Source organism: Pelophylax lessonae, assembly GCF_965119305.1.
Source record: "Pelophylax lessonae genome assembly, chromosome: 4".
Classification (NCBI taxonomy): Eukaryota; Metazoa; Chordata; class Amphibia; order Anura; family Ranidae; genus Pelophylax; species Pelophylax lessonae.
The window spans coordinates 315653877-315942234 of NC_138771.1; the positions used below are offsets into that span (position 1 = coordinate 315653877).

Below are 288358 nucleotides of genomic sequence, written 5' to 3' on the forward strand. Positions count from 1 at the left end.
CATAAATATCGCACCCACCCCCCTCCCCAGTGCTTTCTCTGTATATTGATTTTTAAAGTTATAACGCTACCATCTAGAAGTCCAGGAAACAAAACACATGCGGGTTCAACCACTTGACTGCTGGAAGATTTCCCAGTAGTCCCCCCCAGCCCAGCCAGCGAGTGTGTGCAGACCGCAGCTACGCGCTAGGTTTGCCGCGACCTAGCCTCACATACAGAGGCTGGCCCGCGAGTTAAACATCTCGCAGGGTCGCATACGACCGGGCTTGGTTCGGAGTCGCAGCAGTCCCTTGGCCGACAGCTCCCCTACTTCGGTGGCGAAGAGTTCTGTCTGGAGCGTTACCCGCACCATGGAATGGTAAGTACAGTCCCCCCTCTTCACCTTTTTGGCAGTTTTCTTTGGGATGGACGCATGTAACCTCCAGGGACAGTCAGACCTGCCTACAGGTTCTCTCCTCCCATCCTAAAGTCCCTCACTGAGCTGGGTTTCCCCCACTCACATTCCCCTGTCTGGACCTATTGTCTGGTGGACCCCCAGGGCAGAGACTCCTGGGGTCTCCCCCACTATCCCCACTCTGTAAGGGTCCTGGGAATAATGTGTCCCCTGCCCTGGTAGTCTGTAGGGCTCCCAGTGTAGGAGGTCCCTAGGTGCATGCCCTACCTTCAGGGTGGGGGTCCCCTTGAAGAGGAGGGTGCAGGAAAGGTCCCAGCAGCGTTCTTCAATGTCTGGCTGGTCTCCGGTTGGTGGCCAATGATGTCACGGGGGCTATTTTCCTTTTAGTCTCGGAGATGCTGGAGACAACTGAAGCCCGTGGGGATGCCGAAGCTCCTCCTGTTCCTCCAGTTTCCTCTTTTTGTGCCCAGGATATATGAACAGGGATAGTGTCCATGATGATGCTGGGTTTGAATTCCCGGCGCTCCTCTGGTCGATGGGGTGAGTCTTTGGGGGTCCCTGTTATCTCTCTCTCTCTGCTGATAGGTACCCTGAGCCTTGAGGAGATCCTTTAGTGGTGCTAAAAGATTGTATTGTACTACAAGGTCTTTCTTTCCTTATGGAGCCTCAGGGTCACATCTCCCCCACTGACCCCCACATGGAAGTGGCAGGTCCCTCGGAACCCCAGCTTCCCATGGTTGCACTGACGGCGGTCCTGCAGTCCTTAGTGTCCCGGGTGGAAGTGGCATGTGGGCAAAGGCCCAGGAGGAAACGTCCCCTGCCCAGGCTGTCTCATCTGATTCTGAGCCTGATGCCTCCATGGACACGGCCCGTCCAGGGGGACTTATTACATCGCCCTGGTGTGTCAGACCTTAACTGAATGGGCCAAGTTTTTGCGTCAGGGCCTGGGGGTTGAGCAGGTCCCCACTGCTTATGTTAATTTAGCGGACCAGTTGGTCCATGGGCTGCAGTTTTTGTGATGCAGCTTTGGATACAGCTCCTGTACTGTCCAAACTTTGTTTCAGCTATGGTGATTAGGCGTGTGCTGTGGCTTAAGAATTGTTCTGCAGACAGTTCTCACTTGATCTGCCCTAGATTACATCATCAAGGGTATCACGGGGGGGGGGGGGGGGCGGAGTACCTTCCTGCCACAGTCAAGGATAGGGAAGGAGCCTTGCCGCAGACGGCGGGGGGGGGGGGACCCTCCTCAGCCCATAAACAATTCTATTGTGTTTCTGGGACAGAGAATACTGACCAGGAGATGAGACTCCTTCAGCGTGAAGGTCTGTCCTCACTGATTGTTGGGGTGGGGGGGGGGGGGGACATCATCGCTGGCCTCTGGGCCCGTAGACTTTGGTGAGCATCAAGGAGATCCGTAAAATGTTTCTTTTGGAGGTACCCCGAAAGTGGGGCAAAGCTTGTCCGTCTCAGCTTTTTTAGGTCCTGTGTCTCCTGGTGTGGATTTAATTCCTGCAAAGGTTCAGGTGTGGTCTGAACTACCTAAGGTCCCCCTTATCCCTGTCCAGGGAATTGATTTACCCAAGTCTGATTCTATTTATGACCGGGGTGGTTCTTCATCTGTACAAACTTCAGGGACCACCACAGGCTGTGATTCACCGGCTTCTGTCACAGATAGTTCTCTCTCTCATTTGGCATACAGGTTCTGAGTCTGGTGGTATTCATCTTCAAGACAGTTCTGTTTGCACGGTCTTACATGCAGTTCCTTTAGCAGGTTCGGCTCCACAGAAAGGATACTGAAGTTTGTGACGATGTCACAGGGTCCTCTGACAGACGAGGCATCCAAGGGCCACGGTAAGGCCAGTTTCTTCCGCAGTTCCTGTGAGGAATCAAGAGCGAGGATCTTCCAATCATCCTGGTGGCTGTAAACGTCCCTTGGGGGCTTCCTCTTGGGAGAGGACCAGTTGTCCCAAGGGCTGATCTACCATCTGGCTTTAAAGTCACTGGTTTTAATTGCTTAGCTATTGAAAGCCAAGTACTGAGGGATAGAGGTCTGTCTGGATCAGTGATCCCTACTATGGTGTAGGCGAGGAAGTTGCCTTCCAGCAAGATATACCATTGTATGTGGAAAGCGTACATTTCTTGTGAGTCGATTGGCGCTCATCCTCAATTCTTTTCTGTGGCTCGGATCTTAACCTTTCTTCAACAGGGCGTTGATCAGAAGTTGGCCTTGAAAACCAACAAGGGCCAGGTTTCTGCCCTGGCAATCTTCTTTCAGCGACCCCCTAGCCGCGCACTCTTTGGATCGTACCTTCATTCAGGGGGTTCGACCTGTGGCTCCACCTGTACGGTCTCTTTTGCCACCATGGGATTTAAAATTTCTAGTTTCAGTTCTCCAGAAACCTCCATTTGAGAATATTGGGGAGATTCCCTTGCCTACGTTATCCCAGAAGGTGACATTTTTGGTGGCTATTACCTCAGCCCGCAGGGTATCGGAATTGGCGGCATTTTCTGTCGCAGTTCCTATTTAGTGGTCCATAGGCATAAAGTGGTTCTTCGTCCCTATCCATCATTCCTGCCCAAAGTCGTCTCTCACTTCCATTTGAATGAGGACATTGTGTTACCTTCCTTGTGTCCCAAGTCGGCTCATCCCAAGGCATTTGCTTTGCATACCTTGGATGTGGTTCGCGCGATTCGGGTCTATCTGGCAGCTACTGAATCTTTTCGGAGGTCAGACCTGCTTTTTGTGGTTACGGACCAGGAAAAGGGCTGGGCGCTTCTTCGGCCACCATCTCCAGATGGATCAGACAGACAGTGCCCCTTCCATTTATGGTCAGGTTCAACCTTCTCTGTCATTGCGCATTCTACTCGGTGCTGAGTGCTTTTTGGGCCTTCCGTCATCAGGCTTCAATATTGCAAGTTTGCAAGGCGGCCACTTAGTCGTCCATGCATACCTTCACAAAACTCTAAAAGGTAGATACTTTGGCATCTGCAGATGCTTCTTTTGGCCGCAAAGTTTTGCAGGCTGCTGTTTAAGAGGGGCTGTTCCCTCTTGTGGGGTGTTTTTTCTTTAAACCTTTTTTTTTTTTTTTTCACACGATGCCCCTGTGTCCTGGTAAGGGGTTTTATGTTTAGCCTTGGGTTATTTTCCCCACCCCTCATTTTTCCTTTTGGCACTGCTTTTGGATGTCCCACTAGTTAGGATTTATGGAGCTCTGTGTCTGTCAATGAACGAAAGAGAAAATGGGATTTTTGTACTTACCGTAAAATCCATTTCTCTGAGTTGAGCAGACTCGGCACCCACCTCTCTATGGAGTTCTGATACTTCTAATACTGCTTGCTACTAAACTTCTTACCTAGAGCAGAGAGGGGGGTTATATACCAGCTGAGGACGGCCCATGAGCATAGCCAGGTGTTTTTGTTCTGCCTAGTCCTATTCCTGGAGGAGGCAATATAACCCACTAGTTATGATTTATGGAGTGCTGTGTCCGTTGATGAACAAAAGAAATGTTTTTTACGGTAAGTACAACCCCATTTTTTTTTTCCCTGAAACCCATACCCTCTTTCAAAATGTTAAGATCTGTGTGCCTAATAGAGCTCAGTGATCCCCATATGGTCAGTTGTTCCATGTGAGTGCCTAATCCCCATGCACTGGCATCTGAATGCTCAGGTTGGATTTTGTTTATTCCCCAAGTGCCTCCCAGAGAAATTCTACAAAAAAAAGTCTGCAACTACCAGAGTAGTGATTTTTGACTTGAACTGTCACCTCCTAATTATTTCTGGCTCCCATCCCAGACTGTTGGCAGAAAGTACAATGGGGGTCTTTTGTACCTAAAGAACAGCATGGCCAGCTGACCGCCTAGGGCTCGCTATGTTTTTTATTGATGTTTCTTGGCAGAGTTGGAGCTTTGGCTGCTTTGAAATTTAGGATTTTTCCTTATAAGAAAAATGCTCAGAGCTATAGAGTCCACAATGTCCTCAGAAAGAAAGATTACTCTGCGTTGGGGTCAGATTGTTTTTTTTTTTTTTTTTTAATTTGTTTTATTAATTAGGCTGATTAACCATGCTTGAATTTTAGGTGATACTTCTGATCACATAGGTGATGCTTTTTGCAGATTCTACAGCAGGTGACCACTCCTCATGGTGTCTCAAACAGGTGAGAGCCTTTACAAGCACCTTCTTGAAAATCTCTGGGACAGATGACAGGCATAAATGCAGGGGCATGAAGTGCTATGGGAATATGAAATTAAGAATCTTTGCTCTCTGGTGGCCATGTACATATTAGGGGGGGAGTAAATCTTGAAATTGTTTCCGTTCACGTCCAATAAGTCAAGTCCTATTCATTTTATTGGCCCCTGTTTACATCTGAGTGTTCTGTCACCTTAAAGCGGAGTTCCACCCTGGATTTTTTTTTTTTTTAATACCCCCGGGACAGTCAGGGCTAGTGCATTCCACAATGGCTAGCCTCTGATCTGTCCCGGGTTGCACTTGCCTGTTAGGACAAATACTTACCTTGCAAACGTCTTGTCCAGCGCTGCCATCTCAGATGTGGGCAGCTTGAAGCCAGCGCGTCCTCTTCGGCGTCTTCTTCCGCCTTCTTTGGTCCCACGATGCTCTGCGCCGGCCCCGACGTCACTTCTGGGTCGCTCGCGTCATCCCAGAAGCTGTTTAGAAGGGGATGACGCGCGCGACCCGGAACTGACGTCGGGGCCGGTGCAGGCGCAATGATTCCTGGGAGCTAGGACGTCCAGCTCCCAGGAATCATTGCAGAGCCAGGAAGTGACGACGGGCCGCGGCCGAGGAAGGAGGAAGAAGGAAGTAAGGTAAGCATATTTTCTTCGTTATGAGGTAAGTAAAAAAAAAAAAAAATATGCGATTATCCATTTCTTTTTCAGGTGGCCCGGAGCGAGAAGATGGAGGTAAGTATAAAAATAGGGTGGAACTCCACTTTAAGCAGAACGTCTTTCGCTGAAAACAGTACGTGAGCTTCTTTTTTAGCAGATTACAGTTGTTTTATTTTTTTTTTCACTTGTCAATCTAAAAATGCCTGTAAAATTGACAACGCCTAGATGTGAACGTAGCCTAATGCCTCGTACACACGCATCGATAGTTGGCCGTGAATTTTCAGCCAACGTCCGATCGGCCGATTTTCGGGCTTGTTAGTATGATGCTTTTGACAACCGACTCCGACTTTTCGGCCGAACAAAATCTGGTGTGCAGGCTATAAAATTTTTGTTGGCCAGCAACAGAACGGCCGATTTTTCAGTCAGTCAGTACAGATTTCAGCAGACAAAAATCTGATGAGCAAGACTGGGCATGCTCAGAGAAGAAAAAACACACGGAAAGTAAACCAGCACATGACATCACTTTTGAAGTTGGTTTTTGTTGGCCGAGAAAATTTTGTGTGCAGTCTAGAGCACATTTCAACCAACACAACAACACTGGACAAAAGACGGCTGATCGGTCAGCCGATAATCGTTGCGTGTGTACGAGGCATTAGGGTTTCAGAATCGGTTAACATTTTCCTGAGGCTGGTATTCACCCGAATTGATAACTGGCTCTCTCAGTGCCAAGACGAGCTGATGCTTTCTTCTGGTCACGCGAGGAAGATAGGACTATGATGCCTAGTACACATAGGCAGATTTTCTTTCAACCCAGCGGGCTGAATGAAAAAACTGAGGAGCTTGCTGTACTAACTATGAGCTATTGTGTTTTGACAATGGTAAAGCTCCTTCTGAAAGAACACACCGGTCAGTGCTTACGATTGGCAGCCAGCGCTGATCGGATGCCAGAACAAAGACAGGCTCCTGTAAACACTGGCCGAATGTCGGCTGGTTTCTTTTGAACCCGCCAATATTTGGCCAGTATGTGCCAGTCTTAAGGGGTGCTGCTTTAAAAACTCATACCCTGACTGTTTTATGTTGTGGATGAATGGATTTTTGGTCACTTCATACCATTGTGGGAAAAAACTCCCCCAATCTTCCTCCTACCTGCATGCAATCATTTAGATTTTGAGGAAAATTGAAAAGAGATACTCCTTTGCCCCCCTTTTGGTTTTGTGAACATTGAATGTGAAAAATGGGAATTTGAATCTGAAATTGAATTTGAAATTAAACAAATGTGAATCTGTAACTTGTTCGTAGTAGAGAATCCTTTTTGTTTTGCTGACCTGTCTAGAACCATCTCTAGTACAGATGGGCACAGGCGTCTTTGGAAACCCACCTGCCCGATCCCACCAGGAAGCCAACACTTCATGGCTAATCACAGGCAGTGAGGCATTTGTGCAGCTGCGGACTGGGAAATGTCTCACTGCCGATGATTAGCTGTGTGCAGTGTTGGCTTCCTGGTGAAATCAGCCAGGTGCAATCCTGAACACGCCCAAGCCCTTTCCTAGTACAGATCTGTAATAGTATCCCATACAGTCTGCACTCTGCCATAACCATGTTTTGAGCCAGATGACTCTGCTGGATGTATTAATATTGTTGTACAGGCAGAAAATGTTACCGATTCTCAAAACCTCTGCAAGCAACTGCTTTTGACAAAACTGGTAGGCATTCCAAAATTTGTTCTCCATTCCAGGTCTAAACAAAGTTGTCCTTGCCAAAGAGCTAGAGTTGGAGCTATACATGAGAGCTAGAGCAGGTTTGAAATTTGCCATTCCTGCTTCCTGGGCTTGTAATAGAAAAGTCTATGGTTTTTTTTTGTCAGAGTGCTTTCAAAGCCCTCATGTCCTTAAATTACAGATCTGTTTTTTTTGAACATATTTTTTAAATAAGCATTCATTCTGGCACAGTTATCCCAAGGCCCGGAATCCTCTTCTGTGAAGGGGAATCTGTTAATGCTAGCTGGAAAGAATTGCGTTTCTCTAGGTCAGCCCATTCAAACGAAATTACTTTTCATAATCTGCTGAAACATGTTCCCCTTCTTATGCTGCAAGCCCTAATAGTATGCATTCTGTCATGAACTCAGAGTTCTACATCTTTTCCCCCAATCCATTGGATATCTATGATGGCTTTCAATAGTTTGTTGGTTTCTTTTGTGGGGATCAAATACATTTATGGCTGAATATTCTTCTCTAAGTTTTTCCAGTACACAGCTGGTTGGCAAAGAAAAAAAATCACTAACAATTTTTGCTTTAAAAACAACAGTTTTAGTTGCATACCATTTGCAAATATATGTGGAAGCTTCACTGCATCATTGATGAAGCAATTGCCTCCCCCATCGCCATTGTGTTCTCCCTTCGGGGGGGGGGGGGGGGGGGCAGGGGAAACCTTCTCCACCAGAAGAACACAGTGGTTACTGCTAATCGCAGGTGAAATCCCACAGGCTCATTATACCCAAGTTGATCGATCAACATGGGTATAGTCAGCCTGCCCATACATGGTTAGAATCTCGTCCGGTTTCTGCTTCCTGATCCGAACGTCTATAGCTGCCTTAACTTGCAATCCTAACTCCAAACTTTGAGAGTATCCACGTTGGAGCATATGTACAGTTAGGGCCATATACAGTATCTCACAAAAGTGAGTACACCCTCACATTTTTGTACATTTTTTTTAATACCTTTTCATGTTACAACATTGAAGAAATCACACTTTGCTACAATGTAAAAAAAAAAAAGTAGTGAGTGTGCAGCTTGTATAACAGTGTAAATTTGCTGTCCCCTCAAAATAACCCAACACACAGCCATTAATGTCTAAACCGCTGGCAACAAAAGTAAGTATACCCCTAAGTGAAAATGTCCAAAATGAGCCCAATTAGCCATTTTCCCTCCCCAATGTCATGTGATTCATTAGTGTTTCAAGGTCTCAGGTGTGAATGGGGAATAGGTGTGTTAAATTTGGTGTTATCGCTCTCACTCTCTCCTACTGCCCACTGGAAGTTCAACATGGCACCTCATGGCAAAGAAATAATTGTAGCTCTACATAAAGATGGCCTAGGCTATAAGAAGATTGCCTAGACCCTGAAACTGAGCTGCAGCACGGTGGCCAAGACCATACAGCGGTTTAACAGGACAGGTTCCACTCAGAACAGGCCTCGCCATGGCCGTCCAAAGAAGTTGAGTGCATGTGCTCAGCGTCATATCCATAGGTTGTCTTTGGGAAGTAGACCTTTGAGTGCTGCAGAGGTTGGCGGGGGGGGAGGGGGTGTGGTCAGCCTGTCTGTGCTTAGACCATATGTCGCACACTGCATCAAATTGGTCTGCATGGCTGTCATCCCACAAGAAAGCTCGCAAACAGTTTGCTGAAAACAGGCAGACTAAGAACATGGATGACTGGAACCATGTCCTGTGGTCTGATGAGACCAAGACAAACGTATTTGGTTCAGAAGGTGTCAAGTGTGTGTGGGCGGCAACCAGGAGAGTAGTACAAAGACAAGTGTGTCTTGCCTACAGTCAAGCATTGTGGTGAGAGTGTCATGGCATGGGGCTACATGAGTGCTGCAGGCTCTGGGGAGCTACAGTTCATTCAGGGAACCATGAATGCCAACATGTACTGTGACATACTGAAGATCGACTGGCCAAGCATGTCTCTAGACCTAAATCCTATTGAGTATCTGTGGTGCATCCTCAAATGGAAGCTAGAGCAGTGCAAGGTCTCTAACATCCACCAGATGTCATCATGAAGAAGTGGAAAAGGACTCCAGTGGCAACCTGTAAAGCTCTGGTGAACAACATGTCCAAGAGGGTTAAGGCAGTGCTGGAAAATAATGGTGACCATAAGCCACACAAAATATTGACACTTTGGGCCTAATCTGGACTTTTTGACTTTTGAATGTGAGGGGTGTACTCACTTTTGTGAGATACTGTATATTTGGACATAGGCACAATTTATAGTTTTTTTCAGGTATTTACCAAAAATATTCAAGCTATAGTTATAAAATGTATATAGGCTGAAAGTGTACACCCTCGGGGTTAGTTTGAGGGTAGGTACATCCAAATCGAAAGAAGGGTTTAGGAATTACAGCTCTTAAGAATAGCTATCCCCCCTTTTTGAAGGGACTAAAAATAATTGGGCAACTTAATTAAAAGCTGTTTTGTGGCCAGGTGTGGGCTATTCCTTTGTTATTTCTTTATCAATTAAGCAGGTACAAGGTCTGGAGTTGATTCTAAGTGGGGTATTTACATTTGGTATTGTTGTGAACCTACATCGTGCGTTCATAGGAGCTGTCCTTGCAAGTGAAACAGGCCATTGTAAGCCTTGCTGGCCAAATCAACAGTTTAGTACATTCCAAGGAAAGAAGAACACACTGGTAAGCTTAGCAACATAAAAAAGCCTGGACGTCCACGGAAGACCACAGCGGTGGATGCTCGCAGGATCTTCTCTATGTTAAAGAAAAACCCATTTACAACATCCAGACAAGTAAAGGACACTCCAGGAAGTGGGCGTAGAAAAGCCGGATTAGACTTTGCCAAAAGAAATCTAAAAAAGCCCGACCAGTTCTGGAAACGCATTCTTTGGACAGATGAAACCAAGATTAATCTGTACTAGAATGAAAAAGTGTGGCGAAGGCTTGGAACAGCTCATGATCCAAAGCACACAATGTCCTCTGTAAAACATGGTGGAGGCGATTTCCCGACGTCTCCTGAACAGGTTGCGATCCTGGAGGCGCTGCTCACCGAGGGCGAGATTGCGGAGGCCGTGTCCAGATTTCCCAGATCAAAGTCCCCGGGTCTAGACGGACTCCCGGTGGAGTTTTACGCCCAATATTCTGAACTCCTGTTACCCAAACTACTTGCCCTTTTTAATTAGCTCTATGAGGATCGGGAGTTGCTCCCCTCTATGAGAGAGGCGCTAATTTAGTGTCCCTAAACCGGGCAAGGATCCCCACTTTCCGGAGTCGTATCGTCCTATTTCCATCCTCCAGGTAGATGTAAAGATTCTTGCTAAGATCCTAGCTCTCCGCCTTAACCAAGTAATACTTACACTTGTCCACCCTGACCAGGCGGGCTTTATGCCGGGTAGAAACCCCTCCTTTAAGTTACGTAGATTGTTCATGAACCTCCAAGCTGAACATGACAACTCGGGCAGGAGGGTGGTGGTGACTCTGGACACGGCCAAAGCCTTTGACTCGGTGGAATGGTCCTTCTTGTGGGCATGCCTCGGGAAATATGGCTTTGGACCCAAATTTATACGCTGGGTACAGTTGCTATACAATGCTCCGGTTGCGAAAGTTCTGGCTAATGGTTGGACTTCGTCTGAGTTTCCTCTGTCTAGGGGCACCCGCCAAGGGTGTCCCTTGTCCCCTCTGCTTTATGCCCTGGTGGGGGAACCCTTGGCTATTGCCATTAGGGACCACCCTGATATCCGCGTATATCGCAGAGCTTCCCTTACGGAAAAGATCAGTATGTATGCCGATGATACCCTGCTCTATCTGGAGGACCCGGACGACTCTCTGTTGACAGCCCTTTCCCTCATAGAGCGATTTGGGAGCTTTTCGGGCCTCCAGATTATTGGGATAAATCACAAATTCTTCCTATCGACGGTACCCCTTCCGCTGTGATCCCTGCGAACCCCGCCCTTAAATGTGTTCCCCGCTTTAAGTATTTGGGGGTCCAAGTTACGACATGCCCACAGGATTATGTCACAGACAATGTCCAACCCCTGTTCCCCCTGATAAAGTCTAAAATCCAGGTATGGTCTAAATTACCGTTAGGGGTCATGGGCAGAGTAAACCTGATTAAAATGGTCCTTCTCCCTAAAATACTGTACGTTGTGTGGCATTCCCCCGTATATTTAGCCCTAAAACACTTCAAACAACTGGAGTCCCTTCTCAAGGCCTTTGTTTGGGGATCGAGTAGGCATAAGATCTCTTGGATTAAACTTAAGAACCCGACGGACTTGGGCGGCCTGGCGCTCCCAGATTTCAGTCTCTACTATCTGGCGTCGCAGCTCTCCCAGTTATTTCACATAGACAAGACTGATAGGGAACGGTTTCTAACCCTTTTGTGCCCTAGTTGGACCTGCCACTCTCGAGACCCGTTGACTGTCATACTGCGGGGCACCAGAGGGATGGAGGAGAGGTTGGCCCTAAATCCCTGATCTTTCATTACAGCCGGGTTTGGGAAGTGGTGATGCACAGACTGCAGGGCCCCTCCCTCCATGATTTAACCCCCTTGTGGCACAACAAGTTATTTCAGGAGTTCTGTATGCTTCCTGACTCCTCATTGTGGAGCGGGCGGGGTGTATTCTTCCTGAAACATATCCTGGCGGGGGGCGCCCTAAGGTCTTACGCTGACATGCGGGAGCAGTTTTCTCTCCCAGCCCATATGCACTATAGATATTTACAGCTGGCCCACGCGTTCCGCACCCAGTTTTCGACAGCTCCGCCTAACCTTGAATCTGTGTTGCTCTTGGAGTTGATCAAGTGCCAGGAGCCTGCCCACTTGATCTCCCTTTTCTATGCCGAACTCCACAAGCCCTCCTCCACTGAGATAGCTTATGGGCTTAAGACTCGCTGGACCCGGGATGTGGGACCTATTGAGGATGAGGAGTGGGGGGAGGCACTAGAGACCTGTCAGAAGGTGTCCCCGAAATTGTCTGATAGACTTACCCAGAAATTTATTATACATCAGGCCTACCTCACACCCCTTCGAATGTCCAGATACCAACCTGATTGGGATCCTGTCTGTCCAATGTGCCAGGCGACTGGAGGCACCTTTTTCCACTTGCTCTGGAGTTGTTCACAGCTCCGGGGGTACTGGCAACAGGTGGTAGCCTTTCTACATGACAAGATGGGGTCTCCGCTGCAACTGGACCCAAAGCAGTGTCTCCTGGGTATATACCCTGATGGGGATATGAATAAGTTTATGTCCATATTCTTGCAGGAGACGCTGTTTGTGGCTAGGAAACTGATAGCTAGGACTTGGATGCGCAGTGATCCCCCAACCTTGGCTAGGTGGATACGTGAGGTAAATACCAATATTCCCTTTCACAAATTGCTCTGTAAACACAGGGGATGTCTCGCCAAGGGACAGGTGGGTGAGTTTGGGACAGGTGGGTGAGTTGTCCAGACACTAATGTATAAGTTTGTTCTGAACACTGCCCGCCTTACATGGTTTCTGTCTTTGTTATCTTCATGCACCACTACCGACCTATATTGGCTAGCACTAACCGGTTGTACTCTGTATACCTGCATTTCGGTTGTTGCCCATCTTTATTTACTGTACACTGTGTGTATTGTTGTACTTGTTCAGATTCTCTTTTACTGAGCTATTTTAATTGTACTGCACTAAAGTTTTCAATAAACTCACTGTTTGGAAAAAAAAAAAAAAACATGGTGGAGGTAGTGTGATGGCATGGGCATGCTTGGCTTCCAGTGTCACTGGGTCATTGGTGTTTGAGGTGGCAGAAGCAGCCGTAATAAATCTGCAGTGTATAGAGATATGCAGTCAGCCAAGTGCAGCAAAGTTGAGTGGACGGTGTTTCACACAGTACGCATGGACAATGATCTAAAACACACTGCAAAAGAAACCCAGGAGCTTTTGAAGGAAAAGAAATGGAATATTCTGCAATGGCCGAACCATTCACCATCTCAACCCAATTGAGCAGGCATTTCACTTGCTGAAGGCAAAACTAAAGGCAGAATAACCCACAAACAAAGAACAACTAAGGACAGCTGCAGTTAGAGCCTGGCAAAGCAACAGAAAGGAGGAAACCCAGTCATTGGCAATGTCCATGGGGTTTAGGTTTCAGGCCATCATTGCCAGTAATGAAATTATTAAAAATGAACATTTTATTTGATTTAATTACATTTGAGCCCCTGAAAGTGGGGGGACTGTGTATAAAAAATGTTTGCATTTACTTGATATTTATATTCAACCCCTTGACTTAAAGCTAAATGTCTGCACTTCAAATTAATTTGGATTGTTTTGTTTTATTTTTATTCTGGTGGCTTACAGAGCCAAAAGTATAAAAATTGTGCCTGTGTCCAAATATATATATATATGGACCTAACTGTATATAACAATATATAATTCTAAGACCGGTATCCCTGGAGGTATTCAATTCCTCGAGGGCAGGGACAAGCCAGAAGCCCAACAAAGTACAATCACAGCTGAAAGTGTCCAGTGTATCTTCACCCCTTTTTCTTGGTCAGCCCATTTACCCAGATGATTTATGAATCCTAATAACAGGTAATACTTATGTTCCCATTTCAGCATTCAGTCAATAGGAGGCCCTCATTGATTAGACTACAATCTGCCTCCTGTTCTGCCCAGAAGCTCATAACCGTAAGTGTAACACCTAAACCTCCCAAAGTACAGTCCATAGCACAAGTGCAAAGTCCCTGTTTAAAAGATGCTGGGTACACAACCATGCCACCACTGCACCACCATGGTGGAGATGACTAGGTCCCAGGACTGCTCACACTGCTGCATGGTTGGCCACTCCTGGGATCACTGCCTCTTATATCTCCAGTCATGCAGCAGAGTACCAACTGGATGCAACACTAGTGCACTGTTGGGGCTGGTTTAATTTCTTCAGCAATAAAAAAGGCCCTGGAGCAAAAAATAAAGAAGAGAGAAATGGCATCCTGATATAAAATGAAAGAAATGCATTCAACCCAGCTATGATCCCACTCCAGCCCACCCTCCAGTTTTTTTTCGGGCCCACTGTCTCTGATAGTATTTGGAAGAATATACCACATCCTGGGAGGTCCCTGCTACTAGCATGTAGGCCTGGGTAAACAATAACTGTTACAAAGAAACAACACCAGAAGTAACTGGGTGCTTTTTCCCTTTCATTCTGGTCACTCATGATGTTCCTGGTTTAGGTGAGAGGAGCCTTTCTCTCTAATTTGCTGTCTTTAAAGATGATAGGGGAGGAATTTGATACAATAAGTGTATTGCGTAAAACTGTATAGAAAACTAGGTTTTTATTATATCATCAGTATTCATTGACTATATAAAAAAAAAAAAAAAAAGTGTTAAATGCAGTTAAAAATTAATCCAAAATGGCACACACAAACAGAGGGGGGAGATGGTTTCTGTTTCCTAGGAAGATGTGGTTCCAGAAGATAAAGGGATTTTAAAATCAAAAGCAGATACATAGGGACATGGGACCTTTAGCATGCCTTTTGAGGGTGGAGAGGTTTTTGTGTTAGAAAAAGCGCTGGATAAAAAACTCTGGTATTAGCCCCCCACCCCACCCCCTCACTACTGGGGATATTGGGACGCAGGTGACTACTCCCGGGGGCTGAGTTCCAGTTTTCAGGCCGCAGGGGGTGGGCTGCCTGCGGCGGCAGACGAACGATCGTGCAGGGGGGGGGGTTCTACCTGTCACTCCAGGGCCCACCATCCAAGGTTCTGGGCCTCCTGGTGCATCTTGGTGTAGGCTGATGAGTCTGGGGGGGTCTCCCTATCTCTGCTGGGGATCCTCAGTGCACGCTGCCTGACCTGCGGGTGCTGTAGAGAGGTGGGACGATTAAAAAAAAAAAAAGTTTTCAATTTTTTGCTGAGGGGTTCCCCTGGTGCAACATGGAACCTGCAGAACATGTGCCCCCATCTGACCCCCTCAGGGAGGCCGCAGGGCCCTTCAGCTCCCAGTTGTCCATAGATGCAATTTCGGCAGTCCTGGAATCATTTGTGTCCTAAGTGGAGATAGCCTTTAAGAGGGGAGGTGCTAAAAAACGCCCTCAGCCTACCCCGGCCTCATCTGATGTTTCAGATCCTGAGTCTGACTCAGCCACTGCAGACACGGGTCTCCCTGCCGGGCCAACTACCTCGCGCCCTGTCTCCTATGATAGTGAGGAGGACATTTCTACCTCCCCTGCTGCGCATGAAAAGGCGCTGGTGGACACACTGGTTGTATCTGTGCATGAGACCCTAAAAATGGCGGACGCAGCTGCGACTGAGGCGCAGGTTACTTTTAGCACTCACAAGCCATTCAGAGTGTCAAAGGTTTTTCCCTTTCACGCGTATTTTGACAACATGCTCAAAAAAGAATGAGACCGCCCTAAGTGTTCCCCTGGGGTGCCTAAGCGGATTGCTAGACTCTACCCCTTTGATTAGTCCCTTAGAAAGAAGTGGACTGTGCCACCTATGGTGGACCCTCTGGTCTCAAGACTGAATGAAGCTACCATGATCCCAGTGGAGGATTCCCCATCCTTTAAGGATCCGGTGGATAGAAAGGCGAGTCTTTGGCCCGCAATATGTACTCCCTGGTGGGGTCTGCACTAAGACTGGTGTTTACGGTTGCCCTTGTCGTGCAAACATTGACTGAATGGGCTAAGTTGCTACGCCGTGGCCTGGAGGGAAAACCAGTCCCTCCTGCCTTTGCCGAGCTGTTGGACCAGCTGGTGCAGGGGCTGCAATTTGTTTGCAATGCCTCCCTGGATACTGCTCCCATATTGGGCCGACTGTCGGTTTCGGCAGTAGTCCTCTGGGCCTATACTTTGGCTAAAGTGTTGGTCTGCAGATCAGACTTAAAAGAAGGCCGTGACGGATATATGTTTTTAAGGAGATCGCCTGTTTGGGTCTACCCTGGATGACATTATCAAAGGTCTCACAGGGGGTAAGAGTACCTCTCTCCTGTAGGCTATCAAGGGTAAGGACCCGCATCGCAGACAGGGTCCCTCCTTTTCAGCTCACAAAAAGTTTATCCATCCCTCAGGGTCAGTCGCTAAGGAAAAGCGCTTCAAGACTCCCTCGGGTCAGTCTAAGCGGCCCTGGTCTGGCAACCACAAATCTAGATTCTCCAGACCTGAGGACAAGGCCCCTTCAGCCTGAAGGTGCGCCCCCACCCATATCTGTGGTGGGGGGACGTCTTTGCCAGTTTCCGGACCTGTGGCTCTCCCGGATACAAGACAAATGGGTTCAAGAGATCATACGGTCCGGTTACAAGATCGAGTTTCGATCCGTCCCGCCGGTGAGGTTTTTCCCTTTCAATGTGTGACTGTCCCGGGATTGCTTGTTTGCTCTCTTTGAGGCAGTTTAGGACCAAGTACAACAGGGAGTAATAATTCCGGTTCCATGTGTGGAAGGATTTCAGGGCTTTTATTGAAACCTGTTTAAGGTCCCCAGGAAGGGGGGCAAGGTGCGTTCAATCCTGAACTTGAAGGCACTGAATTGCTTCGTGCGAGTTTAAAAAATTCAAGATGGAATCAGTTTGCACGGTGGTGGCTTCCCTACAGCAGGGGGATTTCCTGGCCTCCATAGACACCAAAGATGCCTACCTTCACATCCCAATATGTGCAGGTCACCGTTTTTTTTTCCCGTTTTGCCATGGGAGAGGATCATTATCCGTTTATGGCGTTACTCTTTGGTCTTGCCTCTGCTCCTCAGGTCTTCACAAAGGTGTTGGCTCCGGTCCTGGCACTGTTGCGACAGAGGGGGATATTGGTCCTGGGTTACCTGGACGATCTGTTTCTCCGTACGGAGTCTCCTTCGATGCTGGTGACAAATTTGGAGATCACCATGAGAACTCTGGAGGAGTTCAGGTGGATTCTGAACCTTCAGAAGGCATCCCTGGTCCCTTCAATGAAACTGGACTATCTGGGCCTGACGTTGGACTCGTCCTCCGCCAGGGTATTCCTTCCTCCGGAAAAACTCCAAAAACTCCAGAACGCAGTTCAGCTGTTGCTGTCCAGCAAATGGTCGCCCCTGCGGATCTGTATGAGTGTTCTGGGACTGATGGTGTCGTCCTTTGAGGTGGTCCCCTTCGCTCAATTCCACACGAGTATCCTCCAGAAGGAAATCCTTCTCAAATGGAACAAGAATCCAACTTCCCTCGACAATCAGATCCAGCTGAGCCAGGTGACCAGAAAGTCCCTGATTTGGTGGCTTCGGTCCCGCTGCTCAAGCAAGGGAAATCCTTCCTCCCTGTATATTGGACAATTGTCACTATGGATGCCAGTCTGTCCGGATGGGGAGGGGTTCTCGGCAAGTTTTCTGCTCAAGGAGTCTGGTCTCTGGAAGAGTCCAGGTTACCAATCAATGTTCTGGAGCTGAGAGCGATCAGGCTTTGCCTAGTCCACTGGACCGAGCACCTGCAGGGTTGTCCAGTGTGCATTCAATCAGACAATGCCACGGCCGTGGCTTATGTCAATCCCCAAGGGGGCACCAAAAGTGTCCTTGTGGCCTTGGAGGTGGCAGGTATCCTTCGATAGGCAGAGAGCTTTGTTCCAGCTCTCTCTGCTGTTCACATTCCAGTAGTGGAAAATTGGCAGGCGGGTTACCTCAGTTGACAGGCCCTGGATGCAGGGGAATGGTCTCTCCATCCGGAGGTGTTCCAGCAGTTGTGCCTTTGTCAGGGCACTCCAGATGTAAATCTGTTGGTGTATCGGATCAACAGGAAAGTGCAGAGGTTTGTGGCCCGCTCCCGGGACCCTCTGGCGGATGCCGCAGACACGCTGGTGGCCCCATGGGGTCATCATCAGCTGATGTATGTCTTTACTCCTCTCAAGTTGCTGCCAAGACTTCTTCACAGGGTCGAGGCGGAAGGGATTCTGGTCATTCTTGTGGCTCCGGACTGGCCTCCCCGAGCTTGGTACGCCGACCTGGTCAGGCTAGTCGCGGACGCTCTTTGGAGACTTCCTCTCAGGGAGGATCTACTGTCTCAGGGACCAATCTTCCATCCTGCTTTACGGTTGCTGGCTTTGACGGCTTGGCTATTGAAAGCCAGGTGCTGAGGGACAGGGGGTTGTATGCTTCAGTGATCTCCACTTTGCTTAAAGCGAGGAAAGCGACTTCTAGGAAGATCTATCACCGTACATGGAAAGCGTATATTGCGTGGTGTGAGACTCTTTGGGCTCCCCCTCGCTCTTACTCGGTGGCTCGGATCTTGGCCTTCCTTCAACGGGGAGTTGATCAAAGGTTGACCTTGAGTACTATTAAGGGTCAGGTCTCGGCCTTAGCAATTTTCTTCCAAAGGTCGCTAGCTACCCATTCCCTGCTGCGTAACTTTATCCAGGGGATGCGACACTTGGTACCTCCGTTGCGACCTTGGGACCTTCATTTGGTGCTGTTGGTTCTCCAGAAACCTCCTTTTGATAGTATTCGGGAGTTTCCCCTGCTTACCTTATCCCAGAAGGTGGCCTTTCTGGTGGCTATTACGTCTGTGCGCAGGGTGTCAGAACTGGCGGCATTGTCCTGTCGTTCTCCTTATCTGGTGGTTCACAGGGATGGAGTGGTACTTCGTCCGTATCCGTCCTTCCTTCTGAAGGTGGTTTCCAGTTTTCATTTGCATGAGGACATCGTGTTACCCTCTGTGTCCTAAGCTGAAACATCCTAAGGAATTTGCACTGCATACTCTGGATGTGGTTTGGGCAATCAGGGTGTACTTGGCGACTACGGAGTCTTTTCTGATGTCTGATTCGCTCTTTGTACTCACGGATGGCCCTAAGAAAGGGCTGCTCGCGTCTGCTGCAAATATTTCCAGATGGATCAGACGGTGATGCAAGCTTATTCAGTTAAGGGTCAGGTTCCACCTTTCCCTGTTAAGGCGCATTTTACTCGGGCGCTTAGTGCTTCCTTTATTTTTCGCCATCAGGCATCTGTGCTTCAGGTTTTCAAGGCGGCTACCTGGTCGTCTGTTCACACCTTCACACACCTTTTATAAGGTGGATGTGCTGGCATCTGCAGATGCCTCTTTTGGCCGTAACGTTTTGCAGGCTGCTGTTTAAGGGGGTTCTTAGTCTCCCTTGAGGGTGTTTAAGGTTTTTTTCAGATGGGTCTCATCTTGTTGTTCTGATGCGTCCTGGTTGGATGTTGCCTGGTTGGCTATGTTGAGCCTTGGGGACTTATTTTTCTGCTGTTCCCACACCTCATTTTATGGCACTGCTTTGGGATGTCCCTACTGCTATGAAGATCAGAGACTGTGTCCGTCAATGACGATAGAGAAAATTTGATTTTTTGTCTTACTGTAAAATCCTTTTCTCTGAAGTTCATTGACTGGACGCAGTACCCGCCCCTATATTTTGAGTTTGGTTGGTATTATTTTCTCTGACACTGCTTTGATACAAAAGTGACATTCTATAGCAGGAAGAAAGCGGGTATACCCCCTGGGACTGCCCATAGGTGTAGCAAGAACTTTTTCTGCCTAGTGTCCTACTCCTGTAGGGGGCAGCATAACCCTACTGCTATGAAGATCAGAGACTGCATCCGTCAATGAATTACAGAGAAAAGGGTTTTACGGTAAGAGAAAAATCCAATTTTATCTTCTAGGAGCAGAAAAAACTGCTAATAACAACTTCTAGGGGCCGAGCCCTGCCTCCTCTCCACTCTTATAGGACCCCACTCCCATAAATTTTTACTCCGAGCCAAAGGATGCATTCAATAACTAGCCTACTCATGACACTGGGAGGGAACTCCTGTTGCCATGGAGTCCATTAGGAAAGGAAAATTGCAGTATTTGATCGTAAATTTCCAGTTTTCCTGACAGACTCCATGGCAGCACACATACAGGAATTAACTAGCCATGCACCCTAAGGGCGGGCAATGCTGAACCAAAGGCTTTAAAGCCACGTACACACAATCAAATTATTGGAAGAATTTTTGTCTTTTTTTTTTTTTTGCATACTAATCTCACATCGAAAGTGAAGAGGTTACTTTCATGCGAAAATTCTCGTACGACAGAATTCAACTTCAGAAGTGATGCAGTGGTCCTCAACCCTGGTCCTCGGGGCCCTCTAACAGGCCAGATTTTAAGTATTACCTTGGGGAGATGCAGACTAGAATACTGCAATTGCTGAGCAGCAAATGAGATCACCTGTGATGTAATTTAGTTATCTTGCAAACCTGGCCTGTTAGTGGGCCCCGAAGACCGGAGTTGAGGACCACTAATGTAATGTGTTGAATTGTTTTGTATGCATTTCTTTGTTTCTAAACATGCATAGTCTTACTCTTTTACATTCTTTCGGACGAAGACTGTGCTAATTAAATGAAAATCGGACTACATATTCACGTACAATAAAAATTTCATAGCCTGCACTTTCAGCTTTTGTCATCCGAAAATTCACAATCCACTGTCAAAAAGCACTAACGATCCGAAAATCGACAGATCGTCAGATGAAATTTTACTTCTAATTTTTTTATGTGTATGAAGCCCCAGTTCAGTGCTCACGCGAGCACTTTTTCTCCTCCTTTTTGAATGGGCCAAGCTGTTGTCAGCTTCCCAATGCAGGGGTCTCTTGGAAATGATGTCTTGCATCCCTATGCTGCCCTGGGCACACTGGATTCTCTGGACATCCAATGAATTTGCTTTTTGCAATGCAAAAGGCAGCCGATTCAAAGTGCTTCTTCCCAGATGTGCAGGAGCCTCTGGTGATGGATATGTAAGGGCACCCTTACTTCATCCCTTCCACTAGGTTCATTATCCGGGACCATTGTCACCACTGATGCCAGTACTTGGTTTCCAGCTGTATCAAATGGTGGGAAACAAAATTTATAATGTAGGTATACTGGAAAGCCACTGAAATATCTTGTGAATATTTAAAATGAAAGCAGACACCAAGAGCAGTTTTGATAAAAAGCATAAAACAAAACTTTACTGGATATCATAATACATAAAGCTTCCTTACACATAAAAGTTACCATAAACAAATACACAAAATAGGAGTAAGGCCACAATAAATAGGGGCCAACTATAGCGCTTGCTTCAGGTGAACCACTGCTGGACAATTGCTTGTCAATACAAAAAAAGTTAAAAAAACGTGTGAGGTTGGTAGGCCTTAGAATATATATGATGCATTAAAGCGGTAGTATCCCGCTTTTGGACACTTTTACCTACAGGTAAGCCTATAATAAGGCTTACCTGTAGGTACAAATAATATCTCCTAAACCGGCACGGTTTTGGAGATATTTACAGTGCATGCAGCCACTCGTGCGAGCGGCGCATGCGCTCTGAAGGTCCGGGGGGACCTTCAATTATGTTTGCCGGAGCTTGCCGGAAAAGTCACTCCCGCGCGCATGCGCGGGAGTGACGTCATCGCGGCTCCGGCTAATCATCGCGCCGGAGCCGTCTCTTCCGGCCAATCAGCGCGCCGGAGCTGCCGAACCCGGAAGAGACGGCGAGGGATCATGGCAGCGCCCGCAGCGATGTCCGGGGGTCCGTGTCGGGGCTTCGTTTTAAGGTAAGTTACACATAATGGGCTAGTATGCGATGCATACTAGCTCATTATACCTTTGTCTTGCAGGTTTTTTTTTTTAATTTTTTTTTTTTATAGGGTTTACAACCGCTTTAAACCTTAATAAAGTGCTTGGTGCTAATACCTTAATTAAGTATTGTGCTAAGATGAATATGTATGTGTATACACAATGTGTGATGAATAACAAATATATTATAATGCAATTTTAAAATTATAAAGGTGATGGAAGGTGCTGTATTTAAGGTGATTAATTCAAACAGGTGAAAAAAATATTTGCAATAAAAGTTCATAAATAATAGTTCATATGTGACTCAAGTGCAAATATGCAGGTAAAAAAGTTCATAAATAGTAGTAGTTCATATGTGCCTCAGGTGCAAAAATATGCAGGTAAATCTTGAGTGCCAATAGGGAAAAAGGTGCAGGTGCTCTTTGTTGAATCCTCCAATGATCCAGTGCTGGTACTTTTTGGTGTCACCGTGAGGGGGTAATAGAAGAAGACACTCACCAGATGTTGTGGGTCTTGTATACCTTATGGTATTAAAACCTGTAAACGCTTGTTTGGCCACCAGGGCCAGAGTAGACACTGCTGGGCTTTGTAGTACCACGGTACTTGGGATTTCCCTCTCCTGAAAAGCCTCGATCCATGGGGTCCCGTCAGGGTATGCAGGATAAAAAAAGCTCCAGATAGTGTATTACCATAAAAATGTTTTTAATAGAATTGGTAGGTAAACAGTACATGAAAAAGTAAAAAACCGCCTGCCGAAATGGTGGCCGTGAGTGGAGAGCGGTGGATACCGGCTTGCGTTCCACTCGGGCACCGTGATGTAAGCAGCGTGCGTTCCACCTTACGCGCGTTTTGTCAATGTGTATGATGTCTTCAATTGGTGCAATACTCCATAGACACACTATTAAATCATTCAAAGATATAACTTCCCACCTCCAACCACATCTTTATATTAGGAAATTATCACATGTGAACATCCAGAAAAATAAACAATAATGATCCCGTTACTGAGCAATAATTCACGTTCTTGTACCATTAACTGATCCTCACTCCTTGGAAAGTGAATCAATCCAGGGTATTTGTGGCCAATAACCAGCATTGCCACACCTTTTCAAATTTATTGGGGGCAACCTCTGCTTAAATATTTGGCTTTATACAGAGGTAAAACTTTATTTATAAGGCTCTTCCAGAAGGACAAGGAAGGGGCCTCCATGCATAAAACAGGGAGTACGACAATAGGGTTCTCTGTTCCTGACATGGTACCACCCCCTCAATTAAGCCTATCAAACACACTGATAGGGCCATGGCAACAGGGACAAGAATCAGGTCCTGAAGAGTCCGGAGAACACTCGTCCTGTACTCACGTATCAGCAGACAATGCCAGAATATATGACCGAAATCTGCAGGGGATGCAGTGCAGCGCCAACATTCCCCCGAGCCCGGGCCAAACATGGTGGCAATTCTAGAAGGGATATAGTAGGCTCTATGGAGTAGTTTAAACTGAATATATCGGTCCCTTGCCGACACCAGAGTCTGGAAAAGGGAGCCCCACATATCATCCCACTCATCCCCTTCAAGATGGGGTACTGATGCAGAGCATCTGTCCCTACATTTAACCAACACCTTTGGTCTTTCATTGAACAGTTGTTTATAAACCTCAGAACGTGGTTTCTGCATCAACCCGTTTCGTAATAGGCTCTCTAGGGAGGAGGATTTGAGCACTACTGTTGCAGAGCCAAATAGGGCCAGGAATGCATGACACAACTGTAAAAAAACAGAAAAAAAATACCAATTTGGAAGGTGAAACTTGGATTTTAATTGGTCAAATGTAAGAAGTCTTCCCTCTCCCTCCCAAATTATGTCTTTTAATTGCTTAATACCCACTCTGGCCCATACCACCGTGTCTGGAATCGTCTCAAATTGAGCCAGCTTAGGGTTGAACCATAATGGGGTATCAGGTGAATTACCCTGGTCCTCAGGTTGCATCAAAGCCTGTACCCTATCCCATGCTGAGAGAATAACACGCATCGACCCTGTTAATGGAAACACTGCCTGGGGGCCTCTATATACTATGTAAAAAAGGCTCTCATGACATCCCAGGATAGCTGCCTCCAGCACAGTCGTTGCATCACCCTAATCCCTCAGCAACCAATGCCTCGCCACTACAATCTGACAAGCCAGGAAATATTTGAAGAGGTCGAGGAGAGCCAGGCCGCCCTGCCCAAGAGACTGATGAAGGGTACGAAGCCCTATCCTGGGATGAGACTCCGGCCATAGAAAGGAACTAAACATACTATTAATTCGTCTGAAGTATGAGCAAGGAACCTAAGTCGGGGAATTACGCAGAAGGTATTACCTTGCATGGTTTAAAAAATAACAATTATGTGGTTTACTACCGCTTTAAAGCAGCACATAATTTAATGCACTAACAAACACCATAACAAATTAAAAATCCCCTTTCACTATGAAAGGCACTGCAACACACTAATGTATAAAGAATGTTAACACAATGCATATACATTTGAAATCTATTAAATGCAGCTGTTAAATATTCAATCTGGGTTTATCCATCTATTTAAGGGCAAACAGCAATTGTGGTAGTACAGTGTAAAATCCTACTTTATCTATATTTTTCTGGCATTGCTAGGGTATTACATTTGCTGCTGTAATGTATCATACCTACTTGTATGTCCTTGCCCTACTCACTTGAATAGAATATGAATAATATGATGTATTGTTTGTAAGGGGCATATTTTTTGTGACAACGGTGCTCTGTTAATAGCTGGTTATATGAACCTTTGTGTCCTCTGCTTTACAGTCTATGAAACCAATTGACTGAGCGTCATTTGGCTAACATCCAAAGTTGCTAATAGATACAACTTATTACATCACCCACAAGTCAAATATAATGTCGTGCTTACATCATCCACTAGTTAATGTATAATGTCATGCTGCCCCTAGTAGTGTACTGCTGGAGGTGGATCTTTGCTACTGCATGAGCTCTGATGCTATTTTTTTTAGTCTTTGATTTAAAGGGAAGCTTCAGCCAGGTTCCAAAAAAAAAAAAAATAAGTCAACAGCTACAAAAACTGTAGCTGCTGATTGATAATAAAAAGACACTCACCTGTCCGGGGATCCAGTGCCGTCCTCATCCAGGTCGGTTCTTCGCCGGTCTTCGGATCCCCCAGGGGCATGTTAACTGTGGGAAGCTGGATTTGACTCCTTCCGGCTTCCCACTGCACAATGCGCAAGCTGTGTTGAGAATGCTCCTCAAACCTCCTGGGACCTGTGACATGTCCCAAAAGATTGTGCACAAGAGGGGGAGCTGTGAAAAAAAAAAATATTTCAAATATGGTAGGGGAGGCGGGAGAAGGAAAAAGTAGAATTTACGCTATACGTTTTTTGATTTCCTCTTGGTTAAGAGGAGAGTATATCTCCTGTATCTCGCTCCTTGGAGGTTCTGGAGGAGGGAGCTGGAAGGAATGAGGTGGCTTATGTAGCCTCTCCAACTAGACCTGGCAGCGAGCCTTGAGGGAGCTCTCTGCCCAGAACTGAGCAAACTAAAACAATCCTATGTTACATTCTGCTCAAAGAATATTTGAGTTTGGTGATAAGAATGGATGGCTTTTGGTTTGGTTTGCGAGGGTCAGGTAGACTCCACACATATTGCGTGTATCTGGGATGCGAGGGGGTTGCTGGTGTCCTCTCCTAATGCAATTTAATACTAGGTTCTCTGAATTTTTTCTTGAGGTGTACACCTCCATTGTGCAGTTCTCCTATTCTGACCTGCAGGGATTTTTAGAGGATTTCTCCTTTCCTCTACTGTCGGACTCTCATAGGAGTCGGCTACAGGCACATTTTACTCTTGAGGAAGTTCAGGCTGCTATAGGGGGATTGCAATGTGGGAAAACTCCAGGTGCAGATCTATTGCCCATGGAATTCTATTCTCAATATGTTGACATGTTTGCCCCCATATTAACTGCACTTTTCTCTGAGTTTGCCAAATTGGAGTCCTTACCTGAGTCCATGGAGGAAATGATCATTGTCTTAGTGCTCAAGCTTGGTAAGAACCCTCAGGAGTGTACCTCCTATAGACCTATTTCATTGCTAAATGTGGATGCTAAGATACTTGCAAAGTTCTGACCTCCCTTTTATCCTCTCTTATCTTTACTCTGATCCACATTGACCAGACTGTTTTTTTGCCAGGCAAGGGCACCGACATAAACATTAGATGCCTTTTTCTAACTCTATCCCTGACCCATGATAACGCTGGCACCCAAGCAGTGGCCCCCCTAGGTGCCTAAAAGGCTTTAGACTGTAGAGTGGGTATATCTCTGGGAGGCCCTGGAGATATTTGATAAATGTGGTACATTCTCGGGCATTTGCATCAAATGGTCCAAATCAGACCCTTTTCACTTGGATGATCAGATGTCTGCGCTAGCCACTCCCACGCCACTGAGATGGGTGACCAAATTTAGATACTTGGGGGTTTAGGTGACCAGGGATATCTCTCATTACTTTACCTGTAATATACTCCCTCTGCTTTCTCTCCTTAAAGAAAGATGTCCTTCATGATCCAGGCTCCCGTTAAATCACATGTCTTTTGGTTCATAGCTGCAGCAGCTTTAGAAATACGGTATGGGTATGCTCCCCCAAATTTTTTGCCTGTTTATTATGTATTCGGTCTGACCAGACTATCGAGGTTGAGCAACCCTCCCCACCCCCCCCACACACACACCTGTACTCAATCAGTGTCCACCATCAAGTGGATATAGGAGGAGTCCCCTGTAGTGCATTTGCACATCCTTCCCAGCAAGGAGTATTATCTCCAAGGGTTAGAAAGGCTGGATTCATCTCTTTTTCATGGATAGTGTAGGACCCACTGATAATGGGGTACTTTGACGCAGTAGTGGGCTTGAGCACGATATGGCCATATGGTGGGACCAAACCCCCATTTTTATTTATGGATTGTCTTCAGATTTGGTAGTTATTTCTTTTGCATTTGCGCGCTATTCTTTTTTAATATACATGTCTTTTGGTTCATAGCTGCAGCAGCTTTAGAAATACATGGGTATGCTCCCCCAAATTTTTTACCTGTTTATTATGTATTCGGTCTGACCAGACTATCGGGGTTGAGCAACCCTCCCCACCCCCCCCCCACACACACACCTGTACTCAATCAGTGTCCACCATCAAGTGGATATAGGAGGAGTCCCCTGTAGTGCATTTGCACATCCTTCCCAGCAAGGAGTATTATCTCCAAGGGTTAGAAAGGCTGGATTCATCTCTTTTTCATGGATAGTGTAGGACCCACTGATAATGGGGTACTTTGACGCAGTAGTGGGCTTGAGCATGATATGGCCATATGGTGGGACCAAACCCCCATTTTTATTTATGGATTGTCTTCAGATTTGGTAGTTATTTCTTTTGCATTTGCGCGCTATTCTTTTTTAATATACATGTCTTTTGGTTCATAGCTGCAGCAGCTTTAGAAATACATGGGTATGCTCCCCCAAATTTTTTGCCTGTTTATTATGTATTCGGTCTGACCAGACTATCGGGGTTGAGCAACCCTCCCCACCCCCCCCCCCCACACACACACCTGTACTCAATCAGTGTCCACCATCAAGTGGATATAGGAGGAGTCCCCTGTAGTGCATTTGCACATCCTTCCCAGCAAGGAGTATTATCTCCAAGGGTTAGAAAGGCTGGATTCATCTCTTTTTCATGGATAGTGTAGGACCCACTGATAATGGGGTACTTTGACGCAGTAGTGGGCTTGAGCACGATATGGCCATATGGTGGGACCAAACCCCCATTTTTATTTATGGATTGTCTTCAGATTTGGTAGTTATTTCTTTTGCATTTGCGCGCTATTCTTTTTTAATATACATGTCTTTTGGTTCATAGCTGCAGCAGCTTTAGAAATACATGGGTATGCTCCCCCAAATTTTTTGCCTGTTTATTATGTATTCGGTCTGACCAGACTATCGAGGTTGAGCAACCCTCCCCACCCCCCCCCCACACACACACCTGTACTCAATCAGTGTCCACCATCAAGTGGATATAGGAGGAGTCCCCTGTAGTGCATTTGCACATCCTTCCCAGCAAGGAGTATTATCTCCAAGGGTTAGAAAGGCTGGATTCATCTCTTTTTCATGGATAGTGTAGGACCCACTGATAATGGGGTACTTTGACGCAGTAGTGGGCTTGAGCACGATATGGCCATATGGTGGGACCAAACCCCCATTTTTATTTATGGATTGTCTTCAGATTTGGTAGTTATTTCTTTTGCATTTGCGCGCTATTCTTTTTTAATATACATGTCTTTTGGTTCATAGCTGCAGCAGCTTTAGAAATACATGGGTATGCTCCCCCAAATTTTTTGCCTGTTTAAACTGTGCACGTACCTTCTAAACTTGAGTGGGCCTCGCAACTAGATAGGATCAGGGACATGGAGAGCTTGTTCGCCCGGGAGGGGGGCAGGTAGGAATGGTTCTCCACCACGTGGTCATCCTGGGACATGTTTCGTTGTTCAGATGGCTTCAAGGCCTGGATAGGGACGCCCATGGAGTCGGGTGCTAATGGGCGGTAGTGGGATGTGCGCGGTCCACCACCCCTCCATCCCCCTATATTTCTTTTGGTCCTTTCCCTACTTCTATTTCTGCTGCATCTGTCTCTACCCTTTCCTCTATCATTTTGATGGTACGCCTCTGGTCACCTTTGCAGTTATCCCTCTAAAATCACCTGTTGATCATCAGCAAATCCATATGGAGTACCTTGATGTACACTACCAATCGTACCAATTGATTACCTCTTTTGCTTTGTTGCTCGCTACAGCGGTCTTATCATATTATAGTTATTTGTGATGATACAGCTGTGACATGTTCTATCGCAATACTACTGATCTACTTTTAACTCCACTTCCGAATTATGCATTCGTAGACTTAGTTATATCACGATGTTATGTATAACTATTGCTGTATGCTTTGTTTGCCACCATATCTGTTTTTCTACTGCTTTTATTCCCTACATGTTGTTAAGTAAAATCCTCTTCTCTTCAATAAACTAAGATTGAACTAAAATGATGCTGCTGCCTAAATATAACTATCTTTTCAGGAACCGCCCAGCATGAATCCTAGCCTCTTTCTTTCGGGACATGGACCGCTGTGTTGGCTCCTTTGTTTGGAATAGTTCCCATCCTCACCTGGCCAAATCCACACTTAACTTTCCTGTGCAAATGGGGGGGATTGGCCCTGCCCAACTTCCAGGTATATTATTGGGCGGCAATGTTGATTACGACGTATTGGTGGTTTGAGGGCTCGCGCTCTAGTGCTGCGGTGTGTGTGGAGGCTGACTGGTTTGGTTCTCTGCTGGACCTCCAAAATCCATTTTATAGGGGCATAGGGGCTTAAGCGACAGTCTCTGGTGCAACTAGGGCAACGCTGTGGGTTTGGGTGGTGGCCAGATGTTGGTTCTTCCAGGCGGAGCTTGGTCCCCTGTGCAGCCTCTCTGGGGAGTCCCAAACTGGCTCACTTTTGTTTGATTCCAGATCAGCAGGTGTTGGCGCGCTATGGCCTTAGGCCCCTAAGGGACATTATGCCTGAGGGAGTACTGTTAACGTTTCCTCCAACTACCGGGTTGGATGTTTTTCCATTATGCTCCGCTTCACCATGCCACCAGGGCCCAGTTCCCCACTCCTCCGCTCCTCCAACTAGATCCAGTTGAAGAATTGTTGTCTCAGAGTGGTCTTGAGAAGCCTCTCTCTGCTTTATATGGTACCATGTTACCTACTGACTCTCCAAAAATAGACAAACTATGGGACCTATGGAAACAGCATATCTCCTCTTTGGTTAAAGAAGATTGGGAGGACTGTTTAAAGCAATGCCCTAAACTGGTAATCTCCTCTAGGGATAAATTAATACAAATACTATTTTTAAGGTCCCATCACAGTAAACTATTGATTTCATACATGTTATTTTATGTAAAAAAAAAAAAAAATTCTCTGCAAGTGGTCCTCCCCTACCTCTCCTGCTTTGTCATCTTGGAAAGCCAGGATTTATGTTGCATTGCCCCTGTACAAGTTGACATATAATAATCGTGGCTGCCCTTGGAAATTCGACAGGGTGTGGTCGTCGTGGACCTCTCAGTAGAGTAATTCCATGTGTCCCCCCTCCTCCCCCTTTCCCATGTTCACCAGATTGTAGTATCGAGTGGCTTCAACCCCCCCCCCCCCTCCCCCTATTGGAATAGGCCCATTGGCAATATAATGTATTCTTATACATATTGTCCTATTGCTTCACTGCTTGATTATTTCTTATTGTATCCTTATTGTCAACCCGTTTTCTTCTGCTTATTTTATTGTGATACATCATGTCATACAGTTTGTTTCCAATGTTTTTTTTTTTTTTTTTTTTTTAAATACCCTGTATTGCTACTTCTTCAATAAAGCAATACTAATTGTTAAATAAATAAATAAATAAGTATTTGATTTCCTCTGCAATATTACAGGCATAAATGGATGTTGACTTAGTTAACTTAAAGGGTAACTCCACTTTTGTGGGGGAAAAAGTAGCAAAAAAAGAAAAAATAATATAGTGTATACAATTGCGACATAAGTAATATTGTTATTGAATGTTATCAAAAACGACCTTTCCTTTTCAATCTGCAGCCGCTGTAATTTTCTGTAAATGCAATGCAATATGGCTACCTGGAGTCAAGTTCCTCCACCCCAAACTTGCTCATCCATGTATTTATGGACCTTGCTTTGTGCACTGGTCTAAATAATTTGGTGGAGGGGGAATTATGGTGTGGGGTTTTTTTTTTCAGGGGTTGGGCTTGGCCTCTTTGTTCCAGTAAAGGGAACTCTTAAAGCATCACCATACCAAGACATTTTGGACAATTTCATGCTCCCAACTTTGTGTGAATAGTTTGGGGATGGCCCCTTACTGTTCCAACATGACTGTGCACCAGTGCACAAAGCAAGGTTCGTAAAGACATGGATGAGTGAGTTTGGGGTGGAGCAACTTGACTGGCCTGCACAGAGTCCTGACCTCGACCCGATAACACAGCTTTGGGATGAATTAGAGCAGAAATTGTGAGCCAGACCTTATCTCCAACATCTGTGCCTAACCTCACAAATGCGCTTTTAGTAGAATGGTAAAACATTCCCATATACACACTCCTAAACCTTGTGGATGGCCTTCTCACAAGAGTTGAAGCTGTTATAGCTGTAGGGTTCAATGTTGAACCCTACGGACTAAGACTGAGATGATATTAAAGTTCATGTGCGTGTAAAGGCAGGTGTCCAAATACTTTTGCTTTTGTAGTGTATAGCACATAGGGGACTTTTTGTCCTCTATGTGATAGAAAGTTTAAAAAAGAAAAAAAAAGTCAAAAGCACCTAACCCCCCCCCCCCCCAAAAAAAAAAAAAAAATAGCCTGCCCCTGCCCCTCTCTACGTACATGCACACACGAATGTTAATGCACCTGTCAGGGGGAACCTACGTATGAAAATGTTGCTTACTATACACATGGTACGTACAGTATCACCCCGCATGCTGGAGTGAGAGCAATATTCATGGTTGACTCCAAATTGGTGACCTGTAGGGGCTTTATAAGCTATGGAAAATGATGGTACCAAAATGATGTAGGCACATGCAAATTGAAAGCTTGACACATTGGTTATCTACTTATTCAACGCAATCTTATCTTATATATTTTATTGAAAAATTGGATAAAATATATAATGTTTGTGTGCCCTAAAATGAACATTAGTGTGTATGATTGAAACTTTGCGCTTGACAAACCATTGCACAAATATCATGTGACATAAAAAATTGAACTTGCGCCATTCCATTCTACAGGGTGTCTGCTTTCAGAAAAATAAATAATGTTTGGAGGTTTTAACTGATCTTTAGGCTGGGGTTGCACTGATACCAGTATCGGTAATGATCGTTTTTGCAGGAGCAGTGATTTTAATAATGCTTAAAGTGAAACAATAAAAATTCCTTTAAATATTATGCATGGGGGTCCCCTTAATGTGTCTGTAAAGTGGCGCATTTGTACGATGTATGTAGACATTTATAAAGGAAAAAATTTAACTTAAATTTAAATGCAGCTGTAATGTCTTGTCGGCTCCCGGTGTTCCGTGAGAATTACCTACCCTGTGAGAATTACCTACCCCTCGTCACTTCCGGCCAGAAGCATCTGAGCAGCGCAGCAGTGCGCATGCTCAGAGCGCCGGATACCTAATGGCAGAACAGAGGAGCTTACTAGTGCGCATGCGCACTAGTATAAAACGATCACGGTGTACCGTGAAAAAAACCTACCGACGCGGCGCTTACCTAAAACAGCTGTGCTGACATACGAGTCATCCCCGCACCTGTCCCGGTCACTTCCCTGCTCTCGGCAAGTAAATATAAAAGCGGCTTTCGGCTCAGTGATTTATGTTTTCATACAGCCGCCGCCGCTTTTATATTTACTATCCGAGAGCAGGGAAGTGACCGGGACAGGAGTGGAGATCACTCGTATTTCAGCACAGCTGTTTTAATGTACCCGCTGCATTACATACAGTGCGGAGTACCGGAAGTGACGAGGGGTAGGTTTTTCTCACGGGTAGGTAATTCTCACGGAACACCGGCAATACAGATAATAAAAAAAAATTAACAAAACGGCATGCCCCCCCCCCAAAAAAAAAATCCATACCAGGCCCTTGGGAATTTTAAGGGGAACCGCATGCCAAAATTAAAACAAAAACGGCGTGGGGTCCCCCCAAAATCCATACCAGACCCTTATCCAAGCATGCAGCCTTGCAGGCCAGGATGGGGGGTGGGACGAGCGAGCAGCCCCCTCCCTTCTGAACCATACCAGGCTACTTACCCTCAACATGGAAAGGGTGCTTAGGCGTGCCCCCCAAAGCACCATGTCCCCTAGTTTGTAAACGCAATAACTTTTGCGCAAACCAATCAAAATACGCTTTGTGTTAAAAAAGTTGGTGTTTTTTTTTTTTTTTTTCAAAATTGTCGCTCTATATTGGTATATATCGCAAAAAAATAAAAACAGCACAGGCGATCAAATACCACCAAAAGAAAGCTCTATTTGTGGGAAAAAAAGGATATCAATTTTATGTGGGTTCAGCGTCGCACGACCGCGCAATTGTCTGTTAAAATAACGCAGTGCCAAATCACAAAAAATGGCCTGTTCATTAAGAGGGAAAATCTTCCGGTCCAGAAGTGGTTAAAATTGGCGTCTATGGGAAATATTGGACAGCTTGGCATGGCACTGCTTCCTATCTTTAAAATTGGCGTCTATGGGAAATCTTGGGCAGCTTGGCATGGCACTGCTCACGAACTATGAGTGACAGGGACACAAAACTTGGGGAACACTGAGAGAGGACCCAAGACTACAACATATCTATTTTAAAGTGGGGTATAACCTGAACACTACACTGACTGCACTACTGTAACTCAACACACTATCCACTAATTACCTGCCAAGCCTCTATTATCAAACACTATACATGGCTGCCGTGTCAATAGCAGCCTTATATAGTGTGGGGCGTGGACTTAGCCTCTGAGCCATGATTGGCTAAAGGTACCCTGCCTCTGGCCAATCATGGCTCTAATAGGACACTGTACTGTGATTGGCCAAAGCATATAGGCCAGGTGCATGCTTTGGCTGATCACAAGCACTTAATGCACTGCAATCGCGCCCTGGGTGTTTGGCGAACACACGAACGTCCGATGTTCGAGTCAAACTTACGTTCGATTCGAACATCCAGCCCATCCCTAATCCTAAGCATTTGCGTGAGTACTTGTATTTTTGCAAATGCTCCAATACCTAAAATTGATACCTTTGCAGTGTGGTTTGAGCCCATAAAAAATGAATGGGCTCCAATCACACTACAAAGAATTTCATGTGATTGGAACAGGAATGCAGTCCAATTCCTGTCCGAATCACATGCAGTTTTCCACAGTGCAAGAGAGAGGACAGGAATGGGGAGAGAAAGGCGCCAAGCCCTCAATTGTGTAGCAATGTTTATTCAATAAAAGTGTTAAAATGAAACCGTATTGCACTCACAGACATGGCTGGTGACAAGCATAAAACAAGCCCAGAGTTGAGCCCGGCATCCTAATTGTGGCCAGTCTGCTGGGACTCCCTGCGGCTTCACAGCCAGTTGCCCACTGCACATGCGTGAGTTGCGCTGCACTTTGTGAATGGTCCCGCAGCCTTCTGGGACCTGTGAACTTCCTAGGTGATCTGAATGGAAGTAGGAGTAGGTACTTGTCAAAACTAGGCACCCTATATCCCCCCCCCCCAAAAAGAAAAGTTCCAAATGTGGGTCAGGGGAGGAGGAGGAACATGGAACTTCCCCTTTTTGGTGAAAATCCACTTTAAGATTATTGACAGGAAATAAAATTGATTATATTGTTACAATGGAATTTGAAAGTTGGTGGAAAATATTAGGCAGCAAGTGAACATGTTGTCCATTAAGTTGATGTACTGAAAATAGAAAAAACGCATAAATAGTATTGCCTGATGGCAGTGGCCTCTTTCAGCAGGATAAAAGTGCCCTACCCTGCCACACTAAGGAACACAGCAATGAGTTTGAAGTCTTGGTTTGGCCTCCAAATTCTCCAGATTTCAATCCATCAAGCATCTGTGGGATGTGCTTAAAAAAACAAGTCCAATTCATGGAGACTCTATCTCACAACTTACAGGACTGAAGCATCTGCTACTGACTGCTTTGTTTTTTTTTTTTTTTTTTATTTGGTGGAGGAGTGCATTGTGATTGAGGATGGATCTACACCAGGGACATTGTTTTTGATTTTTTTGTTAAAGGAATAGTCAAAAACTCGTGTTGTGTCTATTCACTTTTTACACTTTTTGGTGAATAAGTAGAGGTACTATGCACCCCTACTCATTCACATGGGGGGCTGGGATCTTGGGGCCCCCCTGTTAAAGGGGGCTTCCAGATTCTGATAAGCCCCCTGCCTACAACCATCGCCCGGGGTGCTTTGGGGGTGCATTGGTATGCTTTGGTGCTGTTGAGGGCATATGGCCTGGTATGGTTCAGGAGGGGAGGGGAGGGAACTCTCTTGTTAACCCCCCCTCCCTTTGTAGTACATAGCCAATGAGAGATCTAAAGGAGCTTGTACAATCAGATTATATAGGAAGTGGGTGGATGATAGTATTGTAATAAGGGAGGCGTGGTCTAGAGTGGTGAACACACCCTATTACACCCTCTTCTGTGATGCAACAAGGAAGTAAAGGCTTCTGGGAGATGGATTAACAGGAAGTGAACACTGAGAGATGATCTACAGGAAGTGATGGAGTCTGAAGATCATTTTAACACCTTCCCGTCCACCCTATACCCCAATGATGGACGGGCGGTAGCTTTTAAGCCCTGACTGGACGCGCAGCGGAGCGATCTGTCACTGGCCCTGTCCACGGGACACAGCGGATGACTGATAAGAGTATCGACTCGCTGCCAGTACCATGTGATCTTGTGATGGTACCTTGCGACAGTTGTACATAATGGAAGGCTTCCTTTCATGCCTTCCATTGTGTACAATTGCTTTGCTAACTGTGATTGGTCAATTTGATCACATGGTACAGAGAGGGTCAATCACAGCCCATCTGTACCATGTTATTAGTATTGACCAATCATAGCTAAGCACAACAAAACAAACTGAATGAATCAGTTTCATTCAGTAAAATGCTTGCTTATAGCAATGTAATACACTTCAATAAGCAAACATAATGTGTAAAAAAAACATGATCACTTCTTCAGAGTATTAAAATGTTATTATGTTAATATTATATTGCTCTGGTCACAGTGTGTTAAAAAAAAAAAAAAATTGTAAAAGAAAAAAATGTAATAAAAAAATGTTTAATATTTTTTTTTCCCCGTATTGTCACCAATCAGTGTCTCTGATCACTGCTACACCAGTCATATCCAAAGAGAAAAAGTGACCGCACTCAAAGGTAGATGAACTTGAATTGTTTATTCCCAATCGTAGAAAACAACGGTGCATCGAACAGACATGGACACGGTTAACGCGTTTCACGACTCTATGGTTTGCTTACTCATAACTCAGCACCGTTGTTTTCTACGATTGGGAATAAACACTTCAAGTTCATCTACCTTTGAGTGCGGTCACTTTTTCTCTTTGGATATCTGATTACTGGACGGCGGTTCCGACCAGCACCTGGGTGCCTTTGCCTCGCCTGAGCGGCTTTTCCTGTGTTGTTTGAAAAATACACCTGTCATATGATGGTTTATCTTCCAACAGGACAATAACCCTAAGTGGCTACAGGAAAACTCTGTGAATGTCCCTAAGTGGCCCAGCCAGAGCCCAGACTTGAACTCAATTGAACATCTCTGGAGAAATCTTAAAATGACTGTGCTTCAACGCTCTCCATCCAACCTGATGGAGTTTGAGAGGTCCTGCAAAAAAGAATGGAAGAAACTGCCCAAAATAAGTGTGTCAAGCTTGTAGCCTTATGCCCTGTACACACTATCAGATTATATGAAGACTTTTGTCTTCAGATTTACCTTTTCTATGTAGTGCAAGGGCCTGCCGGATTGCATACAAATTGAAAGTGTTTAGGTTTGACCTCATATTATATGGTTTTGGTAAGTCTGCAGACAAAAGTCTTCAGATCATCTGATAGTGTGTACAGGGCATTAGGCCTTGTACACACGCATCGATAGTTGGCCGTGAATTTTCGGCCAACGTCCGATTGGCCGATTTTCGGCTTGTTAGTATGATGCTTTCGACAACCGACTGCGACTTTTTGGCCGAATAAAATCTGGTGTGCATGCTATAAAATTTTTGTTGGCCGTCAACAGAACAGCCGATTGTTCGTCAGTCAGTACAGATTTCGGCAGACAAAAATCAGATGAGCAAGACTGGGCATGCTCAGAGAAGAAAAAACACACAGAAAGTAAACCAGCACATGACATCACTTCTGAAGTTGGTTGTTGTTGGCCGAAAAAATTTGTGTGCAGTCTAGAGCACATTTCAACCAAAACAACAACACTGGACAAAAGACGGCCGATCGGTCGGCCGATAATCGTTGCGTGTGTACGAGGCATTATACTCAAAAATACTTGAGGCTGTAATTGGTGCCAAAGGTGCTTCAACACAGTATTCAGCAAAGGCTGTGAATACTTATCTACATGTAATTTTTTTTTGTTTTTTATTTTTGATAAATTTGAAAATATTTTAAACAAACTTCTTTCACATTTTCATTATGGGGTATTGTTTGTAGAATTATAAAGCAAACAATGAATTGAATCCATTTTGGAATAAGGCTGTAACATAACAAAATGTGGAAAAAATGAAGCGCTGTGAATACTTTCTGGATGCACTGTAAATAATATAAATATATATATATATATTATATGTAATGAAAATGTATTTACTGTTATTAAAAATGTAAACGTTTCACTGGAATTGTTTTGAAAGTGTTGGAAATGATGCCATATCACTTACATTTATGATTTAATTATTTGTTTTCCATAATACTTTGATTTGAATAGCTTCTTTACAAGTACTTCAGCTAAGGCCTGTTTGAACTTGAGCTTGTCAGAATCAGTCACAATGCTCCTAGTTAAACATGCCCACTAGGGTATGCCAGTAGCAGAGCAGCCTTCATCCAATAGTAGTTCACTGTCACTACTTAAGACGAGCGACTCTGTCATTAGTTTGAAGGCACTACTTCGTTTGCCCTTACTAAAGATGGCGCCGGTCCTCCAGCCGAATTCACCAGCAAATGGTCTCGGAAGGTTACCAGTAGGTAAAATGGCGGACGGAGCTTCACATTCGTGCTGTATGCCAGCTGCGCCGTAACCTTTACCCTGTTGGCAAGGGGCGTGGCAATGGTCTCCAGCACGCCGCCATATTGGCTGTTGTCCTGTCCAAAGCGTCCAGGTCTGGGCTGTTGACTTTGGGGGGATATATTTTGGTGTCGGGGTGAGCCCTGTGAGTCAGAGGAGCTGTCTATAGGAGCGAGAAATGACCAGGAGGAGAAACAAGCAGGGCAGCACCCGCAGGGAACGTTCAGTGGGCCAGCAGAGGCCGGGGAAAGGCTCTCCTGCTTCTGATGGAACAGATACAGATGCCAGAGAGAGGCTGGAAGATGTGGGGAAAGGAGGACAGGTAATGTGCCACACCCCCTACATACCTATCATTCTCAGTGTATATACACCCCAATATCTGTTAGGTACACCCAGAGAGGATACACCCCCCCTCCTACATATCCTGCACCTCATATACTACCCCTCTCACCTACATACCTATCATTGTCAGCGTATATACACCCCAATATCTGCTAGATACACCCAGAGAGGATACACACCCCCTCCTACATATCCTGCACCTCATATACTACCCCTCTCACCTACATACCTATCATTGTCAGTGTATATACACCCCAATATCTGCTAGATACACCCAGAGAGGATACACACCCCCTCCTACATATCCTGCACCTCATATACTACCCCTCTCACCTACATACCTATCATTGTCAGTGTATATACACCCCAATATCTGCTAGGTACACCCAGAGAGGATACACACCCCCTCCTACATATCCTGCACCTCATATACTACCCCTCTCACCTACATACCTATCATTGTCAGTGTATATACACCCCAATATCTGCTAGGTACACCCAGAGAGGATACACACCCCCTCCTACATATCCTGCACCACATATACTACCCCTCTCACCTACATACCTATCATTCTCAGTGTATATACACCCCAATATCTGTTAGGTACACCCAGAGATGATACACACCCCCTCCTACATATCCTGCACCCCATATACTATCCCTCTCACCTACATACCTATCATTGTCAGTGTATATACACCCCAATATCTGCTAGGTACACCCAGAGAGGATACACACCCCCTCCTACATATCCTGCACCCCATATACTACCCCTCTCACCTACATACCTATCATTGTCAGTGTATATACACCCCAATATCTGCAAGGTACACCCAGAGAGGAAACACACCCCCTCCTACATATCCTGCACCCCATATACTACCCCTCTCACCTACATACCTATCATTGTCAGTGTATATACACCCCAATATCTTCAAGGTACACCCAGAGATGATACACACCCCCTCCTACATATCCTGCACCCCATATACCACCCCTCTCACCTACATACCTATCATTGTCAGTGTATATACACCCCAATATCTGCCAGGTGCACCCAGAGAGGATACACACCCCCTCCTACATATCCTGCACCCCATATACTACCCCCTCTCACCTACATACCTATCATTCTCAGTGTATATACACCCCAATATCTGTTAGGTACACCCAGAGAGGATACACACCCCCTCCTACATATCCTGCACCCCATATACTACCCCTCTCACCTACATACCTATCATTCTCAGTGTATATACACCCCAATATCTCCAAGGTACACCCAGAGAGGATACACACCATCTCCTACATATCCTGCACCCATTATACTACCACTCTCACCTACATACCTATCATTGTCAGTGTATATACACCCCAATATCTGCAAGGTACACCCAGAGAGGTTACACACCCCCTCCTACATATCCTGCACCCCATATACTACCCCTCTCACCTACATATCTATCATTGTCAGTGTATATACACCCCAATATCTGCTAGGTACACCCAGAGAGGATACACACCCTCTCCTACATATCCTGCACCACATATACTACCCCTCTCACCTACATATCTATCATTGTCAGTGTATATACACCCCAATATCTGCTAGGTACACCCAGAGAGGATACACACCCTCTCCTACATATCCTGCACCCCATATACTACTCTTCTCACCTACATACCTATCATTGTCAGTGTATATACACCCCAATATCTGCAAGGTACACCCAGAGAGGATACACACCCCCTCCTACATATCCTGCACCCCATATACTACCCCTCTCACCTACATACCTATCATTCTCAGTGTATATACACCCCAATATCTGTTAGGTACACCCAGAGAGGATACACACCCCCTCCTACATATCCTGCACCCCATATACTACCACTCTCACCTACATATCTATCATTGTCAGTGTATATACACCCCAATATCTGCAAGGTACACCCAGAGAGGATACACACCCCCTCCTACATATCCTGCACCTCATATACTACCCCTCTCACCTACATACCTATCATTGTCAGTGTATATACACCCCAATATCTGCTAGATACACCCAGAGAGGATACACACCCCCTCCTACATATCCTGCACCTCATATACTACCCCTCTCACCTACATACCTATCATTGTCAGTGTATATACACCCCAATATCTGCTAGGTACACCCAGAGAGGATACACACCCCCTCCTACATATCCTGCACCTCATATACTACCCCTCTCACCTACATACCTATCATTGTCAGTGTATATACACCCCAATATCTGCTAGGTACACCCAGAGAGGATACACACCCCCTCCTACATATCCTGCACCACATATACTACCCCTCTCACCTACATACCTATCATTCTCAGTGTATATACACCCCAATATCTGTTAGGTACACCCAGAGATGATACACACCCCCTCCTACATATCCTGCACCCCATATACTATCCCTCTCACCTACATACCTATCATTGTCAGTGTATATACACCCCAATATCTGCTAGGTACACCCAGAGAGGATACACACCCCCTCCTACATATCCTGCACCCCATATACTACCCCTCTCACCTACATACCTATCATTGTCAGTGTATATACACCCCAATATCTGCAAGGTACACCCAGAGAGGAAACACACCCCCTCCTACATATCCTGCACCCCATATACTACCCCTCTCACCTACATACCTATCATTGTCAGTGTATATACACCCCAATATCTTCAAGGTACACCCAGAGATGATACACACCCCCTCCTACATATCCTGCACCCCATATACCACCCCTCTCACCTACATACCTATCATTGTCAGTGTATATACACCCCAATATCTGCCAGGTGCACCCAGAGAGGATACACACCCCCTCCTACATATCCTGCACCCCATATACTACCCCCTCTCACCTACATACCTATCATTCTCAGTGTATATACACCCCAATATCTGTTAGGTACACCCAGAGAGGATACACACCCCCTCCTACATATCCTGCACCCCATATACTACCCCTCTCACCTACATACCTATCATTCTCAGTGTATATACACCCCAATATCTCCAAGGTACACCCAGAGAGGATACACACCATCTCCTACATATCCTGCACCCATTATACTACCACTCTCACCTACATACCTATCATTGTCAGTGTATATACACCCCAATATCTGCAAGGTACACCCAGAGAGGTTACACACCCCCTCCTACATATCCTGCACCCCATATACTACCCCTCTCACCTACATATCTATCATTGTCAGTGTATATACACCCCAATATCTGCTAGGTACACCCAGAGAGGATACACACCCTCTCCTACATATCCTGCACCACATATACTACCCCTCTCACCTACATATCTATCATTGTCAGTGTATATACACCCCAATATCTGCTAGGTACACCCAGAGAGGATACACACCCTCTCCTACATATCCTGCACCCCATATACTACTCTTCTCACCTACATACCTATCATTGTCAGTGTATATACACCCCAATATCTGCAAGGTACACCCAGAGAGGATACACACCCCCTCCTACATATCCTGCACCCCATATACTACCCCTCTCACCTACATACCTATCATTCTCAGTGTATATACACCCCAATATCTGTTAGGTACACCCAGAGAGGATACACACCCCCTCCTACATATCCTGCACCCCATATACTACCACTCTCACCTACATATCTATCATTGTCAGTGTATATACACCCCAATATCTGCAAGGTACACCCAGAGAGGATACACACCCCCTCCTACATATCCTGCACCCAATATACTACCACTCTCACCTACATACCTATCATTGTCAGTGTATATACACTCCAATATCTGCCAGGTGCACTCAGAGAGGATACACACCCCCTCCTACATATCCTGCACCCCATATACTACTCTTCTCACCTACATACCTACCATTGTCAGTATAAATACACCCCAATATCTGGCAGGTATATCCAGAGAGGATTCACACCCCATCCTACATTGCATATTCTACCCTTCTCACCTATATACCTATCATTGTTAGTGTATATGCACCCAAATATCTGCAGGGTATACCCAGAAAAAATACACACCCTATTCTACATATCTTGCACCCCATATACTACCCCTCTCACCTACATACCTATCATTGTCAGTGTATATACACCTCAATATCTGCTAGGTACACCCAGAGATGATACACACCCCCTCCTACATATCCTGCACCCCATATACTACCCCTCTCACCTACATACCTATCATTGTCAGTGTATATACACCTCAATATCTGCTAGGTACAGCCAGAGATGATACACACCCCCTCCTACATATCCTGCACCCCATATACTACCCCTCTCACCTACATACCTATCATTGTCAGTGTATATACACCTCAATATCTGCTAGGTACAGCCAGAGATGATACACACCCCCTCCTACATATCCTGCACCCCATATACTACCCCTCTCACCTACATACCTATCATTGTCAGTGTATATACACTCCAATATATGCCAGGTGCACCCAGAGAGGATAAACACACCCTCCTACATATCCTGCACCCCGTATACTACCCCTCTCACCTACATACCTATCATTGTCAGTGTATATACACTCCAATATATGCCAGGTGCACCCAGAGAGGATACACACCCCCTCCTACATATCCTGCACCCCATATACTACCCCTCTCACCTACATATCTATCATTGTCAGTGTATATGCACCCCAATATCTGCCAGGTGCACTCAGAGAGGATACACACCCCCTCCTACATATCCTGCATCCCATATACTACTCTTCTCACCTACATACCTACCATTGTCAGTATAAAAACACCCCAATATCTGGCAGGTATATCCAGAGAGGATTCACACCCCATCCTACATCGCGTATTCTACCCTTCTCACCTATATACCTATCATTGTCAGTGTATATGCACCCAAATATCTGCAGGGTATACCTAGAAAGGATACACACCCCCTCCTACATATCCTGCACCCCATATACTATCCCTTTCACCTACATACCTATCATTGTCATTGTATATAAACCCCAATTTCTGCCAGGTGCATCCAGAGGAGATCCATATAACACCATTCTCACCTACATACCTAGCATTGTCAGTGTATATTCACCCCATTACCTTACCTGTAGGTTATATCCAGAGAAGTTATACACCCCTCCTACATATCCTGCGCCCCACATAGTGTTTCTCTCACATACATACCGATCATTGTCAGTGTGCACTAGAGCCATATTATGGTGACCACCCACCATATCCGGTGGAGGCATGGACATCACTAAAGATGCAGTTTAAATGAAGAAAAATTATTGTGCAGATAGAAAAAAATATCAAATTAAACAAAATATGTGAAAGCTGCTAGCAACACTACAATAGAACAGTTTGTGTTAAACCATATCAACCATACAACATTCGCTGCCATGCTAAAAAATTAAGAAGCAAAACAAGTATAAAATCAATGTGCAAACGGTTCATGTGATACTTCAAAAAGATTGCAGTAGTGATAATAAGCAAAAAGTCTATTGCTGGTGTCCAAATAAGTGAATAGGATTCTATGTGCACCTCAACAGTGGATTATACAAAATGCTTGCTTACTAGATCACTAGACTCCAAATTATAAGAGTCTAAATATGTAGTGGATGGTAAACCAACAATCAGAGCAATTCCATCTGCTTCAGATTGAAGAGTCATGCAGTAGATAGTAATCCAACGACTCAGAGCAATTTCCTCCACTTTAGGCTAAAGAGGATGGTGTCACGGATGACAGTGTAAATCGCTCCAATTCACCTCCCATCAGAACGAAGCAAATTGCCCAACGGTATGGTGTTTATTGAGACAAAGTGATGCGAAGAACTTACAGAAATCCAGATAAAAGCCGGCATAAATGTCAAACGCTCCCTGGAACTGGTCTGCAGATTTGGCTTGCGTGGTTGCATCAGACATAGACTCCGCCCTGCATGTTTCGTCAGAAGGGACGTCATTAGGGGAAATGCCCCCGATGTCAGGAGCAATGCTCCCAAATGACGTTACTTCTGACGAAACATGCAGGGCAGAGTCTGTCTGATGTGACCATGCAAGCTGAATCTGTTGACTAAGCGACCAGTTCCCGGGAACGTTTGACTTTTATCTGGATCTGTAGGTTCTTGGCATCACTTTGTCTCAATAAACCTCATACAGTTTTACACTGTGTGTGCAATTTCTTACTATTTCATGGACTGTGAATTGGAGCAATTTACATCGTGAACTGTGACACCATCCTCTCCAGCCTAAAGCAGAGAGAATTGCTCTGAATCGTTGGTTTACCATCTACTGCATGACTCTTCAACCTGAAGCAGAGGGAATTGCTCTGATAGTTGGTTTACCATCAACTGCATATTTAGACTCTTATAATTTGGAGTCTAGTGATCTAGTAAGCAAGCATTTTTGTATAATCCACTGTGGAGGTGCACTTGGGTGAAGTTTTACCTAGTCACTTATTTGGACACTCCGCAAGAGACTTTTTGCTTTATTATCGCTATTGCAATTTTTTTTGGTGTATCACAGTATGAACAGTTTGCACAATGATTTTATACTTGTTTCACTTCTTGATTATTTAGCGTGGCAAGTTATGTTGTATATATGGACACCACTAGACCTCTGAAGGTATGCTATGGTATCGGGTGCCAAGCCGTCAGTAGCAGATCTTAAGTCCTGTAAGTTGCGAGTTGGGGCTGCCATGGATTGGGCTAGTTTTTTCAGCACATCCCGCATAATGGATTGAGATCTGGAGGCGAAGTCAACATTTCAAACACGTTGCATTCCTCAGGACCATTCTTGAATTCATTAGACACGGCTACCTTCTTTTTCTATTGCTCTGTGGTCCATTTATAATGCTCAAATGCTAATTGCGGCTGTGGACCGGGGTCAGCATGGGCACCCTGATTAGTCTGCGGCTACACAGCCCTATACACAACAAATGTATGAACTGTGTGTTCTGACTCCTTTTTAGCAATCTGAGATACAGTAGTTCTTCTTTTGGATTGAACTATATGGGCCAGCCTCCGCTACCCACGTACATTAATGAGCCTTGGTCACTCTTGACCCTCTCACTGATCCAGTCATTTTCCTTCCTTGGACCACTTTTGGAAGGTCTTGACCACTGCAGACCAAGAAAATCCCATAAGAGCTGCAGTTTTGGAGTTGCTCTGACCCAGTCGTCTAGACATCACAATTAGGCCCTTGTCTAAGTCTCTCAAATCCTTACATTTGCCCATTTTTTTTTTTTTTCTGCTTTCAACACATCAACTTCATAGGATATCTATTCACTTGCTGCCTAATATATCCCACCCACTTTCAGGTGCCATTGTAACAAGATAGTCAATGTTATTCACTTTACCTGTCAGTGGTCATAATGTTATGGTTGACTGGTGTATATACATCCCACTAACAGCCAGTTACATCCAGAGAGGATACACACACTCTCCTACATATCCTGCACCCCACATAGTGCCCCCTCCTCACCTACATACCTATTCTTGTCAGTGCATATACACCCCACTACCTGACAGGTACATCTAGAGGGGGTTCACGCCCCATCCTATATATCCTGCACCCCATATATTATTCCTCTCCCCCTACATACCTATCATGGTCAGGGTATATACACCCTGATACCTGCCAGGTACATCCACACCCCCTCCTACATAGCCTTCAACCCACATATTACTCCTCTTGCCTATATGACTATTGTCGGTGTATATACACCCCACTATCTTGCAATTACATCCCAGAGGAGATACACACCCCCTCCTACATATCCTGCACCCCACATAGTATTTGTCTCACCTACATACCTATCATTGTCCATGTATATACACCCCACTATCTGCCAGGTTCACAAAGATGAGATACATACCCCACATAGTTCCCAACTTGCGTACCTATCTGTGTTAATGTATAGACACCCCACTTCTGCCAGGTATATCCAGAGGCGATTCAGGATCACTGCTGCTTATCATGCTATGCATATTGCACATATAGCTACTATACTACCCTTCACAACATCCTATACGTACCACCTCCTAACTGGCATCACCTTGGTGTCCGCAGATCCAGGTGATAACCACATCAGCATGCAGCCACACACAGTTAACTGAACCCCAAGGACATAATTTTTTTTTTTCCGTGATGTTAAAGCCCTATTCCCTGATCTGTAGTTTAGTTTAACTGGTAATGAGTTGTAACCCAGAAGACTTGAGTGCATCAACAGTAATTAGCAGCTAGACATTATCATTTTCTTTCATATTATAAAGTGAAAGCCAGCAGAGCATGCAGGTGACAAGCTTTTTATCCTTTTCAAAGTGGATTGATATGAGATTGTGTGTTGTGTCTGGTGGTTTCCTGTTGTCACATTTTTCCATCCAGACATCCCCAAAGGGCAGCTGCTGAGGCCAGTTCTTACCATTTAGAATATCCTTTCCAGCATTAGGCACTATGTAGATTGTGTGTTTTACACTATCTGCTTCTCACTTTGGGGCTCTGTGCAAATGAATGGCATTTCCCTATACTGCCGCCCAGTGCAGACACAGCGGCCTGTACATAGAGTGGCTTTAAAATCTGTTTTGGCAGATTTTTTAAACTGTTTGTGTTTTCAGTTCTTCAAATACAAATAAAGTCTATCAAAAGTCAAAGATTTCTTTTTTTCATACATGAGTGCTCCAGCCTCATCGAACTAAAAGTTTCTTGAGGCATTTCAAGTCTGACAGTTACAAGCAATACTCTGAAAGGCATGATGGGACTATAGTTCCACAACAGCTGGTAGGCCACAGTTTGGGTCCAATTTTTTTTGTGCTATTTGTTCCCTATTCAATGGATTTCCCTTTATTCCTGTCCTGTAGACACAACAGGAAGTAGAAGTAAATTTTCCTAAAGAAGGAAAATACACTTTTAGACCATTGTCACCGAAAAAGATTTTCCCTTCATTCCTATTCTGGCAACAACTATTTTTCCTTTCTTCTCAGTCCTGTTGATGGTGACCACTAGGACAAAATTGTCCCCAGCATGAAAAACAAACGCCATTAGATAGCTGACACTTCTCTATCCCAGACTAGAAAAATCTTTTGGTTTTAGATGCATTGTAAGGTGTCTTGAAAAAAATACTTTTTTTAATTTATTAACTTTTTCTTATTTTGAGTAAACTTATACATGAAGTGGTTCAATGTGAAAAACGAATTAACTGATCCAAAGGGATAGTCAGCTGTTCTTAATTTTAAAAGCTAAGTTCACCTTTTAAAAAACATAAAATAAATGCACATATTTTTGCAGAAAAAAATGTGCATTTATTATTTTTTTTCTACAGGATTGTACAAAGCATTGCACTCATGATCAGTGGATTGTGGATGCATTGTCAGGTTCCTGCAGACACTCCCTCCAGCTTTCTTGCCCGTACCTCCTGTATGGACTTTCTGTTAGAAAGCTGGAGGAAGAGTCCGTGAACTATGAGAGTGCTCATCAGTGTTCTCGCGGTCCATCGAGAATTACAGGCCGTCTGCCGCAGTGGCAGATGGGACTTGCAGTTTCTTCATTCACAGATTGAATAACGCGGCTGAACGAGCAGAGTCCTGCACAGCCGTGCTGTTTTTAAAATGTGACAGCGGGTGCAGGGAGAGGATCCCCTGCCCGCTGTGACAGTGGAAGCTGGAACATGTTGCATATTACACCCTAAATATGGGTGTAAAGCTGGATACACACTAAACAACATTTGTTGATTTGATTTCTTTTAGATTTACCTTCAACTATGTAGCGCAAGAGCCTGTCTGATTGCATACAAATTGAGTTTAGGTTTGACCTCATTTTAAAGTGGCTGTAAACCCACTTTGATGACTTTTACCTATAGGTAAGCCTACAATAAGGCTTACCTATAGGCGCTGTAAATATCTCCTAAACTTGCACCGTTTAGGAGATATTTTCATTGCATGCAGCCGATGACGTCATCGGCGCATGCGCTCTGAAGAAACAGCGGCCCGTGCCATTTCTTCAGAGCCCTGTGACGTGACCGGCGGCTCCAGCCAGTAATACAGCCAGAGTCCGCAGACCCGGAAGGAAGATGGGCGAAGAGGGATGCAACCGGCAGTGGGGAAATTGCGGTCTTCATTGCAGGTAAGTGTCACATAATGTGCTAGTATGCGATGCATACTAGCACATTATGCATTTACTTTGCAGGGTTAAAAAAGGAAGAGTTTTACTTTTTACTAGCTCATTATGAAATACTTGCCTTAGAACGAAGCACTGACACAGTCGCCTGTACAACGCTGAGGGAGCTGTCCTGTTCCCTCGGCGTCTCTTCCGGGTTGGGCGGCTCTGGCGCTGAGAGTGGTCGGAGCCGCGATGACGTCACTCCTGCACATGCGCGCGGGAGTTTACTTTCGGGCAAGCAGCCGGCAAAGAGTTCTGAAGGTCCGCCAGGCCTTCAGAGCACATGCGCCGCTGCTGTGCATGCAGGGCGAATATCTCCTAAACTGTGCAGGTTTAGTAGATATTCATTTTACCTACAGGTAAGCCTTATTATAGGCTTACCTGTAGGTAAAAGTTTAATGGCGGAGTATACTACCGCTTTAAATGGTTTTGGTAAATCTAAAGAAAATTGTATAGCTTAAGGCGTAACAAGTCTCAAAGGTGAACTTAGCTGTTATGTAACCCCCAGCCAATTAACTTGTTAACATGTAAACGTAAATTGAAAAGTCATTTTCACTATTTTTAAATCTTCAGTTTTGGTAACATGCCTTGTGCTCCTGCTTGTTCAGTGACTTCACGATATGGGTTGACAACACTTCCTGTCTCCCAAATGTGCTCCTCCTCCATTGTCAACCTTTTGCATGGGTTTCTGATGGAGACTACAAGTGCCCATTTCAACATATATTGCACAGGTATGGTTCATTGTTCTCACCATTCGGAAACTCTGAGAAATGTTTTGCAGCTTTTTTTGGAGTGCATGTATGCAAATAAGTGTTTTCAAGGAGGCTGCAGGAAATTGGCTACAAGGAGGTGAAAACAGTATAATATAAAAAAAAAAAATGTATGATATAACTACTTTAGCAAACTAAATGTCATTCATTCAGAGTGTACAACTGCTTTACCACTTGTGTTCCCAGCACTGCTGCCACAAGCTCTGAAGCCACCAGTTGTTGTTGACCAATGGCATCCATTGCTAAGCCCAGGATCTGAAACAATCAGCTCCTGATCTTCCAAACGCAATAGAATCACATATAAAAGAACAGAAGTGTATGTAAATATATGGGCAGTGGGGGGGGACTTCTCAAAATTATAGCAGCTTTGCATGGTAACCAATCAGCTTCTATCTTCATCATGTTTAGTTAAAGTGGTTGTTAAGACACTTATATAAAGTCATCTAATCCCCTCTATATTATAACAATAAGTCCCCGTGTTATATAAAAAAAATTATGTGATCTGTATCTAAATCAGAGCGTCTCCTGGCACTCCACTGACTCCTCAGATCTCTCCTCTGCCTGGCTGACAGCTCCAGCGGGCAGGGCCGAGCACTGCCGCTGACATCAGCCGGGGAGGAGAACGAGAACTGAGCGGTCACGTAATCGCCTGGAGCTGCTCGGATTTAGGTACAGATCACAATTTTTTTCTATAACAGACACGGGAAGTTATTGGTATAATACAGAGGGGATTAGATAATTTTAAATTAAATATGAGAGCAGCAGGAGGGGAGGGGGGAAAGGACCACAGAGGAGGACAGTGCAGGCCAGTGGCTGACGGAGGCACATAGACTGACCACTGTGTCAGGGCTCAGCAGCCATGATACACCTTGGTCAGTTTACAGAGGGAGGGCATAAACTGGCAGGATCAGCCAGTTTTTTAGGTGTTACAGGGGGCCAAATGACACAGCACAAGCACTGTGCTGTATAACATGCTTTAAGGCAGGGGTCTTCAAACTATGGCCCTCCAGTTGTTCAGGAACTACATTTCCCATCATGCCTAGTCATTTCTGTGAATGTCAGTTTTACAATGCCTCATGGGATGTGTAGTTCCGCAACAGCTGGAGGGCCGTAGTTTGAAGATCCCCGCTTTAAGGGAACAGGATCTTTTGTTTTTCTTTTTTGTTTAGGGTAACAAATGCTTTAAGCTTTGAAAATGAAAGATAGAGACAGTTTGCCATGCACAGCTTTCCCATATTCTTTATTCTCCAGTTTTTACACGTTCCCTCAGTGCTTCCGTGTTGTGTTTTCATTGGGAGTATAATGATGTTACAAGTGATGTCACGGTACTTCCTCTGAGTATGAAGGCTGGTAAAGAACTATTATAGTCTGAGAACTGGTGGGGGAAGCATTGTTTCGGTTTACAGAGGGAGCGCTCTGTGTCTGCTTTTGTGTACAGCTGTAGTCCCGGGAGCACACACTTAAGGGTGTCCCCAAGGGAATCCTGCAAGGCATTGTAGCCACTCTATACATATAATTGTATTCTTCCGGGTATTTTTTTTTTTTTTTTTTTTTTTTTTTTTTAGTAAGAAGGGTATTGAGGACCAAAGGAAATGGCAATTGATCAAGTATGTGCTTCTACATTTTATTTGGGCCTTATGCACTCCAGCGTCAAAAACAAGCCATTCAGGTCAGCAAAGCAAACATTCTTTCACAGATCTGAATGCCATCCTATGCTCTTCTATGTGCTTTTGTACACTTTCCTTCCAAAGAGTTTATAAACTTAGGGCTGGTTCACACCAGCTTCTGCTCTGCAGCACAGTGATTGGTGCATTGAGCGATCCGGCTAAAATCAGTGCAGTGACCATGCGTTGCGCTCCGTGGATCGTATTGTTTCATTTTTATTTTTTAAGCATGTCATAAAGTTTATCGGCTGCACTTTGCAAGGCAGTGGATTGCCTCGCACTGCGCTGTTAAAAGGTACTGCATTTATTACTTTTTTCCCTAAAACGTCTTTCAGGACAGCACCTTAGAGAGATGGCTCCTCCCTCTCATCCACAGTAAACACCCCATCCACCAGGTTTTAAAAGGAGGCTTCTCCCACCATTCATCAGTTTTTGTTTCCTCCGACCGAGGAACACCTGTGTGGGGAGTCTGGGCTCTTAAGGTGCTAACCTGAGAGTCCGGGCTTCCTACGTCCACCTTACCCTATATTGGAGACTTTGCTTCCTCCCATTCACGCGACCGACTGCAGTGCATGGGCTCCTTCTTCCCCTTCACTGCTCTAGGTGAGTCAGGACCCCGCAGAGCGCAACCCCTGGATGGCATTTCTGGCTGGCGGTGCGGTACCTGTTTTTCTTACCCACCGCTACTTTTTTCAAATTTGCCGCCGCTTTCCCAGATTGAGTGACACTCGTCCGGCCGGAAGTGAGGTTTCCAGGAGGGGTGATGTTCGGCAGGGGGCGTGTGGCGTAATTTCCACCAGCGCAGGGGAAGAGGGGAGGAGCAAGCTGGTGCCTATTCCGGTTACGGTCCAGTGCAGGTGCACTTTTGGTCTCCGTAACCGGTACCGAAAGCCACAGTGATACCGCTGCCAAGCAAGATGGATACAGCTTCCACAGCGAGTGGGACAAGCACAGGCACCAGTAAGGCCCAGGTAAGGGGTAACTCTGTTATTGCCTATCTTACTGTGGGGTCTCTCTCCATCCTTTTTTCTATCCCCCCCCCCCCCCCCGGTGGCTGGGGGCCTGTCAGGGCACATGGGGCTTACCTTAATGTCTTCCTGTGCACCTAGGTGGCCCTGAGAATCAGGCTGACTCATTAGAAAGAATGTGTATGTTTTCTTTCATGTCTTCCAGGATAGAAGCTCTGAAACACTTGTCAAGAGGAAATGCCCCTCATGCAAAGCAAAGCTGTCTGAACTCTGGAAAGAGACACTTTGCCAGGGATGTATTGATGCCTTAGTCAAAGAAGAAGCATCTTCAGTATGTGGTGATTTAATCGCATCTGTAAGAAAGGAACTGGATGCTACCATCCAATCCTTTCGGTCATCCCTGCAGGATCCTGCCTTGAGTCAGCCATCAGCCTCACACTCTTCTCAGGGCTCACAATTGGTTCCTTCGGTGGAAGCAGAAGTGGTTCCTCCCACCCAACGAAGTCATTCCCCCTCGCATTCCAAAGAGGAATCGGAGGAAGAAGAGGAGGAAGGGGCACAAAGTAGGCCCTCTAAATATAAACTGTCCTTGGAACAGGTGGATGGTCTCTTAAAGGCAGTTTATATCACCCTGGGTCTAGAGGAAGATAAGGAACTATCCCTGCATGATAAAATGTATGCGGGCCTGGACGAGCCTAAGGGTCGTACCTTTCCAGTGCATCAGACCATCTCAGATGCTATCAGAAATGAGTGGGCTGATCCAGAGAGGAAAACCTTCTTCCCTAAAGCCTTTAAGAGGCGGTTTCCCTTTGATGAGGACCCAGGGGCCCCCTGGAATAAGGTGCCGAAGATTGATGCAGCCTTCTCCCAGGTTTCTAGGTCAACTGACCTAGCATTTGAGGACATGGGATTTTGATTTTATTACAGCACTGTCTTTTTGGGTATGAGTCTATCAGCATGGCTCTTAACTTGGCAATATTTGCCCACTCTTATTTGCAAAAGCACTCCAAATCTGTCAGATTGGGAGGGCATCCCCTGTGCACAGCCCTCTTCAGATTACCCCATAGATTTTCAATCGGATTCAGGTCTGGGCCATTCCATAACTTAAATCTTCTTCTGGGGAAGCCAATCCTTTGTTGATTTGTATGTATGCTTTGGGTTGTCATGCTGAAAGATGAAGTTCCTCTTCATATTCCGCTTTCTAGCAGAAGCCTGAAGGTTTTGTGCCAATATTGATTGATATTTGGAGCTGCTCATAATCCCCTCATCCTTGACTAAGGTCCCTGTTCCACCTGAAGAAAAACAGCTCCAAAGTATGATGCTGCCACCACTGTGGGTATGGTGTTCTTTGGTGATGTGCAGTGTTGTGTTTGCGCCAAACAATTGGAATTATGGTCAGAAAGATCAACCTAGGTTTCAACAGGACATATCATATTTTCCCACATGCTTCTGGGAGACTTTAGATGTGTTTTTGGAAAATTTATAGCTGGGCTTGGATGTTTTTCCATCTTGCCACTACCCCTTTGGAAGCTCTCTGCGGACCATGGCTTATGCTGTAGGATGCGACTAAGAAAATGTCAAAGACCTACTGAAACAGCTGAAATTTATGCGGGGTTAATCCGAGACACTTTAAATGATAGGTGTGTACTGACATTAACATTCTATGAGGAGGTGAACTGAGAGCTAGATAGGGGGAGACTTGTTGATGTGGTGTACCTGGATTTGGCTAAGGCGTTTGATACAGTCCCCCACAAACGCTTAATATATAAAATAAGGTCTGCAGGCATCGACCACAAGGTCTGCTCTTGGATACAGAACTGGTTAAGGGGGCGTATCCAAAGGGTGGCAAAAAAAAATAATGTATACTCAGACTGGACTGGGTTGGAAAGTGGGGTCCCCCAAGGCTCAGTTCTGGGACCAATCTTGTTCAATTTATTTAAAAAGAGCATTGAGGATGGGATCAGTAGCTAACTATCAGTTTTTGCAGATGACACTAAATTTGGGCAGGGCAATAACTTCACATAGTGAGGCAGGAATTCTACAGAGCTACCTGAAAAAAATCGCAGAGTGGGCAACTACATGGCAAATGACGTTTAATGTGGAGAAGTGTAAAGGTTTTGTGTTTAGGGGACAAATAACATAAAAGCACAATATACCTTGGGGGGGGGGGGGGGGCTCCTCTGGGGGAATCAAAAATGGAGAAAGATCTGGGAGTCTTAGTAGAAGATAGACTTAACAATAACATGCAATGTCAAGCTGCAGCTGCCAAAGCTGGCAGAATATTGGCATGCATAAAGAAGGGGATGTTTTCCAGAGATAAATCTATAATCCTGCCACTTTATAAAACTCTGGTCCGACCGCATCTGGAGTATTCTGTCCAGTTCCGGAAATTTACGTCCTTTTTTCCCCACAAACAGAGCTTTCTTTTGGTGGTATTTGATCACCTCTGCGCTTTTCATTTTTTGTGATATTAATAAAAAAATTAGCGAAAATGTTGCGAAAAAATTGACATTTTCTACTTTTGACAGTTAAAAAATATCCAATATATTCAATTTTTGTCATATTTAGGCCAAAATATATTTAGCTACATGTCTTTGACAAAAAAATTCTCAATGAGCGTATTTTTAACCGCTTTAAGACCGGAAGAATTTACCCTATTCCTGACCAGGCTATATTTTGCGATTCGGCACTGCGTTATTTTAACGGACAATTGCGCGGTCGTGCGATGCTGTACCCAAATTAAATTTATGTCCTTTTTTCCCCCACAAATAGAGCTTTCTTTTGGTTGTATTTTATTACCTGTGCAATATTTTTTTTTTTTTTTTTTTTTTTTTTTTTTTTAATTTTTGTAAAAAGAGCGACAATTTTGAAGAAGAAAAAAAAAAAAATTTCTACATTCTGATATAACATTCCCAAAAAAAATTAAAAATCAAAATTTTTTAACATTTTAGGCCAATTTATTTTCTGCTACATATTTTTGGTAAAAAAAAATCACAATAAGCGTATTTTGATTGGTTTGCGCAAAAGTTATCGCGTTTACGAACTACGGGAAAGGTTTGTCATTTTTATTGTTTATTTTCTTTTACTAGTAATGGCGGCGATCTGTGTTTTTTTTTTTTTTTGCGGGACTGCGACATTGCGATGGACAGATCGGACCCCTAACTGACATTTTTGACACTTTTGGGGGTACCAGTGACATTACTACAGTAATCAGTGCTATAAATATGCACTGTTACTGTAATAATGACATTGGCGGGGAAGGGGTTAACTTTATTGGTGATCAAGGGGTTAAATGTGAGCCTCATGCTTACTGACGTTTGTGGGGGGAGGGGGCTGTGTGACACAGACACAGATCGCAGGTTCAGCTATGCTTAATCCTGTAATCTGTCCCTGTCTGTCACATAGGAGATCCGCCCACTTTGTTTACACAAGCTGGCGGATTTCCTCACTCGATCCCCAACGATCGGGGAAGAGCGGCGGTGATCACCACCTCTCCTCCCCTGGCCCGACTCCCGCTGTGCGCGCGCCGCTGAGAGAGGGGAGAGTCTGGTGACGTAGGTCTACGTCGCCAGACGATAACGAGCCACTTTGCCGCAGTACCAGCTCAGTGAGTGGTCGGCAAGTGGTTAATTAGTACTAAGGGTCCCAAAGTGTGCCAAGAAAATATCCCCCACACTATTACGCCACCACCACCACCCTGAACCGTTGATGCAAGGCTCCATGCTTATATTGTTTACGCCTAATTCTGATCCTACAATCTTAATGTCGCAGCTGAAATCGAGATTCCTCAGACCAGGCAACGTTTTTTCAGTCTTATATTGTCCAATTTCTGTGAGCCTGTGCGAATTGTAGCCTCAGTTTCCTGTTCTTAGCTGACAGGGGTAGCACCCCCTGCTGTAGCCCATCTGCTTTAAGATTTGATGTGTTATGCATTCAGACATGGTATTCTGCATACCTTGGTTGTAAAAAGTGGTTATTTGAGTTACTGTTGCCTTTCTATCATCCCCAACCATCTTATCTGTCCATTCTCCTCTGACATCAACAAGTAATTTTCGTCCACACAATCACGCTCACTGGATATTTTCTCTTTTTCAGACCATTCTCTGTAAACCCTAGAGATGGTTGTGTGTGAAAATCCCAGTGGATCAGCGGTTTTTGAACTCCTCAGACCAGGCCGTCTGGCACCAACAACCATGCCACGTGGGTTCAAAGTCACTAAAATCCCCCTACTTCCTCATTCCTATGCTTAGTTTGAACTTCAGCAAGTCTTCCTCACCACATCTAGATTGAGTTTCTGCCATGTGATTGGCTGATTAGCAATTTGTGTTACCAAGCAATTAAATAAGTGTACCTAATAAAGTGACTGGTGAGTGAATGTGAGCTATATTAATCTCTATGCCTGTAAAGTGTAGCCTGTTTTTCTCTGTATTAGCTGCAATGTTGGGGAAAATAGAAGCAACAACAGCTCTTGTAACGGTAACCTTCATGTTTATAGGGATTCCGTTCTAGTGGTACAAACTGTCTGACAAGTGTTAGACGAGACTTTTCAGTTTCTAACTTTCTGTGTATGTGCTAGTTACAGGCACAATTAAACTGAACCTGTTCAGCTTTACTGTGATGTGAGTGGCATCAAACTAGCTTGCAGTGAAGAAGGCAGAGAATGACGACACCACCAGAAACCTGGGAGAGAGTTGGTAAGTAACTGCCAAATAGAATGCCAGGCGTTTGAGGTTACCCTTGTTCTATAGGTTCCTTTCACTCTGGCGTTCTGTTTGTTTCATTAGCTCAGTCACTTTTTTCAAACAAAAAATGGATTGTTTTTTTATCAGTATTTTTTACATCCACTAGCAATGCAAAAAAGGGCAGTTTGTCCGTTTTACATCTGTTTTTTAACGGAACAATAATAGAGCTTTGATGCATTTATAAAAACGGATGTTGACAGATGCAGATGTAAATGGATGTAAAAGGATGATCATCTGCGTTTTTGTCATAGAGATGCATTGATGTCCATCTAAGGTAACCGCCACAATGTAATGCTGAACCTCTGTGATTGAAACGTAAAGGAGAAGTATAGCCATACTTCTCCTATAGGTCACAAGGAGTACATTAGTTCTGCACTCCTGTGCCCCAGATCCAGCCGACATAGGGCTAAAGCCTCTTGTGCACTGATGTTCCAGACAGGGTGGATTTGATATAAATTAAGTCGATTTAAATCACTGGTAAAAAGACTTGATATAAATCCTCTCAATTTAAATCCTAATTGTTAAAGAGCAACTGTCCTCTCTGTCCCGCAGCGGCTGCTCCTTTGACTAGCTGTTGACTCACCGACAGTCCCATTCACTTTGATTGGACGGCTGTTGATGCGGCACTGACACAATAAGGTGAGGGATGTGGCGGGAGCAGGTGAGTGGATGCCAGCTATCAGGTACTGTCATGATGGATCTGAAACGACAGGTGCACTTAAAATGTAAAGACTCATTATTGCTGATAGTTTGTGTGAATGCATCAATGCAGTGAAGAATCTTTAATAATTGCAAACACAATGAAGGATTCCTATTTAGAATAATAAGCTATCAGGTTAGTAAAACAGCGATATCCAAACTAATTAACTCATACAGTTTGTAGTGTACATAGATTTGCAAAACAGTGGGATAAAGGATTGTTCTATATTATCTCATGTTACTGTGAAATTGTGTGAATGCATCAATGCAGTGCATGTTATCTCCGCTTGCAGAGCTTGGATTTATTGAAGGCGTTTACCGAAAATGCAAATATAGCAGAAAATACAGCCTCGTGCTACATAAATAAGCTCCATTTAAAGCTGAATAAACAAAATTATTAGTTTTCTATTTAGGATACATTATCTTTAATTAGACTTTTACTCCAAAAGCATTTTAATAAAATAAATTTGATTAAAAATAAGAAAAATTTTATAAAAAAAAACTCCCTTTAAATTAAAAAAAATGTTTTTTGTTTTTTTTTGTTTTTTTATTTTTTTATATAATAGATTTTTATCCATGCTGGTTCCAGAGTTGGTCCAGGCTCTACATGGATCATGACAGGGCCTGCCCAGATTGCTGACTTGCAACTGGCTCAGTCGCTCAGTGCTCTGCTGACAGCCTGAGCCAGTCTTTTCCACCCCGCAGTCTGGCACTCCAGTGAACGCTGGAGGGGCAGAGCACGGAGCGGTGACTGACAGTCCCTGCTCTCTGCTCAGTGCAGACCCAAGAACTGAATGATTAGCAATCCTTGATCTCTGTCCTCAGTATGGAGCCAGGGAGAGACAGCTACAGCATTGGATCAATGCTGCACCCACCTAGGTGTGTACTTCTTTAATTTTTTCTTACCCCCACTTCTCTTTTCAGTTTTCACATCTCAAATTCAGTGAATGAAAAAAGCAAGCATGCTGGTGAGAAAATAGTTAGATGGTGCTGGACATCCTCCAGCCATAAAATGAGGCCGGATCTATTTGCTTGCTGCACCTTCTAATGTACACCGTGAGGAACTCAGTGTGCAGTAAAGACATAGTAAGCAACTTCAGTACATGAGGGGGCCTGTACAACTGTGCAACAATGAAAGTAGGAGTTCAGCTTTAAAGCAGTATAGAACCCCAAAACAAAATATTATAATATTGCAGATTACCAATTCTTAGACGTGGTGGTGGCATTCATTTTTTTTGTAGGCTTTTTCTTTCCTTTTTCACCTTAGTTTCTGGGCAGTGAATCTTGGGCTCCTTTTATATTGGGCCGTCTCCAAAGTAGCGTGATTTCCTGTGCGACTATAAACTGACTTTACATTCTCTGGACCAAAGTCGCATCAAAGTAGTGCAGAAATCTTTTCTGAAGTCGCAGCGACTTCACTAGTGTCAGTAGGAATGGCTCTCATAGAAAAAAAATTAATTCCACATGTCCTGCAACTTGGGGTGTCACAAGTTGGTTCCCAAGACGCATAGATGTTAAAGGAGCCTTATTTTTCAACTTCTTTTAACAGACCCTAGATGTCCAGCAAAAGCGTCAGTTAGAGGACTGAAGCAAACCATTTCAAGTGACCCCAAATGATATCTGTATTCTCCAAAAAAAACATACAGATTCATTACTTAATGCAGAGCTAAACTCAAAGATTAAGAGCCGGTTCACACTAATCCGACTCAAAGTCGCCCCGACTTTGGGCGGCTTTGAAGTCGCCCGTGCAGCGCGACTTCATCGCGGCTTGCAAACGACTTCTCATAATAGAAGTCAATGCAAGTCGCTTCGACTTCGCCAAAAAATAGTGCAGGAACCTTTTTCTAAGTCGAAACGACTTGAGTCGCTCTGATTAGAACGGTTCCATTGCACGGCATTGGGAGCTACTTGTCAGGCGACCAAGTCGCCTGACAAGTCGGAGTAGTGTGAACCGGCTCTTACTGTATCCCAAATCAGTTACATTCAAGGCACGCCTTGCCTGAACTGTTACAGTAATTAAAGTGGAACTTTGCTTAAAAAAAATAAATAAATCTGAAAAGGCATGCACAGCTTAGTGTAAGATTTTTGGCAATGCTGAAATACCTAAAATCTTGCAAGCACAGGAGTAATGTCATCTCAGCCCGGCAAATCATAAAAGCTGGAGATGAATACCTAAAAGCCACTGGGCAGAAGATGTCAACGGCCGGTGGGGGCCTCTGGAGGTGGAGAACAGGTGAGTATAACTCAGCTTTGATGTGTTTATGGTAGAGCTCAACCGAACTGTCAAGATATCAAATAGCTGGTGTCATAGCTGATCACACGTGACCCACCATGGCAGTTGTAGATTTAAACAGAGGCTGAGATGGTGTCTTCCTTGACTGTAAAGAATAGGAGGGTGTGGTTCCACTTTAATAAAAAATAAAAAAAATAGATTTTGGATATTTGGAGGAGGCTGGGAGCAATAGAAGGTACTTTTTTGAGTTAGGAATACATATTTAAGTAGAATTTTTTTTTTTTTGTATTTAAACCAAAGTTTAGTGTCATTTTAAACCTGACAGGGTGCTTTCAGTGGTCCTCCTTTATTCATTTTATAAAAACCTTTTTCCCAAAAGGAAAAAAACTGCTGCTGTAGATGCTTAAAATGGGTTAGCTTGAGTTGGCTTCTGAATTTGTTAGTGCATCTAATTCTGCTAGTGCATCTAACACTACCCGCTTCCCAGGATGACAAAGCTGCTGTCCAAGGGTGGCTTTGCTGCACCTCCATTCTGAGAGGAGACATCCTAAGGCCCCTTTCACACCAGTGGACTGATCAGGTTCGCCTGTCTGTTTTTCAGGGGGATCTGTTCAGACTACCCATTGTTCTCTATAGGGCAGCAGATGTTAGCGGACCTGCTGGCGTCCGATCTGACCTACTAAAATCTGACAGATGGGGATCCGTTCCACATCTGTCTGGCTGATGGGATTGGACGACAGTTAGTTGGAAACGGACACTCAGTCTGTTTCCATCTGACCGCATATAGAACAGCGGCTGTGTCTGTATCCTCTCTGCATAGCGGAGCGGATATGGACCTGTCATCTACCTGCTAAGCGGGAATCAGCGGACCGATTTTCCCCCCCCCCCCCCACTGAGCAGGCAGATCTGCTTGACGGGGGCCTAAGACAGGAAGTGTAAGGGTCCTTTCACACGGAACCGTGTCCGTTCTGCTCAGCGGGGGGGATCGATCTGCCGATCCCTGCTAAGCAGACGGATGACAGCTCGGTCTCCGCTCTGTGTGCAGAGACGGAGCTGTCAGATCCCGCTATCCTCGATGGGGAGATCGGATGAGAACGGAATACGGTTTCCATCCTGTCCGGATTTCACGGACAGGATCGGAATCGGATAGCAGTGGGTGTCAGCGGAGATGTCTTCGCTGACATCCGCTGCTCCATAGGGATGCATGCAGCATCGGATCCGGTCCGCCTGAAAAACTGACAGGCGGATCGGATCGCCCGAGTGAAAGGGGCCTTACTGGCCTGATTGCCAGGTGAAAATAAAGAGAAAAATATTACTTTAACCTACAATATAGACAGATCTAATCTTTAGAATGTTTATATACATTTATGTGGTTTCTGTCGCCCTGCTGTGAATTTGCCCAATAATGACATTTCAAACCACGTTCCAGATTGCAGCTCTTTAAAAAAAAAAAAATAATAGATCCAAAGTATGTCTATTTTCCTAGGCATCCAGATAGACATGGATTTGTATACATCATGAGGTTTCCATTCAGAAATGACTGAAGACAGTCTATTGCAAGTCTATGCAGAAAATAGATATGTATTTGTCTGGAACTTTCCCTTGCTTCCACTTATGCTTATATTAGACCTAAGTTTAGGCTCCATTCACACTTGTAGGACGTCATGCAACTTTGGAGACATAGTCGCATGACAAGCTGCAGCCCATGTATTTCAATGAAAGCCGTTCAAATTTATTCAACTTAAGCCGCAGCAACTTTTTAAAAAGGTTCCTGCACTACTTTGATGCAGCTTTCTTGCCACTAGAGTGGCATAGACTTAAAATGTAAACTTTCAAAGGTCGCATCTTTGTTACCAATGTGACAGTTGTGCAACAGTCAAAACCTAAGTCAACAGCTAAAGTTGCACCCATCCAAATATGCATTAAAACCACAATGGAAATTACATGACTTTTGAGTCTCAGTGTGAATGGAGCTTTATTTTTGTGCTGTTGCTGCTCAACCTATGAACATTTGTAGAAGATAATAAGTTCTGACTATTTAAAATGTACCTGAAGGCAAAAATGTTAAGCGGTAAGTAAACCGCACTTTTTTTTTTTTTAAACACTTCAAGACAGCGGCATAATGTGCTTGTATACATCGCATACTGGCCCATTAGGAAATCCTTACCTTAGAACGAAGCCCTCCAGCTGCGCGCTGTCACCGCTGACGGGGTTTCCATTTTCACCCGTTCTTCCTTTCTGGGTTCGCCTTCTCCAGCCATCTGATTGGCTGCGCTGCAATGATGTCACTCCCACACGTGCACCCATGAGTCACAGACTACGGCACGGAGCTCTGCAGGGACAGCACGGGTATGCCGTCTCTTCAGATCACATGCGCCAGTGACATCACCGGCTGCATGGAGTGTGACTATCTCCTAAACAGTGCAAGTTTAGGAGATATTCACTGTTCCTACAAGTACGGTAAGCTTTATTATAAGCTTACCTGTATGTACAAGTAGAAAAAAAAAAAAAAAAAAAAGGGTTTACTTTCGCTTTAAGTTTTTGGGTAGAGTGGAGAGGGATTAGTACATCTGTGTCAGGTATTTATGTCTGTACCCCTGTTCGGGAGATTCATCCTCTCTTTTTTGTCATGTTTTTACTTTTATATTTGAAAGTGAAAATGAAAGAAAATCCCGAATTTTGGGTTCCCAGAATAGTAATAAAGGAGACCTCTTCCAATTGGGACACTAGTTTTGGTGACACCTGGGATTCCTTTACTTTAGAGCAGCGGTTCTCAACCTGTGGGTCGCGATCCTTTTGGGGACGAACGACCCCTTCACAAGGGTCACCTAAGACCATCGGTAAACATATTTCTGATGGTCTTAGGCAGGGAACGCACCACTGCACCGGCACCTAAAAAAAAAAAAAAATGGCAGTGGCCGGCCCGACGGGTTTACTGTGCATTTGCCCCCGCTGCTCGAGAAAGGCCGTACATGCTCGGCTATTTCCTGCATCTCCTGCACCGTGCCCGTGGCCCCTGCATCTCCTGCACCGTGCCCGTGGCCCCTGCATCTCCTGCACCGTGCCCGCGGCCCCTGCATCTCCTGCACCGTGCCCGCGGCCCCTGCATCTCCTGTGCCATGTACCACAACATGAGGAACGTGTTAAAGGTGTCGCGACATTAGGAAGGTTGAGAACCACTGCTTAAGAGGAATTTTTTCACTTCCTGTTTTGGCCATGGAGCAAGAAGTGAAGGGAAATCTCCCCTATGGGACACCAATGACAAAAAAAAAAATGAATAAAACTATATAACCCTCCCTTACTCTGTGTAAAAAAAAAAAAAAAAAAAAAATTGCTTTTAGTTCTGCTCTGTTCACATATTGGCGTCCCAGAATCACTGCGATTCTGCCTGCCCAATTACCACCCCAAATGCGGCGCGATTTTTACGCGATTGTCTCCTGACGAATTGCGGTAAAAACATGCAAACAGAATCATGGGTTCTTGTATTTTTTTGGGGCAACAGGCGTTCCCATGTTTGTTTGCGTGATTTTACTGCAATTCATCGGGCCACAATAGCGGCAAAATCGCACCGCTTTTGGGGTGCCGTTGGAAGTGACGTGAATCGCGCTGGCATCCCGCGATTTGCCATGATTCAGAATCCCAATATGTGAACGGAGCCGAAAGCTAAAATGTAATGTATGAAGCTTTTAATGCTTGTGCTGTGGAGATGACAGTGTGTATAGGCAAGGACTCTCTACAGTTCTGCAAGAAGAAACGTAAGGTTTAACTTTAGGGAATCTTTCCAATGGTTTTGTCGGACTCTAGTATTAGAAGAATGCTGTCATAAAATATGGCTTCAGGGGTAATTGAATATATATAAATGTTAAAATGCATTCCATCCTTATTTTACAAAATTAAAATATTTGAGCACATGCTGAAGAACGCAGATAAGTAAGGCTTTGACTGGTTTTCCATCTGATGATGATCTCTATATATGTATAGAAAAAAGCCCCTATGGTTTGGTATGTATTTTTTTTTTTTTTGGTGAAGGTCTCAAGATTGAGGAAGATTGTTGGTAAAAATATGTCTGAAACCAGGGGTGTCAAACTCCATTTCATTGTGGGCCACATCAGCATTATGGTTGCCCTCAAAGGGCTGGTTATATCTGTAAGATTAGATGTCCAGAGCACCCTACACCCGCTTACACCCTTATATGAGATGTCAAGAGTCACTCACCCTTCCTTACATCACAATGCACCCCCTTATCTTGTGCTGCTGCCAGGAAGAAATTGCAGGTGGACCTGGTAGGAAGAAAATACTGGATATGGAGGAGGACCAGAGGAGGGCTGAAGTCAGCTTCCAGAGTCTGCTGAATGTTGAGACCAGGGGAGGCAGAGACAAGGTGGTGTTGAGGCTGCACAGAGATTTGCAGGATCTGTAGGAGGAGTTCTGCCCTCCTCTCTGCTGCGGACTGCTGAGAAGGGGGGATGGGCAAAGACAAGCCTTTCTGCAGCTTCACAGAGAAGCGCTGGACCTGGCAAATGAGTTTTGTCCCCTCTGCTGCCGACTACTGAGACAATGTGGGGGCAGAGACAAGGGGACTGCTGCAGCTGCCGGAAAGGTGCAAGGGCCACATGAAATGGCGGGGGGGGGGGGCGTATTCGGCCCGCGGGCCTTACGTTTGACACCTGTGTCTTAAACTGAAGGTGTACAATCCAAACTGGTCATTCATATAGCAATAAAGAGTGCTTTCTGCCATTGTATTGGGAATAGTCCGAAGCCACAAATGCAGTGTAATTTATATGTAATCTTAACACCCTAAAACATGTGGATCCTTGTGGTGTAGCCCATATTTTGCTTACTGTTGTGATGAGCTGTATAATGAATCTGTTTAATTTTTCCAGATCACAGTATAGGCAAGACCACCTTTCCTTCTGGCAGCAGCATTTTGGCAGAAAAAATTGACACTTGTAAACCTGTGTAATGTGTATATGCGCGTCAAGTACTTGGGTGTGGGTTCATTTAATTGGTCAGCATATAACTTTTCTCTTGCGTCCTCTGACAGTCACCGCCCGTTCAGTTAGCCTTCATGAGTGGGGTAATGGCGTCCTCTGGAGGAGCAGGCTAGGCAGTGAAAAGGTTAACAAAAGCCTTTACACTTAACGCACCTCTAGGGGGCTGCTCCTCAGCTATTACCCATCAGCCACTAGGAGCTGCTCTTTAGTTTTAAGCTGCCTAGCGTTAGGAGTAGGCTAGGTCTTCCCTGCTGGGACCTAGTGTCTCAGTTTCTTTGTTTTTTTTTTTTTTTTCTTGAAAATTCTACTGACTAGATGTACTGGCATCCTAGGATGCTTCCTTTGGCCGCAAAGTTTTGTGCGCGGCGGTTGTTTTGCAGAGACGTGTGTTTCTGTCTCTTCTTGGGGTGTATTTGTACAGGGTTGGCTCCTGTTGAGCTTTTGTTGCCTTGTTGGCTCAGTTTTTTCGACTCTGGCCTGGTTGCACATTGCCTTTTCTTTGGTTGCGTCTTCCCACGCCTCACACCTGCACTGCTTTGGGATATCCCACTCGTGAAGGCTAACTGAACGGGCGGCGACTGTCAGAGGACGTAAGAGAAAATAGGATTTTTGTAAGGACTTGCTGTAAAATGATTTTCTCCGAGTCCTCTGACAGTCGCCGCCCTCGCCCCTTTTCTTTTTGGGATTGATAGTCTTCATGTACTGCTTGCTACAAAACTGAAGAGCAGCTCCTAGTGGCTGATGGGTAATAGCTGAGGAACAGCCCCCTAGAGGTGTGTTATGTGTAAAGGCTTTTGTTTGTTAACCGTTTCACTGCCTAGCCTGCTCCTGCAGAGGGCGCCATTACCCCACTCGTGAAGGCTAACTGAACGGGCAGCGACTGTCAGAGGACTCAGAGAAAAGAATTTTATGGTAAGTTCTTACAAAAATTCTATTTTTTATGCCCGTTGAAATTTTCTGTCAAAACTTTGCTGCTCCTGTGTGCACTGGCAGTGGGTTTTTTCTAACTCTAAACTCCTCTTCATGCTTATGCGTGCATGGACACATAGTCTAACGTGAAGGGGCGTTTAGAGGCAGAAAATAAATAAACAGCCCAATGCCCCAAGAAGCCACGTTAAAAATGTCCAGCATGCATGAGGCCTAATTGTAATTCAGATATAATTTTGATGAAGACATGTTGCTGTTTGTCTTGGCTACTTCTTCGGTTAAGATGGTTGTTAAAGGAAACAAACATTTTTAATGTTTTAGACACTTTTTTTTTTTTTTAGCTGAGAACTGTTTTATGTTAGTCTGTATTCTGAAATCCATCACTCCATGTTTTATTTTAGGTATTGCCTTCTTCAAATGAGTTTGTACTAACGTGCTGCCTCTTGTGTCACCGGGAAAGGAAAGATTGGTTGGGTTCAGCGCCTCACAATGGGGTGCTCTCTGCCATGGATGAAATTCCTGCTTCTTTCATGCCTTCCTTGGCACAGAACCTTTTGGGGGAAATGCCGCTATGGATTTGCCAGAGCTGCCGGAAAAGCGTGGAGGAAGAGGAGAGACACGCAATGCCAGAGCAGCCGTTAGCGGTGAGTGTTCGATCCATTCTAGAATTCGTGAGGACTTTCTGCTGTTCTGGCTTCCTTGTCTTTCTATTTTGCTGTAACTGACTTGTATTATTTTCTATTCTGTTGTGCTTATTGTTTTTCATACATATTGTGTTAAGTGGGGTACACCTTAAAGCGGAGTTCCACCCTAGTTATACATTTTTTTTATAAAAATACCCCCGGGACAGTCAGGGCTAGCACATTCCACAATGGCTAGCCTCTGATCTGTCCCGGGTTGCACTTACCTTTCAGGAGAAATACTTACCTTGAAATTGTCTTGTCCAGCGCTGCCATCTCAGGTGTGGGCAGCTTGAAGCCAGCGCGATCCTCTTCCGCGTCCTCTTCGGTCCCACGATGCACTGCACTGGCCCCGACGTCACTTCCGGGTTGCTCGCGTCATGCCCAGAAGCGGTTTAGAAGGGAATGACGCGCGCGCCCCAGAACTGACGTCGGGGCCGGTGCAGGCGCAATGATTCCTAGGAGCGATGACGTTCAGCTCCCAGGAATCATTGCAAAAGCCAGGAAGTGACGAATCGCCGTGGCCGCCGAGGGGAGGAAGAAGGAAGTAAGGTGAGTATATTTTCTCTAAAAGGTAAGTGAAAAAAAAAAAATTGCGATTATCCATTTGTTTTTCAGGTGACCGGGAGCGAGAAGATGGAGGTAAGTATAAATTTCGGGTGGAACTCCGCTTTAAGAAAATCGGGTGAGCAATCCGGTTTTCCTTGATGTTTCACAGCAGGTCGAGACTAATGATATACGAAAATTAGTGTTTATTGTTTCTGATCATGCGCAGTCTTTCGTATCTGATTTTTCTCGTACGACAACAATACACATTAAATGAAAATGGTTAGTTTTGTGCATGTAAGAGAAATTTTAGGGTTTGTTCAATTGGGAATTTTTGTTTGTAAAGTCCGAATTGGTTGTTGAAAGTTGTGTACACACTATACGAAAATCGATTGTGCCTTGTACGGAAATTTTTCTTTGGTTTTTCTCATACCCCACTTTAGGCCCCTTTCACACTTGTGCGACTTCGGTCGCACAATTTTGCCACGACTTTGTTGCTGCGTTTTTGACGCGATTTTGAGGCAAGTTTGACTGGACTTGAATTTTGGCCTTAAAACACTTCAAAATCATGCCAAAGTAGTGCAGGGACTACTTTGAAATTGGTGCGACTTCAAGTCGCACAGATATGAATGGTACTCATTGGAAATAATGGAGAATGACTTGTCATGCGATTTTGCAGTCCCAAATCGCATGACAAGTCGCACAAGTGTGAAAGGGGCCTTAGGGCCTTTGCTGTCCTTTTTTTTTTTTTTTTTTTTTTCCAATTATTTTTCTGGCTGTTGAGTTTAGATGAACTATGTTTGGCTAGCCATAGCTTAGTGACCTCTCCAGTGATTTATGAATTTTGCCTAATTTGGTATAGTGGGTCAAGCTTTTAGGGCCCCTTTAGACTATTATGGTAAAACACTACACACACATAAATCTGCATTGTGTTACAAGAGACAATTTAAGTGGTTCTGCATAAAGGTAAAAAAACCTTGTGTACTGCTCCTCCCACAGCCCCCCCCCAAATACTCACCTGAGCCCCCGCTCAATCCAGTGATGTGCATGAGAGCCTCGGCTGTCCCAAATTCCCACTGCTGTCAATCGCATCCAGTGAGTGAATGAGGGGAGAGCGTGGGGTGGGTTGAGCCATAGTCTTATGGACGCAAAGAGCCAGGCTTGGGAGCGAGCACGCACCAGTGTCCCCATAGCGAACGGCTTGCTGTTTGGGCACTGGTCAAGGGGGAGGAGCCAGGAGCGCTGGCAAGGAACCTGAAAAGAGGAGGATTGAGGCTACTCTGTGCAAAACCATTGCACAGAGCAGATAAGTAGGACATGTTTTTTTTTTTTTTTTTTTAAGGCCGGGAGCCTTCCTAGCCGGCAGAGCACAATGATTACTGCTAGTGGCTATAGCTGCTGGAAGTAATCTCGTGAAGAAAAATCCAACAGGGTGGTTGTACCAAAGTCGATTGGTGGAGCGCCACCGGTACAATCAGCCTGCCCATACATGGATGGAAATTCGACTGGTCCCTACTGAACCGGCCAAATTTCAATCAACGTATGGCCGGCTTTAGATGCACTTGAACATTCTGATTCTTGATTTGAATCTGAAGTTGAGATCTCTAAATTTTAGTGTGTATGGTATTTGCAAGATGTCGGATTAAACTGTGTCTTATGTGAATTTTTTTCTTGCTTGCGCTATGTTATTTTATTACACATAGAATCTTTTTAATCACACAATAAACCTCGAGAGCCAGGGTAGATTAACCACTTCAGTGGTTCTTGCTCTGCCTGGCTACTTACCACACGCATGTTATTAGCCTGTAAAAACCCCCCTTGTGTAGACATCCAAATGCCCTGAGATTGTTGCTGGGCGCTGCTGTCTGCAGCTCCAGCAGACTCCGAGCTGTCATTTAAGTGACGCTCTGTGCACTGTACCCTGCAGCTATGTAAAGAGTTATGTGATGAGGGAAGAGGTGGAGGAGCTGAGCCAGGACAGGCAGTATTTGGATACTCCAAGATGTGGAGAGGGATATAACAAACAAGGTGGGAGGGGGCTTTGCTAGAGATTTGACTTTTCCTGAAATAGTCACATTTTCTGACAAGTTCAAAGGCTCTTTAAGCGAATGCAACCTACTATTAATGGAGCTAAAGAAACACTGCAAGTAAGCATTAAAAAGCTTGATTTTTTTCGGTGCTTTTACCTGTGATTTTTTTAAAAAAAAAATTTTGACAGGTTCTAACTTTTTTAAACGTAACTCTTCTTGGATGTCACAATAGCTGTAATTCATCTTATTCATAGTATTCTGTGTAGTGTATGTTTAGCATTGTTTTTTTGGTTGTCAGGAGAACTGGATTTTGTTGGGAAATGCAGTCTTTTTATGACCCAAAGAACATGAGGAAACAAGCTGCTGGAAAGTGTAACAGCAGCCACAATAGCAGTTGTTGAAATCCATTACAGTTTCCGGAGTTCTGACGCAACAAGGGCATATTTCCAGTTCACCAACCTTTATGTTTATCTAGCAGTATGCCTTGGGGTATGTAGAAAAAATGTTGGTGACCTTCATTGCAGCGCTTGGAGGAGCATGTTTCTGTTCCTTGTACATTTGCATTTTTCTTCACTTAGGAAAGCACATGATAGATTTATGTTCTACTTCTCCGTAAGGTAGAAGGGTAGTGAGGATATTAGGAGAAGATGTGATTCATTGCTATGCCTTTCCTGGCATAGGTGCAATCTATAGAGATAAATGATTTTAAAGGTCCCAATTTGCCTATTGTTATGCCCTTCTGTACATAGAATTTTGTTGAGACACATGTTAAAGCCTTACTCCAAAATTGATTCAATTCATTATTTTCCTCAAAATTCTACACGCAATACCCCGTAATGACAATGCAAAAAAAGATTGTTTAAAATCTTTGAAAATGTATTAAAAACAAAAAATCATATGTACATTAAGCCTCGTACACACGCGTTGAAAATCGGCTGGGAATTTTTTCGTCCGACCGATCTGCCGATTTTCGGCTTGTTAGTATGATGCTTCCGACAACCGACTCCGACTTTTCGGCCGAAAAAAATCTGGTGTGCAGGCTATAAAATTTTTGTCCGCCGTCAAAACACGGCTGATTTTCGTGCAGTCAGTACAGATTTCGACAGGGAAAAATATTATGAGCAAGACTGGGCATGCTCAGAGAAGAAAGAACACAAAGAAAGCAAACCAACACATGACATCACTTCTGAAGTAGAATTTTGTCGGGTGAGAAAATTCTTGTGCAGTCTAGGCTCATTCCAACCAACAAAACACCACTCTGGACAAAAGACGGACAGCCGGTCGGCCGATAATCGTTGGGTGTGTACTAGGCTTTAGTATTCACAGCCTTTGCCATGACACTCAAAATTGAGCTCAGATGCATCCTGTTTCCACTGATCATTTTTGAGAGGTTTCTACAACCTGATTGGAGTCCACCTGCAGTAAATTCAGTTGATTGGACATGATTTGGAAAGGCACAAACCGGTCTATATAAGGTCCCGCAGGCACCGTGTAGGTCAGGGCACAAACCAAGTCATGAAGTCCAAGGAAATGTCTGTAGATGTCCGAGACAGGATTGTATCGAGGCACAGATCTGGGGAAGGGTACAGAAATATTTCAACAGCATTGAATGTCCCAGTGGAAGAAGTTTGGAACTCTTCCTAGAGCAGGCCCCACCTGGCCAGGCTGAGCAATTGGGGAGAGGGGCCTTAGTCAGGGAGGTGACCAAGAACCTGATGGTCATTCTGACAGAGCTCCAGCATTTCTCTGTGGGGAGAGGAGAACCTTCAAGAATAACAACAATCTCTGCAAGACTCCACCAATCAGGCCTGTATAGTAGAGTGGCCAGAGGAAAGCCACTCCTCAATAAAAGGCACAAACAGTCCGCCTGGAGTTTGCCAAAAGGCACCTCTGGTCTGATGAAACAAAGATTGAACTTTTTGGCCTGAATGGGAACCCAATATGTCTGGAGGAAACCAGGCGTTGCTCGTCACCTTGCCAATACCATCCCTACAGTGAAGCATGGTGGTGGCAGCATCATGCTGTGGGGATGTTTTTCGGCGGCAGGAACTGGGAGACTAGTTGGGATCAAAGGAAAGATTAATGCAGCAATGTACAGAGACATCCTTGATGAAAACCTGCTCCAGAGCGCACTGAACTTCAGACTAGGGCAGACTAGGGTTTTCCAATAGGAAAACTACCCTAAGCACACAGCAAAGATAACAAAGGAATGGCTATGGGACAACTCTATAAATGTCCTTGAGTGGCCCAGCCAGAGCGCAGACTTTAACCCGATTGAACATCTCTGAGATCTGAAAATGGCTGTTGAGGACCCTCCTCATCCAACCTGATGGAGCTTCGGAGAAACTGCCCAAAAAAGCTTGTAGCATCATACTCAAAAAGACTTGAAGCTGAAATTGGTGCCAAAGGTGCTTCAACAAAGTATTGAGCAAAGGCTGTGAATGTGTTTTTATTTTATTTTTTTATAAATTTGCAAAGATTTCAAAAAAACTTCTTTCACGTTGGCATTATGGGGTATTGTTTATAGAATTTTGAGGAAAATAATGAATTTAATCTATTTTGGAATAAGGCTGTACCCTAACAAAATGTGTAAAAAGTGAAGCACTGTGAATACTTTACGGATACACTGTATCCTTTCCTATTGAATAGCACTGTGCTGTAGTGTGAATGGCCTCTTATGCTTTGCAGTGATACACAATGTTTGTGCTTTACTGCTCCTCACAGTGCAGGGTTACTTTGACTGACCCATTGCAAATAATAAAGGAGATATAGCAATGGCTGTGTCCATGTTTCTCTTAAGAAGTGTTTTCTTTAACAAATGCTAGTTACCTGATAGTTATGCTTGCCTCTTGCTACTATACTTTGTCACTGATCTGGAACATGTATGCAGGGAGGTCCTGATGGACATTCTTCTTCCAAGTCTGTGTCTCAATTTATTGAAAGCATAAGGTTATTGTAACAGCCAGGCAGCTAGCATCATCACATGGAGGTCAGTGATATTTTTTCCAGGAAAGGTTAACTTAAAACAGGGACATATTGACCCACTGTAACTACTACTAAAGAGCCCACATGGCCACAATGAGAACAGGAACAGAGGAGACCAGGAAGGGTGAGCCAGCCATCCAGCTCTGATGGTCATTACCTAACCTGGCTACCGCATGTTTTACCACCATAACTGCAAAGGCTTAATTCCTATACTTCGAGAAGTAACTGCCTTCCAATGGGTGCCTCTGCTCTGATGATCATTACCTAACCTGGCTACCGCATGTTTTACCACCATAACTGCAAAGGCTTAATTCCTATACTTCGAGAAGTAACTGCCTTCCAATGGGTGCCTCTGCTCTGATGGTCATTACCTGACCTGGCTACCGCATGTTTTACCACCATGACTGCCAAGGCTTAATTCCTATACTTCGAGAAGTAACTGCCTTCCAATGGGTGCCTCTGCTCTGATGGTCATTACCAGACCTGGCTACCACATGTTTTACCACCATGACTGCCAAGGCTTCATCCCTATAGTTATTTCCTCCCAATGGGTGTCTTACCATTCAGTTTTTTACACTTGTACCTTTTGTACGCTTGTCCTATAATATATTCCTGCCACCACCCTGAGTTCTGTCCACAACCTGAAATACTTTCAGCCACAATCCAGCAATCTTCACTGTGCAGCCCTGCTTGGAGTGGCACAGCTTTGTGCCGTACTGCGCTTCAGCACTACAAGCATATTTATTCCTCCTACTATGGACATGGGATTGTTTGGAATATGGCATTCCCAAATGGAGTTGCGTAGCACATGTGCAGAACAAATCAACTGTTTTCTGGAGGAAGGCTGTGCAGCTCTGAGCATGACCGCACTCTTAAGATCCTCTTGATTGTGGCTAAGTGTAAGTATTATAGCTAGGTGGCAGCACTCAGGGTATTGTTGGGGGAATTTTAATATATGACAGCTGTAGACTGACTCAAATCAGAGGTGTCAGGTACTTCAGGAGAAGATGGGAAATGCAGGCACAGACTGGAAGAGGTTGTCTTTTATAAGGAAGCTTGCTGGGGAAGTAAAGGAAATTATCATGCCGACACCAATGAATCTTGGGCCCCCATTCCGCGCCCTGTAAAAACGTCAGCTGTAGATCCCCTTGGATTAGTTTTATAGGAAAGCCCATTGTCGGCTGCAAATTTTAATACCAATGCAGCCATGATCTTGATATAACCGTTTCCTGATGAGTAGGTTTACTGCCCTGATATCCTAAGGCACTCTGTAATGTGATAACTGAATAAGGATGCCTTGTTCCTAATTGCTGTCAAGTTTATGAAAAATAAATAAAAAAGCAGAAAAGTAAGGTTAAAAGGTAATTCCTTGCACTAATGCCCTTTTCCTGACAAATTATTCACAGCAATAGTCTCTCTAGTATTGTAGTACACTGACAGCTTTCCTACTACCTGTCCTTTTTTTTTTTTTTTTATTGAAACTTTTGGTACAATAAAAAAATAAACCGTGCATTGAAACTGCGATCAGATTCATAACACACAGGGGTACAAAAATACAAATATACACAGTGATTAACACTTAGAAACAGAACAGACATAGTAAAAATAAGGCAGTAGTCCGTTACTTTCTGTCGCCCCAACACTCAAGCAGACAATATTGGTTTAACAGGGACGGTCAGCATAAAGTAGTTACCCACTTCACTACTGAGCCGTATCAGGGCACTGCACCCATTTGTCCCAAATTTTGTTGAACTTCTGAGGGCACCCCCTATGTTTATATAAAAGTTTATGAAATGGGATGACACTATTAATTTCCTTAATCCACAATCCTAGAGTAGGAGGAGTAGGTCTCATCCACCGCCTGGCTATCAATTTACGTGCTATAAACAAAGTTTCCTGAAGAAATATGACAGTGGATTTGGGCATCTCTCCATCTGGATAGACCCCCAGGAGACACTCCTTAGGAGAGAGTTGTAGAGGAGACCCCATTTTGTCATGCAGAAATGTGACTACTTGTTGCCATAGAGTCTGTAATTGGGGACAGCTCCACAATAGATGAAAGAAGGAAGCATCAGGGTCTCCGCACATAGGACAAGAGGGGACCAAGTCAGGGTGATATTTGGACAGTCTAAGTGGGGTGAGATAAGCCTGGTGTATTATAAAGGTCTGGGTTAGGCGATCCGACAGTTTTGGCGACACTCTGCGGCACGTCTCCAGGGCATCCTCCCATTCCTCATCCTCCATGGCCCCCACACTGCGCTCCCAGCGGGTCTTAGTGCAAAAGCTAAAGTGGTCGAGGAAGGTGTGTGAAGTTCAGAGTAGAACATGGAAATGAGGTGACTGGGTTCTGTACTTTTAACAATCTCAAGGGTGGTAACCGATTCTATCTCAGGAGTGCCGTCAGGGAATTGAGGCATGGGAGAGCTGTAAGTATCTGTAGTGCATGGGGCCCTGGAGCGCAAACTGGTCTCGCAAGGTCTCGTAAGACCGTAGACCAGTGGTCGTGGAGATATGGCTAAGGAGAAGAATACCCCTCCCACTCCATACCGACAGGTCAGGGATGGAGAGGAACTCACGCAATGTACTATTATGCCACAGAGGGGTGAGTGTGTGGAATGGAGGGCACCGAAGCCTGGACGCTACCACCTCCCAGATCCGACAATAGTGATATAGAAGAGATCTGGGGCACAGGGGCTCCGGCGAGCCCCTGACGCCCCTAAGGATAACTAGGAGGGGGTCCCCGAGGGGATGAGCCCACCCAGGGCAGAGCAGGGTCAAGAAGCGTTCTCTATCCGTTTTATCTATGTGAAAGAACTGGGACAACTGAGCTGCCAGATAGTACAGATTAAAATCCGGCAGGGCCAACCCCCCTAGATTTGTAGGATTCTTGAGTTTGCGCCAGGAGATCTTGTGCTGGTTAGCACCCCAAACAAAGGTCTTGAGGAGTGATTCCATCTGCTTAAACAGCCTGAGTGGCAGGTAAATAGGAGAGTGCCATACAACATAGAGAATTTTGGGAAGGAGAATCATTTTAATTAAATTGACTCTACCCATTACTCCCAGAGGTAATTTGAACCATACTTGAATTTTAGCCTTAAGCAGAGGGAACAAGGGTTGAACGTTATCCGGGACATAATCTGCTGAGCTAGCTGTCACTTGAATCCCTAAGTATTTAATGCGGGATACACATTGTAGGGCCGGGTTTGCGGGGGCGATCGCCTGCGGGCTCTCGTCAAGCAGGAGAATTTGTGACTTATCCCAGTTTATCTGAAAACCGGAGAATCGTCCGTACCGTTCAATTAAAGAAAGGGCTGTGAGCATGGATTCTCGAGAGTCTTCCAAATATAACAAAGTGTCATCAGCATACATGCTGATTTTCTCCTCCAGCGGTCCCTTACGTAGGCCACGAATCCCGGGATGTGCTCTAATGGCCATCGCCAGGGGTTCCGCGGCCAGGGCATACAGCAGGGGGGAGAGGGGGCACCCCTGTCGAGTGCCACGGGATAAAGGGAAGGCGGTCGACTGCCAGCCGTTGGCCAGGACCCTAGCTACCGGGGCGCTATATAGAAGTTTGACCCACTTAATAAAATTAGGTCCAAAGCCGTATCGGTCCAGGCAGGTCCATAGAAATGGCCACTCTACCGAGTCGAATGCTTTAGCCGTGTCCAAGGAGACCACCACCCTGCCACCCATTCCGTCGTGTTGTGCCTGGAGATTCATGAATAACCGGCGAAGGTTAAATGAGGTGTTCCTCCCAGGCATGAACCCGGCCTGGTCCGAGTGTATGAGTGAAAGGATCACCTTGTTAAGACGGAGGGATAAAATTTTCGCAAGGATTTTAGTGTCTACTGGGAGCAAAGAGATGGGACGGTAAGACTCTGGGGCGTGTAAGTCCTTGCCCGGCTTGGGGATGAGCACAATTAGCGCCTCCCGCATAGAAGGGGGTAGGGCTGCATCTTTGAATAGAGATTGAAACAAAGCCAATAATTTAGGAGAAAGGAGTTCCGAATATTGGGAGAAGAATTCAATCGGGAGGCCGTCTAGGCCGGGGGCCTTAGATCTAGGGAACTTGGACACGGCTGCTGCAATCTCCTCCACAGAAATGGGTGCCTCGAGGGTCGCCAACTGGTCGGGTGTCAAAGTGGGAAAGTCAATAGAGTCCAGAAAGTCATGCATGTCAGTGCAGTCAGCGGGGGCCCTAGAGGTGTAAAGTGTACTAAAAAATGATCGGAAACACCGTGTCACCGCAGCAGGATCAGTGATCTCATTACCCAGGTCATCCTTTAAAGTAATAACTACCGGGGGCCTATCCTCACAATGGACTAAATATGCGAGGAGTTTCCCCGCCCGCTCTCCATGTGCAAACAGATTCTGCTTCTGAAAAAACATCTTAGATTTCGCCTTCTCATATTCAAGTTGGGAAAGGACTTTAGAGGTCAATTTATACTGGGATTCATGTGTCGGAGTCGGGTCCGCCATAAAGGCCTGTTCAGCTTCAATTAGATTTGTCGTTGCCCTGGAGATCTCCTCAGCAGCCCGCGCTCTAACAGCTTTGATTTTGGAAATCATAGTGGATCTGGCGAACAGTTTAAATGCCTCCCACACTGCAGCCGGGGAGGCAGTGCCCTCATTATCAGAAAAGAATTGTGTCCAGGTCCCCTCAATGTCGTTCCCATCAGACACCAAGGGGAGCCAGGCGGGATTCAGGCGCCAGGCCGGGGGAGGTCTATTGCAGGGCAAGGACAACAGTATCCAATAAGGGCAGTGATCAGACAGAGTCCGTGGGGCGAAGCCTGCCGCCAGTAACCTGGGGAGCAGGGTTCGAGACAACAATATCAGATCAATGCGTGACATAGAATGGTGTGCAGCCGAGAAACAGGAGTACGCACGCTGAGCGGGGTATTTGCTGCGCCAAGAGTCGGCCAAACCAAAGCTCCCCAACAATCGGGAGAACCTGGTCGGGGACGACCCCGGCGGCGCCTGGGAGGCGCCACCGGATCTATCCAGACCCGAGTCCATCACATTGTTAAAGTCGCCCAGCCAGATCACCGGGGCCCCCGGGCATTGTGCCATAAACGCCAATCCCTCCATTATAATCACAGCAGAGTAAGGGGGGGGGCACATAGAAAGCCATCAGCAGCATCAATTCCCCATAGACTGACGTTTTGAGAAAGACATATCTACCCATTGGGTCAACCTGAGATCCTAGGAGCTGGAAATGTACCGATTTGGCCACCAGAAGCGCCACACCCCTGGAGTGCGAGCTATATGCAGAGTGCTGCACCCAGCCAACCCAGGGCCGTTTGAGAGACTGTTGTACGCGGCCCTCCAAATGTGTCTCCACCAGTACTATAATGTCAGCCCGTACACGGCGTAAAACATTAAAGACAGCCGTCCGTTTAATCTTATCGCGCATACCCCTGACATTCCACGTCAACAATTTCAATGCGGCCATGGCAGGGGTAATACGGAGCGTGGAGCGGAGGCTCCCAGGATCTCAGGCAATAAGGCCACAGAACTAACAAGTCCACGGTCATACACTAGCATTAATAAACGGCAGCAAAAGAGCAGGTAGTTATTACTTGAGGTCAATGTGCATAGAACAGAAACAGTATAGAGATTGTACCAAATATAAACTGTAAACAATGGTAATACCCCAATCCCCCCTCCCTGCCCTGCACCAACCCCAACTTGTGCGGGCTTGTTCCCAAACAAGTGCCTCAACCAGAACAGGCCCACATGCGACTGGTAAAGAGCAAGATCAGGAGGCCAGGGACCCCCAGGATAGTCAGCAAAAATACAGCAAAATACAACTAGGACAAGCAAGGGGGCCCGGGGGCCCAGGTCCAACAGAAGTCGCAGGGGGCAACAGGGGAGTTGGGCACAAACACACGCCTGAGCGGGTGTAGGGGGCGAAAACCAACAGGTGTATCGCTGGGTAGCAAAGCCTATGGGCAGGTGGAAATCCATAGGAAGAGAACAGAAAAATCAGTTCCATCTGTGGAGCTAGGGCGCTCCGCCAGTCAAACACAGGAGCAGTAGTGCAGGGAAATGAGGGGGGAGGGGGGGGGGAAGGGGGATGCAAAGTCTTGAGTTCCGCAGGATCTACAAAACCCCCTCCACCTCTGCAGCAGCGTAAGGCATAGGCAATCAGGGAGAAAGTATCATGAAGTCGCCAGGGCAAGGTGGTCAGGCTCTAGCTTCCAGTCCTTCTAACCAGGAGATGGCGGCTTCCGGATCCTCAAAGAAGTGGGCTCGGTCCTCACCCTCCACTCTAAGACGGGCCGGGTACAACATAGAGTATTTGATATTCTTGATACGCAGCCTGCGTTTGACCTCCAAAAAGCTCTTGCGGCGCCTCTGGACCTCAGCAGAGAAGTCGGGGAAAATCGCTATTTTGTGATTTCCAAATGGAATGTTCCCCTTAAAGAGGAAGTAAACCCTCCTCAGGAAGTTGTACCTATAGGTAAGCCTATATTAAGGCTTACCTATAGGTACTGTAAATATCTCCTAAACATGCACCGTTTAGGAGATATTTACCTTTAATGCAGCCAGTGACGTCACTGGCGCATGCGCTCTGAAGGAACGGCAGATCGTGCCGTTCCTTCAGAGCCCCGTGCCGTGACCGTCGGCTCCCGCGCGCGTGCGCGGGAGTGACGTCACCGCGGCTCCGGCCAATCAGATGGCCGGATGCCGCGATCCCGGAAGACGGGCGACTATACATGTCGCCCGTCATACAGGTAAGCGGACGGCACGGCGGGGGCTCGTTCTGAGGTAAGTATTTCATAATGAGCTACTATGCGATGCATACTAGCTCATTATGGGTTTCTCTTTCAGGATGTAAAGAAGAGAAAAAAATTTTTTCTCGGTTTACAACCTCTTTAACTCTGGCCAGGCGTAATATGGCATCTCTGTCCCGATAGTTCAGGAATTTAGCGATGAATGTGCAGGGGGGTGCACCCTGAGGGGGGGACGCCCCGAGAGGCGATGTGCACGTTCCACAACAAAAGTGGGTGAAAAGGATTCTCTGCCATATGTCTGAGTGAGCAATTGTTCCAAATAGGATGAGGGGTCTGCACCTTCAGAGCCCTCCGGGAGGCCAATGAACCGCAGGTTACAGCGGCGCAGCCTATTCTCCATGTCATCTTGTTTTTGGAGGATAAGGTGTACTTGTTGCTGCAGCCTGTCTGAGGAGCTTTGCAATGGGGGGAGGGAGTCCTCCACCTCGCTAATTCTGTGTTCAGCCTCACCAACTCTGTCCCTTAGCTTCTGCATATCCTGACGCATCAAAGATATATCTACCTTCACCTCCTCGATTTTAGTTGTCAGCATGGTCTGGCAAGTGGCAATCGCTTCCAAAACCTTGGATGTAGCAGGGCTCTCAGGCTCCTCCACCACAAGCGACGGGCCGGCGCCATCTTGGATCGGGGCCTCCTTCTCCAGCCTCCGGAATGCAGCTAGTTTTGCCGCAGCTTCAGAGCCTTTCTTCGGCGGAGACATGCGGAGGTCAGTGCCGCGGGTGTGCGGGAGGTGAAGGGAGGATTATCGTGCCCGGAGGGCTGCAGGATTAGCGGTAAAGGATATCGGTCCGGCGGAGCTCCTCTCACACACGTCCTCTCACATGCTGCGCCAGGCCACGCCCCCTACCTGTCCTTTTTTATGCTCCATATAACACATGCCTGCTGGTGTGCATTGCATAGGGGCAAAGTTAAAACAATGTGGGTTTGTGGCGCGCTTCAGAAGTGAAATGTTAAAATATTAGATGATGTGATAGATATTTAAATTATTAAACTCAATAAAGTGCTATTTTTTTAAAATGACATATTCTTTTGGCTGGGGTATATTTCCACTTCAAATATAAACGTGATGACGTAAATAAATAAATGTATAAACAATCTGTGTTCCCTCTATACCGTGTTAAACATATTTAAAAGTGCTGAGTGCTTTCAATCTTCAAAAAATATTAAAGACAACCAATAAATACGTATTCCAATTGAACAATGTGCAAATAGTTGCTCCAAAAAATATAAAGTGCTTTGTGCTTTCACTCTTAAATCAATATAAATTAAATTAATAAGGTGCAGTGTTCATTAGTGTCCATTAAATATCATCCACAATATGGTGTAATTCAACTCAATTTCTTCAACTTTAAAAACCAAAACGTGCTTCTGTGCAGATAAAAGTGCTGTGACTTGCTGCCTCCACCAGGTGTCACATCTAGGTGCTCTAAACTCTCACCTTGATAAGGTGTAAAATACGCCTGTGTATATAGGTTAGCCTTCGGGGTGATAATTAGGGGCTTTCACTCTTTCCAATATCCTATTCCTGCTTCCGGGTAATCCTGTTCTGTCCGTTATGTGGCTGTAGGTAGTCTTTTTAGGAGGTATGCAGGATAGTTCAATCCCTGGGTTTAGTGGAGATGGATGGTGGAGGTGGCTGCAGGCTTTATACAGAGCTAGAAGGACTCTGCTCAGTGCAGTGGTTTTGCACAGAACAGCCCCAATCCTCCTCTTCTTGGGTCCCCTGCAGGAGCTGCATACAAAAGGCTTTTAACCTTAATACTTTTATCTTCACTTTAAGTTTAAAGCAGGTTTATCAATTCCAATTCAGAATGCCGCAATCATGTGTTTGTAGTCCTTTAAGGTCCTTGTTCAAAGGTAAGTGTCCTTTCTGGAACAAAACATTGGGATCCAAACATTGGGAAGCAAGTGCTCCCATTTGCTTCCTCTAATGGAGACATCCACCACCTCCCTGAGATCCAGGTCCAGCTTTAATTGAGTTTAATAATTTAAATATCTATCACATCATCTAATATTTTAACATTTCACTTCTGAAGCGCGCCACAAACCCACATTGTTTTAATTCTGTATCAACTGGTTCCTGGTACCAGTATCGTGGTGCAGCAATAAGAAGGAAACATACACTACCTCAGATAGCGCAGGAACCACCCATACGCATAGGGGCAAAGGTTGCAAAAAAAAAAAAGCATGCTTGTTATACCCACTGTTGAACCTAAGGGGTTAATCCTCTGCATTGTGTAAAAAAGCTGTTTTGATCCTGTATGCACAGATCCCCCACTTCTTACATTGTCCCCATAACCTGTCCAGATAAGACCGTTACTGGAGTCAGATTGCACATGCTCAGTTTGGAGAGTATTGCTAGAGCATTTTTTTTTTTTTTGCATGTGATCAGCACAGTTCCAATTAGCACTGCCCAGACAGATGGTAAGGGGTCCGGCATCCTGATAGGACAGCCAGTGCAGTATAGAAACCCTCCTACGAGCTTTAACCAGGCACTGATAGAAGTCACAAGACTGCTATGTACTGCTGATAAGAAAAGGTATTTGGCAGTTTTTATTTGCTAAAACGATTGCATTTCAATGTTCTGTCAACTGTGAGAGACCAGATATAGTGAATACAGGGTCCTGGATTTAGTAACACTTTAACAGACCAAACTGTCTAGCAAAAGTGGGAATTGGAGGGTTGAGACCAACCATATTACACTGACAGAGGTGCTTACAATGCTCAACTTTTATTAATTTATGTGAAACCTTTATCCACCAAAAAACTGTTGCAGCTACAGTAAATCTGCTTGTCTAAAACCGGCAATGCATGGATTTAAATTCGGCTTGTTCAGCAGGTGTGGGCCAAATTTCAGTCCATGTATGGCACGGAGGTTGTACAGAACTTGATCTACCGATCGACTTCTATACAACCACCCTGTCAGGTTTTCCCTATTCGATCATCGCTGCAGGCTTTAGCCTGCAATGCTGATGAGTATATTCAGTCAGCGGGGAAGTTCCTCATCTACTTAGTGTGTGGATAAGGGAAACAAGTCAGTTGTTTTTTTCATTCAACCAGTCAGTTCAATGAATAATACGGACTCCTCTTTGGGTTTCCTAACAATAGTCTCTCATCAGACTGATCATGCTGCTGTCCAAAGGTGTCTCTTGGTCCTCCATCCAGAATGGAGACTCCCTATGACAAAAAGTGTGTTATTGGCGGGATCACCAAGTGAAAATAAGGAAAGAAAAAAGCCTAAAAAAAAAAAAAAGAAAACCCATGCAGCATTTAAGCATTGGTAAGTTGCAGTATATTCAATTTCTATTTTTGGGCTTGATGCTGCTTTAAGTGGGCAGTGCCTTTTAAAAGGGAATAAGGCAATGCCTTTGAAATGATTTTAAAATCTCGTTAAAAAAAAAAAAAAAAAGTTATACTACTTACCTTCTCTGTGCAGTTGGTTTTGCACAGGGCAGCTTGGACCATCCTCTTCTCGGGTCCCTCATTGCTGCTCCTAGCCCTCCCTCCTGTCGAGTGCCCCCACAGCAAGAAGCTTCCGTGCTGAGCTGCAGCTCTCTATGTCCATTCAGACACAGAGCTGGTGCTTGGCCCTGCCCCCTCTCTCTCCTGATTGGCTAAGTGACTTTGACAGCCACAGGAGACAATGGCGCTGCGGTTGTGTCTCAGCTAATCAGGAGGGAGAGTCGAGGAACTTGTGGACATTGCAGGACAGAGATGGGCCTCGGGTAAGTATTAGGGGTGCTGGGGAGGCTGCTACGCACAAAAGGTTTTTTTTTTGTAAACCTGGGTGTAAAAAAACAAAAAAACCCTGTAAGACAAAGGCATAATGAGCTAGTGTGCATCGCATATTGGCTCATTATGAAATACTTGCCTTAGAACGAAGCTGAGACTGCTGACGTCTTCCTGGGTGTTACTTCCGGGTTTGCCGGCTTCGGCGCTGTGCGTGGCCGGAGCCGCGATGACGTCACTCCTGTGCATGCGCACGGGAGCCGCCTGTTTCCGGCACAGGCTCTGAAGGTCTGGCACGGTAAGCCGAGCCTTCAGAGCGAATGCGTCAATGATGTCATCGGCTGCATGCACTTTGAATATCTCCTAAACTGTGCAAGTATTTTTATAGGCTTACCTGTAGGTAAAAGTGAAAAGAGAGGGTTTACTTCCTCTTCAAGACAAAAAAACCTTCTGACTCCTTTAAAGAACATGTGTATGGGAAGTTGCTGAACTATGTTTGACCAGAATATGATCATCTTTCCTCCCTTCATTCCAACTCCTAGCTTATTTCATGTGGTAGGAATTGCACGTGATATATTTTTTTAAAACTAAGTGCAGTGTTGACCTCCATTTATTTAAATTTCTTTTTTTTTTTTGCAAATTCTTTACTTAGAGAATACAGCATTCATGGAAAAACAAAGAACAAAGACAATGTACAGTGTTTTACTAACATCGGCATAGTAGTAAAACATCAAGTACATAAACCAAACTGTGCAACAATAACCAGATAGGTAGGATTCGGCAGCAATGTGGCTACTGGACAAAGTTCCTAAAAGTAGATGTAAACCTTATTCATGAAATTTGACCGAAGCACATCTATCTGCAGTTTTTTTTTTTTATCTCTCCCCAAAGCCCTGAGTCCCATGGCTTTCTCCTGCTCAGTTCTTCTGTTATCAGCATGATAACTTCTCCCTCAACTGAGATAAAACCAGGCTGAAGTATGTGTCATGGGAGGTTGCTATAAATAGATTTGCAGAGAGCTGGTCTTGTCGCAGCAGAGCTCTACCTTCCTCTGCCTATGGGGGGGGGGGGGGTGTACCTTTCCTTCAATTAGCTGTCACACAGTGTAAGGCTTCACTACACTGCCAGTGCTTAACAGGAAGAGAAAATCTGTAACGTGCACTTTCTAAGGAATATATAAAGCTGAAGACAGCAGATATGCATGCAAAACGTATGTAGGGAGCTTTGTTTCATCTCTACGCATCATCTGTGGCTGTTAACTTCACTGGGTATATGTGAGGGATTACATCGACTTTAACGAAGTCGCATGACCAGACTACTTGTAAACGTGAACATACTGGGCAGTATGAATGCATAGGCTAGGTAATTTTTTCTTTCTACCTGTTTAAATGGTTTGGAGGGGATGCAGAAGGGTAGCAAGACAGGTTGAAGGGTGGGGTAAGAGGAATTAATAAGGAGGGGAGGGGGCATAGGCATGATGGGGAAGAGGATTGGAGGGGTGAAGGAAGGTTTGCTGGAAGGAGGAGAAGTAAGACATCGTAATTTAATGGGTAGGTGCTCACTCAGACAAGGGGTTTGCCCTCGTTAGAGAATGTCAACATGTTCCAATAAATCCAAGTTTTAGAGTAGGCCATTATGCTTTTTTTGTGCTGATAGTACCTGGTCTTCAGTTTTTAATTCAATAATTTGACTACTGAGAGCCATTATAAAGATCGTTTTTTTTTTTTTTTTTATGTATATTTTCTCAGGGATGTCTGAGACATGTACCAGAAAGATGGCTGGGTCCTCCGAGAGGGTATTATTAGTGAATTCTATGCACCTTCCAAAAGTGGTACAGTTTTTGACAGTGCTAAAATAATGTGTAATAGGCTCCCCCACCCCTCCTGCCATCTCTAGCATCAGTCTGAAATATTTATGGAGCACCGTTGTGGTGCTGTACTACCTTGTAAGAATTTTGAAATTGTGTTTTTGTATATGCATGCATATTGACGACTTTAGCATGAAATGGATGATACGCCTGTGTTGGGCCAGAGTGGAAGTTCTGTGTAAAGCTGCCTCCTATTTCCACAAAAAGAAGGGTGTATAATCTTCAGAGTGATCAATTGAGAGTACATCTGAGGGTATGAGAAAGGGGGCCTGTCTTGATAGAAAGCTGCTCAAAGTCAGTTAATGATCACCGTAAACTGTCGGGGTGGGAGGGAGCTCAGAAAATGTTGTTGTAAGGCACTCCAAATGTCAAGGAGACAACAGACAGCAGTGTGTTCGGTGTCAAAATTCAGTACCTCAGTAAATTAACATATTACATAAGACCAATGTAAACAAAAAAAAAAAAAAAGATTTTTAATATAGAAATGTTGGCTTACTGAAAAGTATGTCGATGTACAGTATAGTATGCACTCAATACTTATTTGGGGCTCCTTTTGCATGAATTAGTTTATTATTGTAGACTCAAGGTGTCGCACTCTAATCAGCTAATTAACTCAAAATACCTGTAAAGGTTTCCCGAGCCTTTAAATAGTCTCTAATGCCTCGTACACACGCATCGATAGTTGGCCGTAAATTTTCGGCCAATGTCTGATCGGCCGAATTTCGGCTTGTTAGTATGATGCTTTCGACAACCGACTCTGACTTTTCGGCCGATTAAAATCTGGTGTGCATGCTATAAAATTTTTGTTGGCCGTCACCACAACGGCCGATTTTCCGTCAGACAGTACAGATTTCGGCAGAAAAAAATCTGATGAGCAAGACTGGGCATGCTCAGAGAAGAAAAAACACACTGAAAGTAAACCAGCACATGACATCACTTCTGAAGTTGGTTTTTGTTGGCCGAGAAAATTTGTGTGCAGTCTAGAGCACATTTCAACCAACAAAACAACACTGGACAAAAGTCGGCCGATCGGTCGGCCGATAAACGTTGCGTGTGTACGAGGCATTAGTCTGGTTTAGTAGGTTGCCCAATCATGGGGAAGACTGCTTACTTGGAAGTTGTCCAGAAGACTGTCCTTGACACCCTCCACAAGGAGGGTAATGGGCCATACACACTATAACATTTTCTGAAGACTTTTTCCTTTAGACTTACCAAAACCATATAATATGAGGTCAAACCTGAACACTTTCAATTTATATGCAATCTGGCAGGCCCTTGCACTACATAGAAAAGGTAAATCTGAAGGAAATCTAACCACAAAAGTTGGATAGTGTGTATCCAGCTTTAGGCACAAAAGGTCATTACTAAAGAAGCTGGCTGTTCAGAGTTCTGTATCCAAGAATAAGAATGGAAAGTTGTGTGGTAGAAAAAGCTGCACAAGCAACAGGGATAACCACAGCCTTAAGAGGATTGTAAAGCAAAGGCTATTAAAGAATTTGGGGGAGATTCACAAGGAGTGGACTACCGCTGGTGTCAGTGCTTCAAGAGCCACCACACACAGACATATCCAAGACAATTCACATTCCTTGTGTCAAGCCACTCCTGAATCAGAGACCATGTCTAAAACGTCTTACCTGGGCTAAGGAGAAAAAGCACTGCACTGTGGCTCAGTGGTCCAAAGTCCTCTTTCCTGATTAAAGTAAATTTTGCATTTCATTTGGAAATCAAGTTCCCAGAGTCTGGAGGATGACTGTAGAGGCACAGAATCCAAGTTGCATGAGGTCCAGTGTGAAGTTTCCACTGTCCGTGATGATTTGGGGAGCCATGCCATCTGCTGGTGTTAGTTCTTTGTGTCAATGCTTCCCTCTTTTGACCAGCTTTATGAAGATGTTTGTTTCATTTTTCAGCAGGACTTGGCACCTGCCCACACTGCCAAAAGTACCAATACCTGGTTTAATGATCATGGTATCATGGTGTGCTTGATTGACCAGAAAACTCACCTGACTCTATTTATTTCTCTATGAAAAGCGAGTCAAGAGCAAGAAGATACACCAGACCCAACAATGCAGACGAGCTGAAGGCCGCTATCAGATCAACTTCCATAACACCTCAGCAGTGCCACAGGCTGATGTCCTCAATGTCACGCCGCATTGATGCAGTAATTCTTGCAAAAGGAGCCCCGACCAAGTGTTGAGTGCATACTATACTGTAAATGGGCATACTTTTCAGTAAGCCAACATTTCTGTATTTAAAGTCCTTCTTTTTTTTTAACTGTTCTTAGGTTACAAAACATATGTATATATGTTCTTCTTTCTGAGATACTGAATTGTGGTTTTTCACAAGCTGTAAGCCATATTCATCAAAATTAAAAAGAAATGCTGGAAATATATCACTCTGTGTGTAATGAATCTATATAATATGAGTTTTTAATTAAATTACTGAAATACATTTTTTAAAGATGATCTCATTTTTTGAGATGCACCTGTACATTCCTTCACAATTGTATCAGACCTATGTGTTGAACTTCCCACTCCTGCTTAGTAAAATATTGTCCCTATTCCACAAATGGAATCAAGACCTTTTCTGCTGGTTTGGGCGGTGTAACATTAAAATGTCCATGCTACTACCTAACTTACAGTTCGCACTTATTCCAAGCACTGCCAATTCACACCATAGCTGTTGGAGCAGAATAAACGCTTTAGATCCACTTGGCCATCCTGTCCCCTAGACCCACGTGACGCAGCACTGCAAACATAAATGGCCAGTTAAGGTGGTCAGACGCCTTCTTGGTGTCAGTGCCCAGAAACACAGAGGGTATGTTCAAGAGGTTGTCCATATGAATTAAGTTTAGAACATTTTTTGTTGTCTCAGGCATCTAATGTTGCAATAAAGCCAACTTGGTCTAGGTGAACCAGTTGAGCTGGGTGTGGTTGTATATGAATGGTAAGGATCTTTGTAAATAGATTTAGTTCTAAGTTTAACAACGATCTAGGGAGAAAACTGCCGCAGGAGGAAGGGTATTTTTCCTCTTTAGGAATAACAGATATGTTTACTTTTAAGGCATCTGGGGGAACTGAGGTCCCACGACCTAGGGCATTGAACATTTTCACCTTCAGTGGGCCGGGTGTGGCAAGTGGAGCTGGTAGTATTTAAAGTGGAGTTCCACCCAAAAGTGGAACTTCCGCTTTAAATAGTCCTAACCCCCTAACCCTCCATTTTTTGGGGGGGGGGGGGGGAGCGGGTACCTAGTTTTGACATGTACCCGCTCCCACTTCCGCTCGGAGCGCCGCGGCGCCCTGAGCGGAAGTACTCCTCTCTCCCTCCCTCCCTGCAATCTTCTGGGACATGTCAGAGGTCCCAGAAGATTCCCGGCCAATCACGACGCATAGCGCAACTCGCGCATGCGCAGTGCGTACCCGGCTGTGAAGCCGCAAACTGTCACATCCGGGTGCCCACATCAGTGATGCCGGCGGAGCAGAGAGGGAGAAGACGGCGCATCGCTGGACCGTGGGACAGGTGAGTGTGCAGTTAGGCTGGAACTCCGCTTTAAGTGTGAAGCTGTCTGGGCCTAGTGCTTTCTCTGTCTTAGATAAACTTATAGCTATTTGGAGTTCTTCAATGGTGTTAGGTGCCTCAAGGTCCTTGCGTACCAAGAAGGGCAGTTGTGGAAGGCAAGAGGAGGCGATGTAGTCCTCTAAGTGCTTGAGGTGTCAATCCAGAGGGCAGGTTGTACAAGGCCTGATAAAACTTGCAGAAATTTGAAGGCTGTTTGGGTAGGGAGGTTCACCACTTTTTTTTTTCTTTTCACCTAAAATATAATACAATGTAGTATATTTCGTTTTTTGCTGGGAAAGTGCAGCCATTGTTTTACATCCCATAGAGTTAGATCAGAGGCTCTTCGAAGTCTGGACTATATTCCGCAGTCGTGAAAACATTGTTTAGACCGGCATCTTGTCAGGAAGTCCTCACTTTCCACTCTGCAGAAAGAACTTTGAAATGTGCAGCATGAAACTAGAGGAACTGCTTTATAAAGCACCCCTGGGGGTTCACTCCTGTGCTGTAGATTGCTGTCCTCATTGGCAGCAGTGCATCCATTGTTCTATCTCCAGCTCAGTGACCCTTTTACAGGGGATAACTATAAAATATTGCAGGTTTCACATAAAAATTATAGTAGTGATATTTTCTGTGGGTCCTTTTAACCACATAAACATTCAATAACGTGCTACTGTATGCTGTTTTACATACACCAAGAATGTTTATTAATTTTCATGTTCATGCATACAGTGGGCATAGAAAAGAATTCCCCCCCCTTTAAAGTAATAACCGTGTGTTGCTTTGCAGCCTGAAATTACTGAAACAGTTTTTGTTGTATCTAGCTGTATTTATTCAGTGCAACTTATTACATCTGAGTGAAAGCTAACCACATCAAAATCACTGAGTTGGAAAAAGGATCACCCCTCCTTAAAAGGACTTGTAAACTCAATCAGGTGTGGCGTATTTCTTTCTCAATGGCACATCAAGCCCTTGGACTATTCTCTGTGATCACAGAGATGGTAATATACTGCGCCAACCTCAATATAAACGAATATACCAAAAAGCAGCTGACCCAAAATCCTGAATAACAGATGCATGCAATATTAAAGGTAAGTGTAGCGCTAAACAGATATCATAAACAATTCTTATCCACAGGGAAAGATGAGTGCAAAAAACGGTGTCCAATAAATCGTGGCAACAGTGCTTGATTCAGGGACCAGCACCAGCACCCAAGTGTAAGAGCCTCTTACCGGACAGGACCGACCCTCATTACAAAGGTGACAGGTCAATCAAGCGCAGGTACTCAGAACACCAGGAGTGTTCACAAAACAATCCCCTCGCGGTCCTCGATCGTATGCCAGATGATACCAATGTCAGACCTCAGATCATACAAAAGAGGGAGACACTCCTCATAGTGTAGTATGTATCGCAAACAATTTTTATTGAAGAGTAGTAGGCAACTTAGATAAAAAAGCAGCGAGCAGGCTCTCATATGTTGAAGCTGCTGGTCGGATAACCAGCAAAATGGCCGCCGCGTCCTCCGATGGTGTAAAGCGTCACGGGCTCCTCCCTACGCATTTCGTCATCTGAAGTTGTCAGGGGGTGTGGCCACATAGCGCTGTTGACTCAATAAATACACCGGAGGAAAGGCGGAGCAATTTAGATTACAGGAAGCAGGAATTGGGACTAGATGCGTTCCACCAACAGGACAGAACCACTGGCTGAAATGATCACCAAAGATATTCAGCAAATCCCCATTTTCAAGCCTACTTTAATATTGAAAGCAAATATAAGATCTTATGAATCACAAACAGCAAAAAATCGCAATACCATATAAATGAGTGACGTTGACGCCCACACCATAACATGGACCGACGCCATCTTGTGGCCATAAACCAAGCTGCTTCATATAAACATGTAATAATTTATAGACGGATAATAATATTGTTGCCAACAAATCTTAAATAATTAAAATAAAATACATAAGCAACAAACCTATTGCAATGTAATAAAAATAGACAAACGAAAACAAATTTAAATATTAATTAAAAATAAAATACAAGCTATACCAAGAGGATTGTTAAAATCATAAATCAAGCATTACTAATAAAGGCGTTCACATCCCATTCAATGCTTAAACCAATATTGGTGTACGTCTTGGCATTACAAATCAAATTGGTTTCAAGCTTTGAAACACCCCTGGTCATATTGCTCCCTCTCCAGTTTCCAGAAAATTTGTCGATCCCCAGAAACCTAGTGCCTACCGGATTTCTCCCATGGCATAGGTCGTAGTATCTGGAGACACTATGTTTGGGGTACCCCTTGATGATGATAGTTACACGCTCTTTGAGCTAAACATTGTTTATGATCTCTTTAGCGCTACACCTACCTTTTTTAATATTATCTGTGATCAACTGTGGTCATTTTAATTAGCTCAGTATGAAAATGGCTTTCCTGGAGCATTTCAGTCCTTGTAGTGCAACTGAAGCAAATTATCAAATATGGGTGTCAAGGCACTGTCAAAAGATCTCCAGGATAAAGTTGTGGACAGGCACAAATCAGGAGATGGATACAAAAACATTTCAAAGGCTTTATCAATGCCTAGAAGCACAGTGAAGTATATTAATAAGAAGTGGAAAGTATTTGGTACAACACAGATCCTCCCTGGATCAGGACAGCACTCCAAACTGTATGAAAGAGCTGGAAGACAACTAGCCAGAGACCTACAGCAGTACTGAAGCAGTTGCATGAATTTATGACAAAAGGTTGTCATTGTGTGCATGTGAAAACAATATCACAAACTCTCCATAAATGTGGCTTGTATGTGAGGGTTGCAAAAAAAAAAAAATGCCACTCCTTAGGAAATGTCACATGCAGTCACGCCTGAGCTTTTCCAAAACACACCTTGAAGATTCTGAGGTCACATAGAAAAAGGTGTTCTGATCAGATGAGAAAAAAATATTATTTTGCCTCAACACCAAATGATATGTCTGGTGGAAATCCAATACAGCTCAGCTTTCAAATCACACAATTCCTAGTAAAGCATGGAGGTGGTACTATCCTGTTATGGGGATGTTTCTCTGCAGCAGGGACAGGAACATTTGTCAGATAGAAGGAAAAATGGATGGGGCAAAATACTGTCTAATTCTTAAAGAAAATTTACTGCCCTCTGCCAAAAAGTTATCAATGTGAAGAGGGTTTACCTTCCAACATGACCATGACCCAAAGCACACAGCAAAAATGACCACACAGTGGTTAAAGGAGAAAAAACTATGAAGAACAAGTATCCTGGTACAAAGCAGTCTGCTCGATGGTGAACGTTTAGGCTTTTAAAGTTGCATCATGATATTACAAAACAAAAAATGAACCTAAACTACAAAGACCAACAACTGGCCATTTGCCTACCACTAAAGAGTCGAGTTTCCATATTTGATATCTATGTTGCAGTAGTCATTTGGCCTTTTCCAGAAGAATCAGTCAAAATGTAATGAGAGCAAGAGAACATGAGTAGAGCAAATGGGGGGGGGGGGGGGGAAGGGGGGGTGCTACTTCTCCTGATATTGAGTCTCCTCCATGTCTTCCACCAGAGCCCTAAATTCGGCTGAATAAGAGAAGGCATGCCAATGAACAATTTTTTTTTTCAAAAATTTGTACCATTTGCCCCTTTCTGTAGCCAACAGATCTTCCAACTCATTGATTTCTCGAACTTTGGAGAGCCAGTATACTATGGAAGGGGTCTGACTCATTTTCCAAAGCATAGAAATGCAGCTTCTCGCTGCACTAATCAAAAGTGGTATAAGCATGCATTTATACACCAATCTGGAGATACTATGATGGTGTAATAGAAACCAGGCCAGTTCTATGGGGAGTTCAAGGTCTGAGTTTTTGGATGATGCGATGCACCTCTGACAAAAAAGGACACCGAAAACATTAAACAAGACTCTCACCGCTTCTCCACATCACCAACAGATCTTAGAGCTTTGGGGGAACATCCTATGTAATCTGTGAGGGGTATAATACCAACTAGTCAAAATTTTGAATCCTGGTACCTAGAATGCAGAAAAGTTTTGTATGAAAAAAGAAAACTTCTGTCTAGCTGCTTCTGTTGTGTAAAGTTAGTGATTGTAAAGTCCTCGTGTTTTTTTTTTTTTGTTAGCTGCACGATTCTTTCTGGATAAAATGAGAATCATGATATTTTTGCTTAGAAAAAAGATCACGATTCTCAGCGTAACCTCCTCTTTTACCTTATACCAGTGATGGCGAACCTTGGCACCCCAAATGTTTCGGAACTATATTTCCCATGATGCTCATGCACTCTGCAGTGTAGGTGAGAGTCATGGGAAATGTAGTTCCAAAAAATCTGGGGTGCCAAGGTTCGCCATCACTGCCTTATACAAAAAAAAAAAAAAAAATTGGGCTAACTTTACTGTTGATTTTTTTTTTTAATTCATTAAAGTGTATTTCTAGATTGCGACGATCGCCATTTTATTCTCTAGGGTCTCTGCTATAAAAAAATGTGTCTGTATGTGTGTGTATATATATGTATGTATATATATGTATATATATATATATATATATATATATGTATATGTATATGTGTTTTTGTATGTATGTGTATGTATGCATGTGTGTGTGTATATATATATATATATGTGTATGTGTATATATATATATATATATATATATATATTATGATGTATGTGTGTGATATATATAGCCTTGCAAAAGTATTCACCCCCTTGCCATTTTTTGTTTTGTTGCCTCACAACCTGGAATTAACATGGATTGTTTGAGGATTTACAGAACATGCCCACAACGTTGAAGGTGGTTTTTTTTTTATTTTTTTTATTGTGAAGCAAATAACAAATAGGACAAAATAACAGAAAAAGTCAATGTTCATAACTATTCACCCCCCCCCCCCCAAAGTCAATACTTTGTAGAGCCACCTTTTGTGGCAATTGTAGCTCTAAGTTGCTTTGGATAAGTCTCTATGAGCTTGCCACATCTTACCACTGGGATTTTTGTCCATTCCCCCTTGCAAAACTGCTCCAGCTCCTTCAAGTTGGATGGTAGAGTGGTACAGGTTTTGCTCAAGAATATCCCTGTATTTAGCACCATCCATCTTTCCCTCAACTCTGACCAGTTTCACAGTCCTGGCTGCTGAAAAACATCCCCACAGCATGATGCTGCCACCACCATGTTTCACTGTGGGGATGGTGTTCTTTGGTGATGTGATGTGTTGGGTTTGCCCCAGACAGCGTTTTCTTTGATGGCTGAAAAGTTTAATTTTAGTCTCCTCCAGACCAGAGCACCTTCCTCCATACATTTTGGGAGTCTCCCACATGCCTTTTCGCAAAACTCAAAACGTGCCATTTTGTTTTTTTGCTGAAAGTAATGGCTTTCTTCTGGCCACTCTGCCATAAAGCCGAACTCTGTGGAGCGTACGGCTTATTGTCGTCCTATGTACAGACACTCTAGTCTCTGCCGTGGAACTCTCCAGCTCCTCCAGGGTTACCTTAGGTCTCTGTGCTGCCTCTCTGATTAATGCCCTTCTTTTCCGGTCCGTGAGTTTTGGTGGGCTGCCGTCTCTTAGCAGGTTTGCTGTTGTGCCATGTTCTTTCCATTTGGTTATGATAGATTTGATGGTGCTCCTGGGGATCATCAAGGATTTGGATTTTTTTTTTTTTTTTTTTTATAACCTAACCCTGACTTGTACTTCTCAACAACATTGTCCCTTACTTGTTTGGAGAATTCCTTGGTCTTCATGGCAGTGTTTGGTTAGTGGTGCCTCTTGCTTAGGTGTTGCAGCCTTTGGGGCCTTTTAAAAAAAAAAGGTGTGTATATGCAATGACAGATCATGTGACACTTAGATTGCACACAGGTGGACATCATTTCACTAATTATGTGACTTCTGAAGGTAATTGGTTGCACCAGAGCTTTTTATGGGCTTCGTAACAAAGGTGGTGAATACATACGCACATGCCAATTTTCTGTTTTTCTTTTTCTAAAAAATTGTTTTATGTATATATTTTTCTCATTTCACTTCACCAATTTAGACTGTGTTCTGACTCATGCATATAGCAAAGTATCTAAACAGTATAATAGACCAATTGATTAAGAAGTTACGGAATAGCAAGATTAAATACCTGTATCTGGAAGTATGTAGATACTGGGATATAGAGGACCGTCTACAGTATGGTCAACTGATGTACAGTCAAAGTTCCTCAGGGTCAATAGGATACCATGTGGGTGTATATATACACCTCCACACAATGTGCCCTAGATCATCTAAGAAGAAAGCAGAGTAGTGTAACAACAAATCTCCAGAAAATTAACTCAGTGAGAGAAGGCCACTATTGTGGATGTTCCATTGAGAAAAAAGGCAGACTAACATAATCTTGATGAAGACCAGAACAAAAGGCAAACAAAAACCCTAATTTGGTGGGACTATGTAGGCTGCCACAGATCCAGGTGTATAACAAAAATATAAATGGATTCTCTAATTAATAAAAATTGCAGATAACTTGACACATCATGTGTCTTAATACATATTACAAAACATACAAGATCAACAATGAAGTATATGAAGAAATGAAACGCATGAAATGTTAAAATGGTAAACATGGCTTGCAATGACAGTAAAATATTATGTATGACAGACTCCCTTGTCATAGGCCGAGGGCTTGATAAAAGCTACCTGCGCCTGCTGTCACTTATTCTATCCTTACAAAAACAATGTTTCCTTCAAAAATATGTTCATTTTAAGAACGTTCGTTCGATTTTTCTAATCGTTAGTGGGGTCGTTTTCAACCACAGTGAGGAAAATTCAGAGCAGAATAGAATAGAAAACTTCTTGGTCAAAGGAATTATCAGACAGTGCATGTGGTTTTTCGTTCAGAAGTTACATTCATTTTAAAACTGAATCTTAAAAGCAAATTAAATTTGCAAACGACATTCTTTCAGCGAATGTACAAAGATTTTTCGTATGAATATTCTCGGCCAAAAATCAATACATGTATGGCCAGCATAAGGCTCAGTTCGTACCTAATGCAGTTTGCTTTTGATCCATACTTGCAGTGCGTTTTTGCACACGAGATTTAGCTGTGTTTTGCAATTTTATGTTGTTTTTTTGGGCAAATTTTTTGTTGGGCAGATTAAAAAACCCCAGACCATGACACTCCCACCACCATGGTTGACTGCAGGCAAGAAGCACTTGTCTTTGTACTCACCTGGTTGTGCCACCACACACGCTTGACGCCATCTGAACCAAATACGTTTAGCCTGGTCTCATCAGACCACAGGACATGGTTCCAGTAATCCATGTCCTTAGTATGCTTGTCTTCAGCGAACTGTTTGTGGGCTTTGTTGTGCATCATCTTTAGAAGAGGCTTCTTTCTAGGATGACAGCCATGCAGACCAATTTGATGCAATGTGTGGCATATGGTCTGAGCACTGACTTGCTGACCCCCCCCCCCCCACCCCTTCAATTTCCGCAGAAATGCTTGCAGAACTCATACATTTATTTCCCAAAGACAACCTCTGGATATGACCCTGAGCACATGCACTGAACTTCTTTGGTCGACCATGGCGAGGCCTGTTCTGAGTGGATTCTGTCCTGTTAAACCTCTGTATGGTCTTGGCCACCGTGCTGCAGCTCAGTTTTAGGGTCTTGGCAGTATTCTTGGCCATCTTTATGTAGAGCAACAATTATTTTTTCTGATCCTCAGAATACTTTTGCCATGAGGTGCCATGTTGAACTTCCAGTGACCAGAGTGAGAGTGATGACACCAAATTTAACACACCTGCTCCCCATTCACACCTGAGACCTTGTAACACTAACAAGTCACATGACACCGGGGAGGGAAAATGGCTCATTGGGCCCAATTTGGACATTTTACATTAGGGGTGTAATCCCTTTTTGTTGCAAGCGGTTTAGACATTAATGGCTGTGTGTTGCGTTATTTTGAGGGGACAGCAAATTTGAAGTTTACTTTAAGGCCTCATGCACACAGAGCGTTTTTTTGCAGCTTCTTTTAGGAGCATCAAAACCTCATAAAAATGCCCCTCCATGTTATTTTACGGCCTCATGCGCGCGCACACACACACACGTTTTGAAGCTGTAAGTGGTATAGGCGTTTTCAAGCTGCAAACAAAACCCAGGGCCAGCACGTTCTGAGGACCGGCTTTTTTTTTTTTTTTTTTTTTTTTTTTTTAATGTTAAAATCAATGGTTCTTTATAAGAGCCCATTGATTTAATTGGAAGTTGCATTCAAGTCAGATCATGATGATCCAACTTGTGATGCAACTTGTGCTCTGAGGATCTTGAAGGGGAACTCCACGCCAAAATGGAAAAAAAAAAAACGTGAGGGTTCCCCCCCCCCCCCCCCCCCCCCCCAGGTTCCGTACCAGACCCTTTGGTCTGGTAAAGATTTTGAGGGGAAACCCCATGCCAAAAAAATAAAAATCTGCGTGGGTTCCCCCCAAAATCCATACCAGATCCTTATCTGATCATGCAGCCCGGAAGGTCAGGAAAGGGGAGGGGACAAAGGGACAAGGAGCTTTGGGGTGGGGTGCAGCACCCCCCTTTGCCCCAAAGCACCCACCTCCCCATGTTGAGGGCGTGTGGTCTGGTATGGTCCAGGAGGGGGCGGGGCCGCTCACTCGTCCCCTCTTCTTTCTTGACCTGCGGGGCTGGTTTTTTTTCTATTTTGGTATGGAGTTCCCCCTCAAGATCCTCAGAGTGCAAGTTGGATCATCATGATCTGGCTTGGATGCGACTTCTATTCAAATCACTGAGCTTAAAGCCATATCAAAGACGGCTCATAGGCAACTATTGATTATGAATGGAGGCAGAAAAAAGCTAACGAGGCTAAATGTGCATTAATGCCAATGGAAAAAGCTACTAAAAGCACATTTTTACAGTTGCTTTTTCCTGGTGTTGGTAGTGGCTCTGCAGCTCATTTTTTTTCTAACGCCCTGTGTGCATGAGGCCTAAATGCAAGTCTTTAAAGCGATTTTGTTTTAAACAACAAACTTGTTATACTTACCAGCCCTGATTCTCCTTTTCTGGGGTCCCCCACTGATGCTTCTGGCTCCTCCTGCCTTCAGATTGCAGAGAATAGTATAGAGTGCCCCTATAGCAAGGTAAAAAAAAACTTCCTCCTTTCGAACTAATCACTTCTTGCCAGGACTACATGTCCTATGAGGCATTGCTCCTTACACATTCACAAGTTCTCAGGCACTTACTGACATGTTTGGACGGTGTCCTGAGCTGTGTGTGTGCTTCACTGTAGTTCCTGATATATAAAACAAATATTGCATTCTGTATGCAGGCCTATTAATTGGCTGACGAACTAATCAATTATGAAAATAGTTCACAACTATTTTCATCGATTTGTTGTTTTGGCCCTACACTACTGTTTACCACCTGTGCACTTAAGCCCACGTTCACATTGGGCCGATTTGACATGTCAAATCGGAGCCAATTGCTGGCAATGGCACCGTCCCAATCTGTTCCCAAAAGTCGTTTCTGCACTACTTTTGGTGACTTTGGAGGGCGATTTCAATAGAACCCGCACAGATGTCTGTCAAATCGCCCCCAAAGTTGGACTGAAAATGCCGTTTGAAATCTTGCGAGTTCAGCTGAACTTGCATGATTTCAAACCCGCCTCAGTGTGAACCTGGGCTAAAAGACGTTTTCCACTTTGAGCAAAGGGCAGCTCCAATCTGCTGAAGAATTTACTGCTAGGTATTTATAGAATGCTGGAAATGCAACACAGTTATTAGGATATATTTATTGATTTTATTTTCCGAGTTCTGCGTGTGAAGTAGAACATAGAAATAATTTCTGAATAAGTATGTGTAGCTAGTGGGTAATAAAATGTCTCTTCCTATAAATAATGCTGCTGTACCTTGTAATCTGTGTTTATTCTTCAGCTTCACCATTTACTTCTGTGCAGTTCCCTTTATAACCATCCTGTCTAGAATCTGTAAGATGCCAAAGAATATAATTTTTACTGTATAAATGTGTAAAGCCTATACCTCTAAATGCAGGAAGAAGAGATCAACCAAACATGGTGCAGGTTTTTTTTTTCTTCTAGGCTGGGTTCACACTTATGCAAATTGGATGCGGGTTTTCCCCGCATCCAATTCACATGACAGGAGAGCGTGACCGACTCTCAATGGAGCCGGTTCACACACCTCCGGGGCGACTGTGGTACTCACTGGAAAAAAGGATCCTGTGCGTCTTCTGGTCTGTTTCAGGCCTGATTGGCACCTGAAACGGAGAACAGGGATGCACTTGACCCCCTGCCTTAAACATAGAAAAGATTAGTTCCAGTGGGAAAGTAGAATACATTTTCAGTGAGTTTTTATTACGGTATAATATTTATATAGCATTTTATTTGTCCATTATTTTGTATATACAGACTTTCTTCTATTAGCTACCCATGTTTTATTGCAATCACGAGCCTCCCTGCTAAACAGCTGCCAAGATAATGCATTTCCTGTGTGGCTAAGATTTTGGTTGTGATCAGCCCCAGGTTGCCTCTGTTTGCCAGTCATTTCTGCATGGTGATAAGAAGAGATTTAGAAAGATTTAGGAAATGTGAATATATACAACCCAACGGTTAACAGCAAACACACACACATCATAGGTTGAACTGGATGGACTGATGTCTTTTTTCAACCTCACAAACTATGTAACAACCCATATGTAAACAAAATACCAATACCCTTTTTAGGCCCCGTTCACACTGGGGCAATCCGACTTCCCGGGGCGACCTCCGAGGTCGCGGTGCGAGCAGCGCGCCGCGACCTCGGAGCGGCCGGCACGGACTTCATAACATTGAAGTCTATGACGGTCGCTCCGGGTCGCCCCAAAGAAGCTCCGGACCCTTTTTCTAAGTCGGAGCGACTTGTGTCGCTCCTATTAGAACGGGTCCACAGCTTCCCTATGGAAGGCGACCTGTGAGGCGACCAGGTCGCCTCACAGGTCGCCCCAGTGTAAACGGGGACTTAGTTGTGTTACATTGCATTTATTGGAAGTTAATTTAATAAGCTATTTTTATTTTTCAAGGAAAGGATGAAAAAATCCCTAGTTCAGCTTCTCTTCTACTACCACACAGCATGTAACATCTGATTTATTCTCTTCTAACAGGTGTCTCTGTCACACACATCCTGCAAGTCCCAGTCCTGTGGTGGTGGTTCACACTCTTCATCTTCCTCATCTTCCTCCACATCTTCCTCTTCCTCCTCTTCTTCTTCATCCTCTTGCCATGGAAACTCTGGGGACTGGGACCCTAGCTCCTTCCTGTCTGCCCACAAGCTGTCCGGGCTCTGGAACTCTCAGCACTCCAATGGAAACATAGGAGGAGGAGGAGCAGCAGGTGGGTTTAGAAACCCTGTATATAGGGTATATTTGGATATAACCTATACAGTGCAAATTCTTCTTTTGCTCTGACCGTTTGAAACTCTTGTCTTGAAATGCCACACTTGTTGAGTCAAAATAATACAATTGTTTTCAGGCCAAGTGCATATCTTGCATTTCATCACTTTCTTCATATAAACGTAACTGTTTTTCTATCTTTTTTTATTTTTGTCTGTACGTACTGTGATCCCTCCCTTAAACTGCCAAAGAGAGCGAGAGAAACCCAGCATTCTAACATCTCCTTTCCTGTGTAACACCTTGGCCAGTGTATCATAAGCGGCTCGCTGCAGTAAACTTAATAATAGTGCTGGAGATGCTTTCAATTTCGCTTACAACTATAGAATAGCTGCTTTAATCAGAGCCTTTTAACATTAACTGGGTTTTTCTTTAATATGTTGTTTCAAAGTAGAATTGTTGATTTACGTTTAATAGACACCTAAATTTGTACAGATGGATTAAGGTACACCCAAGGAACACTTTTGCTATAGCATGGTCTAATGTGTGCAAATTCTATTGCCACACATGGCTACATTTTGATTGTACAATCACTTGATTCCCACATCCAAGCTAAACAGCGTGGATGGAGGATTCTCCCCTGCTTGCTGTTGTATTCAGACAGTGGCAGCACCCACTGCTGCCTGAATACCCTAATAGTGACTACATCTGCTTGAATGCAATCGCTGTTTAAATACCAATTTTCCACCCGGTTCATTGATTTTTAAACTGACTTTTATCGAGCCCGGTGGTGCGAACAGGACCACCTGCTGTTCAGATTTCAGCCAATTCAGCAAGAATTTCACGAAATTGGAGCCATGTATGGCTAGTTGTCTGGAAGGGGAAAAAAACATTGTACATCTCTGCAATACTTATACATTTCCCCATGTTTTATCTCTTTTTTTAAAGGTACAGCAAGTAAAAAAAATGTCTGATCCTGCCAGAAATCCAGCATGCTCCCAACTTCCTCTTTGAGAGGACAGCCTAGTGTCTATGTGCATCTATTGCAGAATGTACTACTGTATTTTTTTATGGTATTTGATTTTGCCCAGACATACACGTTAAGTGCTACTTAAAGCCCAACTTAAAGAGGAAGTAAACCCTCCTCTGACACTTTTACCTATAGGTAAGCCTATATTAAGGCTTACCTATAGGTACTGTAAATATCTCCTAAACATGCACCGTTTAGGGGATATTTACCTTACATGCAGCCAGTGACGCCACTGGCGCATGTGCTCTGAAGGAACGGCCGCTGGTGCCGTTTCTTCAGAGCCCCGTGCCGTGACTGTCGGCTCCCGCGCGCGTGCGCGGGAGTGACGTCACCGCAGCTCTGGCCAATCAGATGCCCGGATGCCACAATCCCGGAAGACGGGCGACTGGACATGTCGCCCGTCATAAAGGTGAGCGGGCGGCACGGCGGGGGATCGTTCTTAGGTAAGTATTTCATAATGAGTTAGTATGCGATGCATACTAGCTCATTATGGGTTTCTCTTTCAGGTTGCAGCAAAAAAAAAAAGTTTCATGGGTTTACAACCTCTTTAAATTACAACTTTTTATTTATTTTATTTTTGGTGGAATTGGGAAGGGCTAGAGCTTCTTTCTTTATTGCTGTATGTGTCTCTATTGAGTAGATATCCTTAATTAGAGGGACAAGATGTGATGGTAAGATTCCTAAACAGAGACTCAGACAAAAACTGGAAGACATTTTAGCAGAATGAGAAATTGGTGGGAGGGTTGTGGCAATGTTTGTATTGCCTCCTGTTCCATCCAAATGACACCCACAACCTCTATTTCTGGTTCAGCTGTTACAGGGACAGAACGTTAGGAAGATTCTCCCCAGTGGGGTTAGGTTCCATTTACACTTGTTTGGAGTGTGACTTGGATGTGATATGTTGTCCCTCTGCAAAGTTGGACCCATTGTTGCATGTAAAACATTCAAGTATGACTTTCATGCAACTTTTAACATTGAGGTTGCATGAAAGTCAGACCAAAGTAGTGCATGAACTGCTTTGAAGGCACTGTGACTTTTAAGTCACACGTATATGAATGGTTATTAATGGAAAACATGATCTCCAAAGTCTCATGACAAGTCGAATTAGTTGGCTTTGCAACCACCTGGCTAAACATAGTAAAAGATTGCTGCATGATGAAAATTATATTACTGCAGTTGTGCAGCAAACGTAATTGTGTTAAGTGGCGGTAACACCCTATTCACACTTGTGCGACTTGTCTTACAGCTTTGGACATCAAAGTCCCTTGATAAGTCGTACCCCATGTTTATCAGTGATAATCATTCATATATGTGCGACTTAAAGGCAGTTCATGCACTACTTTGGTCCAACTTTTATGCCTATACGGGGGGCCATAGACTTCAATGTTAACCCTCAAAAGTTGCATGAAAGTCATTCCTGAATGCTATATATAAAACAGTGGGGTCCGACTTTGCAAAGTCACATCCAAGACGCATCCAACCAAAGTTGCGTCAAAGTTGCACCAAAGCTGCGCAACTTTGGAGTCCTACAAGTGTGAATGGACCTGGAAATGCCTTGCGGAGGTCCAGCAAGTTGAGTTTTTTTTCCTTCATAGCATTGAACCTGAAATTTTGTTGCTTTTAACATAGGTATGAAAAGATTTTTTACTACCACTGACACTTTTATTTTGACATCGATCTCTGTAATGAATGGTGGTTAATGCACACTCAGTGGATTTTCACATATCAATGGGCCAGAAATGCTGCTGTGTGCTGATGTGCTGACAAGTGATGTGCTAAAGGCCACTGATGTCAATCAAGTCAGTGCAGGTTAGTGGGCATAAAGTGCTCTTCATGCCAGCATATGGGCACTCTAAAGGGAAACTTACTTGATCTTCTTAAGATTCCCAAGGGATCTTGAAAATTAACACTATTTGAATTGGAATACAACAACAATGTAACAGTAACTTAAGTGTATGTTTCTGATAATCAGAAGGCACTATCTTCTCCCAGCTGCATGATTGTAAGATATGATGCAGTTACTATATGCAGAACTCGGTATAACAGGACTTCTATTATAAATGTAATATGGCTGTTCAGATTTGGAAGTGGAGCATGAATAATCTTAGCAATGGGTACAAAAACCTGTAGAACATCTTACATCTTACATCTTACAGGAGTTCAAGAGCTGTGTTATCATTTTGTATAGATGGAGGTAGGGCAGAAGAAAGTAATAATAGGCTAGAAACAATAGGCTGGCACATGTTTGCTCAAGTGGTAAGGGAATTTAATTTGGTATATTGGTATGCTAACAGATATTGAGACAAAGACTGGCTTGGTATAGAGGCAAATGTGGATCATACTGACTTGCTATGTGTGTTTGTAGGAGACTCTCAAATTAGCTAAGGGTTGAAAGGACCACATATTGAAGTAGCTTTGTGAAATGGAAGGTAAGGCTATCAGTATTTATCACTGATTGACCTCTGTGTCCCTATTAAATCATAATAGAAATCACAGTGCAATGGGGACAGTGCTTGCAAGCATTATTGGTTTGGTTATAGGCAGTCATATCTGAGTGCATAATACAATGATGCTATTATAATAGTGGTCCTTTCCAATTTTTATTGGATGTGGGTGTTACAATAAGTACGATTACCACAGGTATAAATAAGGGGGTAGTGAGGTGAGTGGCGCTGCCTTTCAATAGGTAAGTAAGGGCACTATACACAAACGTAATAAGCAGGTTAATCCAAAGCACATGTGATCGTATTGCTGCCTCTAACCCCACAATGAATATAATCAACACTAGGGCTGAACATCTTCACTCGACTCACGATCCAACTGATTACGATTATCAAGGCAACAAATCGATTTGATTCCGCGATGCATCATGATTACTGCCCATGCCCAGCCCACTGCCCAATGGTTTTAAAGAAGGTGAAAGTATCAGCGCGACTTTGTGTGGAATCGCACACTAGTATACAATATAATACTCGCAGCAGCTATATCAAAATGTGTGAATCACTGCTCATAGAAGGATCGTAAATGAATAGAAAGATACAGCGCTACTAACATAAATGATGTGCAAAATAAGCAAAAAGTGTGCAAATGTTGCAAATATGTGCTGGATGTGCTAGTACAGTCCTGATGTGAGAAGTACTAGATCAAAGGATATAAAGGTGCTAATATTACCCAAACCAGCAGTGCAGTAATCCTATCGTGTATAGATCACCCTGCTACAATATTTTATAATATAATTATACCAAGTGCATACAAATATCAATAAATAATGTGCAATATTATAAAGTGCAAAAAAAAAATATATACTATTTAGCAGCAGTAATAATTATTAATCATAATCTAAAGTGCATAAGTGTGTAAACAATATCGATTGGTAAAGTGCATTTAATTATAAACCATAAATCAGGTGCTCCAGTGCTCTGTGCAAACAAATCAGTCTTTTTGTTCCCTGTGCTATGGCTTACACCAGTCCATGCACATTTCCAGGCATGCAGAAGAATATTGGTGGTGGGAACCTCTTATCACTAAATACACCCCATGGAGAAGGTGGGGGCTTACCGGATTAAATATGTACTTGAGCCTTGTTGCAAGTAAACCATCAGCTGCAAACAGGAAGACTCCAGGACTTAGGGTCCACTGCAAATAGCGTCCTTTGCATCAACGCCTACTACACAGCTTAGGGCAAACACAAGGGACTCCACATAGCGTAATTCGTTTACAACTTTTATTAAAACATTACCAGTTTAAAAAACATCAGCGACTTCTAAATGTTTGGACTGCACACTGTCCGCTATATGTACTTTTACCGTGTGTCTGATGTTACTCTCCTAACACAGTCACAGTCCGGCAATCAGCAGGTGGATGGAGTCGGCGTGCATGTCACTCTGGATTAGGGACTCACCCAATATAATGTATAAGTGCGTAAAGTAGTGTAAATTGGCAAAAATAAATCACTATATATAATACAGTGCAAGTGACACAGAAAACCTCTAGGGATAATATCAGTAATAGAGGTTTTCTAGAGGCTTTCTATGTCACTTGCACTGTATTATATATTGTGATTTATTTTTGTCAATTTACACTACTTTCTGCACTTATATATTATATTGGGTGAGTTCATATATGTTTTATACTAGACATTCTTGCTAGCACCTTTTATATCCTTTGATCTAGTACTTTTCACGTCAGGACTGTACTAGCACATTCAGCAGATATTTGCAAAATTAGTGTCAGTGACTCCGTTTTCAGGGACACTTCCAGTGTGTAAAGGTTGATGTAAACTGATGCCTGAGTGATTACCTTATTATCTCCCGATATTTTCATCTTCAGTCTCCTCAGTCTTGTGCACTCCACCGGCGGGAGATCGGCTGGCCAGAGGGCACGTTACTATGACAGAGATGAAAAGACCGGGGATAAGGTAAAATCAGGCATCGGTTTACATTAACCCTTACACACTGGAAGGGTGCCTTGAAACTGAGTCACTGACACTAATTTGTTTCATCTTTGAGTGCACTGGCAGCCGGGCTGTACTTGAAGAGGCGTGGGGGGCGGGATGACGTCATCCACGCATCGATGCAGCCGGCCCTCACCATCGGATTCGAATTGCTCAAGGCCGCATCGTGATGCATCGATGCAACGATTATTTTCAACACCCCTAATCAATACATATAAATAAATATTGAAAAGTGCAAACAGTGCAACAAAGTGTTTATTCGTGGTGTGAGCAGAAAATAAATTATTATAAAATATGACGCAGTAAAAAAAAAAATATATAATCTAAAGTGCTCAGTAGGAGGTGGCAAACTTGAATAATCAATAGTATCCAAAGTGCATCAACAAGTGGACAATATACCAGCTGATAAAGGAAAAAAATCACTGTATGTGAGTGAGCGAAACCAAAATAATGTGTCCAATAAATATGTAATAAAGTGACGTAGTGCTAATTGATCCAATATATGACTTTACATGAAATGCAAAAATAGAGAAAATTAAATCTAAAGTGACTTAGTGCGGCCTAATCCGATATACAGTATGTGCAAAGAACTTGCAATATGGGGCGGCCAACAGAGTGAGATGAAGTGACTAAAAATCTATGAATATGGTTAACAGTATAAGTCCATAAGGTGATTGGTTGGTGAAGTAAATTCCAAAAAGAGTTGATGGGTGAATCTGGGGGTGATCCAAATGGGGCGTGCCGGGTGAGGAAAATAGTGCTCCCCTCTCAATTCTGCCTGCGCTCACCAGAGCTCAATACCCCTACAGGGGTAACCAGCGTGATGTAATAAGGGGTTCCCTCTGCCAGACAGGGCCTGGGTGGCGGTAGCTTCAGTGGTGCTAATGGATCATCTCTCCCATATACATAGTATACTCAGTATAATCGATACAGCCTCATGTGATATCCGCATCCCATCATTTGTTTGTGGCAAAGTTCCAGATCATGTAGAAGAAGAAGAGCCTTGCCTTCCTATTGGCAGCATGGCTCTTCTTCTTGTACATGATCTGGAACTTGCCATAAACAAATGATGGGATGCGGATATCACATGAGGCTGTATCGATTATACTGAGTATTCTATGTACCACGGGTTAGGTAGGGCAAGCCCCCCCCCCCCCCCTTCCCTAGGCTTCTGTAGTTGTTCCAGGCGAATCCTAGCCGCCTTTCCCTTCCACAGCAGGGACCGAAAGAGGGTATTCACGATTCGAAAGGTTTGCAAAGTAACGACAATTGGGGAGTTGTGCAAGAAGTATAACAGTTGTGGCATTAAAATAATTTTAATAAGATTTACCCTTCCCGCTAGGGAAAGCCAAAGCTTGTTCCAAATCCTGATTTTATCCCGAAATCTTGTGAGAAGAGGACTAATATTGAGGACGCTATATTGGGTCAGGTCCGCTGAGACCACCACCCCTAGGTATTTGAATTTATCAACTACAGGAACCGGGCATTGGGGGCCCAAAGACTGAATTGCGTCCGTATCTAAATGCAACATCGCCGATTTGGACCAGTTGATGGTGAGGCCCGAAAACCTTCAAAACTCGGTAATCTCAGACATGACCGCCTGCAGGGAGCCATCCGTGTCTCCCAGCTTCAGAAGCATACTAAGTCAATTTAAATGTATTTTTTTTAATATTTGCATTTCATGTAAAGTCATCTATTGGATCAATTAGCACTACGTCACTTTATTACATATTTATTGGACACATTATTTTCGTTTCGCTCACTCACACTCAGTGATTTTTTTTCCTTATCAGCTGGTATATTTATTGTCCACTTGTTGCTGCACTTTGGATATTATTGATTATTCAAGTTTGTCACCTCCTACTGAGCGCTTTATATTTATATTATATATATTTTTTTACTGCATCATATTTTCTAATAATTTATTTTCTGCTCACACCACGAATCAAAACACTGTGTTGCACTGTTTACACTTTTCAATATTTATTTATTTATATGTATGGATTATATTCATTGCGGGGTTAGGGGCAGCAATACGATCACATGTGGTTTGGATTACCCTGCTTATTAAGTTTGTGTATAGTGCCCTTACTTACCTATTGAAAGGCAGCGCCACTCACCTCACTACCCCCTTATTTATATATTGAATACAACCCTTTGGGTTGTATTCCATAAGCGCGGATTTTCCAACCCCTACGATTACCACAGGACCTTATAATGGGACAGCTTGCTTGGTTTTAGATGTTTCATAGACTTGATCTGTTCCTTTGCTTTTTTAGAGAGCATGTGCATTTTGTTCTATAGGGGAAAAAGGCATCGGGCTTCCGGCATCACCGGAGCGTGGTAGCAAGACATCGAAGCTGTCTGGTTTAAAGGTGTGTCCATATAGTCCATCTGGAACCAGCACAGGAACACTCCCTACCTCACTTAACTTCTGTAAATCTCCAAAACAATTCAAAAGTATGTGCCATAGGCCATCATCCCCAGGTTAGTGCAAACTTTTTTTAATTTGTGTTATCATTGGATGTATGAGCTTAGCATGCTCCTTTTTGTAGTTGCATAGGCTACTGGTTTGTAACTGCCTAATAACTGGATGTCAAAAATGTTTAGATAAGTACAAGATACTTTTGTATGATTCAGTGTGTATCTGTTTAATTGAACGTGGCCATCTTTTGAGCAGATCAAATTAGTGGCTATCATTTTACATAACTTTTTTTTTTTATTGTCCAAATAGTATTAAAATGTTAAGTATTGCAATCCTGGGCAATTAATACGGAGTTCAAGATTAGAGAATGTAATGGCAAAAGTTACCTTCAAATAAACATTAATTCCAGAGATATAGGCAGCTATTTAAATGTACAAGCAAATCTTGACTTTTCCTGTAAAAGCTGAACATGTCTTGGACCCTTTTTACCATCTGAGAATCAATATTAGTCAGAATGGCTGCTCATAACAGAACCAATTGTGAATCTTGGGAGATGTAAAGGAAAGGGCTAAACTTGACATTTATGGGAGATTTAACATTTTCCTTCATCTGACTATATATCTTGACATAGTAACAATCCTGACATGCAGTTTTCACTGTACCTAAGCTTATTTATATGCTCAGTTTCAATCACGCAGGTTCATTAAAATGCTTTACACCAAGCCTGTCGCTCATATGACTTTACTAAACTATTGGACCAGGAGGGTTGTAGATGGACCCTGCACACCTTTTTATGCAAATTCCAGTGTATAATTTCTATGGTCTCAGTGACCTACCAAGAAGACTGGGTGTTGCTATTTGGGTTTCTTAGTAGGTGGAGGTACAGACGTTTCTCCATGTACCATGCTTGTGCCACTGCTGTCCTAAGTTTACTTTAGTAAGGTTTGCTAGTAACCCATTATACTTTAGTTGACTTACATTACCCTGAAAAAACCTTTCTTTTACATCCTCTGACAGACGCCGGCCTGATGGTATTAGCCTTCACTAATGGGTAATGGCGCACTCTGCAGGAGCAGGCTAGGCAGATAATTCATTATCAGGTTAATACAAAAAAACTTTTGTACCTCAGCACGCCACTAGGGGGCCATCCCTTAGCCATTACCAGAACCCAATCTGATATTACCTCAGTTTGAAGCTGCCTAGCGTCAGGAGTAGAGTTAGGTCTTCCCTGCTAAGACCTAGAGTCTCGGTTTTCTGAATTTGTGTTTTTTCTTTACACAGTAGATTTTTATTTTCTCTCGCTATCACTAGTTAGTCAGGGATTCCTTTCCTGGAGGGCTACAAGTGACGGCAGAGCTGGGCCTCGGACTGGGTATCATAGATCCTTATGAAGTCCCAGCCTGCCATCGAGCGTTGCAGGTTACTGGTACACCCAGGCCTCGCAAGGACAGTGCCCCTCCATATGGGGATGAGCCTGCGGAGCTGCGCTTCGTTGAGGAGGTCTCAACCCGGATCGACCGCATGTTGCCAGCGTCCCTCCATGGCTGATGGCACCCCCACTTAGGGTGGGAGAGGTCTCCCGTATCTGAGTGGTGCCCGCTTCTGGACTGGTGAGTACTGAACCCCCTTGTCCCTGGGGACGTTTGGGGGGTTGTGGGCCCACTATTAGGGGATAGCAGGGCTGGTGGTCTCTGTAGGATCCCCCTTCTGGCCGGGTTGTGGGTTTTCTCCCTCCCTGCTTCCGCTGGGGGCGCTGTATGGGGTGCTATAGGGGTCTCCCTGGGGTCCCTGATAGCCAGAATGTGTTTATGCACTTATTTTGCCGCCATGTTTTTTGGTGTGCAGAATCTTTGCTCTGTGTAATACAGCAGCCATGTGGGGATTCAGCACAGGCTCCCGGTCGGGCGCCATCTTGGATGTGGGCAACATGCCTAGTAAGGGCAAGCGCCCATTTTCCCTGTGACTTTTGTCATAGACTTTCAATAGGCACCTTTTTTCTGGGCTTGAGGACTGGGCCTCTAGTGATGTGAGGTCACTTCCTCCTTCTTCACAGTTTTTCTCCTGTGTAAAAATGTGCTGACAGGCTGGGGATTTTTGTTAATCCTTCTGTCATTTTTCAACCAAAACGTTTTTTACTTGTGGCTAGTGTGTTTTCACAGGGGGCTCTTTCTGTTTGTGCAGATTGCGGGGGGCCGCAGGAACCGCAGATTTAAAGGGCCAGCGTCCCTTTTTAATTTTAAGGCAAAAATGAACTCCCAGGATGATAAATCCCCCGCAGACCTGGTGGGGGCTACGGGTACACCTGAATCCTCTTCCATGGCCCCCATTTCTGCTGCTCTGGCGACTTTGGCGTCCCAGGTGAATCTGCTGATGTCGGCACGCTCCTCCATAAAAACAGCCTGTGCCCTCCCAGTCCTCTGACTCTAAGCCCGAATTGGTTGCCACGGACGATGGTACCCCTGAGGGGTCCCGGTCCTCCGCTTTGAGAGAGCGGTGGAGGGGGAACGTGCTACGATGGATACTCTCATTGGCGTCCTAACAGAAAAACTCTCAATCTTAACGATGAGCCAGCTCAGTCAAGTAAGCGGTCCATTTTGTTCGGGTTCTGCAGACCCCAGCAGTCAGGTCAGGCTTTTTTCCTGCCCGGAGGACTTTCACGAGATTGTCAATGGCCAGTGGCAGCGCATTTAGCACATGTTGGTGGTGCCCAAGCGTTTTTCCATCTGCTATCCCTTTTTGGAGGCGGTAGATGAACGTTGGACGGTGTCCCCAAGCAGGGGATCACACGGTGTCTAGGCTGAATAAGTCCACCTTGCTGCCAGTAGAGGATTTCCCGGTATTCAGGGATCCGGCTGATAGGCGTGTGAAAGCGCTTGCCTGCCACATTTATCTGGTGGCGGGTTCCCTGTTGAAACCTGTGTTTTGCCTCAGTTATGGCCTCTCAGGCGCTCACGACATGGTGCAAGGGGCTTCGCAGCAGGATCAGCTCAGCCACACTGCGATGTTCCTGTACGATGCGGCCTTGGACGTGGCTCTGTTGGTCGCCCGGTTTTCGGCGGTGGGGATTGCGATCCACCGCGTTACCTGGTTAAAGCGCTGGTTGGTTGACCACACATCCAAAAAGACGGTGTCTAAAGTCCCCTATGAGGGGGGGTCGTCTTTTTGGGGTAACTCTAGATGAGTTGATTAAGGGGCTCACGGGAGGTAAGAGTACTCGCCTGCCCCAGGTCACCAAGGGTAAGCCGCCCGCCCGCACGCGGGGGGGGGGGCCTCCTTCAAGACTCAACATAATTGCTTTCGTGCCTTTGGGACGCAGGAGAAGGGTATTCCCTTCCAACTTCCCGGTGGCCACGAGAAGCCGTGGTCGGGTAAGCCAAAAGTCGGTCAGTCTTGTTCGGCGGCCCAGTCCACCTCTCCCTAAAGAGAAGCCCTCCCCGTTGTCAGGATGGGGGGACATCTGCTTTCCTTTCGGAAACCCTGGTTGTCCGGCATTCAGGACAGGTGGGTTCACAAACTGATTCGTTCAGTGTACAAGATCGGGTTTTGATCTCGCCCCGCAGACAGGTTCTTCCCGTCCATTCTCCAGCTGTCCCCTGGTCGTCTCAGAGATCTCATGGGGGCTGTGCATGATTTGCTTGCCCAAGGAGTCATTGTACCCGTTCCTTTCCGGGAAAGGTTTAGTGGTTTTTACTCCTACCTGTTCACGGTGCCCAGGAAAGAGGGCACGGTGCGTCCGATTCTGGACTTGTAGTCCATGAACCGCTTTGTGCGGGAAGTTCAGGATGGAATCCATCCGGTCGGTGATGGCCTCATTGAGGCCTGGGGACTTCCTGGCATCCATCGACTTGCAGGATGCGTATCTCCACATCCCTATTTTCGAGGGTCATCAGAGATATCTCCGATTCGCGGTGGCTGGGGGAGCATTACCAGTTCGTGGTGTTGCCTTTCGGTCTTGCTTCGGCTCCCAGGGTTGTTGGCTCCGGTTCTAGCTTTACTGCGTTTACGGGGCATTGCGGTCCTCAGTTACCTGGATGACCTCTTGTTAAGGTCAAACTCATGTGTGACCTTGGTGAGGTGAAGGATCTGGCCGTGACGGTTCAGACACTTCAGGACACTTCTGGCCGTCATTTTTCAGAAGTCAGCACTGACTCTCTCTACTCATCTCCAGTATCTAGGGATGGTCCTGGACTCTGCTCAATCTTGGGTCTTCCTTCCGGAGGACACACTCGGGACTCTGCGGGAGGAGATCAGAGCTCTCAGGAACAATGCCACGGCTGTGGGTTATATCAATCACCGAGGGGGGCACGAGGAGTGCCCAGGCGGCCGAGGAAGTGGCCGAGATTCTGTCCTGGGCCGAATCTACGTTCTCAGCCGTTCTCATTCTGGGTGTGGAACGCTGGCAGGCGGACTATCTGAGTCGCCAGACTTTGGACCTAGGGGAATGGTCCCTACATCCGGAGGTGGTTCACCTCCTGTGCGCCCAGTGGGGGACCCCGGGTGTGGATTTGTTCACGTCCTGTCTCCACAAAGAGGTGGTAAGGTTCGTGGCCAGGACTCGCGATCCTCTGGCAGACGCCGCAGACGCGTTGGTGGTGCCTTCGCACCGCTGTCGGCTACTGTATGCCTTTCCTCCGATTCAACTGTTGTCCAGGTTCCTCCGCAGGTTGGCGTCGGAAAGTAATGTCAGTCATTCTGGTGGCCACGGACGGGCCTCGCCGGTCCTGGTATGCGGACGTCGTTCAGATGGTCGTCGAACTTCGCTGGCGGCTTCTGCTGCGAGACGATCTTCTGTCTCGAGGACCGATCTTCCATTCTGTTTTACCGTCTCTGGCTTTATCAGCATGGCTGTTGAAGGCCAGGTCCTGAGGGATAGCGGTCTTCCTCAGGCGGTCATCCTTATCCTGTTAAAAGGTTTGCAAAGCCACTTCTAGGAAGTTTTCTCTCCGCACCTGGAAAGCTTATATCGCTTGGTGCGACGTGCATTGTTTTCACCCTCGTTCCTTCTCGGTGGTGAAGGTCTTGGCCTTCCTGCAGAATGGCGTGGATCAGCATCTGGTGCTGACTACGGTCAAGGGCCAGTTGTCGGCCTTGGCCGTCCTTTTTTTTTTTTTTCAACGACCTTTTGGCGTGACTTTCTTGGATCCGCACCTTCATTCAAGAGCTGCGGCATTTGGCTCCCCCGAGGAGAGCTCTCTTGCTTCCCTGGGACCTAAATTGGTTTTGTCAGTGTTACAACAAACCTCCCTTCGAGAACATCAGAGAGATTTCTCTGTCTGTGTTGTCACAGAAAGTTGCTTTTCTGGTGGCTATCACGTCGGCTCTCAGAGTGTCTTCATTGACGGCCTTGTCCTGCCGTTCTGCTTATCTGGTACTTCATAGAGATAAGGTAGTTCTGCGACCGACTTAGTCTTTTCCTTCCACCGTGCTTTTTTCATTCCATCTAAATGAAGAAAATGTTGTGTGCACGATCCAAGCATCCTAAGGAATTTGCCTTGCATTCTCTGGATGTGGTCCGGGCTGTCAAGGTCTACCTGTCCGCCACGGAGTCGATTCGGCAATCTAATTTTCTATTTGTTCTTCCTGAGGGACCTCGGCAGGGATCGGCCGCCTCCGTGGCGACCCATCATGGTTCAGGTTCCTCCTCTCCCAGTAAATGCCCGTTCTACTCGAGCCATCGAGGCGTCTGTGGCTCAGGTGTGCAAGGTGGCGACCTGGTCGTCCGTGCACATTGTTGTAAGTTTTTCAAAACTTGCTGTTTTGGCATCTTTGGATGCTTCCTTTGGCCGCTTTTGAGTGTGGCAGTTGTTTAAGGGGACATTCTTTTTTTACTGTCCCTCCTTATGGGGTGTTCTTTTCTGGGTTTGGGTTTGTTCCAGTTTTTTCCTGTGGGCTCAGGTTGTTACTGGCCCGGCTATTTGCGTTACCTTCTAAATTGGTTGCGTTGCTTTCCCACCCCTCATACCTGCACTGCTTTGGGACATCCCATTAGTGAAGGCTGATACCATTGGGCGGCGACTGTCAGAGGACATAAGAGAAAATAGAATTTTTGTAAGAACTTACCGTAAAATTTTTTCTCTGAGTCCTCTGACAGTCGCCGCCCCCGCCCCTCTGGTTTTTGGATCTGGGGGTTGTTGCCTTCTGGTACTGCTTGCTACAAACTGAGGTAATATCAGATTTGGTTCTGGTAATGGCTGAGGGATGGCCCCCTAGTGGCGTGCTGAGGCACAAAAGTTTTTTGTATTAACCTGATAATGAATTATCTGCCTAGCCTGCTCCTGCAGAGTGCGCCATTACCCATTAGTGAAGGCTAATACCATCGGTCGGCGACTGTCAGAGGACTCGGAGAAAATAATTTTACGATAAGTTCTTACAAAAATTATATTTTTCACTATTTCTACAGCTTGAACAGGAGTAACATGCAGTGTAGCATAAATCATGTTTAGTTATATGGTTTCTCTTTGGTTAATTGACGGACACAGCTCCTAATATTCATAACCATTGGGTTATACTGCCCCCTAACGGAGTAGGACTCTAGGCAGAAAAAGAATTCTGGCTACTCCAATGGGAAGTCCCAGGGGATATACTCCCTCTCTCTGCTATAGCCACTCAGTTTTTTTCTGCCTAGTCAGGAGTAAGGACCGATTTCCTTGCTGGGATCTTTGGTCCTAGCAAACATTTTTTAGATAGAAAATTTTGTTTCTCCTGGATTTTTTCCTGTGAGATCTACATTTAACTGCCGGACTGGGCGACGGGCTGGATAATCTAGATCCAGTTGACACCCCAGTCTGGCCAGCGAGAGTGTGCGCAGACCTCAGCTTGGCGCTAGGAGAGGAGCATTATTAGTTTGTGGCGTTACCCTTTGGTCGCGCATCTGCTCCTCAGGTCTTCACAAAAGTGTTAGCCCTGATGCTAGCTTTGCTACGCCAATGAGGGATCGCATTACTGGGCTACTTGGACGATCTCCTTTTGTGAGTCTCCCTCTTCTCTAGTGGAGAACCTGGTGATCACAATACCAACTCTGCGGGAGTTCGGCTGGATTTAGTATTTTAACAAGTCTGCTCTTGTTCCGTCCACAAAGCAGGACTATCTGGGCCTGACTCTGGACTAGGCTTTAGCCAGAGTGCTCTCTCCTCTGGATAAACTCTGGAAATTGCAGGCTGCAATTTGCCTCCTGCTGTCCAGCAAATGGTCATCCCTCCAGAGTTTATGCGGTTGCTGGGCCTGATGGTGTCTACCTTCGAAGCGGTTAAGTTTGCACAGTTCTATACAAAGTCCCTACAGGGAAAATTCTGACCAAATGGGGCAAGACTCCGCAGTCTCTGGACAATCAGATCCGGCGGAGTCGGGGCACAGAGGAGACCCTGATATGGTGGCTTCATTCTCCGGTGCTTCGGCTGGGAAATTCCTTCCTCCCCTTGTATTGGACAGTGGTCACCACGGATGCCAGCCTGTCCAGCTAGGGAGGCGTCCTTGGCAAGCATTCTGCTCAGGGGATCTGGACGCTGGTAAAGTCCAGACTATTGATCAATGTCTTGGAACTTCGAGCGATCAGAGTGCGTCTGGATCATTGGACGGATTGTCTTAAATAGTTGTCCAGTGCGCAGTTAATTGGACAATGCCAAGGCCGCGGCTTATGTCAATCACCAAGGGGGCACAAAAGTGTCCTGACGGCTCTGGAGGTAGCTGGCATTCTAAGGTGGGCAGAATGGTTTGGTTTGTTCCAGCCCTCTCCACCGTACACATTTCTGGGGTGGAAAAGTGGCAGGCGGATTACTACAGCCGGCAGGCGTTGGACCACGGGGGTGTGGTCCCTTCATCCGGAGGGGTTTCGTCAGCTGTATCTCCGTTGGGTCACCCTTGAGATGGATCTGTTGGTGTCTCGGCGCAACAGAAAGGTGCAGAGGTTTGTGATTTGGTCAAGGGATCCTCTGGTGGAGGCCACAGATGCGCTGGTGGCCCCATGGGGTCAGTATCGTCTGATTTATTTATTTCTGGTGAGTCAGTTTGAGGGATACGGTGGAAGGAGCACACTTGGTGTTTGTTCACGAGTGGACACAGAAAAGAAAGCACTGAATGAATTAGACACTTTGGCACTGATTGCACATTTAGGACTCTTTCACATTGTTTTTTGGCACAAGTATCTTTCTACCTGAACTGAACATTTTTTTTTATGATAATTTTTATTGAAATTTTGCAGTTTTTTTATATGAACTTATGAATTATTCACATAGTTGTTTTGTCACATTTAAGAATTGTTGGCTATTTATTTTTTGCACTTGCACTTTTTTGGATACAGCAGATATTGCACATTTTTTCAAAAATAATTCTTTTACACAAATTTTAACTATTTAGGTTGCGATATAACAATTTTTAATATTTTTTTTTTTCTACATGTGTTGAGTATAAAGGTTTTGTCAACAGGAGAGGGATATAAACGTGCGCTGATTAATTTTATATTTTATCTTGATGTATTACACCTGCAGTAAATCAGCAACAGTTTTTGGCGATTCTCCCTCTTTTTTTGTTTTGACAATCTAACCATTGATTGCCAAGGTGCTTGTTCTAACAATGCTTTTGCATCGTCTGATTTATGCCTTCACTCCTCTCAAGCTTCTGCCAAGACTTCTACGCAGGATCAAGGCAGGAGGGATTGTGGTCATCTTAGTGGCTCCGGACTGGCCTCGCTGGGCTTGGTATGCCAATCTGGTGCGGCTGGTCGCTGACATTCCTTGGCAACTTCCTTCACTTCCTCTGCTGTCCAAAGGACCGATCTTCCATCCTTCTTTACAGTCGTTGGATTTGACGCCTTGGCTGTTGAAGGCAAGGTGCTGAAGGATAGGGGTTTATCTGAGTCTGTGATTTCTACACTGTTGAAAGCTAGGAAATCTACCTCTAGGACGATCTACCATTGTACGTGGAAGAAATACATTGCGCTGTGTGAGTCTCTTGGGGTTCTTTCTCGCTCCTTCTCGGATGGTCGGATCTTGACCTTCCTTCAACGGGGGGGTTGAACAGAAATTGGCCTTGAAAACCATCAAGGCCCAGGTGTTGGATTTGGCGGACTTCTTCCAAGGACCTTTTGGCCACACACACTCCCTGTTTGCGTACCTTTCTTCAGGGTGTCCGACATTTGCTTCCCCCAGTGCGGGATCCGTTGCTGCCTTGGGATCTTAATTTTGTGGTTTCGGCTCTACAGAAGCCTCCCTTTGAAAATATTTGGGAGATTCCCCTGCTTACGCTGTCCCAGAAGTTGGATTTTTTAGTTGCTTTCTCGCGCAGGGTGTAGGAACTGGTGACGTTACCCGGTCATTCATCTTACCTGGTGATTCACAGGGATAAGGTGATTCTTCGCCCCTGTCCGTCATTCCTTCCAAAGGTTGTCTCTGATTTTCATTTGAATAAAGATATTGTGTTGTCTTCCCTGTGTTCCAGGCCTAAACATTAGAAGGAAATTGCCTTGGATGTGATCCAGGCAATTAGGGTTAACTTGGCAGCTACAGAGTTTTTCAGGACGTCAGACTTTGTGCTCATGGATGGACCTCAAAAAGGGTTGTCCACTTCCTCTGCGACCATTTCCAGATGGATCAGACAGACGGTGGTTCCAGCCTATTCCATCAGGGGTCAGGTTCCTCCTTAACCTGTCAAGGCTCACTCTACTAGGGCGCTTAGTGCCTCTTGGGCTTTCCGTCATTAAGTGTCAGTGACGCGGTTGTCTGTGCACACTTTTACTAAATTCTATAAAGTGGTTGTTTTGGCATCTACAGATGCTTCTTTTGGCCGCAAGGTTTTGCAGGCTGCTGTTTAAGAGGACCTGTTCCTTCTTGAGGGTGTGTTATTCTTCTTTTTTTTCTCATGTGGTCTCCAGTTTTTTGGTTGAGCTCCTGTTGCCTGGTTGGCTAATGTTTAGCCTTGGGAATTTTTTTGTTGTTCCCAGCTCATTCACTTTAACACTGCTTTGTGACATCCCGATGGTTATGAATATAAGGAGCTGTGTTCGTCAATGAACGAAAGAGAAAATTGGATTTTTGACTTAGTGTAAAATCCATTTCTCTGATGTTTATTCACAGACCCAGCACCCACCCCTCTGTGGAGTTACAATTCTACTGACCTCTGTGGAGTTACAATTCTACTGACACTGCTTGTAACAAAAACAAAACTGAGTGGCTATAGCCGAGCGAGGGAGTATACCCCCTGGGACTGCCCATGGGTGTAGCCAGAGTTATATTCTTCCCAGTGTCCTACTCCTGTAGGGGGCAGTATAACCCAATGGTTATGAATATCAGGAGCCGTGTCCGTCAATGAAAATCAGAGAAATGGATTTTACAGTAAGTCAAAAAAGTTTATTGCTTTGAATGTGTGACAGATTTGGCGTCGGCATGCATCCCAAGAATATTTGCCTACACAGTCCAGTACAGCTTTTTCATAAATCAAACCTGTGTTAAAAAAAGAAAAAAATCCACTTAGCCTCCCTAGTTTATAGTATGTACCTTTTTGGTGCCTTAACGTACCTGCTCTACTCAAACATCAAACACCAGCTGCCTGCTCCAAAATAATTCTAGACAAGTATTGGCCATGCTTTAAAGAAGAAGCACAGCCAAAGCTACTTCTCCTGTCGATCACAGGAGTACAGTTTGTTTTGCACTCCTGTGACCCTTTTTCAGCAGACAGTGGACTGAAGTCACAGAGCCAGTCCACGCTTGGGCAAGATCGAGACAATGTAGTCGGGATTAACGTGGACCAACACTTGGCTGAGAGCCTGAGCCGGCCACTCCCACCCCCTCCACAGCCCAGTGCTCCAGTGAACGTTGGGGTTAAGGGGGGGTCAGAGCACCAGCTCTCTGCTCAGGGAGCTGTGAGAATCGAATGATCTGCGACGTTTGATCGCTCGGTTCTCAGTGTTAGGGCTGGCAGGGGACAGATGCAGCATTGGGGACTCCCCCCCAATGAAATTGAAATTGGGAAAGTAGACTGGGGCCTACTGTATACCCAGAATTCATTTTTTTTGCTTTTAACATCGACTTAAATTTATGTACTTAATCACTTACATCACAAATCCAAAAAAAATAAATAGAACAGCTGGTTTGCAACATAGTTACCACCTGAAATATATAATGCCGTTTTTGTAGGCAGCGGTTTTCGGCTGTGCAAGGTCTTTGCAAGATGAGTAATCCATACATTTTATTGTATTGGATTTAGATGACAATGAGATGGTATAATCAGTCATGTTGAGTTGAGGTAGGCTCAAAGTGGTCATGGCTTTGAAGTGATGATATTAACAAAACCAAAAAAAGTTTTTTATGTATAATAAAAACTCAATTTTTTTTGTCCCCAAGTAGTAATTGACAGTTTCTGTTTTAACATGTTTGAGTTGTTTATAATATTATGGTTGTACTTCACAGATTGTGTTCTTTTAGGGGAAGCGTATCATTCAGAGCACAGTCGTCATTCGGATCCTAGTGCTCCTCCGAACAGTCCAACTGGACTAGTGTCTCAACCTCCAGTCTCTCCCCACAGTCCTCCACACCCATACCTCTCCTCGTCCAATACGTCAGCCCCTTTCTCAGCAACAAGCCTCTCGTCTCACACTGCACCCTCTAAAGCCACTGTCTGCCCCACCACTGGAGCTCACAGAAGTCCTCATTTAACAGGGTCCAGCCCATCTCTCCTTAAAGTAAATCCGCCTCCCCCACCACTCTCTGCCTGTAGCCATCCTTGCAATGGGCACTGTAATGGCACAAATGCACTACAGGGAGGAAGCACACCTGGAAACCCCACCAGGTAACTACTTTGAAAATGCTTTTGATTCTTTTTGGTTTATTGTCATCTGCAAAACATTTATAAAGTGTATTTGAATGATCTCAATACATTGCAACAGTGCAATTCAGTAGATTTATTTGAAAGTGGTAAGGTCAATGTGGTAATATTCTCTGCTCTGATTTTACTCTAAAAGTCCTTTTCTGAGAAACGTATAGATGGTGCCATTGCTGGCCTCCTAAAAAAATATTAGATACCTGTGCTTGACTTAAGTGTGATCCAGTTCCAGAACAAACATCTTGTATATCAGGGGTGCTCAAACTTTTGAAGAGCAAGGGCCACTTAAGTGATTTGGTAACCGGTCATGGGCCACAAAGAACTTTTACTGCCCCCTCCAAACCGCAAATGTAATCAAGCCTTTACTGTGTTGAGTCCCCTATAAGGCTAATTTTACACTGATGTGCTGTGGCTTACCCGCACAACAGGTGCAGCTCAGTGCACCTGCGGCTTTCCTGCAGTTTAGCTATACTTTGCCATAGACTTCTGTTATATCTTGCAGGTGTGGTGCACTTTCGGAAAGTGCACCAAACCTGCAGAATATAATAGAAGTCTATAGCTCAGTGCAGCGAACCCGCACTGCACTCCGCTTCACCTGCGGATCAGTTTGAAAGGAGGCTAATAACCATGGATATTATGCCCATTGCTAAACTGTAAATGATATATACACTGACCTTTAATTTATTCCTCCACTTTCTTATTGCAGGAATTGCCTCTCTGCAAACCTACAGGCATCTCCGGCTGTAGTCTTGCTGTTCCAGGTGGAGTGATACCAAATACACTACTCCTGGGACAGCAAGACTACAGCCAGTACTGGAGCTGGCTCTATAGAGGAAGCATTGGCTTTTTTGCGGCTCTGCTCCCTCTGCATCCACTTGCTCAATCTACAACACTGATGCTGTGGGATGTTGGGTTATCAACCCCAAGATCTGGGCTTGTCAACCCGCCATCCCAGAGCGGGAGGTCGCAGGCCACATAAGAGGGCTCTGCGGGGCACCGGTTGGGCACCCATACTGTTATTGACACTCGGAAAAGTGTCACAATGTTTCTCTTTTGTTCAATGGAAAACATCACTCTGCTTTAGATCACAATCGCCTGGGTATAGTACCCTCTGCAGAAGTAGATTGCTATGTACAATTGAAAAGCAAAAGTCAGCCCTTACTGGTGGCCAAAACATCCCTACACTGTTGAACAACTAGGTTAATAAATGAGACGTTTTGGGTTGCTAACAAAACAAACATACGGTACATGATCATAAAATGTTGGTGCGCTAAAGAAGTATTTCATGGAAGTGAAAACACTTACCGTATATTGCATCAAAAAATGCATGAAGTAAAGTGACTAGTGTACAAAAACATATGAGCAAATATACAAGGAGTTTGAACAAAGTCAAACAAAAAGGTAAATAAACAATAATGTGACATCCAGGTGAAGTGAACTGAGTCCAAAATAATTATGTGACAAAAGTTCATAGATTCATTAGTTGCCAACTGGTGCACGTGGATAAAATCAAAGGTGTTTCAAGTGACAGCCGGAAGACCGATCTGGTTGTTTGATATCCCACCACCTTTGCAAAATTTACTTCTTACCAGCTGGAATGGTATAAAAGGGCGTAAAGACAGCCGCGTCAAGAGTGAAATCCTCATGCGAGAGAGGGAGATGGATAAATATCTTCCCACACCTCCAAAAACATGGAGGGTGGGTAAGTCTCTTACCAGAAGACCTAGACAGTTGAGCCTGTATAGAATCACTACTGGAAAATACCTCCTTCCTCTGTTGTGGGTTCCCTCTGTGATGACCAGGCTGGAGATCTCTTGGGGCCTAATGCTGTTCTCGGTGTATTGGCATATAAAACAGAGAAGCAACTAATAGTGCATTATCCCCAGTACTTTTATTGAAAAAAAAAAAGGGGAAACTTACAAGATCACTATCAAATGCTGTCAAATATTCGTAGTGGTCCGCGGTAGCCTGCAGTGCTATCCGCGGCGATGCTTGTGATGGTGGCGCCTCCTCCCTAATTGGGCATCCACTGAGATCACTTGAAACACCTTTGATTTTATCCACGTGCACCAGTTGGCAACTTATGAATCTTTTGAACTTTTGTCACATAATTATTTTGGACTCCACCACTTCACTTGGATGTCACGTTATTGTTTATTTAACTTTTTTGTTTGACTTTGTTCAAACTCCTTGTATTTTTGCTCATATGTTTTTGTACACTAGTCACTTTACTTCATGCATTTTTTGATGCAATATAAGTGTTTACACTTCACTGAAATATTTCTTTAGCGTATCAACATTTTATGATCATTTTTAATACCATTTTTTGGACCTTGGTTGCAGCTTACACATCACATAATCAGCGCACCTTTCACACTTTTTCAAACATACAGTACATACTCGGTGTGATCCTGCAGTTGCCTCCCGCTAGCTCAAAGACTCAAAGCTAAGCGATTACATGACCACTGATCGCTCAGCTCTCAGTCTTAGAGCAGAGAGCAGTGATTGTCAGTCTTCACTGTGCTCCTTCAGTGCTCGTTGGAGAGGGGACGGGCGCAACAGGATTCCGCTTTCAGTCATGCGTTTAGAGCCGGAGTCAGCTGTCAGTCAGGCAGCTGGGTGGATCCTGACAATATGTTCAGGTCTGTGACATCAGCCGGTGTTCTTTTGAATAGTGCAGATCGTCCAAAAATCTCTCTGACGATTTGCGCATGCGCAGTACTGGCCTCACTCTGGCAATCAGCTGGCGTGACGTTCTCTCTGTGCATGCGCAGATTGTCTGAGGCATTATCTGACGATCAGCAAATGCAGCAATCGGTGGAACACTGACACGTGTTCACCAACTGGTGTTCTGTGCTCTCCTCACTGAGTCACCTGCCCAGCCTCCCTCGCCCCTCCCAGGGGCGTCACCAGGCTGGCAGCCCCAAACAAATCCTCCTCCTAAGAGTCTGAGCTTGAAGCCGGAGTGTGACCGAATGGGGTACATGAAAGGAAGGCTGCGGGAGATATCGGACTGCCTCCGGTGTTCTGTCGATTACTGCATTTGTTGATCTTCAGCTAATGCCTCAGATGATCTGCGCATGTGCAGAGTTGACGTCATGCCAGCTAATTGCCAGAGTGACGTCAGTACTGCGCAGATCGTCGGAGGCATTATCCGACAATATGCACTATTTGACAGGACACCGGAAGCGGGCTTTAACATATAAGTGCACTACTGTGACCTAGAAGAAAAATATGACCAAAAATTTTTTAACTTTGGCCATACTTCTCTCTTAACAAAGCAAGGATCCTTGATCTCGCTGTCAGCCTAAAGTGATTGTAAAATCAGTTTTTTTATCTTAATGCATTCAATGCAACTCTATCCAGCGATGTTGCAGGAGATACTCGGCCATCTCTCTCCTTATTGGCTGAGACACAGCCGAGACGCCATTGGCTCCCGCTGCTGTCAAAGTGAGTTAGCCAATGAATGGACACACTGAGCCTCAGCTCGGGTGTCACCATAGCAAGCTGCTTGCTGTGGGGGCGCTCAACAGGATTTAGGAGCCAAGAGCAGTGAAGAGGGACCCAAGAAGAGGAGGATCTGGGCTGCTCTGTTCAAAACCACTGCACAGAGCAGGTAAGTAATATGTTTGTAAAATCTTTCTTTTATTTAAACATAACAATTACTTTAAGCTGTGATCATCTGCAGGTTGTTTTGGCTAAAGTGTTGGTTGGCTGACCAAATGTCTATAAAAGCATTTATAGATCTACCATTCACAGGAGATCAGATTTTAGGTGCAAGGTTGAATAAGGACATCAAGGACCTCACGAGAGGAAAGAATACCTTCTTGCTTCAGCCCTGGAAGACTAAGAATTCTAAATCAAATCTGGGCCTTCCATTTTAGACCATAGGCAGTTTTTGTTGGGGAGACAATTCAGACAAGGCAGCTACATCCTTTTAGCCCTCTATATCTGCAGAGGGTAAGCATCTCTGGAAGTCCACCAGGTCTGCAGAGAAGCCCTCCTTCTCCACAATAGGTTTTATCCCTACCTATTCAGATGGGGGGACAACTTCTAATGTTCTGGGACTATTTACTAACCCATGTGTTTTTACAAATGGGTTTGCAAATTGGTGGCCTAGGGCTGAAAATGTAATTTTCGCTCTCCCCCTCTACACTTATATCTGACGATTCACCTCAGCACTGAAGTCAGTGTCCGAATGATAGCTGGGATTCTAGCATTATTAAGTACTTTTCTGTTCTTCAGCTGGTTCCATTTGCCTGTTTTTTTTTTTTTGTTTTTTTTTTATGATTTTCCAAAAACCCCTTCGGGTCTACCATTTTCAGGCAGAGAAAAAGTTCTCTATTTGGATGTTTTAAACTGACCAAATAAAGTAACATGTATTCTCTCATTACCTTACAAAAAAGAAAGTAAGCGCTTTTTATCACCAATTTATTCTGCTACAAAAAAAAAAAAAACGAAGTATCTCCTTACACATTCAAAAAATTACACAAATGGTCGGGGTACAAACCAGATTTATCCTTTTCAGCTGCCAAACTGAGACTTTGTTTAACCTCTGGCAGTTAATGCTGCCATATTCCTCTCAAACATTGTGCCACTTCTACACCCCAGGCAGGTAGTGTTTGGGCAGAATTCCCTATCTGCAATCTCTCCTTCTACTGGGCCCAGACTGGCAATATCCAGGCAAGCCCAGCTGTGAGAAGTATCCTCATCTTGCTGTGGATATTGGGATGAGGACTGAGTTAGAAGATCCCAGGTCCTGCTGTATGAGTCACCCGCCCCCCCTCTCTAATGCAGATCGGCCTGCCTGCCTGGGGTGTAGGGGTGGATGGGGAATGCGGGAGATATGTGCCCGTATTTATTGCCGGAAGTTTAACTGAGGCTCAGTTTGCAGAGGGAACGTCAAGATGCCGAGCCAACTTTGATAATGATGTGGCTAGGATCGCTAGGTGAACTTTTTAACAAAGACTGGGAGTAACTGTCATGTTTGGATCTATGAGGTACTTTGTATCCTTTAGCAGCAGAATTGTTGGGGTGGGTGGGGGGGGGGGGGGGATAAGGAGTGCTTACATTCTTTCTTGTAAGATTAATTTTTACACTTGGTTTTGTGTTCAAGATGCTCCTAAATGGGGACGGTGTGAGAAATGCCTTGTAGTTATTTGATATTGCCAAAATACCCTCTTCTGTGCACAAGTTTGAAAAACCTTGGGTTAACTCTACTAGAGACTAGTCTTTCTCACCAATCTACTGAGCCACTGCTTAGAGAGAATGGTATTGGCCACTAAGGCATTCTTAGAGAATGGTTGGAGCATGGGCCAGGCTTAGCTAAAAACCTTGAGGACTAGCCAGCAAAGCCGAGTCCTTTTTTGCAAGGTTTAAACAGGATAAGAAGAGCTCATAGGTTTTTTTTTTTTAAATAGTAACCCCACACTTACTGAATAATAAAGATTGACAGAAAATGTGACGATTCTCCTTTTTAACGTTTGAAAATAAAACAAAATAAAATTGTCATGTTTTAAGTGCTATTCTCAATCTTACATTTTAGTGTAAACTAATCTGTGATGTCAAAGAAATGAAAACATTAAGGAATGAAGAACAACATTTTTGCTTCACTGCGAATCTTCTGAATGTTTTAGGGATTCAACATGTCGAGGACACAAGTTTTCCAGTGTATCAGGCTGCTCCAACATGCAATCCTGTGAGGCAGACGAGGGTCTGGGGGAAGATGAAGACAGTAGCTCAGAGCGTAGTTCATGCACTTCTTCGTCCACCAACCAGCGGGATGGCAAGTTCTGCGACTGCTGCTACTGCGAGTTCTTTGGCCACAACACGGTAAGCTAATCTAAGGCCTGTTTTACACTGGCTGCAGCTTGTAGAAGAGCAGTGCGCACAGCAAGCTTTGACAAAGCTTTGCCGAGCTCTCAGCAAGCAAGCTGCTTTGAAGCTTTTGAAGTACCATTCAGCTCCAGGTTTTAAATGCGGAACACAGATCCTAATTTGAGTGTTGATTGCCACTTTAAACAAGCTGCTAGCAGGCTTCAGTGGGCTTTCAAGAAGTTCTAAAGCTTGCACTGAAGGGTAACAAAACCAAAACTGCCTAAACCTGACTAACTATGTAAATACAGACCCCCAAAGGGTAAGCCCACATTCTTTTATTAATGGATAGATAGCCGTTAACAGTGAGATAACAATGAGATCATTTATCCAGAGTTTCCAGCAATCTACTGTGGTCACTACTTTTTTTATTAGTTTTTATCAGGCGTGTTGTATAGCGTTTTTTCCTTATTTCAGTGGAAAATTTCTTTCCATATTTTTAGCCACCTCCAGCCCCCACAAGTCGAAATTATCCAGAGATGCGTGAAAAACTTAGATCACGTTTGACCAAGAGGAAAGAAGAGGTTCCACAGAAGCGGCACCCTCCAGGAGAGCAAGCAGTGGACCACCGTGATGTTGATGAACTTTTAGACTTCATAAACAGTAGTGAACCCAAGGCAACCAGCAGTAATAAAGCTGCAAAGCGAGCACGCCACAAATTAAAGAAGAAGGTGAGTGTGCCTTGCACAAACAATACAAGCAATTTTTGTATAGCCTTTTCAAAGCATAGGTTTGTTTAGACCTTTTCATTTTTGTCATATGAAAAAGGAAAATAAGGTTTATTATGGAACAAAGTCTCCAACCGGTAAAATTGCATGTGCAATTTTTTACTATGCAACCAAAAAATCCAAATTGTTGCTATGGGCAACATATCTTTCTCTTTCGTTCACTTACGGACACAGCTTCATGTCTTCTATACCCTTGGGCTTATGCTGCTCTCTCTTTTAAGAGTAGGACTAGGCGGAAACCTTTTTGGTTACGCCCCTGAGGCAGTCCCAGAGGGTATACCATCACTTCCTGCTATAGAACTTCAGTTTTTTCTGCCTAGTCAGGAGTAAGGTTGTGGCTCTCTGCTGGAATCTGCGGTCATGGCTTTTTTTTTTCTTTTTGAATGGAATTTTTTTCCTTTTTTACTTTCCTTTATTTTTTTCCTGTGGGAACTACAATCAACAGCTGGACTGGGCGACGCACTGGATATCCTAGATCCTTATGGCCTTCCCAGTCTGGCCTGTGAGCGTGACTCAACTGTTAGCCCCCACGCTAGGTTGAACGCGACATAGCCCAATTGAACGGGGGCTGGCCGGTGAGTGAAACACCTCACAAGGTCGCACAGCCTGGTCACGATCAGAGTTGCAGCATACCTTGGACCGCAGCACCCCCATTCCAAGATGGTGCGGTTGATTGCTGGGAGTGGTGCCCGCCTGATGCTAAGGTGTGGTGAGTAGTGCCCCCCCCTCGAGCAATTGCTGGGGTGGTCGCAGGCCCTCCCTGGGGATGGTAGGCCCCTCTCTGTGTCCTTCTTCCCCTTACGCTTTCCCCCCTCTCCCTAGCGGGGTTCCCCTGCATTGGTTGCCCTCATCTGCCCCTGTCCCCCACCGTAGTCCCCTTTTGGGGGGCATGGATGTTTTTTGGTGGTGGGGGGGGGCTTCACTGGTGCTGGGCCACAGGGCGGTGGGTGTGTGTCGCTGGCGGTCTCCCCTTGGGGGTTTTCCCGTGGATGGTGTTCACTGGCTTTGGTGGCCATGTTTGTGTAGTCCAGCGTACATGTTTTGGCCTTTCCATTGCAAATAGCGGCAGCCATTCTCTTGTAGTCCGGTGCGGTGATGTTCTGCGGGGGCCTCTAGTGTCAGTGTCAGCGATTCCCCTTCCTCTTTGATCGCAGTGTGGCAGGCTGTTTGGCGCTCTCCAGCTCTGGGGTGGTGAGTTCTAGTGGGTATACGATCCTTCCTCTGCTATATACAGCACCGCGGATGCACTGATTTTTGTGGTGTTCCAAGCGGTGTGCGGGGTTCTCTAAAAAAAATAAAATAAAAAAAATAAAACTTTTTTATGCACAGTGTGGCTCTGTTTAACCATGGAGCCTCTGGAGCGTGTATCACCACCTGACCCACTCCTTGAATCTGCGAGACCCTCTGGGACTGTCTGCCCTGGCAGCCATGACAGTGGCCTTGCAGTGACTTGTGTCTAAGGTTGATATAGCCATGCAAAGACGGCCTAGCAAACTCCCACCCCCCCCCCCCCCCCCGCCTTCACCTGTATCCTCTGTCTCCTCTGAGATGGATTTGGCCGCCGTGGACGAGAGTCAGCTCACTGGATCTGCGTCCATGCACTCTGAGTGAGGATGAATCCTCCTCCTCCGCAGCTGCGCATGAAAAAGCGCTGGTGGAGGCTATGATTGTGTCAGTACGGGAGACCTTAAAATTGGAGGACTCAACTGATTTGCACCCGCAAATCTTCCAAGGTGACAAAGGTGTTCCCTTTTCCTGCCTATTTTGATGAGATTGTCACTAGTCAGTGGGGTTCCCCGAAATACATGGTTAGAATACCCAAGCGCTTCTCTAGGAGATATGCCTTTGAGGAGTCTCTCCTGAAGAAACTAATGGTTCCGCTCTGGTTTGTTATCTTTTCACTGTGGCAGGTTCAATGTTGAAGCCGATGTTTGCTATCACCTTGGTATCCCAGACCTAAACAAAATGCACAAAAATTTTGCGCCAGGACCTGGAAGGGGGTCAACACCCTCCTGAGCTGGCGGATCAGTTGATCCAGGGGCCCCAGTACATTTGTGATGCATCTTTGGATGCAGCCCCCTTGCTCGGCAGAGTATATGTGACGGCGGTGATCCTTCGCTGCATGATTTGGTTGAAGTACTGGTCGGCCAACCAGGCTTCTAAAAAGGTGCTGACTGATCTACCTTTTATAGGTAAACGTTTGTTCCATGCCTCAATGGAAGACACCATTAGGGCCTTACAAAGGGTTAGAATACATTACTTCCGCAGGTTGCTAGGGGCAAGAAACCTCATAGTAAACGTGGTCCTTTTCTCGGCTCGCAAGCGGCCCTTTCATTTGTCTGGATCGCAGGAAAAGGGTTTGAGATGCACCGTAACTTCGCAGGATGCTCCAAGAGACCCTGGAATGGTAAGTCAAAAGTGGTTCCTCAGACAAGCCTTCCCCAGCCTGAAGGGGCGCCGTCACCCGCATCTGAAATTGGGAGACGTCTTTGCCTTTTTCCAGACCCGTGGACCTTGCTTATTCAGGACAAATGGGTCCACGAGTTCCGTTACAAGATTGAGTTTCGTTCCTTGCCTCCAGAAAGGTTCTTTCCTTCCAACTTGCGTCTGTCTCATGATTGGCTACAGGGCCTCTATGGGGCAGTGCAGGATCTGTTAGCACAAGGAGTCATTGTGCCGGTTCCAGAGTCGGAACGTTTTCTATGTTTTTCCAAGTTATTTTACAGTTCCCAGGAAGGAAGGCAAGGTTCGCCTGATCTTGGACCTCAAGGTTCTGAACCACTTTGTGCAGGTTCAGAAATTTCGGAAGGAGTCCATACGCACAGTAGTAGCTTTCCTTCATCAAGAGGATCTTCTGGCTTCTATCGATCTCAATAACGCTTACCTTCATATCCCAATATATGTCGGGCATCAGTGTTTTTTTATTTTGCCGTGGGCGAAGAGCACTATCAATTCTTGGCGTTACGTTTTGGTCTCGCCTGAGCTCCTCGGGTGTTCACAAAGGTTTTGGCCCAGTGCTGGCCTTGCTTGGCAGAAGGGTATTGCGGTACTAGGTTTCCTGGACCATCTGCTTCTGTGTGCAGAGTCTTCTTCGGCTCTAGAAGCCGACTTGGACATTACTGTGTGAACTCCTACAGGAGTTCGGATGGACACTGAATTTCCAAAAATCGGCTTTGACTCCGTCCACCAAGCTGGACGACTTTCTCCCTGTTCCTTTTCTGTGTCTCGCCTGTTGGAGTTTCTACAACTAGGTGTAGATCAACGTTTGGCTCGAGGCACCATCAAGGGCCAGATTTCTGCCTTGGCCATATTTTTCCAAAGGCCATTAGCGGAGAAATCCTTGGTTCACACTTTTGTGAAGGGGTTCGTTCCTCTGGCTCCTCCGGTGCAATCCCTGGTACCTCTGTGGGATCTCAATTTGGTACTGTCGGTGCTTCAAAAGCCTCCTTTTAGAAACATTTGTGAACTTCCTTTGCTCACTCTGTGGCAGAAGTTGACCTTTTTAGTTGCTATTACTTCTGCATGTAGGGTGTCTGAGTTGGCTGCGTTGTCCTGTCGGTCACCTTACCTGGTGATTCATAGGGATATGAGGATACTGTGTTACCGTTCTTATGTCCTAAGCCGAAACATCCTAGGGAAATTGCTTTACATTCCTTGGATGTGGTCAGGGCGATTCGGAAATCTGATTCTTTGTTTGTTCCTATGGATGGACCTCATAAGGGGCAGTCGCATCTGCTGCGAATATTTCCAGAAGGATCAGGCAGACCGTGGTGCAGGCCTATTCTATTAAGGGTCAGGTTTGTCCTTTCCCGGTCAAAGTGCATTCTACGAGGGCGCTTGGTGCCTCCTGGGCCTTCCGTCATCAGGCGTCAGTGGTTCAGGTGTGTAAGGCGGCTACATTGTCATCTGTACAAACTTTAACAAAGTTTTATAAGGTGTATGTACTTGCATCTTCTGATGCTGCGTTTGGTCGCAAAGTTTTGCAGGGTGCGGTTACAGAGGCTCCCGCCTCTTGAGGGCGTATTTTTTCCTGGTGATGAGCTCCAGTTGTTGCTAGTTGAGCTCTTGGTTACCTGGTTGGCTAAGTTTAGCCCTTGTTGGGAATTATGTTTTGCTGTGTTTTTCCCACCCCTCGTGCTTTGGGACATCCCAAGAGTCTAGAAGACATGAAGCTGTGTCCGTCAGTGAACGAAAGCGAAAACTGGATTTTTGTCTTACTGTAAAATCCTTTTCTCTGAGGTTCACTAATGGGACACAGCACCCGCCCCTCTGTTGGGTTGAGTTATGCTTTCTTCTGACACTGCTTGTTACAAACTTTGTTTCAAACTGAAGTCCTAGAGCAGGAAGTGATGGTATACCCTCTGGGACTGTCTCAGGGGGTGTAACCAAAAAGGTTTCGGCCTAGTCCTACTCCTGAAGAAAGAGCAGCATAAGCCCATGGATCTAGAAGACATGAAGCTGTGTCCGTCAGTCAACCTCAGACAAAAAGGATTTTACGATAAGACAAAAATCAATTTTTTTCTTTCCTCTGGTTTTATTAGAATTACTGTGACCTCCTCGTGGCTTGGGTCCAGTGGCCAAACACTGAGCATGATCAGTCATGTAATTTTGGGAGTAGTCATTGCCATATACAGTATGCTACAATGTGATAATACAATCTCGGTAAATCAACCTAACATGTACCAAAATTATGTAATAAGAGAGCCCACCTAAAATACACAATCAGTCTGTATCCAGTCAGGCAGGCCCTTATACTACATATTGGTTAGTAAATTCAAAGGCAATTGTACATTTAGATTGCAACGTATCATGAGCTTAAAGTGGTTGTAAAGGTAGGTTTTTTACCCTTAATACTGTCTATGCATTAAGGTAAAAAACCACCTATGCACAGGAGCCCCACTTATCACGATTTCGATCCAGTGCTATGCCCGAGCGCAGTAGCTTTCTCAACTCTCTCTCTGTCTCTCTCTCTCTCTCCTCACTGGAAATGAAGGTAGCAGTGAGCGCCATTGGCTCCTGCTGCTAACTATCAGTGCCTGTGCAGAGAGAGTGGAGGGCAGGGCCGTGCTGTGCTGTGTGGGTTTATGGACCCACACAGCAAGGCTTGAGATCAAGCCTGCACAAGTGCCTCCATAGCAAAAAAAGCTTGCTATGGGGGCACTTGGCAGGGGAGAGGTGACAGTAGCGCCAACGGGGGAACCTCAGAAGAGGAAGATCCGGGCTGCTGTACAAAACCATTGCACAGAGCACGTAAATATAACATGTTTGTTTATTGTAAAAAAAGAATAATAAAAGGTTTACAATCACTTTAACATCACTGCTCCTTCCAGGCTCCACCACAAGCCAATTCTCATTCTTGCTGAAAAAAAGAAGTAGGGGGAATTAGAAAAAAACCTCCTCTTTGATTGGGATTTTAAAGGCAATGATATAACATCATTATAAAAAACTTTATTTATTATATCCAAAATTGTTTAAAAAACACATTTACATAGACCATGATTTCAACAAATAATATCATAAAATTGATTACTACTGAAGTAGTTTACCCCAACCAAAACTGGACATGGAGTAAGATAATGGGGATTAGAGTCCATAAAAGATGGAAATATCCAAAACATTTCAAAATTTACATCAAAAGATATTCTTCCTCAGGGACAATATCCCAACTAATGCAAAAAGTTTTTTCATTGTATAACAATTTTTGTATAAATATATTTTTAAATTTTTGCCTTGTGATTCTTGTTTTATCGTTAGGCATTGTAATCTGGAAGAGTGTCCGGTTCCTTCTCCCCTCTTCGTAAGCACTACTTAGCCATTATGCATTTTACAATGTCCGGCACGTTAACAAACAAGGGATGTTGGCAATTCTTAACACCCTCACCTGTCCGAGATACCAGAATCATAAGAAAGTAGGGGAACAGAGGACTTTGTATCAGTGGGTCAGTGGAAGGCATTTTTAAGGACACTTTCTTTCCTAGAAATGGGCAAAGTGATGATGTCTGTTTATGAAGTAAAAGATTTGTACCAACCCATTTATTAGAGTATCCAAACAAGCTTTATTTAATTTGAGGTGGAATTAACAGCCAACGTGTTTCAGGGATTATGGCCCTTCCCCTTCAGGAGTTCTAAAAAAAGGACATATGGCTCAATTCACTGAGAAAAATACTGCATGAATTTTTTGGGTTTAGTTTACAAAAAAATATTGCATTAGATAATTGGATCACGTGACCCTTTTTTTTTTTTTTTTTTTTCACCTTTTTTTTTTTTTCCATGCGAAATTCAGAATGTCAATTCACTGTCATTTTATGCAGAATTTACCGCACTAGTAAAAAACTTGCATCAGATGCCGCATAAAATGACTCTAAAGTCAGTTTGCTTAACTACATAAATGTACATACATAAACATAGTAAATGCATTCGTTGAACAAGTTGTGGTTTGGCCACGTGGATTTCAAGGAATGTATTCAGTTAGCCTTGGTTGTTAAGGAGCTGGCAGCTGCCGCGTCCTTAACAACAAATACTCCTGCTGTCAGCGGGGTTCCCTGCTGACAGCAGAATGTAAACAAAAGAATTGCAAGCTTAAAAAAAACAGCTGGCATTAAAAAAAGAACCCCACTGACCGCAGATGAGTCATGGTTGTTAAGAACACGACGGCTGTCCGACCATTATATTTACTGGTTGTTATGGACGCTGGCTACCACTGGCATTAAAATACTACTAACTTTCACTACTAAAATACCACACGACTTCATAAAATATAGCATAAAGGATTAATAGAGGCACTGAGGACTTTCATGGTACAGTATGAACTCCTAACGCAATCATTTTGTAAAAAGTACATAAATGTATTATATCAATGAATGTATAAAATTCACCCATAAAAGGGGAAAGGGGGGGGAGGCTTTTTGTCTAAGGATGGTTAAACAGTTCTACTAAAAACCTTTTCCTCTATAACAGATTGGACATTAGATATAGTGTCCACCTAGTCATGAGGGACCTTTTATACACATAATTCCAGTCTCAACTCTACATGTTTTGCGCAATACCTGCTTCTTGTGGAGTTTTCTTCAAGAGGAATGTTGGTCTGTAAAGAGTATACAAAGCAACAATAATATGCAGAAAGACACATTAAAATATTTTAAAATAAAGGGATTGTAAAGGCAGAAGGTTTTTTATCCTAATGCATTCTATGCATTAGGATAAAGAAAAAAAAACCTTCTGTGTGCAGCAGGCCCCCTCAGCTCCACACTAATACTTATCTGAGCCCATATTTGTCCAGCAATGTTGCAGCAGTGTCTCATCTGCCCGGGACTCCTCTCCTCATTGGCTAGGACAGCAGCGCGGCACGTTTGACTCCCGCTGCTGTCAGCCAATCAGGAAAGAGAGGGGGTGGCACCGGGTCGCGGCTCCGTGTCTGAATGGACACAGGGAGCTTTGACTCGGCTCGGGTGCTTGCTGTGGGGGCACTCAATAGAAGGGAAGGGGGACAAGGAGCAGTGAAGAGGGACCTGAGAAGAGGAAAATCTGGGCCACTGTGTGCAAAACCAACTGCGCAGAGCAGGTTAGTATATGTTTGTTTTTTGTTTTTTTAACAAAAGTTTTACAATCACTTTAAAGTAGTATGAAAACATTTAAGTGTACAAAATCACATGTGCACATTATATTACCTGCCAAAAAGACCTAAACTAACTTTAGGCACTCCCCAGCCTATGTCAAACAGTCACATGAACAAGGTAAGGCTGTACTCGCCAGAAGACCCCAATCGATAACGCATGGATCAACAGAGCAACATTCCTTTTGAACAAAGTTCCATAGGAAGCGGGTACTCCACGAAACATGTAGAGTTGAGATTGGAATTATGTAAATAGAGGTCCCTGATGTCTGGGTGGACACTATATCTAATGCCCAATCTGTTATAGAGGAATACATGTTTATAGTAGAACTGTTTTGCCATCCCTAATTGGACAAAAAGCCCTTCCCCTTTTATGGGTGAATTTTTTAACATTCATTGATATATTAACCACATCCCGCCCTCCCTATAGTAAATTGACGGCGGGATTGTGGTTGTATTATCCTGACCGGACGTCATATGACGGCGGCAGGATAATACAGCTCTGCTCGCCCCCGGCGATCGGTGATGCGAGGTGTCAGCCTGACACCCTGCATCTCCGATCTCGGTAAAGAACCTACTGATGTAGGCTCTTTACCATGTGACCAGCCGTGTCCAATCACGGCTGGTCACATAGTAAACAGGAAGAGCCGTTGATCGGCTTTCCTTAGTTCGTGCCTGACAGGCACGAGTAAAGGAGCGCCGATCGGCGGCTCCCCTGACAGGGGGGTCGGCACTGGTAATCAGATCATTGATTACCAATGCAGACCCTCGGGGGGGGGGGGGTGCCACTAGAATCACCAGGGATGCCCACCCATGACCCCAGGGATGCCCACTATGGCCACCAGGGATGGCAATCAGGGCTCAGGGAGCCCCCCATTGCCCTCCCCATAAGTGCTGCCCACCAGTGCCCATCATTGCCATCTATCAGTGTAGCCCACCAGTGCTGCCTATTAGTGCCCATCAGTGCCGCCCGTCAGTGCAGATAAGTGCCGCCTATCAGTGCCCATCAGTGCCGCCTATCAGTGCCCATCAATGCCGCCTATCAGTGCCCAGCAGTGCCGCCTATCAGTGCCCACCGATGCTGCATATCAGTGCCACCCCATCAGTGACTCCTCATCAGTGCCTGTCAGTGCAGTCTCATCAGTGCAGGAAAAAACTTATTTATTTACAAAATTGTATAACCTAAACAAAACTTTTTTTTTTTTTTTTTTTCAAACTTTTCGGTCTTTTTTTATTTGTTTAGCAAAAAGGAAAAAACCCAGAGGTGATCAAATATCCCCAAAAGAAAGCTCTATTTGTGGGGGGGGGGGGGGGGATGACATAAATTTGGTGTAGGTACAGTGTTGCATGACCGTGCAATTGTCATTCAAAATGCAACTGCGCTAAAAGGGGAAAATTGGCCTGGACAGGAAGGGGGTGAAAGTGCCCGGTATTGAAGTGGTTAAATACAGTATATGTACTTTTTACAAAATTGAGTTGGGAGTTCATACCTTACCATAAAAGTCCTCAGTGCCTTTATCCAATCCTTTATGCTATATCTACATTTATAGGCCGTAGGTTCAGTTATCTATTCTTTTGGTGTAGCACACACTGCATACCACTTCATAAAATAGCTCATGCTGTATTTTATTGGGGTTTTTTTTTTTTTTTTTTGTGAATTGCTAAACACTAAGAGGTATTTTCCTGCAGTTCCTAAAGTGGAAACTTGTGCTGCTTGTGATTTGAGCCCTTTACATTTAAAATAACTCATGCTGTATTTATCTCAGGAGCAGGCAATTCACCGCCTGCATTCTTCTTTTTTTTTTTTTTCTAATTTGCAGTATTTAGCGCGTTATGTTTTACTGTACACTGGACCTCTGCCTGGAGCCGAAAGTGAAGCCTTTAGCAGTGGTATTCCTACCACTGATTAATGTGACAGTTCAACTCAGAGATGCTGGCTGTCGGAGTGCCGGCACCCGCTGTCCTAACAACCACGTTACACGCTTGTTCCTCCCTCTCTCATGCTTGTATATAAGGGTCCAGCATGGAATTTGGGGGGGACCTCATGCCATTTTTTTTTTTTTGAACCATGTCTCTGCTTTTTTACATTTTTACTGGTCAGCCAGGAATCCTGGGACAATGACAAGTCAGTGGTTAAGACAAAAGATCCCTGACAATCTGCACCTCTGAGCTGGAACTGTCACATCTAGCAATGGTAGGAACACCACTGCTAAATGTTTTAACTCCTAATTTATACATACCATGAAGGAGAAATAAAGCCAAAGCTCATTTGGCTGTACTGGATCACAGACGTGCAGTTCGTTCTGCACTCCTGTGACCTGTTTTCAGTAGACTGCGGGCTTAAATTCCTATGTCTCCTGACATCACAGAGACAGCGGGAGGGGTCGGGAGCCAGGCTCAGGCAAGATTGCCACAATGGAGTCTGAATCTGCCCAGAGAGTGGCGAGAACTGAACACTCTGCGTTGTTAGATCACTACTCGGTTCTCAGTGTTAGAGCCGGTGGGGGGCCGATGCTGCATCCACCGAAGTATGATCAGGAGGCGGGGGGGGGGGGGTCTATACTTCTTTTTTAAATAGGGAGTGGCTAGACTACAAAAAAAAAAAGGAAATGTATTTAATTTTTTTTTTTTTAAATTGACCTTCATATAATAACGCATCATTTTATGTGGTATTTATCGTGTATTTGTTCTTTTTGCTGCATAAACTATACTATTATTATACAGAATTTATAAAGCGCCAACAGTTTTTTAAGCAGCACTTGACAATATAAAGAGTATCAAAACAGGCACAATACAGTTCAATACGAGAGGTGTAGAAGGGCCCTGCTCCTGTGAGCATATCATTTAGATTCAGAATACTTTATTAATCCCAAAGGGAAATTACTAAGATACAATTACAGTATCTCACATTCACATCTCACAATTACATTACATACCTCACATTTTGGAAATATTTTATTACATCTTTTTATGTGACGACACTGAAGAAATGACACTTTCCTACAATGTAAAGTAGTGAGTGTACAGCTTGTATAACAGTGTAAATTTGCTGTCCCCTCAAAATAACTCAGCACACAGCCATTAATGTCTAAACCACTGGCAACAAAAGTGAGTACACTCCTAAGTGAAAAGGTCCAAATTGGGTCCAATTTGCCATTTTCCCTCCCCGGTGTCATGTGACTCGTTAGTGTTACAAGGTCTCAGGTGTGAATGGGGAGCAGGTGGTTTAAATTTGGTGTTATCGCTCTGACACTGGAAGTTCAACATGGCACCTCACGGCAAAGAACTCTGAGGATCTGAAAAAAGTATTATTGCTCTACATAAAGATGGCCTAGGCTATAAGAAGATTGCCAAGACCCTGAAACTGAGTTTCAACACAGTGGCCAAGACCATACAGCGGTTTCACAGGACAGGTTCCACTCCAAACAGGCCTCGCCATGGTCGATCAAATAAATTGAGTGCACGTGCTCAGCGTCCTATCCAGGGGTTGTCTTTGGGAAATAGATGTATGAATGCTGCCAGCATTGCTGCAGAGGTTGAATGGGATGGGAGGTCAGCCTGACCATACGCCGTACACTGTATCAAATTAGTCTGAATGGCTATCGTCTTAGAAGAAAGCCTCGTCTAAAGATAACGCACAAGAAAGCCCACAAACCGTTTGCTGAAGACAAGCAGACTAAGGACATGGATTACTGGAACCATGTCCTTTGGTCTGATGAGACCAAGTAAACGTATGTGGTTCAGATGGTGTCAAGCGTGTGTGGCGGCAACCAGGTGAGGAGTACAAAGACAAGTGTGTCTTGCCTACCGTCAAGCATGGTGGTGGGAGTGTCATGGTTTGGGGCTGCATGAGTGCTGCCGGCACTGGAAAGCTACAATTAATTGAGGGAACCATGAATGCCAACATGTACTGTAATATACTGAAGCAGAGCATGTCCCCCCCCCCCCCCACCCCTTTGGAGACTGGGCCGCAGGGCAGTATTCCAACATAACGACCCCAAACACACCTCTAAGACGACCACTGCCTTGCTAAAGAAGCTGAGGGTAAAGATGATGCCAAGCATGTCTCCAGGCCTAAACCCTTTTTGATCATCTGTGGGGCATCCTCAAATGCAAGGTCTCTAACATCCTCCAGCTCTGTGATGTCATGGAGGAGTGGAAGATAACCCCAGTGGTAGCCTGTGAACTCCATGCCCAAGAGGGTTAGGACAGTGCTGGAAAATAATGGTGGCCACACAAAATATTGACACTTTTGGTCCAATTTAGACATTTTTCCTTAAGGGTGTACTCACTTTTGTTGCCAGTGGTTTAGACATTAATGGCTGTGAGTTATTTTGAGGGGGACAGCAAATTTACACTGTTATACAAGCTGTACACTAACTACTCACAAATTTGTAGCAAATTGTCATTTCTTCAGTGTTGTCACGTGAAAAGATATAATGAAATATTTACAAACATTTGAGGGGTGTAATCACTTTTGTGAGATACTGTACATTCAACAAGACAATCAATATACTTTTATTTGTTGCATGTGATATTTAGATAAAATGAGTCACATGTCTAAATATCACATGTGATATTGCTTAATGAATTGAGCCCATAGAAATTAAATTTGTGATACCTTAACCGCTTGCTGAGCATTTTACTATATACTACTTTGTACGGCGGCAAGGCGGCGCTACTGCCCTGGATCACGTACGTAGTATGTGATCCAGCACTTCCAGGTTGGATGATTGTAGGTATCCTCACACTACACTGGTGTATTGTATGCAGACTTTTGGGCTGTGATCTACATTTTTACCTTCTAGTTTTTGTCCGGGAAGTAACAGAGAAGAAAGAAAAATCGCCTTTTTAGAATTTTTTTTTTTTTTTTTAAGATTTATTTTATTTAAACTTAAAAAGAACAAATGCAAAGTTCACACACTGGATAAGAACATTAGACACTGTGCAAACTTTCACACAAAAATCACAGGTAATAATCTGTCATAAGGTGCGAACGATGAACAAAGACCCTCTGGCCAAGGCTAAATACTTGAGCCTACAGACTCTGTGGCTAAGGTGGGTGAAGGGCGTGGACTTGTCCACTAAAAGAAGATTGACAAAACCAGGCTACACAAAAGAAAAAAAAAAAGGGTCGGAGGGGGGGTGTAGGGGAATAGTAGAGGGAGAAAACAGGAAGGAGGTTAGAGGAGCAGGAGGAAAGAGTAACAGAAGGGTAAAGACGGGCATAGGCTAATGCTGGCCATACACTATATCGTTCAAACTAATTTTTGAAAGACGAACACTCGGCCGCAAAAGAGCAAACGATCGTGCCATCATGTAATGACTGAATTTTGATCGATAAATCGTTCAATGAACCTAAATGAATCAGTTTTTTGTTCATTTTGTCACATATGCCTAGTGCAAACAGTACGGGCGAGAAACACATTAACCTTTCAATTCATAGTTTGTTCGGCAGAATTTTCCAAACTGTTCCTTCGATTTTTCAAATCTGAGAAGTTAAAACCGATTTTCTATTTGTGCCCATTAACTGGACGAAAAAAGAACGAACTGACCAAATTACAGATTTTCTAACGATTTTTCGGCTAATGTATGGCCAGCATTAGAATGAGGGAGAGGAAAGAGGGGAAGTTTCCCCCAAGCTGGGGATAAGGATAGGTTAGTTTGAGAGGCCTAGACTGGTCGGGTGTAAGGTTGGAAGAGCATAAGAAAACACTTTGAGAAATTTAGCTTGAGTATTTTGGAGTATACTCATCATTTTTTTGTGAATCATGAGGGTTGTCAGGGTGCTCTTTATTTTGGCAAATGGAACAGTCAGCTTTTTTCAGGCCCTGGCTTTTGTGCGTTTAGCTGCGATAAATAAATAAGTGGCTAATTTCTATTGGTAAGAGTAGAGGCCCGGGATCGAGTAATAGAGCAAGGCAAGTTTGGCATCCTTGCAGATAGATACGTGGAAGAGGGTGAACAAGAGTCCAAAGATCCTTGACCAAAATCCTACAAGGCAGGGGCAGGACCACCAAATATGGATTTCGTCTCCTCGCTGACTACAGCCCTGGAAGCATCTGTCACTGGGTTCAATTTGGCTATGTGGGTCGAGGCCCAGTACCAGCGAAGGAGGACCTTATAGGCTGCCTCCAACGTGGCCGTTTTAAAAGTGCACTTCGCTATGCTGGACCAGGCTTTGCTCCAATCCTCAAGGTCTATAGGGGACAGGTCTCGCTCCCACTTCGATACATAGGATAGATAGGCAGAGGCACTGTTAGAATTGAAGGAGTATATCGTAGAAATGGTGCTAGGGGGCCTTGGTGAGTGCTGGCAAGTGTGTTAGGTGGTTTTTTGATTCTTTTTTTTTTTTTTTTTTTTTTTTTTTTCAAAAAAAAAAAAATTGTTCCCCTTAGCTCTCTCTTAGTACTGGATGCGTCTGCAATTGTAGTATAATTAGTTAAACCTCTTGGTCAATGCCCTTGTCCAACTTTGGCCATGTAATTATATTAGGCCAAAGATGTCTCTAGCATCCCTGCCCCTTTACATGCGGCTGCGGGATGAAGAATTCCAGAATGGCTGCAGCTGATTTGCTCTGCAGCCTGCAGACGTTTTATGGCTTCCCGCAGGTTTGACAAGAAACTTAACATCATTAGTACCTTTTTTTTTTTTTTTTTTAATCCTTCGCTGTCACCTTAGGGTTCATTTATTCTATTAGAAAATTTACTAGGTGTTCTTGCACTAATCTTTGTGGTGCATTCACTATTTCTATTTTTGAATTTCTATAATTTTTGTTAATTGTTATTTTGATTTGATAGAAACTCTGTTCTTTAGATTAAATATTTCTTGCTCTGTGAGCTTTGTCAGTACTATCGAAGTCCCCTTAAAGTGGTTGTAAAAGCAGAATGTTTTTACCTTCATGCATTCCCTGCATTAAAGTAAAAACATTCAGTGTTCAGCCCCCCCAACCCCCCTAAACACTTGTCATAGGCTGACCTCGATCCAGTTCTATGTGAAAGAGCAACGACTCTCTGCTCATTTTCTCTCTCCCTCCCTCCTCACTGGACATGGAGGCAACAGCCACTGGCCCCTGGTGCTGTCAATCAAATCCCGTGAGGAGGGAGCTGGGGACATGACCAAGATGCACGGTGTGTGTGTAAATAGACCTGCAGAGCCCAGCTTGGGATCGAGCCTGTACGAGTGCTGCATGCTGTGGGGGAAGAGGGGAAGAGCCAGGATAGTACCAGTGGGGGGACTCCAGAAGACGTAGATCAGAGCTGTTGGCAAAACCATAGCGCAGAGCAGGTAGGTATGACATTATTCATTTTTTTTTTTTTTTTTTTATGTACCTTTTTATAATCACTTTAAATATATATTTTTAATGATTTGTAATAACCTTTTAAAATATGTTGAAAAAACATTTTTATATTGGAGTGCCGATCATACCCACACCTGAATCAAATAAAGCATCCAGCTCATTCATTTAAATATCAGACTCCAGGTGATGAACTCTGTTCCTGATATTCGGTATTGACAGTATGCAAAATTGTGTGTGTTAGTTACATAAAACTGTGTTATGATGATTTTAAATTGGGATTTGATGGTTGCTTAGTCTGTGTAGAGTGCAAAATCTGGAATGTATGTTGACTTTATAAACTTAGAGATAGCATGACTTTCAAGTTTAATAACTTTTCATTTCCTTTTGTCTAGGAGAAAGCCCTTCAAGAAGCTGGTGCTCAGAAATCTGACATCTATAGTTCATCTGTAGAAGACACAGGGGCCCCCTCTTCAGGAGAGAAGTTACTCCAGTGGCCTCAGCTTGAGTTGGAGCGGGTAAACAGTTTTTTAACAAGCCGGCTTGAAGAGATCAAGAATACCATCAAAGACTCTATTAGGGCTAGCTTCAGTGTCTATGATCTAAATCTCGATGTCAACGATTTCCCTAAAAAAGCAGCTGTCCTGGAGCAGAAAAATTTGCTCTCCCACCTTAACGGTTCTTCTGATCTCCAAGAGATTGATCTTGACTTGTCCCCCCTGACACTTGGTGTTTCAAAAAACCAGGATGCAAAACTGGCAGAGAATGAAGTTAATACTTCCACTTCGTGTACAGAAAACGGTGTTGTGAAAAGGCTAAGTGCTGTTCCTAATCTCTCTCGTATGATATGGGTTCAGTCTCAGAAGAACTCAGAATCTAGGGAAAGTGGGGATAAAACTTCTTCCAGTACCCTAGAAAACCAGCTATTGGATAGTTCTGAAAATCAGAGACCCCAGGTTCAGCCTGGAGGTCGTACAAAAAAGAGCAAAAAAACAAGCCTCCAAACACGAAAGTGTGATCCTCATATTGGGGAAGGTGCACCGCCTAAAATCAGTACATCAGGAGCAAAAGCCCAACGCAAGCTTTTACTTGAGAAAACAGAAGAGACTTCAAGGCAAGGACCTGACACTGTGAATTCAGTTACCTCCAGGCCAGAAAAAGAGAAAATTGAGCTAGTTGGATCTGAAAGGACAGATACCAGATCCACTTCTGGGTCTAAAAGCAAAGCCAAGAAGAGTAGGAGCAAATTAGATAAGCCAAGTATATCTGTTGGTATGTTTCGTAATTTTTTTTTCAGATTTTTTTTTTTCTTTTACTAAATGTACCTGTACACTTGGGCAGATATATGAAAACTGAAACGGTAAGACGGTAAGGTGTTGCATTTAGAATCAAATTCGATAGGTTTATTTTTTCTAGAAAATGAAAAATCAGAACCAATTGATGGTAATTGGCAAGATCGCAACTTTTGTTGCAGTCACTAGTGTTCCCTTTTTTGTAAATCAGCTTATAAAACAAATGCAGCAGTTGAATACTTTTGTCAAAATCATCCACAATACTGTGGGGTTTATTTACTAAAATTGGGGAGTGCAAAATCTGGTGCAGCTGTGCCAAGTAGCTTCTAGCTTTGTCTTCTTCAATTAGGCGCTGACAAAAAAAAAAATCCTGGAAGCTGATTGGTTTCTGTGCAGAGCTGCAGAAGATTTTGCACTCTTCAGTTTTAGTAAATCAACCCCCTTGGGTGCCTCTTTGTCAGAAGACTGGTCAACCACTTAAAGTGTTACTTAACCCAGGACCCTGCGTTCACTGTATCTGGTCTACCACATTACGCAGGCCATCAAAATGCAATTTTCTCTTTCTTTCATTGACTGACACAGCTGCTGATCTTCTTGACCATTGGGTTATACTGCCCCCTGCAGGAGTAGGACACTAGGCAGAAAAAGAACTTGACTACAACCTATAGGCAGTCCTAGGAGGTATACCCTCCCTCTCTGCTATAGGTTTTTTTCTGCCTAGTCAGTAGTAAGGACCTAGTTCCTTGCTGGTATCTCTGGCCCTGGCAATTTTTTCTTTAGATAGATTTTTTTTTCTCCTGGTGTTTTCTTGTGAGATCTACAATCAACTGTCGGACTGCGCGATGTGCTGGATAATCTAGATCCAGTGCTCACACTAGTCAGGCTAGCGAGCGCTAGGCCGGCCATGACATATCCCCACCAGACGGGGGCTGGCCTGCGAGTTAAACTTCTTTTCATGACGTCGTATACCACCAGGTCTCTGCCTGCGTCGCAGCGTTCCTTCTGGCCAAAAGCCTCCCCCCCCCCCATTTCGATGGCAAAGAGATTCTGTCTGGAGCAGTGCCCGCCTGGTTCCTGGTATGGGGAGTAGCTATCCCCTACTCTCACCCTGGAGGGTTTTGGGGTGGATGCGGGCCCCTCCCTGGGGCAGTCAGACCCCTGGGTTCCCCTCCTTCCTGTTAGGCCCCCCCTTGTGTCTGATGGTCCTGTGGGTCATCAATCACCCCCTCTGCCCCCCATCCCCCCTCCACCTATATTTGGGTTGTATAGTTGTCTGGCTACCTTCTGGCCCTGGGGCAGAGTGCTGCACTGGCGATGGGGGCAGGGTATGACACCGGTGGCTGGGCGATTGGCTGTGGGGGGCTGTACCTCATGGGGGGCTCCTGCCACGCCCCCCTTCTTACTCTGTGTCTTGTCTGGGCCCAGGGATCTCTCGAGCCATCCTGGAGCCATGTGGGGCCGCCATTTTGTTGTAGCCTATTTTCATTATAGACTGGCAGCCATGTTTGTGTAGCCATGGCAGCCATTTTGCGTTAGTCTGGCATTGAATGACGGCCATTACTGTGGAGACTTCTGGGCATCCATTTTAGCTGTGTCAGCCCCTCCTTGATCCACTGGTGCTGACTCCTGGGCCTCTTTTCTGCCTGTACACCGCACGTGGAGTGCTTTGATCTTGGTGCTGCTGGTGACTGCCTGGGCCCCAGGACGACGCCATTTGTGGCAAAACGCATCGGTTTAGTGATGTGCTGATGTCACCGTGCTTCAGAGATCCCAGGAGGACGGACAACATTGCGGTAGCCAGCCGGCTGTGATTTTTTTTATATGCAGGAATACACTGCTTTGTTGTAAGTGCATACATTTTATATATTCAATAAATGTTAAGTTTTTACACTGGCGAATTTTGTTATTCCTTGGGGAGTGACATCTTTTATAAGGCTGTGAAGTTGGATGAATGGCCGGATGCATATAGGAGAGTCCACTAGCCCTCCCATTCCTCTGGTGACATGAGGCCCTGGCTGGTTTAAACCCAAAGCGCTGCTGACCTACTGAGGTCTTTTTTTCTGGTAAGCAGGCCATGTTTGATGGAGGATATCACTATTGGTGATGGAAGGATATATTTTCACAGGGAAGACACATAATATATTGTGTTAGACATTATTTTTTATTTCACAGGTGCCGCACACTAATGCGAATTGACTTTTTTTAAATTTCATAATTGATTTTATGTTTATAAATGTATGTCAATATTGCACATAATTTTTTAAGAATAATTTGTAACACAGCGCAACCTCACCTGTATACATCCATATTTGTGTTTATCTCACATTTAAAGCGGAGTTCCGGCCACAAAATCGACCTAGTCGATTTTGGGCCATCCGCTTGCTTTTGGTCACCTGAAAAATAAATGGATAGTTACGATTTTTTTTTTTTGTTTACTTACCTTATTGAAGAAAAATATACTCCCCTTTCTTCCACTTCCTCCCTCTGCTGCCGCGGCCTGCGCCGTCGCTTTCTCTTTGCATTGATTCCTGGGAGCTGAACATCATCGCTCCCAGGAATCAATGCGCCTCGTCAGTTCCAGTGCGGGTACGTCATTCCCTGCTAAACCGCTTCTGGGCATGCCCAGAAGCTGTGGAGGGATGACGCGCCCGCACCGGAAGTGAGGAGGGGGGCCGGTGCAGGCGCATTCTGGGAGAAGAGGACACTGAAGAGGACGCGCTGGCTTCAGCTGCCCACATCCGAGATGGCAGCGCTGGAGAAGAAATTTTCAAGATAATTATTTCTTCTAAAAGGTAAGTGCGACCCGGGACAGTACAGAGGCTATCCATTGTGGAATGTACTAGCCCCGACTGTCCCAGGGGTATTTTTATTGAAAAAACATTTTCGTGGCTGGAACTCCGCTTTTAAGTTGCAGCTTTCGATTGGTTATTGTATCGCAATTTTTTTCCTTTTGAATTAATTTTATTTCTAGGAAGATCTACCATCTTTTTCGGTGGCTTGGGTGTTGACCTTCCATCAACTGGGGGTTGAGCAGAAATTGGCCTGGAGTACCATTTAGGGTCAGGTGTTGGCCTTGGCGGTCGTCTTTCGAGGACCCTTGGCCACGCACTTTTATTCAGGGGGTTCGACATTTGACTCCACCAGTGCGGTCCCCACTACCACCACAATGGGATCTCAACTTGGTGCTTTTAGCTCTCCAGAAGCCTCTCTTTGAGAACATTCAGGAGATTCCCTTGCTTATGCTGTCTGTGGCCTTTTTGGGGGCTATCACCTCTGTGTGCAGGGTGTTGGTATTGGTGTCGTTGTCTTGTCGTTCCTGTTATTTGGTGATCCAAAAGGATAAGGTGGTTTTTTGCCCCTGTCCGTCGTTCCTTCCAAAGGTTGTCTCTGATTTCCATCTGAATGAGGACATTGTGTTGCCTTCCTTGTGTCTCAGGCCAAAACATCAGAAGAAAGTTGCGTTGCATTCCCTGGATAAGTTTCAGGCTATTCGGGTGTACCTGGCAGCTATGGAGTCTTTTAGGAAGTCAGACTCATTATTTGTGCTAACGGATGGGCCTTGAAAAGGACTATCCGCTTCATCTGCGGCCATTTCTAGATTGATCAGACAGATGGCGACTCGGGCCTATTTGATTAAGGGTCAGGTTCCTCCTTTGCCTGTGAAGGCGCACTCTACGCTAGTCGCCTAGTGCTTATTGGGCCTTCTGTCGTCAGGCGTCAGTGACGCAGGTGTGCAAGGCGGCTATACTTGGTCGTCGGTGCACTTTGTCAAAATGTTATAAAGTGGATGTGTTAACATCTGCGGATACCTCTTTTGGCTGCAAGGTTTTGCAGGCTGCTGTCTAGGGGGCTTGTTCTCTTTTTGGGGGTGTAATGTTTTTTAGGTGTACTCCAGTTGTTTTGGTTCAGCTCCTGTTACCTGGTTGGCTACGGTTTAGCCTTGGAAATTTTTTTCTTGCTGTTACCACCCCTCATGTTTGACACTGCTTTTGGACGTCCCAATGGTCAAGAAGATCAGGAACTGTGTCTGTCAATGAACGAAAGAGAAAATGGGATTTTTGACTTATTGTAAAATTAATTTCTCTGATGTTCATTGATTGACACAGCACCCACCCCACTATGGAGTTGTATTACTTCTGACACTGCCTGTAAGAAAACTGAGTACCTATAGCAGAGAGGGGGAGTATATCTCCTGGGACTGCTCATAGGCGTAGTGAAGTCCTTTTTTCTGCCTAGTGTCCTACTCCTGTAGGGGACAGTATAACCCAATGGCCAAAAAGATCAGGAGCTGTGTCCATCAATGAACATCAGAGAAATGGATTTTACGGTAAGTAAAAAATCCCATTATTTTAGTAAATTGCTAAATACCTTTTACTCAAAAGCAGTATATAGCAGTCTTGTGACTTTATCAGTGTCTTGTTAAAGCTTGTAGGAGGAGTTTTCATTCTCCTCTGACTGTCCTATGAGGCTGCAGAACCCAGGACCCTCTGTCTGGACAGTGCTGATTGGCCCTGTGCTGATCACACGCACTCTCCCAAGAAAAAAAAAAAACACTCTAGCAATACACACCAAACTGAGCATGTGCAGCTTGTCCGCTAGCCTCTATTCTATCAGTAGATGGTTTGGGCACTCTGGAAGAAGGGGAGGACAATGCAGAGAATTAACCACAGTGAGTATAACGAGCATGTCTTACTGCATACACAGACTGATTTTACTGCTGTGGGTTTAGTAACACTTTACATTTGTTACTAAGGCCTCATGCACACTGCTGCTCCTAACCTCACGTTTTGGAGCTTTTGGCATTTTTTGCCAAAGCCCCTAAACACAACTCAATAAAAGCCTATGTACACAAAGGCGTTTACCAGCGTTTTAGGATTTGTCGGGTTTAGAGGCAGTCAAAACTCCTTCTCCTGAATGCAGAAGAATCGCATTCAGGAAAGGAGAACTTTGGCAGAAAAACACTAGATGTGGCAAAAACGTGCGTAAACGCACATTAACGCTAGTACCATTTAGTACTTGAGCGTTAATTCATTTCAATGGACAGCATAAATGATTTATTCTGGCCAATGAAATTAATTTACAGTATCTCACAAAAGTGAGTACACCTCTCACATTTTTGGTAATATTTTACTATATCTTTTCCTGTGATGACACTGAAGAAATTACACTTTGCTACAATGTAAAGTAATTAGTGTACAGCTTGTATAACAGTGTAAATTTGCTGTCCCCTCAAAATAACTCAACACACAGCCATTAATGTCTAAACCGCTGGCAACAAAAGAGTACACCCCTAAGTGAAAATGTCCAAATTGGGCCCAATTAGCCATTTTCCCTCCCCGGTGTCATGTGACATGTTAGTGGTACAAGGTCTCAGGTGTGAATGGGGAGCAGGTGTGTTAAATTTGGTGTTATTGCTCTCACTCTCCCATACTGGTCACTGGAAGTTCAACACGGCACTTCATGGCAAAGAACTCTGAGGATCTGAAAAAAGTTATTGTTGCTCTACATAAAGATGGCCTAGGCTATAAGAAGTTTGCCAAGACCCTGAAACTGAGCTGCAGCATGGTGGCCAAGACCATACTTCGGTTTCACAGGACAGGTTCCACTCGCAACAGGCCTCGCCATGGTCGACCAAAGAAGTTGAGTGCACATGCTGTGCATCATATACAAAGGTTATCTGGGAAATAGATGTGCTGCCAGCATTGCTGAAGAAGTTGAAGGGGGGGGGGGGGGGTCAGACTGTCAATGCTCAGACCATACGCCCCACACTGCATCAAATTGGTCTGCATGGCTGTCGTCCCAGTAGGAAGCCTCTTCTAAAGATGATGCACAAGAAAGCCTGCAAACATTTTGCTGAAGACAAGCAGACTATGGACATGGATTACTGGAACCATGTCCTGTGGTCTGATGAGACCAAGATAAACCTATTTGGTTCAGATGGTGTCAAGTGTGTGTGGCGGCAACCAGGTGAGGAGTACAAAGAGAAAGTGTGTCTTGACTACAGTCAAGCATGGTGGTGGGAATGTCATGGTCTGGGGTGCATGAATGCTGCCGGCCGGCAATGGGGAGCTACAGTTCATTGAGGGAACCATGAATGCCAACATGTACTGTGACATACCGAAACAGAGAATGATCCCCCTCCCTTCGGAGACTGGGCCACAGGGCAGTATTCCAACATAACGACCCCCAAACACACCTCCAAGACTACCACTGCCTTGCTAAAGAAACTGAGGGTAAAGGTGATGGATTAGCCAAGCATGTCTCCAGACCTAAACTCTATTGAGCATCTGTGGGGCATCCTCAAATGGAAGGTGGAGGAGCACAAGGTCTCTAACATCCACCAGCTCCGTGATGTCATCATGGAGGAGTGGAAGAGGATTCCAGTGGCAAGCTGTGATGCTCTGGTGAACTCCATGCCCAAGCGGGTTAGGGCAGTGCTGGAAAATAATGGTGGCCACACAAAATATTGACACTTTGGGCCCAATTTGGTCATTTGTTTACTTAGGGGTGTACTCGCTTTGTTGCCAGTGGTTTAGACATGAATGGCTGTGTGTTGAGTTATTTTGAGGAGACTGCAAATTTACAATGTTATACAAGCTGTACACTCACTACTTTACATTGTAGCAAAGTGTAATTTCTTCAGTGTTGTCACATGAAAAGATATAATAAAATATTTACAAAAATGTGAGGGGTATACTCACTTTTGTGAGATACTGTACGTCCAAGTGCTTGAAGCTGCTAAATGTGGCTAAAAGCTGTAAACAGGTTTATCAGCATCCAGTGTTTTTCTGCTGCCAGGAGAAAGGTGTCTAGGGTGGTGATGGCGAAACTTGGCACCCCAGATGTTTTGAAACTACTTTTCACATGAAGCTTATGCACTCTGCAGGATGTTGGTTGAACATCATGGGAAATGTAGTTACAAAACATCTGGGTTGCCAAGGTTCGCCGCCACTGGTCTAGGGAGTGTCCAGTGTGTAGGAATCCTAAAGCAGGAGTGTCCATTACCACCAGAAGTTCCTACTGTCATCCTGAGAGAGACTGCAGCTTAAAAAGTTGCAGTGCTCTTGCAGTGTATGTAATGTCCAAACCTTTATTTCTTTTCGTACATCAAAGAGTCATAAATCGTAACATATGGGTTATATAGCCACCTCTAGGTGAAAGACACTGGCAACCAATCAGAATTGATGACCCCCTATATAACTCTTCCCACACAGGAAGTACCTCAGTTTTTATCGCCAGTGTCTAAAAGGTGAAGGTCGCTGTGGAAAGGTGCTCCACATGTTTGTTTTGTTTCAAAGAAGAAGAAAGAAGTTTATGCAAACATACACCAAACAAAGATCACTGGACCTATGGGGTTAGCTATCGCTTCCATCTAAAACAGTCAATGGACTAAAAGGAGGGTACCTGGGCCTCGGGAAGCAGATACAAGGTTTTGCCTGTAACACTGTCCTTTTTAGGCGCTTGACCCTGGGATCCGGACCCCAAAGGCGCTCCGTGCAGAGTGCTCTACGGGTCCAAGGCTGTGGCCCCTCTTTTATATAGGGGACCCAGTCCTTGAAGGTCTCCAAGACAATGCTCACTGTGATTGGATTCTTGCTTATAGCAGTTTCCTGTGGCGGGACTGGTGAGTCAATTTTAAATATTTACACAGCAAACAAAACCTTAAAAGGTTAAAAATTGCAAAATTGTAAATATTTTATGCACAGCTCCCTTCAATAAGATTACAGAGACTTGTGCCCAGTGTATTTCTGCTTGTAATTACATTATTGTAGCAAGTTTTATGCAAAGTATGTTTAGTCTCCATTCACACTAGTACGACTTGTCAGACGACTTGGTCAGCCTGACAAGTCACGCACCGTCGCGTCCCATAGTGTAGTACAGGAATGGTTCTAATAGGAGCGACACAAGTCGCTCCGACTTAGAAAAAGGGTCCTGTACTACTTCGGGGCGACCTGGAGAGACTTGAATAGACATTCATTTTATGAAGTCCGTGCAAGTCGTGCCGAAGTCGCGGTGCACGCGACTTCACAGGTCGCCCCCTAAGTCGGATCGCCGTAGTGTGAACCGAGTCTCAAAGCATATTGTTACACTGTTTCTTACCCTGAGCTTATCACCTGAAAAGTATCAGCTGTGATAAACAAGATTCAGCCTAAACTGCTCTCGCTCCCATTTGTTTTTTGTGTTCGCCCTGGCGCATAAGCGTCCGCATGCTCGTCTCTGCCTTGACCGCGTGTCTATGGCGTAGGCCTAATCACGCGCGCGGGAATCTTCCCTATAAGTACAGGTGTACGCCGCGTGGTGGGCGTGTTCTAATTGATCTGCCTACGCTGGGGGGTCCCAGCCGTAGATCTGTTGGCATTCAGGTTCAACAACTAATTGGAGAGATTTGTGTCCAGGGCCCAGGGATCCAATCGCAGTCGGAGTGGATGCTTTGGTGACTCCTTGGGAGGAGTATTCCCTGATCTATGCCTTTCCTCCGGTACAGCTGATATAAAACTTTTTTTGTGCAATATCCAGCTGGAGGGGAAACCAGTAATTCTGGTAGCTCCGGCTTGGCCGAGGAGGATTTGGTATACACAAATCCAGAGGTTGGCAATGACGAGGCCCTGGGTTCTTCCACTGCGCCCGGACTTACTCTCTCAAGGCCCAATATTTCACTCTCTAAATTTGACGGCTTGGCTATTGAAGCCTTAATCTTTGAAGAGCAGGGTGCATCTGGCCTCGCAGTTCATACACTGATAAACGACAGGAAGCCAATCTCTAGAAATATATTTTTTACAGGGTCTGGAAATCCTGGTGTGAAGCCAGGAAATGGCATCCCCGCACGTATATTATCGGGAGAATTCTATCCTTCCTGCAAGCAGGGATAGATATGAAATTATCCCTGAGCACGATTAAAGGGCAGATTTCAGCTTTATCGTTTTTTTCCCAGGAACCGATCGCTTCCCATTCGTTGGTTCAAACCTTCGTCCGGGGAATATTGCTATTACTTCCACCAGTGAAGTCACCATTGTGTCCTCAGGACTTAAATTTGGTGTTGGCAGTTTTGCAAAAACAGCCTTTTGAACCACTGGGGCAGGTATTAGGACACTTACCTGTCCTGGAGTCCAGCGATGTTGGCACCGCAGCCGATGTTTCCATAGATGTCGATGTCGGGTGCTGCCGCCGCCATTGCCGGTAAGCGAACCCGGCAGTGAAGCCTTGCAGCTTCATGGGCGGGTCCCTACTGCGCATGTGCAAAGCGCGCTGCGCATTCCTACTGGATTGCCGGCAGAGGAGGGAGGAGGGGGCCGAGCTCCCGAGGGACGGCGCCGCGGCGCCGTATCCCAGAAGAGGGGAAGGGTACCTGTCAAAAACGGGTACCCGTTCCCCCCCCCCCCTCCCCCCTGAAATGTGGCACCGGAGGGGGGGAACAAAAGAGCCAAAGTTCCACTTTTGAGTGGAACTCCGCTTTAAAGACCAGAGGGTTTTACCCCCCTTAATGACCACGCAATTTTTTGCAATTTTGCTGTGGGTGACTTGAACTGGTAATTGCGCAGTCATGCAATGCTGTACACAAACAAAATTGATGTCCTTTTTTTTCCCACAAATAGAGCTTTCTTTTGGTGGTATTTGATAACCACTGGGATTTTGTTTTTCCTTTTTGCTCACTAACGGACACCGCTCCATATATTTTTAGACCCTTGGGCTTATGCTGCTCTCTCCACAGGAGAAGGACTAGGCGGAAACAATTTTGAGTACACCCCTGGGGCAGTCCCAGGGGGTATACTCCCACTTCCTGCTCTAGTACTTAAGTTTTTTCTGCCTAGTCAGGAGTAGGGAACTTTTTCTTTTATTATTTTTTGTTCCTGTAAGTACTACAATCAACTGCTGGACTGGGTGACGCACTGGATACCCTAGATCCTCATGATCTTCCCAGTCTGGCCAGCGAGTGCGACCCAGCTATTCACACCACGCTAGGTTGGCCGTGACATAGCCCTACTGGACGGGGGCTAGCCGGCGAGTGAAATACCTTGCGGGGACGCATGGCTCTGGTCATGACAATGGTCACTGCCAGAGTCACAGCGTACCTCTGGCCTGCAGCAGCTCCATTCCAAAATAGTGCAAGTGACTACCAGGAGTGGTGCCCGCTCGGTTCCCAGGTGTGGTGAGTAGTGTTCCCCCTCTCCTCTGGGAAAATATTGGGGTGGACTCGGGCCCTTCCTAGGGTTGGTAGGCCGCTTCTGTGCCCTTCCTTCCCTCCGTGGTCCCCCCCCCCACTAGTAGGGTTCCCATGTACAGGTTGCCCTCACCTTCCCCCTTAGTCCCCCCTCAGGATGCACGGGCTGGTGTGGTGTATGGGGGTTATTTGGTGAGGGCAGGAGGGGAGTGGAAGCGCACTGGCGGCGGCTCATTTTAATTAGCTCTTGCGGTGAATGGCTACGCGGGGGATCCCTGTGAGGGCCCCCTGGGGGACTACAAGTACCACGTAGGGCCAGTCTGGTTCCTGGGTGTTGCACCGCCATTTTGATGTGGATGGCTGTATACAGCCTCGGCGGCCGTGTTTGCGCAGTCTGGTGGCCATGTTTTTGGATTTTTCCATTTAAGTCAATGCGGCGGCCATTTTCTTGTAGCCTGTGGAGCGGTGATGTGGCCGTGGGCCTCTAGTGGCAGTGACAGTACTTTCTCTTCCTCTCTGATCGCCGCATGGCAAGCAGCTTGATGCTCTGTATCCAGCTCTGAATAGGTGATGGGGAGTCCCTGCAGGTATACAGCTCCCCCTTCTGCTATAGTAGAGCCATGGGTGCGCTGGGACTTGCAGTACCACAGCAGCAGCGATGTGAGGCGGGGGGGTTTGTAAAAAAAGAAAAAATGTTTTTCCTTGCATTTTAAGGGCGGCCTCCGAGTTACCCATGGAGTCACTGGAGCAGGTATCACCACCTGACCCAGTCTTAGAAGCTGCAAGACCCTCTGGGTCTCGTCTGCCCTGGTGGCCATGGCGGCAGTCCTACAGTCACTTGTGTCTAAAGTTGATATGACCCTTCAAAAGTAGCCTAGCGAGAAGCGCCCCCCGCCTTCACCTGTATCCTCTGCCACCTCCGCTTCTGAGGTAGATTTGGCCGCCACGAACACGAGTCAACCCACTGGGTCTGCGTCCACGCAGCTTGAGTACTCTGACAGTGAGGATGGTTCCTCTTTCACTACGGCCGTGCATGAAAAAGCGCTTGTGGAGGCACTGATCGTGACTTTGAAATTGGTGGACACAGCTACTGCTGCGTCGGCAGCACCTGTGCAATTTGGCACCCATAGGCCTTCCAAGGTGACTAGGGTGTTCCCCTTTCCTGTCTATTTTGACAAGATTGTTGCTAGTCAGTGGGGATCCCAGAAACGCATGGTTGGAATACCTAAGCTTTTCACTAGGAGGGATCCTTTTGAGGAGATTCTTTTAAAGAAGCTGACCATTCCACCAGCGGTGGACTCTCAGGTCTCCAGATTGAATAAGGCCGGGCTGCTTCCGGTGGAGGATTTCCTGCCTTTTAAGGACCCTGTGGACAAGAGAGCTGAGGCTCTGGTCTGATATCTCTTCACCGTAACAGGTTCAATTTTGAAGCCGATGTCTGCTATCACCTTGGTCTCCCAGACCTTAACGAATGGGCAACGCTCCTACGCCAGGATCTGGAAGGGGGTCAACTTTCTCCTGAGCTGGTGGATCAGTTGATACAGGGGCTGCAGTACATCTGTGATGCATCCTTGAATGCAGCTCCTTTGGCTTGCAGAGTATCTGTGACTGCAGTGATCCTTCGCTGCATGATTTGGTTGAATACTGGTTGGCTACCTTTTGTAGGAGACAGTTTGTTCAGTGCTTCTATGGAAGAGATTATTAAAGGTCTTATGGGAGGTAAGAGTACTCTGCTTCCGCAGGTTGCTAAGCGCAAGGAACCTCGTCGTACACGTGGTCCCTTTTTCTCGGCTTTTTCTCAGCTCACAAGTGGCTCTTTCGTCCAGCAGCCTCGCAGGACAAGGGATCAAGATCCACTCGTAACTTTGCGGGAGGCTCCATGAGACCCTGGGTTAGTAAGTTAAAAGCGGGTTCGGCTGGTCCCCTGCCTGAAGGGGCGCCCTTACCCGTATCATGGGTGGGGGGACGTCTTTGTTTCTTTCTAGACCTGTGGCCTTCGCTCATTCAAGACAATATGGGTTCACGAATGGAGGCATGAGAAGGTGGAGCAGTCTCCTCTACTGCTTCTTACTGGTAATATCCTCCAATAGAAACAGCTGCATTTGCATTTTATCTGCCTGTTCGTACTGGGAAATAGGCCTAAATGCTGCAGCTATATATAATATATATATATATATAACTTAGTACTGTATAGTGGAGTTTACTTTTACTGTGTAATACATGTTACCTCCATATGCACTGTCAACAGCCGGGGATTGTATAAATGGGCCAATTCATCACTGGAGTGCTCAGATAAGAATTGCACCATTTAGTGTTGCCCTAGGGCGGTGATGTCGGGCCTTGGCACCCCGGATGTTTTGGAGCTGCATTTTTCATGATCATGCCCTCTGCAGTGTAGTTGAGCATCATGGGAAGTGTGTTTCCGGGGCGTCTGGAGTGCCGGGGTTCGCCATCACTGCCCTAGGGTTAAAAAAAAGCACTTGCCATGATGTAAGAGCCAGTGATTACAAAAAGGATTTTCCAGTTGCATCAGAAACTGGAATTCCTCTGTAATGTGGCAATGATCGATTCCGGAGATGGCCTGCTATGCCTCACTGCCAGCAGGCCACATGCTTCCCCATACCCAGAAGCACTGGGTAGTGTCACTAGTTGTGATGGAGGATGGAGCAGCAATGGAGCGCAGGCAAGATTACTATATAAGAAGTTTGGGGTTCCCTTTGCAAGGGCATGGTGACATGTCTTTAAATAATACATTACATAGATGCTCTCCTAGGTTACAGATATCTTGTTGAGAAACTCTGGTATAATACAACAAAGGTTCTATTAGGGAGGCCTAGTGATGCCAATACAATACCAAAAAAAGAAAAAGAAAAATGGGTTGACGAGTTGCTTCGGTCCTTTTTCAAGATCGAATTTCGGTCCTTGCCCCCGGCAAGGTTCTTCCCTTCCAACTTGCAACTGTCCTCGGATCGGCTCCAAGGTCTTTATGTGGCGGTGCATAATTTATCACAGGGAGTGATTGTGTTGGTTCCAGAGTTGAAACATTTTCAGGGATTTTATTCAAATCTGTATACTGTTCCCAGGAGGCAAGGCAAGGTCCTCTGATCTTGAACCTCAAGGCTCTGAACTACTTTGTGCGGGTTCAGAAATTTTGGATGGAGTCCCTCTGCACGGTAGTGGCATCCCTTCATCAAGGGGATTCTGTGGCTTCTTTCGATATCAAGAGCGCTTACCTTCATATCCCAATGCATGTCGGGCATCAGCGTTTCCTTCGCTTTGCCGTGGGAGAGGAGCATTATCAATTTGTGCCGTTACCCTTTGCTCTCGCCTCAGCTCCGTGGGTGTTCACAAAAGTGTTGGCCCCGGTGTTGGCATTACTCAGGCAGAAGGGGATTGCGGTACTGGGATATCACTATGCGTACTCTGCAAGAGTTGGGCTGGACGCAAAATTTTCAGAAATCTGCTCTGACTCCATTCACGAAACTGGACTATCTGGGCCTGACTCTAGATTCAGCTTCAGCCCGGGTGAATCACTTTGTGCGGGTTCAGAAATTTCAGATGGAGTTTATTCGCATGGTGGTGGCATCCCTTCATCAAGGGGATCTTCTGGCTTCCATAGATATCAAGGACGCTTACCTTCATAACCCAATATGAATCGGGCATCAGCGTTTTCTTTGCTTTGCCGTAGGTGAGGAGCATTATCAATTTGTGCCATTATCCTTTGGTCTCGCCTTGGCTCCTCAGGTGTTCACAAAAGTTTCAGCCTCGGTGTTAGTATTGTTGCGTCAGCGAGGGATTGCGGTACTGGGGTACCTGGACGATCTCCTTCTGCGAGCAGAGTTTCCTACTGCCTTGAAGGACAACCTGGACATAACTGTCAGAACCCTGTAAGAGTTTGGAAACTGAATTTCCAAAAATCTGCTCTGGTTCTGTCCACCAAACTGGACTACCTGGGCCTGATCTTGGACTTGGCCTCAGCCCAAGTGTTTATTCCGAAAAAATCCAGAAGTTGGAGAATGTGATTCGGCTCCTGTTGACCAACAGGAGGTTATCTCTGCAAAGCGAGATTCTTGCCAAGTAGGACAAGAATCCACAGTCTCTAGACAATGTCATCCTGTTAAATCAGGATATGAGAGGGTCCCTAATTTGGTGGCTTCGCTCTCCGGCTCTTCTACAGGGAAAATTTTTTTCTTCCCCCTGTACTGGACGGTGGTCACCATGGATGCCAGCCTGTCCGGGTGGTGAGGCGTCTTGGACACGGATTGTGCTTAGGGGGTTTCGAGTCTGGAACTTCAGGCGATCATGCTTTGCCTGACCCATTGGACTGATTGTCTGCAGGGGCGCCCGGTCAGGATTCAATCAGACTATGCCACGGCCTCACCAAGGGGGCATAAAAAATGTCCTAGCGGCCCGGGAAGTTGCCGGCATTCTCCAGTGGGCAGAACGCTTTGTACCTGCCCTCTCTGCTGTGCATATTCCCGAGGTGGAATATTGGCAGGCGGACTACCTCAGTCGGCAGGTGTGGGACCAGGGAGAATGATCTCTTCATCTGGAGGGGTTTCATCAACTGTGTCGCCGGTGAGGAACTCTGGAAGTGGACCTGTTGGCCTCTTGTCTCAACAGGAAGGCACAGAGGTTTGTAGCACAGTCTTAGGATCCTCTGGCCGACGCCACAGACGCTCTGGTGGCCCCATGAGGCCAATGTCATCTGGTATACGCTTTTTCCTCCTCTGAAACTTCTGCGAAGAATTGAGGCAGAAAGGATTCCGGTCATCCTAGTGGCCCCAGACTGGCTTTGCTGGTCTTGGTACTAAGATCTGGTATGGCTGGTCGTCAATATCCCTGGGAGACTCCCTCTCAGAGAAGATGTACTGGCTCAAGGGCTGATCTTCCATCCTGCTTTACAGTCGCTGGCTTTAACGGCGTGGCTATTGAAAGCCAGGTTCTGAAGGATAGGGGGGTGTCAGAATCTGTGATTCCCATGTTAAAAGCTAGAAAATCTACTTCTAGGAAGATTTATTATCGCCTCTGGAAGGCGTATATTGCGTGGTGTGAGGCGCGGGGGGTTTTGCCCCATTCCTTTTCGGTGGCTAGAATTTTGGAGTTCCTTCAAAAAGGGGTTAATCAACGCTTGGCCTTGGGAACCATCAAGGGCCAAGTTTCGGCCTTGGCGATTTTTTTTTGTTTCATACTTTTATTCAGGGGGTCCACCACTTAGCTTTTTAAGGTGAGGTCTCCGTTGCCCCCGTGGGACCTTAATTTGGTGCTGTCGGTTCTTCAGAAGCCGCCTTTTTAAAATATATGTGAGATTCCTCTGCTCACTTTGACATAGAAGGTAGCCTTCTTGGTGGCTATTACTTCTGCACGCAGGATGTCGGAGTCGGCTGTATTGTCTTGTCGTTCCCCATATCTGTTGGTCCACAGAGACAAAGTAGTACTTCGTCCCTGTCAGTCATTCCTTCCTAATGTCATTTCTGGTTTCCACTTAAATTAAGACATTCTGTTGCCTTCCTTGTGTCCTAAGCCGAAACACCCCAAAGAGATTGCCTTACATTCACTGGATGTGATTCGAGCAATCCTGTTGTATCTGGTGGTGACTGAGTTGTGTAGGAAATCAAACTCACTATTTGTCCTTACGGATCGACCTCTTAAAGGGCTGGCTGCATCTGCTGTGACCATTTTCAGGTGGATCAGGCAGACGATGGTGCAGGCCTATTCTATTAAGGGTCAAGATCCTCCTTTCCCTGTTAAGGTGCATTCTACAAGGGTGCGTAGTGCCTCTTGGGCCTTTGGTCATCAGGCCTCCGTGGTGCAGGTTTGCAAGGCGGCCACCTGGTCATCTGTGCACACTTTCACAAAATGTTATAAAGTGGATGTGTTGGCATCTGCGGATGCTGCCTTTTGGCCGCAAGGTTTTGCAGGCTGCTGTCTAAAAGACTAGTCCTCTTTGAGGGTGTAATTTTCAGGTGAGCTCCAGTTTTTGGTTGAGCTGTTGTTACCTGGTTGGCTAGGTTTAGCCTTTTGGGGATTTTTTTCTGCTGCATTTTTCCCACCCTTCAGGTTTGACACTGCTTTGGGACATCCCAATGGTCAAGAAGATTTGGAGCTGTGTCTGTGAATGAATGAAAGAGAAAATTGGATTTCTCTTTCGTTCATTGACGGACACAGCTCCAGATCTTCTTGACCATTGGGTTATGCTGCCCCCGACAGGAGTAGGACACTAGGCAGGAAAAAACTTTACCACGTTATGGGGCAGTCCAAGGGGGTATACTCCCACTTCCTGCTATAGGTCTTCAGTTTTGTAGCAAGCAGTGTTAGAAGAACATATAACCCAACTCAATAGGAGGGCAAGTGCTGTGTCCGTCAATGAACATCAAAAAAAGGGTTTTACGGTAAGACAAAAATCCAGTTTTCTTTCGTTCATTGACGGACACAGCTCCATATCCTCTTGACCCTTGGGACGTCATAAAGCTGTGTCAACAATGGGAAGAACACAGCAATAAACACACTTCCCAAAGGCTAAACATAGCCAACCAGTTAAAACATGAGCTCAACCTGGAACAACTGGAGCAACCTTACAGGGAAAGGAGGAACCTCACCCTTAATGGAGTAGGCCTGCACCACCGTCTGCCTGATCCATCTGGAAATGGTCGCAGCAGACGCAGCCAGCCCCTTACAGGGTTCATCCATAAGGACAAATAGGGAATCCGATTTCCGGAACGACTTAATCACTGCCAGGTACACCCTGATCTTCCGAACCACATCCAAAGAATGCAAGGAAATCTGATGAACATCAGAGAAAAGGATTTTACGATTAGACAAAAATCCTAACTTTCCTGAACCGTGTGGCAATGTGTGTGTGTGTTCTCTTGACCTATCAGGGCCTCTGAAACTGTGATCAGTAGTGAGGAAGTAAAATGAGCAATTTACACCCTTAAAAAGCCTGAAGGTGGTGATTGGTTTTCGGGATCCTGTACATGGCTAGGCTCCCTAAGTCTCGCACATGTGGTATCTCTGTACTCAGGAAGAGCAGCAGAATGTATTTTGGGGTGTCATTCCACATATACCCACGGCATGTGTGGGCATTATATCATTTAGTGGCAACTTTGTGTAAAAAAAAAAAAATTATAATTTTCCTTAAACTTTTAGCAAAATATAAAATATTTAATGGACTCAAAATGCCTGTCAGCAAATAAATTGGGGTGTCTACGTTCCAAAAAGGAATCATTTGGGGGGGGGGGGGGTGTTTGAACTGTCCTGGCATTATATGCCCTATATTAGAAGCTTATGCCACATATCACCCACTCTTCTAACCACCTAAATACCAAGCCTTTTCTGACACTTTTGTTTACATGAAAACATTTTTTTTTTACTAGAAAATTACTTTGAACCCCAAAACATATATTTAAAGCAGAGTCCCTACAGAATAAAATGGTGGGTGTTGCAATTTTTTGGGGGAAAAAACATTTTCCAAATGCAATTTTTTGGGAGAAAAAAACACTTTTTTGAAATCGAATGAATACACAATCTATTGCCCATATGTTTGGTAAGAATAAAAGAGGAACTTATGGCGAGTACATAGATACCAAACATGACATGCTTTAAAAATGCGCACGCTCGTACACTGACGACAAACTATGTTCATTTTTAAAAGCCTTTACAGGTTACCACTTTAGATTTACAGAGGGGATCTACTGCTAGAATTACTGCCCTCGAGCTGACGTTTGCAGTGATACCTCACATGCATGATGCAATTGCTGTTTACATTTGACACGAGACCGATGCTTGTGTTCGCCTTTGCGCGCAAACACGGGGGGACAGGGGTGCTTTACTGTTTTTTTTTTTTTTTTTTCATTTTTATTATCACAGGAAATGTAAAAATCCCCATGATAGCAATAAGTAGTGACCGGTATCCTTTTTTGAAAAAATTGGGGTCTACTAGACTCTAGATCTCTCCTCTGCCATTAAAGCATCTGACCACCCCAGGATCAGTGTGATAAGATGCTTTCCCAATTTAAAAATGGCGCTGTTTATATCTGGCGAAACTGAAGTGATAAAATGCTCGTACCTTCCAAGATCTTAGGCCATAGAGATGATTGGAGCCGTCCTGATCTCCGATCTGCTCTATGGTCAGCTGACGGAACCATCGGCTGTTTTCTTGGGTTAGGGTTACTCAGTGGGACAGGAGAGCCTGAAAAAGCAGTCTAGCGGCTAATTAGCCACTAGGTTTGCTTTTACATGAAAGCCGACTGCCGGCTGTAAAAACACAGGCATCATCCTGGTATGACCACAAAAGTCCAGCGACGTAGCAGTATGTTGCTGGTCCTTGTTGGACATATATTGTAAGGTTTTTTTTTTTTTTTTTTTTTCTTTACATGCAGCCTGTGGGCTGAACGAAAAAAGAGAGCCTAACAGATTCCTTCATTTACATTGATCGATGTGGATGAAGAAATCTCTGCCAGAAAGTGTGTGGTATGCCCACCTTTAGACCTCCCAGCATCCACCACTTCTAATGATGGGCAATGTTGAAAAAAAAAATAACTTAAGATTCCTCCGTTCACATCAATCGATGTGGATGAAAAAATCTCTGCCAAGAAAAGTTTTAAAAAATATATGGCGAAGCATAGGGGAGATCCGCCTTCTGTATCCACCCCATCCCCCGTGCTTCCCCATATATGCACTTTTTTTTTTTTTTAAGCTAAGGTGAAATCACCTCCTACAGCGCAGCAATCATTGATTTATGTATATGCTGAAAGCAAACGCTGTTGCTGTCAGGATAAACAAATCAGTGCTGCAGCTGATGGGCATACCTGCAAAGTAAACAATGGTTAACAATAAAACACAGTAACAATTCAACCTTACAATATAATATAGAGAGCAGCATTGGGTTTTTAAGGTGCAAATTACCACAAAAATAAGATATATTTTTTTTTATTAATATTGATTTAATAGTATACATTGTAAACTTCAACATGCAATAAGCAATTTTCCATATTTGTCTCAACATGTTTCACTGTGTCAAGACAGCTTCTTCAGGAGATTATGCAAATGCTCTCCTAATAGTGGAAACAAACCTTAATCAATGTAACATTTGCAAATTATCATCCATCTAAAAATTCTAAAAGTTCAATCAATATTAGTGATAGTGCTTACATGCATCAAGTTTACTGGAAGGGATACATCCACTCGGCCAAATAGGAAATAAAAGAGGCTATAGATATAACCCACTATCATATAACGTGTAGATTACTGCATATAAGAAGACCATATGTGAGACACTCCAATAGAGGTGTAAATGTTTGGAAAAAGGCATTTGGTGTACCACAAGAGACAATTAAGTCCAGGGTCTGCTCATCTATGGAAAAATAAAGTATATATCTAAACAACTGCAAAATATCTCTGAATGTATACCTATATTATCATTTTACAGAAATGATTTACCTCATTGGTTAACAGATCATTTAGACAGAATCTGCATAAAGAGATAGTATGCAGCCAACCCCTGCGAACTTTGGAATATCACTCAATTGCAACAGATTGCAGTCCACTCTGCAAAAAGAGAGAGGAGCCAAACAAATCAATGAATGATAACCTTACACTACATGTCTAATGTCCTTCTATAGTTTAATCTGTGTTACCTGCAGTGTCTCCCATATAATGTCTTCCAAGGTGGGCAGCCTAGCACACTGTGCGTGGATGCCGTATTGGACCTACTGTGCATGCGTGAGATGGCGCCGCGTGATGCCAGGAAAAACGCCGGCGCCATCTTGGAAAGTCCCCATGTCGGAACCAGACAGGTAGTCCAGCCACCCGCATGGGGCTGCGCAGAGGAAACAGAGGGACCCCCCTCTCCAAACTTCTGCCTGATTGGGTATAACAATCCCCAGGTGTCCATATGGTCATCTGCTTGATTCCAACATTTAGCGTTCTATATTTATATCACTCTGTTTCCTGCGTATATAGCCATCTAGTGGTCAAAAATGCTTATTACAATTACCTAGGATGAATTATCCCCCTCCATGCGAGCTGGCACCTCTAGAAACACAATTTGCATAATTAAGTTAAATACAATAATCTAAATATAAACAACATATTTGCATAATGTCACTGATAAGCAATACATTATACTATACACATTGTATCTATCATGTAACAATACAAAAAATGCATTGAATAAGCGTATACACGCATGACTTCTAACATACATCCTATAGAATCTATTGGATGGTATTGTAGCAGGATCACACCTTTTATAAGAATGGTTTAAAACTCATGGATTCATTCAAACCAGGATAATTGGTAGCCGATAACATATAAATCCATCTGGATTCTTTTTGCAATAGTACACACCTCACATTTTTGTAAATATTTTGTTATATCTTTTCATGTGACAACACTGAAGAAATTACACTTTGTTACAATGTAAAGTAATGAGTGTACAGCTTGAATAACAATGTAAATTTGCTGTCCCCTCAAAATAACTCAGCAAACATTAATGTCTAAACCACTGGCAACAAAAGTGAGTACACCCCTAAGTTAAAATGTCTGAATTGGGCCCAATTAGCCATTTTTCCTCCCCGATGCCATGTCACTCATTAGTGTTCCATGGTCTTAGGTGTGAATGGGTAGCAGGTGTGTTAAATTTGGTGTTATCGCTCTCTCTCTCTCATACTGGTCACTGGAAGTTCAACATGGCACCTCATGGCAAAGAACTCTCTGAGGATCTGAAAAAAAATATGGTTGCTCTACATAAAGATGGCCTAGGCTATAAGAAGATTGCCAAGACCCTGAAACTGAGCTGCAGCACGGTGGTCAAGATCATACAGCGGTTTAACAGGACAGGTTCCACTCAGAACAGGCCTCACCATGGTTGACCAAAGAAGTTGAGTTCACGTTCTCAGCGTCATATCCAGAGGTTGTCTTTGGGAAATAGGCGTATGAGTTCTGCCAGCAATGCTGCAGAGGTTGAAGGGGTGGGGGGGGGGGCAGCCTGTCAGTGCTCAGACCATACGCCGCACACTGCATCAAATTGGTCTGCAAGGCTGTCATCCCAGAAAGAAGTCTCTTCTAAAGATGATGCACAAGAAAAAACGCAAACAGTTTGCTGAAGACAAGCAGACTAAGGACATGGATTACTGGAACCATGTCCTGTGGTCTGATGAGACCAAGATAATCCTATTTGGTTCAGACTGTGTAAAGCATGTGTGGCGGCAACCAGGTGAGGAGTACAAAGACAAGTGTGTCTTGCCTACAATCAAGCATGGTGGTGGGAGTGTCATGGTCTAGGGCTGCATGAGTGCTGCCGGCATTGGGGAGCTACAGTTCATTGAGGGAACCATGAATGCCAACCTGTACTGTGACATGCTAAAGCCGAGCATGATTCCCTCCCTTCGGAGACTGGGCTGCAGGACAGTATTCCCACATAACGACCGCAAACACACCTCCATGAAGACAACTGCCTTGCTAAAGAAGCTGAGGGTAAAACTGATAGACTGGCCAAGCATGTCTCCAGACCTAAACCCTATTGAACATTTGTGGGGCATCATCAAACGGAAGGTGGAGGAGCGCAAGGTTTCTAAGATCCACCAGCTTCATGATGTCATCATGGAGGAGTGGAAGAGGACAGTGGCAACCTGTGAACCTCTGGTGAACTCCATGCCCAAGAGGGTTAAGGCGATGCTTAAAAATAATGGTGGCCACACAAAATATTGACACTTTGGGCCCAATTTGGACATTTTGGTTTAGGGGTGTACTCACTTTTGTTGCCAGCGGTTTAGACATTATTGGCTGTGTGTTGAGTTGTTATGAGGGGGACAGTAAATTTACATTGTTATACAAGCTGTACACTCACTACTTTACATTGTAGCAAAATATAATTTCTTTAGTGTTGTCACATGAAACGAAATAATAAAACATTTACAAAACTGTGAGGGGTGTACTCACTTTTGTGAGATACTGTATATATTTTACATATTGTATGTTTTCTGTGGCAGTAGAGATACACAATTCTGTAAAGAGAAAGTTGACTGATAATTTGATATGGCAGGATTTAGGGGTTCAGCCTTTGAGGGAATGATGGATAATCATATGGAGGAAAAAAAAAAAAAAAAAAAAGAGGGGACATCGATGGAGTGCTATTGCAAAAAAAATCCAGATGGATTTATGTTATCGGCTACCAATTCTCCTGGTTTGAACGAATCCATGAGTTTTAAACCATTCCTATAAAGGTGTGATCCTAAATCTGCCACATTCTCTAATGGATGATTACAATACCATGGCTGGCAGAGGGGAAGGAAGGTGACGGGCAGAGGAGAGGGGTGCTGGCTGCTTCTCGATGCTCGATAACGAGTGGCACTGGGAGGACTAACTTTCTATTTTAAGATTGGCAAGTGGTATTACAGTACTCGTTAAAGAGAGAGAAGATTGTGTCTCAGATCCACGGTATTATCAGCTGTTTTGCTTCTGAAGACCTATCCAGGTCTATTGGTCTGGTAAGGGCATATCTGATTTTTCCGGTGGTGGATTCACTTTTCCTCCTCACTATCAAGCTTGCTGGTGTGATGTTTTAAGTTTTACTTGGACTTTATTACTCTTTGATGGACTGTTCATATTGGCTATTGTTATTAGCGCTACACCTCCACTTTTATTGCTTATTAGTGACATTATGCAAATATGTTGTTTATATTTAGATTATTGTATTTAACTTAATTATGCAAATTGTGTTTCTAGAGGTGCCAGCTCGCATGGAGATCTGGAGGGGATAATTCATCCTAGGTAATTGTAATAAGCATTTTTGACCACTAGATGGCAATATACGCAGGAAACAGATTGATATAATTTGTATAACGCTAAATGTTGGAATCAAGCAGGTGACCATATGGACGCCTGGGGGCCCCACTACCCAGGCTCCGACCGGATTGTTATACCTGATTGGGCGGAAGTTTGGAGAGGGGGGCCCTCTGTTTCCTCTGCACGGCCCCATGCAAGTGGCTGGACTACTTGTCCGGTTCTGGCATAGGGACTTTCAAAGATGGCGCCGGCGTTTTTCCTGTCATTACGCGGGGCCATCTTGCGCATGCGCGGTAGGTCCGATACGGCGTTCACGCCTCCCGGAAGCGTGAGATCACGCTGGAGGCGAGAGACATATAAATAGCCCAGGTATATGATGCACAGTGTGCTCGGCTGCCCACCTTGGAAGACATTATATGGGAGACACCGCAGGTAACACAGATTAAACTATAGGTGGACATTAGACATGTAGTGTAAGGTTATCATTCATTGATTTGTTTGGCTCCTCTCTTTTTTGCAGAGTGGAATGCAATCTGTTGCAATTGAGTGATATCCCAAAGTTCTCGGTTGTTGGCTGCATACTATCTCTTTATGCAGATTCTGTCTAAATGATCTGTTAACCAATATGAGGTAATTAATTTCTGTAAAATGATAATATAGGTATACATTCAGAGATATATTGCAGTTGTTTAGATATATACTTTAATTTTCCATAGATGAGACCTATTAAGACCTTGGACTTAATTGTCTCTTGTGGTACACCAGATGCCTTTTTCCAAACATTTACACCTCTATTTGAGTGTCTTCCTATATGCAGTAATCTACACGTTATATGATAGTGGGTTATATCTATAGCCTCTTTTATTTCCTATTTGGCCGATTGGATGTATCCCTTCCAGTAAACTTGATGCATGTAAGCACCATCTCTAATATTGATTGAACTGTTGGAATTTTTTGATGAATGATAATTTGCAAATAAAGTGTTGTTCCTGCGATCTAAACGGGTCTAGCACTTTTCTATGGGAATTGCAATGAGCACAGCACTCTCTTGAGTGTATATGACTATATAAATAATGTTGCGCAAAATAAAGTGCTCCAAATAAATATATAAATGTGCAAAATATAATCAGTAATATAAATAATGATCAAATTAATAAATATTTAAATGACAACCCATCATAAAATTTAAAGTGCAAAGCGTGCCATTGTGATCAACAATTGAATAAATGAATAAAATAAATATTAAGAAATTGGTGAAATATTTAAAAACATATATGTTCAATGTGTAAACATATTTCAAATAATATAGTTTTCTTAAAATGTGATAAAAACTAGGTGATAATCTTCCGTAATGGAAACTGCACTTCCCAACGATTTCTATATATAGTCCACTATATAGTGACAAAATGGTGCATCCAGTAGGAGCTTCCGTGGTGGCCTTCACCGCAACACCCTATGTGACTGGGTCCTCACCTCCGCTCCTGTGACTTAGCAATTATGCAAAGGTCTTATCCCCCTTGAAAGACACGTGTCCCTGTGTCATGCGTAGGGGAGGGGCCCGGAGGGTGTTTCTGTCTAAACCAGGAAGTAAAGGAGCAGCACACAGAGATACTCCCATTCCCACCCGGTTGCCATCACATACAATTACTAGAGATTGCTACTAAGGTTGTTTTATGCTTGGTGCACTTAAGCACCCACTAAATGTGAGTAGATTATTTTTCTTAATAAAATACAGTTTATAAAAAGATAAAAGGAATATTGGAGTCCCCCCTTTCTATGTGACACCGAATGGTTACTATGAGGGAAATTAACCAGAATGAAACGCTCTCCTGAGGGGCTGGTACACCATCTGTAACTCCAGGAAAGGCAACCCTAAAAGGGTAAACTGCGCTGTAAGACCTTTGCTTAATTGCTAGGTCACAGGAGCGGAGATGAGGACCCAGTCACATAGGGTGTTGCGGTGAAGGTCACCATGGAGGCTGCTACTGGATGCACTATTTTGTCACTATATAGTTGACTATATATAGAAATTGTTGGGAAGTGCAATTGCCATTACGAAAGATTATCACCTAGCACTTTTATTACATTTTAAGAAAACTATATTATTTGAAATACATTTACACATTGAACATATATTTTTAAATAGTTCACCAATTTCTTAATATTTATTTATTCATTTATTCACTTATTTAATGGTTGATCACAATGGCACGCTTTAATGTTTGTTTCCACCATTAGGAGAGCATTTCACATAATCTCCTGAAGACGCTGACTTGATACAGTGAAACATGTTGAGACAAATATGGAAAATTGCATGTTGAAGTTTACAATGTATACTATTATGTATGCCTTTTTAAATCAATATTAATAAAAAAATATATTTAATTTTTGTGGTAATTTGCAACTTAACCACTTACGACCTCTCACTGCAGATGTACGTCACTACTTTGACGCTAAAAACCGTGGTTATGGCAGCAGATAGCTGCTATAACCCCGGTGTTTTTAAAAACTGCGGGCGATCGGCTTTCAGGTAAGGGTGGTCCCAGCGGCGGATTCGCCACAGGATCACCCTTACGGGGTGGAGGAAAAGGTGCCCCCCTTCCACCACGTCCCGGTCCTTTTCCCCGCTTACCGGACCCGCCAGCAGCAGGGAAAACGATCCAGTCCCGGATCCTCTTAGACAGGAAGTTGAGTGAGGGCAAGATGGCCCTCGCTCGACTCTATAGTCTTGGAGGACGGGAGCGACATCAAACGTTGCCGGGCAACCGGCTTAAAGAGCCGATTTTTTTTTTTTTGTCATTTTTAGTGTACTTGTGAGATCTGAGGACTTTTTGACCCCAGGTCTCACAATAAAGAGGTCCTGTCATGGCTTTTTCTATTACAAGGAATGTTTACATTTCTTGTAATAGGAATAAAAATGATCAATTTTTTTTTTTTTTTTAACTGTGTAAAAATCAAAAATAATAAATAAAATAGGAAAAAAAATTAAAACGCCCAGTCCCCGTTAGTTTGCACGCAGACGCGAAGGCATATGTAAACGGTGTTCAAACCACACATGTGAGGTATCGCCGCGATCATTAGAGTGAGAGCAATAATTTGAGCCCTAGACGCCATCTGTAACTCTAAACTGGTGACCTGTAGAAATTTTTAAAATGTCGCCTATGGGATTCTTAAGTACCAAAGTTTGTCGCCATTCTGCGAGCCTGTGCAATTTTGAAGCATGACATGTTGGGTATCTATTTACTCGGCGTAATATTCTTTCACATTATGGAAAAAAATTGGGCTAACTTTACTGTTTTCTTATTTTTTAATTCAAAAAAGTGAATTTTTTCCCAAAAAAATTGCGTTTGGAAGACTGCTGCGCAAATACAGTGTGATTAAAAATATTGCAACGAACTCCATTTTATTCTCTAGGGTCTCTGCTAAAAAAAAAAATATATATAATGTTTGGGGGTTCGAAGTAGTTTTCTAAAAAAACTGATTTTAGCTTGTAAACCCCAAGTGTCAAAAATAGGCCTGGTCTTAAAGTTGTTAAAAACCCAATACTGCTCAATGCTGCTCTCTATATTTATTTGATGAGGGTGTGGTGCAATATCAGGTTTGCTTGGAACATCCACCCATTAACATGTTCATTACAATATAATTGTATACAGTAAAACAGTAAAAAAAAAGGGGAGAAATAAACTGCGCTAACCAATTCAAAGTGAGAGCTGCTGACACAAACAACAGTAGAATGGCGGTAATTGCAAAGCAAACTATGGTTAACGATGAAACACTATCAATTAAACATTACAGTATAGCAGTATAATATAACGTACAGTAAAACAGTAAGAACAGAAAATTAACTCCATAAAACAACTATTTTTGGCTTTTTTTATTTTTTTTTAAACACTTTTTTTAAGCTTTTTTCGAAACTGTAAAAAAACTTGAAACGTTCCAGGCTAGAGGGTCTCAAAACACGATAGCCATCTAACCTTTTTCGAGGCCCTGTGTGAAAGTGTGCCCTAGACTGTGCCCTGCTGTACCCTATACTAATACTCTACCAGTGTGTATGGTAGTGGCGGAAACAGTCCCCGATGCAGAGACCAGGTTGGCCAGGACACGAGGGACAAAAATAGCGGGTGTCTGTGTTTTCTACAGACACAACATCATCTTTGGGTACTCTTTGGGTAGAAGTACCAGGGAGGACATCCGGAAAATGCCTCTCATGCAGCCGGCTCACTGCAGCGGATTGTGCATTTGGGCCACAGCGCCTTCTGGATACAGAAAGGCTGTGATGATCTCTTCCTGGAATTTTAGGAAAGATCCACCTCTTCCTGACGCTTTGTATAAGTGTTCAGCAGACCCAATTGGAATAGGTTGCAGACACTTTTTTGTACCAGCATCTGGCCTTACGGGCAATTAAGTACAGAGCCATCATCTGGTAATTGAAGTCCACCCCTCCCATGTGAAGGTTGTATTCGTGGACACAGAGGGGCTTCTCAATGACACCAGTCGCCGTTGTAATTTGGACTGTCGTCTCTGCGTGAATGGAAGACAGAGCGAAAACATTCCACGCGTCCTTCCACTTCACTGCAAGCAATTTATTACACTTCAAGCAGGATCTCTCCCCCCTTCTAAGTAGGACATCTACAAGCCGTTGGGGGAAACTCCGGTGATTAGGTCGCATGGTGCCACATGCGCCAATTCCAAAATCAAAAAGGTGACTAAAAAGTGGCAGACTTGTGTAATAATTGTCCACGTATAAATGGTACCCCTTACCGAATAAGGGTGACACCATGTCCCAAACAGTCTTGACGCTGCTGTAGTCTGGGCAGTCGGGGAGCTCAACATTGCTATCTTTTCCCTCGTAAATCTGGAAACTACTTGTATAGTCTGTTGCCCTGTCACAGAGCTTATACATCTTGACCCCATATCTGGCACGCTTGCTGGGGAGAATGTTTAAAATCAGGACGGCAGAAAATTTGATCAGGGACTCTTCAAGGCCAACAGCTTGTTGGGGCGCATACAAGCCTGCAAATTTTGGGTTGAAGTGATTTACGAGGGGCCGAATTTTGTGGAGCCGGTCATATCCAGAATCACCCTGAGGACGACAGAGTTCATTGTCATTGAAATGCATGAACCACAAGATTTGCTCGTATCTAGTCCTGGTCATGGCAGCAGAGAACACGGGCATATGATGAATTGGGTCAGTGGACCAATATGACCGCAACTCACGCTTTTTAGTAATGCCCATGAGGAGGGGCCCAGAAAGGTTTTAAATTCGGAAACAGTGATACATTTCAATGCAAATTCTCTGGCAAGGGTCAAATTTGGGTTTGCGCCAATGAATTTGATCGGCATATAAATTGCTTTGGTCCACAATAGATCTGTACAGATCTTCTGATAAAAAATGCTCATAAAAACCAAGGGGAGTAAGATCTGCTGTTTCTACCTGAATTCCGAGTTGGCCACTGAATGGGGCAAGTACAGGTGCTGCAGAAGCGGTGGGCTCCCAATCAGGATTTGTAAGGGCATCCGGAAGGACACTATGGGCTCTATCTGCCTGTCTTTGAATTCTTGGTGGCTGTGGGACACTACTTGTGCTAGCCACCGCACCAAATGAACTGCACTTATGGGACTCTACACGTCATTAAGTGTTACTGCAGTGCAGGTTTGTCTACGACCAGGATGTACTAGGCCGCTGGTGCTTGCCAGTTCACCAGAAGGTTGAGCAGCACTAGTACGGACACTCTGCTCCATACGAAAACCATGCGATTGTTGCAGCTCAGCAACTTGGGAACGGTGTTGGGTATGTCTGACCTTAGCAGGGACCACTTCTTCGTCGTCAGAGCTATCTGTCAGGGTGCTGCTGCTCTACAGGTTCGAATACTGAGCCTGATTTTGACAGAGAGTCTTCCCCATCGCTTTCATCTGTCATGCTCCGCATCATTTAGGCCTCTTCACTAGTGTAGCTCTGTTTGTTTGGACATTTTGGCCAATAAATTTATACGTACCTAGTGTGACTCACAGGTAAAAAAAAAGCACCTGGTTGTCATGGACTGTTTGAACCGCTACCAAAAAAATTGAATTGCTAGTTCTAGTAGAGATCAGGCCTGACTGCTAACACTGCGGTTTTCGTGCTGTGTAAAGGAAGTGACAGTGATCTGCTGATACTGTACTTCTTGGGGGCTGGGTAGAGGGACTAAACTATTGGGGACGCTAGTATAGTTCTGATCTGATCAAAGATCTTGATCCGTTGAGACACTATACTAGTAATGTAGGTGTTTAGTGTGCGTGTGTGTGTCTGCCAATCAAAGGGTTAAAATGTATTACTGAATATGTGGCGGGCAATCTGACGCTATCCTGGATTGATGCTAACTGATGTCACCCGTGACACTAATACAGCGAAAAAAGATCTGTACACTAGAATAATGACACTGACAGGGCAGTGAAGGGGTTAACTAGGGGTGATAAGGGGGTTAAATCTTAATTAGGGAATATATGGCGGGTACCCTAAACTGATCTGGGACTTGCGCCAACTACCACTAACTGCTGCTCACACTAACTGGCGTCACCAGTGACACTAATACAGTGATCAGTAAAAAAAAAAACTGTACACTCTGTGTATGGATTAGATGTTTACTTTCTACATAGTTATAGAGGAATTTAACAGACAACCAGATAGTTAAATGTGAGTGTGTCCAGCTTTAGAGATTTAAACTGGCTTTAAAGCTTCTTGTTTTGAGTTACAAGGCTAAATGAGTCAATAAACTGAATCTCTCCAATTTTACATTTTCCCTAACCCTATTCTGTTGTTTTTTAAGTAAAAACCTTTCTCTGCTTGTAGATGATGTGTTCCTTCCCAAGGATGTAGACAGCATGGAAATGGATGAGACTGATCGAGAAGTAGAATATTTCAAGAGGTGAGATGTGAGAACTGTTTTTGCATTGTGTTTGTATCGAGGTCTGGCTGAAATTACTGTACAACTCAGCATGTTTACACTGAGTCTCTTTAGGGTTGCTTAATATGTGTTGTGAACACTGAACAGTGTGTATTATGTTTAAACAATCCTTTCTCTATCGCTCATTGACAGACGTAGTCCTCGGTGATACAGCACCTTCGGGTTATGTTGCCTCCACAGGAGCAGGACTAGACAGGAAATTAAAATGCTCTGGCCACACCCTAGGGGCAGTCCCAGAGGGTATATCCTCTCTCTCTGCCTCAGCAAATCAGTTATTTTCTGTCTAGTTAGGAGTAAGGACCTAGATACCTTGCTGGGATCTTCGGTCCTGGCAAGATTTTTTTCTTAAAAGATTTTTTAGACAGCTTTTTTTCTCCAGTGTTCCTGTGAGATCTTCAAGCAAGAAAGCTGAACTGGGCGACGGGCTGGATGTTGAGATCCGGTGGTCACCCCAGTTCAGCCTACGAGCGCGTGCAGGCCATAGCTCCGCGCTGGGTCGGCCGCGACAAAGTCCCATTAAGGGACTGACCCCGCGAGTTAAACGTCTCGCTGAAACGCCAAAGACCATGAGTCACGGCGTCCATATCGGTCGACAGCCCTCCCGCCCCGGTGGAGAGGGGTACTGTCATGAGTTGGTGCCCGCCTGGTTCCGGTATGGTGAGTAGTATGTTCCCCCTTTTCCCCTGACGGGTCTTGTGGTGAACGCGGGCCCCTCTCTGTATAGTAAGATAGAGTCCCCCTCTATCCTATAACATAACACAGATCCCCCTACTTTGAGTGTGATTTTATGTGCAAAGAGCCAGGAGGCTTGGTTTGGGAGCTAACAATCTAATTGTATACATGTTTAAAAGATTGTAATCAGTGGCATTCTGGGTATCTTACTGTGATAAGAATAAGGTACCTACCAGTCAGAAGCCACGGACATGTAGACTGCCTTCCTAAATCAGATCTCCAGCTATAAGCAGGCCTTCCGAACGGCCATGCGGTCCGCCAGGGCCGGTACCGCCAACCACGCCAAATCCCCATGCAGAGAGAGTGTTGTGTGCCCTGCAGCACACCCCTATTCAGTACAGGCCGCCGCCATTTTTTTTTGCTGGATTGCACGAGCCGCCATTTTGGCGTAGCCTCGTGTCTCCAGCATGGGGGCGGCCATGTTTGAGGTGATCCAAACACCTCGTGGAGCTAGGGGAGGCACCGGAAGGCGTGCAGAGGGGCGGAGCCGCCTCCTTTCTTCCTGGGCAGCCAGCCAAAAGACTTTCCTGTTTGTCAAGACAGCGCTGTAACCTGTTGCAGTTAAACTCTGAGCATCAAGTGGTGAGCCTGGGGGTCTATCTCTCTCTCTCTCGATCGATAGGGATCCCTAGCAGGTAACACTAAGGGGCTTTTGTGGCGCTGGGGGTCTGAAAAAAAAAAAAAAAAAAAAATTTATTTTTGAATTATATTATCCAGGAAGTAACTGGAATTATCATGGACCCTGCCACACATATTCCCCCACCTGTTTCCCTCGAGGGGGCCACGGGACCCGCCGGTGCACAGAGTGTAGAGGCATTTACAGCAATTTTGGAGTCTATGGTGGCTCGGGTGGAGGCGGCCTGTCAGGGACGGGGGTCAAGGAAGCGACCCCCGCCTACCCCTATACTATCTGACACCTCTGACTCAGATTCAGAGATGGTCTCTGCAGTTGCAGGTCCTTCTGCAAGGGCTGTTACCTCAGGTAAAGCTCCCTCAGACAGTGAGGAGGACGTTTCTTCTCCCGCTATAATTCAGGAAGAAGCATTGGTGGACGCACTAGTTGTGGCAGTGCAGGAAACCTTAAAACTTGAGGTTTTACCGGCAGAGGCAACTGAAACAGATTCCTTTTGGTACTAACAAGCCCATCAAAACGGTGAAGGTTTTTCCTGTACCCAAGTGTTTTGGTAATAAGATTAAAGGAGAATGGGAGCATTCTAAACGTACCTTTACTATTTCCAAGCGTATTGCTAGACGCTATCCGTTTGAGGAATCCATCATTAAGAAATGGACGGTACCACCAGTGGTGGATCCACCTATTTCCAGGCTGAATAAAGCCACGGTTATCCCAGTGGAGGACACTTCGTCCTTTAAGGATCCGGTGGATCGAAAGATGGAAGCAGAGTCCCGCACCATCTTCTCTCTGATAGGGTCAGCATTTAGACCAGTAATTGTTATTGGTCTAGTTTCCCAGACACTTACGGAATGGGCGAGAATGGTACGCCAAGACCTTAGGGGAAAAGATATTCCCCAGGAGACATCTGATTTGATGGAACAGATTATACAAGGGCTACAGTTTATCTGTGACGCAGCCTTGGACACTACTCCCCTATTAGGGCATGCATCTATGTCAGCGGTTATCCTCAGACGTGTGCTGTGGTTAAAATGCTGGTCAGCTGACCTAGGTTCCAAAAAGACCTTGACAAATCTCCCCTTTCAGGGGAATCGTCTATTTGGGGCCACCCTAGATGAAATCATTAAGGATGCCACTGGGGGCAAGAGCACTTTTTTGCCACAGGCTGCTAAAGCTAAGGGACCTCGCAACAAGCGAGGACCTTTCTTTACCGCCCATAAAGGGCGCCCGGCTGGAACAAGCGGGAAAGGCAAGACTCCTCCAGGAGGGTTCAAGAAGGGCTGGTCGGACAAACAGAGGACCAACTCAGCCAAACCCGAAGCAAAGGAGTACACAGCCTGAAGGTGCGCCCCCACCCGGTTTCAGGGTGGGGGGACGTTTTCACCGGTATTCAGGACATTAGATCGAGCATCAACTACTACTACCGGTGTGATTCTTCCCTTCCAACATTTAAGTACTACAGGAAGCGGTAGTTACCGTTCCCTGAATAGATCTTTTCCTTTACCTTTTCCTAAGATTAGTCCCAATGCCTCACAGGAATCGGATCTGGTTGACCAGACAGGCCAAGAAGCCTCTAGTCGGGTGACTTCGGTCCCTGAGGTTCAACCAGAAAAGATCACCCTTCCTGATAACAATCAGGTATCTGATAAATGTGTGGGAACAGAAAACGACCAGACTTTCTCGGATGGTCGGGGCCAGATACCTCTAGGGACGCCTGGTTCAGATCCAATCAGCGCCAGTGGTCCTAGAAATTCTAGGCTGGCCTCGTCAAGCCGGCCTGGCCGACTTGGACATGCTAGTCGCAGACGTTCCGTGGGAACTTCGTCTCAGGGAGTGTCTGTGGTCTCTAGGACCAATTTACCATCGTGCTTTACAGTCGCTGGTTTTAATGGCCTGGCCATTGAGACCCAAGTACTGAAGGACAGAGGTTTGTCTGCTTCAGTCATTCCTACCCTTATTAAAGCAAGGAAAGCGACTTCCAGCAAGGTCTATTATCACACATGGAAGACTTATATTGCGTGGTGCGAATCTTTAGGATTTCCTCCACGTACCTATTCGGTGACTCGAATATTGGCTTTTTTGCAAAAAGGGGTTGAGCAGAAACTAGCCTTGAGCACCATCAAGGGTCAAGTTTCAGCATTAGCAATCTTCTTTCAGAAACCTTTAGCTACCAAGTCCTTGGTGCGGAATTTCATCCAGGGGGTGCGGCACCTGGCTCCACCAGTCCGCGCGCCCTTACCGCCCTGGGATCTTAATTTAGTTTTGTCGGTTCTACAGAAACCTCCCTTTGAAAACATCAGGGAGATTCCCTTGCTTACTTTATCCCAGAAGGTGGCCTTCTTGGTGGCTATCACTTCTGCTCGCAGGGTGTCAGAGCTGGCTGCATTATCATGCCAGTCCCCATACCTAGTGATTCATAGGGATAAGGTAGTACTTCATCCTAAGCCATCCTTTCTTCCTAAGGTGGTTTCAGATTTTCATCTGAATGAAGATATTGTACTACCTTCCTTGTGTCCTCAGCCCAAGCATCATCGGGAACATGCGTTGCATTCCTTAGATGTGGTTCGGGCAATCAGGGTATACCTGAAAGCTACGGAATCATTCCGTAAGACGGATTCACTTTTTGTGATCACGGATGGCCCCAGAAAGGGTTTGCCTGCATCTGCCGCGACCATTGCCAAATGGATTAGACAGACGGTGGTACAGGCTTATTCTATTAAGGGTCAGAGTCCTCCGTTCCCTGTTAGGGCGCACTCCACTCGAGCGCTCAGTACTTCCTGGGCCTTTCGCCATCAGGCGTCAGTGGTCCAGGTATGTAAGGCGGCCACCTGGTCGTCGGTACATACCTTTACAAAATTCTATAAAATTGATGTGACGGCATCGGCGGATGCCTCATTTGGCCGCAAGGTTTTGCAGGCCGCAATTTGAGGAGACCGGTGGTCTACCTCGAGGGTTTTTTTCTGTTTTTGTTGAGTCTCATCATTAAGAATGAGCATTGTAAACTTCTAGTTGCCACCGGTTGGGCCTTCTAGATTGGGATTTGATTTTCATTTTCCCACCCCTCATTTGTGATACTGCTCTGGGACGTCCCGAAGGTGCTGTATCACCGAGGACTACGTCTGTCAATGAGCGCTAGAGAAAAATGGATTTTTGTAAAATCTTACCGTAAAATCCTTTTCTCTTAGCTCATTGACAGACGTAGTCCCCGCCCCTCTGTTTTTGAGTTGGGTTGGGTTAAAATCTCTAAAGACTGCTTTGTGACATAACTGATTTGCTGAGGCAGAGAGAGAGAGGATATACCCTCTGGGACTGCCCCTAGGGTGTGGCCAGAGCATTTTAATTTCCTGTCTAGTCCTGCTCCTGTGGAGGCAACATAACCCGAAGGTGCTGTATCACCGAGGACTACGTCTGTCAATGAGCTAAGAGAAAAGGATTTTACGGTAAGATTTTACAAAAATCCATTTTTTTTTTTTTTTTTAAACCAAACATGTTATTCTTACCTGCTCTATGCAGTTGGTTTTGCACAGAGCAGCCCGATCCTCTTCTTCTCTGGTCCTTCTTCAGTTTTCTTGGCCCCTCCCTCCTGTTAAGTGCCCCCACAGCAAGCATTGCTATGGGGGCACCCGAGCTGAGTCACAGCTCCCTGTGTCCATACAGGCACGGAGCAGCGACCTAGCCCCGCCCCTCTCTCCCTTGATTGGCTGAATTTTTTTGATTGACAGCAGCGGGAGCCAGTCGCCCTTACGCTGCTTTCTCAGCCAATGAGGAGGGGAGTTCCAGGCAGCTGAGGCACTCCTGCAACATCGCTGGATAAAGACAGGCTCAGGTAAGCATTAGGGGGGCTGAAGAGGGCTGCTGCACTCAGGTTTTTTTATCTTAATACATAGAATGCATTAAGATAAAAAAAAAACCTTCTTCCTTTACAATCCCTTTAACTTGTGCTCCATGGAAGTATCCAGGAAGGCATATGAGAGCTTCTATTTCTTTTACGGCTTTTTATGTCCTTGGAGAGAATCTTTTCACTTACTGTTTGATCGCTAGGACTGGAAATGTGGAGAAGTCTGCCAGATGACTGTACTTACCCAGTTCACACTCCATTGCTATACCACTTGTTTCCTTTGTGGCCCAGTATCGGTCCTCTTTAAAGTTAAGTGACACCCAGTATCCAGGTCGCCACAGCACCAGGCGTGAGCAACTTCTGACTCCAAAGACAGCCAATTCTGCTTTAACCAGTGGCGGAACTACAAGGGTCACAAAGGTAGCATTTGCGTCCTCGCCAGGGCATTCTGCCACCATTGTGGAGGGGGTCCCCAAGACAGCTGTAACAACTTTTGGCACTGGGCTCCACTCCTGTCAGCTGCGCCTGCCTTCCTGTGGCATCTGCCTTCCCTGGCAGTGCCACTTCCCCTCCCCTCCCATCCTTCTTCCTCAGTGATCTCTTTTGCATTCCATTTATTGGTTCCTGGAACCGCTAGCAGCCAGTGACTACTCGGCTCCGCCCATCAAATCCGGCTCCCAGCTTCAGACACTTACTGGCTTGCAGCTGGTCCTGAGTCCCGCTGGTAAGGCAATCTATTTCCAGAGGCACTGATATAAAAGGAGGGGGGGGTCTTTCTGATCTAATGAAGGTCTCTAAGGGGGAGGGGCATGGATATAGGGAAACTAAGCTAATGGGGGGTCTTCAAGGAGATCAGAGCCTCCCCCCCCCCCATATCCGCATCACCCCCTTAGAAATCTCCCATTGTTTTAGTCACTTTATATCAGCACCCCCCATACAGACCCCCATTACATCAGAGTCCTTTTATATTTCCACCGCCCTTAGAGACTCCCCCCCCCCCCCCAATTAGATCAGAGTCCCTTTATATGAGCACCCCCTTTAGAGATCCCCGCCATTAGATCTGAGTCCCTCTATATGAGCACCCCCCTTAGAGACCCCCTACTAGATCAGTCTCTTTATTTTAGCATCCCCCTTAGAGACCCCCCCCCCATTAGTGTCTCTTCATATTAGCACAATGGTTGGCCATCTCCGTCGCCAAAAACAAAGCCCTGCCAGTCCAAGAAAACTGGCCCCAACTTTTTTAGCTGGCTCCTAGATTCAAAGCAAATTCATCAAGTCCTGATTTAACACACTCTTGTGATCCAAGGATGTTATAGACCAGTCACGTTGCCCTTGTATCAGAGGGAAAAGGTATCAGAGAATTGCCCCATCGTTGCATGGCTCCATTTTCTGCAGCTTTTGAGACCCGTTCATTGCTGGAAAAGAATAGACCCCATGGTTAGACAGGTGACTTGTTGGTATTATGCTTTGACAAAAATAGTCTCAAACTGCAATAATTTTCTATATTTTTCCTTCCTAGGTTCTGTCTGGACTCTGCCAAGCAGACGCGGCAAAAAGTGGCTGTTAACTGGACCAACTTTAGCCTGAAGAAAACCACTTCCAATGTGGCACAATGATGCCTGCACTTCCTACATTTCCCCTCTCTTCTAATGTCACCAGTACACTTGTTTTAACAAGTTTTCTGACCTCTGGTTCCCCACTGCTCCATTTTGCACACTTTCACAAGCTGTTCAAGGGTTTTTAATACTGCGTCTCAACTGCCCTTTTTTTATTTGTATTTTTTTCTATCACGGCCAACAGCATTTTATAGCTCTTGTATTCAGGTCCTCATTGTTGGCATCACACATGGCATGAAATCTGTTTTGCATCACTCCCCTACATTGAAGTGGCATGGACAATATTTGTATGTTGAGAATGAATCCTACATGCCATAATGCCTGGAATGTCTACGTTCACTATTTCTCCATAAATTATAAAGCCCAGCTTCTCAAGTTAATAGCGCATCCACTACAATAGGATCACACAGGGAACAAGAAAAAATTAATTTATGAGAAACGCACAGATTAGGACTAGTTTAATTTTGGAGGTTGCGTTATGAAATCTAAACACTACATTGAAATCACAACAGTTAATTACTTGAGCTGCTAGGGTATTTTATTTTATTTTTTTAATCAAAGAAACAGTTCCTGCATCCAGGTCCTATAGAGAGGCCAGCAGGTAACACTTTCCCCTTTTTATTCCCTGCAACAGGGACTGGCAACAAAGCTGTGGACAAGCCATAAAAATAGATATGCTTTTGGCAGCTTGAAAGTCTTCAGTTAGTGTGTCTTTTCATAGTGCTTGGTTCTGCAACTGTTTTGAGTGCATTTGGTCTTAGAGAGACTTTTAGAGGCTTTTTTTTGTCTTACGGACTTCAGACTTTAAAGAAGCTGTAGACTTTAAAACTAGGGAGGGGTAGCAGATAAAATTGACTGGTAGGAACAACAAATCTAACAAGCCTCATCACCACTATCAAGATGTTTATATCATCTAATTTTTGTAATTGGTCTTTGTTTCCTTTCTTAACCTGAAGCATGCTTTCTACCTGTGTAGGAAGATGGTTCTTCCTCACTCAGAAAATGTAAATTGTGGTTACACCAATGTACAGGGAGCCTTAACAATCTGAACTGCTTTCCACTCCCCTTCCTGATTGCTGGGTCCTGAAATATCTGCCAAACTAATTTAAATCTCATAAATTATTGGATTTTAGATACCACAATATTCCATAAACCCATTAGAATAACTATGTCTTTATGAAGTTAGAGATGTCTAACATCTTGCTTGTCAGTCCTGTTTGGAGGACTGTAGGAGCATACGCCTGCATTTTTTAAATCTGTTACTGTATCCTTTAATCCTATCCTTTATCAAGCACTTGCATCACTTCTGTTCCTCCACTGTGCGTCTTGTGTGAAGCCTTCAGAAGGGTGCATTGGGGAAGGTACTTCGCCATATTAACCAGAGCACCTTTTAATAGCCCCCCCCCCCTCCTCTGCTAGGTGTATTTCCCATGCATTGTCTTTTACCAACCAAAATAATGTATCTGGCTACAGTAGAGCGAGACAGAAATAATATGTCTTATTTCTTTATTTTCCTCTGTAATTTTTTCATGTTATTATTTTTTACCTGACAGCTGGTGCTATGCTCGAATACACCATGGGATTCTGGACTTTATAAGCAGGATAAGCAGGTCCAGTTCTCTGGATTCGGCATTGGATTTTATTAACGTTCTGTTCGCCAAGTGTATATTGGCTTTGCTGTGTTTTTGTTTTCATTTTTTTATTATTTACTTTTTATACTGTGAAAATCTTTCATTCAGAAAGATTAAAATGACATTTGACACAGGTGAAATGGAGTCTAGTCTCTTTGTCTTATACGGTTAGTAGATTTTCCCTTTGTTGTTATGGTTTAGCTAGTGTATTCAATTCTCTATATACCCATTTCCTTTTATATCTAAACACAGACACACATCTCTCGTATATTAACACTAGTCACTGTTTTCGGTAGCCAGTGTTAAGCCGGCCATATACGGTTCAAATCTCGGTTAGGTCAGCAAGGACTGGCTGAGATTTGAACTACGTATGGGCAGGCTGATTGTACTCATGTTGACCGATCCATCAATTAAGGGAACAGCCAGCCTGTCCGATTTTTCATGTGATTAAAAAAAATCACTGCGCGAACCCATGGTATGTATGTGAGCCACTCAAGCTGCTAGGAAGTGTAGACCTATGCCTGCTGCGGTTAGTGCTGGCTGGGAAGGAGCCCGCCCACACTCCAGACAATGACAGATAAGAGCTGAAGATTCTGGGAGCCACACATCAGAACAAGACCTGCTGTGTGTATACATGCGCCAGTCTCAGCCTGGATCCTCGCCCAGGCCACGCCCCCCAATGTGTTTCACTCTTGGGTAGCTCCCATGGGCAGAGTGAAATGCATTGGAGGTGTGGCTTGGAAGGGGTCCAGGCTGAGACTGCCACTTGTCTACACACAGCAGGTCTTGTTCTGATGTGCGGCTCCCGGGATCTTCAGCTCCTAAAAATCACTGCGTTCTCCCGGCGGGGACAGCTACCCCCGCTGGGAGAATACAAAAGCTCTAGAAAATGTGTATGATTGTGATATCCGTGAAAACCAACTTACATATTTTAAATGTTTCTGGTGTCACCCGGTATCTTCTTTCTGTGGTTAACTTCACACTCTTTGACCTTATGATAAGTTAAAAACTCCTTCCTTTGCCTTCATTACAATGACTATAGGTTCCCTAGTACTTGGTTCCTCAGCTTGTTTGGAGCATTACTTTGTCAGGATGAAGTTCTGTTAAGGCTCTTTCACACGGAGCGGACCGCATTGCGATCCGCTCCGGCACTTTTTTTTTTTTCACGGAGCGGATGACATTTGTGTCATCCGCTCCGTATGTCCGCATATCATCCCATCCGTTTGCGGATGATATACGGACATAATGTAAGTCTATGGGCATTGCGGATGACACCGCTGACATCCGATTTTCCTTCCTTCCTGTTTTTTGAACGGAGGAAAAATAGGGTTCTGTTCCGCTCCAAAAAACGGAACAGAACTGAAAGGAAGAAAATCAGATGTCAGCGGATGGTATTCCGCTGACATCCGCAATGCCATTGACTTACGTTATGTCCGTAAATCATCCGCAAAAAAATAGGATGATTTGCGGACATACGGAGCGCCCGTGTGAAAGGGCCCTTAGACTGGTAAGGCCTGTGTGTATTTCACAAAGGGAATGGTAAGGCCTGTGTGTATTTCACAAAGGGAATGGTAAGGCCTGTGTGTATTTCACAAAGGGAATGGTAGACTATAGGTTTTGTGTTTGCATCCACATATTACAACCATGGAGCATACACTAATAATGCTGAAAGGGATGCAAAATATATCTGAAGGTAAATTAAAAGGTGGTCAGGCAGTGTAGCCAGAGGCATTCCTGAAAAACCGACAACTATCTTCTTCCTTTACTACCTAAAATAATATATTTGCTTTTCAAAACACTGGAGGTGATTTACTAAAACTGGAGTGTGCAAAATCTGGGGCATCTCAGCTTAGAAACCAATCAACTTTCAGGTCTGCTGTGAAAGCCTAATTGAGCAAGCTGGGGTTAGAAGCTAATTGGCTACCATGCACAGCTGCACCAGATTCTCCAGTTTTCTTCTTTTTTTTAAAGCAGACCTTTCATGCCAAACAGAAGGTTCACTTCTATGCCAGTCCTCTGCCCCCTTGCACAAATGCCCCCCCCCCCCAACAAGAAAAATAAAAAAAACCCGGGTTCAGTCTCTGAAGCCTCAAGGGAGATCCCTATGGGTACTGGGGTATGCTCTGTAGTAAGTATTCGGGTTCTGTTTTTCGGGGGGTTCAACATGGTTTTATTAATAGCTTAAAGCCATTTGTTTGTGTGGGAGGGGGGTTGCAAAAAAGCTGACCTGTATAACCAACGTTGATAATGTATGAAAAAGTGTAAGTATAGTTTATTTAGCTCATATATTGTCAATGCATTGTTTTGTTTGATGCAGTAATGTTTTTATGCTTGCGACCAGCCCTGTACATCAATAGAGTTGTTTATCTTTCTGTACCAGCTTTGAGCTGCATACAGGCAGCCTATATAAGTGAATGGGTATGCTTTGGTTGTACTGACTCGCCTACAATGCCTAGTTTGGCAGAAATGCAGGGATAGGTGCACTGGCCCAGACGCACAGACTCTGCATCGGTTATCCTGTTTTCCCCTTCCACAAATTCATACTTTCCTTCAATTTTACGGTCATGGCTCCACTCTTTGTTTACATCCAACTCCAGAAGACTTCACTGTGATGCCCCCACCTGCACGTATCAGCTGGAATGCAACTGCGCATATGAGACTGCTTTGAACGAGGCCACCATGGATACCCAGGACCCTCATTGATGATCTCACCCAGGGATTCGTGGGCTGGAGGGGCCTTACTTGCTCCTGTAGGGAGCTTTCTCATGTGGAAGAAACATCCTGTTCTGGAAAGTATCCAGCATCAATCCCAGGTATTCAAGATGTTGGGACAGTTCTCAAACCAATTTTTTTATGCCAGTAAATACCTTCGATAGCCCACTTCCTCTTTCTTGACTGGTCATTAGCCTAGGCTTAGGCTAATGACCTCATACACAGCTTCCTCGTGAGGGTTTGCCAGCAAAGGAGGGAGGGATGAGTCCTAGGAAAGCCCAGCAAAGCCGCAGTGCTGGAGGGGACTGGATGGGGGTAGAGAGACCGGGAGACTGCAGCGATCCAGGAGTATTCATCAAGAGAGGAGAAATGTGCAGGCAAGCAGTGGTGTGTGTGTGTGTATATATAATATATATATAACTCAGTGCTAAGTAGATTAACCACTTGCTACCTGCCCGCCGTCAAATGACGGCGGAGCGGTGTAGCTATTGTTCTGGGATGGTGTCCTATGACGGCGCACCAGAACAGCCTCTCTCGCGCGCCCCCGCGATCATGACCGCACCGTGTTGCTAGGACACGGCGCGACCGCGATCTTGGTAAAGAGTCAATGACATGACTCTTTACCCATGTCATCGGCTGTGTCCAATCACAGCTGGTCACATGTAAATGAGGAAGTGCCGGTATTCGGCTCTCCTCGCCTCACACTGTCAGTGTGTGAGGCGAGGAGAGCCGATCAGCGACTCCTCCTCATAGGGGAGACAAGTACAAGTAATCAAGGCACTGAACATCGGTGCCCTGATTAAACAAAATGTAAATAAAGTGCCAATTAGTGCCTGCCATCAGTGCCCATCGTGCTGCCAGTCAGTGCCCATCAGTGTCTGCTCATCTAGGCACTAATGGACACTGACTGGCAGCACTGTAGGCACTGATGGTGCTGCCCTTCAGTGTGGCCTATCAGTGCCACCCATCAGTGCAGCATATTAGTACCCCCTCATCAGTGCCACCTCATCAGCCCACATCAGTGAAGGAGAAAAATGTATTTATTTTCAAAATTTACTCACAGAAAATAAGAAAAACTTTTTTTTTTTTCAAAATTTTCTCTTTTTTTTTTTTTGTAAGAGATAAAAAACTGAGAGGTGATTAAATACCACCAAACGAAAGCTCTATTTGTGTAAAAAAAATGATAAAAGTTTCATATGGGTACAGTGTAGCATGACCGCGCAATTGTCATTCAAAGTGTGACAGCGATGAAAGCTGAAAATTTGCCTGGGCAGGAAGGGGGTTGAAAGTGCACTGTAGGCAAGTAGTTAAGGCCCATTTGACAGCCAAAAACAAGGTGGCAGGCTGGCTCCGAGATTCCAGTTTGTAATCCGAGGATATGACCTCCTGCACCCTGGAGTCCAAGATCTCCGGCATCAAATGTTTGTAAAAGCCAGCAGACGTCTCCAGAGTGATCGCGGTGGGGGGCATCCCTTTATTGTGCAGGGAACTTGATACCCGGTTTAAAGGGTCTGTAAGATCGAGATTTGAGGCGAAAGGAGTTTTTCTGTTCTAACCTTGGGTGTAGAAGCCTGTGGAGAATGAAAACGCCAGGCTTTTTGGAGGAGGTCCTTGTTTTCTTTTTACTGGGGAAAAAGCATGCTCTTTCCACCTCTAATCTGTTTGATGTAGGCAACCAAAAAAGCATTCACTTTCAAATGGCATTCTTTCCAGTCTTTTCATACAAGCTGGTTTAGCACAACAACGCTTTAGCCAGATATTTCTATACAGAAAGAAGTATGTTACCCAATAATTGAGGGCGCGCATCACTCATGCCATCCACAGAAGTAGTGTAGGGCAGTTGGAAATAAGTCCAACTGGCGTTGGAAAGGCAAACCATGCCCAATAGTTCTGATTTTCTGAGCCTGATGCCTGGACCCAAATCTGAGTGTCTGACACATTGCTATGGAAACCACAATTGGTTGTATGGTCAGTCGAAAAAAAAAAATTGTGCAAAATCTCAATGTGCTTATCTAGGGGATCCCCGGAAGTAGGTATTGTAAGTCTGCAACTGGGACTGTGAGAGGTTTTTTGAGGCAAGAGATAGCTGGGTCTACCTCAAGCACAACCCATCTTTTTGGAGAATTCCCCGTCCCAGGGACAAAGTGCTTAGGAGGAACATAAACCTTTTCTGAATGCTTACAATCCTCGTACAAAACATCCCTGACCAAGGGATGAAGCAGGGTTTTATTAATGCCATGCATGAAGGAACTTCTTCCACAGACCAATCATCTTAGGTCAGAGAGAGTCTGCCCTGTTTACGTTCTCCAGTTCCAACCAGTTGGAAGATTCTGTGTCAGAGAGTTGAGAGGAAACTGAGGGGCTGTGGGCCCTAGCCTTTGTAGCGTTTTTTTTTTTTTTAATTTCTCTATTTCTTACCTAGTAGAAGACCTTTTGTCGGAGAATTCCTTGCTTGGACAAGAAGAATGAGGTGTCTTGGCCAATGCTGCTCCTAAATCAGAAGTTAGGAGTCCTAAATGAGGGATAGGAGAAGAAACCCCTGTGCCCTGGAAGACACTGGATATTGGTCAGACTGCATTTAACCCCCTTTGTGCTAATGGCCTTCCAGCTACCTCTCTGGAGTACTCATGTCCCTGCAACTTTTTGCAGTTATTTACTAAGTCCATGTGAATTTTGTGGGTGGAGCACATTTCCAGCTCTTAATGTCATGTGACATTTATATGTCGCAGCAGTTTGTTATGAACTTTGCCTTGGTCTATACAGAGCCGAATGGTGTTCTGACAATCATGTGAACGATTGGAAAAAAAAAAAGTTGAAAATGTAAATAACACTTTGTAAAAGCGCATTAAAATGCCTGCTTTTATTTATCCACATTTATTCTAAAGGAAAGAAAATTATTTACGCTCCTCTCTGTTTCATTGGCTATATATATATATATATATATATAATTTATTTATTTTAAATTACATTAAATGTTTACGTGGGATAAACAAAGGAACGGTTTAGAAGTACTGCTCTATCAGTCAAGATTGTTGTCACCCTGTATAACATACAGGAGTTTCAGGTGCAGCTGTGAAAGAAGGGAAGTTTATGGCTTCCTGATGCTGAAATTGGAGCATGTCAGTGAGCAATAACAGAATACCTTTATCAGTGGAGGACTGCTGTGCCTGAGTGATGGCTCATCAGATCACTGCGGGCAGCAGTCCTGCTGCTGTCACTTATAAACGCAGACCCCTTCGGAGGATGTCTTGCATTATTCACTTCCTCTGCAGCTTCAGAGAGCATTTGACCTGTTTTAACCCCTTAAACCCCACACTAGTACACAGCACCCACATGGATTACACACGATTGAGGGGCGCCCTCATTAAGCTGAATAGGGTCGCATTCAGTGGGTGGTACTGGCCATAGAGCACAATAGTAGGAACATTTTTTTGTAGTGCAGTATATGTACCCCTCCTTCTGCTGCCTTTTCAACATTAAGGGGGGGGAATGGATTTGAGGGCAGAAAAAAGCATGACTCGTCCTTGCATTTTTACCATCCCCAAACACAAGTGTAAATTGAGGCCTTACATAGCAATGCTGCTTTTTTTTTTTTTTTTGGTTACTGTTACGCGGCATACAGTCAGGTCCATAAATATTGGGACATCAACACAATTCTAATCTCTTTGGCTCTATACACCACCACAATGGATTTGAAATGAAACAAGATGTACTTTAACTGCAGACTTTCAGCTTTAATTTGAGGGTATTTACATCCAAATCAGGTGAAAGGTGTAGGAATTACAACCGTTTCTATATGTGCCTCCCACTTTTTAAGGGGCCAAAAGTAATGGGACAATTGGCTGCTCAGCTGTTCCATGGCCAGGTGTGTGTTATTCCCTCATCTCATTTACAAGGAGCAAATAGAAGGTCCTGAGTTGATTTTAAGTGTGCTATTTGCATTTGGAATCTGTTGCTGTCAACTCTCAATATGAGATCCAAAGAGCTGTCACTATCAGTGAAGCAAGCCATCATTAGGCTGAAAAAAAACAAAACAAACCCATCAGAGAGATAGCAAAAACCTTAGGTGTGGCCAAATCAACTTAAAAAGAAAGAACGCACTGGTGAGCTCAGCAACACCAAAAGACCTGGAAGACCATGGAAAATAACTGTGGTGGATGACTGAAGAATTATTTCCCTGGTGAAGAAAACACCCTTCACAACAGTTGGCCAGATCAAGAACATTCTCCAGGAGGTAGGTGTATCTGTGTCAAAGTCAACAATCAACAGAAGACTTCACCAGAGTGAATACAGAGGGTTAACCACAAGATGTAAACCATTGGTCAGCCTCAAAAACAGGAAGGCCAGATTAGAGTTTGCCAAAAAACATCTAAAAAGCCTTCACAGTTCTGGAACAACATCCTATGGACAGATGAAACTAAGATCAACTTGTACCAGAGTGATGGGAAGAGAAGAGTATGGAGAAAGAAAGGAACTGCTCATGATCCAAAGCATACCATCTCATCAGTGAAGCATGGTGGTGGTAGTGTCATGATGATGATGATGTGACTGCTGACAAAAGCAGCAGGATGAATTCTGAAGTGTTTCGGGCAATATTATCTGCTCATATTCAGCCAAATGCTTCAGAACTCATTGGATGGTGCTTCACAGTGCAGATGGACAATGACCCGAAGCATACTGCGAAAACAACCAAAGAGTTTTTTAAGGGAAAGAAGTGGAATGTTATTCAATGGCCAAGTCAATCACCTGACCTGAATCCAATTGAGCATGCATTTCACTTGCTGAAGACAAAACTAAAAGGAAAATGCCCCAAGAACTGTAGACAGTTGCAGTAGAGGCCTGGCAGAGCATCACCAGGGATGAAACCCAGTGTCTGGGGATGTCTATGCATTCCAGACTTCAGGCTGTAGTTGACTGCAAAGGATTTGCAACCAAGTATTAAAAAGTGAAAGTTTGATTTATGATTGTTAATCTGTCCCATTACTTTTGGTCCCTTGAAAAGTGAGAGGCACATATACAAACTGTTGAACCAGCTTCCACCCCTTACCCCCCCCCCCCAACTGAAGACAAGTACCCATCAATGCCTCCCATTCAGAACAAACCCTCTTTTACCACCACTGAGCAACAATGCCTAACCTTGACCCTCCAGTGAGGACCAATGCCACCCCAGCATGACCACTAACCACCTTAGTGAGGACCACTAGCCCCACCACCATCGCTGAGCACCAGTGTTCATCACTATCCAAGCAGCAAGGACCAATGTCCCCACTAACCCCCTGAGCATCAGTGTTCATCCCTAACCCAGCAGTGAGGACTTATTCCCCCACTACCTCCCTGAGCACCAGTGTTCACCCCTAACAGCAGTGAGGACCAATGTCCCTGACACTACCATTGAGCACTAGTGCCCACCCACCCCTGGCCTTCCAGAAGAGTTGAAGCTGTTATAGCTGCAAAGGGTGGGCCAACTCACTATTAAATCCATACAGACTAAGACTGGGATGCCATTAAAGTTAATGTGCGTGTAAAGGCAGGTGTCCCAATACTTTTGACAATATAGTGTATAAGCAGAAAGCTGGAGGAAGAGTGTGCAGGAGCCTAACATTGCACTCATGATTCACTTATTGTGGGTGCAATGCTCTGCAGGCTCCTGTGAAAAAATAGCCAACAGTTCCTACAAACAAACTGCAACTGGCCCAACCTATAATTGGCCTCAACAGCAAGGAGCTCATGGAAGGGCGATGCATGTCAAACAACAAACAAAAATTCCAAGCTCAACTTACCAGCCAGCCTGCAACAAACTGAACTGTTCTGTCTAACCGTTCACGTAAGACGCGTGACTAGAACCTTCAGGACCCCGGTGCAAGAAACCATGAAGGGCCCCCCCTGACCCCCGGGGCGACCCAGCCCCAAGTGTCACCACTGTACACCTAGATAGGAGGGGTGATGGCATATAGGGGAACAAATCCCCTCCATTTCTTCTTGCAGCAGGGAGAGGGCATAGGTTCCTCTATATGCTGCCCGACTGCCCCTCCTATCCAGGTGTACAGGGGTGAGGCCTGGGCCTCCTTGAGCATGGGGTTAGAATGAGTCGCAGCGGTGGTGGTAGTGATGGGGGGATGGAATGGTATGAGATAAGTGGCAGTGGTGGTGGTGAGGTGGATGGGATGGGATGAGTGGCAGTGGTGGGTGGATGGGATATGGGGCAGTGGGGGTGGTAGTGGTGGGGGGGATAAGATGAGTGGCAGCAGTGGTGGTGGAGGGATGGGATAGGATATGATGAGTGGCAACGGTGGTGGAATGGGATCGGTGGCAGTGGTGGTGGGAGTGGGATCAGTGGCCGTGGTGGTGGTGAGAGGGGCGATCAGTGGCCGCTGTGGTAGTGGTGAGAGGGGTGGGATCAGTGGCAGCAGCAGTGGTGGTGGTGAGGGGGATGGGATCAGTGGGGGCAGAAATGGTGGTGGTGAGGGGGGGGATCAATGGCACCGGTGGTGGAGGTGAGGGGGGGTGGTATCAGTGGCAGCGGTGGTGTCATCTTCCCCCACCTCTGCCTCTTACTGAACCCACCCCCCCCTCACCACCACCGCTCTCATTCCCCCAACCCCCCCCCATCACCTTCTGTTGTAGAGGTGATGGGAGGGGGGAAAGGGATAAAATCTGTGGTGGTGGGAGGATCAGTAAGAAGCAGAGGTGGTGGTGAGGGGGGTTGAGGATGGGATCAGTTGCACTGACATCTGGAAGTTAATCACTTGGTCAGTCAGTTTATTCCTCGTCAGCATTCATGTGCCTCCAGGGATGCCTGTGTGTCATGGGGTCCCCTCGCAAAAGAGAGAGCTCCTCCCCTCTCACTCTTATGGTGTCTTCTGACTTTCTTCTTCAGTGTCCACCTCCACCTCCCTATGGCTTCTCGCTGAGGATAGATGGGGAGGTCCAGACTCAAGTGAAGTGACCATGCTTAGCTCACCCTCCCCTTAGCAGCCGGCAGCAACCCCCACGCGGTGGAACAAACGACAGCCATAACGAGCGGGCTGTCAGGACCCCCCACAGTGGTGGAACTCCAGGGCCCAGCCACAAATGCTACTGCTGCGAGCCTGGTAGTTCTGCCACTGGTTCACGTTAAAAAAATGGGGTTTAATTTACACAAATTTGCAAATACATGCATAACCTGCAGAGGTCACGGCACCCCATTTTTATTTGCAGTCCTATATAAATTTTGAGAGGCTCCATAGTAGGAGCACATATACGGTATAACAATGGATAGATCGATGGCAGGTATGCCTGGAGGGAGTCCACTCCTCCTTAAAGGCACAGGGGCACACTGGACACCCAGCAACAGCACAATGGCAGCGAAGGTGTCCAGTGCGACCGCTCACCAAATAACCAACAGCACAGACAAATGACAACTTCCCCAACCTATAACTGGCCTTAACAGTAAGGAGGACATAGAAGAGTGCCACACGTCAAACAAAAACAAAGAAAAATTCCCAGCTCACTTACCAACCAGCCTGCAACAAACCAAATTGCTCTGTCTAACAGTTCACATTTAAAACAGGGGTTTCCTTTGCACACATTTGCACATGCGTAAGCTGCAGATGTCACGTCAAAAAATAATAAATACATATATTTTTTTATCTGCAAAAACATGCATTTATATATTTATCTTTTGAAGTGAACTTATCTTTTAAAGTGGTACTGAAGTCTAAACTTTTTTTTACCCTATAGCATTCTCTGCATGAAAGTTACAAAACATTCTTCTCACTCCCTGCTTTCACAGGAGACACTGAGGGCAGTGGAGCTATAGGCACCTACAGCTGTCAGGCAAACTTCTTCAAAGAGGGAGCAGGGGGGCATGGCTCACCAGTGCTGTGTGTGTCTATGGATGCACACAGCCCGACTCGGGGGCACACATAAGCAGGGATTTTCTTAGCAACTAGCTTGCTATAGGAAGCACCTGAAGGAGGGAGGAGCTGACAGCACCAGCAAGGGATTTCCAGAAGAGGAGGAAAGTGACCTTTCTGTGTAATATTGTTGAACAGAGCAGGTAAGTACTGTCAGTGCCGGGACAGGGTCATCTGGTGCCAAGGGCGAAGATGGCAAACAGCGCCCCGCCCTCCAGGTATAAAGAAAGAGTCAGTGTCATTTAAAAGCAAGAAAATACTTAAAACAATACAAATTAAATTAGGTTTAATTCGATAGAAACAGAGCTTGCTCAGACATTTTAAATATATGTATTTTATTAGAGGTACTTGAAGTGCTTTGAAATAATATTGCAGCTTTGCTTCCCCACTGACAGGACAGAGCTCTGCCTTGTTTACATAGGCAGGGGTCTGTCCTGTGTGTCTTCCCAACAATCAATGGATGCTGGTGCCTGGTGGTCATCCATTGGCTGGCACACGCTGATCGGCATCTGCTGTGTATTAACACAGCACAGCCGGGTCGCCCATGGTGCCCCCTATTTGGGAGTGCCATATTATGTACCTAGTATGTGATAGAGCCGCCGTACATGTGATACGGTCAGCAAGCGGATAATAATGACTACCAGCATCAGTCCCAGTTTCTGCAATTATATCCCCCAGCATCGATGCCAGTTTAGAAAATAACAACTCTCAGCAGAAATGGCAGTCTCCATAATAATAACCGCCAACATCAGTGCCAGTTTACAAAATAACTAACAACAGCAGCAGCAGCAATAATAACCCCCAGCATCAGTGCCAGTTTCTACTATTCGATCCCCAGCACTGGTTTATTCGATCCCCGGCATTGGTGCCAGTTTAAGATATAGCAGCCAAATTACGCAATAATAACCCGCAGCATTTGTGTCAGTTTCTGCAACAATAATCCCCAGCAATAGTGCTATTTTATGTAATAACCCCCAGCATTGATGGCAGTGTCTGTGATCCCCATGTGAACTGGCTGGAGTGGTTAAGCGTTTGGGGGGGTTGAATAACTACTTGAGCTCTGGAAGATTTTACCCCCTTCATGACCTGTCCATTTTGGAAATGCGCTACTTTAAAGCGGAGTTCCAGCCATTCACTCACCTGTCCAACGGTCCAGCGATGCGGCCGCCCGAAGCCTCGATCCTCTCCCTCGGCGCCGGCATCACTGCTGTGGGCACCCGGCACAGCCGGGTACCCACTGCGCATGCGCGAGTCGCGCTGCACGTCGTGATTGGCCGGCAATCTTCTGGGACCTCTGACGTGTCCCAGAAGATTGCAGGGAGGGAGGGGGAGAGGAGAACTTCCGTTCAGGGCGCCGCGGCGCTCCGAGCGGAAGTGGGAGCGGGTGCCTGTCAAAACTAGGTACCCGCTCCCCCCCCAAAAAAATGACATGCCAAATGTGGCATGTCAGGGGGTCAGGACTCCCTAAAGCGGAAGTTCCACTTTTGGGTGGAACTCCGCTTTAACTGGTAATTGCAAAGTCATACAATGCTGTACACAAATGAAATTCAGATTCATTTTTTTCACACAAATATATATTTTTTTCTTAATAGTTGTTGCACAACACTGCATTTTTATTGTTTATTATATAAATAAAAAAAGACTAAAAATTAAAAAAAACAATACTTTTTACTTTCTGCTATAAAAAATATCCAATAAAAAAAAAATTCTTCATAAATTTAGGCCAAAATGTATTCTACTGTCTTTGTTAAAAAAATATATATATAAAGTAGTGTTGTGTGAAAGCTATAGTGTCTACTAAACAATGGAATTTATACTGGATTTTTTTTTTTATACTGGGGGGCGATCAGCAACTCATAGTGTGACTGTGATAGTGACACTAACTGACACTTTGTTGGGAACTGACTTACACCGACATCACCAGTGACACTAATACAGTGATAAAAGCAAAAAGAACAAAGAAAGGGCGCACCGACCTAGCGCATTATCCTCAATAAAAGGCTTTATTTAAGTAACATTAAAAATGGATACTCACAGACGTAGATAAAAATAAAGCGTGTCAAGCTGGATTGCTCAAATGTCCGTGTTTAGTCCATATAATCGTCCATGACCGATGAGATGACTGACGCGTTTCGAGGCCTAGCCTCTTCCTCAGAGCCACTGTGTCATGGCTGTCTCTTTGGTTTAAAAAACTAATACAGTGGTCAATGCTAATAATATATCACTGTACTAATGACACTGGCTGAGAAGGGGTTAACATATAGGGGCAATCAAGGGGTTTATTGTGTGCCTAACAATAAGAAATGTATGTATTGGGTGCTGATTTTTAACACAGATTGATTTGTTTATTTTCCCTGCTTTGTAGGGAGAAGAAACAAAGCAATCATTCCCTCTGTACAGAGCCCTCACAGGGGACTTGACAGATGAGGGCATGTGCCCAAAACAGGCAGCGATATATGGGTATGCTGCAGTGACTGTAGCTGCAGCCCTGTCGCAGTATGTCTACTGTGGTGGGTCATCAAGTGGTTAACCACTTTTTCCTACTGGACACCTAAACCCCCTTCCTGCCTAGACCAATTTTCAGCTTTCAGCGCTGTCACACTTTGAATGACAATTGCGCGGTCATGTAACGCTGTACTCAAATGAAATTTTGATCATTTTTTTTACACAGATAGGACTTTCTTTTGGTGGTATTTAATCACTACTGGGGTTTTTCTTTTTTTCTGAGAAAAAAAAAAGACCCAAAAATTAAAAACAAAACAAAACCGTTTTTATCATTTGTTATAAGATTTTGCAAGCAGGTAATTTTTCACCTGCATTGATGTGCGGTGATGAGACGGCACTGATAGGCTGCACTGATGGGCATTGATAGGCTGCAATGAGAAGGCAGCACTGATAGGTGGCACTGATGGACGGCACTGAAGGGCACTGATAGGTGGCACTCATGGGCACTGATAGGCACTGGTAGGTGACATTGACAGGCAGCACTGATTATGAGGCACTGATAGGTGGCACTGGTGAGCATTGATAGGTGGCACTGATGGATGGCACTGAAGGGCACTGGTAGGTGGCACTGAAGGGCACTGATAGGTGGCTATCATGGGCACTAATAGGCACTGGTAGGTGACATTGATAGACAGTACTGATGAGGCACTGATAAGCACTGATAGGTGGCACTGGTGGGCATTGAGAGGTGGCACTGAAGGACGGCACTGAAGGGCACTAATAGGTGGTACTCATGGGCACTGAGAGGCACTGGTAGGTGACATTGATAGGCAGCACTGATTATGAGGCACTGATAGGTGGCACTTGTAGGAATTGATAGGTGGCACTGGTGGGCACTTATAGGTGGCACTGGTAGGCATTGATAGGTGGCACTGGTGGGTACAGATGAGGCGTCAGTTGCTCTCCCTCTTCGGGACCAAATGTCCCTCTGACAACAGCCGATGTTTGGCTTTTTTTTTTTTCTCCTCAAATTATCAGCGTGAGGAAAAAAAAAAAAAAAGCAGATTACCGGCTCTGTTTACCTCACGTGGTAAGGCCGGGACCGGTCCCTTACTCCAATCTGTAATCAGCCGAGTCTCATGGACTGGCAGGCAGCTCATGCACGGGATGATGTAAATGGATGCCCCCGGCAATTTAGGTCCACACTATAGCTGTCTTTCGGCTATAGCGTGGGCATGAAGAGGTTAATTACCAATGGTATTTTAAATATACAGCATGAAGGGGATTAATGCATTAGTGACCAGTATCAGTTAATTAACCCCTTTGTGCTGCATTAGTGGCAGTGGTGTCAGTGTTGATAAACCCCAACATGCTGCAGCATAAAGAGGTTAATAAAGTGACAATGGTCACTAATGCATTAATGACCAGTGGCAATACATTAAACCCTTCATGCTGCATATTTTAATATTTAAAAAAATGCATGCAGCCTGTGTCCCCTGCTGTCACGCAGACTGTGTCCCTCGCCGTCACACAGCCTGTGTCTTCCGCCGTCACACAGCCTGTGTCCCCCATCATGCAGCCTGTGTACCCGCCATCACGCAGCCTGTGTCCCCTATTATGCAGCCTGTCCCCCCCCCCCCCCCACCGTCACGCAGCCACTCCTCTCAGTCAGTTCTATCAATGGAGGGCTGTTCTCCTGATCAAATATAAATAAATATATATTTTTTTTTTTTTATATGTATAATGCGTATATAGGTCTCCTAAACACATATATATATATATATATATATATATTTTCAATCCTTCCATTTAGACTAATATATATATATATATATATATATATATATATATATATTTAATCAGAACAGCCCTCCGTTTTTTTTAATTATTCCATTTATATTACTAATATTTTATATATATATATATATATATATATATATATATATATATAGTTCTCATTATATATATATATATATATATATATATATATATATTTTTTTTTATTCCATAGATAAAAAAATATATATATATATATATATATATGTTTTTTGTTTAACCTCCTGCCATCCGCGCTACAGCCTATATACGGCTGCAGCGCGGACTCGAATTTTCGGGAGGCCGTTTTTAAACGGCCTCCCAGTGACACGCCCCCCACGCGCTCCCGCGAGCGCGCATCGGGGGGAATCTGTGTAGGCCGTGTCCCTTGGACACAGCCGATCACAGATCGTGGTGAATGGCCAATCACAGCGGCCATTCACCACGTGATCAAGCCGTCCAATGAGAGATGATCTCATATGTAAACATATGAGATCATCTCTCATCGCCGGCGCTCCTTCCTCACACAGAGCCTGCGTGTGAGGAAGGAGGGAGAGCTGCACAGCGCCGGGGACACAGAAAAAAGTAATCAGGGCACCGATCACCAGAGGTAGAGGTACACCAAACACACCTTCAATGCCCACAGTGCCCACCATCAGTGCCCATAGTGCTGCCAGTCAGTGCCTGCTCATCTAGGCACTGATGAGCACTGACTGGCAGCACTATGGGCACTGAGTGTGGGCACTGATGGTGCTGCCCATCAGTGCCCATCAGTGCCACCCGCCAGTGCTCATCAGTGCTGCCCGCCAGTGCCCATCAGTGCCGCCCGCCAGTGCCCATCAGTGCTGCCCGTCAGTGCCACCTCTCAGTGCCCAGCAGTGCCACCTCTCAGTGCCCAGCAGTGCCGCCTATCAGTGCTCATCAGTGCGGCATATTAGTACCTCCTCATCAGTGCCACCTCATCAGTGCCCATTAGTGCAGCCTATCAGTGCCCATCCGTGCCGCCTCATCAGCGCACATCAGTGAAGGAGAAAAATGTATTTATTTTCAAAATTTACTCGCAAAAAATAAGAAAAACTTTTTTTTTTCAAAATTTTCTGTCTTTTTTCTTTTTTTATATAAAAAATAAAAAACCCAGAGATGATTAAATGCCACCAAAAGAAAGCTCTATTTGTGTGAAAAAAATGATAAATATTTTATATGGGTACAGTGTAGCATGACCGCGCAATTGTCATTCAAAGTGTGAGAGCGCTGAAAGCTAAAAATTGGTCTGGATGGGAAGGGTGTTTAAGTGCACAGAAGGCAAGTAGTTAAATCCGGACAACAGTCCTCCATTGCTATTACTGTATATGTACAGGGATGCATAGGCATTGCACACATACTGCTGTGATCATTAGGAGCCGCTTTTAAATTTTCCTTGACCCGTCTCTTTAAGATTTTCTTGGAGCCGAGATCATTTGGTGGCTGGGCATGCGCACTGGGACGAGGTAGGTAAATTTAATAGAACAGTTCTTTTTACATTTATGAGCCTATTGGAACGCATAGCGGCCATGTTGCAACGCATTGCGCATGCGTAGTAACTCTCTCGACTGACCGTCATTTCCGGTTGCAGACTCTGCTAGCTGGTGGCGTAGTAGAACACCGGAAAATGTGTAAAGCTATTGGCTGGAGGATTAGGTGACGATTAGAGAGCGACGGAAGTCGGAAACTGGTAGTGGAAGTGTCGCTGCACAGGGAGCCATTTGCTTATATTATGGAGATTAACAACAGCCACAACGAGAGGAAAGTAAGTGGGGTTTCAGAAGGAAAGAGGGAAGTTTTATAAGGGAGAGAATTGTTATAGTAAAAATACTACTACGTCTTCTCACAGTAACGGCGCTGTTCCATCACAGTTATAAGCCTGTTTAGCTGTAGCCAGTTTATCAGACCCCATACTAAGTGGTGGCACTGTAGCTGGGTGTTATGTGACTGTACCAGGGTCACACACTGTAGCTGGGTGTTATGTGACTGTACCAGGGTCACACGCTGTAGCTGGGGTCTTATGTGACTGTACCAGGGTAACGCACTGTAGCTGGGTCTAATGTGACTGTACCAGGGTCACACGCTGTAGCTGGGGTCTTATGTGACTGTACCAGGGTCACACACTGTAGCTGGGTCTTATGTGACTGTACCAGGGTCACACACTGTAGCTGGGTGTTATGTGGCTGTACCAGGGTCACACACTGTAGCTGGGTCTTATGTGACTGTACCAGGGTCACACACTGTAGCTGGGTCTTATGTGACTGTACCAGGGTCACACACTGTAGCTGGGTCTTATGTGACTGTACCAGGGTCACACACTGTAGCTGGGTCTTATGTGACTGTACCAGGGTCACACACACTGTAGCTGGGTCTTATGTGACTGTACCAGGGTCACACACTGTAGCTGGGTCTTATGTGACTGTACCAGGGTCACACACACTGTAGCTGGGTCTTATGTGACTGTACCAGGGTCACACACACTGTAGCTGGGTCTTATGTGACTGTACCAGGGTCACACACTGTAGATGGGTCTTATGTGACTGTACCAGGGTCACACACTGTAGATGGGTCTTATGTGACTGTACCAGGGTCACACACTGTAGATGGGTCTTATGTGACTGTACCAGGGTCACACGCTGTAGATGGGTCTTATGTGACTGTACCAGGGTCACACACTGTAGATGGGTCTTATGTGACTGTACCAGGGTCACACACTGTAGATGGGTCTTATGTGACTGTACCAGGGTCACACGCTGTAGCTGGGTCTTATGTGACTGTACCAGGGTCACACGCTGTAGCTGGGTCTTATGTGACTGTACCAGGGTCACACGCTGTAGCTGGGTCTTATGTGACTGTACCAGGGTCACACGCTGTAGCTGGGTCTTATGTGACTGTACCAGGGTCACACGCTGTAGATGGGTCTTATGTGACTGTACCAGGGTCACACACTGTAGATGGGTCTTATGTGACTGTACCAGGGTCACACACTGTAGATGGGTCTTATGTGACTGTACCAGGGTCACACACTGTAGATGGGTCTTATGTGACTGTACCAGGGTCACACACTGTAGATGGGTCTTATGTGACTGTACCAGGGTCACACACTGTAGATGGGTCTTATGTGACTGTACCAGGGTCACACACTGTAGATGGGTCTTATGTGACTGTACCAGGGTCACACACTGTAGATGGGTCTTATGTGACTGTACCAGGGTCACACACTGTAGATGGGTCTTATGTGACTGTACCAGGGTCACACACTGTAGCTGGGTCTTATGTGACTGTACCAGGGTCACACACTAGCTGGGTCTTATGTGACTGTACCAGGGTCACACACTTGGCACTCTTCAGTGTCACAGATAGGCTGATCTCATTCCTGTATCGAGTGTGGGTCTTACCTTTTTCTGCTTTCTTCACTACATTGTACTTTGTTGATATATCACCTCTAAAAGTCCTAGGATCACAAGCACCACTGGTCAGTACCAACTTTATTTATCCATCCTCATAAACATGTAAAAATCTACTTTTCTCTTTCGTTTATTGACGGACAAAGCTCCTGATCTTCATAACCATTGAGTTATACTGCCCCTTACTGGAGTAGAACAGTAGATGGAAAAATAATCTAGTTACGCCTAAGGGCAGCCCCAGGAGGTATACTCCCTCTCTCTTCTATAGGTATAGGTTTTTTTCCTGCCTTGCCAAAAGCAGAAGAAAAATGCATTACCATGAAATCCTATGGAACTCTTCACACCATTCAGTTGCTTGTCATTGCCTTTTTAAAAGTCCTGTATGCTGCATTTTCGGTGCAAATATAAATGGAAGGCGCATCAAAAATGCAATAAAACGCTTGTTACATTTGTCTTTTGGTTAATTTTTTTTAAAATCACGTGTTCTCTTTTTTACAGGTGAAAAAAGCATCAGCAAAATACATATGTGTTTTTACTGTGTTTTTGCAAGTAGCCTTGGGAAAATGAAACAAATTGAAATAGCCCAGGGTATATTGTACTAATGTTTAACACACACTAGGATTAAAAGTGGTTCTAAAGGCAGAAGGTGTTTTACGTTAATGGATTCTATTACCTATAGCCCTATCTCGATTTTGCTATGTGCATGAGAGCAGTGGCTCCCCTGGGTCTCTCCCACCCCATTGGCTCCTGCTGCTGTCAATCCCAGTCATTGAGCCAATGAGGAGAAAGCAGTGGGCAGAGCAGAGCCGAGCTGCGCTGTGTGTGTGTGTGTGTGTGTGTGTATGTATGTGAATGGACAGTGCCCATTCACAGGAGCACAGCTCTGAAGCGAGCTGCTTGAGTGCCCCAGTAGCAAGAGGCAAATACCTTTAGTGTGTGAAGGGATTGTACTCTTATTCACCTGAATCTTGCCCAGTCATGTTGGTACTTTGAGGCAAACTGTCTATTCCTGTTGTTACCTTAGCACCTCTTAATTTATTTTAATCATATTATATTTTTATCCCAATAGCATGAAGTATTATTTGCCCTGATGTCTAGCTTTGGCCTGTGACTTTTGGACATTATTGGTCTTGTACTCTCCAGTATCATTGTTTGTTTGTTTTTTTTTTTAAATCAGATAATTTTTATTAGAAAAACTTTTCATTACAAACAACAGAGAAACAAGAAGAGAAAGATACATCCAATGCAGTGAGTCCCCACCGGGTAACATCAAACAGTAATTGACACTGGATTGGCTGCAAGTATAAATTCACAATTCCAGAGATAACAAGAATGAATGAAGTAAAACACACCTCTATATCAGGGATCCCCCTAGGTTCAAGGAGAATGTACCAGTGTAAGTAGTAGTGCCGACACCCGGATCTATAACCAGTGGAGCATCCTTGAAACCGGCCACGCCATATTGGAAAACATAACCGGATAGAAAGAAAGAGAAAGAAAGATAGAAACCCAGAGACAGAAAAAGTTAAAAAAGATAGCAGTTTGGTGGTGCAATCTCCACGCATAAGGGGGGGACAGCAAAGATCCCCCCCCCCCCCCACAGACAATCTCACCTTCCCTCCAAGTAAAAAGGGGTATATAGTCTGGTCCGCTCTCACCCACAACGTGACTATCCAGGCCCAATCTAAAATGAGGAATGAAGTCAGTAACAGACTCAAGGGGCTGAACGAACAACCCCCCCCCCCCAGGAATCTATTAGTGACCAGGTGTGGAGGAGCCAGGCCTGGCACATCCAACCATGGTCCCCAGATGTTCTCAAACTTCATGGGGCTCCCCCTATGTAAATAGGTCAAATTTTCCCTGGCCAACAGAGATTTAACCTCTTCCGTCCATTCCGCATGAGTGGGAGCAGACGGAGAAATCCATTTCCTCGCTATCAGTTTGCGGGCGAGAAATAGGGTCCTATGGACTGCCTCAAACACCCCTGGAGTATACAATTCCTCATCCAACCAGCCCAGGATGCAGAGCTTCGGGTCCTGAGGGAGCTTCAGCCCCCATATAGTGTTAATGGAGCGAAGTACTTAAGTCCAGTAACGGTGCAGTTTTGGACATCTCCAAAGCATGTGTAGTAGTGTTCCCTCATGAATCTTGCAGTGGGGACAGAACGGAGCCCCAGCTATGCAGTCGCTGCGGAGTCCGATATGTGCGATGCAATATGAATAATTGTGTGAGGCGTTGTGAGGCCGACAGGGACACCTTGGGAACATTGTCTAGAATTCCCGCCCACTCCTCCGATGTTAGTGGACCCAGTTCGTCCGCCCAGACCGACCTGCACCTATATGTCATGGCTCTCGACACCTACTCCATAAAGGAAGAATATAAGGAGGAAATTTGTCCCTTCTTCACCGTAGAATTTACTAGGCTAATGAGTATAACCGGGTTACAGAGGCCCCACGGGGATTCCCTGGACTGTGCCATAATGGCATGCCGCAATTGCAAGTATTGGTAGAATAGGGTGTTAGGTAGCCCGAATTCAGCCCGAATGGTCTGGAAGTCTTTGAGAGTACTCCCTCCGTACAATTGCGAGATGAGTCGGATGCCATATCTAGCCCACTGTAGGGTATCCCGGAGTCTATCCAGCTCAGGGTAGTTGGCATTACGTAGTATGCGGGAGAACCTGGAGAACCCCCGGTAGGCAAAGTGATCCCGAGCCCTGCGCCATACCTTTTTCTATCAAAAGCAGAGTCGGATGCTGAGGAAATGTACCCAGCTCCCCACTCTCCAAGGACTCCACCAACGACTCCCCCACCAGACAAGTCACAAGGATCCGGCGAACCGGGTCGCCATCATCAACCTGGGACCAGCCCGTGAGATGCTGTAATTGGGAAGCTAAAAAATAGTAGAATAGGTTGGGAACCGCTAGACCCCCACTGTCCTTAGTTTCCTGTAGCGTCTCCAGGCGGATCCGAGGGGACTGCTTCTTCCATATAAGTGCACGGTAAATAGTGTTGAACTGCTTGAAAATATGAATCGGAATCCATACGGGGGCATTATGTAGAACATACAATAGTTGTGGATTCCAAATCATTTTGATAAGATTGCACCTACCAACCACCGACAGCGGTAATCTGGCCCAGCTGGACAGTTTCTCCTTGAACCTACCCAGTAGTGGGGTCACATTAAGTTTAACATACTTCCGCAGATCAGGATGTACAATAATACCTAAGTACCGAAATTCGGTCACCACCTGGACCTGAGACGCCAGGGGCGGAAGAGCAGCCCCTAACAGGTCCAACGGCAGCAGTACCGACTTGTCCCAATTGATGCAGAAACCCGAGAAGGATCCAAACTTAGCTATCAGAGTCATCAATTCTACCAAAGAGCCCGAGGTATCACCAAGAAACAACAAAGCATCATCGGCATATAATGCAATTTTCTCTTCCCCCTCCCCCCTTCTGAACCCATGAATGGCCAGGTTGGCCCTAACTGCTGCTGCCAAAGGCTCCACAGCCAGGGCAAACAGCAAGGGCGACAATGGGCAGCCCTGCCGCGTGCCCCTGTGCAGTGGAAACACCGGAGACAGCATATTATTGACCCTCACACATGCCATAGGGGCTTTATACAGTAATTTGATCCACGCTATAAGCCGAGGTCCAAACCCCAGTCGTTCCAGTACAGCCCAGAGATACTGCCACTCAACACTATCAAAGGCCTTAGGCGCATCGAGTGACAGTATAGCCCTGTTCCCGCAGTTGTCTGGAGGAATCTGCATGTTCAAGTACAGCCTGCGTATATTAGTTGCCGTGGATCGCCCTGGGATGAACCCAGATTGGTCCCCGTGTACAATATTAGAGATCACTTTGGACAGGCGGTTGGCCAGCACCTTTGCAAAAAGTTTGAGATCTGTCGTGAGGAGGTAGATAGGTCTATACGAATCAGGGCGGGTCGGATCCTTCCCGGGCTTCAATAGAACAACTACCACTGCCTCATACATAGAGGGGGGAAGTGACCCCACCTCCGAGGAGGACTCAAGAGTGTGTAGGAGTTCCGGCAGCAGCACCCCACTGAAGGCCTTATACAACTCGATAGGGAGCCCGTCCGCGCCCGGTGCCTTCGAGTTAGGATAACCCGCCAGGCCCTCCTGGAGTTCCTCCAACTTAATGGGTGAATCCAGGAGAGCCCTATCGGCTGCGGCAACTGGAGGTCCTGTAAAAATGCCGACAAGTCACTCGGGTCATAGGACACCTGGGAAGTGTAGAGATCCCTAAAGAATGTATTGAAGCCCTGTAATATAGACGGAGTATCAGAAACCACATCCCCTGAGGGGAGCGTCAATCTGTGGATTATCGGGGGAGGCCTCTGCGCCCGTGATATGGTTGCAAGCATATGCCCAGTTTTTTCCCCTTCTTCAAAGTATGCATGTGACATGAAAAAAAACGTTTGTGGTCAGCCTGCTGCTGCTGGATAGAGCGAAAAAATCTCTGTGCCTCCAGCCAACAATCCTGGTTCTCCGTTGTGGGAGACGCCAGGAAGGCACCCTCCGCCCGGAGTACCGCTTCACTGGCATCCCGGGCCCATTGCCTGCTCTGAGATTTAACAGTTGAAATTTCCTTAATACAAATACCTCTAACGAAGGCCTTCATGGTATCCCACACCATTCCCGGAGCTGCGGAGTATCTGTTGTCGGCAAAGAAATTAGTAAGTTGTGTGGCAATCTGGGCATGATCAGGAAAGAGTGGAAGCCAAAAGGGGTTCAGCTTCTACTGCCTAGGTAAACTGGGTCCCGGCAACCCGAGACACACCAACATCGGGGAGTGGTCAGAGAGTCCACGCGCCAGATAGGTGACCTCGGGTGCATAAGAGAACAGCAGGTCAGAGCCCAGAGCCAAGTCAATACGGGATAATGTAGAGTGGGACAAGGAATGACATGAAAAGCCCGCCTCTAAGGGGTGCTTGCTACGCCAGATATCCAGAAGTCCCAGTTCCCCCAGAAACCTAGCAAAGGGAGTGGGAGTCCTGGATCCTCCGGGGCAAAACCGTTTGTGTGTCAAGGGTTGGATCGAGAATGTTATTAAAATCCCCAACAGCCAACACCGGGAGTTGGGGGTGAGCACTGAGAAACCGGGACGGACACTCCAGCACCTGGGGGAGGAACATATATATTAGCGACAATACATTTAAGAGTATCCCACACCCCCACAAGAAAAATAAATCTCCCATGAGGGTCAATCAGAGAGTCAAGAGTCTCAAATCTTGTAGAGGCGGACACTAGGATGGACACCCCCCTAGAGTACTGGGTATGAAAGGAGTGAAATTGCACTGGGAATTTAGAGGTACGGACACAACCCTCAGAGTCATTAGTTAGGTGAGTTTCTTGCAGGCAGACTATAGCAGGACTACGGTGTGACAAGGAAGTCCATATAGCAGTACGTTTGCGAGGGTCCCCCCAGACCACGGACATTCCAGGATATCAGAGTACCAAGTGGGCTAGCCATGGTGGGTGTTTATCATAGAGGGGGCTGCCTGCATTCCACAAGCAAACCAGGGGAAAAGCCGCCAACAAGGTAATCCAGTGAGGGGCAGTAACACTGTCTCAAGGAGGGCAGTCAAAGGCTCGGGTGAGTCTTGTACATCATATCCGAGCAGCGCGGGTCGTGGAAATGCACCATAGTAGGAAAAAAATGAGGACAAGAACAACAAAAAGGAAGCAAACAAAGTACAAACGATGAGAGAACACACATTAGATGGGGAGCCCGAAAGGCGGCTCCCATCCAATCCCCGCAGGGAAACATCTGTGAGCCCGTAGGGCTTAAGGGGGTAAAGTGAAGAGGGCCCGAACTCGTACAGTCCAGAACAGGAGGCCATTCCGAACAAAGCTGCAGTTAGAACGGCAAACTTGAAAATGCAAACTGTTGCAAACAAAAGGGAGACCGTTCAGCTCCCGTTAGGGTAAGTGGTGACCCATATGCAAGGTATAGAGGCTCACGCTGCCATGCATCATCAGGCCGCAGCCTCCCGCAGCTGGCGTTCGTGGCGATCCAGCCAATTAACTGCCATGGTGGGATTTTCAAAGAAATGGACAGCACCATTCGCCACTACTCGCAATTTGGCCGGGTATAACATGGAGTATACCAATGGTATGGCACGCATACGCTTTTTAACTTCAGTGAATCTTGCGCGTTGCTTCTGGAGTGCCGCAGAAAAATCAGGGTATATAGAAATCCGCGATCCTTGAATCTTCATACGAGGTTGTTGTCTGGCTAGTCTTAGGATAGTGTCTCTGTCTTTGTAGTGCAGAAGTTTCAGTAGAAATGGGCGATCAGGGGCCCCTGGTGGCGGAGCCCTGAATGGCACCCTATGTGCCCTCTCCACCGAAAAGAAAGGAGAAAGGCTATCTTTTCCAAAGGTCGTCAGTAGCCATTGCTCTATGAACTCCACTGGCGTCTTGCCCTCTGCCTTTTCTGGTATGCCCACCAAGCGAAGGTTACTGCAGCGCAGCCGGTTTTCCATGTCCTCCAGCCTGGCCACTGCCTCAGAGACCCCCGAGGAGTTCATTCTAAGATCATGTATAAGGGGTTGCATTTCATCCTCCACCACACTAACTCTGCCCTCCAAGGCCGTGGCCCGCTCCCTGATCTTTTGCATATCCTGCCACATATGTAACAGTCCCTCTTTCATGCTTTTCACCTCCACAGTCAGGTCAGCTAGGGAGGCACCATAGGTGTGCACAGCCGTCAGCACATCCTGAATAGTAGGGGCAGGTGGTTCAGAGCCCTCACGAATGTCATCTTCCCTCCGGATCCCCGTGGGAGTACTCACTGTGCTTTCAGTGGAAGCCATGGCTGCATCTTCCAGCCCGGGAGAGGAGATCCGCTGTGCAGGAGAGTGGCTGGGCTGCTTGTTCGGTGAAGCTGCGGTCGGCTTGGGCTGCGCTCTCTGTGAGGCCGGGACATGAGCGAACTGCTCCAGCCTAGAGAGCGCTGCAGGCACCTTGTCCTTGCCCGCCCGCTGTGGCAGCATGGCGCCGCCATGTTGGGCCTGTTTGGGCGCCGGCAGGCTTTCCTCCTTGTCATGGCTGCCGATGCTGTCTGGGACGGTGCCATGGATAGGCAGACACGTTTCGGAGCACTCGGGCGATGTTTACAGGGAGTGAGGGTCCACAATCAGGATGATTTAGAGTCAGGATGCCGAAGCCGAAGTGGAACACGTCCGTCTACATGAGCCGGTAAGCCACGCCCCCCCCCCCCATTGTTTGTTTTTACATTAATGTAGATCACATCATCATATTAGGTTATGTTTAACAAAGCCTTTTTTTTTTTACTTGTACTGTCTATGTGCAACAAGTCTCAATAAACATTTCTTTCAATGCAAAAAGGAAAAAGTACACTAGTTATCATTGGATTGTGATAATGTAATGCCTCTCTTTCCACAGAGAGCCCATCCAGAGGATGAAGAGCTTGAACCTTCAGACGATGACGACTATGTACCCTATGTTACAGTCAAGGAAAGGAAAGCACAGATGGTATGTTGTTTTCTAATTTCTAACTTTGAGATTAAATAATCATTTGTGCAATCCAAGAAGCAAGTCCGGTTTTACATTTACAGTCAAGCCAATCATTAGATGTTTCATGTAAGTGCCAGTGTGAAGTTTAATAGTAACAGAATATCTAGTTACATCAAAGCTCTAGAAACTGGGTCCACTTTCTGTAATACAGTAATCCCCCGCTACATCGCGGTTCAGTTTTTGCGGTCCCGGTAATTCACGTTTTTTTTTGTAATGTTATTTTACTATATAAATCATTAAAAATGAAAGATTTTTGTGTTTTTCATAGCTCTTGCTCTGTCTCTAAGTATCTTTTATGTGTTTAAATGAGTTTCTATTGTTTTAAAAGTGTGTTTAAAGACCTTAAAATGCTTTTACACGTACAGTGACAGTAAAAAAATCATGCCTACAATGCATTTTAATAGGGTTTTTCTATTTCGCGGAATTTCACTTTTTGCGGCTGGGTCCGGAACGTAACCCCCGCAATGGAGGGGGGTTTACTGTATATAACAAGTTTATCGCTTTTATTTTCTGCAAGACTGGAAACTTCAGCTTTATCAGGCTGATCTTGATTTATTTTTTAACTGTAATAGACTATTCTATATGTATAAGCTCCTTAATCAATGCATACATATTTCATGTGCAGTAATTCACCCTAGACACCCCAATACATAAAGTAAGGCTACATAAAGTTATTTCACAATCCATACTTCCATTGTTGATTCCAGTGAGTATAAGGATAATTTATATGGATTGTGAAAACCTTTGTTACCTTACTTTATGAATTGAGATGTCTGGGGTGAAATCCTGTACATTTAATATGTATGCATAAGGAACAGCAAGAAAAACACATTTTATCTTGGATACTTTTAAAAGGAAAAGTGACCTTTTTTTATTTTTTTTTAATATATGGTCAGTCTTAGGTTTGGTAAATAAATAACAAAACTTTTTGCACTGCTCCTTAAATCGATGTGCAAGTGAGTGAAACTAAAATAATATTCACAGCTTCTCACACCTTATACCAATCTCCTATTTGCAAATAAATAAATTAAATGGTGCAGGGCTACTAATATCCATGTATCAGTGTGCAGATTACAAATGTAACCAATTTTACATGTATAAATTAATGTCCCATATACACCAGACTTTTGGTGTCTTTCTTATTCTTTCACTAATAATGTGATGTGTAATTCATCTTCTTCCACCAGTCGCCAGATGTGCTCTCACCTTATACATCTGACTTAGACAAACTGTAAAGTCAAATAGTTGATATGTCCCCTTTTAAATGTGATACTTTTTTCCAGCAAGATGCTCCTTTTATCCTCCTCCTTCTGGTCTCAGCATCATAGAGAACAAATATGCTGCATAGTGTTTACCCTTTAAAACACCTTTTATTCTCATCCACTTTTATAAAACAAAACTCACATTTTTTTTGTGCACTTCAGCATACCCACATATAATAATATATAACAGGCACAGAACTCCTATTTCAAAAAAAAATACCACACTTCCCGGAGTACATTGTGACGTCATCCAAAGCCCTGCACCCAACACGTTTTGTCACAGGGATATGTGGCTTCCTCAGGGAATCACCTTCTTGTTGAAGGGTGAATCTACCTTCTGTTCCATAACGTAACAACATAACAAATCATACGAATAATCAAAAACTTTGCAAAATTAAAAAGGTAAGTAAAATATACATAAAATATGGTTAAAAACATTAAAAGTAATGCTCTTTAAAAACCTAAGAACCAACCTGAATAACATAATTGATTTAAATCTATAGACTCCTATTGGACATAGAAACCTATATTTCCCAAAAAACGAACCTAACAGAAAACTATAGTTAATCCAGTTGAGGTGGTATTAATGAAACAATTCACATCTTTTTCCATATTTAAACCGAATGGGGTTAAAGCAATAGTAAAGTCTAAAATATTTTGTTAAAAAACGGGTCCCCCGACAGCCTTAACCCATAATGTACTAGTATGCACTGCATACTAGTACATTATGACAGACTTCCTACAAATGCAGCCCTCCAGCACTGTGCTCTTGCTGCTCTCCCTTGTCTCTGACAGCTTCCATCTTCACCTCTTCTTTCTTCTGAGTTTGCGATCTTCAACCGATTGATTGGCTGTGCCTGGATGACTTCACTCCCGGGCATGTGTATGGGAGTCACGTCGCAGCGGCACACAGAACGGGCCGTAAATGTGGTCTGAGCTGTGCATGTGCGGCTCAGATCACTTAACTTGCTGACAGGCGGGGGGAGGTTGATAACAGTAGAGATTTCTAGGGTCTCTTCTGTTATAAAAACCCTGCCTGTCAGCAATTTTTTTTTTATAATAACTGACTTTTCTAACACTTTAATGTTTTTAAATCATAATTCCAGCGAGTCTCTCCAGTTTTGAATACATTTATCAAAAGCCATAAAAATAGTACCCTCCTGAATTTATTTATTTTTTTAATGATGAACTGCATAGTGCTTTGAAACACTATGTCCAGAAACCCCGCTGTGTAATTGCAACATGTTCATTGAGACGGGTTTGTAACATTCGTACTAGAGGGTCAATACCTTCTGGTAAGGAGGCAGTTTGGAGAATGCTCCTGCACATAACTTTTTTTTTTTTTTTTTTTTTGATGGTTTGAAGGTGGTTTACATTCTTTTGCAAATGTTCACATTTTGGGACTTCATATGGACTCATTTATTTTATCACTCACTAAGCCCCTGGTTCACACTCTTGCGATGGGAGAACCAGCATGATTCTAGTGCGGGTTCCTGCATTGCATCTCCCTCGCAGGCAGTTCACGCTGTCCTGTGAACCACTGCCGGTGTCAATACAAAGTTAATGACACCCGCTGATCGGTTCTCAGATCGCAGTGCGAACTGTGAATTCGGACAGCAATCAGATCGCATGGGTGTGAACATCAGTGCAGGGAAAAAAAAAGGTTCCTGCAGCATTTTCGTGCGAATGGGATGCGAGTATGGCTGAATTTGCATTGCACAGGCATCTCATGTGATCTGCACAGCAATGCAATGCGAAATCACATGCAATGTTTGTGTTCGCAATAGTGTGAACCCAGAGGACTTTATTTACTTTTATTTATTTACTTTTTTTATAACATTTTCTATAGTGAAAATTTTTTTTTGCAAGATTATTCATATATTGTGGGTTATCGCTACACTTGCATATATCATTTTAAAATTTAATGTCAACAAATTGTGCTCCTATGCTTTGCAAATCCAAGAGCAGGTGGTATTTTAAATGATTTTTTCACCTGGAAGAATTGGCAGGTTCACACTAAGCATTCTGAAGTTTGATTTCAGCTTCTAGAATGGATGTGTATTGAAAGCATGCTAGAGAGGTGGATACACTGGTAGGGAACTTGCTGCAGGGCTCCAGTAGTCAAATCAGAATTTTGATTATATAGAAGCTCAGTGTAGAGATTTAGTTGGATAGAACTTTTACGTATATGCAGTCGAGAGTGCATATTGGAGACTTTGCAAACGAAAAATAGATAATTGTTAAAAAGCACAACAGAGATTTTTCATTACAATTTAGTTTCACATTTTGATGGATGTTAATGATTTCCATAATTGCAGCTCCGAAAGCGACTACAGATGCGAAAGAAGGGTGTTATAGAAGAAGAGCAGAAGGACAGTGGAAGTGATCAACGTGGGGATGAAGATGACATTCCTTTGGGACCCCGGTCTAATGTCAGCCTCTTGGATCAGCATCAGCATCTAAAAGAAAAAGCAGAAGGTGCGTGAACGTTTTCCATATGTGTTAAGTGATTATCTACACAAGTTTTGATGCATTAAAATTAAACCAGAATTGGATGCTGTATTAATTAGTAATTCTGTTTCACAGCTAGAAAAGAATCTGCCAAAGAGAAGCAGCTGAAAGAAGAAGAGAAGATCTTGGAGAGTGTTACAGAAGGAAGAGGTGAATATTTTGGGCATATTTAATGCACTGTCACACAGTAAGTTTCAGATACTGTCTACTGTGTAGTGCTAATTGTGTAAATTAGATAAGATACATATACAAGCTTGAATGTCTCTGCAGTAGAAATCAGGTGGTGCTAAAGATAATGGCACTTTTTTATTTGTGAACGTGCTAAGCTTAAACACACACACACACACATACACACATATATATATATTTTTTATAAAGTAATATTTGAGTTTTAAACCTTTAGTTATACAAGAAAAAAAAAACAGTAGAATACAGATGACATTGTGGTTTATCATTTCTGCTCAGATTGTTAGAAGCACTATGCAGCTAAAGACATATCATACCAAAAAACACAAGGAAAGATGTTTTCTCTTCAAAATATGTTAAAGCAAGACCTAGTTAATAAACTTGCCAATGTTGGGGGATTAGGGGATGACCATCTTTGAGTGATCAGTTTGCGAGCAAGAAACAGTAAACATAATAGTAACAGCTTAGACATTGGAGGAACCATAATCTCTGGGATGATGCTCAAAAGATAGCATGCAATGCCAAGCTGCGGTTTCCAAAGCGAGTAAAGTCCTTGATTGTATTAAGAGAGGCATGGACTCCAGAGACAGAGATATAATTTTGCCCCTGTACAAATCATTAGTAAGACCTCATCTGAAATATGCAGTTCAGTTTTGGGCACCAGTTCTCAAAAAGGATATCAGGGGACTGGAGAAAGTGCAGAGAAAGGCAACCAAACTGATAGGAATGGAGGAGCTCAGCTATGAGGATAGATTAGAGGAACTAAATTTATTCTCTCTTGAGAAGAAGAGATTAAGGGGGAATATGATCAACATGTATAAATACATAAGGGGTCCATATAGTGAACTTGGTGTTAAGTTATTTACTTTAGGGTCATCACAGAGGACACTCTTTAATTCTAGAGGGAAAAGAGATTTCGTTGCCGAATACAGAAAGGTTTCTTCACAGTAAGAGCTGTAAAAATGTGGAATAGACTCCCTCCAGAGGTGGTTCTGGCTAGCTCTGTAGATTGCCTAAAAATAGCCTGGATTCTTTCCTAGGTGTACATATTACTGGGTACTAACATTTATAGGTCAAGTTGATCCAGGGATTATTGGATTGCCTCTTCATCAGGAATCAGGAAAGTTTTTCCCCTGCTGTAGCAAATTGGATCATGCTTTGCTGGATTTTTTTTGCCTACCTCATGATCAACTGTGGGTATAGGATTGTGTATATGGGATTGTATGGTTGTGTTTTCTTCATTTTTTTTTTTATTGGTTGAGCTAGATGGACTTGTCTTTTTTTCAACCTGACTAACCATGTAACTGTAGGGATCGCAGAATATTGATTGTTTGAAAAGTGGATGACCAGTAGCGCAAATAGCTTCGTGCAGCTCCAAAGCATGTGGATTAGAGTGCCAATATCCCAAGAGCAGCTGGGACAGCAGGAATATGTAGCTTGGCTCCAATAGGCAAATGTAGGGGTTTTTTTTCCTTTATAATTGATTTGCACAGGTCAGAAGATTTCTTATGTGCTTTAATTGTGCAACGTGGATGACAGTTCTGAGGCTGTTTTGGACCTACTTTGCATCGCTTTTCTTTGAGCAAAGCAGGTCCTATTGAGATGCATAAGCATTTTGAGCATAGTAAATTAGACAGAAAACCATTTACCGCATTTTCCAGAGGAGATATATTTATATGACCTCGGAAGGAAACCGTTAACCCAGCTTCATTGCTTCAGCTGTAATCCTGATATCGTTTTCTAGAGTTGGCAATCGGCTTCACTGTAAAACAGATCCGAGTAGCTGTACAGCCACCCGGTCACTTTTACAGTGCTCAGAAGGCCTTCCATCCCTTGGTTTTCCCATTCCACCACAAGTGGTCAGGTTGGCTGTGACAAATGAACCTGGCAGTGATAAGGACTTTGTCACTTCTAGTTTTGGTGCTGTGTTTCCCTGGCCAGTACATCCAGGGATGCAGCTGTTCAAACAGATCATTAGACAAGTAGTTATGTAATGCTGAGTCATGCAAGCTCTTTGTGTTTTAAAAACATAGTTCCCGTGCATAGATTTTTTTTTCTTTCAAACTTAGGGATTATTTTGTCAGGTGACATGGTACCTTGTGCACCTTCTACAATTTTTAACTTCTGCTTTACCTGTTAGCAGTTATCCAGCATTAGAAACTGTGCACTAGAACAAAAACTCATTCTACAATAGCTTTTGAATGTAGAGTCCTATATTTTTTACAATAGTTTTTCAGTCATTTCAAAATCCCTGCAACTTTTATTTCAAATTTGATCGATAGTTTCTTAGGGAACTGTTTTTGGGTGTTGATGTTATGTAACTATTTTTTACTTTCTCTGTAGCTTTGATGTCTGTAAAGGAAATGGCAAAAGGAATCACTTATGATGATCCTATAAAAACTAGGTGAGTCTTGCTTTTTATAGTTCTTAGAGTTGTTGGATGTGAGAGTCCGGTTAGCAGCAGTGGTGAACCTGCTGTAGCCTTTTTTTATTTTTCCTTGGGGGTCTATTCATCAAAGTTTTTTTTTTTTTTTTTTTTTCTCCCTAGATTTACCCTTAAAGTGGTATTTAAAGGTTCGCTTTAAAAAAACAAAAAAAACAAACCTGTCATACTTACCTTCTCTCTTCAGTGGTTTTCCACAGAGCAGCCCTGATCCTCCTTTTCTCAGGTCCTCCCCCTTGACCAGCACCCCCAATAGCAAGCTGCTTGCTATGGGGGCACTGGTGCATGCTCACTTCTGAGCTCTGGTCTATGCATCCATAAGACACATAGACCCCCTGCTCTCTTCATTGGCTCATTCTGGCTACGACTGACAACAGTGTCAGTCAGTGGCTCCCACTGCTGTCTCAGCCAATAAGGAGAGGGAGTCCTGGTGCTTTCGTGCACATCGCTGGATCTAGAGGGAGCTCAGATGGGTATTAGAGAGGGGGCTGTGGGGGGACCAGCACACAGATTTTTTACCTTCATACATAGACTGCATGAAGGAAAAAAAAAAACTTTAGCCTTTACAACAACTTTAATTTAACCCAAGATTCACATATTTTTCACATAAGAATCAGAAAAAAATGAGTGACTCTTGAGTTAAAGTAAAAGTAAAACCAATAACTCTTGTGTATTTTTGTGATGGATTTTCTAAAGATTTATTGTATCCCTGTGCATGTAAAAGCCAGTGATAACAAGGATTATGTGCTGCCATTCATTCTTAAGCACCCATATTTTACGTTGTGTGTTTTTTTTTTTTTTTTTTACATTAGTCCTAAAATGCGTAGATCGTCCATAGAGCCATTCATAATGTTTGGATACTAATTGCCTTATGATTAGGCTTTTTTGGTGTGAAGCTCATCAAGACGTTCGCGGAGACCCATTGTATTTGAGTTATTTACATAGAAACATAGAATGTGTCGGCAGATAAGAACCATTTGGCCCATCTAGTCTGCCCAATATATCTGAATCCTATGAATAGTCCCTGGCCCTATCTTATATGAAGGATAGCCTTATGCCTATCCCATGCATGCTTAAACTCCTTCACTGTATTTGCAGCTACCACTGCTGCAGGAAGGTTATTCCATGCATCCACTACTCTCTCAGTAAAGTAATACTTCCTCATATTACTTTTAAACCTTTGCCCCTCTAATTTAAAACTGTGTCCTCTTGTGGTAGTTTTTCTTCTTTTAAATATGCTCTCCTCCTTTACCGAGTTGATTCCCTTTATGTATTTAAAAGTTTCTATCATATCCCCTCTGTCTCTTCTTTCTTCCAAGCTATACATGTTAAGGTCCTTTAACCTTTCCTGGTAAGTTTTTTCCTGCAGTCCATGTACTAGTTTAGTAGCTCTTCTCTAAACTCTCTCTAGAGTATCTATATCCTTCTGGAGATATGGCCTCCAGTACTGCGCACAATACTCCAAGTGAGGTCTCACCAGTGTTCTGTACAGCGGCATAAGCACTTCTCTCTTTCTACTGCTTATACCTCTCCCTATACATCCAAGCATTCTGCTGGCATTTCGTGCTGCTCTATTACATTGTCTTCCCACCTTTAAGTCTTCTGAAATAATTACTCCTAAATCCCTTTCCTCAGATACTGAGGTCAGGACTGTGTCAAATATTCTATATTCTGCCCTTGGGTTTTTACGCCCCAGGTGCATTATCTTGCACTTATCCGCATTAAATTTCAGTTGCCAGAGTTCTGACCATTCTTCTAGTTTTCCTAAATCCTTTTCCATTTGGCGTTTCCCTCCAGGAACATCAACCCTGTTGCATATCTTTGTGTCTTCAGCAAAAAGACAAACCTTACCATCGAGGCCTTTTGCAATATCACTTATAAAGATATTAAACAAAATTGGTCCCAGTACAGATCCCTGAGGTACCCCACTGGTAACATTACCTTGTTCTGAATGTTCTCTATTGACTACAACCCTCTGTTGTCTGTCACTCAGCCATTGCCTAATCCACTCAACAATATGGGAGTCCATGCTCAATGACTGCAGTTTATTGATAAGTCTTCTATGTGGGACAGTGTCAAAAGCCTTACTAAAATCTAGATATGCAATGTCTACTGCACCTCCACCGTCTATTATTTTAGTCACCCAGTCAAAAAAATCTATAAGATTTGTTTGACATGATCTCCCTGAAGTAAACCCATGTTGTTTTTTATCTTGCAATCCATGGGATTTAAGATGTTCCACAATCCTATCCTTTAATAGGGTTTCCATTAATTTGCCTACTATTGATGTCAGACTCACTGGTCTATAGTTGCTCGATTCCTCCCTACTACCTTTCTTGTGAATGGGCACAACATTTGCCAATTTCCAATCTTCTGGGACGACTCCTGTTACTAATGATTGGTTAAATAAATCTGTTAATGGTTTTGCCAGCTCACCACTAAGCTCTTTTAATAATTTTGGGTGTATCTCATCAGGACCCTGTGACTTATTTGTCTTCACTTTAGACAGCAATCTTAGAACGTCTTCCTCTGTAAAGACACATGCATCAAACGATTCATTAGTCATCCTTTCAAGTGGAGGTCCTTCTCCTTCTTTTTCTTCTGTAAAAACTGAACAGAAGTATTCATTAAGGCAGTCGGCTAGCCCTTTATTCTCTTCTACATACCTTCCGTCCTTTGTTTTTAATTTAGTTATTCCTAGTTTTAATTTCCTTTTTTCATTTATATATCTGAAAAATGTCTTATCCCCCTTTTTCATAGACTGAGCTAGTTTTTCTTCTGCCTGCGCTTTAGAAGTTCTTATAACTTGCTTGGCCTCTTTCTGCCTAATCTTGTAGATTTCCTTATTTTCATTGCTCTGGGTTTTTTTATAATTACAAAATGCTAGCTTTTTATTTTTAATGATTTGGGCCACTTCTGCTGAGTACCACAGTGGTCTCTTCCTTTTTTTGCTTTTACTGACAAGTCTAATGCAATTTTCTGTTGCCTTCACTAATGCACCTTTTAAGTAGTCCCATTTCTCCTGGACTCCATGTAATCCGTTCCAGTCTGATAAGGACTCATTTATGACTAATTTCATTTTTGAAAAGTCTGTTTTTCTAAAATCTAAAACTTTTGTTTTTGTGTGGTGTGACTCTTTCACAGTTCTTATATTAAACCACACTGACTGGTGATCACTAGATCCCAAGGTTTCGCCTACAATGACATCATATACCGAATCCCCATTTGTGAATACCAAATCCAAAATGGCCTCCCTCCGGGTTGGCTCCTCAACCACTTGTTGCAGAGACAACCCCAGTAGGGAATTTAGAATATCTGTACTCCTGGTAGAACTTGCTATTTTGGTTTTCCAGTTTATATCTGGAAGATTGAAATCTCCCATAATGATAACTTCTCCTTTCATTGTCATTTTAGCTATTTCTTCAACTAGTAGATCATCTAGTTCTTTAACTTGACCAGGTGGTCTATATATCACACCTACACGAGTTACTGCATGATTAGCAAACTGCAACGTAACCCAAACTGACTCTATGTTGGCCTCACCAACTTGTATTAGGTTAGATTTAATGCTATCGTTCACATACAGGGCCACTCCTCCTCCTTTCTTGCCTTCTCTGTCTCTTCTGTATAAAGAGTACCCTGGTATGGTTATGTCCCAGTCATTTCTTTCATTAAACCATGTCTCCGTAACAGCCACTAAATCTACATTCTCAGATGCCATTATTGACCCAAGTTCATTGATTTTTTTACCTAAACTGCGAGCATTTGTAGACAGGACTCTGAGCTTATCATTTCTTAACCTCTGTGCTTCTGACCTGTTCTGGCATTGTTTCGGGGGGCAATTGGACTCTTGTATTTTCACTCTTTTGCCCCCCCTTCCTAGTTTAAATACTCTTTCGCAAATTCTTGGAGTTGTTCACTAAGTACATTTGTTCCTTTGAGAGAAAGATGCAAACCATCTTTTTTGTACAGTTCCTTTCTATTCCAAGTAGAGCTATCATGAGAAACAAAGCCAAATCCTTGCTCTTGACACCATTTACTAAGCCATATGTTGAACTCCTTTATGCGCCTCTGCCTATCATTCTGAACATTATGCACAGGCAGAACTTCAGAAAATGAAATGGTGGATGCAAAATCCTGTACGTCATTACCAAGTGTGATAAAAGATTTTTTCACCTCTGACACTTCATTGCAAGCCAGGTCATTTGTCCCTAGATGGACAAGAACATTCACGTCCCCTTCCTGCTTTGCTTGCTTAACAATATTAATAATACGTCTTCTATCTCGTCTAGCAGTAGCACCAGGGAGACATCTCACAAAACCATTTTCTTTAAGCTCCACACTTCTTATGATTGAATCACCCAGCAACAGCTGCTTCCTTTGAGACTTCACTTTATCTTTTTTGTCCTTGGCTGCAGTCTTGCATACATTAGACATAGGAGTCGATGGTTTCTCACCCTCTGTGCTTAACAGCCACTAAATCTACATTCTCAGATGCCATTATTGACCCAAGTTCATTGATTTTTTTACCTAAACTGCGAGCATTTGTAGACAGGACTCTGAGCTTATCATTTCTTAACCTCTGTGCTTCTGACCTGTTCTGGCATTGTTTCGGGGGGCAATTGGACTCTTGTATTTTCACTCTTTTGCCCCCCCTTCCTAGTTTAAATACTCTTTCGCAAATTCTTGGAGTTGTTCACTAAGTACATTTGTTCCTTTGAGAGAAAGATGCAAACCATCTTTTTTGTACAGTTCCTTTCTATTCCAAGTAGAGCTATCATGAGAAACAAAGCCAAATCCTTGCTCTTGACACCATTTACTAAGCCATATGTTGAACTCCTTTATGCGCCTCTGCCTATCATTCTGAACATTATGCACAGGCAGAACTTCAGAAAATGAAATGGTGGATGCAAAATCCTGTACGTCATTACCAAGTGTGATAAAAGATTTTTTCACCTCTGACACTTCATTGCAAGCCAGGTCATTTGTCCCTAGATGGACAAGAACATTCACGTCCCCTTCCTGCTTTGCTTGCTTAACAATATTAATAATACGTCTTCTATCTCGTCTAGCAGTAGCACCAGGGAGACATCTCACAAAACCATTTTCTTTAAGCTCCACACTTCTTATGATTGAATCACCCAGCAACAGCTGCTTCCTTTGAGACTTCACTTTATCTTTTTTGTCCTTGGCTGCAGTCTTGCATACATTAGACATAGGAGTCGATGGTTTCTCACCCTCTGTGCTTGAGTCCATATCCATGTTTCCTTACATTCTGAGAGTGCTGCAAATGAATTATAGAGAACCACCGACTGTGGGACATGTCTTCTATCCACCACTCTAAACTCTAAAAATTTACTTTATTAAAACCTCCAACTTTCACAGATAGGAGAGTAATGGTAAGCGATGTGTGGCTTGCCTAGCAGCAGCAGAGCTTTCTTTATCTTAAACATTGAGTATATCTGTAGATATTGTAGTACAGTTTTTCTCATATGTTCTACTAAAAACCTTCACGGCCACCTTTATGCGCCAATGTGCTATTTTAATTTTTGTTGTTGTTTTTCTGAAGACATTGTAGTACTTTCAGTTCAAATGTATTTTTTTTTTCTTTACTGACAGCTGGCGAGCTCCACGTAATATTCTAGCAATGTCTCAAGCACGCCATGAACGTGTCCGGCGAAAATACCATATTTTGGTGGAAGGTGAGGGGATTCCAGCACCTATCAAGAGTTTTAAGGAAATGAAGTTGCCTGCGGGTAAGTATGAGTAGCTGTATTTTCCCATTTAGTATTGTTGTGATGGATATTTTTCTTACGCACGTGATTTTCTCTTTAGCAATTTTACGAGGGCTGAAGAAAAAAGGAATTCTGCATCCTACTCCAATCCAGATCCAGGGCATTCCTACCATGTGAGTAGATTTCTTGTTATGTCAGTGTTTTGGTAAACTGTTGACCTAGGGGATTGTAAAGTGTCACCTATTGAAAATATGGGTACTGAAGTTTGTTGCCATTTCACAGACACGTGCAATGCTAAGCCTTGACATGCTGGGAATCTATTTACTAGGTGCTACCTCATGTTTTATATTTTACTAAAAAATTGGGTAATATATTGTTTGTATGCCCTGAATTTAACTTTAGTGTAGTTTTTTACTGAAAGTTTGCATTTCATAAACCAGTGCACTCCTATCGTGTGACATAAAAAGTTTGAACTACCACTATAGTGGTCTCTTTGGTGTCTGCTTTCAGAAAATATATAATGTATGAGGGTTTTAACTATTTTTTTTTCCAGGCCTAAAATTAGTCTTTATACATGTGCGCAAAACAAAAAGGCAAAAACAGCGCTGGCACGGAAAGGGTTAAAGTAAGCAGCGTAAAGTTTTTTTAACTTTTATTGAATATTTTATTGCAGTTTATCGGGAAGGGATATGATTGGCATTGCATTTACGGGCTCTGGAAAAACGCTGGTGTTCACCCTGCCTGTAATTATGTTTTGTTTGGAGCAAGAAAAGAGACTACCTTTCACAAAGCGAGAAGGACCCTATGGACTCATCATTTGCCCATCGGTAATTCAGTTTTCAAATATTGTACACTTTGTGCTACTCTCTTTTTACATTGTGTAAAATACAAACTAGTTAAAGTGGAACTTTAGTCAGAAAATGAAGTTTTGCTAGATCACTTCGGTCTGGTCCATTTTGTAGGTATAACTATGTAAAACATTAAAAATAAGTATCTATACTTTTTTAAAAAATCCAGTAATACACGGGTTTATCCTGCTCTGCACATGCTCAGTTGCTCTCCCATCTTAGGCATTTTTAGGTACTGCTGAGTTTGTAGAGGCTGATCTGCTGGCACCCTTTACCACTTGCCGACTGCCGACAGTAACCCTACTGTGGCAGTGCGGCTCCCCTGGGTCCAGCGACGTAGACCTACGTCACTGGACTCCTAGTGGTCTCGGTATCTAGGTTTTGCTAAGACATTTGATACTGTACCTCCAGAAACATTTAAGCTATAAAATAAGGTCTGTTGGAGTTGATGAAATTATACTGTATGTACCTGCATAGAAAACTGTTTACAAGAACATGCTTATACAGTAGTAATAAATGACCCATTGCCTAAATGGTCTAAAGTTTAAGTGGTGTGCCCCAGGGTTCTGTCTTTGGGTCAATGCTGTTCAGTTGGTTTAACCACTTCCTTACTGTGCTAAGGCTGGCCATACACTATACAATTTTCTTATTCCATTTCCTTTAGATTTACCTTAAACTATGTAGTGCAAGGGCCTGCCTGACTGCATACAAATTGAAAGTGTTTAGGTTTGACCCTATATTACATGGTTTTGGTAAATCTAAAGGAAAGTTGAACAAGAAAATTGTATAGTGTATGGCCAGCCTAAAGCTGAAAGAAGGCAACAGTGTGTTTCTGTTCCGGGAGGGCGTCCATGGACATCCTCCTGGAATCATGCCCCTCACTTGCCCCTCCTTCGGACACAGCCGGTCAGAGGTCGTGGTAAATGTCCAATCACAGTGGTCCTTTACCACGGGATCAGTGGTGTCCAATCACAATGTAAACAGAATTGGCGGTCATCAGCAGTACTTTTCTCACGTGCTGTCACAGCATGAGGAGAGCCGGTAACCAGCAATTCTGGCATGGGGCATGCACACAGATAATCGGGACACTGATCATCCGTGCCCTGATTATCACTCCAGCCCCATCAGTGCACATCAATGAAGGAGAAAAATTACTTATTTGCAGAATTTTATAACCGAAACTAAGAAAAGGCTTGTGTTTTTATTTTTTATTTTCAAAATTTTCTGTGGCTTTTTTTTTTTTTTTTTTTTGTTAAGCAAAAAATAAAAAAAAAAAAACAGTGGTGATTAAATGCCACCAACATAAAGCTCTATCTGTCTCAAAAAAGATAAAAATTTTATGTGAGTACAGTGTTGCATGGGCGACAGCCCTGAAAGAAAAAAAAAACTTGCCTAAGCAGGAAGGGGGGTATAAGTAAGCAAGTGGTTAATAATTATATAGAGGTTGTAATCAAGAGCTTGATTTCAGTGCTTGCTTATGGTACCAAATTATGCAGGGAAAGAATTTTGGGACATGTCACATTTTTTACAGGAGGACCTAAACAAAATAAGGGCTTGGGCCTCTACGTGGCAGAGATTCAGTATTGAGAAATGTAAAGTTATGCCAAAAATGAACATTCAATATGTACATTAGGATCGGGTTCTTCTGAGAGAATCCATGATTGAAAAGGCTTTGGGGGTGCTTGTAGATCACAGACTTAGTGATAGAACGCAAAGAGCCCAACAAAGATAGCAACATACTGTGATGCATTAAAAAGGGCATACATTGAAGAGATAAATCGATAATTCTACCTTTTTACAAAACACTCTTGGCCTCTTTTGAATATAGTTCAGTTTTGGTCTCCAATCCTCAGGAAAGACAGTTAACTGAAGTTCAGCAATGGGCAAAAAAATATCTATGTAATCGATCCTCATAGCTGAGGTCCTCCATCCCCATTATATAAGTTACTCACTCTGCAGAAGAGCTGCTTAAGGCTAAGTTCACATGTAGGCATTTTGGGGAGTTTTTCTGCTGTAGGATCAGCTCAAAAACGCCCAACAAGACAAATCCTATTCATTTCAATGGCCCCTGTTCACATCTGAGCGTTTTGACGTTTTAAGCAAAACGCTCAAAGTACATGAGCTTCTTTTTTGGGCAGATTACAGGCGTTTTTATTTTTTTCCATTGGTTACTAGTCAACACAAAAACGCCTGTAAAATGCCTGAAAAAACGCCTAAAAAACACCTGTAAATAGCAACGCCAAGATGTGAACGTAGCCTCAGGGATATGATTACATTGTACAAATATATCAAAGGTGATTTTAGTAACTATAACAAATTGGTTACACTAAGGTCCTCGAAGGGGACATGTGGGGTTAGAAGAAAGGAGGTTTAACCGTAGATTGCAAAAAGGTTCCTTTTACTCCCTCCCCCAGGAAGTGGTACTACCTGAGAGCGTGGATGTCTTCTAGAAACGTTTAGATATCGTCCTCAGAAAGTAGAATATACAGGGCTATGGTAATTGTTAAAGATTAAAAATGACACATACATAGGTTGAACTGAATAGGACTGTGCCTTTTTTCAGCCTTTTAAACCATATCTCTGTGGATGGTGGGAAATGCAGGCATTCAGCTTTCTTTACCAAACTTTGATTCAAGTAGATAAAAATCTCAACAAACATCTCTCACTCCTGAAATGCCACCATTGTTTCAATGCAGAAAGTAAGGGGTAGCTATCTAGACAAGATCACAGAAGCCCCCTAAAGCAAACGTATGCTTTGCCCATGCCGGGCACTCTGTTCAGGCTATCGGTGCAATGAAATATAGCTTGTGTTTGGGGGCAAAGGAAAGGGAAGTGTGTGCAGTTTGCTGGGCTTTTTATTGTTTTTTTATTGGGCAAAGTGCACGCTCAGTTTAGGGATTCTACGCATGTTCTCATAGGCTCCAATGAGAAGAAATTTTCCCAATGAGCACGCAGCTGTAGAATTCTGACAGATGTCCCTAAACCTTCCCCACTATCCAAAGATTAAAGAAAAACACGCTTTTGGCATTAATTAGGAATCTGCAAGATGTTGGAAGACGTCTCCTGGTTCTCTGGTAGCCATACCAAGATTTATTATCTTTTTATTTTACTGATTATTATAATGATCATTTATGATTTTACTGATTTATATCTGTTTGTCTCACACAGAGAGAGTTGGCACGTCAGACACACAGCATCATTGAGTATTTTTGCAAATTGTTACAAGAAGACAACTTCCCAACTTTACGTACAGCACTTTGTATAGGTGGCATGTCTGTCAAAGAACAAATGGAAACCATTAAGCAGTAAGTCTTGATTGCGTACACAGATGCAGCATTTTATTATTATCTACATGTCTGTAGAAAACATGGCCACCCAATACTGCTTTCTTCTTTGTAAGGGCAGGTATTGCTCCTACTGCACATTTTCTCTGCTTTCTGGGATCTGTGCTTGGAGATTTTTCACCTACTATTCTTATTAGCATTGGTCACAGGCTGAGCTTTGCTTTTCAGTTGAACCGCTGCTTTCTCCAGCCAAGTTGTTTCCCTTAAAGGGTAACTCATAGTTTATTCACAACACAGGCTTTTCACTACATAGCAGAAAATCTACCTGAAAAGCCTGAATTGTAGTCTTGTGCTTGCCACCTGCTTGGAAAGTGGTAAATACCGAACTGCGAAGAAATAAAATACTTTTTTTAAACTTTTTTTTTTTTTTTTAACGCCTTGAACATAAAAATATAACAAACACTATACACTCCTTTTTTAAATGACTAAGGACAATTTGCTAGGAGGGCCCTGACTAATGCATAGCCTTTCATCCTCCCTCTAGTGTTTTCTTCATATATTTATCTTTCGAATACTGTGTTACTGGTCTTCGTTCTTCTGTAAAGTGCTACATGTGCTTAGGCTTGCCATGAATAAGCAGACATTTCATCAGTGCAGCTTAGTTAATATATATTGTATATTATATTTATATAATATTGTGAAGCCTTGACGGCTGCTTGGCTGACACTTGATGCACATATTTTTCTTGTCTTTTGTAATGCAATCCCTGCATTAGTTGTTTGTGAGGTATCTGTAAGGACTTGTTAGTGTTGTCAATTTTTTTAATAACCTTTAATACTTTAATAACTCTTTGACAGCATTGGCTTGCCACGTTTAGTACTTCATATAGCTTGATGTATAATGAACAACATAATACTAAAACCTTCATCAATACTAGTACAAAGAATAATTATGTACCTATTGCTTCTAACAACCAGTCAGATTGTTTACAGGCCGATTAATTGAGAAATAGGGCCTGTTTTTACTAGTATATCTAGTCCAAATATCTTTCTCTTACCATTTAAAATTGCCCTGTAGTTTGACAAATAGTTTGACAAATGTAGGGCATACAGCCTTATGTCATAAACATGCTGGGAAGAGGTGTTGGTTAGTATGCGTACATAGCCAAGAGAAAAATAAAGAAAAGGAAGAGTCATTATCTAATAACCAATATCTAGGAGTTTATTTGTCCAGAGGCATTGCAGTATTGGCTAGTTATGTGACTAAAGAAAAATACACTGCTCAAAAAATTTAAAGAAACACTTTCCAATCAGAGTGTAGCATCAAGTCAATTAAAATCCTGAGATATTGATCTGGTCAGTTAAGTAGCAGAGGGGGTTGTTAATCAGTTTCAGCTGCTTTGGTGTTAAATTGACAACAGGTGCACTAGATGGGCAACAATGAGACAAGCTTCAAAACAGGAATGGTTTACAGGTGCAGGCCACTGACATTTTTTTACTTACTCATCTTTTCTGACCGTTTTTCACTAGTTTTGCATTTGACTAGGGTCAGTGTCACTACTGGTAGCATAAGGCAATACCTGGACCCTATAGAGGTTGCACAGGCAGTCTAACTCCTCCAGAATGAAACAACAATATGTGCCATTGCTGGAAGGTTTGCTGTGTCTCCCACCACAGTCTCAAGAGCATGAAGGAGATACCAGTTACTCTAGGAGAGCAGGACAGGGCCGTAGAAGGTCCTTAACCCATCAGCTTGACCGGTATCTGCTCCTTGGTGCAAGGAGGAACAGGGTGAGCACTGCCAGAGCCCTACAAAATGACCTCCAGCCGGACTTCTGGTGTGAATGTCTCTGACCAAACAAGCAGAAAAAGACTTCATGAGGGTGGCCTGAAGGCCCTACATCCTTTAGTGGGCCCTGTGCTCACTGCCTGGCACTGTGGAGCTTGATTGGTATTTGCTAGCTGTGCTTTACAGGGATGAGAGCAGGTTCACCCTGAGCACATGTGAAAGGGTCTGGTGAAGCCATCAAGAATGTTATGCTGGCTGTAACATTGTTCAGCATGACCAGTTTGGTGGTGTGTCAGTGATGGTCTGGGGAGGTATATCCATGGAGGGATGCACAGACCTCTACAGACTAGACAATGGCACCCTGACTGCCATTAGGTATTGAGATGAACTCCTTGGACCCATTGTCAGACCCTACGCTGGTGCAGTGAGTTATGAGTTCCTCCTGGTGCACAACAATGCCCGGCCTCATGTGGCGAGAGTATGTAGCCAGTTCCTGGGGGATATGGAGTTGATACCAATGAATGGCCATATGCTCGCCTGCCCTAAATCCACTAGAACACCTCTGGTACATTATGTCTCAGTCCATCCGATGCCACCAGGTTGCAACCCAGTCTGTTCAGGAGCTCATTGATGCCCTGGTCCAGATCTGGGAGGAAATACCCCAGGACACCTTCCGTCGTCTCATAAGGAGCATACCCCGATGTTGTCAGGCATGCATACAAGCACGTGGGAACCATACAAAGCACCGATTACCAATCTGAGTAGCTGCAATGAAATTTCAGCAAAATGTACTAGTCTGCTGCATCATTTTTCACTTTGATTTTCGGGGGGTGTCTTTGAATTCAGCCCTCTGTAGGTTGATCATTTTCATTTTAATCAAATGATGTGGCATCCTTCCATTCCTAACACATTACCCAGTCCATATGAGTAATAGGCACCCAGCATTAGATTTTTTCCCCATTGAGAGTTTTCAAAGCGTTCCTTTTTAATTTTTTTGGTGTGTGTGTGTGTGTGTGTGTGTGTGTGTGTGTGTGTAGGTGTGTGTGTATATATAATATATTTTTTTTTTTACACACACTGCTTGCCTTTAGATTTAATTTATCCCATAAACTGTAGCTTTTGTATTTTGTAATCGAGTCGTCTTCCTGCTTTTAGAGAATCTTTGTTTGTTGTTTTCGAGTGTGATGTATAGTAAAAAAAAAAAAAGAAGCAAGCTACACCTGGAAAAAATGCTGAACACATATTAACTTTATTTTCTGTATTAGGGGAGTTCACATGATGGTGGCAACTCCAGGTCGGCTTATGGACCTCCTACAGAAAAAGATGGTGAGCCTGGATATCTGCAGGTATCTGGCTCTGGATGAAGCTGATCGTATGATTGATATGGGCTTTGAAGAGGATATCAGGACCATCTTTTCATACTTTAAGGTTGCTTACTTTCCACTTATTACTTTGATCTGCTGGCTTTTTTTTTGGACTAGGGGGGTCAGACGCCTCAATATATCCTTACATATGAACTGATTTTATGGCAATCTCTTTGTTACTCTAACAAAAGGAAACCTTTTCTGTGGGTTTCTATACACCATGATTTTTTGCAGTGCCTTCAAATTTAAACACTGAGCATAGGTGAAATTCTACCGTAGTAATAAAGATATCCAGCCTTATCTGTAATGTGTGTTTCTTAATTTAAAGTCTTCCCTGCCAATTATTTAATGCCCTGTTTAAAAAAAAAACTGTCTTTTTTGCCTTCTGCATATACATATAGGGTCAGCGACAGACACTGCTCTTTAGTGCCACTATGCCCAAGAAGATCCAGAACTTTGCCAAGAGTGCCCTTGTAAAGCCAGTCACCATTAACGTTGGGCGAGCAGGAGCTGCCAGCTTAGATGTGATACAAGTAAGGCACTTCACTTTAAATTTCTATACATTCCCTTTTCAAAGCTTTTTTAAAAAAATAGCATGTCTGATAATGTAAATAGTATGATCACATATGGTGTCTCAATAGCTATGTAAATGTAATGGTATAAAACCACTTACGTCATGCCTTTTCATTTTTTAGGAAGTGGAATATGTCAAGGAGGAAGCAAAGATGGTTTATTTATTAGAGTGTTTGCAGAAGACTCCACCTCCTGTGAGTATTTTAATTCAACCAGTTATTAAAAATACCCAAACAAAGCATTTTAATAGGTAAAGTAAACTAATAGAAGAGCTATCCTGTGTCAAAAAGCCTGCCATAAGCACAGACCTTTTTTACTTAACCGTTGGTTATACTGCCCCCTACAGGAGTAGGACACTAGGCAGAAAAAAAAGTCTGGCTACGCCTATGGGCAGTCCCAGGGGGTATACTGCCACTCTCTGCTATAGGTACTCCAGTTTTTTTTCTGCCTAGTCAGGAGTAAGGACCTAGTTCCTTTCTGGGATCTCTGGTCCTGGCAATTTTTTCTTTTTAGATAGATTTTGAGATTAGTTTTTCTCCTGGTTTTCTCCTGGTCCTGTTTTTTTCCTATGAGATCTACAATCAACTGCCGGACTGGGCGATGGACTAGATAATCTAGATCCGGTAATCACCCCAGTCTGGCCAGCGAGCGCGCGCAGACCTTAGTTTCGGGCTAGGTCGGCCACGACATAACCCCACTGGACAGGGGCTGGCCTGCAAGTTAAATGCCTCATGAGGTCGCATACGGCCGGGTCTCGGCACGAGAGGCAGCGTCTCCCCCCCCCCCCCCATTTCGATGGCAAAGGGTTCTGTCGGGAGCGGTGCCTGCCTGGTTCCTGGTATGGAGAGTAGCTGTCCCTCTCCTCTTGGAGGGTTTTGGGGTGGATGTGGGCCCCTCCTTGACACGGTCAGACCCCCAGGTTCCCCTCCCTCCCGTCAGGCACCCCACTTTTTTCATCTGTCTTCCCATCCTACCCCCCCCCCTTCAGTTATGCTGGGGCTGTTTGGGTGGTCTGGTCCACCTCCTGGGGTGGGGGCGGGGCGCTATACTGGCCATGTTTGTGTAGTCTGGCGGACATTTTTCAGTGGTTTGCCATTGAAAATAGTGCTGGCCATGACTGTGGAATCCTGTGGGCGGCGATTTTGGCAGTGGGAGCTCCTCATCCCCTGGTGCTGACTCTTGGATCTTTTCACACCCTAAAACGCCACACGTGGAGTGCAGACTATCCTGGTGGTTGCAGGTGCCTGTTTCTGCTCGGTAGTGAGTCTGGTGGGGTCCTCTCCCTCTCTGCTGAGGATGCTTGTGCCTGGCGACCGGGTGGTGCTGCCAGTGTGGTGTGAATCTGATTTGGCTGCCGCGGACATTGGTCACCCTGCTGGGTCTTCCACATCTGCAACCGCACACGAAAAGGCGCTGGTGAAAGCACTGACTATCTGTGCGTGAGACCTTAAAGATGGAGGCTGAAGCTGCGACAGAGGCACAAGTTCCCTTTGGCACTCGCAAACCATCCATTGCAGCAAAGGTGTTTCCTTTCCCCCTTATTTTGACAGAATTGTCGCTAAAGAGTGGGGACAACCAAAGCGTCCCCCTGGGGTCCCTATAGTATTTCCTTGGCGATACCCCTATGAGGAGTCCCTTATTAAAAAGTGGACTGTTCCACCGGTGGTGGCCCCACCGGTTTCCAGACTAAACAAGGCAACCGTGATTCTGGCTGAAGAGTCCCCTGGCCTTTAAGGATCCCGCTGACAGGAAGGTGGAGGTTGTGGCCTGCAATATGTACACTCTGGCTGGTCCGGCACTGAGGCCGGTATTCACCATTGCCCTGGTGTCGCAAACGCTGACTGAGTGGGCTAAGCTTTTATGCCGTGACCTGGAGGGAGAACATCTCCCCCTCTGCCTTTTACTGAGCTGGTGGACCAGCTGATCCAGGGACTGCAGTTTATCTGTGATGCCTCTTTGGACACGGCTCCCCTAGTGGCTCGGCTCTCTGTTTCAGCAGTGGTCCTTCATGGTGTCTTTTGGCTCAAATGCTGGTTTGCGGACCAGACTTCTAAAAAGGCCTTGACTGATCTTCCCTTTCAAGGAGATCACCTGTTTGGATCTACCCTGGATGACGACATTAAAGGTCACACAGGGGGAAAGAGTACCTTTCTTCTGCAGACTACAAAGGGCAAGGATCCGCGTCGTCAACGTGGCCCCTCCTTCTCAGGTCATAAGAAGTTTTTTTGTTTCTTTAGGGTCAACTGACAAGGGCTCAATGCCTTTCAGGGCCTCCTCCGGAGGATCCAAATGAACCTGGTCTGGCAAGCTGAGACCGGGCTTCTCCATACCCACGGACAAGGCTCCTTCAGCATGAAAGTGCACCCTCACCCCTATCTGTGGTGGGGGGACATCCTCGCTGGTTTCCGGACCCGTGGACTGGTACAAGACAAGTGGGTCCACCAAGTCATTCGGTCTGGCTACAAGATCAAATTCCGCTCTTGTCCCTCGGCAAGGTTCTTTCCTTCCAACTTGCGCCTGTCCCCGGACCGCTTTGCAGGGTCTGTTTGGGGGGGGGGGGGGGGTACAGGACCTGTTACTTCAGGGGTGGTTGTCCCGGTTCCGACATCGGAAAGTTTTCAGGATTTTTACTCAAACCTGTTTACAGTTCCCAGAAAGGAAGGCAAGGTTCATCCAGTCCTGGACCTCAAGGCACTAAACTGCTTTGTGTGGGTGCAGAAGTTCAGAATGGAGTCCATTTGCATGGTGGTGGAATCCCTGCATCAGGGGGGATTTTCATGATTTATCGATGCTTACCTTCACATTCCAATATGTGCTTTGCCGTGGGAGAGGAGCATTATCAATTTGTGGCGTTGCTATTTAGTCTCGCCTCTGCTCCTCGGGTCTTCACAAAAGTGTTCGCTCCGGTGCTAGCGTTGGTACGCCAACAGGGATCGCGGTACTGGGCTACTTGGACGACCTTCTTTTGCAAACAGCGTTTCCTACTGCTCTGGTGGAAAACCTGGAAATCACCATACGAACTCTGAGGGAGTTCGTCTGGATTCTGAATTTTCAGAAGTCTCCTGGTTCCGTTTACAAAGCTGGACTATCTGGGTCTGACTCTGGACTCGGCCTTCGCCAGAGTGCTCCTTTCTCTGGACAAACTTTCTGGACAGAAACTGCAGGCAATTCATCTCCTGCTTTCCAGCAGATGGTCATCCCTCCAGACTTGCATGTGGGTGCTTGGCTTGATGGGGTCTACCTTTGAGGCAGTTCCGTTTGCACAGTTCCATACAAGGTCCCTGCAAAGGGAGATTCTGGGCAAATGGGACAAGAATCCGGAGTCTCTGGACAATTAGATCCGGGAAACGAAAGGGTCCCGGATATGGTGGCTTCGTTTTCCTAGCGCTTTGGCTGGGCAAATCCTTCCTCCCCGTGTATTAGACAGTGGTCACCATGAATTTCAGCCTGTCCAGGTGGGGAGGCGTACTCTGCAAACTCTGGAACTCCGATCGATCAGACTGTGCCTGGAACATTGGATGGATCGCCTTCAGGGATGTCCAGTGCATATTCAATCGGACAATGCCGTGGCTTATGTCAATCACCAGGGGGGCACAAGAAGTGTCCTGGTGGCGCTGGAATTCTAAGGTGGGCAGAACGTTTTGTTCCAGCCCTCTCCGTCGTACACATTCCCGGGGCGGATAACTGGCAGGCAGATTACCTCTGTCGGCAGGCATTGAACCGGGGGGGGGGGTCCCTTCATCCGGATGTGTTTCATCAGTTGTTTCTCTGGTGGGGCACCCCTAAGGTGGATCTGTTGGCGTCTCGGCTCAACAGAAAGGTGCAGAGGATCGTGGCTCGGTCATGGGATCCTCTGGCGGACCTCACAGATGCGCTGGTGGCCCTGTGGGATCAGTATCGTCTGATTTACATCTTCCCTCCTCACCTTACCTGGTGATTCACAGAGATAAGGTGGTTCTTCACCCCTGTCCGTCGTTCCTTCCAAAGGTTGTCTCTGATTTTCATATGAATTAAGACATTGTTTTGCCTTCCTTGTGTCCCAGGCCTAAACATCCGAAGAAAATTGCCTTGCATGCCTAGGATGTGGTCCAGGCAATTAGGGTGTACCTGACAGCTATGGAGTCTATCAGGAAGTCAGACTCTCACTTTGTGCTAACGGGTGGGCCTTGGAAAGGGTTGTCCGCTTCCTCTGTGACCATTTCCAGATGGATCAGACAGACATTGATTCAGCAGGCCTATTCCATCAAGGATCAGGTTCCTCCTTTCCCTGTTAAGACGCACTCTACTTGGGCGCTTAGTGTCTCCTGGGCTTTCCGTCATCAGGCGTCAGCAGGTTTGCAAGGCGTCTACTTGGCCGTCGGTGCACACTTTCATAATGTTTTATAAAGTGGATCTGTTGGCATCTGGGGTTTTGAAGGCTTCTGTTGAGAGGACCTGATCCTCTTCGAGGGTGTATTGTTTTTTTCGGGTGGGCTCCAGTTGTTTTGGTTGAGCTCCTGTTGCCTGGTTGGTTACTGTTTAGCCTTGGGATTTTTTTTTTGCTGTTCCCACCCCTCATGTTTAACACTGCTTTGGGACATCCCAACAGTTATGAAGATCTGAAGCTGTGTCCGTCAAAGAATGAAAAAGAAAATGGGAGTTTTGACTTACCGTGAAATCCATTTCTCTAATGTTCATTAACAGACACAGCACCCTCACTTATGTGGAGTTGTAATTCTTCTGGGACTGCTTGTAACTTAACTGAGTGCATATAGCTGAGCGTGGGAATATACTTCCTGGGACTGCCCATGGATGTAGCCAGACATTTTTTCTGCCTAGTGTCCTTCTCCTGTAGGGGGCAGTATAACCCAATGGTTTTGAAGATCTGAAGCTATGTCCCTCAATGAACAATCAGAGAAATGGGTTTTACGGTAAGTCAAAAATCCAATTTTTTTTGTTTTTTTTGTTTTGCTCCATGTTTAGGACAGAGAAGATTTCTACAGAGTTTTTAATATATGTAAGAAACCATAATTGTTAATATGAAGTTCGTTTATACACACAAAAATTCAAAAGCTCAGGATAATGGAAATTATACTTACATTGAAGCAGAAATATGACCAGATCACAATCTGTTTATTTTCAGAGAATGTTCTTGCCCTTGGACCGCTTGTTTTTTTACCCACTATCCCTTCTGATTTTGTTTTCCTAGGTGCTTATATTTGCAGAGAAGAAGGCAGATGTAGATGCTATACATGAATATCTGCTTCTTAAGGGGGTGGAGGCAGTGGCTATACATGGAGGCAAAGGTAATATTTGTATTGTCTGTCTGCCTTTTATCAATTTCTTTACTCTAAGCACACAAGTAGAATGTTTCAACGTGATTGGTCTTTACAATTGAACAATAAAGGCCCATACACAAGTTCACCTTTGAAAGAAAAAAAAAATAATCATAAATGTACATGTACATTATTTATTTTATTTTTTTTTATATATTAGGAGCCTGTAAAGCATTGCACTCACGATCAACAGATCGCATTTGCAATCTTAGTCTACTGCAGACTGTCAGTGTAGCTGTCTGCCTGTACCTCATATGGGCAGGCAGTTACTGAATGACTAGAAGATTCAATAAACTATCTACAGTGCTCATCAGTGCCCTGGTAGTTCATTGAGAACCACAAGCCATCAACTGCAATAGCTGACAGTAATTATAGTTCTCCCATTCATAAAACTCTGTGAATGGAAGACGTAGCCAGGTGGACAGAGCTACATATCGCAGCTTTTTTTAAAATGATGACCGCAGGTGCGGGGAGAATATTCCTGACCTGCTGTTACAACGGGGGTGCGGGGGCTGCTCATTTAGCAACATGTTACATCCTGAATATAGGTGTAAAGTTATAAAAGGTGACCTTCCCCTTTTAATATGTACTTTCCCCCATGCTCAGGACAGAGATGATTTCTACTGAGTTTTAATTTTTGTAAGAAACCATAATTTCCCTTTTGGGATTAATATTGTAATCTGAATCGAAAATGAAGTTAATTTATATACACAGTACATCAAAAGCTCAAAATAATGGAAATTAAAAACCCAAAACTATATAAGCAGAGGTCAGTTAGGAAATACTGCATCTTCAGCACTGAGAGGCACCGCAAGCTTTAAAAACCACCTTACTTACCTGATTCAAAATCTGTAAAGTAATTTTTTGGTAACTATATATCATGGTTGACCTCCTATATATGGTTATTAGAAAAATTAGGTAAAGCAAAAGCATTCATTAGAATGTTTGTAATTTGCCACCAGAAACCTGTTTTGACTGCATAATCCTATATTCAGTGAAGAAAATTACCACCCATTCGGTGACCTGTATAGCAATCTCTTGTCAATAGTTAATGTATACTACAGAGGCAGGCTGAAGTGTAATATACCCTATTGAGGTAACAACTTTGTATTTGTATATTCCTAAATAAAATCACAAAATCTAGACAAGTCTGAGCTATTTCCTTCTGTTCTCTGTTTTTCTAAGAATTATCATTTGGTCTTCAATACTGTCAAAAGGCAGCCTGCAATCATTTTAAATGCCCTGTATATTGATATATTTGGGAAATTAGTTTTTTTTTAGAAATTGGAGTAAAATTTGCTTGGTTAGTAAAATCTACATTATTTATGCCAAACGGACAACGATGGTTTACAGTAATTGTAAACCTTTTTTGTTTTTTTTTATTAAAATAGTAAACATGTTCTACTTGCCTTCTCTGTACAATGGTTTTGCACAGAGCGGTCCTGATCCTCGTCTTCTGGTGTCAGACCCCCCCACTATAGGAAGCTGCTTTCTATGGGGGCACTCATGTATGCTTGATCACAAGCCGGGCTGTTTGCATCTATTCAGACACACACATTGACTCGGCCTCACCACCCCCTGTCTGCTCACAGGTTTTGACTGACAGCGGCAGGAGCCAGTGGCCCCAGCTGCTCTCAGCAAAGCCTGTGAGATGAGGGAGAGCGGAGAATAGATGCTGCAGACATTCACAGTGCTGGATCAGGCTTAGGTAAATATTTAGGGGGAGTCTGTAAGGGAGCTACTATTAGGTTTTCTTCTGTAATGCAGAGAATGCATTAAGGTAAAAACAAAAAAACAAAAAAATCTTTTACAACCACTTTAACCAGACAGTTTAGGGAATAACATATTTATTCATTATTAACCTGATCACAGGGTATGCATAGCCCTTGACTAAAGCCATGATGATGGTGCTACATAAAAAGATGGATCAGATACATGGCTTTGCCATGCACAGTTCTTGCATTAACTTAATATGTACATTGTGCATTTTAAAAATGTTCCTCTGACTGTTCCTCTGTACCGTGCTATTTAAGACAACAAGTACTCAAATGTAAGAATAATATTGTTCTGCCTAATGATCTTAATTCATCTTGAACCAAATAAGGTCACAGGTGACATACTACGCTTGTACATTTTTCACACCACTTTTTGTCTGTCTGTTAATAAGCCTTGTCTTGCTCTTTCAGATCAAGAGGAGAGAACAAAAGCAATTGAGGCCTTCCGAGAAGTCAAGAAAGATGTTCTGGTTGCTACTGATGTTGCTTCCAAAGGTCTGGACTTTCCAGCTATACAGCATGTGATCAACTATGATATGCCGGAGGAGATAGAGAACTATGGTAACTGAAGACTAAAATGCATGCTGCTGGGATGTGAGGGGGTGTTAAGTGTTTTGCAGTTCTTGTATGTGGTATTCCTGGTTAGTCCATTTTATGGTCTACGCATATGGGAAAATGCAATACATCTTATTAAGTGCAGGGTTCTCCCTCTAAGAGAGGTAGGATTTAGGGGTACACCTAGTTGGAGCATCACAATAGTTAAAATAGCAAATAGTTAGGACTACAGTCCGGGGAGGGGGGGATGATGCATATTCCCAAGCTGCTGGGGTTAAAACTCTGCTTGGAGTCAAATGCCTCAATACACAATAACTTGTAAAAGGCCAACAAAGTGCTTTGTGTTCAGAAAAATCTGGCAAGCTTTGATACTGCATCACCCCTTCCTGTTGTGGCACCTACAAGCAGGCAGCATATGAGAATAAAACATGAGCCCTCAGTACACAGAATGTGACAGTCCTGTTCAAGCCATAAGATTTTTAGCTCTAAAGTGTGAAAAGTGGAGATTTCTTGTACTGGTTTGTTACTTTATTTAGTGTAGTTTAATAAATGGAAACAGAAATGCGGTTGCTATCACAGCACCTCCTATTTTTTAGGTTAGTTTATGGGCTGTGTCTTGGCTTGATTATCTTCTTTAAGTTGATCTTTTAAAGCAGGCTTGTTGTTTCTGTGGAAGTCGGGCTAGTTACAAAGGGATGACAGAAGATTCCGCAATTAGTCCTAGTGTATCTGTGATCTGGTTGTACACAAAATGGATGATGTGTAAAGTAAGATGGCATTGGTTTTATCACAACAATTTCCCAGTGCTAGAGAGGAGAATCTTGCATGTTAATTGCCTATCCTAAAGACGTTTGAAAAAAAGTGGACTATAAGAAAATGTAGGGGGATTCTCCATAATACCAAATTAATATTTAAAGAGGATCTCCCCCTAAAATATTAAAAAGTCAGCAGCTACGAATACTGTAGCTGCAGACTTTTAATAATATAAGGAGACTTACCTGCCCCTGGATCCAGCGCAGTCCTCACCCAAGCCGATGTGATTGGTCCTGCAGTGTTCTGGAACCTGTGATGCATCCCAGAAGGCTGCCGGGGAGTGAGGGGTAGCCGAACTTCTGGCTCAGATCAGATTGTGGAAATAGGGGGAGCGGGTACCTGTCATAATTGGGTACCCACTCCACCCCCCCCCCCCCCCAAAAAAGTGCCACATATAGAGGGGGAGAGAAAGAGGAAGAGCAGACCTTCCCTATTTGGGTGAAGTTCCGCTTTAATAGGGATAGTGGACCACCAGAATCCCTGGTAGTTTAAATATTCAAAATCCATCAAAAAAGCTTATAAGAAAGTAGTTAGAATGTCAGAATATTTCTGTTATCAGTCTTTGTATGAGCAGTCTGGCTATCTTATTGATATTCCAGCTTCATTACTTTAAGTCACAGACCTGCAATGCGTATACAGCTGAGGAATACTGCATTTCTCTTTCGTTCATTGACGGACACAGCTCCTGATATGCTTAACCATTGGGTTATACTGCCCCCTACAAGAGTAGGACACTAGGCAGAAAAGTCTGGCTACGCCTATTGGCAGTCCCAGGGGGTATTCTCCTTCTCTCTGTTATAGGTACTTTTTTTTTTTTTTTTTTTGCCTAGTCAGGAGTAAGGACCAAGTTCCTTGCTGGGATCTCTGGTCCGGGCAAAAATATTTTTCTTTTAGTTAGATTTTTTTTTCTCCTGTTTTTCCTGTGAGATCTACAATCAACTGCCGGAGTGGGCGACGGGCTGGATAATCTAGATTCAGTGGTCACCCCAGTCTGGCCAGCAAGCACATGCAGACCTCAGCTCTGCGCTAGGTCGGCCGCGACATAGCCCCAACAGACAGGGGCTGGCCTGCGAGTTAACCTCAGTTAAATTTATTGCGGCTCTGTGACTGGCAACCGGGTGTGCTGCCAGAGCTGTAGGGGTGTCTCTTAGTAGTGTTTCTACACTTTTTTGTGGGGTCCCCATGGTGACTCATGGAGTCTTTTAGAGCACATCTCCCCACCTGATTCCTTCTCTGAGGCCGCAGGGCCCTCCAGGTCCCAACCATCCATCGACGTACTGATGGCGGTCCTGGATTCCTTTTTGTCCCGGGTGAAGTTGGTTTTGGGCGACAGGCTGGCATAAAGTGCCCACCGCAACCCCCGCGCCTTCTCCTGCTTCATCTGTCTCCTCAGATCCTGAATCTGGTTCGACCGCTGCGGACCTGGGTCACCCTGCATGGGTCTGCGATCACGCGCCCTGGATCCTCATATAGTGAGGAGGATTCCTCACCTTCGGCAACCGCGCACAAAAAGGCGCTGGGGGATGCACTGATTGTATATGTGCGTGAGACCTTAAAGATGGACTGTGACGGAGGCGCAGGTCCCCTTTGGCACTCACAAGCCATCCAGAGCAGCAAATGTGTAACTTTTCACCCCCTTTTTTTTTAATAGAATAGTCAGTAAAGAGTGGGGACCCCATTGGCGTAGCCAGACTTTTTTTCTGCTTAGTGTCCTAATTCTGTAGGGGCCAGTATAACTCAATGGTTAAGAATATTAGAAGCTGTATCCATCAATGAACATCAGAGAAATGGATTTTACGGTACGTCAAAATCCCATTTTTTTTTTTTCTGGTCTTTTTTCGCTTCACGCTTATTCTGGATTCTAATTGAGAAATCTAAAGCCAGACATGACCAGGGTAACCAGTATTTTTGGGAGGCCAGCAGTGGTAGCCCCAGGTTGCTCTTATATCAGGTGTGCTTTGAATCTTAGTTATGGGTTAGTTATCGGGAATAATAATCTTCCACAAATAGTCAAGTGTCCATTCAATATTCTAAAAATCTCACACCAAATCACATCTGCAGTATCATCTCTTAGCAGTAGCAAAGGATCCACTGGGTCTTCATTCTTTTACACAAATGTCCCGGTTTAAGAAAACCGTACCATCTGCAGGCATAGATCTTGGCCACAATAGTGATTATATTGTACTTCTAGTGAAGTTTCACCAATTCATGATCTCCCTCCGCGGAGTGAACAATTCAACCAGTGTACCTTGCAGACCTGCCCTGGTATTACATAGGCTCTGGCGGCGTCTCAGTGTCTCCTTGCTCTCAGCTATCCAAGCCTCGTTGTTACTCCTGACAGCTGTCTCCTAAGGCTGCCCAGGGCACTTCTGTTGGGTTCAAATGAGTTTAGCCCTTTCTTCACCAATAGGACTCACAAATATTTGATGCTAAAATAGGAAACTATCTTGAGAACCAGAAAAAAAAGTGTAGGTACTGTGGTAACCATTCTTTGTTCTGAAGAAACTATTTGCTCATTTTATCCTTTCTCAAGCTGAGTCGGACATCTGACTGTTTTTGAAAGATGAGAGAGTACTATATTGACTTTATGGGCAGAAAAAGTGCTGACTCTTTTCTTTATAAATTACATTTTTGCTGGAGTTGGGTAAGTTTCTTTAAAGGGATAGCACACACATCTTGTTTTACCTAAATCTGCTTCCTTATGTTTAGTCCACAGAATAGGACGTACTGGGCGCTCGGGTAACACTGGCATCGCGACCACTTTTATTAACAAGTCATGCGGTAAGTATATCTGTTTGTGGGCATTAGATTTCCCTTGGTGACTTTTTTTATGGTTTTGGTGATTTAGAATTCTTGATAACAAATTCACCCTTTCGTCACACAGATGAATCTGTTTTGATGGACCTGAAGGCACTGCTTCTGGAGGCCAAGCAACGTGTACCTCCTGTACTGCAAGTGCTCAACAGCAGTGATGAAACTTTGCTGGAAGTCGGAGGTGAGCAATCCCAAACATCACTACTAATTTCTCTGTGCTCTGTATTAACACGTTTGCCATTGTTTTAAGAATTTACACTTTTGAACAGCTTATATTCCTCTTACATTGAACATAAGGGAATAAATGGTGTAATTATGATGCCCTGAGATGCAAACAGATTAGTGTAAAGGGCGTTGCTCTGAAAGGCATTAGCTGAGCAGTCACTGTTGGTCCCGATTTGTCTTCTGAAAGCTGGAAAAGAGACTTTAAAGGCTGGATTACATTAATGAGCTGCTAGTAAGGTGCAAAGTCTGTTTCATAGTAGATAGCTGATAGGATGGTAATTTAATGTATAGTTGTCCTTCAATTTACATAAGTGCTAGTTGGCGTATACTTTGAGGCATTTAAAAAAAATATAGAAACAGTAATCCTTCCCAGGTGTAACTTGGCACAGTATCAATTTTCCTGATGTTACCTGTTGTAGACGTGTTTAGTAGTTACCTTTTTTAGATGTTGGTTTTCTGATAAGCCAGTGTACAGAACTGAGTCTTGTGGGTTTCAAAAACAATATTTGTTATAAGTGGAACTTGGTAAGCCATCCTCCCTCCTGCTGCTTTTACATCCTGGATATTCCAACAGTGACATCTCCCTTTCGTAGTTCCCAACTCTGTTTGTTTCTGTCCATTTGGGAGTTTTTGGTGTTCTCAAGCAGAGATATCACCAATTGAGTCCCAGAGAGATATAGGAAATTGTCAGGTGGTTAAAATACTCAAGTATTTCCCAAAAACAAGTGCTTGTTTTGGGTGACCAACTTTAAAATTTCCGCGCTTATTAAGTGAGAAAATAAATTTTAGACTTTGATCAACGTGAAAGCAGCACACATGAGATTCATAGAGATAAATCCCCAAAACCATAATAGTCATTACTTAAAGTGGTTCTAAAGGCTGAAGTTTTTTTTTATCTTCATGCATTCTTTGCGTGAAGGTAAATAACCTTAAGTGTGCAGCTCCCTCCTCAGCCCCCCCCCCCCCCATACTTACCTGAGCCTTTAGCACGATCCCGATCCAGCGATGTGCATATGAGAGCATAAGCTCTCCCGAGTCTCTGCCTCCTCATGGCTGTGACACAGCAGCAGGAGCCATTGGTTCCCACCGCTGGCAATTACCGGCAGTGAGGAGAAAGCAGGGGGGGAGGGGCCAAGCTGCACTCCATGTGTCTCATAGACACACAGTCGGCTCAGGAGCGAACACGCACGAGTGCCTCCAGCTTGCTTGGGGCACTTAATGGGGGAGAGGCCAGGAGCACCGACGGGGGTATGAAAAAAAAAAATGTAACCTTTACCAACACTTTAATAGTCCTTTTAATAGTCCTTTTTGTTAATATTACCACACCCACTTTAGATTTGTACATTTTGATTTGATTCATTGTCTAATCTCTGGGAGGGGGATAGTTAAGTGAACCTATAGCTTTGCCCTTCATGTTTTAAAGAATATTGTCATATATAGCATGTTACCATTTGTTAGTTTCCAAACTAAAAACTGAATATATTATTACCTTATCCATCTTCCAAAATCCACCTGACGTCTGGGTTTGTTTAAAGTTTTACATGGTTATTCTTGTTAACATCAAACATAACAAAGATTGACGCAGTAAGCTATTCATGCTTCAAACCTTAAAAAAAAAGTTTGAGCAGGGTGAACAATGGAATATAGAGGTATGTTACATGTCATTACCATAAATAGAGTTTCACTTTTTGAGTTGTACCTGTTCTAACACGTCTTACATTTTGTATGATTTTGATGCGTGCTGCACTAAACTTACAAGGTGTGCACCGTGATCTGAAATAGATATGGTTACTTGGATGTCTTGACAATGTTCACCCAAAACACAAACTGTGTTGACTACTTGCCTTCTTCTCTCTAATAATAAAAGGATGCATCAGCTATAACCTGATTTTCTCTGTCTTTAGATGAACGAGGCTGTGCCTTTTGTGGAGGTTTGGGTCATCGTATTACAGATTGTCCCAAGCTGGAAGCAATGCAAACCAAACAAGTCAGCACCATTGGAAGAAAAGACTACCTGGCCACAGGTTCCATGGATTTCTAAGGGTGGAAGGCCACGGCTGGCTCTTAGATGGTGGATTCTATTATGTATCTGTACATTGGGCTTTGTCTATGTCTTAAAGAAATGCTCTACAGCAAAGCATGTATTTATTTGTGGTGATTTACCTGGCAGTGACATATTGTCCTCTGGGCACCAAAACTTAAGTTTCTATGAAACCTTTTATCTGCTTTGAGAACATGTATAAATCTCCCTAACTGTGTATATTTTACTTGTATCATTATCCTTCTCGATCTTTATAGTTGGTGAACACTGTGATGTCTGTGTCCCCATAATGTGTCTTCCCATGATCTGTGTCTTGCATGCTTGCCTGAGTATTGGCATTGTTGGCATGGAGTCATTTTGATTATGGTAAGCCACATTATGGGATATTACATTCTGAATAATGAATTCTGCATTGCAACCTAGTAATATTCAAAAACAAAGGTATTTTTCTGCACTATGTACAATATGTGATAAATGAAACAATTAATAAAAAAGCTGCATACACAGACCTATAGAATAAGATCCAGATAGCAAATATAAAATAAAGTGTAGCGCTAATATGCAAATAATATTAAATATTAGTGTACAAGTCAATACAAAATAATCAAAGTAAACACTGTAAGAGGAACATAAGTCCCAACAAAAAATTGAATGACAATAATTAAAATAGATTTATAAAGAGGAAAAAACCAAGAACTGTGCAAACACACTGTGGAAGGAACCACAAGTCCCAGGTAGATACATAATGTCCAAAAAAAGGAGAGGAGGGAGATCACCCGTGAGTGGAGAGATGAATAGATTGGCTGCTTACCAGATCCATATGGCCATCCAACCTCCGACCCAGGAATATAATAATTTTCAAACGGGAAAGACGCAAACAAAGTACGGTATGTGATTTTAATTAGGTGGTCTACATGTATCCTTGCCTGGTACATTCTGAGGATTGGTTTCCATGGTGATACCTATTAGCTTGTTCTGTGCCTTTGTCCGTGATATCCTAAGGAGTGATTCGTCTCTGCAGATTTGCCCTATTTCATGCGTTTTATGGCCTATCCATTAGGTTGGATGGCCATATGGATCTGGTAAGCAGCCAATCTATTCATCTCTCCACTCACGGGTGGTCTCCCTCCTCATGCGGTGAAGAACCCCCCTCTTTTTTTGGACATTATGTATCTACCTGGGACTTGTGGTTCCTTCCACAGTGTGTTTGCACAGTTCTTGGTTTTTTCCTCTTTATAAATTCATTTTAATTATTGTCATTCAATTTTTGTTGGGACTTCTGTTCCTCTTACAGTGTTCACTTTGATTATTTTGTATTGACTCATACACTGATATTTAATATTATTTGCATATTAGCACTAAAGTAGTAATATTAGAAATTATACCAATCACTAATGTTCCATTTTGTACTGACTACATCTTCTGCTGTACATTCACAATAAAAGATGAGTGAAATGTCATTTTCATAGCTTGCTTGTTTTTAAAGAAAACCAATTCAGTAAAGTAAACTAAAGGAACAAAAATGAAAAGGTATTGTAGGGGCCAATTCCAACATTTCTCACATACTTGTAAAAATCAGCATTTTTTTTTTTTGTGCTAGAAAATTATTTAGAACCCCCGAAAATGATATATTTTATGAATGCAATGCCCTAGAAAATAAAATGGTGGTTGTTGCAGCTTTTCTTTTCACACTGTATTTGCACAGTGGTTTATCAAATGAAAATTTTCAGAAAAAAATACACAGCAAATTTTAGTGAACATAAACAATATAATACCCATTTTTGGGAACATCTAAAATAAAATTGTGCACATCCATGGAATAGCAACAAACTAAGGTACATTAACCACTTCAATACAGTGCACTTTCACCCCCTTCCTGCCCAGGGCAATTTTCAGCTTTCAACGCTGTCACACTTTGAATGACAATTGCGCGATCATGCTACACTGTACCCATATACATTTTTTTTTCCACACAAACAGAGCTTTCTTTTGGTGGTATTTAATCACCGCTGGGTTTTTTATTTCTTACAAAAAAGAAAAAGAAAAAAGACAGAAAATTTTGAAAAAAAATTATTTTTCTCCTTCACTGATGGGCGCTAATGAGGCGGCACTGATGGGCACTCATGAGGTGGCAATTATGGGGTGGCACTGATGAGGAAGTACCAATATGCCGCACTGACGGGTGGCAATAATGGGCACTGATGGGCAGCACAGATGAGCAGGCACTGATGGGCACTGACTGGCAGCACTGATTGGCACTGCTTTTTTACTTTACAGTAATCGGGGCATTGATGATCAGTACCCTGATTACCAGTCCTAGTCTCCCCTGTGAGGAGGAGCCGCTGATCAGCTCTCCTTGCCACACACTCTGACAGAGTGAGTCGAGGAGAGCCGATAAACGGCACTTCCTCATTTACCTGTGACTGGCTGTGATTGGACACAGCCGATCACATGGGTAAAGAGCCATGTCATTGGCTCTTTACCGAGATCGGGGTCGCGTCATGTCCTAGCAACACGGCGCGGCCACGATCGCCACACTGCGTGCCCCCGCGGGCGCGCGAGAGAGGCCGTTTTGGTGCGCTGTCATATGACGGCGTCCCAGAACAAAAGCTGCACCGCTCTGCCGTCATTTGACGGCGGGCAGTATGTGGTTAAATGATCCATATGCAGCACTTTAAAAGCCTTTACAGGTTACCAGTTTAGAGTTGCATTGAAGGTCTGGCACCAGAATTATTGCTCTCACTCTGAACTTCGTGGAGATGCCTTTGTTTTACATATAGTGTGGGATCTATGTGGGCGTTAGGGGAAGGGTTTTAAGAATAGTATTTGCATTTTTTTTTTTCTTACACTGTTTGATCAAATGCTTGCCTAGCCAGTAACAGCTAGTAAACAGCAAACCAAAACTGGAACTAACTAAATCCTTGATGCTTTCGGCCTCATTCGTCACACAGATGTTCCTTCTCCTCCTCTGTCTGCAGCCAGCTCATACAGCGGGATGTGGTTAGTATTACCAAAATAGTTCAGGATCTTGCTTCTCCTGTGCTCAGAATCGTATGACAGAAAAGTCATATGATGTACAGTTCAGAGGAAAATGAAGTCCAACATTTCAGTAAAGCAGAAAGTCTTATGGGTTTGTGACCCATACACAAAAACTTGGGAGCGCCATGCAAAACTTCCCCCTGCAGTCCAAAGCACAGATTAGGTGCAGACATTCAGAAAAGCTCATCCAGGCTCCTAAGAAAAGGAAAAAAAATAGTTATTATATATTATTATTATTTTTTTTTTTTTACGTGAGCTTCAAGAAAGACACCTGGTTTTGCATGGCTAAAAAGCTTAATGGTTCAAACGGATACTTGAGCGTCTTTTGCTGTGTTTTTCAAGTGTAGAACGCGAATCAGGCTAAAACGCACATATGTTCAATGCACTACATAGTGTGAATAGCTATTATTCAACCAGGAAGAAGGCTGTAGAGGTTAGTTGGGAGCAGCGCTGGAAATAAGGTGAGGATTGCATACATCCACAGTATACGCTGTAGTAGTGTTTATGATCTAGAACCACTGTATCAATGAGAACTGTAGCGCACAGCCATTTATGTCAATGACCGGCCGTACACTGCCCGAGCAGAGGAAATACGCTAAGCCAGCTCATGTGCAAGAGTTTGAAGAATTCTTCACTTCAACTACAATGGTTTGGTAGTCGGTTGCAATGTGTGTGCAAGTAAGGGTTGGGCACATATGCTTTATAAGACAGCTGGTAATTGTGGTTTTATTATTTTTATGTTTGATAAACAATCATTTTATTATATAGCTTTTTTTTTTACTAGCAGATAAATACTTTTGAGTTGCCGTAAGAAGCTGTCAGGAGAGTAATGAAATATGTAACATAAGTACTGAAACAATGTGATCTAAAATGCTGTTTTACTGTTTTATAATGTTCATTTTATTAGGGAGACATTATTTTTAACTTAAAGCAGTGTTAAACCCTCCCACACATACATTGAATTGAAGCTTAACAATTCTTATATGTGGTGGCTGCTTTTATTTCCTTTTACAACATTATATTTGTTTTTCTTGTTCACCTGGTGATCGGGCCCCCAGTAAGTCTGACATTTTTCAAATTCCTTAACAGACCAAGTTTTGCAGCAAAACATGGTTGAAACAAACCATTTAACACTGACAGGGGTGCTTACAATTCTCTGCTTTTATTTATTTTAAGTAAAACCTTTATCTCAAAAGAAACAAAAAAAAAAAAAAAACTTTTCTTGTAACTGCCTTTAGGAGTTAGCTGGTGTTTGGCTTTAATTTGTTAGTCAAGTCATCTAACTCTGATAGTGCATCTGACACTATCCTCTCCCCAGATCAACAATTCCGTTTTCCAATGGGGTCTCCTCTATCCAGAAATCAGGTGAAAATCAAATTTAGCCACTCCACTACTTTTAAAGAATTGTAAATTGCAATATATTAATATTGTTTTTGGGTTTAATACTACTTTAAATGTACATGCATGATGAGGTGAATTTACTTTATTATTTAGGAATGTGGGAAAAATCTTTTGCAAATCACTAACTATATATATATATATATATATATATATATATATATATATATACACACATACAAAATAGTTTAGCATTCAAATGTGCTGAAATACATTGCCTTGCGAAAGTATTCGGCCCCCTTGAACTTTGCGACCTTTTGTCATATTTCAGGCTTCAAACATAAAGATTTAAAACTGTAATTTTTTCTGAAGAATCAACAAGTGGGACACAATCATGAAGTGGAACGAAATTTATTGGATATTTCAAACTTTGTTAACAAATAAAAAACTGAAAAATTGGGCGTGCAAAATTATTCAGCCCCTTTACTTTCAGTGCAGCAAACTCTCTCCAGAAGTTCAGTGAGGATCTCTGAATGATCCAATGTTGACCTAAATGACTAATGATGATAAATAGAATCCACCTGTGTGTAATCAAGTCTCCGTATAAATGCACCTGCACTGTGATAGTCTCAGAGGTCCGTTTAAAGCGCAGAGAGCTTCATGAAGAACAAGGAACACACCAGGCAGGTCCAAGATACTGTTGTAGAGAAGTTTAAAGCCGGATTTGGATACAAAAAGATTTCCCAAGCTTTAAACATCCCAAGGAGCACTGTGCAAGCGATAATATTGAAATGGAAGGAGTATCAGACCACTGCAAATCTACGAAGACCTGGCCGTCCCTCTAAACTTTCAGCTCATACAAGGAGAAGACTGATCAGAGATGCAGCCAAGAGGCCCATGATCACTCTGGATGAACTGCAGAGATCTACAGCTGAGGTGGCAGACTCTGTCCATAGGACAACAATCAGTCGTATACTGCACAAATCTGACCTTTATGGAAGAGTGGCAAGAAGAAAGCCATTTCTTAAAGATATCCATAAAAGTGTCGTTTAAAGTTTGCAACAAGCCACCTGGGAGACACACCAAACATGTGGAAGAAGGTGCTCTGGTCAGATGAAACCAAAATCAAACTTTTTGGCAACAATGCAAAACGTTATGTTTGGCGTAAAAGCAACACAGCTCATCACCCTGAACACACCATCCCCACTGTCAAACATGGTGGTGGCAGCATCATGGTTTGGGCCTGCTTTTCTTCAGCAGGGACAGGGAAGATGGTTAAAATTGATGGGAAGATGGATGGAGCCAAATACAGGACCATTCTGGAAGAAAACCTGATGGAGTCTGCAAAAGACCCGAGACTGGGACGGAGATTTGTCTTCCTACAAGACAATGATCCAAAACATAAGGCAAAATCTACAATGGAATGGTTCACAAATAAACATATCCAGGTGTTAGAATGGCCAAGTCAAAGTCCAGACCTGAATCCAATCGAGAATCTGTGGAAAGAACTGAAAACTGCTGTTCACAAACGCTCTCCATCCAACCTCACTGAGCTCGAGCTGTTTTGCAAGGAGGAATGGGCAAAAATTTCAGTCTCTCGATGTGCAAAACTGATAGAGACATACCCCAAGTGACTTACAGCTGTAATCGCAGCAAAAGGTGGCGCTACAAAGTATTAACTTAAGGGGGCTGAATAATTTTGCATGCCCAATTTTTCAGTTTTTTATTTGTTAAAAAAGTTTGAAATATCCAATAAATTTTGTTCCACTTCATGATTGTGTCCCACTTGTTGTTGATTCTTCAGAAAAAATTACAGTTTTACATCTTTATGTTTGAAGCCTGAAATGTGGCAAAAGGTCACAAAGTTCAAGGGGGCCGAATACTTTTGCAAGGCACTGTAAAAATAATTGATTTTAGATGTTAACCAAAGGTTTAAAATCTTAAGTAAAAAAAAAAAACAAAAAAAAAGCATAAATAACCCAAACCCTCAGTTTTGCTTTAAATGCTTTAGGCCAATGATCTGGAGCAAGTGCAGAGCTAAGGTGACTGCATCTGCTGCTTGTCTGTTCTGGGTCAGTGTCTCAAGAATACTTTAGTCAAAAAGGGAAATGGCATTTTTAAAAGAAGGTCATTAACGTTAAAGAAAGAAAACAAACAGCAGGCTGCTGCGGTCAGTACCAAATAAAAAGGCGCCAGCCAGCTCAAAGTACGGCTATTAGTAGGGGCGTTCTCTTAGCGGTGCACACGAGGATGGCAGCTGTCAAAAATGCCTGGTGGATGTGCATGATGCGTTTCCAGGGCTTTCACCCTATTTTTCAAATGCACTTGGAAAAGTGTCATGCACACCCTCTGTCCAGTCCAATTGTCATCCTCCTGTGCAGCTGAGAACACCGCCACTAATATTCATACCTTGAGCTGGCTGGCGCCCTGTCATCCTTGGTGTCTGTTTTGCTCAATGATGCTTTGACATGCAGCAGTGTGAACATCTAACACAACCAGGGATTGGTAAGGAGAGAGAGTGCAGCTGTCAAATCTGAACTGTGATGTTGGGAATGGGCGAGGCCAATTTGCATAGTGTGGTCCGCCCCCTTTGTCAGGCAACCAGTGCAGAGAAAAACAGCTGGCATTTATACATTGCTGGCCCAGAAAAAAGGTGGCAAGGGGCAAGACCAATTGTAACTACTGCATGTGAACGAACAGCGGTGTAAATTTCAGGTTTATTATACACCGCTGTGGATGCACATGCAGTAGTTACAAATGGTCCTGCCTCTTGCCACCTTCTTCCCTGGCCAGCAATGTATAAATTCCAGCTGTTTGTTTATGCACGGGTTGCCTGACAAAGTGGGCGGAACACCTAAAACGCATATCGGCCTTGCCCATCCCTAACATCAGAGGTTTGATTTGACAGCTGCACTTTCTCTCATTGCAGCCGTAAGCCCGCCGGCTTGCCCACCAATCCCTGGCTGTGCTGGATGGTACATCACACTGCTGCAGGTCCTGCTTGACTGTTAATATATACTGGAGTAATGCAGGACATAGCCCCTGTACACCAGGACCATGGGACAAAGGTGAAAATGCGAGAAATGCCCATTCTGGGACTATTTGGAGGTATACAATGGACTAAGTGAAATTAAAAATAGTAATTGAATCAGCGCTGCCTTTACAAACCTTCTAGCTTATGAATGTGCAATATATCAACACTCCTATATAAAACTACTAAATAGTTTAATTCCCCCATATTGTAAAGTGCAGTACATCAATAATATAATCAATAAATTGCAGTGCTTATATGAAAAGTCCTTCAGTTGCTTTCAAAAAGTGCTTGTGCTTGATTAGGACTTAAAGTGAATTCAGGGTGCCAATTAGTGCTCCCCTCCTGGGTCCCCACTCACCGACATAAGATGTAAGCCAGCTTGTAGTGCTTTTTCCAGCACTTAAGGTGTTAACAGCTCTCCTCAGTCTTTATATATAGGTGTATCTCCATTTTACACATTTTTAGGTGTGCTCCCATTGACTTCTATTAGACCATGCGTTGTCTGAAAATGCATCAAAAGATGCAGCATGCAGGACTTTGATGCACTTTCATGAAAACGCATGGTTTATTAGATCTAAACAGAGTTGTATTAAGTACTCGAAACCCATACTTGAGTAAAAGTACAAGTGCTCGATCAAAAAGTGACTTAAGTGGAAGTGCTCGATCAAAAAGTGACTTGAATAGAAGTACTAAAGTATTCAACATTTTTTGTACTTAAGTATCGCAAGTAGTTTTTTAAAAAATTTTGCTACTCAGGTACTGAAAGTAAAAGTACCAGTAGTTTTGAAAAAAAAATTGCTACTCAAGTACTGAAAGTAAAAGTACAAGTACTGTGTTATGTAGTTATCAAAGAAAGAAGTCAAAAGTTTGAACATCATATTGTTTTTTATTATTTCAAATGCAGCTTTTATTTATACATACAGTAGCATTTATTTTCGTATGCGCTGATAATACACATGGTTTGAGCTTCATGAAACCTGCCATCTACTGTTCTGGCAGTGGTAATTTTTATAATTGTAACGAGTAACTATGCAGCACAAAAAAAATATATGGGAGTAGAAGTATTGAAATTATTGAAAAAATGTAGTGAAGTAAAAGTGGAAGTAGGAGAAAAAAATTCTACTCTAGGAAAGTACAGATACCGCCTTTCGGTACTTAAGTACAGTAGTGAAGTAGTTCTACTTAGTTACTATACATCTCTGGATCTAAATGGGAATGCATCAAAAACCATGTGTAAAACGCACATAAATCACGCTGCATCCTAAACCGCGGCACACTGGTGTAAACCCGCTCTTAGAACACCTACCCCATATGTTTTTGAGACAAAGAGAAAGGGTAGGTAACCTGTAGCTTAGGGTGACCCACGCTGCTCCTCCTGACATGCAGTACAGTGATCATTGTCACCACAGGACAAGAAGTGTGTTACTGGCAGAATTCCCTGGTATTGATAAAGGAAAAAAGCCTGAAAATAAAGAAAACTTTATATAAAATATATTAAATTTTTGTTGATGGATTTAACTATACGACTTATGCAACATTCTGGTTTTGTTGGATTACATCATTACTGTGCCTACGTGAACAATCAAAGTAGTGCCAAAACCTCCTTCACATACCATTTGTGGCAAAGGTATTATTTTGTATAACTTCACAGCCAAATAAAACATTCACTTTCAGCTGTTCACTTTAGATTTAAATCAAACACCCCTGCTGACTTGTTTATCTGGTTGTGTCCGTAAATAGTCCAGAAAAATAAAAAGAATTGGGAATTCTGGATTTAAAAGTACTTAAAGTAATTTTTTTTTTTTTTTTTTATCTAAAATAATAAACATGTCATGCCTGCCCTGTGCAATGGTTTTGCACAGAGCAGCACAGATTCTCTTCTGTGGTCCCCTGCTGGTGCTCCTGGCTCCCCCTCTTTGGTAAGTGCCCCCCAAAAAATCCACTTTCTATGGGGGCACTTGTACGGGCTCAATCCTGTGGCTGTAGACAAAAACTGCATGGCTTGGCCAAGCCCCCTGCTCTCTCATCACAGAATTTGATTGACAGCAGCAAGAGCCATTGGCTCCCACTGCTATCAATCTACCCTGTGAGGAGGGAGAGAGAGGAAAGAGCCACTGCTTTCAAGCACATTACTGGATCAAGATCCAAGCTCAGGTAAGTGTAAGGGGGGCTGTGGGGTATCCTCTGGCACAGAAGGTTTTTTTTTTTCCCATGATGCATTAAGGTAAAAAAAAAAAACTTTAAAAGGAGATGTACAGCCAAAGCTCGTTTGGCTGTACATCTCCTATGGATCACAGGAGTGCAGTTTGTTCTGCACTCCTGTGACCTGTTTTCAACAGAGAGTGGGCTGAAGTCTGCTCTCTGCTGACATCACAGATGTCGGTCCAGGCAAAGCTTCATCGCGACAACGAGTCTGGATCTGCCAGGTGAGGTGCCTGGACTGACACCCCTCTCAGCGAGCTGCTGTGAGCCTGAGCCGGCTGCTCCCTGCCCCTCCACAGCTCAGTGCTCCAATGAGTGAGAAGAGGGCAGAGCAAAGCTCAGGGAGCTGTCAGAACCGAGCGATTGGCAGTGTTTGATCGCTCAGTTCTCAATGCAGAGGTGTCGGGGGACAGTTGCAGCACCAGACCGATGCTCCATCCACCTAGGTAAGTATAAATGGGGAAAAAAAGGAAACCCCATACTTCTCTTTTAAGGTATTACATTTTCGAAGTGCGCAGTGGCGAAAATGGGTGTGGTTTAAATTATGCTAAATATTGAGTGTGGCTCAAAGGGGGTGTGGCAACAAAGAGTCTGTTTACATCCGCCTGTCCATATGGATGCATGGACCTTCCCATCAGGCCTGCCTGAAAAACTGGGAATGACTAATGGGTTTGGCGCTGTTAGAGTTAACTAGTATCTCATATAAACAGGGAAAAATAAAGTCACTTTGTGTGTGTGTGTATTTTTTGTGGTAGAAATGCAACTTAATGAGTTACTAATAACTATTGGCATATCTTCTTAATATATCACTATGTCCAAATATATATAGTGTTGCAGTGCTGAAAGGTATTCAAAAGCAAATATATGTGGGAAAAAAAAAGGTGACTAGTGTATAAAAAAATAAAGTACTTATCCAATTAGACCTATAATTGAGGTAATGGGTATATTATTAAAGTGCTAAACAAAGCTGCTAAAATACATCTGCAAATATGCAATGTCTAATCCGTAAAAAGAATCTCCTACTAATAAAGTGTTTTTCAAAGTGCTCCAAATTTATCCGTGACGATAGTGGTGCTCCACCAAGTGTTAAACAAACTACAGAAGTTAATATGTAAACAATTCCAGTCCATGAAAAAATCTTCAACTTTTAAAGTGATAGGTGCTCTAAAGTTATCTGTGACAATGGTGGTATTCCACAAGTCGTGCTCCCCCCGATGGTCCCACACTCACCAAAGCTTAGTCCCCTCAAGGGTGTATCAGGCATGTCCGGAACGTGGCTCCAACCGGATCAGCGGACTCAGGGTCCACCACCAAATAACACCTTATTTCCCCATCTTATTACTCGTTTTCATGTAAAGATACAGAGCAACAGCCCATAGTGTATACCAGTATTGAATGCAAAAAAACACACTTATTACAGTGTGAATTTAATACGGCGTTGAAAATACAAACAGGAAGTCTGGGTCTCGTGCGTTCCGCGGCCCGTAACTGGAAGTGACGCAAAGACGCTTGTGGCTCTCCCTATGCGTTTCATCACAATGACATCATCAGGAGCGGCGCCATATTGCCTCTTTTCACGTTATTTATATGATCCCGTTACCTAGCAACCCGAGTCACATGGTATGGTGGCCATATTTGGAACACATAGTTTGGTATTAAACAGTGTATGTAGGAGTTGCCTAGCAACTCTAAAAGCCAAACGTGATGGTTAATTTCATTATGCAAATCGTGATGACAACACGGGCACAGACCATAATCCCAAATTTACTATTTTAGGCTTATAATCTATAGTGGGTCAACATGTATCTAAATCCAACAAATATTTTAACATACATTATATGAAAACAGAAATATATTTATTTACATTTAAATATCAAAGATGTATATAAAATTAAAATTGAATTTACAATTATTGTGTTAGAATTAATTTTTTATTTAATTATGGAGGAGTGAAGATGTATAAAATAAAAGGATATAAAATTAAAAAATAATATGAGAAATTGTAATAAAAATTAGTGGGGTATAGTTATACTATAAGACATAGGTATAGATAATATTAAAAATAAAAACAATGTGGAAGATGGTGGAAATATTATAGAGGATGTTGTATAGTCCCTACCTAGGTTTAATATTTTTTTAACTAACTTACATGCCAATAAACTTAAAAAGGATAAAACATTATTTTTAATTTTTTTTAAAAAGTTTTTCTTTAAAAAAATTTTCCTGAAAAATTATTTTTAAGGGTTACTAAGAAAACAGTTTAAATCAATATCTATATTCAGGTCTTCTGGCTGGAGGGTATTAAGTAAAAATATCCACTTAGTTTCATTTTGAGAAACTTTTTTCTTTTATTGTCCCCTCTCCAATGTCCCTTAATTCTGTCTATTCCAAAAAAGGTTATGACCCCAGGGTTACGTTGGTGTTTTTCTCTAAAATGCCTGGATAGACTATGTTTCAAAAATCCTTTTTTATTATTGTTAATATGTTCTTATATTCTGACATGTAAGGGTCTTGTGGTTCTCCCCAAATACTGTAATTGGCAAGGGCATTCTATAATGTATGTTACATGTGTACTTTTGCACAAAAATTAGTTCTTTAATTTTGTGTTCTCTTCCAGTAACTGGACCTAAAGGAGTTCTTGGAGTTCTTCTTTCTCTGTTGTTTACTACTACTTGTACATGTTAGACATCTTTGGCATCTAAAGAACCCTTTCAATTCAGGAAAAATGCTAATATCAATATCTATAGAGGGGTCCACTACGTTGTGGACAAGTTTGTTTCTAAGGTTTGGTGCTTTTCTATAAATAAACTTTGGACCTTGAGGTAGAATTTTTTTTAAGGGTTTTATTTGATCTTAGAATGGCCCAATGCTTTCTTTAATTTTTCCAGGGACTTGTACTGTCTGCTGAGACCCGTAAGGAAGGCTAATTCCATCCCATTCTTCTTTCCTGTGGTTGTTCTTTTGTCTTGTAAGAGTGTGTCTCTGTCCATAGTTTTTATCTTCTTCATATGTTCCAACTCCTTTTTGTCATACCCTTTCTCATGAAATCTCTTAATCAGGGTATAAGCCTGAATGTCATAATCTGTTGGGTCACTACAACTTCTCCTTATTCTTAAGAGTTGTCCCTTAGGTATATTACTTATCCACTTTCCACTTGGGATGGTGACAACTTCTCGTTAGAATATATCAGTTTCGGTCTGTTTAATAAAAGTTCTAGTTCCCAGTCTATTATTCGTTTTGTAAAGTTGGAGGTCCAAATAGTTTACATTAGTGTAGCTCCAGCTTCCAGTTAACGTAATCCCATATATGTTCTGATTAATCCCTTCAAAAAATGTTGTAGTTCATGGGGATAACAGGGAACAATGCTAACTGATAACAGTCCAGAAATCTCATAGTCATGTAATTGCCCATACTGGAAGGATTTAGCAAGAGTGGTAACAAACGTCTGCTAAATCCTTCCCTCCCTTCCCTGGCAAGCTGGTGATGGGGGGTTGCTTACACTCACCTTTTGTGTTTGCAGAACTGAAGTCAGATATCGACTGAGCTGAGGGCTCCCTCCCGCTCTCTTGCTGTCCTGTCCTCCTGGCTGGCTGGCTTTGTCCTGTGACTGTCCTCCTCTCTGAATCAGTCCGTCCGTCCTCACTCTTCATCATCCTGTGTAGCAGACTGTTACTTGTGTGGTGTCACCACTGTATTGTCACTGCTACCCGTGTGGTGTCAATCTGTTTGGGTTATTGTTACTTGTGTGGTGTCACCCTGTATGGTCAATGTTTCCTGTGTGTTGTCACCCTGGTATTGTTCTTGTTACTTGTGCGGTGTCACCCCTGTATTGTCAATGTTAGGTGTGGTGTCACCGTGGCAGTGCTACTGGTGTGGTGTCACCCTGGAAGTGTTTTCTGTGTGGTGTCACCCCCTGGTATTGTCAGTGTTACCTGAGTGGTGTCACCCCCTGGTATTGTCAGTGTTACCTGTGTGGTGTCACCCTGGCAGTGTTATCTGTGTGTCGTCAACCTGGAAGTATTGTAATACTTCCAGGTTGACGCCACACAGATAACACTGCCAGGGTGACACCACACAGGTAATTTGCCTGTGGGGTATCACCCTGGCAGTGTTATCTGTGTGATGTCACCCTGGCAGTGTTACCTGTGATGTCACCCCCTGGTATTGTCAGTGTTATCTGTATGGTGTCACCTTTCAGTGATCTCGGTGACAGGTGTCAACCTCTCCTGGCAGGGTGTCTGGATTGTGACAGAACCTGTTGTGTGTGCTCGTGGTGGAGTTGTGCCTCCTGATCTCCCTGATAGGCAATCTTTATACACAGCCCACCTCCTCAGCCCGCACAGCTGTCACTGGAACATAACACATGAGAAGACTTTTGTGGAATTATGAGGGATGCAGAGAGCTGGATTCCCCTCCACACTCCACACTGGGCTCACGTCCTGGCCTGTACAGGGTGGAGGAGATATAGAGCGCACTGCTGTCTAGACTAGCCTAGCCAGGAGGGTGCAGGCTGGCCCCGATGGATCATTAGATGTCACCTTGCCGGACCCGGCGGAAGCCACGGCTGGCGCGGCTCTGCCGGAATAGTGCTGTGTCTTCTGTGTCTGTGCTGTGCTGACCCTGAGACAGTGTATGTGCATTGCTGCTGTGCAGGCCTCACGGTTCGTCCGGGCAGCGCTGTCCATGCATAGATACGATTCGTGGTGGTGACGCTCCTCCCTGTGGCCTTTCTGGCACTGTGTACTTGTCTGACTGTCGGGACACTGCTTTGGGACATCCCAATATTTAAGAAGATCAGGAGCTGTGTCCATCAATGAACGAAAGAGAAGATGGGATTTTTGACTGTAAAATCCATATTATGTGATGTTCGTTGATGGACACAGCACCCACCCCTCTGTGGAGTTGTAATTCTTCTGATATTGCTTGTAACAAAACTGAGTACCTAAAGCAGAGGGAGGGAGTATACCCCCTTGGGGCTGCCCATAGGCGTGGCCAGACTTATTTTCTGTCTAGTGTCCTACTCCTGGAGGGGCAGTATAACCCAATAGTTAAGATCAGGAACTGTGTACGTCAATGAACATCAGAGAAATGTAAGTCAAAAATCCCATTTTTTGGTTACACTTCTTCAGGTAATTCCTGGTTTCTTGCCTAGACAAATGAGGTCATACACCCCAGGAGTCTTCAGGAGAGAATGAGAGGAGGATTTTCTCACCTAAGCACACTCCTGCAAGCATGCATGAGCTAAGGGCAGATGGATTCCAGGAAGTAAATGCCACATGAACCATTTGCCCCTACTGAAGATGGCCACGGCCATAAGTGCTAGGGGGTTGTTTTTCTAAAGTGATTTCTAAACAAAATAAAGATTGGCGACATGAATTGATGGGGAGTGTGCTTTGAATATTAAAAATGAATTAAATTGTGTTTTTGGTTTGTGGTGCTCAGGTGCAGTGAAGATCTCTCTTGAGGCTAGGTTTACCCTACTGTGGCTGCAATTTGATCTGATTTTCAGTGTGATTATGTAGTGCAACTTGGTTGCATTTTCAACACAATTTTGATGCTTTTTTTTTTTTTTCAAATACTCTTTGTGATTTTGATATAGTCATGTTGTGATGTGATTTTCATTTCCCAAAAACTTGTTAAATCATATGTAGATGCCTTTTAGTGCATTTCTATAGAAGTGTATGAGGTCAAAGTGGTACAGGGTACCTTTTTCAAAATTGTACTGTGCTGTATTGTTGTAAACGGTTACCATTGAAAACAATGTGATTTCTGTTGATTCTGCGCAACTCAAGTCACACATGAAATTGAACCAGTGTGAACCATGCCTTACTGCACACACTACTGAGTACATTCTATGATGCATCAGGGCGCCTGAAGGATATGACATCCAAATCAACCGTTGTTACATAGGCGTGGGCACACCCTAATAACCCTGTGTGGAGCAGATTCTCCCTGTTTGAACCCCTGATATTTCAGCAAAGCCCCCTAATGGCTCCTACAATTTTATAAAAAATACTAACATTGTAAGATATAATAAAAAATAAAAACTACTGACACCATCCACTGCCCTGACACCACCCTCTGCCCTACTGACACCATCCGTATATATACACACGTATGTGTTTGAGCTTTGGGGTGCACACCCAAATGCAATAGGCTGTGCACACCTATGCGTTGTTACATCAGGAATATTATATGATTTCTCATGTCATGGCTACAGTTACCTTATGTTCTCAGCAAGGCTTCCACCCAAATTTACCCTCTGCATTTACATGGCAGATGCGTTGAATGTTACCTTAGGGGCAAGGACTATTGGGAATGGTTTTTAGTACATCTTAAATCATTTTTTTATGGAATCTATTGGCGCTTAAACATAAATGAGTTACAAACATTACATTATGGTGTATCTTTCATATTTTGCTTCATAACTCATTCTTGAATGGGCAAATGCACTACAGATGGGAGAAGTTCTAACCATTTAGCAATACTGGAAAATCACATTATGTAGTTTTGGTCTGGATGAAAATGGCAGCAGCATTGTGCATCGGCACTGCAGAGGATTTCATGTCTGTTGCCCTAAACTGAATGCAGTTTCAGCCTGTTTCCTGCAGAGGTCAACCGTGCTCAACCTTCATGCTTTAGAAAGCCTTGATTCAGTCCCTGAAAGGTAACTTCTGAAAGATATCACCAAATTAGGAAGATGAGAACCTCTGTCTAAATTCCTGATGCTGTGCCAAGTCCTAGGAGATTTACAAAGGCCATATTACACTGCAGCACTAAACTGTTAACCCTTGCCTATAATGTACTTGCTGACTGATATTTAATTAACCAAAGTGCGTATTACATTAACAGATTTAAATCATAATAATAATGTCAGCTGTACTGTAGTAACCAGAATCTATATGTAACCGCATTAGCACGACTAATTCAAAAACCTTTTTTTTTTTTTTTCTATTCACTTTGATCAGTCTAGCTCATCTATTGCTAAAAAATAATCACCTGGGTGTCCATGGTGGCTTAAATAATTCCCTTTGGTGTGAATTAACAATTACATTTGATTTTTTTTTTTTTTTCTTTACTGCCATGAATAAAACATTGCTTTTGCCCAGCCTAGGCAGCCTACATCACATGGCCTCTGGTTACCAATCAATACCGCAGAAAGTCTGTTCCTAATAATCAATAAGAGCATTTAAAAGGCTGCTCTTTTATTACACATTAATAAGACTGTTAACATTAAAGCAATCCAGTACAGTATATTATTTCTTCACTAATCTCTGTCATGTCATGTCACAATGCAAAAGCGACAGTCTACTAAAAATGAAAGCCTTTCATCTTTAAAAAGCAGTCATCAGTTTCAGTCAAGTGACTGTGCATAGTAACACTTTCTCATGGTCTAAGACACAGGTGTCAAACACAAGGCCCGCGGGCGGAAAGCAGCCCCCAGGCAATTTCATGTGGCCCTCACACCTCTCCTGCACCCCACTTGTCGCTGCCCCCACCTTGTCTCTGTAGTCAGTAGCAGAGAGGACAAAACTCTTTGGCCAGATCCTGCACTCCTCTGTGCAGCTGCAGAAAGGCTCGTCTTTGACCAATGCCCCCCCCCCCCTTCTCGGCAATGCACAGCAGAGAGGAGGGCAGAACTCCTCCTACAGATCCTGCACCTCTGTGTGCAGCCGTAACCCCACCTTGCCTCTGCCTCCCCTGGTCTCAGCATTCAACAGACTCTGGAAGCTGACTCCAGCCCTCCTCTGGTTCATTTCTTCCCAGATCCACCGCATCTTCTTCCTGGCAGCAGCACAAGATAAGGGGGTGCATTGTGATGTAAGGAAGGGTGGGTGACCCTTGACTTTTGATGGTGGGGGGCACTTGACATGTCATGTAAGGGTGTAAGAGGGGCGTGGGGTTCTCTGGACATCTTATATAACCGTCTCTTTGAGGGCAACCATAATGTTGATGTGGCCTGCTATGAAATTGAGTTTGACACCCCAGGTCTAAGAGAAACATTCTGGTAAAATTATAAGTGTTCTGCAGCTCTCCTTAATCTTCATCCCCCAGTGATCACTGTGTTCAGTATAGTGTTCTGGCAGCTCCAAAGGTAAGAGTCAGCAAGGGGCTAAGTTTTGAGAGAGTGATGGATTTTTACACCGGCTGATCATAGACTGAGCAGCAGCGACAGGTTGATGATCTGGGTAAAGGCCCGTACACACGTGCAGATTGTCGGCCGAAAAGATTGCTTCCAACAGCCGACAGCGCACTTTCGGCTGAACAGAATCTGTCGTGCAAGCATTAAAATTTTTGTATGCCGACACCAGAACGGCCGATTGTTCGCCAGTCAGTACAGATTTCGGCAGACAGACAGCAGATTTGCAAGACTGGGCATGCTCAGAAAAGAAAAAAGACAGGGAAAGTTAACCATTACATGACATCACTTCTGCAGTCAGCTGTTGTTGGCGGACAAAATTCGTGTGCAGTCTTTTGCACTTTTCAGCGGACACGACAGCCCGGGGACAAAAGACGGCCGATCGTTCAGCCGACAATCTGCACGCGTGTACGGGGCTTTAGTCAACATCTATACATATAGCATTTAAACAAAGGGCTGCATGTGCATTGCAATGTACTGTACAGGATTGGGCATGTTAGTTCTGGTAAGGAGATGCTAACCCTGGTATATGCCTAAACAAAGATGGTGCTGGTCCTCTAGGAAGAGAAAAGGTGACTATATTGTCAGGGGTAAGTATTGTGATATTTTAGATACAATAGTGTTACATTTTTTCATCACATAGCATTAGCGATAAGCGCCGATGGGTTTGGATCCAAATCTGGTGAGTGAGCCTTCCGGGAAGGTGTCATCTGTGCTGGGCCAATCATCTGCAGTTGGGGCATTCCCTGCCCCCAAGCTGCACATCTACAATTGGTGTGTATAGATGCAGCTGCGGGTCAATTAATGCCTCCGCCACTTATAATTGGTTTAGTACAGGGCTTCCTGGCAGGCTTGCTCAAGTGGATTCGGACTAGGAACTGAACACGCCTGAGCTCATCCTTACTATCTGCACTCAGGGTCAGTTCTCACTGGAGCACACGCGTTCCCATGCAGTCTGGTTTTGACAGCCTATTCATTGGAATAGGCTGCTAAATGTGTGGGAATGCACAAAAGTAGTGAACAATCACTCCACACCAAACCACATGGTAATGCAGTACCTTTGCAGGGGTAAGTGGCTGAGATGAGTTTGGATGCCATTAACAATTAATGGTTTCCATAAACATCTCACAAAGGCAGTGCATTCACATGCGATAGGGAAAACGTCTTTCCCACACCAGCCCTTAAAGTCTAAGTAAAGGCAAAACTTTTGGAGTGGAGGTGGATTAGAACACCTGTCGGGTTTTACTGCTGTCTGCATCCCCAGAGATTCACCCCCTTTATTTGTCCTGTTTACCATTATCATCAGAAGTGAAGGTAAAAGAAAAATCACACATTTTGGGTTTTCCCCAGAACAGGAATATAAGGAAAATCTTTCAATGGGGACACTTTTGAGAGCCAGGGAATCCCTCACTATGCAGGAGAGATTTCCTCTCACTTCCTGTTTTTACTATGTGACAGGAAGTGAAGAGAAATCTCCCTGATATGACACTCCTGCTAGGATGTTATAACCCATCCTTACTCTTTCCAAAACTAAAAAAAAAGTTATACTTTAAACATGTTTAACCACTTGCCTACAGTGCACTTTCACCCCCTTCCTGCCCAGACCGATTTTCAGCTTTCAGCGCTCTCACACTTTGACTGAGAATTACTCAGTCATGCAACACTGTACCCATACAAAAATTGTGTCCTTTTTTTCACACAAATAGAGCTTTCTTTTGATGGTATTTGATCAATACTGGGTTTTTTATTTTTTGTGCTATAAATAAAAAAAGACTGAAAATATCGTGAAAAAACGCATTTTTCTTTGTTTCTGTCATAAAATTTTGCAAATTAGTCATTTTTCTTCACAAATTTTGGCCAAAATTTATACTGCTACTTATCTTTGGTAAAAATAACCCAAGTAAGTGTATATTATTTGGTCTTTGTGAAAGTTATAGAGTCCACAAGCTATGTTGCGAATCATTGAAAATTGATCACACTTGATCACACCTGATGTACTGAAGGCCTATCTCATTTCTTGAGACACTAAAAAGTCAGGAAAGTACAAATACCCCCCAAATGACCCCTTTTTGGAAAGTAGACATTCCAAGGTATTTAATAAGGGGCATGGTGAGTTTTTTGAAGTTGTAATTTTTTCCCACAATGCTTTGCAAAATGAAGATTTTTTTTTGTTTTTTTTTTTTACAAATTGCCATATTAACAGGTTATTTCTCTCACACAGCACATGTATACTTGCAACTACACCCCAAAACACATTCTACTACTCCTCCTGAGTATGGCGATACCACATGTGTGAGACTTTTTCACAGCCTGGCCACATACAGAGGCCTAACATCCAAGTAGCAGCGTCCGGCATTCTAGGAGCATAAATTACACATATAATTTCCTGACAACCTATCGCACTTTTGAAGGCCCTGGAGCACCAGGACAATGGAAACCCCCATAAAATGACCCCATTTTGGAAAGCAAACAGCCCAACGTATAATTTTTGAGGCATAATGAGTCTTTTGAATATGTCATTTTTTGTCAGGTTTTTGGAAAATGTGGAAAGAAAATGAAAACACATTTTTTTTACACAAAGCTGTCCATTTATGCAATATTTGAGTATGGCGATACCACAGGTGTAACACTTTTTCACAGCCTGGCCACATGCATAGGCCTAACATCCAAGTAGCGCTTTACACAAAGTTGTCCATTTACCCACTTTAAGACTGGGCCTATTTTTGACACTTGGTGTTTACAAGCTAAAATAATTTTTTTTGCTAGAAAACTACTTGGAACCCCCAAACATTATATATTTTTTTTTAGCAGAGACCCTAGAGAATAAAATGGAGATTGTTGCAATATTTTTTATCACACCATATTTGCGCAGCAGTCTTCCAAATGCGATTTTTGTGAAAAAAATTCACTTTTTTGAACTAAAAAATAAGAAAACAGTAAATTTAGCACAATTTTTTTCCATAATGTGAAAGATAATGTTACGCCGAGTAATTAGATACCCAACATGTCATGCTTCAAAATTGCGCATGCTCACAGAATGGCGCCAAACATTGGTACTTAAAGCGGAGTTCCGGGCACAAAAAAGATTTTTTTTTTGTGCCCCTCCGCTAGGTATGCCGCACCTGAAAAGGAATTGGATAGTTATTTTTTTTTTTTGTTTACTCACCTTTTTATTGACGATCGTAAATACTCACCTATGACAGCTTCCTCCTCCAGCGCCGAGGCTCACCCCGTCACTTCCTGCCTCGCGATGATTCCTGGGAGCTAAACGTCATCGCTCCCAGGAATCAATGCGCCGCACCGGCCCCGCTCGTCATTTCCGGGCGACGCCGCATTCCCCTGCTAAACAGCTTCTGGGCATGCCCAGAAGCTGTTTAGGAATGCGGCGCCGCACCGGAAGTGACGAGAGGGGCCGGTGCAGTGCATTCTGGGACACGAAGACGCGGAAGAAGACAGAGAAGAGGACCGCGCCGGCTTCAGCTGCCCACAACCGAGATGGAAACGCTGTGGAAGAAAATTTCTAAGTAAGTATTTCTTCTTGCAGGTAAGTGCGAACCGGGACAGATCAGAGGCTAGCCATTGTGGAATGTACTAGCCCTGACTGTCCCGGGGGTATGTTCAAGAAAAAAACGTTTCTCTGCCCGGAACTCCGCTTTAAAAATCCCCATAGGCAACATTTAAAAATGTCTGCAGGTTACTAGCTTAGAGTTACAGAGGAGGTCTAGGGCTCAAATTATTGCTCTCGCTCTAACAATCGCGGCGATACCTCACATGTATGGTTTGAACACCGTTTACATATGTTGGGGGGACTTGCGTATGCGTTTGCTTCTGCGCGCGAGCTAACGGGGACAGGGCGCTTTAATTTTTTTTTTTTCTCCTATTTATTTTATTTATTATTTTTTTATTTTTACACAGTTTAAAAAAAAAAAATGTTTTGATCATTTTTATTCCTATTACAAGGAATGTAAACATCCCTTGTAGAAATAGGCATGACAGGTCCTCTTTATTGTGAGATCTGGGGTCAAAAAGACCTCACACCCCACAACTACACTAAAAAAGCAAAAAAAAAAAAAAAATTGTTGAAAGAGGAAAAAAAAAAAGCAAAAAAAAAAAGCGGCCCTTTAAACCGGTTGCTACGCAAAGTCTTTTGACGTAGCTTCGGTCCTCCAAGACCATAGAGTTGAGTGAGGGCCATCTTGCCCTCACTCGACTTCCTGTCTCTGAGGATCCGGGACCGGATAGTTTTCCCCGCTGCCGGCGGGTCCGGTAAGCTGGGAAAACGTCTGGGACGCGGCAGGAGGGGGGGGGGCACCTCTTCCCCTGCACCGTAAGGGTAATTCCGCGGCGAATCTGCCACTGGGACCACCCTTATCTGAAAGCCGACCGCCCGCCGTTTCAAAAAATACTGGGGTTATGGGGGCTATCTGCTGCCATAACCCCAGTATTTAGCTTTTAATGGCCGACGCATATAGTCGTTAGCCGGTCAGTAAGTAATTGCATGTATATGGCAAACAGGTGACGATGACTGATGGGGTGACAGGTGACGATGACTGATGGGGTGACAGGTGACAATGACTGATGGGGTGACAGGTGACGATGACTGATGGGGTGACAGGTGACGATGACTGATGGGGTGACAGGTGACGATAACTGATGGGGTGACTGGTGACGATAACTGATGGGGTGACTGGTGATGATGATTGATGAGGTGACAGGTGACGATGATTGATGAGGTGACAAGTGACGATGATTGATGGGGTGACAGATTACAATCACGGACGGGGTGACATGTGACGATGATTGATGGGGTGACAAGTGACGATCACTGATGGGGTGTCAAGTGACGATGATTGATAGGGTGACAGATGACGATGACTGATGGGGTGACAGGTGACGATGACTGATGGGGTGACAGGTGACGGTGATTGATGGGGTGACAGGTGACGGGCGATGGTCACTGATGGGTGACAGGTGACGGGCGATGGTGCACGGCGGTACTGATGGCAGTCTCTGGTGACCGGTGAACTTTAGGCTACGTTCACATGTGAGCGTAGCGATCGCGGGCAGAATCACTGCGATTCCGCCCGCGATCCAGAAATCATTGCAAATTGCGGGACGCCTGTGCGTTGCCCGTTTTTTGCAATAGCACCCCAAACGCTGTGCGATGTTGCTGCGATTTCCGCCTGCCGAATCGAGGTAACATCACGCAAACAATGCATGACGCACCAAAGAAACTCTTGTACCTTTTTTGGGCGTCATGCGATGTTTGTGCGATGTTACCGCGATTCGGCAGGCGGAAATGGCGGCAACATCGCACAGCGTTTGGGGTGCTATTGCAAAAAACGGGCAACGCACAGGCGTCCCGCAATTTGCAATGATTTCCGGATCGCGGGCAGAATCGCTGTGATTCTGCCTGCGATCGCTGCGCTCACATGTGAACGTTATGGGTGTCAATTTCTGGGCACTGATGAGGTGACTGTTGGGTGACAGGTGACATTGGGGGGGGCTGAGGACTGTGTGGGGGGACCTTTATTGGTGTGATTTTTACTTTTTACAGGTGTACAGAGCAGTAACTCACTATTTCTAGCTCTGCTCTCCTCATACTGGAAACTGTATGAGGAGAGACGAGCTAGTAACAGTCAGTTACTGCTCTGTGTTTACATTTTGTGATCGGCTGTGAATGGATTCACAGCTGATCACATAGTAAACAGTCACTGTCAGTGACTGTTTACTACTGCCAGTGACAGCTGTGTCCCTACGGAACACAGTGCCACCGACATGACTGCGCTGCGCGCTCCCGATCGCGCATGCGCGGTCATCTCCCGGGCGCCTCCATTGTGATCGGCTGTGTCATTGGAGCACAGCCGATCACGTGGGAAACAGCCATGCCTATTGGCTGTTTCCCCCCTGCCGGTGACCGGCTGTGTCCCGGGGACACGCCGACACCGGCAGTGCACGGCGGCGCGCCCGCGATCGCGCGATCGCGCGCCTGCCCTGCATTTCCTGCGGACGTCATATGACGTCCGCCCAGGATAATAGCCGCACCGTCCCGCCGTCATATGACGGCGGGCGGGCGGGCGGTAAGTGGTTAATATAGCTTTTAGGTCCATCATAAATTTATCACTTTCCCATTTGATCACAAAAAAAGACCAAAGTTCCCCATTAACAGCAAATAAGAAGCGTGGAAATGACTGAAGAGGTTAAGGTATATTAGTTTACCAGAAGACCAGTATTGATGGGGAGAAAGCAGAATGCACAGCAAGCAACCTGGAGAAGCTCCAACTCTCATTATGTGCAGGATGTTAACACTGCTGTCTGGGAATGCATGACAGGGCCAGAAAACCACAAATTTGCGCATTCCACAAGTCCAGAAAAATCATATTTTTGCTGAGGTCACCTGATAACAAAGCTTATTTTCACAAACTGGCCATACGGTGGCTCACTAACCTAGACTATTATTTTTTTTAACTGGTTCTATTTGTTCTAGAGAGAAATTAAAAGTTTAACTTCGGTTTTGTTGAGGAAAAAAAAAAAATAAAAAAAGAAAACAAAAGCTATCCCTCCAGCTGAACTACATACAATGTGAGGAAATTAGCAAACTGTTTTGGAGATTCACAGCTCTCTGTTCTGATGAAATTACTATCAGATTCCTGAATTGGAGAATCAGCCTTTATTTCGGAGGCAGAGCTAGGGTTGTGAGAGACCTAAGGCACCCTTAGCAGAGTTGTATAAAGTACTCGAAACCCATACTTGAGTAAAAGTACAAGTGCTCGATCAAAAAGTGACTTGAGTAGAAGTGGAAGTGCTCGATCAATAAGTGACTTGAGTAGAAGTACTAAAGTATTCAACATTTTTTGTACTTAAGTACTGCAAGTAGTTTTTTTTTAAATTTTGCTACTCAAGTACTGAAAGTAAAAATGTAGTGAAGTAAAAGTGGAAGTAGGAGAAAAAAATTCTACTCTAGGAAAGTACAGATACCGCCTTTCCGTACTTAAGTACAGTAGTGAAGTAGTTCTACTTAGTTACTATACATCTCTGACCCTTAGGCACTGTAAGGATAAGAATGATGTAGTGCACAATGGTGAATGGTGAGTGTAGCCTCCCGTCACTGACAGTGGGAGGGGGAGTCCTATATAAAACCTAAAACTACTCGCTGTATGTACAGCACACATACAGTGCCTTGAAAAAGTATTCATACCCTTTGAAATTTTCCACGTTTTGTCATGTTACAACTGAAAGCGTAAAATTTTATTGCAATTTTATGTGATAGATTAACACATAGTGGCACATAATTGTCAAGTGGAAGGAAAACGATAAATGGTTTTCAAAATTTTTTACAAAGAAATATCTAAAAAGTGTGGCGTGCATTTGTATTCATCCCCCTTTACTCTGATACCCCTAACTAAAATTGAATGGAACCAATTGCCTTAAGAAGTCACCTAATTCATAACTAGAGTCTGCCTGTGTGTAATTTAATCTTAGTATAAATATTGCTGTTCTGTGAAGCCCTCAGAGGTTTGTTAGAGAACCTTAGTGAACAAATCGCATCATGAAGGCCAAGGAACACACCAGACAGGTCAGGGATGAAGTTGTGGAGAAGTTTAAAGCAGAGTTAGGTTATAAAAAAAATGTCCCAAGCTTTGAACATCTCACGGAGCACTGTTCAATCCATTATACAAAAATGGAAAGAGTATGGTACAATTGCAAACCTACCAAGACATGGGAATCCACCTAAACTGACAGGCTGGGCAAGGAGAGCATTAATCAGAGAAGCAGCCAAGAGGCCCATGGCAACTCTGTAGGAGCTGCAGAGATCCACAGCTCAGGTGGGAGAATCTGTCCAAAGGACAACTATTAGCTGTGCACTCCACAAATTTGGCCTTTATGGAAGAGTGGCAAGAAGAAAGCCATTGTTGAAAGAAAGCCATAAGAAGAAGGAGAAGCCAAGTGAGGGACACAGAAAACATGTGGAAGAAGGTGCTCTGGTCAGATGAGACCAAAATTAAACTTTTTGGCCTAAAAGCAAAATGCTATGTGTGGTGGAAAACTAAGACTGCACATCACCCTGAACACACCATCCCAACAGTGAAACATGGTGGTGCAGCATCATGTTACAGCATGATGTGTTTTTCTTTAGCAGGGACAGGGAAGCTGGTCAGAGTTGATAGGACAATGGATGGAGCCAAATAAATGGCAATCTTAGAATAAAACCTGTTGGAGTCTGCAAAAGTCTTGTGAATGGGGTGGAGGTTTATCTTCCAGGTAGGACAACGGCCCTAAACATACAGCTAGAACTACAATGGAATTATTTAGATCAAAGCATATTCATGTGTTAGAATGGCCTAGTCAAAGTCCAGACCTAAATTCAATTGAAAATCTGTGGCAAGACTTGTAAATTGCTGTTTACAGATGCTCTCCATACAATCTGACAGAGCTTGAGCTATTTTGCAAGGAAGAATGGGCAAACATTTCACTCTCTAGATGTGCAAAGCTGGTAGAGACATCCCCAAAAATAATTGCAGCGAAAGGTGGTTCTACAAAGTATTGACTCAGGGGGGCTGACTACAAATGCACGCCACACTTTTCCGATATTTTTTTGTAAAAAATATTAAAAACCATTTATAATTTTTCTTCCACTTCAGGTATTTGCCACTTTGTGTTGGTCTATCACATAAAATCCCAATAAAATATATTTTCGTTTTTGGTTGTAACATGAGAAAATGTGGAAAATTTCAAGGGGTATGAATACTTTTTCAAGGCACTGTATGCCACAGTCCTTATACCTACAAAATATGCTTTAATTAGTGTACCACAAGCAAGAGTCTCTCCGACACAAATAAACCTAAGCACGTTCATTTTTAAAAATGAAAACCCATTCATTATATGTAGTTTTCTGCAGAGAGAATTTAGACAGAGTGCTAACACTTTGTCAAGGCCTTCTTTCAAAAAAGCACTTTATTAAAAAAGTTGAAGACTACTTAGCAAACAGCAACTATTGATACAATTAAAACTTTGGTCAGGAGTAAGTAATTACAATACACATGTAAAAAGAAAGGCACTTCTAAGTGCAGTAAGGCAGCGTTTTTTAGAACACAACTGTTAAAAACACTTACTGGATGTAGAAGTAAATGAGCTCATCAATTCATTAAGTGCTCCTGGGATAGTATTCTCTGTCTCTGTGCCGACCAGCAGCTATATGGTACAAAGGGTCTGTGGGAGCAAGATGGCTGCTGTACTTCCAAAACCACGGTGGAACGCAAGGGCCGGAAGCGATGTCAGAAAGGGGGCAGTGATGCATTTCGGAGCATGCTCAGAAGCTCCTTCTTCCAGGGTTTTGAAACAACGAACTTCTAAACATGTCCTGAAACGCATCACCACCCCCCTTTCTGAGGTCACTTCCATGCAGAACACTTGCTTGAAGCACTACAACTCCCAGAACCAGCTGGCACACTGTTAGGTGATCTGACAATTGGGCTCAGTCAGATTGATAGCAAATGCCCTTTACAGGCAGGGACAGCGGGCCCCTTTTTTAGTGTAGCAAAGTCTTAGCAAAGCACAGTCTTAGTGCCCCGCTGTCCTTTTGTGACCACTGATGCCAGCACCACCTCTTCAGGCACTGTCAGCTGCAGCTGCCCCTTTCCCAAGCCTTCTTGGCTAAACTTCCAGACTGACTCTGCATCAGGTCTCAGACTGCATTCCCCAGTCCTCTCGGGGATGCCTCTCAGTCCTCTCCCGACTGTAACACTCACCAGCTAACTTGGCTGTTTTCCTCCCTGGAGATTTGCCTGGCAAATTTCCGCTGTCCTTCTTCTGCTCCCGTGCCTCTGGTCAGAACACCCCTGTGTCTTGGGAAGAGGGTCCCCTCCGCACCCGAGCCCAGGCCTGAGGTCACCCCCCCCAGAATAGGAGGCACCCCTCTAGGCTCTAGGGCCACTGACAGCATGACATTCCATCTCCAGCATTTACCCGAACTCCACTGCCCCGGCTGGGCTGACCAGAGCCAAACCATCTGTTGGGGATTGGTCAGGGTCCTCATGAATACTCCAAGTAGCTCCTCCTAACCTTCACTTCCATTCTTCTAGAATCTTCTCCAAGTTTCTAGAAGTAGGGGGAGGTATCAGAGATGCTGTCCGTGAGTCATACCAGCCTCCCTGAGTCACTCACCTCACACAGATTAAAACACAACCAGCCAAGCCTGAACATTTTTCCTACTCTAACAAAAAACCTAAACACTTATCTATTCTTGCACACTAGAGGGCGCTACAAGTAAAGGAATTTATAGTCATACAATGCAATCTGTCTTTTGCCAAGCAACAGCTAACATTATATAAGTCATTGGCGTAAGTAGTTTCCAACCTGCCAGCAACTGAAAGTCAGTTCAAGTCAGAGCCCAGCATTATACCCAAAATATTTTTATGGTGAGAGATTTTAATTTGTAATCCATGTGAGAGATGCCACTAATGCAGGGATTCACTACTTTATACTTATTAAGTTTGGTTAAGCAGGATCCTCTGCACTTGATAACCTCCATATGTTTGACGCATTTCAGCTAAGTATATTGAACATCTGTGGTGGAAACAGTGCTACTAAGGATTGGTTGAGTGGAACTAATGTGAAGAACCAAAGTGTCCACAAAAATGCAGCCTATCTTTGCCCGCCTGGTAGATGCTTGATCTGACTTGGTGCCTCACATGTGAAACTTTATACCTTACATCTTTTACGTTAAATTCTATATGCTTGATACATTAGTATATATGATAAGACATATATATTAGATTTGATGTCTTTTTCTTTTTCTTTTCATTTAATTTCTATAATCTTAATTGTCTATAAGGAACCAAGTATGTAAAACTAAAAAGGTTTAAAGCGGAGTTTCGGCCACAAAATCGACCTAATCGATTTTGTGTCCATCCGCTTGCTCTTCTTCACCTGAAAATGAATTGGATTATTTTTTTTTTTTTTACTTACCTTGTAATTGTAGAAAGAAATACTCACCTATTTTCCACTTCCTCCCTCTGTGGCCGCGGCCCGCGCCGTCACCTCCGGTTTGCAATGATTCCTGGGAGCTGAATGTCATCGCTCCCATGAATCAATGCGACGGCACCGGCCCCGCTCATCACTTCCGGTGCGACGTCCCTGCTAAACAGCTTCTGGGCATGCCCAGAAGCTGTGTAGGAATGCGGCGCCGCACCGGAAGTGACGAGAGGGGACGGTGCAGGCGAAGTTCTGGGAGAAGACACGGAAGAGGACGCAGAAGAGGATCGCGCTGGCTTCAGCTGCCCACAACAGAGATGGCAACGCTGTAGAAGAAATTTTATAAGTGAGTATTTCTTCTTGCAGGTAAGTGTGAACCGGGACAGATCAGAGGCTAGCCATTGTGGAATGTACTAGCCCTGACTGTCCCGGGGGTATGTTCATTGAAAAAATGTTTTTGTGGCCGGAACTCCGCTTTAAGACAATTAACGCAATATAAAACCAAATATTACCAAAGGGTTAAAAAACAATGTTGTTACCATACTACTTAGTTTAAAACAGAAGTAATAGAAAAAACTGAAATTATTATGGTATATAACATGGACAGGTGCACTGATATGTTATCTCGGCTGTTAATCTGAAAGGAGAGGGAGGATGAACATGTAGTGCGGAAGGGGGTGGTAGAGGGAGGAGGGGAAGAAATAGTGCGAGGGGTTGTATACACTCATATATAATTTGAAAAGCTATCTATCTTTAAGGGAGGGGGGAGGGAGAGGGGAGAGAGGAAAAGGGGGAGGAATGGGTGGAAAAATGTAAAACATTTTCCTTTTTTTTTTTCCCCGTTGCACTAAAGTGATGTCGTTTTATTGAAAAGGTGAATTTTATACACATGATGGTGGAGGGCCTGTGAATCATTTTTGTATTCATTGAATTCACAAGAATTTGAGTGGAAAATATAAAATTTGGTGGAGGGGGGGGGGGTTATTTGTTTACACCAGATATGTTCACAAAGAAACTTAGTTTTTATAAATGAATATTGGAGTGATAGGCATTTAATAAAGTTATCTATTATAATGTTAATAATCTTTAATAAATAATAATAGCAACCAATCACAGTTTACCCATATCCTGTTAAGGGAGAAAATTGCATTTTGCTTTAGCTAACTGAATAACATATAAGTATGACTAGTTCTAAATAACAGGGGTTGTTCCATCTAATCTTCACTTTCCATCGTCCTGTAGAACAAGTGTTCTTCTGTCTAAGATGAAGAGAGAAGACAAATACTTTATCTTTATTTCAACTCATTGCAAGTAGCTTCTCAATCTGCAACCCTGGAGTCACAGCATATTACCTAATGACATTCTTTCAGTATGCTGTTGCCAAAGTATATTTGTGAGTCACAAATTTCTTCCATATAAACCAGAAATTGGTATTGTATTGCCTATTTAGGTCATCTAACCTGAAGTCATAAAACGTTAAGAAATGTTTTACATAGAATTCCACTTCTCAGTACTTGTATATTGCACTAAATTGTAGTTGTAAGCAGGGTGCAGTGTTAAGCAGTGAACAGCCAGAGACCGAGGTAAATGGCAACAGTGTATTAAGAAAGTCCCAACAATGCATAATTAGGTTTGGCAGGTAGGTACAGCCAACCGGAACCACTTATGAAACTGTAGCAGCAGAGCGTAAGCTTGAAATGATGCCGACAGCTTCTGCATCGAGGAGCGGGAATACAGCCTGGCCAGTCCACAACCAAAAAAGAGGCTTTTTAAGGAAGGACATGGTCCCTGCACAGTTCCTATTCCTGCTGAACCTATTACCACCTCTGAACACTCTCCCTGACAGACAGGGAACCTGTCCCTACCCCAATCACCTGCAAACTGCACGCCAAACCCAGGAGCCAGGGTCTTAAATAGACACTGCCCTGACCCAAGATGGCCGTAAAAGGTCACGAGGGGCACCAGCGTCCAATTGGACAGCTGTTTCCCTGGTCACTGCAGGAAATCATAGAGGAACCAAGTTCCTCATGACTTCCTTCTTCAGTATTGCTGCTTCGATGGAGTGCCACCTACAGTGGAGAGTACAGGCTGCACCTGCCAACAAGTTATCATGCATTTTTTTTTTTTTTCATTAGAAATGTAACCATATAACCTAAAGTATAACTGAAGACAAAACATTTTTTAGTTTTTTAGTTTTGAACAGAGTGGAGAGGGATTAGAGCCCTTGTCAGTTTTTAATGCTGTCTGTGCCCGTTAAGGAGATTCACCCTCTCTATTTGTGCAGTTTACCATTATCGTTGAAAGTGAAAGTAAAAGAAAACCCCAAATTTTGGGTTGTCCCCAGAAAAGTAATAGAGGGGAAATCTTCCAAAGGGGACACAAGTTCTGTTGACCTTGAGGTCCCCAAGAAATTCCTTTATTTTGCAGGGATTTCCTCTCACTTTCTGTGTGGCTATGGGACAGGAAGTGAAGAAAATTTTCTGCAATGGGACAGAGATGGGGAAAAAAAATCTGACACGGGTTATAACCCTACCTTACTCTATCCAAAATGAAAAATGTTGCCCATAGTTCTACTTTAACATTTTAACCAATGTAAAAGTCTGACTGATTTGTACACTTATTAACAAGTGATATTACTGATACAAATACCAACTTTAAGACAGAACATGGTGCCCTGTGTTGTATAGTTGCTAAGAAGTGGTTGGTCATGTGATTTAAACTCTAGGAATTATTTGTATTGCATACTTAGATTGGTCTAGCTTGGCACAATGTAAAGCATGCATATCCCATGCCAGATGGGCCACTTAGGAAGCTGAAAATCACTGTAGCAGTTGGCGTTACTACATGGACAGCTGCAATTTTCCAGGCCCTGCTCTGGTTTTGTGTGAGAGGCTTCCCCTCTGCACATTTACCATGAAGGAGGTCACATGCTTGATCCTGACACTTTTCATGGAGCACCCTGTATTTATTTCAGCAATTACAGGGCGTTCTCTGATTTTATGAAATGGAGATTGTGATTTCATAGTTACATAGTTACATAGTAGTTGAGGTTGAATAAAGACAATAGTCCATCCAGTTCAACCTCTGTAGGTGTGTGTGGCCGTAATCATCTCTCATACCCCTGAATGTTCTGATCCTTGAGATGTACGTCCAAGAGTCTTTTGAAAGAAACCATACTTCCCGCCGAAACCACCTCTTGTGGTAGAGAATTCCACAATCCTGTAGCCCTAACAGTAAAGAACCCCCTGCGTTGCCTGAGGTTAAAACGCTTCTCCTCTAATCGCATTATATGCCCTCGAGTGCTCATGCAATCCTTTCGACTGAATTTTACCACCCCTCCTCTCCACAAAACCTAAGCAGGGCATGGAAGATCATTGCTATCACTGTAGTGGTGTCAGATACAACAGTATTTGTAAGCGGCCCATCAGGTATGGGATATGGACACTTACAGTATGTCACAAAAGTGAGTACACCTCTTACATTTTTGTAAATATTATATGATATCTTTTCATATGACAACACTGAAGTAATGACACTTTGCTACAATGTAAAGTAGTGAGTGTACAGCTTGTATAACAGTGTAAATTTGCTGCCCCCCTCATAACAACTCAACACACAGTCAATAATGTCTAAACTGCTGGCAACAAAAGTGAGTACACCCCTAAGTGAAAATGTCCGAATTGGGCCCAAAGTGTCAATATTTTGTGTGGCCACCATTATTTTTCAGCACTGCCTTAACCCTCTTCGGCATGGAGTTCACCAGAGCTTCACAGGTTGCCACTGGAGTCCTCTTCCACTTTTCCATGATGACATCACGGAGCTGGTGGATGTTAGAGACCTTGCGCTCCTCCACCTTCCGTTTGAAGATGCCCCACAGATGCTCAATAAGGTTTAGGTCTGGAGACATGCTTGGCCAGTTCATCACCTTTACCCTCAGCTTCTTTAGCAAGGCAGTGGTCATCTTGGAGGTGTGTTTGGGGTCGTTATCATGTTGTAATACTGCCCTGCCGCCCAGTCTCTAAAGGGAGGGGATCATGCTCTGCATTAGTAAGTCACAGTAAATGTTAGCATTTATGGACTCTCAATGAACTGTAGCTCCCAAGTGCCGGCAGCAATTATGCAGCCCTAGACCATGACACTCCCACCTCCTTGCTTGATTGTAGGGAAGACACACTTGTCTTTGTACTCCTCACCTGGTTGCCACCACACACGCTTGACACCATCTGAACCAAATAAGTTTATCTTGGTCTCATCAGACCACAGGACATGGTTCCAGTAATCCATATCCTTAGTCTGCTTGTCTTCAGCAAACTGTTCGCGGGCTTTCTTGTGCATCTTCTTCCTTCTGGGAAACAGCCAAGCAGACCAATTTGATGCAGTGTGCGGCGTATGGTCTGAGCACTGACAGGTTGACCCCCACCCCTTCAAACTCTGCAGCAATGCTGGCAGCACTCATACGTCTATATCCCAAAGATAACCTCTGGATTTGACGCTGAGCACGTGCACTCAACCTCTTTGGTCGACCATAACAAGGCCTGTTCTGAGTGGAACCTGTCCTGTTAAACCGCTGTATGGTCTTGGCCACCGTGCTGCAGCTCAGTTTCAGGGTCTTGGCAATCTTCTTATAGCCTAGGCCATCCTTATGTAGAGAAACAATTATTTTTGTTAGATCCTTTAAAAAGTTCTTTGCCATGAGGTGCCATGTTTAACTTCCAATGACCAGTATGAGAGAGAGAGCGGTAACACCAAATTTAACACACCTGCTCCCCATTCCCACCTAAGACCTTGTAACACTAACGACACACATGACACCAGGGAGGGAAAACGGCTAATTGGGCCCAATTTGGACTTGGGGGTATACTCAATTTTGTTGCCAGCGGTTTAGACATTAATGGCTGTGTGTGGAGTTATTTTGAGGGGACAGCAAATTTACACTGTTATACAAGCTGTACACTCACTATAATAAAATATTTACAAAAATGTGAGGGGTGTACTCACTTTTTTGAGATACTGTACTTTGCGCCAAGCTGGACCAATATACGCATGCAATACAGATAAATCCTGGAGTTCAAATTTAATGTCAACACCACCATGCCACGTTTTAGGAGAACTACTGCCAAACACAGGCCCTGAACCAAAGAAAGTTCTAATTCATGGTCCTCCAAGACAGCTGTAATTGGTGCTCAGGAACTGGATTGTACAAGACATGGCTAAGGTAACATGATAGCTTTGGACTGATTCTTTTGCACCATCCATTGACATTGGCTATCATTGAATGATGAATTGGCTAGCCAAAGGACAAGAGTGACTAAATGAAGCAAACCTGGTGGTACAAACTCAAGGAAGGCCTCTGCCTTTACCAGCAGATTAGCAGCCAATGTGATACAGTCCAGATCAAGACTGATTTGTTTGAGTTGTACTCATTAGCTCAAAGCCCAATCCTTAGTAACCTCAAGAAAATCTGGACCATAGTGAGTGACATAAATTAACCATCTCCTAGAGAGAATAAAAAAAGAACTATAGGAAACATGTTTTATTTTTTTTTTTAACTTTGGATAGAATGATGGAGGATTATAAGACCTGCCAGTTTTTTTGCCATCTGTGATCTGTAATGTCTTATACAGTATTAGAACTCTGAAAAGGATCTAATGGAAACTATTACAAAAGCACATATTCCTCTCTAATGTCTCAGAGTATGCTGAATTTAACAAAATTTGGCACATATTAATTATTGGAGGAAATTCTTGGATCCATTATGGAGAAAGCCTACATTCTTAACATTCTGCTTGAAGTATTTCATCAGGGAATCAAAATTACAGAATCTAGAAAAGCAGCACAATGTTCTCATATTAAAATAGAATTCATAGCAGTGCCTTTACTAATCACTGTTCATTGTTAAGCACGTCAAGGATGATGAACAAATATAAAAGCTATATGTAGAAATCCATGTTGAATTTAAAAGCAAAAACTCAGTTCTCTGTTTGGCATGGACACCAATGGTATAGCCAGGCTCTATTGGCTATATTTATCCTGGGGATCACAGGAGTGCAGTTTGTTCTGCACTCCGGTGACCCATTTTCAGCCGAGCCGAGAGTGGGATTAAATCTGTTGGCTGACGTCACAGAGCGGGTCCAGGCTCTGAAATTACCCCGACCGTATGGTTGGGACCCACCCTGTTGCCTGGACTGGCAGCTGGCTCAGCCTCTCAGTGAGTCGCTGAGAGCCTAAGGCACCCGCTCTACCTCCTCCACAGTTCTTATTGTTGTTTTTATTGAGAACTTGGGTAGGAGAAGGGAATGAGTGGTATACTCCAACTTATATACCTATGCACAAATGCACAATCTGCTGGGACGACTGAATATTGCTGAATGCGGCCGCTAGTTCACCTTGTCAGTAACGATGAAGAGGTAGTTAATGAACTATTGAGATAAACTTGACTGTACTGCAGAACAATCTTCAGGGCCCTTCCTGGCACCCCCTTTTGTTCCTACTCTTCAGGGCTTTTACTACATGGCAGGGAACTGAGGGAGCGAGGCCCGTGTGTGTCAAGCAGGCATGATGAATTGAATTGTGCAAAACGGCTCTCCAAAAGGGGATCTCAAACCCTTCACTCCTAGAAGTATATATCTATAAGAGTAGCAAAAACTGCATAGGTAAATATGATAGATATGCATAAAAATTATATAGGGGTGAAATATGGGTGAGATCGCGAATAAGCCGAGACCCAACTGAAAAGCATAGTACTGAGTGTAATTTAAGACCCCTAATGATGGGTGAATAGTCCAAAAGGGAATAAAGAGTGAAGTATAAGTGTGTAGAGTCACCAATGAGTGAGAAAGAAAAGTGTATGGAGTATACCCATGGAGAAGGTAACGAAACATCTAGAGGAGAAAAAGGGCAGGGTGCAGAAGGGTAGCTGTCTGCAAGAGATGTGATACATTATAGTAGAAATGTAGATGACTGAGTAAAAACAATGACCAGCGTAAAACAGTGAACAAGAGTATAGAGCAGTGATAGACAAGAAGTGAGACCAAGGAAGAAAGCATACCTGGCAAGAGTCAAACACAGGGTTCACACCCAGCGTCACACTGGTGTACAAAAAGTGAGAAGCCGCGAAACCGACAAAGTCGCCGGATGCAGCCTCCCCATAAGAGCACAGATGGAGACCACGTGACAGGACACCGGCGCCAAGGGTGGCATCACGTCCTGCACGAATGTGCGTGGCGCCGATGCGCTGTGGCCGTCCCCCAATCACATGCCTCCACCCCGCCCATCTGGGTCAGAGGGGAAGGGGAGGAGAGGTAGGCGGCCGGAGCGCATCGCAGTTCCCGAGGACAGACGGAGCCACGGACAGGAATAGGAATGGTCCCAGGACAGATGCTTGGAGGACCCCACTTTCCACACCAGACCATTCTGAGTGCTCCCAATTTATCACCACCCTTTGGACTGGCCTCTGAAGCCAGCTTTTAATACAGGTACTCACTCTATGGTCCATACCTATGTACCATAGTTTTTACAGTAAGCGTTTGTGGGGAACTGTATCAAATGACTTTGCAAAATCCAGATACACCACATCCACAGGCCTTCTTTTACCTAGATGGCAGATCACTTCTTCATAGAAGGTTAATAGATTGGTCTGGCAAAAGTGATTTTCCATGAATCCATGCGGATTTCTACTAATGGTACCGTTATCATTACTAAAGTCTTGTATATAGTCCTTTATCATCCCCTCCAATATCTTACAGATTATTGATGTTAGGCTAACCGACCTGTAGTTCCCAGGGATATATTTCGGCCCTTTTTTAAATATTGGTACCACGTTGGCTTTTTTCCAATCAGCTGGTACCATTCCTGTCAGTATTTTTTGAAGGCCTTTTCTTTAGTTTTTAAATGCATTTTTACGTTGGCGTTTAGCCACCCAGGGCATATGTTTTGGTCTCTTTTTAACTTCCCCATTGGAATGCACTGGCCAATAGCTTTGGTTAGTATGTTCCTAAAGCACTCCCATTTTTCCTCCGTGTTCTTTGTTCCTACGATTCTATCACATTTTATATCATTCAGCATAGAGCGCAGATTAAGGCAAATTGGCTCTTTTGAAATTCAGTGTCCTTGTATTACCCTTGTGTTTCCTATTTCTATGATTTATACTGAAACTAATTGACCTATGGTCACTGTTTCCTAAGTTGCCCCATATTTCTACATCCACAATCAGGTCTGTATTATTCTTAATCAGTAGGTCTAGTAACGCATTGTTTCTCTGGGGTGCAGAAAAATGGCAGCAGGCGCTTTGAACTGATGAGTTAAAATTTAAAACATTTGGCTGTAGCAGGAGGCAGTTTGTTCACCAATGAATTGGGGAGTGATAAAATTATGAGTGTCTGCAGGCAACAGTAAAACATGGTGGAAAATCCTTGCAAGGCTTAGGCTGCATTTCTGCAAATAGAGATGGAGATTTGGTCAGGATAAACAGTGTCTTCAATGCTGAGAAATACAGGCAGATACTTATCCATCATGCCATACCATCAGTTACAGTAGGTGTGTGATTGACACTTCTGTGACCAAAAACCTGCATGATAAACTTGATGCTACTTTTATGTGCATGTCCCTTTTACATCTACCGCTATATATTGCTCCTCAGTTGGTTCATATGGCTCCATCCACAGGTAGATAAACATCCAAGCCACGTCAAAAGGAACTATTAGTGTTCACTGCAGTTTTTTTGTATTAAAATACCAGTAAAAGCTCAAAATACCCTCACAGGAAAACACCAGCACATCACAGTGCTATACAGCTGTTTTGCATACACAGCCTTATCTTCCTCTTGTCTCCACAGTCAGCAATTCTGATCACCTGTCAAACTCATATAGATAGAAATAAACATCTCAGATTACTTCCATAAGAAAAGTTAAAAGGACAAAATTATCACTACAAGCATAAGCATGACCCTGAAAGCCCAAAGAGAAAATCTCCAACCCAAAGAGAAAAAAACAAAAAACAAATGACCATATACCTCTAGCAACTACATAAAATCCAACACTAGAAGGAACAAGACAGATAATCAAAGATTTGCAACCCATCATAACAGAGTAGCTGAAGCAAATCAGAAGACAGAAGGTGGAATTACCAGACCACAGCCACTATATAGACAGGTGAAGATATGGCTTCAGGCTAAGCTCCTCCTGACTACACTCCTCTAACATGTTCTGCCCCACCCATGGGGCCTAATCATTGAGATCTCTATGAGTAAGCCCTATGAGTGGGGCGAAACATGTCAGAGGAGTGTAATCAGGAAGAGCTTAGCCTGAAGCAGTATTTTCACCTGTTTTTGAGAACAAAAGACAGTAGGCACTGATTTACGCAAAAAATCTGATGCCTACCCCCCCATTCAGAATGCTAATATCAACGCCTTTTTAAAAATAGTGTCAAAGGAAGTTGAAAAACTAAATACACGTCCGCTATCCCAACCTAATATCTCTCAAGCACAAAGAGAGGCAATTAACATCTTGGCAACCAATAAATCTATTACCATCAAGCAGGCTGACAAAGGGGGGAACATTGTGATAATGGACAATACCCAATATATCAAAATGTGTACAAACATCTTAAATAATACCAATTGGTATAGGCGTATCACACCAGAGATAGTTACCAAGTATAACTTGGAATTTTATCAGTTGGTGGATACTGCCTATCTTAACAACGTTTTTTCTAAAGACACTTGGAATTTTGTCCGCACCAAATTTCCTGTCACCCCCACATTTTATGGCCTCCCAAAGGTACACAAAAGTACCACAGATCCTCCCGGAAGACCGATCATTTCTGGATGCGGATCTATTACAGACAACGCAAGTAAGCTAGTTGATGCATATCTTCAACCCCTTGTTCATAAGTTACCTTCCTTTACAAAGGACACTATTCATTTTATCAACAAAATTAAGGACCTCTGGATACCCCCCACCGCGATTTTAGTCACCATTGATGTAGAGGCTCTCTACAGCTCAATCCCCCACTCCAGGGGTATTGCAGCTGTAAAGCATACTATATCTGGTCAGGACCCACTCGATGCCTATGGAGAGTTTAGGTTAGACTTATTGTCACATATCCTCACACATAATGTGTTTACATTTAATGGTTCCCACTACCTCCAGGTACAGGGGGTAGCGATGGGCACCTGTTGTGCTCCGTCGTATGCCAACCTGTACCTGGGGGAGTGGGAACATTTTCTTTCAGATGACGACGCGATGTCGATGTACACTGGTCACATTCTCTTTTGGACCAGGTACATCGACGACGTATTCCTCATCTGGAACGGCCCTTTGGAATCCCTCCAAGCCTTTTTAGTTCAATTGAACAAAAATGACTTTAACCTTTCATTTACAATGAATATGGACCCTGATCGGATTACTTTCCTGGATGTCGAGATTACACGTAGTGAAAACGAAACCCTACAGAGTAATCTCTACCGAAAACCCACCGCGGGTAACACAATATTGCATGGATCAAGTTTTCACCCTACCCCCCTACTTAGATCAATTCCCACGAGTCAGTACTTGAGGTTAAGACGAAATTGTTCAGACCTCAAACTATTCCAAGCGGCTGCTGACGCCCTCCAAAAACGCCTATTACGTAGGGGTTATTCTAAGAAATCGCTAAAACAGGCTTACCAACGAGCCCTTAAGAGTGATAGAGATACACTATTGGCTCCAAAAACATCAGTGGGTCCTAGAAAGGAAGATACACTAAGGATTATAACTCCCTATAACCAACAGCATCAAAAAATTAGACGCATTGTCTCTAAACACTGGCACCTATTGGCCTCGGATCCTGTATTGGGCCAATATGTGTCAGACACACCTAACTTCACCTACAAAAGGGCCCCAGCATTGAGAGACAAAATAGTTCGTAGCGAGTTCCGCGACACTGATATGTCCACCTGTTGCAAATATAGAGGGACATACATGTGCGGCAATTGCAAATATTGTGGCTACATGTTTACACAAAGATCTCCCACATTGCCCAATGGAGATGTCTATCAACCTAGGCATTTTGCCAATTGCCGCACGATAGGCGTGGTTTATCTCCTGCTTTGTTCTTGCCAGTGTTTTTACATTGGCAAGACCAAGCAGGAGTTTTGGCAACGCGCATACCGCCATCTTTTAAGTATGAGGAAAGCAGACCCCGAGCTACCCCTGGGTAGACATGTGGCTACTGTACATGCCGGAAAAATGCCTAAGGTTAAGTTTCTGATTCTTGACCGAGTTCACCCCGCCCCTAGAGGAGGGGACTGGAATAAGTCCCTCCTCCAACTCGAACTAAGGTGGATCTTTTTGCTTAAGGCCACCGAGCCCCCAGGACTTAATGGATCCCTATCGTTCAAGCCCTTTCTTGAGGGCTTTAATTCTGGAGGAATGGAGATTTAATCCTCTCCGCCTTAACCAGATGGCCATCTACTTTTAGTTATATCTATGGCTCCCATACAACATTCTCAGTGTCCATATTTTTATATATTCCATTGTTTTGGCCTCAAGTATTATTGTACCACACTGTGCTAACATGCAATTCTTTTTAATACCAAAATTATATGTGTTGGAAATATTATGTATAATTATATATGCATGTCTTGATGTATATTGCATTGTTATTGTCATACATTGTATGTATTTTTTCTGTTCCCTGTATGTTGACCTTGTCATTTTTGTATTCCAGTGTCTGCAATCGTTACATCTGTGGGTCGTGTCCTTGCTGATATCTATATGCAATAATTACAATCTTAAATTATCTTTGATTGATACAATGATACTTTTCATATTCCTCTTGCATTTTTTAAATTTGGTTTTTGTAAACCCTTTTCAGCTATCCATGTTGACTCCTGGTGGTGCCCCTCCTCCAGTGGGCGTCCCGACACGGGGAGACATATACCGCGCTTCGCGTGGTAACTTGGTCCTATTTCCATCCTCTGTCCCCTTGCGGTTCAGCCCGGACCAATCAGCAGCCGTAGTGCATCCGCACTTCCGGCTCTGACCCCCGTGTCGGTGGAGCGCAGACGCCGATCCCGCCCACGTTGCGTCATGTGTGACGCATGTTGGTTGGGGGCGGGCTCGGCACCGGCGTTCCGGGAAGCCCTTCCCTGAAGCCAGCTGATACACGTCTTTTGCTAATCGGCCAGCACTCTTATAGTGCACCTCTCGCAACACGCAGCCAGCGCATTTGTTTGCTGGCTGTGGTGCTGAGAGGTCGCCGTTTAGCTCTACCATCATTTAACATCCAGGTATTTATCTTTCATCTAATTTCCTGTCTATTCCTTTTAAAAGAGAAAAAACCCTTTTTGATCGGCTTTGTATATGTATATGCAGTGACATATTTTATGTGACCCTATTGCCCCCTTTTTGTTGGGCTACCTTTTTGGCACATTTTTTGATATAGTGTTTTTTACATATTCACTATAATATATACAAACATGTGGCCATTTCACATGTCGACATCTATCATTATACATTTCCTTCCCTTTGCTTTTTTGATTAGATATATCAATGTATTTAGTCCTGATCTGTCTACTCTTCAGATCGGTATTACTTACATCCTTGCCATTTATTCATGTTTAAAGGCTGTTCCTGGCTTCTCCTAATTAAGGACTTCAGACGTCCATTGATTGTGGGCCACACACCTGACCTCAACAGCTGTCGGTTTACTGACCAGTACACTCATCTATCACCTCATCTATTGCATTTGGTCGCAAGGACACTCGCACCCACCAGATGGTTTTAACCGTGCAGGCTACCTGAGCACAGCTATTTTTTCAACCCTGTGAGTACTCGCTAAATGTCATCAAAAATTACCATGTAAAACTCTAAAGAGTCATTTTGGAATGTTTTCTTCCTAAAAAAACCTTAAAAAATTCTTTGGTTTTTATATTTCTCATATTTTCTTATTCATTAGAGTACCGTTTGAACCATCCCCTGAAGAAGAAGCAAAATTTTCTCTTTGGCTTCGAAACATGTTGGGTGTCTGTTCAGACTACTGTGGTTGATTTACCTGTTCCTCTTCTTTGCCTGTACTGTTTTTAATTATTATATTTTCGTGTTTATAATAAAATAATTTTTTCTATTACCTCTATCATATATTTTCATATATATTATATTTTATGTGCCTAAAAAATCCCACAAGGGGACCCCCATTTTTTGCCTATTTTCACCTGTAAGTATAGTGTCCGGGCTTCAGTGTGCAGTGTTTACACCTTCTGTCTTCTGATTTGCTTCTGCTAGCCTGGATGAGCTTGTTTGAACACTGGCACCCATTCTGTGCTTTGGACTGCAGGGGAAGGTTTGTAGTGTTTCGAGCGGTGCTCCAAGTTCTTTGCATATTGGTCACCATCATAACAGAAGATGAAACTCTAAAAGAAATATCCCAACAACCCCCAATGCTGGCTTTCCAGCAACCACCCAGCCTCAGACATAGACTATTCAGCAGGAAACTTCATTCTGATTATAAATTCACAAATAAATGAACCAAGTCTTGCAACAAAAACCGCTGCAAACAGTGCATCCAAATTAAGCCATTAAAAAGTGTCTCACACACAAAAGGAACCCTCAATATTACACAATCAGGGCTGGCCCAAGACATTGTGCTGCCTGGGTCCAAGAATAAAATGCTGCCCCCCCCAAAAAAAAAAAAAATCACACTCAACAAAAGGCCCCCCACATCCATTATTTTATATAAATGTAACATTTAGAAAATATTATATATACTGTTATCTTCTTCACCACCAGACCGGTCCATGGAACATTCACTGTCTGTCCTCAGTCCTCCTGTCACTCCTGTGTCTGCCGCGCCCACCGCCCTAGAAGATCCAGCCTGCCCCGCCTGAGATGGAGTGTGCTGATGTCTGACGTCATTGCGCACACCACGATCACATGAGGGATGTTCTCCGGTGGAGATACTCTGCCACCTCATACTCATCAGTTTGTATGAGATGGGGAAATGCCGCCCGTAACATGCCGCAAACTGATGACACAAAACTGCTGGAAAAAAAATCTTGGGAGTCAATTTGCTGCCCCTCTCCAAGTGCTGCCTGGGTCCAATGGACCCATGGTAGGGCCGGCCCTGTACACAATCATACACCTGTACCTTCAGTAATGTTGTGTACCTTGTTCATTGCAAACAATGCAGCCAAATATCTTACACTGGTTAACCAGGACAGAAATTACAAACACTAATTCATTTACACAAACACGCCATTAAAGAACATAAGGAGGATGATTTCTGCACACCTGTGGTACATCATTTCTCACAACCAGACAACACTATGGAAGACATGAATGTTTTAGTTCTTAAAGGGAACTTCAAAACTACCCAGGAAAGAAAAACTTTTGAACTAAGAATGACAATTCTTTCTTCTTTGTTAAAAAAAAAAATATATATATTGATAGTTCTTTTGACTCAGTTTTCTAAATCAATACTTACACATCTGTGATTTTCTCTGCATCCCAGTCCATAACTCTCTCCCAGCCTTATTTCACTAACAATCCAAGTTTATTACCATTGCTGTGTACATTTATTTGTGTGTTTTTTTTTTCTTTAGAGATTGTCTTATTAACATTCTGCTAAAACTTTTTGTGTTAGTACTGCTTGTACTTTGAAGAAGGGGGTACACCCTGAAAGCTTGTCCTAAAAATTTGGATGTTAGTGCAAATAAATAAATAAATGTATCATGGACATTACTCTGTTGTTTCTGTTGCAAGTGCACCAATATGGCTATAATCACCTCACACTGTGCTATATAATTTATGAAGGAAACATAAAATGCTGGCCAAGCATGAAGTGTGTATTGTTTACTTTTTAATAAACAGTATATACAGTGCTCAGCATAAATGAGTACACTCCTTTTGAAAAGTATCAATGAACACAAAAACAATTTCCAATATTTTGACAAAACTGAGTTTTATAGAACATTTGTTTAGCTCATTACATAAAAGTAAGGTTAATATTATAACTTAGATTACAAAATCTTCAGTTTTACTTAAATGATTTGATGCAAAAATGAATACACCCCACAAACAAACACTACTACATCTAGTATTTTGTATGACCTCCATGATTGGTAAGGACAGCACCAAGTCTTCTAGGCATTGAGTGAACAAGTTGGCGACATATTGCAACATCTACAGGGCATTGTGAAAGTTTTCGGCCCCCTTGAACTTTGACCTTTTGACACATTTCAGGCTTCAAACATAAAGATATAAAACTGTAATTTTTTTTGAAGAATCAACAAGTGGGACACAATCATGAAGTGGAACGAAATTTATTGGATATTTCAAACTTTTTTAACAAATAAAAAAAATGAAAAATTGGGCGTGCAAAATTATTCAGCCCCTTTACTTTCAGTGCAGCAAACTCTTTTTTTCAAAATTGTCAAATTTTTTTATTAATATCGCAAAAAATGAAAAGCGCAGAGGTGATCAAATACCACCAAAAGAAAGCTCTGTTTGTTGGAAAAAAGGACGTAAATTTAATTTGGGTACGGCGTTGCATGACCACGCAATTGTCAGTTAAAAGTCGCACAGTGCCGAATCGCAAAAAGTGGTCTGGACGTAAAGCAGGAAAATCCTCCGGTCCTAAAGTGGTTAAACATCCCAAGGAGCACTGTGCAAGCGATAATATTAAAATGGAAGGAGTATCAGACCACTGCAAATCTACGAAGACCTGGCCATCCCTCTAAACTTTCAGCTCATACAAGGAGAAGACTGATCAGAGATGCAGCCAAGAGGCCCATGATCACTCTGGATGAACTGCAGAGATCTACAGCTGAGGTGGGAGACTCTGTCCATAGGACAACAATCAGTCGTATACTGCACAAATCTCGCCTTTATGGAAGAGTGGCAAGAAGAAAGCCATTTCTTAAAGATATCCATAATGTCATGGTTCTCACCATGGCTTTCAGACGGTCAGGCGTGGCCACCGTTAAGTACCTGACATGGGATTTGAACCTGTGTACTTTGACATTCTGTCCTGTTATCCTACCTCTAAGCCACACTTCAGCTCATATGGATCCACTTTTGTTAATCTGGTATTGCCTGCAGCTCTAGGGGGCTGGACTTCACCTGAGTGTGCTCTTGTCTATCATTGTCCACCTGAAGCTAATTGCTCAATTAAGCAAGCTATATAACACTGCCTCTCGCTTAAAACATGGTCAGTTCATTGCTGATCAATGTTCCAGATAGTTTGACAGACTTTATTCCTGTGTTCCTGATCATTGTTTCTGTTTGACAGACTTTGTTCCTGTGTTCCTGTTTCCCAAGCGTGTGTTCCAGACTGACCCCGGGTTCCATTCTTACCGTCGCTCCATGTTGTTCCTGCGACCTTACCTTCCTCTCATGTCCTGATCCGGACTTGTGTCATCCAGTGACTACAGTTATTCTTGGACTTCCCTTCCCATTGTATTCCTGCCGGTCCTGCTTATTGGAGCACCTTCCCTGCCAAGCCCCCGTGCACAAATTCACAGCCCAGGTGGCTTTCTTACCTGGTCACCTTGGACTGTGGAAATCTGCAAGGGTGAGCGTGCATCTCTGCATTACAGACTCCAACAAAGGTATGCCCCGTGACACATAAAAAGTGTCGTTTAAAGTTTGCCACAAGCCACCTGGGAGACACACCAAACATGTGGAAGAAGGTGCTCTGGTCAGATGAAACCAAAATCAAACTTTTTGGCAACAATGCAAAACGTTATGTTTGGCGTAAAAGCAACACAGCTCATCACCCTGAGCACACCATCCCCACTGTCAAACATGGTGGTGGCAGCATCATGGTTTGGGCCTGCTTTTCTTCAGCAGGGACAGGGAAGATGGTTAAAATTGATGGGAAGATGGATGGAGCCAAATACAGGACCATTCTGGAAGAAAACCTGATGGAGTCTGCAAAAGACCTGAGACTGGGACGGAGATTTGTCTTCCAACAAGACAATGATCCAAAACATAAAGCAAAATCTACAATGGAATGGTTCACAAATAAACATATCCAGGTGTTAGAATGGCCAAGTCGAAGTCCAGACCTGAATCCAATCGAGAATCTGTGGAAAGAACTGAAAACTGCTGTTCACAAACGCTCTCCATCCAACCTCAATGAGCTCGAGCTGTTTTGCAAGGAGGAATGGGCAAACATTTCAGTCTCTCGATGTGCAAAACTAATAGAGACATACCCCAAGCAACTTACAGCTGTAATCGCAGCAAAAGGTGGCGCTACAAACTAAGTATTAACTTAAGGGGGCTGAATAATTTTGCACGCCCAATTTTTCAGTTTTTTATTTATTAAAAAAGTATGAAATATCCAATAAATTTCGTTCCACTTCATGATTGTGTCCCACTTGTTGTTTATTCTTCAAAAACAAAAATTACAGTTTTATATGTTTATGTTTGAAGCCTGAAATGTGGCAAAAGGTCGAAAAGTTCAAGGGGGCCAATACTTTCCCAATGCACTGTATCTTTTTCAATTCTTCAAGAACGATCTCTTTTAGAGCCTGGATGCTGGATGGAGAGTGATGCTTAACTTGTCTCATCAGAATTCCCCATGGGTGTTCGATCGGGTTCAAATCAGGGGACATACTTGGCCACTGAATCACTTTTACCCGGTTCTTCTTCAGAAATGCAACAGTGGCCTTAGATGTGTGTTTTGGATTATTGTCATGTTGGAAAAGTGCATGACGACCAAGGGCATGGAGTGATGGTAGCATAGCGCAATACATCTGTAAATTCATGATATCATCAATAAAATGCAGCACTAATGCAGTCCCACAGAAGGACACCATGTTTCACTGTAGGCACCATGCATTTTTCTTTGTACTCCTCACCTGCGCGACACCATACAGTTTTGAAGCCATTAGTTCTAAAAATATTTTTCTTGGTCTCATGACTCCAGAGTCCCAGTAGTCTTCTTCTTTTTCAGCATGTGCCCTGGCAAATGCTAGACGGCCTTTTTTGTGCATGGGCTTTAGGAGAAGCTTCTTTTGTGGATGACACCCATGCATACTATTCCTCTGCAGTGTACGCCATATTGTGTAACGGGAAACAGTCACCCCAGTTTAGCTCTCTACTTCTTTAGCTAACTGGAGTGAACTTGCATGGCGATTTTCTTCAACCCTTCACACCAGAAGACGCTCCTGCCGAGGTGTCAACTTCCGTGGATGGCCTGGAAGTCTCTATGAGATGAGGTTGCAGTTCCATCTTTGTTAAATTTTTGTATCACTTTTGCCACAGTATTCTGACTGATAAGTAAAGCTTTGCTGATCTTCATATAGCCTTCACCTTTCTTGTGTAAAGAAATGATTTTCTTTCTCAGGCCTTTTGACATTTCTCTTCCATGTGGTGCCATTGCTGACAGCATGAAAGTGGAAGAGGTTTTCTTTGTTAACGCCCTTTTATAATCAATTGTCTGCTGGAAACCTGTTTAATGAATAATTAGATTCACCTGTAGTTGAATTCTTGTTAATTAGGATTTTGTTGTCTAAAATACAACTTTGCTCAGATCATCTTTTTTAGAGCTTTGCTAAGATCATTTTTTATTGGGGTGTATTCATTTTTGCAACATAGTCTTGAATGAATTTGTTAGGAAAAATACTTTTTTGTGTGTGCAAATTAACAAATCTTGGTTGCAATCAATGGCCCACATTAGTGGGAGTATTTTGTAGTATAGTGTCCCATAGAAAATGTTGATTCTGAAAGGAAAGTAAGGCTGGGTTTCCCCGCATCCAATTCGCATGTGACTGGCTCACACATCTCCGGAGTGGCTGTGGTCCACACTGAAAAACCTGGGAACCTGAAACGGTGAACAGGGACGCACCGGACCTCTTGCTGTGAGCCGCAGCTAGTGTGAACCCAGGCTTAAAGTTTTCTGAGAAATCTGATGGGTAGTACTCATTTATGCTGAGCACTGTATATAAATGATATAGGGTCTGGGATTAAAACTACCATTGCAGTCTTTGCAGATGACACCAACCTATGCAGTGGAATAACATCCTTACAGGACATCTCCAACTTAAAAGCCAACCCAAATGCACTATTTAATTGGGCAACTATGTGGCAAATGAGGTTTAATGTTCATAAATGTAAAGTTATGCACTTGGGGGCTAAGAATATCCATGCATCATACATACTGGGGGGGGGGGGTACAACTGGGGGAATCAATGTTTGAGAAGGATCTGGGTGTTCTAGTAGATCATAAGTTTAATAATGGCATGCAATGCCATGCTGTGGTTTCCAAAGCAAGCTAAGTCCTTTCTATTAACCACTTGCCGACTGCCTAACGCCGATCTACGTCGGCAGTCAGCCCCTCACAGGAAAAGTGACATAGGGCTACGTCACTAGCTTGTGAGAGTCTAGGGAGCGAGCGCGCGCCGCCGGAGGCGCGCTCCCGCTCCCGCGTGGTCACGGACCCCCCCGCGTGTGTGACCAGCGGACCCGATGTCCGCCGGTCACTCGGCGATCGGCGGGGGAGAGGGAGAATGTCAGGCAGCTTGTGTAAACAAGCTGCCTGTCATTCTCCTCGCTGTAAAGACACTGATCACACGGATCTAGTATGTAGATCCGTTGATCAGTGTCCTTACAGCTCAAGCCACAGCCAATCACAGTAGAAAGCACGCCCCTAGGGATACACACAGCCCCTCCCTCCCAAATAAAGTTAACCCCTTCACTACCAGTGTATTTTTACAGTAACAGTGCATATGTATAGCACTGATTACTGTAGAAATGTCACTGGTAACCCCAAAAGTGTCACAAATGTCAGTCAAGGGTCCGATCTGTCCGCCCCAATGTCGCAGTACCGCAAAAAAAATCGCAGATCGCCACCATTACGCGTTAAAAAAAAAACAACAAAAATGACAAAAATCTTTCCCTTTGTTATTAAACGCGATAACTTTTGCGCAAACCAATCAAAATACGCTTTTTGCGATTTTTTTTACCAAACATAGGTAGCATAAAACAAATTGGCCGAAAATGTTAAAAAATTTTGATTTTTGCATTTTTTGGGGGGGAATTTCATATAAAAAAATGTGAAAAATATTGCTATTTTTGCAAAATTGACGCTCTTTTTTTGTTTATAGCGCGTGATCAAAAAATCGCACAGGTGATCAAATACCACCAAAAGAAAGCTCTGTTTGTGGGAAAAAAAGGACGCCAAATTTGTTTAGGTACAGCGTCGCACGACCGCGCAAATGTCCGTTAAAGTCACGCAGTGCCGAATCGCAAAATACCCCCTGGTCAGGAAGGGGGTAAAATCTTCCGTGGCTTAAGTGGTTAAGAGAGGTATAGACACCAGAGAGATAGATATCATTTTATCCCTGTAGAAATCATTAGAAACACCTCATCTGGAATATGCAGTTCAGTTTTGGGCACCAGTTATCAAAAGGATATCGGGGAACTGGAGAAAGTGCAGAAAAAGCAACCAATTGATAGGAGGCATGGAGAAGCTCAGCTATGAGGAAAGATTATTGGAACTGAATTTATTCTCTCTTGAGAAGAGGAGATTAAGGGGGATATGATCAATATGTATAAATACATAAGTGGTCCATATAATGAACTTGGTGTTGAGTTATTCACTTAAAGGTCATCACAGTGGACAAGGGGGCATCCATTACATCTTGGAGGAAAATAGATTTAATATCCAAATACAGACAGGTTTCTACACAGTTAGAGCTGTGAAAATGTGTAATAGACTCCCTCAAGAGCTGGTCTTGTCCAACTCAGTAGATTGCTTTTAAAATGGCCTGGATTATTTGCTAAATGTACATAATATAACTGGATACTAACATTTATAGATAAAGTTGATCCAGGGAATATCTGATTGCCTCTTGGGGGATCAGGAAGGAATGTTTCCCCCTGCTGAGGCAAATTGGATCATGCTTTGCTGGGTTTTTGCCTTCCTCTGGATCATCTGTGGGTATAGGATTGTATAATTTATTTTTCCCTTTTCTTGGTTGAACT

The 288358-nt window shown here is 44.0% G+C and overlaps 2 protein-coding genes across 3 annotated transcripts; both read left to right on the forward strand.

The window, feature by feature from the left end:
• The first annotated feature begins 37370 nt into the window (after positions 1–37370).
• FAM193B (family with sequence similarity 193 member B) lies at positions 37371–178052 on the forward strand. 2 transcript variants are annotated; one of them, XM_082257154.1, is made up of 10 exons: positions 37371–37644; positions 65260–65502; positions 98188–98416; positions 106200–106382; positions 117720–118098; positions 123768–123963; positions 124449–124676; positions 140038–140914; positions 170712–170787; positions 177547–178052. In XM_082257154.1, the coding sequence occupies exons 1-10, from the start codon at positions 37501–37503 to the stop codon at positions 177641–177643; spliced, it is 2652 nt and encodes an 883-aa protein (XP_082113280.1). In that variant the 5' UTR covers positions 37371–37500; the 3' UTR covers positions 177644–178052. The 2 variants fall into 2 exon arrangements, with proteins under 2 accessions (XP_082113280.1, XP_082113281.1); XM_082257155.1 differs by having other exon boundaries at positions 117735–118098.
• Positions 178053–195801: 17749 nt separating this feature from the next.
• Positions 195802–238693, forward strand: DDX41 (DEAD-box helicase 41). The gene is made up of 17 exons (XM_082255559.1): positions 195802–195927; positions 205002–205091; positions 208714–208873; positions 208982–209056; positions 211436–211496; positions 217155–217291; positions 217371–217443; positions 217944–218097; positions 221287–221423; positions 224456–224618; positions 224956–225087; positions 225250–225321; positions 230316–230412; positions 232629–232778; positions 236295–236366; positions 236470–236580; positions 238529–238693. Exons 1-17 carry the CDS (start codon positions 195895–195897, stop codon positions 238663–238665), a joined length of 1854 nt encoding a protein of 617 aa, XP_082111685.1. The 5' UTR covers positions 195802–195894; the 3' UTR covers positions 238666–238693.
• The last annotated feature ends 49665 nt before the right edge of the window (positions 238694–288358 follow it).

What these genes read in the sequence shown, in the direction of transcription:
- FAM193B (XM_082257154.1), top strand. Translation starts at nt 37,501, where the DNA reads ATGACCAGGAGGAGAAACAAGCAGGGCAGCACCCGCAGGGAACGTTCA. An exon ending in ACACCTGGAAACCCCACCAG is followed by an intron (nt 118,099 to 123,767) that starts GTAACTACTTTG and finishes TGAATGTTTTAG; the next exon opens with GGATTCAACATGTCGAGGAC. An exon ending in TAAGCCAAGTATATCTGTTG is followed by an intron (nt 140,915 to 170,711) that starts GTATGTTTCGTA and finishes CTCTGCTTGTAG; the next exon opens with ATGATGTGTTCCTTCCCAAG.
- DDX41 (XM_082255559.1), top strand. Translation starts at nt 195,895, where the DNA reads ATGGAGATTAACAACAGCCACAACGAGAGGAAA. An exon ending in GAGTGTTACAGAAGGAAGAG is followed by an intron (nt 209,057 to 211,435) that starts GTGAATATTTTG and finishes CTTTCTCTGTAG; the next exon opens with CTTTGATGTCTGTAAAGGAA. An exon ending in ATCCAGGGCATTCCTACCAT is followed by an intron (nt 217,444 to 217,943) that starts GTGAGTAGATTT and finishes ATTTTATTGCAG; the next exon opens with TTTATCGGGAAGGGATATGA.